The sequence below is a fragment of the Neopsephotus bourkii genome, unplaced genomic scaffold (assembly GCF_033783945.1).
Source record: "Neopsephotus bourkii isolate Nb327-2 ecotype Australia unplaced genomic scaffold, CSIRO-AGI_Nbou_v1 NB_1792, whole genome shotgun sequence".
Lineage (NCBI taxonomy): Eukaryota > Metazoa > Chordata > Aves > Psittaciformes > Psittacidae > Neopsephotus > Neopsephotus bourkii.
In genome coordinates this window covers 11104607-11342276 of record NW_026902266.1, presented here as the reverse complement: position 1 = coordinate 11342276, position 237670 = coordinate 11104607, and the positions used below count along the sequence as shown (strand labels likewise).

At 42.2% G+C, this 237670-nt stretch overlaps 6 protein-coding genes, 2 long non-coding RNA genes and 2 other non-coding genes across 11 annotated transcripts; 8 read left to right on the top strand and 2 right to left on the bottom strand.

The window, feature by feature from the left end:
• Positions 1-2006: 2006 nt before the first annotated feature.
• Positions 2007-2937, bottom strand: LOC133226528 (uncharacterized). Its single transcript, XR_009729535.1, has 2 exons — positions 2790-2937; positions 2007-2314 (listed from the first exon to the last, which is right to left on the bottom strand). It is a non-coding gene; the product is annotated as an uncharacterized LOC133226528 (long non-coding RNA).
• A 5964-nt stretch (positions 2938-8901) lies between these two features.
• Positions 8902-233332, top strand: RPL27A (ribosomal protein L27a). The gene is made up of 5 exons (XM_061380182.1): positions 8902-8910; positions 230388-230450; positions 231005-231080; positions 231865-232039; positions 233153-233332. The coding sequence occupies exons 1-5, from the start codon at positions 8907-8909 to the stop codon at positions 233279-233281; spliced, it is 447 nt and encodes a 148-aa protein (XP_061236166.1). The 5' UTR covers positions 8902-8906; the 3' UTR covers positions 233282-233332.
• On the top strand, positions 13756-25928 carry TMEM9B (TMEM9 domain family member B). Its single transcript, XM_061342528.1, has 5 exons — positions 13756-13945; positions 15735-15826; positions 19324-19432; positions 20455-20589; positions 24776-25928. The coding sequence occupies exons 1-5, from the start codon at positions 13817-13819 to the stop codon at positions 24929-24931; spliced, it is 621 nt and encodes a 206-aa protein (XP_061198512.1). The 5' UTR covers positions 13756-13816; the 3' UTR covers positions 24932-25928.
• ASCL3 (achaete-scute family bHLH transcription factor 3) lies at positions 29286-31437 on the top strand. The gene has a single exon (XM_061342529.1). The coding sequence runs from the start codon at positions 29794-29796 to the stop codon at positions 30310-30312; it is 519 nt and encodes a 172-aa protein (XP_061198513.1). The 5' UTR covers positions 29286-29793; the 3' UTR covers positions 30313-31437.
• Positions 31934-41060, top strand: CUNH11orf16 (chromosome unknown C11orf16 homolog). Its single transcript, XM_061380154.1, is given in 8 exon segments — positions 31934-32120; positions 33366-33570; positions 34363-34522; positions 35631-35859; positions 36626-37230; positions 37232-37288; positions 38287-38469; positions 40092-41060. Coding segments are annotated over 7 exon segments (1668 nt in total). The 5' UTR covers positions 31934-32120; positions 33366-33403; the 3' UTR covers positions 40359-41060.
• On the bottom strand, positions 41357-46228 carry AKIP1 (A-kinase interacting protein 1). The gene is made up of 4 exons (XM_061380155.1): positions 45805-46228; positions 43081-43194; positions 42712-42762; positions 41357-41805 (listed from the first exon to the last, which is right to left on the bottom strand). The coding sequence occupies exons 1-4, from the start codon at positions 45829-45831 to the stop codon at positions 41662-41664; spliced, it is 336 nt and encodes a 111-aa protein (XP_061236139.1). The 5' UTR covers positions 45832-46228; the 3' UTR covers positions 41357-41661.
• Positions 51123-92445, top strand: LOC133226554 (uncharacterized). Its single transcript, XR_009729549.1, has 3 exons — positions 51123-51247; positions 51334-52088; positions 92366-92445. It is a non-coding gene; the product is annotated as an uncharacterized LOC133226554 (long non-coding RNA).
• Positions 92886-228197, top strand: DENND2B (DENN domain containing 2B). Of its 2 annotated transcripts, XM_061342426.1 has the most exons (20): positions 92886-93130; positions 126801-126905; positions 154281-155498; positions 159413-159549; positions 172901-173049; positions 175762-175977; positions 179470-179566; positions 180495-180539; positions 182860-183044; positions 183721-183830; positions 186311-186380; positions 195768-195845; positions 199698-199838; positions 202654-202802; positions 222239-222416; positions 223493-223534; positions 224542-224653; positions 225633-225872; positions 226826-226912; positions 227298-228197. In XM_061342426.1, exons 2-20 carry the CDS (start codon positions 126826-126828, stop codon positions 227330-227332), a joined length of 3369 nt encoding a protein of 1122 aa, XP_061198410.1. In that variant the 5' UTR covers positions 92886-93130; positions 126801-126825; the 3' UTR covers positions 227333-228197. The 2 variants fall into 2 exon arrangements, with proteins under 2 accessions (XP_061198410.1, XP_061198412.1); XM_061342428.1 differs by lacking the exons at positions 92886-93130; positions 126801-126905 and adding an exon at positions 140438-140544.
• On the top strand, positions 231407-231538 carry LOC133206504 (small nucleolar RNA SNORA3/SNORA45 family). Its single transcript, XR_009723796.1, has one exon. It is a non-coding gene; the product is annotated as a small nucleolar RNA SNORA3/SNORA45 family (small nucleolar RNA).
• Positions 232370-232501, top strand: LOC133206505 (small nucleolar RNA SNORA3/SNORA45 family). The gene has a single exon (XR_009723797.1). It is a non-coding gene; the product is annotated as a small nucleolar RNA SNORA3/SNORA45 family (small nucleolar RNA).
• Positions 233333-237670: the final 4338 nt, after the last annotated feature.

Genomic DNA, 237670 nt, shown 5'->3' with positions numbered 1-237670 from the left:
GAAGCTGAGTTTGTTCCTACTGTATTTGGCTAGCAACCTGAGGCAGTGCCAGCCAGCGTATGAGAATACAAAGGCTGTAAATTTTATGAAGGCAGGAAAAGAAAGTGGTCAGAGCAAAAAGCAGGTAAGGGATTTGTGCAGTATTTATGTGACCACAAAACAGAGGAACAGGAGCCTAAGGCTTCAGTCTTCCCCAAAGCTCTAAACATGAATTTAGGGGCTGTCTGTCTCTGCCCAGATGTGCCTTAGACTGCGTTAGCAGTAGGTGATCTCACTCTTACCAACGACAAATTACCTTCTTCTTTTTTAATCAAAGGCCACAGCAAAAACCGTTGATGGCGCAGCAATACCTGAAGCCCGCTGAAAGTGGCTTTCCTCAGCACTTGGCTGCCTTACTCCGAGCACAGAAAGAAACCAGACTCCACCAATAATGTGGAGAAACAATGAGGATAAATGTACAGGCAAAAATAATTTCTTGTGCTTCCCAGAACTGCTGCGGGTTTCTAGGCTTACTCAGGCTATTCCTGGTGCAAGAGAGCAGAGTCCTAGCACATGCAGATGAAAAATCAATGGGCAAAAATTCATCCCTTCTGTGTACAGCAGGTCTAGCTCTGGTGCTGGTGGCCTGTGAGCAAGATGCTCTCTAAGACAGGACAGCTGCTCTAACAGACAGGCACTCCCTCAGCCCAGAGGGATTATAGACCATGGGAAGTAACATCAGATCTCTGCATCAACACAAGCACTTCCATGCCCGCAGAGGTAAGTGGTAAAGTGGCTGAGTGTTGTAGACCAGCTCAGCAAGCCCTGGGTGCTTGCTCCTGCTTATCTCCAGCACAGGCATGTACTTAGGCGCCTTTGGCAACCTATTGCTGACATGGGTTTGCAGGGAGCCCAGGCATGTCCCCTCAGCCAAGAGACCTGCTGCCTCTTGGCAGGTGGCTGCGGGCAGAGGAGAGGGCAATGTCTGAAACAATCTGGGATGTGAAGGACTCGGGAGATAAAAAGACAGCTGTAAGAGCATGTTATCAGAAGCCCCTAGGGTAGCGGAGGGTTTTGTTGAATGATTTATGCCCTAGCTGGTGAATGCTGTCATGCAGCAAACAAACATTTTGCAGGTGAGGACAAGTGCAACACCCTACCCCAAACAGCCTAAAAGAGAGCAAGCCAGCTGCTCCTTGGCCAAAGGGCTCTCCAGCACTACAGCTTTGTTAATGTAGTCACCAAAGCGCAGTGGGACAGCACACTTTAGCCCTCTGTTAATGTCTTCGTTTTGGTCATGCCTAAAACGGAGTTGAAGCACACAAAGAGGAAGGCATTAACAGGAGCCTTATCTGGTCCATCACAGTGCTTCGAAATATGGTGGAACTTGCAGGGCATTGTTGCTTGGACTCCTGCAATTAAGATGGCCCCTGTGATTAAGACATTAGTGCTTTCTGAAAACTTCAGAGACCTGGACAGCTGGTGGAGGGTGGCTGTCAGGCTCCCAGTTCATGCCTATATTTGACAGTGGGCAGGCAGTAGCAGAGGAGGAGCACCCTGGGGCTGTGGAGTGGGCCTCCTCCCCCTAACCCCAACACCTTCCTCTCCACATCAGTTCAAGTGCTCTGGAACCAACTGTCCAGTTTCACTCTTTCTGGGCTGGCCATTCTGCAGCAGGACTTGCTGCTGATCCAAGTGGGAAGTCAGAGGATGCTGCCAGAATTAGCCCTACAGCAACATTATTCACATGCATTTTGTTTCCTGCTGAGATCCACCAGCATTTTTTCTTTGCCTCTGCCAGTAGAGCAGCTGATTAGATGAGACCCGCTGGGGTGTCTCTCCACAGATATCTGCAGGGTAATCTGTTATCTAATAGTTCTCCAGGGAGGTCCTTTTTATGGGCTTTTCTATTGCTGTTTTGCTGATGATAATGTGATGCTCAACATGTTGTGAAAACAAGCCTGATTTGTATGTCTCAGAAGCAAATAACTAGATGACTTATTTCCAGATAAACATGTTTTAGGGCTGTACATTGCTTGGTTTATTTTATGGGGCAAACATCAGTTGTGGCCTGTATTGCTTTATCATCTGTCCACTTAATAGATGGAGGTGAGGCACTGGTTTTCCATCAGTTTAAAGTCTGATCCTTTTCATAAGCTGAGTTTTCTTTTTTCCCCTTTTCATGGGCTTTCCGCTGCTGGGGCTAGCTCAGCCATGTGCTAGTCTCCTCCTCCTCCTCCTCCTCTTCTCTTAACAATCACATTGCTGATGAAAGGCTACAGACTCTGGAGATTACACTGTAGGTATCAGTGACATTTCACTAGTGATGGCATTGCTGAAAGGAGAATTGATTTAATGATTTTGTTACTAGGTTGGTCCTGCCATGACTTCCCCAGGATGAGACTTCGTCACTATCAAAGTGGGTGTGAAGACAGTCAACCTAAAAATACCAGGAGTTTGGGAATAACAGGAAGCCACAGCAGTGAGAACTAGTTGAAGGGATGCTGCAGGGACTTTCTCTCTTCCTTCTTCTGAATGAGGCAGGATGGATGCCTGGGGCTAGTGGCTGCCCCCACTGTGAGAAATGGTTGGACTCTCCAGAAAAGCATCTTGGCTCTCACAAGGGGAAGATATGCAGACCTATGTGCTCACTGAACGTAAAACTTTCCAGTATCCTAAAAGATAGGAAGCTCAGCCCTGTGTGTCTCACCCCTGCTGTCCACATGTCTTCCCTGGGCAGTGGCAGGGTCAGAACTGACTTACTGCTCACCCCCTTTCACATATCCTTCTCAAGAACCAGGAAGAAACACTTCCTCCCTGCAATGGACATGCAGACACTGTGACTGCAGTTGAGGAAACAACTACCACTTCGAGGTGCCTTCAGGTTCACTGCCTGTGGGGTTGGCACAGTCTTTACCAGCCCTGTGCTCCACAGCATGGTTTCTGCAGTGCTGTACTGTTTGTACCTGGGTTGGCTGTGCTGGCCTGTGCTGGGGTGAAGCAAGCTGCAGCTTGCAGCATCCTCATGCTCTTGCTGGGCAGCAGCCTCATGGTGACATTGTGACATTCTTCCTTCCAAGGGATGAAGCATTAAGAAGGGGCTGACAGGAAGACTGAGATGAGAAACATGGACCCAGCCAGCTAAAAACTCTCTCTGCTGTTAGGAAATGGTAGGCAGGGCTAGTACCAATGTCACCTACAACCCCATTGTGCTAGTCACTGTGTTTTTCCAGCTGTTGCCAGCTGGGGATCATCTCAGTGGCACTGCTGGCAGAGACAGTATTGAAAAATACTGCATAAGGGAAAGAGCAATATTGAGACCTACCTTCTCAATGAGAAAACCAATATATTTTAAACTGTTGCTATAAACCCCAGTCCTCTGTTCCGCCACAAACAGATCAGACGGAGCATGGCAAAGGATCAGGCACTTGACAGCTGCAAAACACACCGAGTCATGGAGAACAAAGACAAACAGGCTTCATATGGGAAAGTGTGCAACATCAGACAGCACTGGCTATTAATTCGAAAAGAAAAATTTAATTGGGGGTTAATCATTGGACTTCTCTGGATCACAAATCCAAAAAAACATTTCAAAATCCCTGGTCAGAAAACAAAGCTTGGATTTATCCAGAAAACAAAGCACCCTGGATTTACCCAGGCCAGCAGAGATCAGGATAGACAAAAAATGATCAGGATTTTGCCACTAGCCTTTTTGGGTGCTGGCAGAGATATCTGCTGACAACCCTTAATTGGGCAAAATATGACTTGGACCTGGTGTAACAGAGAAGCTGGGTCTCAGTAGTGGAGGTGTCTGAGAACCAGTAAAGTAGGTCTGCTGAGAGTGGTGCTGTGGAAGGGCTGTTTGGCCTTCTTGCTCAGCAAGTTTAGAAAGGAGATCTGTGGGTTTTAAGCTGCTTCTACTCACAGAGAACTCCTCTACTGAAAGTATCATGACGCTTCTTGATTTAGGCTTTAATGACATTTTTCCGATAGACTTTTTAGGCTAACAGAATGGGCTCTTCTTCCTCCAGAAGGAGATGACAGTGTATTTTTAAAAACAAATTATGTACGAGGGCTAATTAACTTGGCATTTACAGCTTAGCATTCTCCTAGATACATTTACTCCAACTGAGACCACATTTTGTTGCAGGGAAGCTTCTGCCTAGCATCTCTTTCCTCCTGCTGCTTCATATGCTGTGATATTAAGGTCATGAGATATCTTCCAATATCCATTTCAGTGCCTTCCAATTAGGTAATGAATAAAGCAAAGATCCCAGGTATGGTTTAGCTGTGAGGGCTGAGGCGTCTCTCAGTGGGGCTCCTTATAGTCCTGGTCAATGCTTTAACAGCTAGGAAGAGCCTCTTGGGACAGGGTCCTAGAGCAGCTTGCTACAGAGCAACGATTTAACCGGTGGAGATGCTGTTGTTGCTTCTCACTGTAGAGAGAAACTCTGAGAAGGTCATACTAATGAGGGGAAGGAGACCATTTCGGTGAGGATTTTATCTCTTCCTCTGACAATAAGGCCTTGTCAAATAATTTGCTCTCTGAGCATGCTGTGGTTATGGTTAGCAGGCTGGGGGTCAGACAGCCCAGATACATGGGCAGAACAGGGCAGGTGAAAAAACTCACGTCCTTGCTGCTGCAGGTTCTCCAGGCCCCTGCTGTGGTGTGCAGGACATGGCCAACAGCAACCTACCCCACCACAGGCACTCCAATATCCTGTTTGCTTGTGCTATGCATGTGCTTCATGGCTATGTGGCAGAACAAGGCAGTGCTTGCTCTATGCAGTAGGGAGGCACAGCTGAAGAAAGAAAGCTTAAGCTTGTTTCAACAAGGTGTGGTGACTTTATATTAAAATTATTTGGATGTCATTTAACTCTCAACAAAGTCCTCCCTCTGCTGCCAGGATCATTTTCTGCCCCAGCGAGCATCACCTGTCCTCAAGAGAGCATCCAACAGTAGAATCCAACTGGGAATTTGCTCATTATCTAAGTAATTATCATAAAGAAGGGGAAATGGGTTCACCTGTACCTATCCAGAGAGCAATCGGACACAGTGGCAGCCAGCAGAGAAAGCACCAACATAATGAATCACTGTAGTCTGCATGAAGGGGTAGTTAATAGGGTGCTCTCATTCCAAAATCGTATCAGATGGCAATGAGTTCACATCAGTTGCTCTCCCCACACTTCGCCTCTCTGCTGTCCCAAATTGAGTTAAGGTAATCCAGATGCACTTCTTACTGCTTTAGGAGAAAAATACGGCAAGATCAGTTATTCACTTTCCTCACTATTCCCACAATACCAAGCTATAAACATAAGTGGTGGTGATGGGCAAATAAACAAACCCCAAACAAAACATTCAGTTGTTGTGAAACCCAGAAGCATTCATCAGGGCTCCAGTGTATTAAAGATGATACAGAATGGACTCAGCATCCAGCTTTTGAAGCTGAGTTAAAATTAAGGTAATGTGGCTAGTGAGGAAGACAGGCAGGATGGAAAAAGGAATGACATGCGATTAGTAGAAATAACTGTGTGCTAAAATAATCCATGAGAGACTAGTGTTAATAACCAATGCTTCCCACAGCTCTCCTGCGTCAAATATGCTGCCTACCTAAAAGCCCATCACAGCTGCATTTAGGTGGGTGCAGAAGAAGCCTCCCAGGGAATATTTCTCAGAGTGGGCTGTCTCTAGGTAAGTCCTACTCTACAGCAAGAAAAGCAAGGCTATGTATTTTGTAGAATCACCTGCATGTATTTACTGACCTCCCCAGTGATCATGGCTTGGCACCACCAAACTGCAGGCTGGCTCAAACAGCTTTCAAGAACAGCCACCCCCACTCTGTTTGAAAATGGCTCCAAATTTTGATCCCTTTCTTGATGCAGCAAAGCTCCTTTCTGCCCCTGAGCTGAGAGAAGCAGGTGCTCTTGTCAGGCAGAATATCTCTGCCTGAGATACTCTGCAACAGGCAGAATAACCAGCGGCACATCTCAGAAGCACATGATGTACTAGGTTCTCTGGAGACTGTTAATAATGTTTGATTAATTTTTATTATCAGTGTAAGCAATCTTTGGGCTTTCTGCATCTGCCTTATTTAGAGTTGTCATTTCTTTCTTCGTTAAATAGCAGCTTCTACAGACAGTGATCTAATTGTTCCTCAGGACCAGCTTGAAGCTATCCAAGTTAAGGATGGTCATTGTATGATTTGCAGTACACGTGATTTGGTCTTTAAGGTGCAGATCAAATAAAATGGAAGAGCAGATTAGCCAGTAATTGAATGAAGTTGAAGGCAATGTGCAGGCTGATGCTGGGGTCACAGAAATGCTTGGGCTGGACAAAGTTGAATAATGGATCAAATCAAAATATGCATGATGCAGTCACCAAGAGGCAGGACAAACAGCTTTTCAGCAGATAGCCTGACCTCATAACACACAAACTGCTTTGTCTGTCAGAGCAACGAGCTTTTGCAGTGGATTTTATACTGAGTCCTTACAGTGCTATAAAACTCAGGACACAATACTCCGTTGCTGCTGGTGGGGCATGTGCCTGGGATGGGTTATGGGCTGTCACTTATGGACTGCCAGCATCCTTGCATGTGGTGCAGGAAGCACCTTATGCTGACCCCTGTGACAGTGAACCTGGCTCCTGACTCAGGACCATGCAAGCCTTCTGAGTAGCACACAGAGGTATGAGGTGAGGGATGCTCAGAGGACTGCTGCTGGAGGAAGGGAGCACAGAGTCTGGCTCACTGTTGCAGCTGTGATGCCCTCTCATGGGCACTTGCAGGTCCAGAACATCAGAGGTGGTAAGGCAGCCATTGTTCACACCTCAGTATGGCCACGACTGTGCCAGGACAGAGCACTTGCCAGCCCCCCGTAGTGTTCAGTGCCAGAAAGGGGGTAACTCTGTCAGAATCCAGCTGCAAGTTCCTCCCAGTTGGGCAGGCTTGGAGAAGCCCCTCTGTGGGCTCTAGCCCTTTGGTGAGTCCCATTTATATCCCAGCACTTTCTTGGTTATATCGGGCCTAAGTTTGATTCCCTTCTATCCAGATGGCAACATGCACTTGTTGAGGCATGTACAGAGTAACTGGGAGTGGTAGAGCCAAAGCCCCAAACTGAGCTCTTGGTCTTCATATAAAAAGCAAAACAAACTTAGAATCTGTACTGGAAAAAATGTTTTAAAATACTTTTAACTTAAAAAGAAGAGAAAGACTCCCGTCCTCCAACTCACTATAGCACTGGTCTGGCAGGCAGGAAAACTAAGCTCACTTTCCACCACTGCCACCAAGCTTCAATGTCCTGAATTCATCTTTATGCTCCTCATTTCTTATCTATACAGCCAAAAGCATCAGCTCCAAAGACTTGTGCCTGGATAGCTGCTGGTTTGACTGATCTGTATTTGGCCCTTGTGAAGGCCTCTCTCTTGAGGGGCTCCCAGGAGGCATACAGCTTTTGGAGGATGGGCAGGATAAGGCTCACTCCCAACAAAAGCAGATCTTCCTCTCCACAATAATTAGTCTGAACAACTCCTTAACTTCTATTACATGAGATGAGGAGTTACTTGAAGTGCTGTTATATTTTAATTCATTTCAGCATACATGGAGAATCAGGCACATTGTACCCAGCACCAATGAAAACAAATATAGCCTCCAGAGCAAAACCAAAAGTCATTCCAAATCATATTACTGAGCAGCAGTGTGCAGTATCAAATGGGAGACAAAACTCTGCCATCTCCCCAGTGTTTGGGTGGTGGAGAGCTTACTACTCTCTGTTCTAACAATCCAAACATCACTATTTCAAATAGACATTTCTTTCCTTGCAAAACACTTCTTGTTAATTGAAGGAAGAAGCATTGTCTGGGGCTGAACTCTGCATCCTGGGTATGGCTGTCAGATGTGATGAGGCAGTCAGGGGGAAGCTTGCAGGGAGCTGCTTTGCAGGGTGTTGTCATGGGAACAGAGCAAGTAGGGCATCCTCCATGCTGCGTCTTCCACATAAACTCTGGCTACGTAGTTGCACAAAATCAATGCTTTTCTGCAGCATGAGGAGAGCCAGCTACTAGGTTGTCTCTATTAGAGGTTCAATCTGAATGAAACACAATGGCCAGAACCCCCCTATGCATGAATGTGGCGTCACTTCTGGTCTGAATGGAGCAAGACTTTACACCAGCTGAGTGTCTAGGCACAGATGTCAGAGTGAAAGGGCTGAGAAGAAAAATACCTGCTGGAACTACAGTTTCTTTTAAGAGCCCTCTGCAATAGGACCGTGTTAGAAAGCAGTTACTGAGGGCCTTGTTTACTTAGATTATTTCACTTGATTTTCACTGTCTGTGCACATTTTGACAGGCTATGAATTTGGCATCCATAATGATTCCACGGCAGAAGGCAAAGCGTAGAGCCCCATGTGTACATGCCCGTGGCGTACAAGCTGAGAATACAAAATATTGACATAATGTCAATATTTGTGGTCATCTGAAGTATCTGACTCCCTTTGCGCAATGCTGTCTTTGAATGCAACTTACCTCCTCTGTACAGGTCTATATGTGTGTAACTATTTGAATTTTCTTCTGTAAGAAAAACCTTGTGTGATACTATGGTTGCTAGAGATAAGCAATGGTTAAGAATGAGAATGAATAAGAGCATCAAAAACCCTGCTTGTGCACTTATAAGGAATTATGTATCTAAAACAAATAAAGCATATTGTTAATGTTACACCACAGGGACCAGTGACAGTATGATCAAATGCAGTAGGTAACCCAAGATCTGAGAAAGGCTGAAAATGCTAACTGAAAAAAGGTTAGAAGTGCAAAACTCAGTTCATTGCCTCCAAGCTTTCATTTTGTCTTGCCCAGGTCTGCTGACAAAGAGCTCTTAATTAAAGCAGGCATCTGCAATATAACTGCACTACTGTCAGTGACCCCGGCCAGCAAGATGCTGAGTCTATCTTCCTCATTTCCTATTGACACTGAAGTGTGAATGAGGGGCCCACATCCATCCAGGGCTCACTTGATGTGTACTTTGGAAAACAGGCCAAAATAGCAGGCAAGGGAAGAGAACAGAGCCAACACATGGAGGGGTTCCTAGTTTATTTGTTGAGGTTATTGATTAAAAACCCTCTGCTTAGCAACACGTTTGAGAAAAGTAATGATAAACTGTTACAAAAGGCCTGTAGCTGTATCATAATCATAGCCTTGCCTTGTCTTTCATGTATCTCTCACTGGCTATGGTGTTTCCATGCAAGTTGCAGCAAAGATTGGAATGAAATCTCTGGCACTGAGTAGAGTATGTTCCGGATTCATAGTGACTTTATGTTTAGTGCTAACCTCTTTGACTATAAAACAGGGAGCACAGATTTATTAGAGTAATCCCTGTGGATTACTCTGCATGGAGAAGAAACTGTGGTTCACTTTTGGGCATGGTTGCCTTCACGTAAATGGGCTTCTGGGAAAAGCTTTCCTCAGGAGAAGAAGAGTACAAGACAAAGCATGTGGAGCAGCACTGACCTTGTCTCTCCCATGGGCAAGGCATTCAGGGTGCCCAAGTTCATGCCAGGTCAGGCCTACCAAAGGCTCTTAATAAATTTTGGATTAAATAAACAAATGCTGAAGCCGTTCTTCACGCTGAAAGGAATGAAGTCTGAGTTGTGGACCTACAGATAGTGCTTAACCAGCTGAAGCCCCTTCTCATCTATAAGCTGCTGTTCCTTGTGACTGAAGTGTGTTTCCTTTGCTGAAGGAAGGGACATGCACCAGGAATTGCATTGATAAGAGCCTGACATATGTCACTACCTGACACCATATGCAGAACACAGCATACTCCCTATGTATGTGAAATGGGAGTGGAGTGAAATGCTCCACTATATGAGAGTACCAGCTGACCTTGCATTAGCAGAGAGGGACCTTGAACTCTTACAGCCTGCAGAAAAGAGTGGATTCACTGAGACAGAAAGATAAAATAAATGCTGTGCTCTTTCAGCACTTCCCTCCATTTGCTTCATATCATAAATATCAATACAGATATAGAAATACAGAGGTAAACAGTTTCTCTGGCTTGTCCTTTCCATATGCATACATTCCTGTTGTGAAAGGCTTTACATAACTTCTAACAGCAGATTACAAAATGATGCCTCGGTTATGGAAGGAAGCCACCAGCCATTACATTGCATTACGGTAATGTAATGGGTCTCTGAGATGAACTATATTTGGAAAGCTTGCTTTTATTGTAAACCTTGTACCCCATCCACCCCGCTGGCATCGATTTCTCTTTCTGTTGTCCAGAGACCATGAAGCCAGAATATAAGTTAGACCTGAACAGAGCCATCGGGTGTTTGGCCCAAAACATAAACCTATGAGGCAAAAGTGTGCTATTTATTTTAAGGGATGCAGTACCAGCAACAGAACATATTCAAACGGATGCTGACGACCGATCTGCTGAAAGGTGAATTTCTCATTAGCCTAGAGCAATCAACTTTGTAATTAATTGCTTCCCACACTTCTCTGCTAAGTAAAGACTGCTCTAATAACAAGTGCTGCCATCATTTAATTTTTTTAACTGAACATAGGGAATAGACAAAAGAAAATCTGTATTTACTTTGTTTTTCTTTCTGTGCAAATGTCACATTGCTTTCACGTTGGCAATGGCTGCAGAAATGCTGATTCAATCACTTATCTACATAATCCCTTCAGATTTTTCTTTTATACGATTGTTGATAATGAAAAGATTTTCTCGTCTGAGAAAAGGAAGGGAAGCAGGCAAGTTCTGTATGTGAATAGGCTGAACTGACATAAAAATACGGTAATTTGCATTAGCAAAAAATTATGGTAAATACCATCTACCCCACCTGCTCTAAGGAACATCCACCCCATGACAATGAATGCCTGTTCAGCTGCAGAGTGCAAACCTATATAGCAACCCTATACAAATTTTTTTACACAGCACAGTAGAGTCCAATGTTATTACCACTTAGTGCATAAAGTTACTTTACAGGGAAAAGGTTTTAAAATACCCTTATACACATGGGAATCAGTGCAGCACAGTAAGGACGAACAGAGATACAGCTTAGTGCATGGCTGGCTACAGAGACGATGCGACGTTGGGAAGGCTCCTGCAGCAGGAAAGGAAAAGCAGAAGCCTGCTTTGCACATACAGTGCCTCAAAATACAAAGCTCTTAATAAGCTATTTTCATCAGATGCCTGAACAGAGAAGATAAGCCCCTGAGGTGGCTCTACCCCACCACCACCTATGGATGATCTGCATGTGCTCTGTCTTTGTTGCAGCCTTGTCTTTTGCTCCCTGCTCCGGCTGTGCCCCAAAGACCCAGGGGGATTTGCTGCTCCCCATGGCTCGCCTCCTCTGTGGCCAGGGTGGGAGCAGGATTGTCGATTGTCCCTCCCCAGAGCCTCACAGGCAGGGCCTCTGACTGATCAAAGGCACTGCCAGCAGCTCTTCGGGGGGGGGGGGGTAGGTGAGCGGGCCTTGATGATGGAGACGTACATGATAGCAGCTACAAAACTGTAAAAAGCTGACTTTTTATGGTGCATGATAGCAAAGCACAGGGTTTAGCTTAGAGAGGCAGCACATAGCTGCAACTCAAAACAAATCTTGTCATTAAAGTGTAGCAGCTCAGCTCCACTAATTTGAAGACAGTTGATGCAGTAAGGACTGAGTTCACAGTGCAGGGAGCAGCTTGCACGCTACTAAAGCTCAGACTCCACAGATGAACCTCTAAGAGCTCTCTTGAAGATGAAACTAATCTTCAGCCTTTCTGGCAGATTAGCTAGCTGAAGAGCAGTTTTTCTCAGAGAAATCATTTAATCATCCTTTTTCGTAAAATCATCCTCTCTTCACATGTTTTAACGTCTGTTTTTTAAACTGTACTTTAACAGGAATGCTTCTGATACTGTTGTGCTGACAAATAAATTTAAAAAACCCTATACAACAAAAACCAAAACCCCAAAAGATAAAACTTTCCAGTATCTTTTGTTTTTAATAATTCATCCAGCAGTTTTGATTACTAAATCATTGCTTAGTGTTTCCTACAGGAAGAATGGACTCATCTTTGAGAAAGAGTAATCTTTGCCTCTAGCTTGCAGCACCAAGAGCTTGTGGCTCACAGGCTTGCTTTTCTTTTTTTGGTGTCCTTGGATTTGAGGAAGCTCCAAGACTGGCCTTTAAGGTCCCAAAGGCCATTCCAACCATCTAAAAAATGTGCAGTTATTACCTGTGTAGTAGAGCTCTTTGAGAGTGTTAGTCTATCAGACTAATAGAAACCCTTTTCTACCATGAGCTCTTCCAAACGCAGCGGTGCTTCTGAAACTGCACATTGTTTACTTCAGCTCAAAACTCCATCTGTGTTCTTCTAAGGATTCAGCATGTTTTTCAAACCAGCAGTCACCTCACCCATTGCAGACTATGAGTGTGGGTGGTGAGGGAGACACAGAGCCACCTTCACGCTTCAGAACACTTCCACTGCAGATACAGTCATTAAACAGACAAGTTTGGCTAAGGCTGAAACCTGATGTATGCTCATTATACTCTGCTGGCAATTTTCCCTGAATTTTAAATAAAGGTGTTTTGTGTTTCCATAGTAACTCAGACTCCTTTACTGAGACGCTTGATGCGGTGTTAGTATTACACAACTATTAAAGTATAATAGCACAATTGAAAAGTACACTATAGCTAAAGGATTAATTTTGTTCCTGTGAAATTACAGACACTAACTGGTGGCTGGGGAAGCAGAGAAGGTACAGAGCAGCTTTTGTTGTTATGTTGCAGTTTAGGGCAGAAAATTGATATAAGGAAGACACAACATATAAAAGAGAGGAGAGGGAATAAATGATCTGAGTCCTGCAGCCTGAAGTTCCTCTATGAAGTGTGTCAGAGAAGCTGAAATAAGCCTGAGTGGTTTCCCTGGTTGGGCTCAAGCACCTGCTTGACCGTGGCTGCTGTGCCAGGGTCATAGTGGATCCAGCCCCAGCGCCAACAGGTGGATTTGGGGTTCACAGAATGGTTTGAGCTGGAAAGGACCTCAAAGCTCATCTAGTTCTGACCCCCAGACACGGACACCTTCCTCTAGACCAGGTTGCTCCAAGCCTGGCCCTGAACACTGCCAGGGATGGGGCAGCCACAGCTTCCCTGGGCACCCTGTGCCAGGGTCTCAGCAACCTCACAGGGAAGAACTTCTTTCTAAGAACAGGACAGAACTTCCTCGGGTTCCTTCCCGAGCCTAGAAGGTTTGTAAACTGCTCGATCTGCAGGTCTCAAGGGACTACAGCTGGAAAGGCTGCTCCCCATCATCGCTGGCTGCCCTCTGACAGAAGGTGAATACCGCTCTTGGGTGGCAACAATTAACAGCCACACTACAAATAGGGAACATTGGTGGATTTTAGTGATGTCTTCTCAAACAGCTGTCTAGAACATGTATTAAGATTTATAGAAATTGCTCTTGCATGTTCAGTTATGGAAAAACTGGATCATCTCAACATGAACGTTTCATTTAGAGTGCTAATTATTGCCACTTTCCAATTTTAACCCATTTCAATGCTTTCTTCTGAAAACCCACCCCACAGAGAGTGAGGAAGCACTGTGTAAAAGGCTCCTCCGCTTACTCTCGCAAGCAACCCGTTGTGCTACTTGGAGGGGATCACCGGCTGAGGCCCGCGGGGCTCAGCAGCGAGTGCGGTGGGGAGACGCCCTTCACGGTCCTGCCCGTAGGCCGAGCGGAACCCGGGCTCTCACCCCGGAACCATCCTGCGGCGCCACCGTTCCCGGGGGGCCGGCAGCGCGGACGGACGCCGCCTCACGTGAGGCCGGCGGAAGGCGGAAGTGATGGCGGCGGGCGATGTGGGGCTGGCGGCGCGGCAGCGATAAGTGGTCGGGGATCGACATGGCGGCCTGCGGCAGGGCCTGGGCTGGCCTCTGCTGGCTGCTGGCGCTGGCTGCGCTGGCGGGGCTGGGCGCCGAGGCAAAGGTGAGCGGCGCGGGAGGGAACGGGTCACAGTGATATTCCCCGCCCTCTCTTCCCGGTACCGGGGCCTTCCCTTTTCCGCCCCGCCGGTCTCGGTGTCGCCCGGTCGTTCCGTCCCTGCCGCTGTCGCTTCGGCCTGCTTTAGGTGGAGGGTGGGCCTGGTGGTTTTGGCCGGGCAGCTGCCCGCTGGGAGCTCGGCGCTTTCCGTGGGGCAGGCGGAGGAGCGGGACCGGGATGCCCTGTGTCACCCTTGTCTGCAACAGCCGTGTAAGTCTGTAGCAATTTATGTAGTTTTGACGTGGTCCCCGGAGCAGCCGTCACCAAAACTACAACCGACGGGCGCGTATTCACTGGAAGGGCCTCGCTGGAGGTGAAGCTGCAGCATTTGTGGCTGTCCGGGCTGTGGTTGGGGTCAGCCCCATGTCTTGCCTCTTCAGCGCGGAGCTCCGCGGTCTGAGCGAGCTCTTCTCGCCGGGCCTGCGGCAGCTCTGTCGGCTCCTGCTGCTTTGCCCGGGTTGAGTGCCCCCAGACACTCTGCTGTTGGTCCTTCTGTGTTAATATTCGGGCTGTAATCTTAGTGACTCAGTGACTGACTGAAAACTTCGTGTCTCCTAAAAGTACAAGTCTTTCCTGTGTCAAAGTACCTGCATGTCTGAACTTTCTCCTGTTTAATGATAATCAGCTCTTGGGGTTTTCTGTGGAGAGACCAGAAGTGATTTGATATATAGTGCAGTCAAGATTTTCCAACTGACCTGTGCCCACTTAGTGTCACACTGACTTGATTGTTCAGTGTGGAGAAAGATTTTCCAACTGACCGATACTTCTTGAGTTGTTATTTTGTAAGGCTGTAAGAAAGTAGCTGGTATTTTAGATAAGCCACGTTTATCCTCTGTCATTTACTCAAATATGTTACTCTGAGTTGGTATGTACTTGAGGATGCTTTCATTCATAGCCTGTTGCTGGACACCTGTGTCCTTTCCATAGGGTTTTCTGTTCCTGTGAAATTTGGGGGAGAAAATAATTCTTTTAGTGTACTACACAAAGTGATCTTTTCCTGAAGTTCAGTTTTCCCAGTACTAATCTAAATATTAATTTTGGATGCTACTTCTTTCTCACTCTTCATAACAGTTAATTCTCCTCACTTCTTTCTGCAGTGCCTATTGCTTCTGCAGGTGTTAATTTGTTTCTCTAAAACTTATACAAGTTTCTGTAATCTTGCACACTTACTACACCCTTATTTGGAATTCCAGTTTTGTACTTGCTTTCTCTACCTCACAATATCCTGCTGCTGTTTGAGACAAGGACTGTAGGTTGTTCTAGTCCCTCTAGTAGTTTTTCTTACAGGGTTATATCTCTTGTGGCCAGGTAGGACAGAGTTATCTGCAGAGGTTTCTTTGCCAGCCTCCATTTGGGGTTAATATTCTTTCATTAATTTTAAGCTCGTCACTGTGTCTGTTATACAGCTGTCTCATAAGTTGAATAGTTAAGTATATCAACATCAGTTGCTTCTGAATGTTGTTTTTCTTAAAGGGTTAGCTTAAACTCCAGGGTTTGTTTTTGTGAAGAATGCATTTGCTATCTAAAACAATAGTGTTACTTGACAAGTTGCTTTCCATGCTTAGTAATTTTAAAGGGTTGTTCTTAAACTTGAAGGGGATCCTGGGTAAGGCTATTCAAAAATACTTGCAAGTAGGTTGTGTTAAATATTTCAGGTATTATGTAAGGAGTGCTTTCTATATCCTTTTACAGTTACTGATGATAATTTGTTCTAAGCATGTTGTTTACTCTGCAGAATTCTGAGGATGTCCGATGTAAATGCATCTGCCCACCCTACAAAGACCATTCGGGCCATATTTACAACAAAAATGTTTCACAGAAAGACTGGTGAGTGTGTGTGGCATAAAAAACTATAATGGATCTTATTGGTAAAAGACTGGTACCATAGTGATTATATGTGAGTCTCCTATAGTAGTACCAAGAGAAATGATATCTCTTTCATAACTTACTGGAACTTTTAAGTACTGGAAGAGCCCAGGCTTGAAGTCCGGAGTTTTAGCCCTGTCTTCTGTTTTTGTTTGCTTGCTTCCATGTTTAGTTATTTATTTAGACTTGAAATTAGAAAAAGGGAAGTGGGTGCTGTAATTTGAATTCGGCGATTTGAAATGACACAAGGGCAAGGGAGCATGGCCATGGAACTAGTGCTCGAGAGTACTGTCTCCTCTTTCTCCACTCTTGAAATGCATACTAGAATTTAGAGACTTGTTTCTGAAGGTTTCTGTTCCTTGGAGTTGCAGTCACAGAGTGCAGTTATATGACATGGCCTGAGCCATCTACCAACACATGTTTTTTCAGAGAGAGGTCTTGCATCTCTGTGCCTCATCAGTGTACTGTATTATATTGTTTAGGCCAGCTATAGCATTTATTGGACTCCAAGCTGAGGACTGATATGCATGGCCAGGGATGAGGGGTTGGAGAAGAAAAGGTGATGATAGTGATTTGCTACATTGGGATAGCTCCCTTGTGTACTTTTACCTTGAGTGTCATTGTCTATGCAAATAATACAAATACAACATCATGTTGTAGACTTGCATTGATGTTGGAAGTGCCCAGATTCTTGGGTCAGCCTATAAAAACGTGACATACTTCTTCATATATTGACTCTTCTCCAGTTACATTCAGAATTCATAAAAGACTTTTCAGTCTGACAAGTAGCAGCAGATTGGCATCCTGATTATGAAAATTTCATGCCCCGGAGGAGGCCCACAAAAATAATTATAGGAATAACATTAGTAATACAGATATGTGTAGTGCTGTGCCTTGATTTATTAAATTAGTTACAGGAGAACTGTGAGAGGTAACACTGTAAATTTCAATCTAAACCAATAAACATAAAATGTACTGTCCAATCAAAATTACTGTTTTTGTTCCACATGATTAACTTAACTATATTACTTCTGCTGTGACAAATTAAGTTGCAGCAGTGAAGCATTCTGGGAGAATTCCAGCTACAGCAAACATTTCAGAGCATTAGTATCACTGGTTTTATTGTTCATTACCACTCTGCAAATGAAAATCGATTTTCATGTTTTTCTAGTGGGTAGTGGGTAGTATGTGCCTTACTAGCAGAAAAGACTCTGTTTTCCTTTAAATCAATATTGGTATGGGTTGAAGGAGAAATTATCTTTCAAGGCTTGACTAAAGTTATTGTGAGAGATCCTGATGGATATAGTATCTCAAAAATTGATTTTCCAATCTTACATCTTGTTTTGTTGAGATAATTTGTTACGTGGGGAACATTTTATGGCTTTGATCTTCTGTTTGACATGTCTTCTTGCTGCTTCTGAAAGGCTTGTTTGCTAGTTTATGTGTAATAAAATTGACAAATTTAGTGCTGTATTTTGGCTGCTGCAGCACTGCAAGTAACTTATTGAATAGAACTGGCTGATATGCACCATCCTTTAGGTATTTGATCAGTTATAGGCCAGTTACCTGTGAGATGAGCCAGATCAATGTTTAGTGTCTTTATGAATTATGTACAGTATAATGGCCACTTACTGCTGGCTTTTCCAGACATAAAATAAAAACTTAATTTTTAATGTTGAACCTATAATGTACATCAAGATGCTCTAGTTCTTCCACTTGGAGTGGTGAGTTCTTTGTCTTCAGATGACAAACAGTGCCTTATGCTAACATCAGTACGGGCTGGGGTGATTTGACACCAATAAAAGCTGTTCATCCTTCTGGAGTTTGCAACTATTTCAGGCAGTCCCTTCCTGATGGACAGTGTGCTAGCAATCACAGTGACGCATAAGCACCTAAAGGGTAAAGAACCCAGTTCAAAAGTGCTGGTGTTGTACTTTGAATATATTGCTGTATATAGAGGCCAGCTTCAGTAGTAGTCATGGATGTGCAGGAGGGAGGACACCCTGTCTACAAGCTGACTGAACTGGAAATCTGTCTGTGCAGAAGCTGCCCGTCTGAGTAGCCTAGCTTGCCTTGGAAGAGCTGCTTCCTTGGTGCTGTTACTGTGGGTGCAAGAGAGAAAGCGGTAATGTAGAGGCAGTTAAGTGGGAAAATCCATTAGAAAGGGGTCAGCTTTTTCTGTTTTCTGTTAAAATTGCCATAGAATTGCAGTCTGAAGAAACACATCATCAAAATTCTAAGGTTCTGATAAATCCTATGCTTCCTAGCATCTTGAAACACTAAACCAGAGGAAAAAAAAAAGCTGGTATTAATATTTGATCTACTTAAGTAACAGACTTACTGCTGTCCTTAAGCTACATACAAGCTTTTTACCATACCTGTGCAGCATATTGATGCAAGCTTTCCATCATACGAACAGAAACTGTATAGATTATAATTTGCATGTATTTTTGATTTTGAAGTTTGAATGGTGCACTCCTCCACAGAGAAGGTAACTTTACTTTCAAATAAATGGGGAAAACAAGCTTTCTACTCTACTCCAGAGACTGTGACTTTACACTTCACACTCAATAGTCCTAGTTATGAAGAAGAAATACAAAGAAAATAGAGATGAGTTGATGGCTGGCCATGTATTGTAATCTAGTCTGGAAGAGTGTTGAATCCTAAACTTCTGTTGTCATTTCAGGGATTTTGTTTCATTACCTGCTTCTGACTGTACTAATATTGAATTAACCAGGATAAAGGTGAAACGTGATTTTTTGTTCTCTCAGTGCTCTGCAGGAGCTCTGGGGTACAAGCTCTGAACAACCAACCCGAGTCAGCAAAAAGACCAAAATTACATAAGTTATTGGTGAGAGCAATTGTCTCATGGCAGCTGGACTTCAGTGCTATGATACTGAGTGCCCATATGGTTGTCAACCATGCGTTTTGGCACAGGACCGACTTACATTTATAATCTTTTAAGCCTCAATGTCTAACTTGTTATGGCAAGAAAAGAGAACTTCTGTTCATGAACACCAAAGAGAGGTTAATCTCTTTTTGTATACTGGAATGATAGAGTAAGGCTCTTTTGAGTATGATGAATAAAGAATTGTATAGTTGGAGTTTACTTTCTTCCATGATGACAGTGTCAAATGATGTATTCAGGCTGGGATTCAAATCGTTGGACTTCTTATGCTAACAGCTTTAAAGCTTTCACTGAAAAAGGAAAGCATTGTACTTAGAAAGGTCTTAAAACTTGTTTAGCAGATTGTCAATAGCTGAATTTTTTGTTTAAGTAGAATAATTGTGGAGTAGTGATTTATTTGTTTATTTTAAATCTTGAGTGCCTGTAATTTAGAACAGCTGATCTTAAGCAGAGGTGGCTTCTCTGCTCATTCAGCTGGGGTCTGCAGGCATAGTAGAACAGGTTAGCTAAAACCGGCTCAAAAGTGACCTGGCACTTTGTCTATCTTCAGTGACTGTCTTCATGTGGTTGAGCCTATGCCTGTCCCTGGACCTGATGTAGAAGCGTACTGTTTACGTTGTGAATGCAAATATGAAGAGAGAAGCTCTGTCACAATTAAGGTAAATGATGTAATTTTGTTGGCATGAGTTAAATACTTCAACCAATTAGTAAATATGTCTGTCTTTTAGATAAATACTCTTCTTAAAGGGAAAATGCTTCTGAAGTGCCCTAAGATGTAACTTTTTTTCATTATGGTTGCTCACAAATTATCTTGAGTAGTAACAACAGCATCAAGCTATGGCTGAAAGAGCGGGCATGAGATCCTTTATTGAAGATTCCCATTTTTGAGATTAGGTTTTATACCTTGCTGAAATTCAGAGTGTTCTAGGCCATATTTTTCAAGCTTTGGACTTCGTTTTCGTTACCATTTTTGGAAGGCCTCTCATTATTCAGCTGTCTCACTCGCTTACTATAAGTTTTCTGTGTACACTGGCAAACTAAAAAGAGCAAAATTGTTAGTGTTTGCCCTAACTGGTTTCTGTATTCTTGTATTTTATATATCTTATATATCTTATGCGTATTTTATATTCTTATATTATATAGCTAATATATATTTTTGTCCTGTTGGAGCCATTGAGCCCTAAGCTTGTGTGAATAGATTGTGCAGTCTATCTTTTCTTTTGTAACACAGGCTCCTATTTTTGGTCTTGTAGAAATTTGTTATTTCTTTTTCCCTTCCCATTTTTCTTAGTGACTGTTTGAATGCAGATTTGTGCTAGAGAATGGAGAACATGCAGGAACCCCCAAATTTGTCATCCCAGGTTAATGGCTAAACTGAACAGTTGTGTTGTTGAGGTGAGATTTACAATACCAGGTTGTTTTAAGAGGGGATGGCATAATATCATAAGATTTGTAGCAAGGCCTCACTAAGAGAAACTGTTTCAAGCCATAATTTGTCTGGCTCTTTTAATATCCGGTCATAGTTTGGTGTTTTTTTTCCATTCGTGGGTTTTAAGTCATCTGGTGACACTTCCAAAACCAACAGGCTCATCACAAGCTTGGCATGTACTTTTGGTCCTTGCTTCCTGCTGAGAGATTGTGAGGGCCGTGTCGCAATTCTGACTGTGCTTGCCTTGTGTAGGTTACAATCATCATATACCTGTCTATTTTGGGCCTACTTCTTCTGTACATGGTATACCTTACACTGGTGGAACCTATACTGAAAAGACGTCTATTTGGACATTCACAGCTCATACAAAGTGATGAAGATATTGGGGTGAGTTCACCAGAGTGCTTGTGTACTTAAGTTAACATAAAGATTGGGGTGGTTAGTTGTTAAATAAATACTTGGGATGAGCAGCTTTTTTTGTGCAAGCAGTGTAAATGGTTTTCCTGAAGGGAGAGGAACTGAAGGCTGTGTGATGACTTCTGTGAAGCCACTCTTTCAGTTTTCACTGGCCTAGAAAGTGGTAAGATTAGGACTCCATCAGTTATCCCAACTAGACAAAGATTATTTTCTCAGAGAAAAAGCAGAGTAGGAATGAAGGTAAGCTATGTAGGAAGTACAACTTCTTAAGTATTATTGATCCATGCAGTCATACTAGTGACTTTTATGCAGGTTGCTTATGGCTTAGATTTCTCTCTATAAAAGGAGGTAGAACGATTGCACCTGCTATTGATCCAGTTTGAATGTGTTCATGATGAAATTTAAGGAGAAATTATTATAATGAAGTAAAATAATGACAGATGCTGAAATAATGTCTTAATGTTACTGCTAGGAACCAGAATGCGACAGGATGTTCCAACAGATGTGAACAACCTTTCTGGGGCAGGAAAAGGGAAGCAGAACTTTAATGACTTAGCTTCCTGTCATTACTGGCCTTCCCAGTTTCCAACACAGTGTTTTTGACTTGTAATAAAAATGGAATAAAATTGTCTTCATTCGTTACAAGAAGGGGTAATGAGACCATATGAAACTGTGTTGGAAAGAGGGAAACACTTAAGTAACTGGTCAGTGTGGATAAGGAATACTGGTTGGTAGGAGTAGGTCATTTTGTATTGAAGTGGGACTTCGAATAGTGTTAAAAATATGAACTATGGCTTTGCGTCTAATGAATCTGTGTGTATCTGAACCTGATGAATCTGCATGCCTGGGAGAGTATTGCCATAAAATACCATTAGGAAGGTTTTCTACAATGGCATCTGAGTTGGTGATGAAGTGTCAGTGCTGGTGATGAAGCCTATAGGGATGCTGGGGAGGGACTCTTCATTAGGGGCCATAGTGATAGGACAAGGGGTAATGGATTAAAACTTAAACCGGGGAAGTTTAGACTGGATATAAGGAGGAAATTCTTTCCTGTTAGGGTGGTGAGGCACTGGAATAGGTTGTCCAGGGAGGTTGTGAATGATCCATCCCTGGCAGTGTTCAAGGCCAGGTTGGACGAGGCCTTGGGTGATACAGTTTAGTGCGAGGTGTCCCTGCCCCTGGCATTGGGGTTGGAACTTGATGATCTTAAGGTCCTTTCCAACCAATAACTATTCTATGATTCTGTGAACCATACAAACTGATAAAACAGTTCTGAAGTCTCAGCATCAGTGTACTTTCAGTATTGAGCCCTCAAGCATCACTGCTTTTACTGATAAAGTATCCTTTGGGTGTGGTGTAACCTTAGAAAGAATTTTTGAAACCAAAACCAGCATATGAAATGGGAAGATTGCTGTCTGCTGAACCAGCAATGAGCACTTTATTACTGTTGAAGTAAATGAGAGCTAGTCAGAAAGACTTAAAACTTTTATTAGTGTCTTACAATAAAATTGTTAATAATATTTTCATGGCTCCTTCAAATAACTAGGAAGTTAATAGGAGGAGAAAAATATGGTTATTCTTGGTGAAACAAAGTTATGATGGCAAGACTTAAAATCTTTTGAAATGTCTTGTAGTTTTCATTGCCTGTTTTGGTGGCTTCATAGATCTGAAGGTATCAAAACTGATAAATGCTATGGTAGGTTATGCTGTGTATCTGTAGTTTTTAATGTGAATTGAGCTCAGCTTCTCCAGGTTGTTTCTGGTTTTGGAGTGACAGCCGTCACTGCTAAGTAAACAGCATATTCTGAGTTAACATAAACTGAGTATATGCTAATAAAGCATATACTTTAGTTCTACTGTCTTTCATCAACAGTAGCCACATCAGCCATTTTGACTTACAAAGGCGTTCTGTTCTGTTGAGGGAGCATACTAAGTAATCAAAATCAAGCATAATAATAGCTTTTATCAGCTGTGTCTTCTTTATTTACCTTGATTTCATAACAGAAATGTGGGATTGTTAGCCAAGTTTGAGCTAACATTGTCTGAAGTTGAAGGTTCTTTAAACAGAGGTATACTATTGCTATTATGCCCCACTATTTCTGCACTTCCTTATGTATTATATTACATGGAGACACATTCCAGATGTCTTTGTATTGACATCTTAAGATTTCCCAGTCACTTCTAAGAGGATATAGGGGTTTTGGTTTTGTTGGTGTGTTGTTTTTGTTTTTTGGGTTTTTTTTAAAGGAGGGATTTGAATGACCCTTTTTCTGTCTGCATTCTTACAGCAGATTGAGCAGATTACTACTTGAATAACATGAATTTGTATGCTGTACCTTTTTTTTTATACCTTATTTATACCTTATTTTATACTTTATTTATTATATTAATACCTCCAAATCTGGGTTAGAATCTTCTGATAGTAGGTAGAAAAGTGAAATAAGTCCTGTGGCAGAACTCAGGTTAACTGCAGAATGAATTTACCTAAAAATTTGTATCTGTTTTAACCAATTTGTGTTTTACTGTAACTGTTATGTGACCCTTGTTACTGTGGCTAGTGGAGTCACTGTTGCTTTTATCTACAGTAGTGCTCAGAACAAAAGGTACTTCACAAGTCCTTGCTCTAGTTTATGTTGGTCCTTTCCTGTTTATTCTCCTTCTGTGACAGTGAATGTGAAATAATTTAAGGACCGTCGTGAATTATCCCCGTCTTTTCCTTCCCTCTTGCAAGTCCTTGGGGTACTGATCTTTAGCACACTTTCTATGCATCAATTTTGTTGCTGGATTTCAAGCCAGTATGTTTGCTCTTTTTCATTGCCCATTAATGGCAGTAGCAACCGATGAATGTAAGCTGCTTCCACAGACCTCTTTTCTCTTAAATTCTTTTTCCCCTTGTCTACATAGAAATTGACAGGACCCAGCCTTTTGAGCCGAGATTATTGTTTATCAGGGAAGCCAGCACCGTGTAGGTTGTCTTGTGCTTTCACTCCCATTATCTATTTTATGGCAGAAATGTGTTGCTATCATGATTTTGTTTCCCTGTGAATTAAATGATTTGCCATCTGTTACCTGCCTGTTCTAGGTATATCCAACTATGAGACTACAGCTCTGTGGTTCAGGGATTCTTTCTTGTTATCTGTGAGCATGTTTCTTAGCCCAGTGAGGTTCATGTGTGGCTTTGGGGCTTGTAGGCATCACTTCAATGGGTATCATTAATGATAATCTCTGTACTATTAAGAAATATCATTGAGGTACTCTACACAGTACAAATTTATTTACAAATAAAGTATCCATTGATGTAAATATATTCAAAAGTGTTCTGGGGAAAAAAGTGTATACATGCACAGAAGTCAGTTATTTAATATGGGACATAATTACGTTCTTTTTCATTATGCATTGTATATATGATACTTTCTGACATAGATTTAGCAATGTGAAATTTGTCCAAAACAGTTTGATAGCCAAATAAGCTCAGTTCTAACTCTTACTGTTTATAACCTGGTTATATTTACTACAAGAAAATAAAGCTTTGCAGGTTAGAAAACAGAGTAAATATTAAACAAACACTCAGTTATTGTTGAGCTCTGACACTTAAACAGCTGTATTGACACTGTGCTTTTAGACAGCTCAGTACAATAGGTTTAGTTTGGTAAACATCAGAGTGTGTTGGTTTTATATAGAAGCTGTGTATAAACATCTTGAACTGCCATCAGTAAATGGCCAAGAGCTGGCAGAGAACTGACTCTTAATTCAGCTTTCAAGTGGAGTGCATTCAGGACAAGAACAGGAGACTCCTCATTCCTGGGTGTGTTCTAGGCTTCTGTCTCACCAGCTGCTAATGGATGCAAGACTGTGGTTCTGATCTTGCAGCTCACTGTGGGGTCTGTGGGCAGCAGATGATTGTTTGACAGTACTATGAAGTTTGGTTTATTTGGGAAACCTGTGGAAGTTACTTTGGATGAGAAACTGCAGTATAGTTCTAACTATTCAAGAACTTGCTGGGTCATTATTACTGGCAGCTTGTTGAAACACCTTGTTTACTTAAAAAAACAAACCAAAACAACCCCCACCTCCTTTTGAATGTAACTACAAAGACGACTAATGTAATTGCTCAGTGGAATGGTTGAGATCTAAACTAATGATTTTTGCATTCCAGGATCACCAGCCTTTTGCAAATGCACACGATGTGCTGGCTCGTTCTCGAAGCCGCGCCAATGTGTTGAACAAAGTGGAGTATGCTCAGCAGCGTTGGAAGCTACAGGTCCAAGAGCAACGCAAATCCGTCTTTGACCGTCATGTTGTGCTGAGTTAATTGTGTCTCACTAAAATAACTCCAGGGAAGTAAAGTGAACTGATTGAAAGAGCTGACTCATGTCTTCCTGATCCTGCCAATTCAGAAGGGTTTTCTTGAATGGTTCATTATTGATTAAAAAAAAAGTATTTGAACTTTGAAGGAATGTACTGGAGTGGAAGCAATTTTAAAAGATTAACCAAAAGCTAAGATCTTTACATTTTAAATGGCTTTTACTAACAAAACTGAAAAGAAAATAAACCTTGAGATATCTTGGGTTGCCACTGTGGTATCTTATTTACAGTTGTGATTTATGGTGTTTTTAACTGTATATTTCTCTCTACTATTTATGTGGTTAAAAAGTACCTGGGAACACAGTCATTACTTGCAAATCACTAACCACTTTACGTAAAGACCTTTTGTAAATACACTTGGATTTTCTGCTGACTTATGCTAGGTACGGGAAATCTGAATCTTGCCGTGTAGAATCTTTTCATATCAGAGGATGAAATCCTAATTGGCTGTATTCATCATTTGGTTCCTTGCACTCGTACTTTCAAGATGCTTGTATGTCAAGTGATGTTTGCAGATTTAAGGTGAAAGTTAAAGGGACACTGAGTCTTCAAGCTGCATACTTAATGTACTGTGATGTAGATAAACTCAAATGCAGTGCATATAAAGACAGTGTTGGCATTTTGTTCTATTTTGCTTTAATAGCTTAATATATTGTATGTGTATATCTCTTTAAAAAAGAAAAAGATCTTTTCCTTTAGATGGGTAAAGTCTCAGGAGTTAGTATATGATGAAGTATTTATTATAAAAATCTTCCTGCATTTGTCTGGATTGATGATGTAAGGCACATACTTTCTCTAGCACCTGTCATCTTGGGAGTTAGGTGTATTTTTTGTATCTATGATTCTGTACTTACCTCTCAAGAGGTATACGGTTGCTAGATGACTTTCATATATCCCCTTTGGAATGTAACAATTAAAGATAAAACTGATTTTTGAAAACTGGATGTACACTATCTGTATGTCATCTTTTTTTCTCCCTCATTAACCTGCATGTAAAATCCATCTATAAAAGCACTTCTCTGAAAACGCATCAGAGTAGAAATACCACTTGGTCAGTGCTTAGGCAAAGGAAGGATGGGCTCACCAAATTGCTAATTGAAAAAGGTTTTTAATCCCTTACTCAAATTTAGCTCTACATATGGAGTTACTTTATTGTCTTGTGCATTTGTCAGCTCCGGTGCGGAAGGGAAAGAACTGTATGTTAGGTGCGGTTTTGGTTTGCTTAGTCCATAGCTTGTGGGACAGAATAGCATGGGAAGTGAACTGCACCAGCTATACCTGTACACATGGTCTCCCACATTTGGAGTGAAAACACAGTTTCCCCATGGTAACATTTGCATTGACTGAAGCTCCTTGCAGATACAGAGCTTTATTCTTTTGTCAGTCCTGTAGTCATCCAAAAACTGAGTTAATCGTGGGGATTAAATCCAAGCTTGGGTTCAACATCCCACACTGGTAAGTTAATAATCTATTCTGATGGTGATGTACCTAGGGTCCCCTAAAGAAAAATAATGTAACTTGTGTATTTAATACATGCCTCTAGCAGTTCTAGTAAATGTTCTACCTTGTGGCTGCCTTTCTGATGAGGTCTGAAGCTGGCATGGAAAGGAGAATGCAGAATGCGGCCTTGCTGTGGGCCCACACAAGGGCAGCTGAATCAGAATACTTTCTTTGATGGCTGACAGTCCCAAGAAGACAAGACTGGGTATATGTAGCTCTCTTGGTAGTAGATCAAGTGTTTAAGCTAAGCTGGTTTGGTTTGGTTTTTTGTGTGTGTGGTTTTAGTATGAGTGACAGAAGGGTCAAATAATGAAATAGTGTAAAGTGTCAGGTAATCCTGTAAAATGTGGGAGTTCTGAAGTGGGGTGTCCTACTTCCTTGCACCTGTACAGTTGGACAGCTCTATACTGGTACATGTTGCATCTATATACCTATGCCTGTCTTTGATTGTCCGGATAGATTGCTCCATAATGTTTAAGCAAAACTTCAAAACATTTGTTTTGGTGCTGATTTCTCACTGTTTTCAAATCTTGTCTTGAGAACCTCCATAAATTCTTTATTGGGGACTTTTTATATGGTGTTATACTTAACACTAATGGAATTTCCCAAAATTATAGGTATAATGAAGATTAAATTTGAAGCTATTAAGCTAACTAATATGTGTTCTCACTTCTAACCTGGAAGCAAACCCATTACAAGTTTCTTCTAAATCAATGCTGATTTTCTGTGTTTGAAACGAAGCTATGAAAATTAGTTTACTTATGCCTTGATGTAAATACTTAAATTCAAACCGACTGTTTATATTCAGACGTCAAAGTATGAAATGCTAATAAATTAAAGCACTGCTTTAGTTCACTGTAACAGAATACATACAGGAAGTAAACAAAGTACATTCCTGTAATCTGGTTGCGTTCAATACAGTTTTAGAATTTTTAGGCCTTGTTGCCAAGTTTTGTTGCCATCATAGCTGTGGTGTGGTTGGAAAAGCCAAACCAGAAATGAGCAGATCTAACTGTAAGCTACTTTGCATGTTGTCAATTGACTATAAATTGCAGCAGTTATTGACTCTAGCTACATAATCCAGGTAAGAGACTTGTGTATTGCTGTATCTAGCAACAGATCTTCATTGAATATCAATGTTTTTGTAAATCACTTCTACTAGCTATTCAGTAAGAGTGCTGCTTTAGTTTTTTAATGAATCATGTTCAGTGTGATCTCTTATTAAATAAGGTGTAAGAAAATGGGATATTAACTTCTCTTTTGAATGTTGTTCAGATATTTTCAGGTATTATTCATCAGTCTTAAAATAGCACGTCTTGTTTCCTTGGATTTTACTTTCATCTGAAGATTGGTGAGTCTCTAGTCTAGAAGGTAAATGATCCTAAGACTTCTTGCAGGTAATAAGGCAGCAAATAACTGTTTAATATTGTTACGCAGCAGAAGTGTCAGTACTAAACAACAAATACTGCAAGTATCTCTTTTTGAGATGTTGAGATTACCAAATGTTGGCTTTGGTTTCTTGTTCTATATGATATTTTGCTATAAAGTTGGGGGTTTTGTTGCTATGTAACAGGCCCTTTTCCTCAGACTGTTTTTGAGTTGTTAGGAGTAGAAAGTTTTTAGACAATAACCCGACCTGTATAATTAGAAAATGGAAAGATGACTGTCTAGTATTTTTATTTTATAATGAGTATATATTCACCTCTGATTTTCTGCATGTGTATTAATTTAAAATGTGTGCTTGTTTGTGCCTACCTACAGATGTACCTGTTTAAGATAAGGCATGTGACTTTGTCTTTTGCCTAATTGCATACTATAAATGAATTCTGAACTCATAGAATTTGTTGTGAGATCTATGTATATTAGAAAAAGAGGCAAAGCTGAATACAGAGGCATTTTGATAGAATGTGTTGTGAGGGTAGGTCCATACTGAGTAAAAATTCCCTTTGTTTTAGACATGGTTGGTATGAAGTCATTAGAAAATGTTAAAATATCCCCATATCCTGTGAAGGATTAAGGGAATCCCATTTATGTTGTGGATCTACAGTTGGAACATTTGAAGCTTTGCAAGGTTTTTGTGAGAATGGAGTGTAGCTTCTAGTAACCTAGTTAAATGTTCATGTGTGTTTCCATTTTAAGGGTGTAGCATAACCTAAGTGTTTTAGACAGCAATGTGTAGATGTGGAAATGGGTGGTAAGAGCATTTTTTGATAGATGCTATGTAGGCAAGTGTTGCTTGTAGTATGTGAGGATGGATCACAGAAATTCTTTAAAAGTCAGCTAGGTATTAAAAATGTATTTTTAGGTAGCTATCAAGTAGCAATCATTAGTTATGCTGATAGTTAGCTGTTGGAATAACGATATTGGGAAGGCACTATAATGTAGCTTCCTGTAAGACTGCAAGTTTATATTTCTGATAAATACATCAGGGTGATTTGAGTAGTTACACTTGCTGTAATGCTGCTCTAAAGAGAGGGTACATGGTTTTAGTAGGCTAGTCTGAGTTACAGGTTTCTAATGGTGCCTAAATGACTTTATAACTGGAAATATTAGGACATGCATTTTTTCTTTTAATAAATTATTTCATAATCCTTTATCAGTGGGATTGTATTTGGCATTTCCTATCTGTTTAATCTGCAGGTGAGCACAGAAGGAGCATAAGGACCTAAGGGGATGTTAGGTTTAGCAGAAATTCGTCTTCTAAACTTTTTGTAAGCTTCTTTGTGGAATGGATGTAATACCTGACAAACATAGAATTAAGACTGAGATCCATTCTCTGCACAGGTTTTCTATCTATAGAGAGAAAAAATAATTCTTTTTGAAGACTTTTTGGTATGGATAGGGAGTCTGTCACTGGAAATGTAATTTTCTTCAAGGAGAAGGGGCTTGAGAGAATGCCTCAGATATTGGCCTGCTTTGTTTATTGTCTGTAGAGATGAAAGTTTTGGTAGATTTTGAGACGCTAAACCCATGTGGAGTACATAGAAGTAGATTCTCTTTATTTCTGTAGCTGAAGTGGGAGTGTTTGCTGTTTCCTTTAGGAAGCGTTGGTGGCTTTTTCTTTAAATCTATTGTGAATTATTTTAATCAGTGATTAAAATAATTACTTGCATTTTCTTGTGTTTTTAAATGAGACATTGTCTGCTCTATGTAAGTCTTCCAATACCACTCTGAAGTGTCACAAATGCATTAAAAGTCTCTACTGGAAAATGCCAGTAATGCCAAATGTTGGTACGTCCAGGTGAGGTTTTCCCTACTGCTCGGTATGTGTTGTTTAAACTGTTATGTAATTATGCATTTCCAGGTTAAATGCAGAACCTGACGGATGGCAGAAGCTACTGTAACATCATGGACAAGCTGTCCATCTGTTCTGAGACTCAGCACGTACAGCTGGCTAGGTCTTTTTGTGCTGACCCAGTGCTCACATTTCACATGTGCCCAGAAACACCAAGCCAGGTCACTTGCTCTGAAGATTTGCCATTCCTTCCTTTCATGTCTGAGCATCTCATCATGGAGAATTTCTACAGTGAGCCCTATGCCTTTCCCTACCAAATGCCCCATTCCAATTACCGCAGAAGTGAGTACTCCTATGGGACAGCATTCATCAGAAAGAGGAATGAGAGGGAAAGGCAGAGGGTTAAATGTGTCAATGAAGGCTATGCTAAACTGAGGCATCACCTACCCAAGGAATACTTGGAGAAACGCCTCAGCAAAGTAGAGACACTCCGTGCTGCTATAAAATACATTAGCTATCTGCAGTCCGTTCTGTACAGTGATTCTGTGGTGGCAGAAAAAAGTGTCATGGAGCCAAGCACCTGTAGCAATTAACAAACAAAACCAGATTTCAAAGACTATCTGAACCATTCCAAACCAAGCAAAAGGTATCCTGTCTGGGAACCTACTGTATTATTAATGATGTGCATGTTCCTGGTGCATCTTAGAAGTAGATCATAGTGCGAGTCAGTATAGGCCTGCACAAAAGAATTTTACTTATGAAGAAAGTAACTACATTTAGATATGAAAAAGACAGCTGAAGAAGTCTGATGTGAATGGCCTAAGTTAGTTAATTTATGGAAATCACAAAGCATTTATAAAGTTGTCACCAAACCAAGCATGTAATAACCTGTACATGTGGAGTGACTGTGTGTGTCATCTCATCACAACCTGCACACTTGAAAATAAAATCTGTCTGCTGATGGGACTGAGATTCCTCTTGTTTTCTGTAATGTGACTGGTTTACTCTCACAGGTACTTTCTTAAAAACTTTTTGGCCTAATTGCCAGTGTTTCTCTTAAAAGGTCTTTTTAAAGCTTCCTAGGGATGTTGTTAGGTGCCAGCAGAAAGGATAACTTAGTTTAAAAGGGGGGAAATAAAGAGGGTAGCAGCTTTATGAAGCATGTTACTGAACATAGAGCATAATTAATGTCGTGCAAGTGTTGTTCTTATTAATGAATGCTTTAATTCCATTATGAACTGTTCTGTAGCCTTGTTTCTATTAAAAATTGGATATTTCTTCAGCTCTTAGTGCTGTTAAGGATTACTAGGACTACTCATACAATACACAGTATAAGGATAGTTGGCAAGGGAGAATTGCCTTGGGCACAGGGTGTGTGTGTGGGAATAATCCTGCAACAGAAAATTTTGTGGACTTTTACTGATAATGGTTGAGGTCTGGGGTGGTCTTCCCTGACCAGCCAGTCTGTTTCCCTGTACTACTGATGGTTTCAGCTAAATGGTATGGAATAGATTTGTGGGAAGAGAGTTTAGCTCTTAACTGGCAGAATGTTCTTAATATTTGCTGTATGTAAGGGTATTCTGCTATTGATCCTCTGCTGACAGCATGAGAGCAAGTCTGTGGCTGCAGCAGAATGTAGAGAAAATGGTTACAGGCTTCCTAAGTGCTGTATCCTTGTCCCTAATTGCAGTCACCCCCTCTGTTATCTTGTTTTTATAGCAAAATGAAATCAAGTATTTCTTCCCTCCCTTTCCCCCAAAAGAAAAAAACAACCCAAGAAAACCACCATACAAAAACTTAACATTTATTAAGGGAAAATGAAGATTAGGGATCACAGCAGACATTAACAGGCAGATTTCTGCATTGTATTCTGGTATGGTTTTGATATGCACTTTGTAGGAAGTATAGAATGCATTAATCCTTCCCCCTTATTGCAAAAAGGAAAAGTTTGTCAAGCAGTCTGACCTCGGTTTGTCTCAGCTTTAACCTTTCTGTCTGCATTTCAAACCAACTTAATAAGTCAAACCCATGGTGGTAGGCTGCTTTTTCCTAAATCTGAGCTATAGCTTCGTGTGGTGCTGTTATTTGCCCTGCAGTAGTTGGCAGAAAGCCTGGAGGACATTGCGCCCTATTATAATCCCTTCCCTGCCCCAGCGGTCTTTTGGTGCAATATCTAGATCAATGGGAAGTTGAAAATGGTGCAGACAACTGCAGTCGTGTTCCATCGGTTTGTAATGGGTAAGGTCAAGATCTTCGATCCCCGTAGTTACAACTGTGGCAACCTCCATAGCAACTAGGAAACACAGGCAGCAAACTGCTCCCTGCATACAACTGGCAAAAGGCAAGATTTTTGCACTGGGACTAAATCCAAATCAACCAGACTTAGTGTTATCAATAGCCGGTAAGTTTGAAACACCGCTGTGTTAAAGTACTTGTAATTATCCAGGGGAAAAAAAACCCTCATATGAAGTGTTGCAAAATAGCCTTTGTCAGTGGCCTATTTTATACAGAAATAGGGGACCTGCTCTCAGCAGTAACAGTCCTGAAGGTATTTAAAATGTGCTTTAGAATGGATACTTGCATTTCTTTGCACAGTATTACTGGTTCCATTTTGGTTTATAATGGGGGGAGTTTGTGTACTTGTGAAATGAGTGAATATATTGTGTTCTTTGCTGACTTAAAAATGCATTTTGTAGCAGTTAATCCACTCTTCTTGCTGGGTTGGGTGCACTAGTTTTATGAAATTGTGTGTATCTGGGAGTCCTCATACAAAGGACTCGCAGATCATCTCTTGTCTAAGAGGCAGAATAATATTTAAAGGTAATAGAGTGCTTAAACTGTATTTTGTAAAGTAAATTAGGCACTTAATGTTGTGTATTTTCCACACAAGTTTTACCCTAAGCCTGCAAAACACTTCTAAGGTATCTAAAAAAGAAAATATGGAAGCTTGTCTATCTCCTACATCTTGTCAGATTACCAGAGATACCATCACATCATCAGTCGTACCGTGACAGCCTCTGAATAGTTATCACTTGTCAAATCTGAGCATCCCATTCTTTCTCATGGCAGGCCATAATCCTACTGTTATAAAATGTGACAGGACTGCTGAAATACCAAAACATTTCCTGTTAATACATCACTATAAATAAAACAAATAACAGGCAACTGTAATCTAACATCATGTTCAAAACCTGTTGTGTTCACTCAGCTTGTCAGCTTCAGCTGTAGATTCTGCCTCAGCTTGTAAAATAGGGAAGGTTTGACTGGGACTGTGTAGAAGAAAGCTTTAAAGGAGAGTGTAGGTATAGGAGACCTGGATGTTAAAGACAGAAACAAAAGTAAGAGGGGGCTAAAGGCTATTGCTTTCCGGAGGGTTTCACAGCATTTTTAGTTTTCTTGGGTGTTTGTGTCCCTCTACCAGGTTAGGATTTGGGTGCTTGGAGATCCCTGAAGTCAGTAATATGAGTTCATCTGGCCAAATGCCAGTCTGGGTATTTTGAATTGCTTATTTTTATTTTAAAATAATTCATTACTAAAAGCTACTGGGCTCTTGAGGTACACCAGAAAGCATCTGCTTGTGTTTGTAAAATGACAGTGCAACCCTAACTATTCTATGATACTATGGTTGTCTCTTTATCACCAACAGGTCAGGACTGAGTCCTGCAGCCAGCTGCTTTTGCAAGAATGGCTGCTTTGGAAGCGTTCCTGCCTACAGGTCACAGGTATTGCAGTGCGATGCCAGTTCTGGACAGGTTCTCGTGCTCCAGAGTCATGCCTACTGTCAGCCCCTGCTGCAGGAGCTCTTCTGTAGTGCATCCGGCCTGGATCACCGATCCCTTCACTCCCCAGAGGTAAAATAAAGTTCTTGTTGGAATCTGTGGTTTGTCCTTTTTCATGATATCTAATAGTATAAAACAGGCTGGTGTGTCAGATGAATAAATTAGCAACTTGAATGTCACTTGAGCTTTCCCCTCCCCTGCACTGGCAGTGGTTTAGATGTTATTAACTGCAGTGATTTGCTGCCCTGGAGATTAGGAAAAGCAAAGCCTGAGAAAACCTCTTGTCAAAGAAACATTTCTTTAATATTATTTGGATAAATAGAATCATCTTGTATTAGCAGCCGTCTTTTGTGAAATGTTTCTAATGCTTTGTGACAGGGGATTAGTTTTCCTGTTCTGGACTTAAACCTGTCATCGACTAGAAGCTTCGTTGTTTACTTTTCTACTTTTCTGTTGTTCCCCAAATGCCCCAGTGTAAACCATCAGTTGCTGTGCTCTCGAGTGCATCTACTCTGTGCTCTGTGCTGGAGATGGCTCCTTTCTCCTAATCTTAGGGGTTGCATTGGCTGCCATGTAAAGAGCAAATTCGCTAGTGCAGGTAGTGCTGGCCCAGGATCCCAGCTTACTTCCTCTAAACCCCAAACCAAAGAAATCTGGGTGAAAACAAGCACTGATTGGTTTTTTTCCCAAGAGAAGGAATTGTCCCAGAACAAACAAGTTTTCTGTTTCTTCCCACATGCTTTGGCCTGTGGGAGTGCTACAGAAGGAGGTGGAGTGATACAGTTCTTAAATCTTACAAGATTTTCCTTTTTTCCCTAAAAAAAGCTGTTTTTCCCAGTGCTGACCCATTTTCTTTTCCTCAAGGTGCCAATGGATTACCCACTGCCCCCCTTCCCCTGACCCAGCATGGAAGAGGCTGAGTGCATCAGGGAGATCAGTGGGTTTAGACAGCAATGTCCCTGTGTTGGTAAGACGGGAACAAGATGGATTTTACTACCGTGGTACAGTAAAAGAGGAGGTAGAGGTGAGTGATGGTTGCTGTGTGGTAGTCGTGGGTATGTGTAATAGGGTATCCAGTCCAGCAGTCCTCACGTACCACTTGAGTTTTGTGTATTGGTATTGATTTCAGCTGGTGCGTGAATTAGGGAACAGGTCACCAGAACAGCTGATGCTCATGGTTGTGCTTATTCATAAAGCTTCCAATGTGCCTAATTCCCAAAAGTCTTCACCTCCTGCTGCCTGGCATGCTGGGTGAGGCTCTTGCATGCAGCATAGCCTCAGGCACCAATAAACTGATAGTGATCAGGACCTTGCTCTTCTCAGCCTCTTTTACTGAGACCATTTTTAGGAGTAAGCAGGTGTGTTTTGGGGATCCTTATCTTGCACAGAAGATGAGTGCCCCCTAAAATCCTAGCTCCTGGCAAGAGCAGTGGTGTGCACCTTGCAAGAGCAGGCCCCCTGCCAAGCTCAGTGTGAGGGCTGTTGTGAGCAGTGTACCACCCACTGTTGTGTGTAGACACATAACCATCAATAGCACAGGAAAAGCATTAGTGTTTTATGTACACAGTTGCAGCTTGAGTCGGCTACAGACCAATGGCTTGGTGTCTTTTCAGAAATGTTAGTGAAAGCTTTAATTCATTAGTTTGTTAGCACTTCAAACTTGAACCGAAAAAAGAGCCTATTCTTCCTCAGAACAGGGAAGTGCGTTGTTTCGTTGTTGATGGAAAGCCTCTTGACAGGCCTTAATTTAAAAGAAAATTAAAATTCCCAGCCACCCCCCAAGAAGCAGAGTTAGTGTTGTACGTAATGAGGAAAGGCGTGACTGAAGAGCAGGTATGAACGGCTTCACTGTCCCTTGTTACCTGGAGCAGACAGCATGGTTTGTGAAATCCAGTTGCACTCTACCTATAGCTTTTTCTCTTGGGGAAGAAAATACAGCCTGCTTTCTGGTGATCCTCACAGGGGTTTTCTGACTGTCTCAGTGCTGGACTAACCTCACACTATTTGGTTACTGTTTGGACTTGTTTTGACCTAGCCATGTAGCCACCAAATGTCCTCCTGGTGAAGGTTACATGACCTGACACATTATGGACTGCTCTTCAGAGAAGCTATTATTTTGTTCCTGGTAACAGAATGAAAGAGGCATGTTCCTGGTAGAGTTTGCCAAACCACTTGTGTCACATGGAAGGCATCCAGTGTGTGTACAAAAAACAGCAAAGGATGACATCCTAGAATACGTGAACAGGATGAAGCACTCCTTACTCCCTGGAGACAAAGTGCTGGCACCCTGGGAGCCAACTATGGCCAGGTATGGCCCTGGAACTGTCCTCACAGGCATTGAGACAAGGGACCCCTTGCAAGGTAAGAAAGGTGCTTCCCTTTTCTTCCTTGTCTTGCTCTGGAACATAAATGAGGCTGTCAGGATAAACTATTGTCACTGTGCTACTGCCAGAGACAAATCAGCGCACAGACTGCAGTCTAGTTTTACTTAGAGTTTGCAGGAGCTAATGGGACTTGCTGATGGATATCTGTGTAACCTCACCAGTCTGACCCTAAGGAAGTTGTGACCCATATGTGACCCATAAAAATGTCATCTTCATTGTGTGTGCTATTTCCTGTCTGCTTAGACAACTGTGTCTGCCATGCGGTCAGTGACCTTTCCTTGAAGGTTACAAGTGAGACAGCTCCCAGGAAACACCTATGTGCTTGAATGCTCACATTTGTACTGAATGGTACATCTGGGGTGATTTTATCACCCAAATGTAGGAGATTTTAACAGCTCATTGATTTTTCACATGTCTAGGAGTCAAGCTCCACTGACTTACCAAAATACTATTCTTGGAGCATTACTGCTAACTTTGGCAGTAACAACAAAAGTTACTCAGTCAACATTTTCTTGTTCATCTGATGGCAAATTGGAAGGAAAGATACTGCCAGGCTTGCTGTTGCAACCACCAGTGGCGCAGCTGCCTGCTACCATGACTTTATGGTGAAGTGTTACAGAGAGGTAGTTGATCCTACCGCTTGACAGGAGTAGAAAGTGCATAAAGCTGCAAAGCCTGATCTGTGTATGGGCAGTACCCAGGCAGGCTGCCCACTTATGACTGCTTATCTTTTCTCTCAACAGCCTCAGAAGATGAAGGAGTTATGGTCCACTTCTGGAATGACAAGAAAGTCAAGCTCCCGCCAGGTGTGGCTCTCTGGATCCCTCCTAGCCTGTGGGAAAGGATTGTGGAGATGATCCATATGCCCTTAACCAGCAGGGTGAAGCCCAGAGAAATTCCAGACACTAACTGTTGTATTTGTTCCTACAGTCCTAAAACAGTCCTGATTCCCATTTGTGCTGTACATAGCCCTGCCAACCAGTGCTTGCTCTGCTCACCCTGCTGGCCGAGTTTCCACTTCCACTGTGATTGTATAAGCTGTTTGTCAGCATATGTAAGCATCTGCTGCTGTCATCCCCATGTCAGTGCCTGGTGGCCTCTTCCATCCAGGCATCTGGTATTTCAAAGTGAAACGGAAGAGGTAGAGTCCAGCAGTCAGCCCCCTCCATGCCTTCTAGAACCAAAAAGCCCCAAATCAGAAGCAGCAGCAGCAGCTGTGGCACCATCTTCTGCCTCTTCTGATTCAGAGTGGGACCTGGAGCCATTCACCACTCAGAATACCGTGGTGGACAGTGCTGTTAACACAGGCTCCGGCTGTCTTGAGAAGCCCAGGCTAAAGGATTCTGCAAGACCCGAGTGGAAATACTGGAAAAGAAGCCACCACAAGTCCCATCCCAGTAACTCAGGTACTTTTTGACGCCCTCACAGGCAAGCAGCAGTCAGGAAAAAAACCCAAAATGTGTTCTGGTCTTCTGAGCAGTTACTTAGCCTTTAGCTTACTGGTATAAATGCTGTAAATTTAGCGGTCTCTAACACAATAATTCCCCCTCCTCAATATTTCTGTTGCCTCATCTTGCATGCCAGCTCTTCTTTTAGCATACAATTCAATGGAAAAGTGCTAGAACATGAATTTCAATTAGAAGCTGGCCTGGGTTCAGCAGTAGCAATCCCTTTTTCTCCTTCTTAGTAGCTGGTGCAGCACTGTGTTTTTTAATTTTCGGCCTGGGAACAGTGCTGATTACACCCATGGTTTTAGTTACTGCTCAGTAATGTTTACTCTGACCAAGGACTTTCTGAGCCTCATGCTCTGCCAGGGAGGAGGGGAAGCTGGGAGGAAGCAGATACAGGACACCTGACCCAAACTAGCCAAAGAGGTATTCCATGCCACAGCATGTCATGCCCAGGATGTAGAGCTAGGGGCTAGATGACTGCTGGGGTTGGGCTGGGTATTATCAGTCGGCGGGTGGTAAGGTGTTATATTCTCTTCACTTATTATTTCCTTTATCATTATTATTATTACTGGTGGTAGCAGCAGTGGTTTGTGTTATACCTTAGTTACTGGACTGTTCTTATCTCAGCCTGTGGGAGTTACATTCTTTCAGTTCTCCTTCCCATCCCTCGGGGAGCTGGGGGAAGAAAAGGTGGGGATTGAGAAAGCGACTGTGTGATTTATGGCTGAGCTTAAACCACGACAGAAGCATAGATATCCCTCTCTCAGTTTGTTCCCCATCATTTCCCTACGCTTTGTATGATCCTGACATCTTCATTACCCTTTGCTAGTCTATGCAGAATAACCTGAAATAATTCCGTTTAAGCTTAAAGTGCATTTCCCTCTCTTTTGAAATTAATGTTTCTCTATTTCAGTTCTGGTTTCATTCTCAGATACAATTTTATTCCTTCCCAGGACTTGTCAATTGCAGCAGTACATGTGCAGAGAGCAAGCTGGAACCCAAAGACATCTCTACTAGGGACACGTTCAGTGTTGCCTCTACTAATCATAGTGCAATGTTTGAAACCATCGAGCTGTCTCCCAGAAGTCACAATGAAAGAAATCTTAAGAGACCAAGACTTCAAGCTGTCAATGGGGGTAAGGTAATATGTATTAATACTGGATTTATGTACACACATGGTTTGCTTGAATGGAAGAAATATTCTTGTTAATGGTCTGAAAGTTGGTTTTTAACTGCTTAAGGCCATCTACCAGTTTTGTGATAAGCAGGACACTTCTCCACTAATAGAAACAAAAGGAAGGTCCCAAAACCCTAAGGAAGGGCTGAAGCCTACTTGGTAAAATGCAAAAGATTATGTTGGTATCTGTGTGAGCATTCAGTAATGCAAATTTCAATTCAGAAACCTGCCAAATGCCCATTGACATTATCCCAATGGAGTCCTGTGGAAGTAGGGGCCTACATGAGTGGCCTTGGGAATGGACAGATATGAGTGTCAGCAGCAATAAAACACAAGAAAAGATTCAATGTGGAAAGGTACCGGGCTCTGCCAGTTAGACTCTGCCAGTCACAATATCAATCTCTGAAAGATAAAACCAGTTTGTTGTTTTTTTTTTTAGTAAGCAGCCTTTATTGAATATCTTCTCTTACTGCCTCACAAGAAGCAAGCAGTTTAAACAGCAGATCCCTCCCATGAAGCTAGGGACTGCAGAGAAAGCAAACTATGTAACAGCCAGGAACAAAGACAACCACCAGGTCTTTAGGCCTGGTTGCTGTTGGCCATGGTCCCCTCCTGCTTTAGAAAATTGGGGAAAACCAACCCAAACCAGAATATGAATGCCAAAGAAAGCAAGCACAGAAAAGGGGAAGAAAAATGCTTGCAGGCAGAAGAAGACAAAAGAGAAGTGTAGGATGTACAGAAACACCTCTCTGCACAAGAGCAACAGGAGTACCATTAATAAATTATATATTAAAAAATTCAAATATTAGCTTCTCTGTAGCTTCATGCTTGCTACTGTGAGCTTACTGCAGAACAAAACATGCTAAACTTGCATGATTTTCTTTAGATTAATGTGTTAATGATGTGTGAGCAGAGAATGTACTGGAATATATCTTGTATGTATTAATTTTAAGCAGTTGCCTATGGACTTATTAACTGTATGGTTCTACTTTACTATTTCAATGATCATAGTTCCACACCTTTGCAATTGATTTCCTAACAATTTTTAGGCCAGTATTGAGCTCCAGTGCATGAAAGTGACATGCTTTGCCTCTTGGTAAAACTGAAAGAAACTGGAGTGGTTTTATTCTAGCCACAGGTAGGCGTCATGAATCACAGTAGTGGGCTCAATGTGGCAATACAGAGTATGACACACTTTTATTCCTGTAAAATAGCCCTTGGTGTTTTTAAACCCAGAAGACACATTGCTACTCTTTGAGACAGCTGAAGCAGTTTTAACGTATAATACAGACTGTATCAGAAGTAGCTCACAGAAAGAAGTGAAGCTAGACAGCAGGCTTCCCAGAGATGTTCTCTGTGGGGTTACTGTCCTCCTGCTCTAGTCACCAGAAGTCCTCCTAACTTCTAAAGGAGCAGTTTTTGATCAAAGCCTAGCACCTTCTGAAAATCCTTTGGTCTCTTCTGCGTTTCAGCAGTAGTCTGTACTAGCACAGAAATGACAGCATTATTAAAGCTGCATGAGGCAGAGGTACCTGTCTTACAGCAGCAGTTACAAAGACACTGATGCTTTTTCTTTTTTAGACTAGACTTCCAAGGAATTTGTATTCTGTCTTCCAGGAAGAAGGTTTTGAGGCATCAGAAAAACAAAGATGTAAAACAGCAAGGAAGAAAATAGAATTGGATGATAAACATAAAGCAACTTACATACAAGATGACAAACTTGACAATACAGACCATGTCAGAAGAGAACAGACAGAAAAATCAGTAAAGAGCTCACTTGCAACAGAACAGAGAGACACGATCAGCCAGAATTCAATGAAAGTACAACTGATGAAGCTCAGAAGTTGAAATTTCAGGTAAACTGCTTATACTATATCAGTGTAGCATTTATTAACCAAATCAAGTTCTGATTTGGGTACTGTGTCTGTAGACTATGAATAACTGTAAAATCTTAATATCTGAGAAAGTCTGTATCTACACACACTGTATGTGTGTAATACTGTAATTTCAGCATCCTCATTCTTTACTCCAAGGTACTGAATGAAATTCCTAATTATTTGGACTTGACTTTACAATTCTGGAGAGATCAGGTAAAGCAGTGTGAGCACTGAGACCCAGAACAGATGCACAGCAAGGGTCTAATAAACCTCCGATTTGTCTACAGTTCTCTGGAGTCAGCCAGAGGAATTCAGCATAGCGATTTCTTCTTGTAGAAAGCCAGAAGAAATGAAGAAACAATACAAGCTGACAGCTGAAAATATTTTTTTCAATATTAAAGCACAAAAGAAAGTAGCCAGAGGGTAAAGGACCTGCAACTGTAGATACAAACAACAAAATGCTTAGAGATCTAGCATTCAAGTCGGTGAATTTTATATTCCCATGAAAATTAATTGAAATCTGAATACCATTATCTACAAAAAGATTACAGATATATATATAGATTGTGTCACTAATTCTGATTGTGAAATCTGATCCTTCAGAAGAGTTAAGCATCCAGGGAATCTTGTTAGTATGAGACTCCTCATGTTCAAAGTGTATGAACTTGGCCATAAGCTGCAGCATGCAGTGGCTCAGCATTACCTATACTGCACACCTGATGCATACTCAAGCACCTTTCTGAGTTGGGGGGGTCCTAGATAGTGAATCTCATTTGCATTCTATTTCTTTATCAGAATAATAAAGTTACAGATAGGAGAGATGCATTGTGAGCCAGCTGCTCTAAAATCAGCACCAGCCCAAAGAAGCTGATGCACATCCATGTTCATACCACATGGATTACCCTTTCTGTGGTCAGAAATATGACAGACATTCTGCCTGAGGGTAATATTAAAGAAGCTGTCACCATAAAGACTAAATAATGTATTTTATTCCACTGATTGTATCTTTAATTGTTTAAAACATAAGAACCTAGAATGACAAGTCACATAATTAGATTTAAGGCACACAATGTACAAATATCTATAAAATCAGTGTACAAAGTGGGCTGCATATGATTGCATTAAGTAGAAAACAAATACATGGGTCATAAAAATGGAGTCGCAAAGACAAGGATACTATTAAAGTGCTAACAAGAAAAATATATTCATAGTTCATTACATGCATTAAAACAGCCTCATATTTTATTCCTGAGATTGCCAAGAAACAACAAATGTCATAGAACAAAAGTTAAATCGATACTTTGCCCTGCATGGACATCTACCATGTGGGTTTGTTGCACCATGTCTTCTGAGGTTGCTGTGACAGAATAGAAGCCAGGAGAAACTTCAATGTAGATGTCTTCAGAACCTTGTCTGGCCTTTGGAGACAGGGAGGAAATAAGTTTCATTACTGTTTAGTCATCTAAGATTTCTTACAAAAATACACATTTTTATTTTGGGTAAAAAAAAATTACATTTCAGCTGCTATGTAAATATACTAAGATTTTTCAGAATATACAGGCAGCATGGACAGAACTGTAAATTTTTTTTGTCAATACAGAAATTGACAAGTACTGTGCTCAAAGTATTTCATCTAATGTTTCAGTCAGTAGAAATAAGCAACTTGTTGTAATCTCTGCCCGCAAAACTGACAGTTGCCAACCTAAATGGTTTTGTACATAAACCTGGAACATAATCCCTACATGGGTGCTCCCACTAATGTGTACAGTGGTACGGACTCCATGTTTCTCATCTTTTGTGGCTTACAAGTTCCTGAAATTGATTTGGTGGGGTGTTAGGCTTTGAAAAATAAAGTTTTCCTCTCCTTGAGGAACAGGAGTCTTCAGAAGGACTGTACGAGGGCCAGCCATAACCAGCTAAGCAATCACTGTGTGCCCTGCTGTGTGCCTTTCCTCAGCACGGGGAATGTGTCAGGAGCACAAATGAAGTGAGACTGGAGAACTGCTGGGTTATTTCTGCTGATGCAATTCACAACAGCCTAAAGATTAATCATGGTGTTTGATGTTCTGTACCAGTCCAAGGTGTAAAGTAAGAGTCTTAACTGGTTACATGCCAGAATGCCACAAGCTGGTTTATAATTAACTGTGAGAGTCTCTGTATGCCCATTTTACTGCCCATCTATAGGATTGTGAGTCCACCACTGGTTAATATTCTGTGCCATCGCAAAGTTCCCTCACCTGATCACAAATTTTAACCAGCTTGATGCAAACTAATAAAAAAAGGGCTATAGCTCAATTGAAAAACAAAGTATTGTATGAACTTACACATTGCTGGCAAGTTTGAGCTTGACTGGGTGGTACAGAGGCTTCAGCCCTCTGCAAAGAAAAAGGTACTGTTTTCTAATGATAAAACATAAAAGGTAAATTCAACCCCTGAGAGAGGGGATGCTTCATGTCTGTGAAATTTTCCTCTCCACAAAAGGACTGATAGGACAGTGACTGATGCCACCAAAGGTTATTCTGCCTCCCCCCCTCCCCCACCAGAAGTTTCAGATCAGTCCAAGGTTTCATATGCCCCTAATGTCAAAGCACATACAGTAGTGTAAACAAATGTCAAATGTATTAGATGGACAACAATTGTCCCATGGCAAGGGAAGGAATAACCTTTAATCAAAACCCAAAACACCTACTTACCTTTTCTTCAGAGGACTCCAGCTCTCTTTTCCCTGCTTGCCTGGCATGGTATCTACAGATGTGTTTGATTTCATGCTTTTTGCATGTACAGGTTGCCATAGAGCTATAATACTCCTGGACAACAACAGAAACAGAAAGTAAGTAGATAAGCATCAAAGCCATGCTCACAACTACTGCAGATTTACAAATGAAAATGGAACTGCACAGCTACTGACTTTCTGTATTAATTGGATGGTTTGTCCTTGTGTGAGGATGAAAATAATGCCTGGATGTCTGCAGGACATCTGCCTTCTGGTACAAAACTGTCAGCTCTGATTCTGAATGCCTGTCTCCCAACACAACATATGGGGACTATCTGAAACCTCAGAACTGAATAAAATATAAATATCAGAAGGAATGTTCAAAAACATCTGCCTGATCAGGCTCTTCAAGAAAAATTCTGGTGGAAGAAGGTACAGTTTATGGGTCTTATGTATATGAAAGCTAGGTGCCTTGCTTGGGTGCTTAGTCACTGAAGACTGGTTCTGCAGGGCACATGCAGGAGCAGTACTCTAGAAGAAAAGCAAGTTGATACTGAAACAATGCATTGGTAAAAAAGCTAAAGTATCTTCAAGGCATACCATACCAGTAGCATAGTGGTTTTGTGAGCTGTATTTAAGTCCACAGCAGCCCTTTTCTGGCTCCACAGTAAAGGTACGTGAATCTTACCCAATGCAAATTAAATCATAGAATTGTAGAATAGTTAGGGTTGGAAAGGACCTTAAGATCATCAAGTTCAACCCTCCTGCCATGGGCAGGGACACCTCACACTAAACCATGTCACCCAAGGCTCTGTCCAGCCTGGCCTTGAACACCGCCAGGGATGGAGCATTCACAACCTCACCTGGGCAACCCATTCCAGTGCATCACTGGAATGAGGCACAGGAAAGTGAGCACAAAGTAAGCACTAAGTACAGCTCTGCTGCCATCTGTTGTCACCAGAAATCTCCTCACAGGGATACTGTTTTGATCACAGGGACCAGAAAGTTCCAAAATATCTATTTTATTTCACTTATATTTTCATTGTCTCTGTCAATACTAAATTTAACAAAAATAAGGCAAATAGCAATTGTTATTTCCAAATCCACTCCTTGATGTTATGCATACATCAACAGATGGGGTTGCTTGTATTGCTATTGTATTGTTGTATTGTTACTGTGGAGCTGTGTCCCAAAACATACCAATACTCTGACCTATTGCATAATCCTTCACAGAGCATTTCTATATCACAGAAAGTGAGCTGGATTCTTTTACATGATGTCACAGGCAAAGAAATGAATTCAAACTTTTGGTAAGAAGCGTGGGTAAACTTTGGTCCCTTAGTAACTTAAGCAACTCATCTTAAATCACAAATTTAATAGTTTGCATGTAAGTGCTTAAATGGTTATATTCAGCTGTGGATTTTTATTTGCACTTTGTAAACTTTACTCATGAACTTGTGGATCTGAGAATTCCCTTCTCCTCCCCCCTTTATAGCTTTTCTTTAGAGAAGATGGCTGAAGCAATATTGTCTTGGCTGATGCATAGATACAAGTCATCCACTGCTTGTTCAGCTCTCATACTTCTAAAAGGGCATCGGATAAGTCTCTATACACTTATATTTTTGTTTCATTTTGTGTGAAACTATTCTCCCCAACTATTTTAGGATTAACTGGTTACTGTGTATGTAGCGCTTCAAAATTATAAAGGAGTTGCTTAAGAGCTAATCGTCTCTGTGTTTAATTTAATTGAAGGCTTAGTCTCTGTTATTAACTCTGCAGACAATGAGATCTCTGCTGCATTATGATAACGGATCCCGAAGGGCATAGACAATGATGATAGAGTCTTCAGAGGCTTTAATGCAGTAGCTGGGCTGCATTCACAACAATGAGCTGGCAGAGACAGGCTCCCAATCCGTCTGCCCAGAAGAGTTATGACATCTGGCAGGCAGAACCAACATGAAAGCAGTGGAGCTGTGCATCTGCATGCTATACCTCTCTTGTTGCTACTGTGGTAAGTTTCTACTTACTACAAAGATACAGCACTGCTCAGAATGGAGCCTGTGCTCATTATCCAATAGCAACATCCCAGCCTGAGTTTGCTTAAACAACAAAGTTAAGTTTAGAGCAAATGTGTGACATGAAGCAATGTCTTTGCTCAGGATTCAAACTCTCGCTTACTTCTGCCACCCAGAATGCACTGACTCTATTAGCCAGCATGAATGGTTTGCACTGGTGTGATGAAAGGGTTACCCTGTTGTTATGCCACTCCACAGCACAGGTGCAGAGGTCCCTGGCAGCACTGGAAACAATCTTGTACACTGTGACACTGCCCTGCAATGGCTGACACAATGTAACCTGTGATGTCTCTTTAACCATATTGCCTTGCCACCAGGAAGTAGAGAAACCCTCTGCTACAACCGACCAGCATACTGGTACTATGGAAAATGGCAACGGTGGTGTTTTATTAACTAAGGTGGTACCAGTCAGTCAGGATAGCCCTGCTGAAACCTACCATGTCACCTACCCCATGATGGCAAATGCCCCACATTTCATCATTGTCACAGGCTCACTGGCTCAGCTCTGCCACGCAGTGAGCAAAACTGAAATCTGATTTTTGCAGTTTTAGCAGGAGTAATACAAACAGGCCTCTGCCTGGCACAGCATAAGCATTCCCCTTTGCATGGGTCTCGGGGTAAAACCTCACCTCACATTCCTTTGAGGCTTGATTCATCAAGTTCACGATTGAAGCGAAAGCTGCACTGAGACGTTCTGAATCTTCTTCCTGCAATTAAAGTAATCTTTAGTAACTCATAACATGATGTTCATTGCTTAGTGGTAGAAAGTGTCAGGTGTCCAGGAGGTTCCTCAACTGTGTGGAAGACAACTTCCTCCTGCAAGTAATAATGGAGCCAACAAGGAGAGGTGCTGTGCTTGACCTCGTGCTCACCAACAGGGAAGGGCTGGTTGGAAATGTGACACTCCAGGGCAGCCTTGGTTGCAGTGATCATGAGATGGTTGAGTTCGAGATCCTCGGGACAGTGAGAAGAGCATGCAGCAAGCTCACTGCCCTGTGCTTCAAGAGAGCAGACTTTGGCCTCTTCGGGAGCCTGCTTAGTAAGGTTCCATGGGATATAGCCCTAGAGGGCAGGGGGGCACAAGACTGTTGGTTGATATTCAAGGATTGCCTGCTACAATCTCAGGAGCGTTGCATCCCAACTAGAAGGAAGTGCAGCAGGAGAGCCAGGAGACCTCCTTGGATGGATAAGGAGCTGCTGAGGAAAATTCAAATGAAAAAAGAGGCTTATAAAAGATGGAAGCAAGGATAGGCAGCCTGGGAAGAATACAGGGATGTTGTCTGGTAAACTAGCGACCAGGTTAGGAAAGCTAAGGCCCAGTTAGAATCAAACTTGGCTACGGATGTGAAAGATAACAGGAAGGGATTCTGTAGGTACATAGCGAATAGAAGACAGACTAGGGACAGCATGGGCCCTCTCTGGAAACTATCAGGGAACTGGCTACACAGGATTTGGAGAAGGCTGAGGTTCAAAATTCTTTGCCTCAGTCTTCACTGGCAAATGCTCTGATCCCATCACCCAAGTCTTGGAAGGCAGATGCAGAGACTGTGAGAATGAAGACCGTGGGCCCACTGTAGGAGAGGATCTGGTTCCAGACCATCTTAAGAACCTGAACATGCACAAGTCCATGGGACCTGATGAAATCCATCTGCGGGTCCTGAAGGAGCTGGCAAATGAAGTTGCTAAGCCACTGTCCATCATATTTGAAAGATCATGGCAGTCAGGTGAAGTTCCCAATGACTGGAAAAAGGGAAATATAACCCCCATTTTCAAGAAGGGGAAAATGGATGACCCAGGGAATTACAGACCAGTCAGTCTCACCTCTGTGCCTGGCAAAATCTTGGAGCAGATTCTCCTGGAAGGCATGCTAAGGCACATGAAAAACAACAAGGTGCTTGGTGACAGCCAGCATGGCTTCACTAAGGGGAAATCCTGCCTGACCAATTTGGTGGCCTTCTATGATGGGGCTACAGAACTGATGGACAGGGGTAGAGCAGTTGATGTCATCTACCTGGACTTGTGCAAAGCGTTCAACACTGTCCCACACGACATTCTTGTCTCTAAATTGGAGAGACATCAATTTGATAGGTGGACCACTTGGTGGATAAAGAACTGGCTGGATGGCGGCACACAAAGAGTTGTGGTCAATGGCTCAATGTCCAGCTGGAGACCAGTAACGAGTGGTGTCCCTCAGGGATCGGTGTTGGGACCGGTCTTGTTCAACATCTTTGTCGCTGACATGGACAGTGGGATTGAGTGCGCCCTCAGCAAGTTTGCCGATGACACCAAGCTGTGTGGTTCGGTTGATACGCTGGAGGGAAGGAATGCCATCCAGAGGGACCTTGACACGCTTGTGAGGTGGGCTGATGCCAACCTCATGAAGTTTAACCATGCCAAGTGCAAGGTCCTACACCTGGGTCGGAGCAATCCCAGGCACAGCTACAGGCTGGGCAGAGAAGAGATTCAGAGCAGCCCTGCGGAGAAGGACTTGGGGGTGTTGGTCGATGAGAAAATGAACATGAGCCGGCTTCAGTGTGCGCTTGCAGCCCAGAAAGCCAACCGTATCCTGGGCTGCATCAAAAGGAGCGTGACCAGCAGGTCGAAGGAGGTGATCCTGCCCCTTTACTCTGCTCTCATGAGACCTCACCTGGAGTATTGTGTGCAGTTCTGGTGTCCTCAACATAAAAAGGACATGGATCTGTTGGAACAAGTCCAGAGGAGGGCCACGAGGATGATCAGGGGACTGGAGCACCTCCCATATGAAGATGGGCTGAGAAAGTTGGGGCTGTTCAGCCTGGAGAAGAGAAGGCTGCGTGGAGACCTCATAGCAGCCTTCCAGTATCCGAAGGGGGCCTATAGGGATGCTGGGGAGGGACTCTTCATTAGGGACTGTAGTGATAGGACAAGGGGTAATGGGTTAAAACTTAAACAGGGGAAGTTTAGATTGGATATAAGGAGGAAATTCTTTACTGTAAGGGTGGTGAGGAATGGGTTGCCCAGGGAGGTTGTGAATGCTCCATCCCCTGGCAGTGTTCAAGGCCAGGTTGGACAGAGCCTTGGGTGACATGGTTTAGTGTGAGGTGTCTCTGCCCATGGCAGGGGGGTTAGAACTAGATGACCTTAAGGTCCTTTCCAACCCTAACTATTCTATGATTCTATGACTAAACAGCAAAACGCTCCCTAGTCCTGGAGGCTGCCTGGGGGGCGAAAGAGCCCTGTGTGGCCACCGCTGTGGTGCTTGGCTTTACCGCAGGGTGCACCAGGCAGCGCCGAGTCACAAGAGGTGACCGGATGGAGGAGTGTCCCGCAAAGCGCGGTGAGTGCCCGCTGGCTCTGACTGAACAAAGCGCAGGGGTGTGTAACCCAGCATGAAGCCGTTCTACGGATTTCCGAACGCCTCCAGCTCGTTAAAGCACACGGGTGGCCCACTCCGACGCACACCTATATATATGTGTATATACATATATATATGTACACATATGCACCATCCTGCCACCACCTCAGGCCGCAGCTGCTCTGCGTTTCTTGTTTGTGTTGCTGCATTTCTGCCGCCACGGCCGCTCCCGCCCCCCCCCCCCCCCCCCCCCGCAGCACTGACCGGGACCGAGGCCGAGGCCGAGGCCGGGCGCGGCTCCCGTCCCGCCGCCCGTCGCCGCCGCCGCGCCCGCTCCAGCACGTCCCGCGCCAGCCCCGCCGTCCGCCCCGCGCGCTCCCCCTCCATCCCGCCGCCGTGCGCACGCCGTCACAACGCGCACGCGCCACCTGTCTGTCCTGTCCCGCCCACTCTCCTCAAGCTGCCGCTAGGGGGCGCCACAGCCCCTCCGGTGCCCCACCGGTAGCGCAGGGGCTGGGGGGTCTCTCACAGCGTCCCCTTAACGACGCCTTGCCTGGGGCGGGCCCGCGCGCTGCCCTGAGGCAAAGCGGCTCCCCCGGGCGGGCTTCCCGTGACCTTCCTTCCTTCAGCGGCGCTGCTGTGATGGCGCCGGGCCCATGAGGTGCCGTTCCGCCGCTGTTCCTGCCCGGCTGCTACGGGAAGAGCGGAGAGAAGCTGAAGGGTGCCGAGCCGTGGCTGAGCTGGCGGCTGCTGGTGTGGCCGGGAAGCTTCACCCCGTGATCTCTGTAGTAGACAGCGGTACACCCTGGGTTTTATCATTTTACCTTAAACTTCTGAGGTAAAACCTACAGCATGCAGGGATGGCTGGCTGAGTGAAACAGATAGAGTGTCTGCAAGCTATGGCTGCCTCTGCTCTCCGAAAGAAAGCCATTTCCCTTAGCTGGTAACCAGCGCAATGTGCTTTGCCCTGCTGCAGGCCAGGTTTGCCACACAAGCCTGTGTGCTCCCTCGAAGCTGCCTCTGTCTCAGCGCGGCAGCACGTGTGTGTGAGGTCAGCCCAACAGTCACCACTCGGAGCCACCAAACAGGCTCCGAAACCAACAGTGGCTGTGTGTAAATTGGTGCTGCTCTGTTGCTCATCTCGCTGATGATAAGAAGGCAAAATAAGCACAGAAACTCTCTTTACATGCAGTATAGCCAAGGTTAACAAGTAGGCCCTGATTCTTTAAATCTTTCATTGTTGGTGGGGCTTTGCCTGATGTAATGTGTTTGCAAATAAGAAAAATACTCCTCTCATAGTTTACGTTTTGTTATCATCTTCCAGTTGCTTAGCCAGAGCAGTAGCCAGCTCCTGTAATAAACAAGCCCTTCTTAGGCTGCTTGTTCATGAAAACACATTGAAGGCCCTAATTCAGTGTTCAAAGACAGCTTAGCTTTATATTCTCTTGTACTCTGAGGAATATGTAGGCAGTTGCGGCGGTGCCTGAGGTCTGGGGGCCTGAATGCAACATAAATGGGAGAAAAAAAAAATTGATAAAAGCAACGTTAACTTGTTAGCATGTTTGAAATGTTGTTTGATGTGCTGGAGGAGCAGCCAAAATAGACTACTTCCAGCTTAATTGGGAATGGAGCATCTTTCCTTGAACGTCTTTCCTCATTATCATTGCTTTCCTGGAAAGGCAGATGGTTTGCTGTCTTCCTGCACTTATGAAATGTACTCGGGAAGGCCCTCCTATGTTGTTTTCCTAAGGGGAAAGAAAGTTGTATTCATTTTATATTCCTTCCTGGTACTTTCAGCAGTAGCTTGTTGTTCAGGAGGTAAATCATTCCTCGTGTGTTGTAATGTAAACTCCCACCATTTTTTGATGTTCAGTGACACAGTTCTCTGTTTGCAGCTGAGTAAATACATCTGTCCCAAGAAGGCTGACAGCTGAAATAGTTTTTGCTTTGAAACATGCGTTCACATCAGAATCCAGACGAGAGTTACCCTTGTTTCCTGTGTGTTCAGTCTTTTGATTTCTTTGATGAGATTTCCTTGTCATGTGGGACGATGGATCAGAGTATCTCAAGACAATATCTTTTATTTTGTTGATGAGGTGGCAAAAGCGAAGAACAGTTTTTGCTGAGTACTTGGCTCTGGGTTCGGAGAAGTATCCTTCTGTAGGGAAGCTCATACGCATTTGCTTAATGCTGAGCACCATTCAGTTTCCATTTCAGTCAGTGGGAAGAAAGTTAGCATGTGTGTAATGTTCCAGAAATGTTAATGTTAAAATTTGGATTTCCAGTTGCAGAATGCCTGTGTCACTCATCTATTTATGTTTCTTCTGTTCCTACTACCATTTGATTACTCCATGGTGAAGTGACTTGTCTGATAAATGCTTACGTAATACTTCAAGACGTAGGTGCAGGGTTTGTATTTTGAAGTACTGATGTTCTGCTAACATCTGGTACCCTGCCTTCTCTGTGTGGTTTTGATATCAGGCATCTTGTGTTATTTTATCACCCATTAGGCTGGCAGAAGCACGGGGACAGGCGGGCTGGGGCCTGTGTGAGGTAGGCAGGCAGGCAGGCAGGCAGGTAGGCAGGTAGGTAGGTAGGTAGGTGAGTGGGTGCACTTATCGCCTGTGCCACGCAGAGACCTCCTCCCCGCTCTGGTACGGGCGCTGCGCCGCGCGGACCTCAGACTGCGCTCCCTGGGCGGCAGCGCCCTGCAGAGCCGCTGTCGGGAGCTAGTCCTGGTAAGGAAGGGATTTGAACAAGGCACTAGGAATGGAGACCAGAGACTATCCGCTGCTTCCCTCTCCCCACACCTCTTTCTCCACAGGTATTGCTCCTGTTTCCCGCGTCCCGCAGCCCCGGGGGCTCGCCTATCCCCGGCGCCCTGATTGAAACCATCTGCTCTGCGCTCGGGCGCAGGAAGCGCGCCGCTCGCTCTCCTCCTTCCTTCCTTTCTTTCTTCTTCCCCTGCAAGCGGCTCCGCGCGGAAAGCAACCCAGCACTCGTCGGTTTTAAATAAAAAGTACGCTCCTCTGGAGCAGAGGGAGGAGGAAGATTGTCAGACGGGGGGCTCAGTTCTCCCCTCCTCTGCCCATCGTATCTCCCCGCAGACTGGCCGGTCCTGCCCGGCATCGGCTGGCTGATCCCCTTCATCCCGCCTGGCCAGGACCCGGGTTTGGGGCCGGAGGCAGGCGGCGCCCACCCTTCTGCGGTGCTGGAGCCGAGCACTGCCGAGGGGAGCGGTGGCTTTGCTGCTCGGGTCTGCCCGGCAGCGGCGGGGCTGCAGCCCTGATCTGGCGGCGCTGCGGGAGCAGGTTTCTTTGTTGGCTGCCGGGTGACTGGTTCCCATTAATCTCCCGCACTGGCCGTGGCCGTCTCCACTTCCTGCCTTTGCATACTTCTCTCTCCCTCGATCTCAGTCCCTTCCCTCCCCTTTCCCTCCCCCATTTCTTTCTTTCCCTCTTCCCAGCTTCTCCAAAAAAGCTACAACCACCCGGGCTGCGGGACGGGGGCTTCAGCCAGCCGGCGGAAGGGAGCGCATCCCTGCGCGCCTCGGTAAGGGCCGGGGAGCCGAGCTGCCAGGTCGGTGGTCGCCTCTGGGGAACTGGGCAGGGGAGCGGGGCTAGGGGGAGAAACGATTGATCGTGCTCCGGCTCGCCTTCCCTGCGACCCGAGAGCAGCCCGCCTCCCGGGAGCGGAGCGGGGCGGGCCGGGGATGAGCGGCGGCCGGCGGCGGGGAGTCCCAGGAGCGCGGAGCCCCCACGGCAATGGAGCCACCGGCAACAGGACAGGACCCGTGATCCTTTCGGGCGTCTCTGTCCTGCTCTGCTCTGCCGCGGGGGAGCGCAGAAGGCGTGGGGTCCTTGCACATGGGCCAAGCGGGTAGTCTGTGCTCCTGCGGTGGTGCTACCCGTGCCACCGCCGAGCCCAGTGGGGATTCTTTTCTCGCGTGTGGGGCGAGGGCAGGGGCATCCCGGAGGATCGGAGGCCAGGAGACCACCTCGGCGGGATCGGGTTGACTATACCCGGGCTGGGCAGCCAGCCGGCCGAGTGCGGGGCTCTGATCTGGAGAGGGACGCGGAGCTGTAGCACTGCTTTTCCCCACCAGTGTCCACTCGCATCGTCTGTCCAATAGGCTGTAATGTTCGCATGCGTGTTGAAAAGAGTAGAGGAGCCACCTGGACTCCGCCGGAAGCCTTTAGGATCCCAAGACAGATTTAGCTGAAGAGCTAAGGGAGCTGCTTCAGCAGTTCACTTGGTGGGAAAATCAGATGTACTGCTCTTGGCTTGGTACCAAGCATTTGCTTTACTAAAGAGCAGCAGGTCACCACAATCAAAGAGTACCGGCTACATATGAGAGAACCTTCCTATATTTACTTCAGTTTTATCACTCAAATGTACTTTGAATTTCAGTAGCAAAGGTAACTTAAGCTGGATGCGTAGTATTATTGCATGGAGTATATCAATAGTAGTGTTTTCTACACCGTTGTTTTACTGTAGCACTGACTTTGGGGAATAGGTTTTCTTTCAGTTTTATTCTGACTGAGTAGTCAGTCTTTTAACTTCAGCCAGATACTGAATAATCCCGTAAAAACTACCTACAGTGACCCAAACCTGTGGAAGATAAAGGATGAAACTGTTAGTTACAGATTTCTGATGATGCAGAGTAGGATGAATTGTAATGAGGTTGATTTGTCTTTAAGACTTAATAATGTTTGTTTATACATGATGAAGATAGTTAATAGAGCAGAATTGGGAGTATCTTGCTTTTAATGTGAGGTTTGAGAAAATCACATATGTTTTGGGAACATCAGAATTTAACTTTCATTTTGATGATTGTGTTATGCAGGTGATGGTGGAAATCTATTACCAGGTTGATGGGCAAGAGTAAGATACATGGCTTTGACCATTCTTTCCCTCTTGCTTTAAGATTAATTATTTAAAGAAAAACTGCAACACATTTAAGCAATTATTTATTATTACTTTATCAAGTTAGCTAAGAATATTGTCAAACACCATTAAAGCAAGCTACAGCCTATACACTGTTAAGACTGACTACACTGACGGGGAACTGCCATCTTGCTTCTGGGATGGAACAAGTTTTCTTTTAGAGTATGGGGGAGTGAGGAACAGGGCTCCTTGGGAAGGGGTGATGGGGTGGGTGGTACTGGGCCTCACTGAGGCATGGAAATTGTCCTGCTCCTTAAAGTATATATGGTCTCTCTTGTGCAGAAACGAGAGAGTCCTGCCTGGCCTGGCTTTCTTCTGCTTCCTTCAGGGTGCCAAACTCCCCCAGCCAGCTTGCACACTGGAGTTGCCCTTCCTGGCACTGGGAAGGAGAGGTGTCTTCTGTCCTTTCCTACCCCTTCAGTGTGTTTGTGCTGTGGCTGCCAGGATTTGCTCATAGGAGTTCAGGACCAAACATTGCCACTTCCCTTCAAGCAAGTGACTTTTAACATATACTGTAGCTCTCGAAGGAGCTTATGACTCCTTGTTATTGGTGACCCTGTAAACCATTGTGTAATCTGTTGACTGTAATGTACCATGCCAATTTATTCTTGGTTGGGAAGTCTTGCCAAGGACTTGATGGAATAGCATGATTTTATCCACTTTATTGTTTTCATTGTGTTTCATAAACATCTAAGACCCTCTGGGAAGAATCACTGGGGCGGCTGGGCCTCATTTTTTTAATTGCTGGTTAAGTAAATGTTGCCAGTTTAAAAAACATGTAGTGGTATGCAGGATCTCAGAATGCCTGGAACTGCTAAGCACTCATGTTTAGGAAGCAGGACTATTTTTGGTGCAGGGGCATTTAAAGAAATGATACTAGCTCCTTGTGAAGAGGTCACTGTGAAGCGCGCTGAAGAGCCTGCTTTTAACTGGAGAGCAAAACTAAGTTTCCCACAGCTGAGTAAAGCTAAAGAATGAGATTTGTACTTTTCCCATTTAACTGAAGAGGGAGAGGCTGGACTTTTTGTTAGTTTACAGTAGTGGGAGTGAGGAGGCCCAAATTCTTATGATATAAAAAAAATCAAAATCCTTGACTTGGCAAGATGCTGGTCTTCCTGATTGCCTCCAATGAGTGTCTGCAATGGACACACAGGACTGAAAGGCATTTAACACTTTCTGAGAAGGGCTGGGAAGAATGGCTGGGAACTGGCTGCTGAGAATGCAGTGTATCCCCTGGGATTTGTGGTTGTTGAAGGTCAAAACTCTCTTGGATGGATCTCTGGCTGCCATCCTTATCTATAACTAAAAAAAACAGTGGTAAAACTAAAAAAAACCCACAAAAAAAACTAAAAAAAAAAAAAAAACCCAACAAAAAACCAGAGAAAGAGCTCAAGGTGATCTGGGATCCTAAATGAATTCTGAATATAGGACTGAGGTTGCTAAATAAATTACCATAGGTTCAGAGAAGACTCTCCTCAAATCATCTCCCCAGGAAAAGAGAAGTACTCACTTTTGCTGGCTTAAGAGAATGTGGTTTAGATCAAAGTTACCACTGTGTACTTGATCCTTTGTATCATCTATGGGGTCTTGAGTAATCTAGATGTGGTTAATGTAGCTCACTCTCCTGCAGGGCAGAAGACCAACATCTGGACTGATCAGACTTTCAAAATGTACCAAATGATAGCTGAGTCAAGTTTTGGTCCAGACTTCACTGATGTCTTGTTTAAAATAAGTTCAGTTTAGATTACAATTTTTTTCCCTCCCAATGCTGAGTGCCATGTGTGTTAGTTTTGTCTCTGTGCTGTAAAGTGTGTGCAACTGTTGCTTTTCAGATTTTTCAGTCTGCAGTTGGGATTTAGTTGGCAGCACAGATGGAGGCAAGTTTGGGGAATTGAATCCAAATATTTACATTCTCAATTTGGCCTATTCATTTTGCTTGTAAACACTCATAGTCATATTGAACTTTGGTGAGGTTATAAGTGGTGTTGCCAAGCCTTGGAGAGTCAAACCACACAAGACCTGAAATTCCCTCTTTTGTGAAAAATTTTGGATATGTTTTTCAGGTGTACGTACACCACCTGAGCGTTAGTACTTGTCACACTTACCCCTAATCCGACTGCAAAATTTTTTCCTACATCTTCCTTCTGTTTCATGTAGAAATGCCTTATGCTAGTGAGATGTGTCAAGTTAAATGTCATGGAAGATGTACTGCCCACCTAGGAGCTGCCACACAGATTCTGGAAATCCTGGTCTCCTGTGCTGCTCCAGAGTTCTGCTCTGGTAGAGGGGGCAAGGGTGAAGATCCTTCTCCCTCTATAGCTACTGTTTCCTGGTCCTTGCTGTTTGGGTGTGCAGAAATAAAGTGAGGACTGATTTGAACAATGGGAATGCTGGCTCATGGAGTTTCACATTTAAGTCCTCTTTCATTCATGTAGGCTTTGAACAACTGTTAAAACTTTTCATTCACCAGGGTCTGAGCCTGAAAGATTTATTCTGCGTTAACAACTGAACTGTCTGAAGTCCACCTTACTACAAACTGTAGGAATTGGGATCAGCTAGCACATTAACACTTCATAGCCAAACCACTCTCTCGTTTGGGTATGCCTTTCTGTTTGGGTCTGTTGCTGTTAACTACAGTGGGAAATTAGATATGATAATTGTGTACGTGCAGAGAGCTGGATGTTATAGATAGAGGTGATAGAATTGCAATGACTCACAGTAGGAGTACCTACTTATCCGCTGAGATCTGTAACTTCATATTCTTAACCAACCTACTTTGGAAGGAGACTGCATTACCTTAATCCACAGTGAACATGTGTAGAGTAATCTAACTTGTTCTTTATCTGGAGCGTATACCCAGGTAGTTAGAAATATTAAGATAAATGCATGCTATAATTCATACAGCTAGTGATTTTGATATGTTCTGCTGTAAGCTTCTGACCTTGGAGATGTATTTATTAGGCCAAGAAACACAGGACAAGAGTAGGTGTTCATTTTTAATGCCACCTTTCACCACTCTTTGAAGAGATGTTTCTTTGAGCTGTGTCTGTATGCTGAAAACCTGTCAGCTGCTTCAGTGCAGCTGATTTCAGTGAATCTGTGTAAATGAAGGCCTTAAGGACACAGTAAAAGCACAGGGAGTTTCTGTAGGAAATAGATGAATGTGCTCACGCACACAGGAATGGAATGTTATTTCAGTTTAAGTATATCTCCCTCCTAATTTCTCTTTAAAATGAAGATGTAAATATGCTTGATGTATGAACATTTAGTCTTAGCACTGGTGCCAACACCGGAAACCAGGTCTTTGAGTTGAAACATTTAACTTTATTCCGTAACTCTCAATTTAGTAGAAACAGTCCTTGTGTGAAGTTTTAATACTATTATTCATTTCATCATTTTAATGGGGTCATCACACTGAATTGCTGGCTTGCATTTTTTTCCTTAAGAAAAAGATTAGTTTTCTTCATGGGGCATCCAGTCACAATCACAGGGCACATGCTGACTAGCTAGGGTTGTGCAAAGTGCCCTGCTCTGCCTGCTATTCCAAGTATTAGGGCAGAGAACAAAGTACTTTGTGAGAGCTGCCCTGGAAGACCTCGCAACCCTTCTTCAGTGAGGAGCAGATGTTCTAGGCATGGAATCTGTTCACTGTTCTGAGAAACCCTTCAAGTCAGGAGGAGATGGGTCTGTCTCTTGACATTATTGCTTTCAACATTGTTACTTCTTTGAGGGAGTGCATAGTTTTTGCAGGACAGGGTGGAATTAAAGAGGGGCTCTAACGATTTTGATCCTTTGTCCTGGTGGAAACTTATCACTCAAGGTCACTGGAGAGGGCCTGAAGTCATGTTTCTTTCTGCATGGGCACAATGTGCATATTGACCGGCTTTGTGTGAAAGTGCTTCTCATTTGTGCTACAGGATTGTAACGATTGGCATTTCCAGTTTGCCTCATCTCTTAATGCTGCCTCTAGGCTCACAATATCCTGCAAACTGGTGTTGTTCAAATGAGCTTTATTAACAGGGAATATTGTTTTGAAGATAGGGCAGATCAGCAAAGTTTACCCAATCTCCTGTGTAATGGCAGACTTTGATTATTTCCACTCTTAAGTTGCAAATTGGGCAGCACTTCCATACCATAGTTTGTTTTTTACTGCCTGCTATATCCCTGCTATATTGTGAACTTTAGTTTTTGGTCAGAACATCCCCTCTGACACTCAAACTGTGTAAGAAATGGTTGACTTGAGAGTTGAGATCAGAGTAGGAAAGGACAGAAAAGGATCAGACAGAAGGGGCCTAAAATCATCTGCACCACCCTATAGGCCTTTTGCAAATACTATTTAATCTCCAAAATTGTTAAACCAGCATTCAGTACAATTCATACACCTGAAAGTTTGTATGCATAATTCACTGTTGGTGTTTTATGGATGTTTCCATCACCATATCTCCTGTGGAAATTAGTAGATACCCTCAACTATGTAGTTATACAATGCAGAGAAAACCAAGGACAAGTACTAGGAGCTCATGCTCTCTTCTTGGCACCTGTCTGAAAAGCCTGTGTGACGCTCATGGGTACTCTTGAGCTTTAATGGCATAACCTTGATTGTCGGGTTTTGGTATTAACACAGTATCTTCTAGGCCTCCCTCCTTGCTTTCACAGCTGTTGTGCTTCAGCTTTGCTCTCCCCAGTGCCAGGGACTGGTGCTGAGGGGTTTCCTGCTGATTGGCTCAGTGCTTTATTATCCTACCCACCAACACCTTGAGCAGGACCCTCTGAGGCATTTATTACTGTAGTTGTAGACCAGGCAGCAGAGGAACTGGTCTTTCTCTCCAGAGACATCCTCAGGCTTGGGGAGCAAAAGGGGATATTATTGGGTGGCAGAGCTACCTTTTCATCTAGTGCCAAAGTGAGCTGTGGATAATCTTACTAGCCTACCCTGATTTCCTCTGGCTACATAACTTGGACAACACAGGTAACTCCCTAGAAAAAATACATTCAAGAGAGGCAAGGGCCCCCGCACTCTTGCTGTTTTACATGCAAGAAAATCTTCAGCTAAACCCCTGTGCTTTGGGGAAATTTCTCTGTTAGCTCCAAGGAAAACATTTGTTGTTCTTGTTTCTTTGGCTTTTCTTAGTGTGCTTCTTCTTTTGGCCCTTGAAACTCCCTTCCTAAGCACTCCAAACCCAGCAGCTGGGCTTGAATGAACTGTGTGTCACGCCCTCAATTGTGCTGCTGCTGTGTCCAGGCTCTGTATGGATGTAAGACCTAGGTTTTAGGTACCACTTTAATTGTGGCTTGAGATTTATCAGGCCCTAGAAAGGGAATAAATGGTGACAGAGAGATTCTTCATCTGCCTGCAAGCATCCAGGCTTGCTGTCTGTCATAGACAGTCCCTAACAGTAGCTATTTGAGTAGCAAGAAGTTAGCTGATGATGTGTTCCTTTACTTGGACATGTTTTCTGATGATCAGGTTTGCATTTAGTGGAAGACCAAGAAAGATGTCAGTTTCTGCTTCGCATTGTGAAACCAGCATCACATTAAGTTTGATTGAAATTCAGCTTTAATTCTCGCTTTGTTTACCATTCAGTTATCTCCCTGCAAGACAGTTATCTCTGAGTTGGAGAAACAGAAGAGTTGATGAATGTGCAGCTAAGATGATGTTGCCCAAATGAAACAGTTAGAGAGCCATCAAGTTTTTAGCGGCACATACTTGCTCCTGATTGAGGACAACATTGGAGGGTAAAAAGTTATGAGAAAAATACACTGTTGGTTTACATCCACCTCCACGAGATTGTGCTGGGGGGACACTCCAGCATATAAGGCTGAAGGGAGACGATGATCTTATTTTTTCAGTGGATGGTTGTATATTGTGTTATTTATAGCAACTGAAAAGGTTAAGACCTAGCATAAAATTGCAGCCTGTAAGAAAGATAAGAGAATTTGCTTTCTGCTCTTCTTGGTGAAACCAGCTTCTCTTTTGAAGATTAATGGTTCAATCCATTACCGTTATTTTTAGTGGGAAGCATAATTTTGCACAGAAAGTATGAGATGAACCTTACTGGAATATTTTGCATACTAGTGTTGACCCAGAAATACTTTGGATCAGCTGATGTGATAGAGGAAAAAATCTGGCCTATTCTTAAATTTGGAGACAGAGTTTTTTGCCCTGTAGAAGTGTATCTGAGTTACTGGGCAGCAGGTATGCTGGGGAAGCAGAATAATTCCATGCAGTGGTGTATTCATGTGAGATATTCAAATACGTAATGAATTTTGAGGGACATGTATATTCACAAGGTAATGGATGAAACAGCAGGAATCCAGCCCTGGATAACTTAGTGCTTTGTCTTGGACCAGAACATCCTTTTCCTTTTCCCATATGCTTTGCAGTAGAACAGGTTGGCAACCACCTCTACTTGTCCAGCCCAGACAAACATGTAATCAGAAGGCTAGCTGGGGTGGAGACCACACAGAGCAGTGTGATTTGGACCAGGTGGATTATCCCAGCATATAGGCACTCAGCTCTTCCTCTCCTTGCACTTTATTTCTGGTTGTGACTTTTCAAATTGTTTCTGAATCCATCCCCTTCCTAGTTAGGCAAAGAGTAAAAGGCATTTACGTGTCAGCTGTTTTGAAAAGAAAGGTTTTTTTTTGTGGAGGCTTAGAATGACCCCAAATGTTGGACAGTCAGTGAGAGAATTTTTGATCCAAGACATACTGACATAAATGAGATATGTGTGTGTGTGTGTGTGTATGTATATATATATCTTCTTCCTTCTCTTCCCCCCCCCCCCATACACAACAGGGGTACTTACCTCCACATAACTTCTAAAATCTGGATGCAGGAATCCAAAACCTTGGGCTAACAGAGATAAATAATTTTAATCTCTAGGCTTTATCATGTGGGTTTTAAATATCTGAATGATGAGGACTTCTGAATCAAATTAGGATTAGTGGTTTCTGGAGTAGAGCAAATTACAATAAAAACCGAAGCTGAATTCAGACAATGGCAGAAAGATGATGCTATATTGCGGCTGTGTAGCATCTTTTATTTGTAAACCTGAAAGTACTTAACAAAATGTGTAACTTTGGTAGGGAAGGGAAGTTCAATACAGATGAGAAGGTTCAGGAAGGTAATCTTGGAAACAGATAAAACCTTTTCTATCCATTTTCACCTAAAGGCTTAGGAAAATCAGAAATATATTGTGAGGCAAAATATTTTCTTTCATCTCAAACTGTAAATAAACACCCAGAGCAGTTTTTCTGAGTCGACAATACTGCTGCTGCCTTCAGTGCTTCAAAAGGCCTTTTTACTTTTCTTTTCTTTTTTTTTTTTTTTTCCAAATAGAAGGTGATTTCAGATGTGCTTACTTGATTTCCAAATTTGTATGATTAGGTGGTGAGATTAGCAGGATAGTTTAGGCTTTTAATGCTATGATTCTTAACTACTTAGTCTCAAGTTATTTATTAATGGACTAATGTATATATAGAGATATAGATATGATGTTAGTCTATTTTTTTATTATTGAGAATCACGAGTTCTTCTGTATCTAGTATGTTTGATTTTTGAGACTTAGCCGTAACCCTTATTTCTGGTTACTAGATGACAGTTATTTTGTATCTACTGTTTCAGCCCCTTTCACCATGCCGAGAGGCAAAGGTACAATCTCCAACATCAATGCATAGCCCAGCTTTACATCTTATGTGGAATATATTTATCCTAACTATTCAAAAGGTAGTAATTTATCCACATCATTTCACAAATACTTCAAGCAGCGTTTTCTGTGTGCTGATTAAATTAGTTGTAAAACACTTTATTGATGAAAACAGAGGTTAGCTTTGATACACAAATTAGCACAGCAGATGTTTCAGGATAACTGAAACTTCATTTTTACCAGGGAACAGAGGACACAAAGACCTTTAGTGCCTTCACGGTTTTCTATCTTTATTTATGGGTTCTCAGCTCTCTACAAGGCCTTAAGCAGGCTAGCTTCAAATAGAAGAAAAATGCTCTGGCTTTTTTGTACAACCATGCTGAGATCTTCTAAGTCACTTATGAGAGTTTGATGCTAATTTTCCATTAAAGTCAGTTTGAACCACATACAAAAATTCTCAATGTGGTTTTGGCCTAATTGTTTAACAATAAGGCATCCACATGTTCTTTTTAGAGGGAACTCAGAATCTTCACATTAGGAATGTGATGGAGTATTGCAAACAAAAGTCAGCAACTTATTGTTTCAGCGTTTTCCTTGTATTAAAGATACTCACAGATGTCTTTATATATGTCTACTGAAACAGAAAAGTACCTCTTTCTTAAAATAATGTTACCCCAAAATATCTGCTTTACTTTTGTTCTCAGACGCGGAAGAAAACAGCTTTGATCTGTAACATTAGTGTTTTTGTAATCTTATCCCTTCAATTTTCTCCACTCTGGGAATAAGCACCCATAGAGTTCATCTTTCTTCAAAAGAGAATAATTCATTTTTTCAGAAGCAACTATCATTAAGGACAATGTCTACAGAAAGATGTAAACCCAGGTAAAGAGTTACTAGCTTGCAAATCTCTTCTCCTGTTTCCTGCTTTGTTGTTCACTTGCTCAGAGGTCTTCTAAGTCATTCCATAACCTGCAACCTTAGTTTCTCTGTGCGTCTGTAAAGGGATAACTGATGTCTCCTGAGATCTGCACATTAAACAAGCAAAATTTACTAGATATTTATATTGAGGTATTTGTTATGACATGTACCTTTGCAGTTTGTTGCATTTCTTTCCTTAGCAGGAAAAGGTGTGATGGGCTGAAATTGTACTCTGAAGGATAATGGCAGTTTTACTGTAAAGTTGCAATGAGCAGAAGATTGAGCCTGAAAAGTGCATGTGACTTGGGGAGATCTGAACTTAGGAAGGCAGTTCCCTGTGTTTGTTCTGCACTGACACCTCTAGCCAAGCAAAGAAAAGGTGTTGACATTGGAAAGAGCTCAGTTATGTTCCTTTGCCAAATATGAGGTGAAGCCCTGAAGGGAAGGAATAGCAATGATGTGTGACCCAGCAAAGAGTATTCAATAATACTCCCTCAAAGTAGCTGGACCCTCTAAGGCATCTGAAAATCCATCAACTGCCAGCTGGGCACTTATGTTAGAGGCTTGAAGCGATAGGTTTTATAGATCTGTTAAAGCAGACCTGTGCAAGGGCGCTGTTATGTTAATTTTTGTGATGCAGCAGGAGTTCTGGCTCCTTTTTCTCCTCATATTTCCCAGTGTCCAGTAATTGTAGCACCTATCAGGTTACATTTTCATTAAAAAAAAAATGAAACAAATATGGTTAGATTTAAACATTCTACATAAATACCTTATTTTACTGCTTTATTAAATGTGTAGCAAATCTGTTTGGCAGCCACCTAATAGGAAAGGGTGTATAGCTCTCTTGCACATTTACTGGGCTCTAAAGTTTTCAGGTTAAATTGGGTTTTATCTTTCACTTTCACTGAAAAAAACCTTTCAAATAACCCTATTTTTTGGATTGTGTAGGAACTCTGTTAGCCTTTTATGTGTGCTGCCTGTTTAAATTGCTAGAGCAACTTGAGTCCCATGAAGCAAACCTTGCTGCAGCTTTTCAAAAATACATTTTTCTACAGCATAAATGGATTGCACTTCTTTTTTAATTTTAGTTTTATTTTTTATGTTATGTGAATAAAGTACAGAAATGGGAGAATAAGCAGGTAACAGGAGCCTTATTCACATCCTCACCGTCAACTTTACATCCTTTACAACTCAACATCCTTATTTACATCAACTGTGCTTTGGTTTCTACAGTGACTTTACTCATGTTTGGTACCATAGCTGTAAGGGCATTTTTAATCCTGTCCCCTCTGTTGTGGAGGGGATGCAGGCTGGCTAAGTGAACTGCTCTCTTTTCTTCCCTCTGTAATATTTTTCTTTTCCTCCTGTTTCCTCCCTCAGTAATGTTTCTGGTCCTTTTCTACATTCATGTAGACATTTCCGCAATGCTTAGATCAGGAGCTGAGTTGGCTGATCTTGCATGACAGCACTTTGTTCTATTTACCAAAAGTTTCTTTCAGTGTCATACTAGATCTGTTGCTACTCTGGAAATTCTCTCCTGTCCTTGTAAACTGGTGGTGGGAAGTGGTTTAAACAAGAGATGAGGCTGAGTGGCAGTTTCTGACTCAGATGGGTGAACAAGGAACACTAAAGGGACAGAAAATGGTTTCGACTTGTGTATGGAGAGACTGAATGGAGGTGATTTTAGCATACTCCCCACTTGTTTTCCACAAAACTGTTCTCTGGCCTGAGGGAATTGCTCCTGCAGTCTCCTTGGTTTAGGCAGTTTGTGACCTGCCCCCTGGCCCCACAGCTGCTCCGTCCTCAAGCAGTTTGGGCATGTCTTTACACTGGGCCAAATGCCAATTGCATATTTTGGACTGAAACCCCATCTGGATATTTTTTTTTGTTTTGTTTTGTTTTGCTTTTTTTTTAATCAGAAAAAAATACCCTGAAAATGTGTCTTTTATATTTTGTAAAGGATGTTGTTCAAAATAGGGGAAATAGGTGTTTAAACCTTGAACTGTGTAATACTCGAGTTATCTCAGCAAAATGCAAATACATTAAAGTGCATGCGAACAGCATGATACTGTGTCTCTTAGAAGAGGATAGTGAAGTAGTGGAAGAAACCTCCCAACAAGGTGAAATGGAAGTTAGATCTTCCCAATGGTTTTGTTTCCCATTTAGAAACCTGATCCATTGATTGTTTTCTGCACTGTGCTTAGTAGCAACAGCAAGTGAGTTGAAAAGCAGGGACAAACATATGTTTTTCCATGACTGATACTTAATAAGATCAGGGAATCCTTCTCTAAGACTGAGTGACCCCCAGTTGTTGTCCACCTGGGAGCACAGTTGTGACAACACCAGCACCTTCACTATATTGGTTCTCTTCTCCATTTGTCTATAAAGTAGCTCCTGGGGGATTGCTGCACTGTGAGGAGCATGTTCCTGGTTGGAATTTGCAATGACCACCTACAGTGCTCTTTCTTACTCTAAGGCTGAACCTAAGTCTTTTCTGCAATGATGTTTGAAAGAGAAGTAGTCTGCATCCCAGTTCTGTTCTTCTCAGAGTATATTTCTTGCCCCACTTAATGTAAAACGGTGGAAAAACTCCCAGTGTAAGAGTGTTACCTTTGCTTAAAGAAGAAATGTAAATTTTTCAGCAGGGTTGGAAGCATTGTGGAATCTGAGTTTGAATTAAGACTAGTGGGTTTGGCAAAGCCCAATGCATGTGATACAGAACTGGTTGTTGCAAGGTCCTCCTAAGGCTTTCTGACTGAACAGCTTCTCATGAGCTAAACTGTACTGGGAGAGGTTCACTATGTGGGCAGGAGGTCTCTCAAGAGCATGTTTGGTTCTGTGATTCAGTGTGCGAGAGCTGTCCCCTGAACAGAGAACATATGTATCAGTGGTCCAGAGAGGAGTTGAGGGCACAGTCCTGTTGGAGACCGTGGTTTTCAAATGGGATATGGGTCAGGTGCTGGGCTTAATGGCTTAACACTTGCGCCTGTCTGCCTGAGGAGTTAGTACATATCTTAGATTTAAGCAATTGTCCTAGGCTCTCTAAGCTCACAAGAATGTAATAATGATTGTGCTGCAACATCAAAGTATCATCTAAAGATAACATGAGATCAGCCCACCAACACTATTAAACAGTCATAAACAGTACAGATTAAGTTAACCAGTAAATCAAATAAGGACAAAACTTCACATCTGCACTTACCAGCCCCTACAGAGACTTGTTACTGTTGACTCCTCCTTAGAAGACTACCAAGTTTAGAAACATGTGACATTTCTGACCAATTTGGCACCAAGCAAAAGGTGCTGTTTAAATTCTGGTTTGGTTAACTGCACTTTTGCCCCCACAAACTTCCCCTCTATGTCCAAATGGATACAATAGTATTTTTTCCTTTGCGCCCACTCTCATTTTGTGGGTTTGTACTGTTAAATGAGTACTATGCTTCACCCTAGAGACAGATGTATTTCAGCAGTGGATGAAGAAATTTATGTGAATGCCCACTTTTCACTATTTTTCAAAGGTGTTGAAAGATTATTAATTATTAAATGCTTTGAAATTCTTCCTTGAGGAAAGTCATATGACTTGGAGCAGTGTTTGAGTCAAAAAAGAAATTTGCCGATGACACCAAGCTGTGTGGTTCGGTTGATACGCTGGAGGGAAGGAATGCCATCCAGAGGGACCTTGACACGCTTGTGAGGTGGGCTGATGCCAACCTCATGAAGTTTAACCATGCCAAGTGCAAGGTCCTACACCTGGGTCGGAGCAATGCCAGGCACAGCTACAGGCTGGGCGGAGAAGAGATTCAGAGCAGCCCTGAGGGGAAGGACTTGGGGTGCTGGTCGATGAGAAAATTAACATGAGCCGGCTTCAGTGTGCGCTTGCAGCCCAGAAAGCCAACCGTATCCTGGGCTGCATCAAAAGGAGTGTGACCAGCAGGTCGAAGGAGGTGATCCTGCCCCTTTACTCTGCTCTCGTGAGACCTCACCTGGAGTATTGTGTGCAGTTCTGGTGTCCTCAACATAAAAAGGACATGGATCTGTTGGAACAAGTCCAGAGGAGGGCCAGGAGGATGATCAGGGAACTGGAGCACCTCCTGTATGAAGACAGGCTGAGAAAGTTGTGGCTGTTCAGCCTGGAGAAGAGAAGGCCACGTGGAGACCTCATAGCAGCCTTCTAGTATCTGAAGGGGGCCTATAGGGATGCTGGGGAGGGACTCTTCATTAGGGACTGTAGTGACAGGACAAGGGGTAACGGGTTAAAACTTAAACAGGGGAAGTTTAGACTGGATATAAGGAGGAAATACTTTCCTGTTAGGGTGGTGAGGCACTGGAATGTGTTGCCCAGGGAAGCTGTGAATGCTCCATCCCTGGCAGTGTTCAAGGCCAGGTTGGATGAAGCCTTGGGTGAGATGGTTTAGTGTGAGGTGTCCCTGCCCATGGCATGGGGGTTGAAACTTGATGATCTTAAGGTCCTTTCCAACCCTAACTATTCTATGATTCTAAGTTTCTTATGTGTATTTCGAAGTCTTCAGGTCATATTTGTGGAAGTGATGATATCTACCTCCAGTACAGTGCTTTTCATTGTAGTTTTCCAAAGTGCTTTGCAGAGTTAATCAGAGCTATTACTAGGGCTAATTGACAGGTTTTAATTAAATGAAGCACAATTAAAATATGTTATTTTGATGGTTTTAAACACTTTGTGGAATTAAGTTGCTGTCAGGAGAGCTTCCTAAGGAGCCAGAGTGGGCTCAAAGCCTAACTGAAGCAGAAACAAACCCAGCAACTGCTTTTTATTGGAGAAAGATGTATCGGCACAACTGGCTTCTTGTGCAACACAAGGTTTCTTAGTTTTGTTCAAATATCAGATAAAATCACACTATGAAACTGTGAATATTGTGATGTCCTTGAATGACCTTAACCAGTGTTTCCATTTTGTAGATTAAGAAATCAAAGCAGATGGAAATAAAATTACTTGCGTGCCTGCGATTGCCTAATATGCCAAAAGTGGAGCTGGGGTTTTGGGCTCTCCAGCTACAGGGCTACCTCTGTGATGCTTCACCATAATTTATCAAGGTACTTGCTTTACCACTTTTGCATAAGCAATATTATTTTCTTCCAGAAATGAAATTTATGGTTCCAAGCAAATCGAAGTATGCAGCTAAGTAATAACAGTGAAATTCTCCTGTTTGAAGAGAAGGGAAGACACATCTATCTTTTGTTTTAAATGCTTCCACTGTAAACAAGAATGAAACATTAATTGTTTCATTGTTGATTTATTGCAACAGTTCCGACTTTCTCAAATTATAATAGAAGTTTGGGAGCAGAGGTGAAACTGGAATTAATTTCCTCAGATTATAAAAAATTGAATGGATTCCTGCTATTTCTTGTATCTCTAGCAATCTACCTGGTATGACACTACAGAACAGATGACAGGAAAATACTGGGATATACCTGTGGCAGGATGGATTTCATATTGAAGTTTTTGAAAGTAACTGATCCAGCCAAGTAATGCTGTGCTGCTGCAGTCTATTTTTAGGTAATTCTAATCGGCTATGCTTATTCTGCATCACTTTGCTGTTTATGAAAGGAAAACAAGGTACTGCCATCAAGTCAGAAAAGGCTTTCCTTTAACAAACTGCAGAGATTGGATGCCCCATTTATTGTCTTGACATTTTGTTTTATTGTTCCAGTTTGCAGAGTGGTCTCTGGAGGTTTATAAAGTATGCATGAATAAGAGAGAGAAATGCACTCCTAGTTTCTCTTGGGAACGCTGGGGATTTTAGCTTGGAGACAAGCCTAGCTGTCTGCCTAAACCCATCTGTCTCATTTCTGTTGGCATTGGCAGGAATCTGGGTAACACAGCACCCTCCTACCTGCTACTTTTCCTTGCGTTCAGTGTCTATACCTACTTTCATGCCATGCTGTTTGCTAACAAATCTGTGATGGTCTTGGATGTCTTTTCCATTGGTTGACTTTTATTACCTTTATTCTCATTCCAGTGTTGTCTACAAGCACTAGTTAGTGATTGAAGCCAGATTTCTTGGTCTTTCTACTTGTATAAACTGTGTGTGTAAGCAGTTACAGAGGTCCCTTTTTGGTTGGAAAAAGACAGATACAAAAGTGGACAGGAGGAGGAGAAATACCTGTTAACCTTCATTCATTTATTGCTAGTATACTAAAAAATGATCAAATATGTCACCCTCTAAAAATTCTCAGGCTGTGGAGTGACTGGGCTGTAAGCAAGTTTACACAGCATTGGTCTTGAAAAATTATGCATGGGAATCTTCATCACGTATGGAAGAGAAGTTATGTTTATATCCCAGAATATAAATGAGATGCTAACTTGTATAGCTTTGTAATGGAATGTCTCTCTTTCCTTCATAGTTTTACATAGTTCAGTGCTTCCCCCTCTTTATGTCCTCATGCCTGAAGAATGCAGACGAATAGCTGAAAAAGGTTTGTCTTTAGTGCTGTTAGGTCATTAAGGTTCTTGGCCAAAAAATATCCCTGACTTTCCTGGTCAGAGGAAACTGCATCAGTGGCGATAGTTTTAAAGAGATTATAGCTAGTGTGTCTCAGCTATTGTGTATGAGGCCTAAGGGTACCTAAAGAGATAGAGCAAAACCTGCTGGAACTCTTGTTCTCATCCTTAAGCATGTATCTAGTGAAAATCTTTATGTTTCATTTCATGCAAGGATAATGCTCAAAGAAGATATAGAGAGGCATTCTTCCTGTGTCTGTGTTGTGAGCTTCAGGACACTTCCCATCAAAATCCTGAGGATGCAAGGTCTGTTGGCTTCTCCAGCTGAAGGAATTCAGCTCCTTCAAGGAGCTGGGCATCAGTTAAGAAAGTGTGTGATTGACACCAAACTGATTGTACCTTGAGCATTTTTCCTTCAATTTTCAGGGCAAACTACTTCCAATAAATCCATGCATGTGGACATGGAGCACTTTCATTTTTCTAGCAGGGAGCAATTAGCACAGCTTTCTGCTACACAGCTGAAGCTGCCAGCAGATTTCCTCTGAACTGGAGCTGCCCTGCAGCCTTGCAGCAAAAATGAACCTTGGACAGGTGTCGTCTAAGACTGTTTATGACAGACACTGGATATGTTGTCAGGCTGGCATCAGGGGAGCACCCAAAAAGCTAATAGTTTATCAAGCAGGAGCATCAAGAGCCAAATCAGAGGATCTTGAGTTCCAGCCAGCAAACTGGAATTCTGCAGGAAGCAATAGAAAAACTTTGTAGATATTCTGTACTCTGCCTGCATTGCAGCAGACTGTTTCTAGATTTGTGAATATAATCAAATACCCTAAATAGAATCACAGATTTGCTTAGGTTGAAAAAAAACATTGAGTCCAACTGTAAACTTAACACTGCCAAGTCCACCACTAAATCATGTCCCTAAGTGTCACATCTTCATGAAGTCTTTTAGATACCTCCAGGGATGGTGACTCAACTACTTCCGTGGGCAGCCTGTTTCAGTGCTTGACAGCCCTTTCAGTGAAGACATTTTTCCTAATATCTAATTTAAACCTCCCCTGGCACAACTTGAGACCATTGCCTCTACTTCTATCTCTTATTACTTGGAAGGAGAGACTGACCCACCTCACTCCATCCCCCTTTCAGGTAGGTGTAAGAAGTGATAACATCTCCCCTCAGCCCCCTTTTCTCCAGGCAATAACCCCAGTTCCCTCAGCCATTCCTCTGCATAAGTTGTTCACAAAGAGGCTGATAAGAGAACAGTGGTGGCATATGCCATGTCTCTCAGTCCTCCTGGTAGTGGGTGCTTCTGATCCTTCACAATTCTCACTGATCTTTTGGTATTGTCTCTATTTATAGCTCAATGGTGTCTGTGCCCAAGTCATGTTTTAGCCTTTGGGACTCAAAGCTTCTACTGGATATGATGGCAAGAGGTCTCTGGGGGAACACCTTCTGGATTCTTAAAAATTCTGTTTCTCTTCTTGTTTGTGGCACTCCCCTTTGTACGCAGACCTCTTCCACATCACTCAATTTGGAACACCTCCGCTAGTTTTTCTTATATTATTTATACTGTTGGTTGGATTTATTTGCTAAAAAAAAGATGTATCAAGAAAGTACTTGAATCTTACTGTTTCATTAGAAAAGCTCACAGTAAAGCACTTGATCCTGTTTCTGTATGGAAGGTGGAATAGATGGACTGTGGATAAACTGAGCCTTCAGTAGAAACCAGTCTGACACTAGAACTCCTTTTCCACTGTCCTTCTGAGGGACCTGTGAAGAGTAATTGAAGCACATGTAACTTAAATCTAAACCAATGTACAGTCACATTTGTTACTTGGGAGTATAGGTCTTCACCCTTTCTGATTAAAAACCCAAATATGGGGAGTTGACAAACTTCCTCGGTTTCAGATAAAGTTTACTTTCTTGCAGTTATTGTTGGTGTTGCTTGTCCTAATCTTTCCTATGTTGTGAACCTTGTGGGAAGGTTTGCTTGTGTGATAGGGCTGGGCTAAAGTTTACCACAGCCAAAACCTAATGATTTAAACTTCTGGATTCAGTTCCAAATAGCCTATGTTCCCATAAAGCTTGTGTTCATTGCTGAGAAATTTTAATGTATTTTCTTTATTATGTTAAAGACCTGTTATGTCATCACTGTTATGTACAAGTATCTGCAGAATTGAATGTTGAGAAAACTGGGTTTGGTTCTTTGAGCAAGTGTGTAGTGTTGAAGCAGAGCAATGCCGACAGATGTTGGACCCCTAAAGGTTTCCTCATGGAGAGAACATATGGGATCTGTCTTCTTCCTCCAGGTTTCCCTCCTGGAAACTTGGACTACCTGTAGGACTCCCAGGGCAAACACACCATTCCACTTGTGCACTTTATTAATATCTCTCATATTGTCTTCACAGAGAACATGAGTGTGTCTTTTGTAGATGTGTGGACCAAAAGACCACCAAAGGTTCAAGATACCAGTGCTGGTGAGCAAAGTCCCCCTTGTCTTCTGCGGAGAAAAACACCCCAGCCACACACAATCTCTCCTCTTTTCCCAAATGACCCCCAAACAACCCCCCAAAACAGCACATGTAGGCAGTGACACTGCAGGAGCTTTTGAATTGCCACTTACAGAGACAATTTATATTTTCTGGGGGGAAAAAAGGAAAATAATAATAATAATAATATAATCTATCTTTTCTTGTGTACACTTCAGCAAGAAAATATTAATTGTCCAGATTTACAAAGGAACCGTGAAACTCCCTGTTGTCTTACGAAACCTTTGTGTGTAATGACATATAATACCTGAACACAGTGTTTGAACTTAAGTTTGCTGAAATAAGGGACTGTCATTCTAATGGTCTAAGCAAGTAGACTTTGGGTAAAGCTCTTGGGAAACAGCAGTGTTGCCTGAAACTTGTAGTATAGTTTGTTTTCTTTAAACGAACAAAGCTTTCTCCATGGCTTTTCCTTTAGAAAAGCAGTGTTTGCTATGTAGGGTGTGAAGCACTGCAGATGGACTGGTTCATGGATCTTTAAAGGTATTGCCTCTCTACTTGACTAAGAAAGTAAAACTTTGCTGCTAGCTAGGTGATGGCTGGGATTACCACAGGCATAACATATTTAATGAGATAAATGAGCGATATTCTAGTTAAAAGGTAGGGTTTGGATTCTGTGAGTGCACACTATTGCCAGGCACAGGTAAAGTAGTGAGGTCAGCATTTGTGTACTTTGCTACGAGGCATGGGCTTCACTGGCTTTGGGGGGTGTCCCTGTCTGAATGGGAAAAGAGGAAGGAAGATTCACTATGGGATAACTTTTTTTTTCCCCTCTCCTTGAAATACAGCCTAAATCAAATGCCATGTATTTCTTATTACGATTTCTAAATTAAACTCCAGCTGGACTTCAAAATACAAATTTTGTTTTGAAATGAAATCTCAATATACTTCATTTAAAAAAAAGAATCAGAAAAAAACCCATGTCCTTAATTATTTACAGGCAAAATGTTTCAGCATAGATTTTGTACAACCAAATTTGACTTTTTTGATGAACAAAGTATTAAAGCAATTCACCTTGCTGGAATATTCTTGTCCATTATAACAGTCATGGAAACATTCAGACCATTTAGTCCCAATCTCCTCCAGATCCTGGTGGCATAGTGATTTTTAAGGCAATATCTGCTTCCTGAAAGTTAAAACAAACCAACAATGTGGGTAGGCTATTTGGAAAGTAGAGGGCTGTATGTAAAATGGCACCTCTCCCAAAACAGAATTATCTTTATCCAGAAATATCTATAGCCAGTATCTTGGATTTTTGATGGTGTATAGTACAGGAAGCCACTGTGAAGGCTCCTATGCAGCTTATACTATTTTGAAAAAACAGATTTGAAACTCGTGTAATATCTCTGCTGACCATATGCCCTATTTTTTTCCTTGTATTAGTTTGACACATCACTGTGTCACTGCAGGACCTGCAGTAACTTCTGAAATTTCATTCAGTGCACCTGATTATTGGTGCCTTTCTTTAGTGAAAATCAACTCTCTGGATTTCTCCACCTTTACCTGTGATCAGGAAAGAAAGAAAAATACATTTGCTCTGTGGAAATTATTGTGTGTAAAGAAAGACATGTGAATCTCCAAAATAAAAAATAAGACGGCTCCAAAACCAGAATCTGTTTTTTTTTGTCAGTGCTTCCAGCCTGTGCTCCCAACAGGGCAGAGTTAGTGAGGCCAGAGTGCTCATTAGCATTGCTATGTATCCTGAGGGAAGCTCTCTGTTGTAGCTGTAGTTGACTTGTGGGGTTGTAGAGAAGCTCCCTGACACTGCATCTAGTGAAAATGACAGAACCTTTTGGTAAGTTGTTTACTCATGAATAGCAAACTGATTTTAAGTGTTTGTTTTTACTCTTAGATTAGTTAGGAAAATCTGCATAGCTGACAACCTTGCTAAGTGTGAGTAGTTGAATTTACCCATCAGCCCTTTCTGTGGACAGGAAATTGTACATTTCAGTGATGCAGTATTTCTGTTTGAAGGAAAGATACCTTTTGTGTTCACTCCACCTGACTGTGAAAGCAGGGATGTTTTGAACTCTGCCTGAACCAGATCAGTATCTTACCCTGGAATTAATCACAAGGAAAACCAGTGACCCTGTTCCCCAAAGCTGCTCTGATACCAGCATAGCTTCTGCTTCTTAAGCTCCTCCATGGGTCAAAAGCAAGGTGCTAAGTGCCTCTGGAAAAGATGTTCTGATGCTTCTCATTCCTCCAAAATTCACCTTTAATGCCAGCTCTCCCTGGCTATCCTGTGATGCTTGTCCTAATCCTGCTTCAAGGTCCATCAAGCCATGGAGGATGACCAGCAAAGGAGGATGCAGCATGGTGTGCTTGATACTGTCAGGAAGCAGAGAGCAAGGGCTGTCCCATGAGTAAGGATGAGCCAGGAGCTAAGGGTGACCACAGCATAGGTGGGACAGTGTTCTCACTGACCATGGTTCAGTCCCACAGCACCTGAGTGGCACCAGGTTGGTGGCAGTGACAGGTTTTGCTGGCAGCCCAGTGATCACAAGGCAGATGAGAGGGGAAGAGCGAGGACCAAGTTCAACCCAGCAGTAAGTTTTTCCCAGCAAGGACAGGGCTAGTGGTGGGCAAACCTGCAGCATGGTGGCACCTGAGCTTAAACTGGGCTTCTGGTCCTTTGGACAGTGGCTGTATGGGTGCAGGTCCCAGGTCAGGCTGGTCATGGCCTTTAAGGGCTGTTGGTGCATTCAGCGCCTGGACAGATGCTCTGATGTGTGCCAGACACTCATGTGCCGATGGCACATCTTTTACTGTGCAAGAAGTTCTTCTGGGCTCTGTAAGACAGCTTGGTGAAGGAAGTGCTACTGAGTGTGTGTAAGGAACAGCACGGCTTCCTTTCAGGAAGCCAAATTGCAAGCTATGAGTGTACAGCAAGCCAAAGCAAAGCAGAGTGCAACATTTCACTCCCCGAGGGACAGGCAAAGAAATCAGTTGAGTTGTGATAGGTGGAAGCTGCTGTCTCCTGCCTATTTGTGTCCTCTGTGGTCCCAGGGTAAAGCTTTCTGTAGTTGGGGTGGGTGATCCACTCCCTTCCTCCTCACACTATTACCCATAACTGCCAGTGGTCTCCACTGTCTCCCCACACTTGAGTGGGAAAAGATATGCTGAGTTAGCAGAAGCCTTTCTTGTAAAGGGGGCAGGGAAGAGCATGTGCGTCTTCACCCAGGCAGCTGTTCCAACTAGTCCTTATAGTAATAATTCACATGTGCCTAAGGCTGAACTGTAAAATCCTCTGCTGACATATAGCTGCCTGCTGAGCAATGGGGACCCTCGTCTTTGGAGATTCTTACTAGTGCAGGATAGGCACATTCTGCCCTGCAGCATCTTTCATTTAAAGCTTTCCAGGTATTGCTGCTGTCTGGCAAGGTAGAAGAAAACTTTCCATCAAGGCAATGGAAAGTCCTGCACTGTCCTGTCATGGGTGGGAGTATTCCCAAAAGGTCCACAAGACTGTCCTTGGGTAGTGGCACTGGTGAACATTATTTGTTGATCCAAATCCAACAGTGAAAAGCGCAGTATTACATTTGCATTTTCATGGCATCCTGCTGTCTTGTCCTTTGTGTGCTAATTACATTTATGCATGCCAAGGAAAGGGGCATTGCTGTGTTCATGAAGAGCCTGAGTGAACATAAGCTTTGAAATAAGGGATAAAAAGTGTTTTCCCTGAATTATTTCATTGGGACCAGTTGTCATTCTGCATACACACTAAAGGAACATAAAAATGAATCTGGTTTAGTACATATGTTTTTTTTTTTTTAATATTAAATAGAGCTGCTGAAAAGCCAATGTGCAGAATCCATGTGGATGAGAAAGCTGGGGATGGAGAAGTGTAATCTACTGACCCAAGCATCACTGCTTATGTGGCCTTTCTAATGTCTGATACCAGCTCCAACACTGATTTCATTGGCATGTGGTAAATTCCCAGGAACTGGGACTTTCAAGCAACATGAGCTCAGAAAATAAAGTCTCTCCTCCAGTTTTCTCTCACTGGATGTTGGATATGCAGTGCTAATGAGCTGTACTGGCAGTCAGGGCTCAGGGTGTGGTGAAATCAGGTTCCTGCTGCCAGGATGTTACCTGCCTGCCCTGCAGCAGTGCAGTGGTGCCTCAGGCGTCAACAGCCCTAGCAAGTTTCTCTTGGGCAATCAGAGCCAATGCAATGCCTTTCTATTGGGAGATGAACGTTTCCCTTTTAAATGATGCAGTGGGAACTGTTTTGAGCCTGTGGATCTGCTTGTTGGAAAGCTGTTCCAGTACTTTGCTAGTCCACTGGCTAGCAGCATTTTTCTAACTTCCAGCCTAGGATTATTTGTGGCCAGTTTCTATCTAGTTTGTCCTTGAGTCAATGAGAAGAAAATGAATGTAGAGGGCAGAGAATGAGGTCTGCCTCAAGATCTTATTGGAAAATCTGTCTGAGCCGGTCACTCTCCTTGTCATTCAGCAGTAGCGCAGAGATTCTGCATTTACCTGAACATATGCAGTGCAGTTCTGATATCCTCTAAAATGAAGGAAGGTAGGTCTGGTCCCAGGCTTGGAAAAGCCATGGGAAGGCCCATGTTGCCTTCAGTGTTCTTGAGAATTAAGCCTTACAAGGTTTACATAGAGTTGGTGCCAGATGTATCTCCCACCCACAGCTCAGGCACTGAACATGTGTGCTCAAGGCTATGGAGAGTTCAAAGGGAGCTATGTATCCACAGAGAAATATTCATAGGTTCATCTGTGCCTCGGTAGTATACTTCCAGGCAGCTAGCATCTGTAGTGTGGGTCCTCTCCAGAGAAGGGAACATCAGATGCATCCTGGTTCCCCAGGATTATGAGTTGTACACACATGTTCCCTGGGGACTGTGATAAAGTTCTGCATGCAGGGTTCCTGTGTGCTTATTTTGTAGCAGTCCTGATCAGGTTGTTTAGGTCAGGAGCACACAGCAGCTTTCTTGCTTGCAGTTTGATCTGAAAGGTCTTTGGTAGCATGTGTTTTTGCAGTGAACATAGGTATTTTGGGGGAGTAAAGATGAAGTATGGGCAGCACATAATGATTCATATAGAAACTAACTGCAAGAATAGCTATGGAGAGGGTTACAACTAGAGCTAGTGAATGGGAAGATGATATACTCGAACACCATGACCTGTTGAGAAAAGCCTGATGTGCAGATGAACATGAAGATATTTGCTCCAAGAAGATACCAGAAAGTTTTTATGGTGTGAAACCTTGTGCTTTAGGTCTAAATTTGGGCCAGGGTGTGTTGGTCTGGCTTTTCAGTATTCAAATTTCAGTGTGGTTGAGCTCTTTTCACTCTTCTTCATCTTTATGTATCCTGCCATGTTGTGGTCCACCTGCTACTTTGTTTTGCTGGTGAGTGAAACCAGTTCTTGTTTGCTCTGTATACAGTTACAGTGGCTAAAGGCATTTAAAGTGAGAGCTAGGAGTGCTTTGTCATAGTACTCTTACACAGAGTGATTATGTGAGAGAAGGTGGTGATAAATGCAAAAGGAAAAATATTGCTCTTTCTTACTTGTCAACTATCAATTTTAATTTTTTTATTTTTTTTTTAAATGTTGGTTTGGGTTTTTTCATCCTCCTTTTAAGGCCCACTGGAGCTCAGTGATTATTAGAAATGTTGACCCTCTCTGGCTTTTATAGCTACATGGGAAAGCTTGGAAGCGTGAGTCCCAGAGGTTTATATTCTGTAAAGCTAATAGAAGGAGTTCAACCTTTATTTATACCTAACATTTAGTGATTTGTTTAGATCATCTCACAGAGTCTCAAGGTCTTGTCTCAAGGCATTGAAGTCCTTACACCCAGTAGTATGAATTTCTTTCTGTTCTCATTGTCCACTTGCTGGTGTGGTGCTGGAGGGGAGAGCAGGAGATGAGTCTGTGACTCAGCCTCCTCCCCAGTGAGCAGATGGGCACTACAGGAGAAAAACGAGTCTACCTGGAGTGGCAAGCAATTGTGTTTGCTGAATGGAAAGGAATGGATGCCTTGTCTTCGGGTGGGGTTGAAGTGTTATCTTTTATTATCCTTAACACAGATGAGTATCTACAAGGGATAATCAAACCCACACCTTTGCATAACTGTTATTACTTACAGCACAGTTACTTTCCTAGTGATGTCACTGGAAATATATTTAATACTGCTAGCACCTTTTAGCATGGCCAAAGATCTCACCAGAAGAGAACCTAGTAGTCCAGGATTCCAGCTCTGTGTAATAAACAAGTATTTTAGTAGATCCCTGAGAATGGAAGCTGGGGGCCTTGGCATGACAAGCAAACCCATCTAAAATGGATTTTATTTTTATAACAGGCAAAAATTGTCCAAGCAGGAGGACTGCACATTCTGTGTGCCGTTTGTCTCAAAAATACCCTCTCTAAAAAGAGAGATGGGGGGGGGGAAGGATTAACATTTCAGTTAGCAGACAAACTGCTTTTATCTTCCATGTGAAATGAGGTCCTGACTCATAAGCTGGAGACTTTTTCCTGCATCAAGATAATACAGCTTTATGAGCATCCTTTCCACCTTGCTCCTTTTCCAGTAATAACTGCACTGTTTGCTACCTGGGCACTCTCCTCCTTTCAACACCTGCTTTTCAAAGCAGAGTTTTTCAGGAAATCAGATGTGATTGTGCATTGAGTCTCTTTTCCTGCCAGCCACCCAGATGAGGCTTGTCTAATTTGCTTCCAAAGTTTTTCATTGGGAACAAAGTTTTTTGAGGTTTAATTTTCAGATTCTTGAAGGTTTGATTGGTCCTTGGCACCTTTCAATGCCTGCCCAGTTTTATTTGGTAGAATGCAAACAGATTGAAACCATAAAAATTCACCCAACCTGTTGCCAACCCACCCTGTCCTAGGAAACACTTCCAAAATGTGAAGCTTCATAGAAACTTGCCTGTTGATTCAGATGGTATGGCATGCAGGGAGAAGGTGTTTGCATCAGTAATAACCAATTGAGTGGTGTGTCACTAGTCGCTCTGCTGTGTGCTTTCTGGAGAGCCTGTTACTTGATGGTGTTGTTATAACTTTAAAACCCAGCAGATTACCAGGGTGCTGTTTGTGTTTAAATGGCTAAATGCTCTGGGTCAGCTTTGGAGCCAGCAGCTGGTATGGTGTTTGCATTTGTGTGGGCACATTAATGGCAGGAATGATCTTTTGCCTTCAACCGTCTGTGGATAGATTTATAGGTGCAAACAGGTACTTGGGCATCTGAAAACTTGGCTAATTGTAGGCATGACCCGTGACTTCAAAACAAGATGCTACCCACTTCATGAAGCTACCTCTATTTGGTAGGTGTAGTAACCTTGCATTACTTTAATGTGACAAGGTCAACCTTGTATTGCCTAATATGTGTTTGTTTTAAAACACTTTTACAGGGCATTAGCTGTTTTATCAATGGTCTCAGTCTTCAGGTAGTAGTCACAGCTTTATGGACAGCAGAATAGCATTAGTTATCTACAAACAGTAATGATCGGGTTTATTAATAACTACATCTTTATGACAACCCATGAATTAGGCAAAACAAGTGCTATAACCCTGCACTGAGGCATGGAGATTTTGATGTAATTTTGGGTAGGTTGGTGAAACCATGTTAAAATTGAAACTCGGGGTCTGGAAGGTGTTACTCCACCTTCAGGGAACAGGCTGCACCTCCACTGCTACAGTAGACCTTTGTGGGCTGGGTGAGCCTGCCGATGGCAGTACCTGGCTCCTGGCTCCGTGCTTCCCTTCAGGAGACCTTTCCTTTTAGCTAAGGATTGCAGCATCTTTTTCTTCTGACATCTGGCACTTGATGATTTTGAGGAAAAGCGGCAGCAGATCAGGAGAGTTAAAATAGGCTGTAACATTGTCAGGAATCAGAATGGCTTTTCTCTCTTTTTTTTTTGTCTTCACAGAATGACAGGGAAGAGTCATTCTTTGTATGTCAATGTTCATCCTTTGACCTAAACTTAAACCATGAGTTCAGGGAACAGCTATTTATAGAATTGGTTAGGTCTGTAATTCTCTGTGTGAATAACAGGATGGTCTGAAAGAGAAAACAAAGATTCTTACTTCTCAGCAAAGATGCTGAATAAAGACTATCAAATTATCTTGGGTTTTCTTGTTGTTACTCATACTTATTTTTTTTCTTTTTTTCTTGTGGAGCAGAATTGATGGGGTTTCAGAAATACTTTCAGCCAGCGTAAACCATTTCCTATCAAGGCTGGCAGATGTTCCTTTGGTGTTTGCAGATGAGGGGCACAGCAGCTGTCTTTAAGAAGCAATCACTTGTGAAGAACAGATGAGTCTGAGGTTCTGGTTAAGGCAGAGTGCACTCCATAAATTACTGCATTTTTATATATCCAGAATACTTTTGTAGTCTGTCATTGGAGCAACCATTGAGTGGGATTCTGCATCCCACACTTGAAAATGGTCCCAGTTCAGCCAAATACTTGAGCATGTGCTCGAAAGCTAAGCACTGACTTCAGCAGCTTGTTTAAGGGCTGACTTGGGTTCTGTGCTGGCCTGGAAGGCTGCTGTAGTTCTCACAGCTGTTCTCATATGGTGTTTCCTTTGGTGAGAGTGGGCAGCAATGTCTGTGTGCTCCCTGTGCCATACAGTGATCACTTCTCCTCCCTATCAGTGCTAAACTCTCACACGTATGTGGCTGGATCAATGGGGAGGGGTGGGTGGATGACAGACGTCTACTGATGTGATGGGGTTTATCTGGAATGAGTCAGCCCAGATTCATCTTTTCTCCAAGTTCACTGATTGTGAGTTCCAGTATTGCTGTGTGCACGGCACAGGAGGCAAAGTCGACACAAAACAAGCAAGTTATGTTAACTAGCATAGCTGCCTCCAGTTACAGAAGTAGAGCCAAATCAAAAGATAATGAAGATGATTATTCAGGATTGAGAATAACAGTCTTGATTTCCCATGCCACCATCTGAAACTTCCAACATGTGACTAGTCAAAAGGTTGTTACGCAGTCTGCTGCAGGGGTGACATGTCTTTGTCAAACCGTTTCTCACCCTGAATGGGCTGAGGTGTGGTATTACTGTGCTGAGTGTGATATTGCCATAATTATACCCCCTATGTTGTTTTACAGTGTTTTTTAAGAGGAATAACACAAAATCAATGACCAACTGACATCCCAGAAAATTAGTTACTGTGAAGGGTGGGAAGCTGGTGATGGTTGGGGTCTGTGCAGCTGCAGGGTAGGAGACAGACTCTAACCTATCAAGCATAGCTATGGTAACTCACTCAGATTGCTGGGAGATCAGGTTCATTGTGTTTGTTCCTTCTGTATTGATTCAGCATGCTAAAACCAAGGCGATTCAATGCACAGATAATAAACAGGAAGAAAAATCTGAAGGCTGACATTTTGTCATTTTTGGCAAAAATAAATGTACACTCTTAACAAGTTCACAGAGCTGTATAGCCCTGCCTTTGTGTTTTGGGAGTGCACATAATTTACTGCAGAAATCAGTTTGGCAAGTGTAGCTGTGCAGATTCAGTAGGATCTACCATTATCTTGTCATGTTTTGTAGCAAATTGACTTTTACAAGGCAGCAATTCAAAAACATGAAAGAGAAATGTGCTACGCAATCCATCCCTTCTTGTCCCCTCCCATCCATTGTGCGCTGGTAAATCTGCCACAGCTGCACCCACAGGCATGCTGGTGCTCAGCTCCCTCTCTTACATGCTTTGGGCACCCTCTGTGTGTGAGCTGGTGTGGGTCTTGGTTCTGTTATTGCGCTCTCAAATGCCCAAGCTGCTGGCTTTTCAGCTGAGTATGGCAGTTCAGACATGGCTCTCTCTCATGTTTCACTTCACAGGCTTAAAAGGATTTCACTGATACAACAAGAGTAGCAAATGCACTGTTAGCAGAATGTTGCAAATCTTGCTGCTTTTTCAGCTCTGCTTGCCCATAGCCTGCAGTCTCGGACATAGAAAAATGGCCAGAAAGCAGTTAGGTTTCTGGGCTTGCCCTGACTAGCATTGCCTTTCACTGCCTCTGAAGGCCGATTATGGAGCTAGATGCTTTGCTGCTCTGACCAAGAAGGGCATTTCCTGTGTTTTTAATGTATGTCTCTGTTCCAATGTCAGCACTGAAGTAGTCAGGCGTACAGTATTCCTGCATTCTCAGATGTCAGGCAAATATGCCTGGGTCTTTGTTTATTTTTAAGGATTTAATTCAAAATGTATAAAACTTTCGTACCTTCTGGGAGTTCAGGACATTCAGCCTGTATATGCCTCAGCAAATGGCTTCTTATTTAATAACACCTTTGGACATTGCCACTGGGAGATGACTATCTCTGAGAGCTGAGCTGTGGATGTGCCCAAGGCTGAAAACAAAACAAAAAAGTAAGACTGAGGGGAGGGGAGATGGGAGAAGCAACGTTCTTTGTTTGTGCAGGTTTTTTTTCAGTGGGTAATGTGTGCAAAGGGTAGGGATGGAGATGCTCTAAGGAGTATTTTGAGATAACAAAATATCTTGCTTAGCTCAATGGGGTGGATTGAAATGACAGGCCTAAACATCCTTCTCTCTCCCTCTTTTGTGAACTAATCAGAGCTGAAGCAGCAGTCTTCATTTTCTGAGCAGGGCCATATACACCTCCTTTTCCTCTTCCCTTGGATTTTGAGATGAAACTGCAGTGCTACCTCCAGCTCCTGAGCTTAGCAACTTATGTGTTGAAAGAAGTTAATTGGCCAGTACTACTGCCCGCTCCTCACAGTTTGACAGGTCCTCTCACACCAGCATGTGCCTGTGTGTCACCACACTGCACGAACCTGCCCCACAAGCCCTGTCTTAAGCTACAGCAGTCATTTTCTTGAAGACATAACTATTTCCTCAACAGAACTTTCTTCTGTAGAAAGCACAGTTTCTTTTCTTTCCTGTGCAGAAACTATTTGTCACTTGAAAGACCAATCTGGTCTTGAAGATTAGCCAGGCAGACCAGAGATGCCAGTAAGGGACACCCATCCTGGTGCAGCAGGTTTCAGATCTCCCTGCAGCCCATTGTCCCTTGTGTAGATTTTACTTCCTGTCACAAGTAATGTCTTAAAACCTTTTAAATGTCTCACCCGATAGAAAAACTCTACTCTGGTTAGTATTAATGGTTAAGGGGTCTTTCTAGGAAATGTAAAATCCAGTGAAACACATACAGTTTCTTTGGTTTAACAGGAACAGATGATTTAATAAGCAGCTATAAATCTCTCGGTAATGTACAGACACAGTCAAACAGCACACTTCTGCCAGATTTTTCACTGACTAGACTTACAGCCTGTGAGTCATAGTGGTCTGCTCCACTGTCCATCTCACATGCCTGTTGTTGTTTTGCCTTTTAGAGATGCACTGCGTTGCTTATGGGGGTTTTTATCACCTTCCCCTGTTAATGGGCTTGCTCTTTCATCCAGGAGACAGTGTTCAAGCAGGTGACCCTCATTCTCTCCATGTGTGCATGACAGCTCATGAAATTTCTTTTGCATTCCATAGCCCAGCTTGTGATTTTAAAATTGTATAGTGAAAATGTCTCTGAGGGTTATATTAATACAGCCTTCTAAATGGGCTTAGTAGTGGGAATGTGGTTAAATTAAAAGAGGCATAGTTAGCCTCTTTCTTAATGCAGTAATGCTTTACTTCCAGCAGTCTGTGGCCAACTCATGAAGTTTAATAAGTTTATTCTAATAGTATTTCTAATAGATTCAGTTATTATCAGCTCTTCAGAAAGACAGAAGGCAGAAAGCTGCTTCAATTACCTGTGACTCATGCTGTATTGCAGGGGAGGGTTGTATTTCCTAAAGTATGGAAGTGCCATTCCAAATGGATGTAAAATGTAACAGAAAGCATGTTTTACAAATGCTTTCTATTGTGCTGGTCTGTTGGCTTTCCCTAAGTGTCTTAGATGTCCAGGAACTAGGGTTGCAAACTCCTGTTTTATTTTACAGTTGGTTCACAAGCCGTGTGAATTACACTTGGGAGCTACTCCAGAGGAGGTGAGGTATTAGAATTGCTAAAATTTGCCCCAGGTCACACCCTGGTAAACCAGAGATGAAACTACTGATAAACCACAACATTCTGTATGGGATTTTTAACCATGGTGGAGGTTCTTGCAAGACAGGTGCAGTGCAGCTTATTTTGAACACTGCTGGATGAAGAGGATTTTAAAAATGCCCCAACATAGTTTTTTGTTTTATTATTATTATTATTTTTAATCTTGCAGTGCAAATATCTAATATTTTAGAACGTGACGAGATAAAAAATCTGTCTAAGAAAAATTGTCCAAAGTTCTGACTTCATCGTACGCAGGCAGGAAAAATCAGCCTCTAAATATTTCACTGGCACAGGGTTGCATTTGCACTTGTGCTCTGGGACTGTGTAAATTGCGAGGAAAGGTTTTTACTTTGGTGGTAGGAATGATGAAGCAACCCTGTTCATGTTTGGCCTTTTTTAGGCTGGAGCGAGTACCAAAAATGCATAAATGTGAAGCAGGTTAAGAAACTGGAAACAGCATTGGAGGTTGATCAATATACAAAATTGTATAACATGATCAAAGATACACATTGCTTGATGTTTATGGTGAGACTGCAGCTTACTGCATCGTTCCAATTCTGTTTGCTTCTGATTTTCAAGTTCTTCAGAAAGCCAAACAGGTATTGCGTTACTAGGCTAAGAAAGCTATCCATGGTCATAGAACTGAGTGGTATCAAAATCAAGAGCAACATTTGATTCTTTTGACTCCTTTTTAGGTCCCTCCACACTGCGCAGGAAGCAGAGTAGAGGGTTTCAACCCTATGCATATGCAGAAAAAAAAGCTCTTTCAGCTTTTTCTGGCAAACTGAGAGTGTTGCTTTATGCGTTCAGTAAGTACAGAGCTCTCATGTTTACTGATGGGACTTTCACACGTCAGGAAATCAGAAAACTGGAGCCATAATCAGCATGTCTGTTCTTGAATGGGGAATTTTCCCCAAAGCAAGGTGTGATGCATGCTTCTAATGATTTGAATCTTATGGTTCAGACTTTCCACGATCTGCTTCCAGCACTGTAGGCACTAACTTGTGTTTGCAGTGAACATACACACCCCCAATTGCAAGGGTAACAGCCATAAAGTACATATTTAAATCCCAGCCCCAACCCTGGCAGTGTTCAAGACCACGTTGGATGGGCCTTTGAGCAACCTGCTCTAGTGGAAGGTGTCCCTGCCCATGGAAGGGGGGTTGGAACCAGATGATCTTTAAGGTCCCTTCCAACTCAAACCATTCCATGATTCTGTGATAAATTGTGAATGGCCAGTGCCTGTAGAAGTGTGGTCCCACTGTGGTGTTTAGACAGAGAGTTTAGTGCAGCATTAAGTGCTCATGTTGTTGCAGGCCAGGTTAGGGGTTAGCTAGAAATCAAGACTTTTAGCAGAGCTTTAGCTAGCACTCCTTCACTGGCTGCAAGGTCTTTTGCAGACTTTGTGGTGTGTGGTCTTTGCACACTAAATGGCTAACACTTGGCCTGTGTTGTGGGATTTCACCATTTTCATGGAATGAACAGCAAGCAGCAGCAGTTCCAGGGTGTGAGTTGTCCATCCCCTTAAAGCAATGTACATGGCAATGGGGAATGTCATGTGACTACATGGACCTTATCCAGTGTTTTAAAGGAAAAATATCTGTAACAGTGTCCTGGCCTATATAAGTTGTATAGTTTTCCCAGACTTGGAAGAAAACCACTGGTACTTTCCCAAGTTCCGCCCTTTTCAGTTTGATGTAAAAAAGTTGTTGATTCTTGCTTTTCTTTTGTCTCTAAGATGGGAAACACTTTAATTAAAATAAATTATACTTTTTCATGGCAAGAGGCAAAATCTTATCTCTGAGACAGCCCTTTTGATGAGAGTAAAGCAGACTGTACTTTTTTTTATTTTCTTTTTTAAAAAAAAAAAAAATTTTCCTTTTTTTTCTTTTTTTTTTTTCTTAAATAATAGCCTCTACTTGTAATGGTGAAGAGGAGACAGGTAAGTGTGTGATTCCCCAGCAGCCTAAAAGAGGGTGTTGGAAGAGTCCTTCCTTGAAAGTGGGGGCTGTTTTCAGAGGCTTCCTCCAGCTTTGCACAGAAGAGTGCACAGAACTGAAGGAGGAGGAATGACCTTGCTTTTAAGGCATTCATCTGGAGCTCCAGCACTGGGAACTGAATTCCCAGCACTGGGACTGGCTTCCTCTGTGGTCTGCAGCATGTTGCTCAGGGGATGTCTGTGCCTCACAATGGAGCTCTGCACAGAGAGCCCTGGAGCTGACTCCGGGAGGTCTGCACAGCCCTGCAGTGGAGTGGGGCATGTGGGGAGGCATGACAACCTTCCCCCAGAAATACAGCTGCACTAGTTGAAGCACTGCTTGAACAGTGGTTGCTGCTGGAGCCATGCTGCTTCCTATGGTTCTGCAGTTATCGTGGGTGCGGCTCATTTGGGCATCTCTGTACCACGCTCCATTGCTAAACCCAGGAAGCATCGAGGTACTGAGAAACTAACACAGAGCTCACAAAATGGTTTTGGACTGTCTGCATGGTCTGGTTTTGGATTTCTTTTGTTTTGCACAAGCTCATCCTACTCACTCTGCTGTCACTAACTTTCATTTCCTCCATGGCATTGGTAATTAGCTAGAAGGAAAGCTTCATTTCAGCTGTTTCCCGTGTCCCTTGGAGTTCGGCTGACCCCAGCCACCTTCCAGGTCCTAACTGTGATCTCAGGGGAGGCAGCAGAGCCTGGTGCTGCAAACCCAGTTTATCACACTGTTTCTGAGGATCACTGTGCAGCCTCATGCCCATGGCCACTTAACTGCTTTTTCCAAGCAGCCACACAGGAATGGCATTTACTCAGCTTTGCAGAGCACACTGAGGGCTATGAATGAAAGTTTGGAAAGAGCTGTGCATATTTAAAGCAATATTTTGTTTATCTGTTCAATCCAAAATAGAGAAGAAAATAGCTTTATTGTCTGCTGCTTGGAAAATCTGCCTGCTGTGATAGTTATGACAACATGAAAGACAAACTTGTTATATGCATAAGAAAACACATGCTGTTGCTGGCTTTGATTTTGATGGGGTGTAGGTGATGGGAGTAGTCCTGGGCTAGTGCTTGCAATACCCTTCCTCCCCAGAGATGCTAAGCAGGGCTTACAGCAATCCCCCAGCATGTTAGCAGCAGTTCGTGGGGTCTCCAGGCCAACTCAGAGGTTCAAGTCATGACTAAAATAAAGAGAGCCAACTGCAGAAGTTAACACACAGATAAGTCACTGCTTTTTGTCCAAAGGAACATCAGGCTGACACTTTCTTCTTAGTCTCTTGGCTAGTAGTCCTTGGAAGATAAGATGTATCCTGTCAGAGGGGGGTAGCATAAACTTCCTGTAAACTTTCATAGCTGAAGACCAAAAGGAATCACAAAACATGTTGTCATTATTTATTTCTTTATTTAGAAGTTCAGAGAGTGCTCAGTGCTGTTGGTTGTGATTTTGCTCATATAAACAAGGTGATAATATACTGGATGTTCAGCCTTAGGCCCTCTTCTTTTCCATTTTGAGTTTAAGTGAAGAGCTATTTTGCAGTGGGGTAAAAACAACCCCCATGTTCTGCTTCAGAAACCAGCACTGCATTATTGAATATACCTGTCCTTGTGTCTGCTGCTTTGCTAAGAGATCCTCCTACCTTTATTAGCTCTGGAGAGCCAGTGTAACAATAGAGATAGTTTCTGACAGCAGCAACATCTTTGTCCCATGACCTGAAAGCAAGTACAGGAAGGGTTACCTTGCCAGCAATTTGAAAACTGCCTCTTCAGGTGGGGATTTGCTTAAAAGATCTGTATTCCCGTTGTTCATGTGCTCTGAGAAGGATTCTGCCCCTCTGTCCCTATTGTCAAAGCTTTGCAGCTGTTGGTCAGATTCACACAAGGTTTAGTCCTTCCAGAGCTATTCTTGTGAGTCCTGCTTGCATTGCAATTCCAGGTGTGAGGGGATCTGTTTTTTAAGTTGCCTTCTAGTCCCATGTGTAGCATCTTGTGTCGCAGGATGTGTACTCCGAATGAGGGCAACAGAAACTTGTTCTTTGGCTTTTACTTAAAAGAAACAGTAGTGAACTAAGATTGAGGTATCTCACATTTACATAAAGTCAATTCCTGTGGAATTCCTGTGGAATTTCAAGCAACTCACTGACTTCTCTCCTGATATGGCTAGTTCCCAGAGGAAGTCTGCTTGTCTCATTTGCCCCATTTCTTGGGACATAAATCCACACTTGATAGGTACACATGTAGTAAAAAAAAAAGGGTATAGGAAGAGACTAAAACCTATAAAGGGCAAAACTTTCTTGTTTTGTCCAGGCAGGACAAATAGTTCCCCCCTTGGGGCTTCTCCCCTCCACCAGTTTTGGTCCTACAGCTTCCTGTCTTTCCTATTCAGGCATGCCTGGGATACAGCACAGCCATGCACAGGAAGGGTGTTGACTGGAGCACAGATGGGATGCAGACAGGGCTGGCTCTGGAGGGTTAAGAATCAGAAGGACTAATTTACATGAGGTTCCCACCTTTTGGTTACCCCTTTGGCTTGGCTTGTGCCTTGGACTGGTGCCATCTGACACAGTTTGCAGCTCTGGGATGTTGAGGGCTGGCTGAATTGGCTGCCTGGGCCCAGAGCCAGTTTGTATGGCTGGTTTGGCTTTGCACCATTTTCCTAGCAGGGTGAGCTGTAATATGTGTCTCCTGTCATGAATCAGACCATAGGTATGGATAATTCTCAAACCAGACATTTACATGTGTTAATTCCACACCGTGCTGGTTTGAAGTTGTTTTATTAAGGAATTATTCATCTTATTGCTCAGCAGATTTTCAGCCTCATTTGTAGGTTTAGCATGGGGACCGTGTCCCGGTTGTATCACCAAACAATCTCTTAAAGATTTAATTGCCAAATAAAAACTCTTTCTATCTCTCTCTTCTGAAACATACAACGTTACTAAAGCACCACTTTGGTAAAATACTGTAGCATGTTTGGCATATTTTTAAGTTCTTTTGAAGTCAATGTTTAAGTGCTGTGCTGAATCAGGGCCTAAACCAATAATAGCCACAAATTTAAGCCACTTTATTTCTGACTGAGTGTTTGCACAGGAGTTGAATGTGTGTCAGTTTCTTGTCAAGACCCCCCAGGTACAGATATACTCTTAGTTTCATTGACTCACTTAGCAACTTTCGCAAATTGCTGTCTTGCACCCAGTTGAGACGTCAGGGTCAGACCCAAGTATGGCAGGCTTTCATTTGCAGAATGAGATCAAACTGAAATAGGATATTGGGCCATAAAGGGATTGGCAGCAACACAAAGAGTACACAGCTATGGTTAGTCATTTCCTATATACATAGAGTGTGTGTGTGTGTGTGTATATATATATATATATATATATACACACTTTTTTTTTTCCCTGGTTAGTAAAATCAATGCAGTGCTTCAAACATGATCCTTACTGGGCTATTAAACAGGTCATGGAAATTTTTAATTCTCCTGCTAGAAGAGAGAGTTGTGGAAATACTGTGAGTAATGGATCTGATGCTGAAATGGGGGAAGAAAACAAGTTCATAGGTGACTGATCTCTTAGACCTACACCTGGGCAGTCTCACTGCAACTTGGGGGGCTCATATATAGGGTCAACTCCTTTGCTGTGGTTTTCAGGGCTGTGATATACTCTAGTACTAATTACTATGTCCTAGTAAGTACAGTCCTAGTAAAACATGGTGCAAAATTGAAGTTAATGTGCCACTGAAGTTGGTGGAAGTTTTATTCCCTTCAGTAGAATAATGCTTTTGGGACTTGAGGTGTTCTCTTGTGCCACTTGATTTATTGCTGCGCTCTTACATGGTGTGTAGGAGTGTTAACAATAAAGGCCAGTGCTGTGCACTGTTAATTCAAAGAACTCAGTAGTCTTCATGGGGCTGCTTCAAAGAGTATGGTGCTGCTGTCCTGGACGTCGTCGTCTTGTCCCACCCACAGAATGCACATATGTATGGAGTGATGGGCCTCCAAATCAAATGCAAAGAGCACAGGTTTTGTAGTGCAGGCATGTTTTGTATTACGAGCTGGTTGGAGCCTTTTCCCTTATTTCCATACCTCTGCAAGTCACGGACTGGTGACAAGGAAGTGCTGCTGCATAGCTCTGCCTCTCCCAGTGAGATCTGTAGGAACTACAGGCACTTGCTCTGCCATAGTATTGGTTTAAAAACATACTGGGACAGAGTACTCAACCTTTACTTTTTGCTGTTCAGTCTTGAATTATCTAAGTTCAGACAGGTATCTGTTGAGGTCACTGGAAAGATGGTCAGTAACTGTGGTGTAGAGATGACACAAGAGGAAGAGAAATAAGGTGGTTATCTATGAGAAAGGTGTGAAGCCCTTCTGAAGGGCAGAAAGTTATTTGAGGAGGGGAAAAATAATTTTCATAGAATCATGGTTTGGGATGGAAAGGACCTTTAATGATCATCTATTTCTGATCCTCCTGCCATGAGCAGGGACATCTTCCAGTAGAGCAGGTTGCTCAAAGCCCCATCCAACCTGGCCTTAAACACTGCCAGAGATGGGGCAGCCACAACTTTTCTGGGCAACCTGTGCCAGTGCCTCACCACCCTCACAGGGAAGAATTTTATAAGAGTATTTGTGTGTGGAACTTGATTTTATCTTAAAAAAAATGCAAAGGAAAATGTTACTGAAGTTGGTGCAGTGGTTAATCTCTGTTTACACCTATCAGAGATTTCTGCTTTTGTTGTGAGTAATTTAGTGTGTACTTCATGTCTGGTTTTGTCTTTTTAAATCCCAAAGTTGATGTTGTGTTCTCACCTACTGAAAGTGATAAAATTTCACGAGCCAGCTAGGAGCAAATCTGATTTTTTGTTTCCTCTCCTGTTGCTGATGATGGCTGCTTGATTTGGAAAGCATCCAGTGAAGAATCTCAGAGCAAGCAGCTTGTGTTGAGAGTGGCTCGTATTTCACTTTACAGTCTCAAGGGCAGACGCCAGGTGTGCCTGAGTGAGGACTCTCACTGCACCCTCACCCTTTGCAGTGCATGCCTGCTCCTGCATGTGTCACACGGCTTCTGCATCCTGCACTTGTGACTGCAGAGCATAGGAAGGAGTGTGTTCAACCAGTCAGAAATGAGAAGTGTATTGGAAATAGGAAACTAAACATCAGCCATGTGTGAGTAATGGATTGTCTGTAACCTGGAGGGCATGAGGATATGTATTCCAATGTTTTTTGATGGTAGTAAGGCCATGACACTGTAATTAACATAATACCAGCTGCTCATCATGTCCTCTCTTTATGATTCCAAACTCTGTCCTGATCCTAAGTTTTGTTCTGAGGTGTTGATGTGCTTATGGAAAAGCCCAGTGAGAAAAAAGTGGGAATGGTTCTTGTTTCACTGGGTCAGTCTGAGTAGCGTGTTTCACCTTTGGCAAGGAATGCATTAGGAGTGTATTCATGAGACTTAGAATAGAAATGTGCTTGTCTGGGGTCTTCTGTGATAGTAAGCTGCTCAGGACTAAAGCTTGGACCATAGCTTTACTACTGTGCTTTGTACCTACATATTTGTGCATGTGTAATATATTTTAATGACTTCATTTGTTTTGTTTGGAACTTTAAACTGTAACTGAGTATATATGTAATGAAATGAGTATTTTCTGTTGTTTATAAATGCTAGCTTGCATGCTCCCCTGAGATCCTTGCCATATATGCGGATGTGGTCACCTAATGAAGTGCTACAGAGCTTTGTGATAAACTGGAGTGAGATGTGATGCAGACATTTAGTACATGCTACCAGTAATGGGGTATATGGAAAATCTGAGGCTGATCAGGTATTTCACCTGTCTGTTGATCAATTCCTAGGTTGGGTTTTTTTATTACTTCCATTATCTTTGAGCACTCCGTTTGAGGTGATATAGCATAAAACATTCCTCTCTTGGGAGGAGTTCCCCATCTCCCTTTTCCTCAGTACACTGCTGAAACTGTGCTCACTTGTAGCATGTGATGCATTTAACTAAGTCGTACACCATAGGAAACTTTTCAAGACAAAAACCATAAATATATATATTTGGCTTCTTTGGTTCTGCTGGATTTCACTGGTGCATTCTTAAGGGAACTTGGCATGAACTTGCAAGCTTAGCATGTGCTGCTTTCATGTCTAGAAAAACTTTCATGTGATGGCATTTCAGCATCTTCTGGATTCTTGGCAGCTGGAGTAGCTGTCTTTTTAGATTCATCTACCTGTGAATAGTCTGCATGCACTTTTTGGTAGCTGTAAAGCACGCCTCATGTATATGTAGAGTTTTCAGTCAGTAATATGCTCCAGTGTAGTTTATACCTTATAATAGCTATATGGAGACAGAGATGTTCCTGTAAGACATCTCTGCCATCTCACTGTCTAGTTTCTATTTTTTTAATCTCACTTTTTCTATCACGTTACAATCACAACCAGAAGAGTGATATGTTGGAGCTCTTTTGTATTTCCTCATGTATAAACCTAGCTGTGTTGATTATGTAATGTACATACACCTTTTCCTGTGTTCAGCTCCTTAAATAACCTATAAAGGGCTGCATATGCTAATTTTATGTTAGGTTTTTAATGCAGGGGTGAAATATCATAGCAGCGTAATGAAGCGGTTGATAGAGGAAAAAGAGTTATTTCATACTTGATATGGCATAGTCAGCTTTGCAATTTTATGCCCACTAGAGGGACTGCTCCTTACACTACTCCTTGCCGAAACCAGAGTCATGCCGTCCCTTTAGTATCTTTTATGAAGTTTTAAAACTTTGAATGACTGACTCTGGTTAAATCCTCTAAGGTGTAAGTCTCCCAGCTGTTTCTTAGAGTGTAAAATCTTTGGGCACAGTGCTGTCCTTCTGAGTCCAGATGCTTTTTACTGAATTTCCTTTCTAGATGTTCTTTCTTTTTTTGAAAGTATTTTCTGTTCTCTGGATTTATCAGTCCAGGCTTCCCTATGTGATGTTGCTGGGGATTAATTTAGATTTTTTTGTCAGGGAAAAAATGTTGTCTGTCCTTATTTATGTTTGGAGTAAGTTTTGTTTTGCAACCATGGTGCAAGTGAATATGGTAAATTAATCAGTTCTTGTATTCACAGATGTCATTGAAATGGGTTTCCCCTTTAACTAGGAGATAGTAGGTTTTGGGTTAGAGGCACATAAACGCATAGTCAGTATGAGAAAACTTCCAAATGTATCCATGTTTTCTTGTTAAATCGGGGGGTGATGGCGGTTGTGTCTGTTTGAGTTATGTGTTCCTGACCTGTGCATTTTTCTTCTTAATTACAGAAACATGAAAGAGTACAGGAAGTCCTGCATGACCACAATGAATACCTGTGCTAATTAAGTCACTGGCTGGTACTGGGAGAGCAGCGAGGTAAGCAGTCAGGCCGTGCCAGCAGCATTTCTTGTAATCTGCATGGCTGTATTTCAACAAAGCCTTAGTACTTTCGGGTATCAATTTCACAACAAGTCGGGTGAAGACAAATAGCCCGCAGGTTTGAATGCAATAGATTTGCTTTTAGTTCAAAGCTTGGGCGAGTGAAAGTCCCTGTTGTCCTTCGGGGGGGGGGGGGGGGGGGGAAAGTACAAGTTCTGTGTTGGTTTTCTTTTTTAAAAAAGGGAGTATCTCTAATTTCAACAGTCGATTCCTGAGCAAAGCTCAGCTTCCTGGGCTGACTCTGGGGAGGGCTTGGGGGAGGGGAGGAATGCTTCACAAACTTAGCTGATGAAAAGGCATGCTGTTTTGTGGATGCCTCCCAGAATTGTTTAAATCTGTGTGTGTATGCGCGCGCGCGTATGAAAAGAGAGAGGGAGAGAGAGCGAGAGAGAGAGATCGATCTCCATGACAACTGGCCTGGCCAGTCTGTGTTCCCTGCAATCATATTAGTTGGAGTCAATGCTGTGAAAGGTCATATGAAGGAGCTGTGGGAAGCACAGCAGGTATTAGACGTTAAACGACTGGTTTTCTGATTGCCTCACATAGTAAGGCAGTTTTGTCTGGGAAGTACAAATCTGAGAATGGAGTGGAAGGGGAAATGCTCCAAATTTCAGGTAACAAAAATTGCCTTTTAATGTTGTTTCCTTCCATTTTAAAGTTTATTGTTTTTTTTTTCTCTTCTTCTTTCCGTGGTGTTTACTCCCAGCCGAGTGCCTGAGCGAGCTGAGCTTGGATTCCCTAGCTCTTGGGAATGATGTCATGCGGCAACAGTTGGATTCTATTAACTAGGGAAAGAGGAAACATCCTGCATTTTTGAAGGAAAAAAAAAACCAAAACCACCCTTGGCTCATTGTTGAATCTTGTGCAAAGCCTGCAAGAAATGTTACTTGGTTTTGTTGGTTTTGGTATACTTAAAGTTTCTAACATTAATTCCCATAAAATGACATTTAGGAATTAGCACCAAACTTTAAAAGCACTGCAACAATTGCTCCTATCTAGAAGAAAATAATTATGGAAGTTTTGCGGAGTTCAGAAGACTCTTCTTTCTTCTTGGTTATTCCAATGTGCATCTTTAACAAGGAAATTAACTGCACAATAATTAAGTGGAGGATTTGGAACCTCCATGCACTTAGGGATCCTTTAGCAATTGTTTCGAGAATGTGCTGCTAGAGTTTCTTCTGGGTTGGGCTCTGTCTCAAACAGCTGCTTATGAATAGATGATGCTGGCAGCATTGTTCTTAATAAGGTTTTCAGTCCTGGACTGTGTTTTTCGTAGCTTTAAGCCAGCCTTTTTGGGAGAGGGAATGGGAAGAAAGCAGAAAAGTAGTAATTTCAGCAGTTTGGAATGGTCTTTTCCCCCCTCCCTCTTTCCTCAGAGACGTTTGCTAACTGCTGTATTCAATGCTCACCATTAGGATAGCATGCATAGTATTATAAGCTGAAAAATTACAAGGTATTAATGTACAACTGCTATGTCATAATGAAAAGATGTAGAAAATACATACAATCCTGCCTCCTTGAACAACACAAAAATCCACTGTACCCATAACCATGATGAAAAGATTAGTTACCCCCTATGCTGTTTAAACTCCTCTCTAGCAGATGCTCATTTCTGCTTTTAGGCTGCTTTGTTCACTTCTGTGTGTTTCAGACATGATCCAAAGCTTGCTGGAGTCCATGGGAGTTCTCCCATCAACTTCAAAGTGCTTCAGATCAGCCTCTGCCTGGGAACTTCTGTTTCAGTCTGTTGACTGCAGGACCAGGCCACAGGCTCTCCGCTTTCTTTCTTGAACTTTCCAAACAGAAGGTCTTTTGTGTTCCTCCAAACAATGCCAGGCGCTGCTGACTGGCTTCAGCGTGGCTGCTGACACATGCTGGGGATAGTGGTGATGCTTATTTTTGCTTTCTCCTAAAATCATCCTAGAAGGGGGAGAGAGTGCAGCGAATGGAAGTCAGATCCTTCTGTTCCACCTCCATTCCTCGCAAATGGCCGTTGTTTATGAGTGTGTGTCTGTGTGTGCAAATTGTTCCTTGATTAAAGGGCAGTATTGGCTGCGCCTCAGGGAGGAGTTCCAGGAAGAGTCCGGGCGGAAAACACTGTTATCGCTGTGATCTGCCAGTAGAGCACTCATGAGGGAGAAGCAGGCTGTCCTGGAGCAGGCAGTCTTTGTACAACACGCGTACAGAACTGACAGCTGTCATCTGAGAACTGAGGGCTGGTCAGCACAGTCTAACTTTGTGTCCCCCTCTTGCCTACAGGATTTGACCAACTTGATTCTATGAATAAGATGCTGTTCTTCACTATCAATTAGTTAAGTGATAGGGAAAATAATATTTAATCCATTTAACAGTTTGGAGCAGTTTAATAAGAGATCCTTGTGCCATTTTTTACTAGAAATGAAAATCTGTGAAGCTGGCATTTTAATTCAAACTATCCCCCTCTGTAAGGAGGAACACTGTGATGATTACCCAAGTTTAAGGCTCATTTGTGGGAACATGTTATTTGTCCTTGAAATTTCTGAGACAAAGATAATGATTTTCAAAATCAGAACTTTTTAGTGCTTGCATTTTACAGATGGTCAGCTTGAGAAGCCTGAGAAGCCTCTGCAAGGTGTTGCAAATTGGGCATCCCAATGGCAACAGTTGCCTTTAGCCATTTATCTGTTGAGAGTTGCGATGCAGTGGGAAGCTTTGGTGACTTGTGTCTCATTGTTCCTGGCTGAGTGGTGTTTTCTTTAATGGTCTGCGTTGCAGTATTTACCCACTACTTTGAAAAGTGCTACAAGGCATCATTTGCATAGTTCTTTAGTATAATTTCCATATGTCCTGGCATTATGAATTAATGAATTTGGAATTAATTTCAAATGAAGGTTTCACATGTTATATACTATGTATGCCTCACCATTAGGAAATAAATAGATAAAAGCAATAAATCATAATATATTTATAACTGCATTCATAACAAGATATCTTATAGCTGACTTACAATGGTTGGGCATAAACTTAAGCAGCAGTACACAGGCATTGGCACATTGTTTCTTAATCCATTAAGGGAGTAAGCAATTCCAGAAAGCTGCTGCTAAACCTGGTAATGCATGTGGAGCTCTCTCAGCAGTGCGTGCAGTTGTAGCGGCTCTGTGCTCCACACAGCTCCTGTGGACAGGTCTTACACTCAGCGTTTTCAGCCTGCTGTAGCTGTCACTTTATAAGTGCATTCATTTCTGTATCTCACAGAGTTGCTTTATGTTGTTGTCCTGACATAAATCTCCTTGTTGGTCCCCTGCATATTTCTGCCAGCAGCTGTATGCCTGCATTGTGTCTGGGGATAGTCAGTGGCTCTGAGTTTTTTAAAGAGATTAATGTGTTTTTTTGATAGGATTAGTTTGGCCTTGTCTCATTGTACTTAGAATGAAAGTGAAAAGGCATGGTAGGAATCCCCTTTTGTTCTCTCTCCTTGGCTTGAAGTTCTTTATTGTGAGTGTGGTGAGCCACTGGCACAGGTTGCTGAAAAAAATTGTGGCTGCTCCATCCCTGTCAGTGTTCAAAGACAGGTTGAATGGAGCCTTGGGTGACATGGTTTAGTGTGAGGTGTCCCTGCCCATGGCAGGGGGGGTCGGAACTAGATGATCTCAAGGTCCTTTCCAACCCCAACTATTCTATGATTCTATGACTCTATCTAATGAGTAATTTTTGTATTCTGAGTTACAGTGTTTTAACTGCTTGTTCTATCTTGCATAAGATCGTATTTTGTGTAACTGCTTGTACTCTCTCTATCCATATGTTGACAGTGTATGTTTCCCTGTTGCCTGTTGTAGTGAGTTCCAGGTCAATTGCTTTGTTGACATGTTTGTCTTTATTACTTGGAAATACACTGCTTTGTTTGCAAGTGAGCTGGGGCTACCTACAAGCTTAGGACTGACTACATCAGAATTCAACACTTATTTCTGCTCTTATTCCCTTCTTTCAATAACTCCAGTCTCTTCAGTTCTTCTCAGGGAAAGTCTGAGAGAGACTGGAAAAACACTGTAGTTGGTTGGCTCTGTTTCTGCTGTTTTCTTTGAAGCTTGGGTTTTCTTCAGGACACTTGGTATTACAGCTGTGGACTCATGTACCATTAAATTCTTGCACGTGAGATCAGTATTCTCCATTTGTAATCTGATGCTCACCATAGATGGAATTCACTGACTGAAAACAAAAGTATTGCATATTTAGAAGAGGTGTTCACGAGGATGCTCAAATATTTCCTTGTTTTCTGGAAGCTGATTTCAATTCCAACTGTATGAACAATTAGTTGTCATAGTTGTTTCCTCTAGTGTTGTTTTCTGGTCATGGTGACTCTGACTTTTCAAAGTGTAAAATGTGACATGCAAAAAATTTGTTCTCAGAAGCTCACACTGAATATTTGCAGCTACCTTTAATTACAGCAAGACCCTTGAAACGATTGCACTGTCATTCTGGTCTGCAGTGCAGGCTATCATTGGTGCTAATCAGTGATCTGTGCTCTGCCATTGCATCTTTGACCCAGTTACTTTGCTGGACTTAACACAGTTGCTTGTGTGACACAAAACAGACTCTTGGCACAGCCCTGATCACAGAGCAGGGAGAGATCTGGCAACTTTCACACAAATCCATTATAATTAAGGCTTCCGGTCTGGGATTTAAACTTCTTCTTTTTCTTAAAAGCCTGAGAGGCTTTTAAGAGTACTTTTCAGGCTGGAAATGAATGTATTGCTGGTAAAGGCAAAGTCCCCTGATGGTACTAGCTGTAGACAGGCCTGGAAGAGGCAGGTGCAGCTCTTATTCCTTCACTGGGCTTTGTAAAGATGCTTCCACCCTGAGCACTTTATGAACAGGGCCTCCATGTTGTTCCACAGTTTCACATGACAACAAGAGTCCCCTAAGCAGTTAGAGGAGTGTTCCATAGTTGGCTTTCCTCCAGTGCCATCTCTTAGTCTTAGTTCAAGCCTCATGTAACCTTAATCCTTTCTGCCCACTTGGAGCCAAACTGCTGTAATGTAAGGGGCTATTCAAAAAAGTACCATTTCCCCCTCCTGCAAGAGGCCATGCTCCCTCCTTGGAACTTTTTCCCCATCCTGTTGAAGCTTGACGACAAGAAGATAAATCTTAGGCTAAAACTTCTGTCAATGGCAAGAGAACAATTTGGCATCCGTTGCACAGCTGGCATCCAAAGGATATAAGCCATCAAAATATCTGTGCTCCTGGTCCAGCTGAGCTTGTTGGTTTATGACCAGAACACTCCTCCCCCTTTAAAGCATGCTTGAAAGTTAAAAGGCATCATTACGCATTTATCACATTATGGACATGCTGAGGACAGTTGGACAATTTTGGCAGTACAATATCTGCACCCTGCAATGCTATTTCATGCCTTCTTCGTAGAGAGCAAAAAGCAATTTGAGAGCTGCAGCAGTATGGAAATATTTGCAGCTGCACAATTTGCATTCCCATGTTTCAGTCTCTCACAGGCACATGCAGACCTTCTATTACTAGTTTTAAAAGGAGAATAGCTGGCAGCTGATTAATTTGAACAGCGTATTCCAGAGAACTGTTTTATGACTGAGTTGTCAAGGGGGGCAAGCCAAGAAAGTACTGACTGAATTTACAAAGAAAAGTCTCTGATATAGAGTACAATCCTGTTTATCCAAAAGATTTGTATGGGACAAACCCATCTTCATAGCACTCTGCTGTCAACATGTTCAAACCCGTGTTGGGGAGGTGAGGAGCTGAGAAGCTCAGCCTGTGGCAATTCCTTGGAGAGCTTTCGGGAGTTTCCTAGCACGTTGCAGGGCAGGGGACATATTGCAACTCAGTCTTCAGAAACCCACCTGAAAAATAATTTCAAGTGATTCATTCTGGTGTGTATTTTGGAGAAGAGTCAAGTTGGTTTCAGAGGGAAGCTGATGTTCTGGATTAGAGCTGCTCCACTGTGCATCAGACTGGGTTTCATCGAATCACAGAACAGTTAGGGTTGGAAAGGACCTTAGGTCATCTAGTTCCAACCCCCCTGCCATGGGCAAGGACACCTCGCACTAACCCATGCCACCCAGGGCTCTGTCCAACCTGGCCTTGAACACTGCCAGGGATGGAGCATTCACAACTTCCCTGGGTGACCCATTCCAGTGCCTCACAATCCTTACAGTAAAGAACTTCCTCCTTATATCCAATCTGAACTTCCCCTGTTTAAGTTTTAACTCATTACCCCTTGTTCTATCACTACAGTCCACTACAATTTCACCATTGTACTGACCCTGCTACATTTGTGCTTGATGCACCACATTGACTTTTGGGAATGTATGAATACCTAAGGGAAAACATTGGTTTTTCAATGCTCTTTTTGTTAGCAGCAGCACATGACAGTAGGTTGCAAGTGGAGCAGTATCACCTTGGGACATGCTGTCTGGCCACCCCTTTTGTTTGCTGTGGAAAACACTGCCCCTGTGTGCCACTGGTAAGCATGACCCTGCTCCCAGCCTGGGCAGCTGAAGCACAGCTCTCTTTCCCTGATCTGAGGCTTTAGTGGAGACAGAGAGCCGGTCCTGTCCCTGGAGCTGTATAAGATAATCCATTTAGGTCTTCTGTCTCCTCTGCTTTGACACTGTAAAAATGCCACCTGCTTTCATAGCACTGTTGCCTCTGCTCCTGCTTGGGATGCTCTGGGTGGCAGGGGTCACAAAAGCAAAGAGAGAGCAAAGAGGGGGGCACAAGGCAAAAAAGCTAAACTCCCCCCTAGTCATTGAGGGAGACTGTTTTTCAGCTCAGAGAGCTTGTGTCCTCAAGGGTGATCAGCTGTCAGGAATGCTCCTTGAGCCAAGCTGGAGCTGCTGTTAAGGCAGGCAGAAGGTGGTTCTAAACTTCATGCAGAGCTGAGGTGCTCACAGACCCTGCCTGTCTCCACATGCTGCATTCATCATCCTCTGTAACTATGAGAGTGAGGAGTGAGAATTTTTTCTAGTTGAGCCCAGGTTCCTGTTTCAACAGAAGTCTTCCCATAAATGAGATATTTTTTTTTTTTGTGTAAAGACTGAGTGAAAGCAGAAGTTGAATCTTAATGCACTTAGAAAGCTCACTTCATGTCTATGGGTTTGGAGCTCTTTGTGTGTGATAAGAAGGCTGCTATACAAGCTGGCTGTACAGGGGACCCTATCAGAGACTTATAATATATTCTGTGTCAGACTCAGTGGATAGCATAATATACTGTCAAATCTGGCATTTGTATTAAGATTCTCTTTCCTCTCCTATGGAGACATTATGCAGTTTTCTGCTGAGACACATCAAGAGCTGAGACCCCTGCTGCATTCTATTTACTATTGGCTGACATGCATGGACAGTAGAAAACAAATGTAAACATGACTTGGTGCTGTGTATTACAATAGCACAGAATGTTTCCTGGGGATTTATGACCATCTGGAAGAAGAGGGTGTCCAAGAGGCAGCCTGAGATCATCAGCTGCAGCACCTTGCTGGCAGATCCCAGCGCAGTTCCTGTGCCTGTAGCACTGATGGCTTTGATAATATGGGTGTATCTACCTGTTCTAAAAGTATAGCCAGATCCTCAGGGAGAAGAAGATGAAGCCAGTGGAGTGATGCTAAGAGTTCCCATGATTTTTCTAGAAAATCTATGCAGTTCATGTTCTAGGTGGGACAGACTGAGAGCAGAGTGGTCATTTATGTGGATATTTCAGGTATTATTCAATGGCTGCTCTGATCCTCAGCCTGTTGTCCTGCAATCCTGAACAAATGGCCATATTCCTCTTTCCCCACTTCAATAAAATTTCCATTTGCAAAACTAGACTGCATTAAGCTCTCTCATGCATAAGTCTCTTGCTGAGTTGTATCAGGTGTGTAATGTGATTTTGACATTATACATAATGAGGTGTATGGACTTGCCTCCAGTAGCAATGTAAATGGACTTACTATCTCCTGAGGTCTGGCATCACATGTTCCCTTGGGGACACAGTGACAGGACAGACTCCAGAAGTGAACTGCCAGTGGTTCTGAGAAGGATGAGTTCCTTCTGCCTGTATTGGTGTCAAATGATATGCTGGCTTATGGAAGTGTTACAGTGCTTACTATTAAAAATGGATTTGTCACGAGAAAAGGAGAAACCTGCTGCTTGCAGAGAGGGAACAGTTGGCTACTTATGTGCCTATGCAGAAAAGGGGGATCCTAGGAATAGGGTGGAGAAAGAACATAGAAAAGTGCAGCTGAGTGTCTGTGAAAAAGGAAAGAAAACCTAATCAAAAAAGTGATTGTTCTTCTGGCTGAGTGGTTTACTTCCTGCAAGGTGGGCAGAAGAGGAGAAAAGTCAGAACTCAGACTTCTGGCTCAGCATAACACTTATTTCAACATCTGCTTATAGTCTGACTTTAAAGGCAGAACAACCAACCCATTACAATATTTTTTCAGTAACATGGACCCATGATGCTCCCCCGCAAAACCCTGTCCACAACACTAGTGGCGACGGAGTGATCTGAGGGTCTGCTAGACTTTTCCGCTGCTGCCCACTACTGAACAGGAGCAGCAAATCTGTTGGCTTGAACAGGTTACCCTTGTGACAGTGGCTTATTAATGGTTGTCACATCAGTTATGTTTCCATGGCAGCCTCAGGGCTGACAAATGTGACAAAGCTGTGTTTTATTAGCAAATCCCTCAGCAAATCCCCTGCTGGCCCTAGTCAGGAAAGCACACAGATAAGAACAGAAAATTATTCTTCCAGCTCTGTTACTGACTGATTCTGTTCTTTGTATGTGAACCAGCCAGCTAGAACTGGTTGTGTTCCTTTGTAATTTGCAGTACCTCCTGTATGGGGCTGAGGCAGTGATAAATTAATACCTTTTTCCATTTGTTATGAAGTTCTAGTTACTGTTGCAGTGGCCAAGGAAATTCTAAAGGTCAGACTTTGGGTTAAAGGGAACGGAGCAGAAGCACCAGTGTTTTGACTGTTACAGGATGGGCTTGGGCCATCTTGAATAAAATGTTTTTTTTTGCAGAAGGGTTATGGATATTCAGATAAGTATTTGGCAGGGGCTGAACTTGTGGGGTTAAGCAGTCACCCTTGTTCTATTGCAGTTAATAAAATAAACCCAAACCCACAAAACACACACACACACACACCCCTCCCAAACAAAAAAAACCAACCCACCAACAAACAAACTCCAAAACAACCAAAAAGGAAAAGCAGGAGCATTTAATTTATAGTCAACTAATGTCTCCCTTTGCTTCATCTTCTAGCATTCAATAAGTAACTTCAATCTGCAACTGTTTGTTACGTGCAGGTTATCTATAATATGTTGCATGTCAAATCATGTTTGTATGTGAAATTAGGAAAAAGGATAAAATTATAGACATGCAAATAGCTCCTTCTGTCAGGAATGTATCAATCTTGAAATCTAGCAGGGTCTTTAATACATTTGCCCCTCTTATGCAGGGGACATAAGAGAAATGCTAGTTGAATAAATTAGATAATATGACATGAATGAGAGAATGAGGCGGGCTCCTGAGCTTTGTGAAGTATAACATGATTGGCCTTTCCTAGATAGAATCAGATCTGCTTGCAGGCATTCAGTCCGTCTCTGCAGGGAACTGCAGACAGGACGCAGCTTTGCTCATACCGGCAGGTACTGGAGTTGGGTTTTTTTACTGAAGGGACAGACCCCAGGGCTCTGTATCAGAAGGTCATGAGGCTGAATCCTGGTGCTACACACCACTCCTGTGCAGTTCAGCTAACTGCTCTGTGTGTGAACATACAACACGTGTATGAATTGCTGCTCTCCTCAGCTATCTGTATTAGCTGATTCAAAGTAGTAAAACTCACCAGGAGCATTTTATCTCCAAACCAGGTAGAAACATTTGTTTAGGGGATTCTAACTTTGCCCAAAAGAGGTTTCCAGGAGAGTAAAGGTGTTGGTTCATCTATATCCTGACACTGACCATCTCATTGGACTGAAGTAAGCCTGTGCACAGGCAGTACTGGGTAACTCCCTGTAATTCCCAGTAATTTCCAGTATTTTGTCCCAGATAGGAAATGGTGATGCTTCAGCTGCTTACTAGTGCACTGTTGTTTATGGTGTAGCAGTGGTGTCATTCCAAACTCAAAGGTAATGACTTTGACTGAAACAAGCATAGGTGAATATATTTATTTTAAACCAGTGAGTAATAAATGTAAGTATAATTTATGTGGTTACTGCCATAAATCAAGTCAATGCTTTTTTTAAGCATTGTTGGAAATTCTAGACAAAACTGCCAAATAAAACATGTGAATCCCATTTTATAGCTTGTGTCTGCTAGGTGCAGAAGGGGAAACTGAAGAAAAAGAAATCAGGATATACCTCATAAAGACATTTTTTTGGGGGGCAAATGTCTACTGTCCTGATTTCCATGGGAGCCATGGCAGAGAGAGGCAACAGATTATCCTTATGGCTGATCAAACATAGCCAGTAAGATAATAAAAGACAAGGAATGGAAATGTGCTTGTTCTCCGAGTGCTGTGTACCTCAGCTTCACCGGGCATTTTGTGAAGAAATACCTTTTGGGTTACATTTTTAAGCAAAAACACTTCTCTATTTTGAGAAAGAGGGGGAAAAAGACTTATTAAGAAAAGGAAGGAGATGCCTAATGAATTTAAGGGATTAAGGGGGTGCTTAAGCATTTCTCTGCAAGATTCTGCTATGTCTATGGCATTGAAAGTAGAAACAGCATCATTTGAGGACAGTCAATCAAAATGATTTCAAAACAGGTTTTGTACTGGGTGAACTCTGTGGGCAGCCTGACTGACACTAGGCTTCCACGACTTCAGTCAGACATCGGAGGGGAGCCAGTCACCAGAGCAAAGACAGACCCAGCCATGGCAAGTCTTGAAGGGGAACCTCTGTGAGCTGAAGGGCAGCTGCTGGCAGTGGCATGCAGCATTACCAATCGTGTTGTATATTCTTTACAAAACTACAGCAAAAGGAAGCGTTAGTTGGGTCATGAAGTTTACTGTAGGTAAAGTTTTCTTCCTCTTCCAGTAACAGTCTCAACAAGTTACCTCTTCCATTGAACCTTTCTGAGATGCAGTGGTGGTGTGAGAAACTGTGGAAACATCATAGCAAACTCAGGTTGCCACAATGTTTGCAGAGAAACTACTCAAGATTGCCAAATTGTTTTTTTGTTTGTGTAGTATTAAGTATGCTAAATCCTAATCTGTGGCTAAGTTTCTGAGGCAGGGGGTGTAATAATATCTGAGTTAGTAAAAATCAGGCTTGATAAGCATCACTATTGAATTGGATAGAATACTGCTTTTTTCTAGCTGTAGCTATTCAAAAGATATGTTTAGATTTTGAAGAACCATCAATTCTCCTTTGGGTTAAAAGGAACGAAGAAGGAACCAGTGCATATCCATTTGCTCATTTCTCCCAGTCCTATCAGAAATCTGTGGCTAAAGATGCAGTACTTGGAAAATCTGTCTATCCTGTATCTCAATGGGAAGTTTGCATTTCTGTTGTGTTTCTGGAGCCAGCACATTCCTGAAGGCAGTGCAGGCAGGGAAGTGGAAAACCAGCTTCTTAGAACTGTGAAAAAGGGCTTCATCTCTTAGTTATCTGCATTCTAGTTTGGAATTTTTATTGGGCCTTTAAAATCTGCCCCCTGAAAAATGAGCTTGAAGCCCAGGCAGTATTACCATATAAGTGACTGAGTCATATGCCTTGGGAATTGAGGGATCACTGTCACCTGGATAGTTAGGAATTGTAAATTGATATTATACTATTCACTATTGAATTATTTTGGGAGTAATCATACAGGGAGAAAACAGACAACATTATCATGAGAGAGGTTTTCTTTGCACTGATGTAGTAGCAGCCAAAGCAAATATGGTGGGACTCACAAGAAGTAAGATGGAGAATTCATGTTCTCGATGCTGTAATGCTACGCCTCTTAGTCCCTATAGTAATATATTCTATAGTAGCCAGAGAATAGCCTAAATGTGATGACACGATTTGGAGTCAAAACCATTCTTTAAATTCACAAGTGCCCTGTGTGTCAGGATCAGTTTTCTGATGTATTTGAGCACTTGATCGCACAAGAGAATTTTAAAGTTGTAAGAAGCAGTTTGAAATTCCGTTGAAATAAGAATGAATTTATTTGTTTGTTGATGTATGTTGCATTTCCACTAAATAGATACCTGGAAATCTCCTCAACTGTGCTTTTGGGGATGGGGAACAATGTTCTCAAAAGCCCTGAGCTCCTGCTGATTTCCAGAAATGTTGACATCTTCAGTGTCCTGAAAGCAGAACTCAAATCCTGTAAGCACCTTTGCAAGGCGTTTCTGTGTGCATACTCCGTGTTCCCCTGTGAGCTAAAATACTGTATCTTCAAATGCTTTCTAAAGTAATCTGTCACATGGAATTTAATACACTTTTTTGGATAGAAAAGTTTATTTTCAGGTATGTAACTATGTAGCCATTTCTGTACAGTGAGAAATGTAAACAGTTTGCATTTTAAATGGAAAGAGAAATTGAAACCAAGTTGTCCTTCTGAGCTGTGCAGAAGCTGGCTCAGTGAAGGCAAAATGGATCCATGTGGAGCTGTGGGGTTTTGAGCAGCATTCCTTCAGTTGTGAAACTGAAGAGCAGTAAGAACAATAAGGGGTGGAGGAAAAAAAACAACAAAAGGAAGGTGAAGAGAGTAAAAGGGTAAGGGGGGAGCATCTGCACCGTACAAAACTGGGGGGATGTTCAGTAGAATGGCAGTTGAGAGAGATTTTATCTTTCCCCATCATCAAAACCTTCCAATTAACACACTTTTTGAAGCAGTTTGTGTTTTACAGTTCAGTTTTAAGTCTCCCCTACATAAACATAGCTGAGTGGATCATATATTTGCAGTTTCGTATCTGAGGCTATATTAACAATCCTAGATACTCAGATAAATGTGACACATATCTCTGTGAGGGACCTAACTTGCCCCTAGATTAGGGGCAATAGATAAGTGCTGTTGTACAGACAACAGAATGATCTGTGATGTACGTAAAGCAGCAGATCAGGTCTCAGAAAACTGTGTCTATGAGTAGGTGACTATACAGATTTTTCTTCTTCCTTTATCCCTACATAAAAAAGGATATATCCTAAGGGTCTATGAGGGACATTGTATTCAGTTCTCAACCTGGGAGCTGTTCATGGGTGAGAAAGAAATTGCCTGCACTTCCAGTTGTGGGAAAGACATGAGGACAAATGTCCTGGAGGATAAGTGGTGTGTAAGGCTGTGAAGAAATAAGGAAAAGCTTTAGAAATAATTGAATAATTAGATCTCATTTAAGCTATGATTCATAGAACTTGGTCTTGGCTGTCTTTGGACAGAAATTTTGGAAGAAGTAGTAGCCAAGAGGTGAATGAAAATGCACCACAGTTCTTTTGGCATATTGCCTTCCAAAATAGATGGTGAAACTTCTCCTGATGGAGCTATAGCTGCCCCGCTAAAAAGCATTTCTTACCTTGGTCACAAAGCCACTCAGCTGAGTTTTAAGAAGGTATTATACAGCAACTTTAGTCAAAGCAGAGTTCATTTTAAAATGTCATCCACCTTGTAAAACAATTTCCCAGTGACAGTCAGAGAGATGGAAGACTTGAAGGGATCTAGACTGATCCACTCACTGTACATGTTATTAGGTGACGAAGTATATAAAACGTAAGAATGCCATGCAAATGAGACAGAGTGGTGGTTATACACTGGGCAAAATGTGTGTTGCTTTACACTGGGCAAAATGTGTGTTAGCTTATCAGAAGGAAAGCTTTTTACTGGCATGTGAAAGTTTGGCCAATTAATAAATTTTACTGTAGAGCGATTCTGTACATGATGGCTGGTATAATTTCAGTTGACTTCATTTAAGGGCTTACGTTAACTTTGGTTTCTACTAACTGTGAAAGCTGATTTGTGGTGACAGAGTCTTGGGTGACATGGTCTAGTGAGAGGTGTCTCTGCCCATGACAGGGGGTTGGAAATAGATGATCTCATGGTCTTTTCCAAGCTAAATCATTCTATGATTAGAAATTTCTAATGCAATAGCTTTCTGATTAAAATGAATATTTAGAAATCTGTTAAATCACAGATTGAATTGCTGCATTTCATCCTTGGGCTGAAGCACCATGTTACCAATTTTAAAGGGTTTGTGCCTTTTATTTTATTTTCTTCCTTTCCCCCTCCCAGAGATGAAAATTACACTAGCTCAGGAGATGGTTGGGGTTTTGGTTTAGTTATTTAAATTGCTTTTGGTTTCTGGTATCCTGGTAGATGCTTCTCTCACCTTGCTGTATGCAGATATCTATTGATGGAAACTTTGTCAGCTCTGTTGCAATTTCTTGTGTGGTGTTTTTACAGAGAACTATTTTAAGACAATGTGGAAAACTGGAGATAAATGTTGCAAAATCAGTGAGCCTATAGATTGAAATTGGTCATACTGACTAGCGCTGTTGGATCCCAATTTCACTTCAATTTGAACGTCAGAGGGTAGTGACTCCCTAAAAAGCCTTGGGAAGCACTCTGAGACAGCTCTGAAAATTTAACTGGTGTAAATATTCCTATACCTTTGTGGCCCGTCTTACCTGCAGAATATACAGTGAATGGGAAGCACTGGTTATTTATTTTGGGGTTTGAAGTTGTCAAGGGAGCATTACCATGATGTTACACAGGAGTAATAGAATTAGCCTGCTGTATAGACAGTCTAGTTAGAGGTGGGGCTGAAGTAACTACATTTGAGATCACACTTGCGCTGTTACTAAAGAAAGGACCTTTCTGATGCCTTTCCAGTTCAAACAGTTGAAGCTCTGTGTATGCAGCAGGTTTCCTTTTCTTTGAGTCACGTGGTACATAACTGGACTTGCTTCTTTTTGTCTCTGGGCAGTTTGAATCTGCTGCATTTTGTCTGTATGGGATAATCCTTTCTGAGAAGTCTTCTAATCTCCATTGGACTTGACAGGGACATGGTTTTGAAACTGAAAATTGCAGCACTATAATTAATTGTGGCTCTCTGGTTGAACATGAGGATAAAATTCTTTCCAGACTCTGTTCAAATGGAACAGTTTATGAATGGAAGCACAGCCCCTGGATTGTATTTCAGTGTTAGTCTCTTGTCTTGGAATTGTGCTATTTGCAATATAGACAAGGATATGTATTTTATAAGCTTTCATTCTTCCACTGTTCAGATTGTTCAAATATAAAACCTCTTGTGCTGGAGATGGCTGTGGAGTATATGCTGTAAGAAAAAACATATTTTTTAAAAGAAACAGGTTAGTAACTGTTGTCTGCAGTTTGCATGTTAAAAGTAGCTTTATACTTGGCTGAAGGAGAACTGTCCAATGCTCAGAGGTATCATAACTGTGTTTCTGCTTTACCTCAAATTTTCATTTATTCATGTAATTATCCAGAGGTGATGACAATAATATATTTATCAAAGAAACAAACAAATTAAAAGATGCTTAGGACGCATGTATTAGGAAATTAGGAGCCTTGGTCTGAAGTTTGTAACCTTTCTAGCCCCTGCTGCAGAGAAACAGCAGCTGAGACATAGATGCTTAAAGATGAAGGAGCCAAAACCTCCTGTCAGGTAACACACTGTAATTTCACCCACTGCTTAAAACCCATTTAGTTTTAGACCTCTTAGATGGATTATGTTATCATGTTGGCAGAAGTAAAAATGAGATGTAAAAAGAAAAGCTAAGACAAAAAACTGAGGTGTGATTTTTACATCTAATAACCAAAAACTTAATTTTTTAAAAATTATTTATTTATTGTGTCTCTGTGATATCTAAAGATGCTGACCTCCTGTAACTTTGGCTGATAAAATGTAAATTCTTTTTAAAGGATATATTTATGCCTCTCTACATTCTTGCTGGTTTTGCTAGGTCATAGATTTAAAGCATAGAATTGTCAGCTTTTTTCTTTGAGCTAATGAAAGTTGTTTTCTAAGTAACGGTGTCTGGAGCTTGGCTTAAAAGCTGAGACATGGCAAGATTTTTAAAGCCAGCTGAGTTGCACTAGAAAGAAGCAGAAAGTTGAGGGCAATACAAGCAGCTCATTTTGACCAGGTTGCTGACAGTGTCCTTGCACATATTGGGCAAGGAAAGGTAAATGACCGCTTGTCTACTGGACTCTGTTGAAGTGTGCTGGTCCACCTCTGCAGAGAATTGCCTGTCCCCCTGTTGTTGCCCATACCAGCCAAAGTCAAGGAGTGAATTGTTTCATGCTGTCTCACCAATGGAATTCAATCTACCTATACTGAAATCAGCTGAGTTAGTCTGCATTTAGTCTAGGCATCTGGAAACAGAATTTTTCTCTTTGATTTTCAGTTAATACTACAATTATGAGCACAGATTCTGATAATGTTGATAAAGATTCTTCAGAAAATATTGATTGATTGTGGTTTGTGCATCATCTTTGCAGCAAAATAGGAGAAAGATAATGCTAATAATATAGGATCCACATGTTTATTGATGTCTAGGAATTTCTTCAGCACTTAACTAACAAGAGAGTGTTGGTTTTGCTTTGACTTTACTAATTAACCAGGAGATGAAGGAGCTTTGGCCAAATAGAATTCTCAAGCAATATTTTGAAAGATCAGTTACTCTTATTTTTAAAATAAATGGGAATAATAAAAAATGGTGGTGTAACAAGTTTTCTTATTTTAAAGAGCAAATTGTGAATAGAGTTACACAGGAGTAATAGAATTAGCCTGCTGTATAGACAGTCTGGTTAGAGGTGGAGCTGAAGTAAGTACATTTGAGATCACACTTGCACTATTAATAAAGAAAGGACCTTTCTGGTGCCTTTCCAGTTCAAACTGGATTCCATTTGTTCAAATTCAACATTTCTTTTCCCCTCCTCAGTTCCAGGGGTGGTGTTTTTTTTTAGCTTGTAGCTCAAAAATAAATAGCTTTTGGTACTATTTAAAGTAAGCCTTAGGAATAAGAGTCAGACTAAAACAGTGGCCCTTGGCCTGAAGTCCAGATGCTGGAACTTCCTCTAAAAGTAGTAGGAACTGTTTATCATTCAGGCAAAACTCACTCAGGAATAAAAGTACTTCAGGATTCAATGTGCTGGCGGAAAGACTACATTTTGTGAGAACATTACTGTCAAATAGGTTTTGAATCGGTGCAACTTTCCTACTTACAAACTACTGTTGTTGACAGAAAAAAGAGAAGTCCTGCTTCTAATTTTGGGTTTGCTGAGCAAGCAGTCTAAACCGCTTGATTTTTGAGTGAGCTGATTTCACTGAGCTTTTGGGCTGACACCTTTATCAGTAGGGACAATCCTGTAAACTAAAAATCAAGCAGTTCCCAACTCTTTGAGCATTGTGTTTTTCTATAATCCTGGTCATATCTTTTCCTCATTTCCATGTCTCTGTAGCTGTTAGTTCTGAAATATGAATCTGTAATCTTAAACTCAATAACTGATTACAGAGGCAAGGTGCCTTCTGTACAGCCCAGTTATAGACAAGAGTATTTCTAATTTAGTCCTTGTTTCTCCTTGGATGGTTGAGTTTCAAGGTGACTGGACAAGTCAGGCAGCAGTAATAACAGAACAACCAGGCTTTGCAGTACATAGTGCTAGATAAAATAGCAATCAAAATTCGATAAACTTCTTGGGTTTATGTGAAACAAACAAAGCTCTTGACTAAATCAGATCTAGGTGAACACTTTTGGTTTACTCTTGACCTTACCACTGAATTTTTCAGACAGATTATGGTGTTAAATCTTCTGTATGATCCAGTGACATTAGAGGAATCTTGTTGTCTAACAGCACAATCAATAATAAGGCTTGGCTGGAGCAGGGAAGTATTGCAAGAAAAGATTTAGCTGAAAATAGCTTTTATTTCTTCCAGAAGAAATATGAAAATTTTTACTGAAACAGATGTGCCTCTCCTTAGCAAGGGTGAAGTACCTTACTGACAGTGTTTTGAAAGATTCCTGTAATACACTTAAAGAGATTACTAATGTGTTTCCTTGGATGGAATCTTGGCTGTGTTTTCTGTTTATTTTCATTGGGCATTCACTTGTGAGGTTCCTCTGAAAAAATGCTCTGTTGAGAAGGTTCTGTATTGAATGACACATACGTGAGGTCTCTCTGTTTCTTGTAAGAAGCGTGTTTCCTTCTTGATACCTGAAAGCCTCATTCTGTGAAGCAGAAGTGAAAAATATCTTTGGAGAAACATGAAGTTCAGCAGGTGCTCTCTTGAAGAGGCCTATGCACTGTAGCCTAGGCTGACTGCCTTCTGCATTGAATGAATTGCCTACTGAAAGCAGATAACATCCAGTTTATATCAGCTCTGTTGAGGGGGATTCACCTTTTTATAAAAAAACCTAAATAATTCACATGGTTGCGTGCTATTGACTTTCAATGATACTTCAGCTGCTCAGTACACAAACCATTGCTGGGCATGAGAATGAGACTACTGTTAAGTTTTCTGAGAATTGTATGAACATAGTTTTTGGTAGTTGCCCGGAGCAGTGCTGTCCAGTAGAAGTCAGCAGGAGAAGAGCAGGTGCTATGCACCAAATCAAATGAGCAGGGAGGAGATAAAAACAGGAGGAGCAAGACACTGGAAGAAGTAGAAGCCTGGCTCTACTTCACCTGTAGGCAGATACATGCCTGTATGTGTTCCCTTGATGACCAGCTGCTGTACTTACCACTGGCTTGATCAGCCCATCTTGTAGTTCACGCAGAGAAGGTCCATTTCATACTCTGTAAAACCACCTTTGAATAGTCCCATATGGAGACTGTATTGGTTTTGTCAGCAAGTCAAAGACTTCCAAGTAGTGTGTGTTTCCCTTCAGGGATCATTTGTTTCCTTTTGGGGAGCATCTCTATGTTGGCACAAGTATGTTGTACTCTCACACAGCACTGAAAAAAAGGTGCTCATTCAGGACTGGTATAGAACTGCTAAGTACATAAAATGCAAAAGAAACTACTCAAAATTGTATGTAGGGAAAGGATGGACTGGTTAATCTCACTAAATCAGAAAATGCTGGATAGATCTTTGTGCATTATATCTTCTTTAGTTGTAGATTTAAGTGTTGGACTGTCATGTAAGAGTGTAGCCATAGTTAACTTCTGAAAGAAGTCTGTCAACAGTCTGTTCAGTTTCAGCTATGTTATTCATAAGTTTCATTCCCCCCTCCAGCTGTTTCCACAAATTGGAAGACTTTATTTCAGTTTATAAATGCTATTTCCCCATTGTTCATGCCCAAAGCTATTTTCCATGCCCCAGAATCCCAAACCTACAAAAGAAGCCATGTGGAGTTAATCCTTTGAGGAGGAAGTCCAAAACAGCACAATGTTGGACTTGCCATCTGCAAAGCTTCAACAGCTGGTATTTCTCTGTTGTGTATCTGTGGCTGGGTGGGGGTATTGGGCACAGAGCTGAGTATGAATGAGGTGTGGTTGCATTACCAAAGGGTTCACATTTGTTGTATTGTGGCTTCAGTTTTCTCTTTAAAACTGGAAGGGCCCAAACTTGCTTCTATGAGAACTGAATGGGGCAGTTGCTTGATGTTTTGGAGCTACAGCTATAGTTTGAGGTGTATTGGTCACTCAGACGAATTCCAGCTGTATTGGCTTTTTAATAGGAAGACTGGTCAAATGGTTAAGAAAATGCTGATGTCTGGAACAGCAGAGATAATAACTTGAAGCTGTGCCATAAAGTTAAACTACATTTTGAAATAAAGCCCTTAAACTTCAAACCCTCTTCATGCATGTATTTTCTTTAGAGCCCCACATGGAGTATTGCTGCTGTGAAGATTCAGCTAAAGTGAATGGCATATTTGTCATACCCTTTTACTTCCTAGGTTCGGAAAAAGGATTCTTAGCATGTCTCTTGTATCTCAAACATAGGGTAAAGAAAACCTGTTGTATTTGGATGTCCCACTGTGCATTCTTCCTTCAGGTTAAACAGGAAAAGATTTGTCTGGTGAAAATGAGGTTCAGATTATCACAGATATTAGTGCAGATCAGAAAAGCAATGCAGTTATTCCATCAGGAAACTGCAGGAATTGGTGCTCTGTAGGAACCTGTCAACCCTGGTGCATTTATAATGCCTACAGATTTCAAGGCTAATTATCAGCTAAAATACCTTAGCCCAAAATCATCAGATGAGTAGATAGTCACAAAAGTTATGTGAAATGTATTCATAATTTCATAAATCATCACCTTTTGGAGTCACAAAAGACATTTATTTTGCTCTAGTGGGATGAAATCTGCTGTTACTTAGCTTTTGACTGTTGTGCACTGTGCACAGGTACAATTCTACCTGCCTCTAATACAAATCACTGTCCCAGCATTATAAAAGGATTCACAAGTATTTACCTACCTTTTGGAGGACTGGGACTGAGATTTGAATGAACTGTGGCCAACTTTATGGTATCAACTGGAAACTGTGTGGAACTTGGTAATGTCGACTTTATGCCAGTCAAAGCTGATTAATTTCTGCCTTGAATGCTTAGTTTTGTTCATTAATCAAACCCAGGAAAAAATATATTCACGTGAAGCTGAGGAGTTTTTGCGTAACAGATTTTATAAGCCTCAAAGGCTGTATTTGTCTTATGATGGTGGAATTTTTAGTAAGAAAGCGTTATTTATACTCTGTGTGTATACTTTATTCTAGCTAATTTACTTACAAATAGGCAAGTTCTGTTTGTGAAATTAATGAACAAATTGTGTGTGCAGCATTGTGCATATATGTGCATAACTGTATCTATGTGTCTGTAATACTTTGTTTATGTGTAAATGCACATTTTCAATTCTCTGCTTCCTGGTATTGGAAAGATCAGTGTCCATACAACTGAAGTGAAGGAGGAACAGTGAAGGAATAGGGGATGAGAGAGAAGTCTGGGATACAGTTTAATTTCTGATGCCATCCTGTACAAACTCTAGCAAAGGAGTGTCTGAAACTAGAATTTAGCTGAGAACGGCATAAGCATAAACTCTAGGAAAGCATAGTAGAATTCAGGTTTGCCCTGCCACTGGGTGAATTATATGTTTTGATTGATTGTAACAAACTCTGTAGTGACTTTTGTTTTTTTTGCTGATGAGTTGTTTTGGGAATAGGTGGGTGTAATTCTGAAGGTCAGGTTGATGCAGAGTTACTTTAGCAATCACACTTGAAAAGAGACAATAAAAATCGTCCTGTACAGGGAGCAGAACCACATTTGACCTCAGCTTAAATCCATAGGACAGAATAAAAGGAAGATGAGTGCCAGCTTCAGTGCCAGGGTGTGCAGTGCTACCACATGAAAGTTTGCTCAAATATGGTCTCCCATGAGGTGGGGAATTTTAAGTCAAAACTTTGCTTTGGGGTTGAGAAAGCTCATGTGTTCAGTTAATAGATTTTACACCCTGGCCATGCCTTGAAGAAGTTATTTCCATATAGGTGCTATACCAAATTTACCCTGCTGTGTGTGGAATGTTCTCTGCTTGGCAAGAGGCCAAAACATTCCCTGCATGGGAGAAGGGGATGAAATTGTATCTGATCAGAGTGTTAATCTATGTCACTCAGGCTTTTCCTGTGGCCATTTCCGTATTGCAATGGCAATGATGGATATACTTTTCCAATGAGATCATTGCAAATCAAATTGCTATTAAATTATATTTTACTCACAGTTTTGAATTGAGTTAAAGTAGAAACACAAGTGCTAAAACTTTGGGTAGAAATGCTGGTGCTGGAGTGACACTCCAGATGCTGTCTGGATAAAATTAATCATTTCAAGCAAATATTTCAAGTCCATGTTACATGTTTTAATACTGTTAAACATGACTGATAGCACATTATGTCACTGTAGCCAATTGGAAAGCAAGAAAGAGGACCTTACTCCTGAATGCACTGGCTACTTGTTCTTCCTGGACATATCCAGCTGAATGGAAGGATGTGGAATCACCATTTCTTCTTGACATGATTTTGAAGCTGCATATCTCATGCCCTTTCTGGCATGGCACCAGTTAAGACTTGTAATGGGAGCAGAGGAGTGGGATTTGGGAAGTCCGAATCACCCATGCAAGATGCAGTGTGGGAGCAGTCTGCATGAGGCCATGTGGTGGGGTCTCAGCTGCAGGGCTCACAGGTGGCACTGCTTGTCTGACTGCTCCTGGGGGACTTGGTCCTCTCCAGGGAAAGAGTGAAGCAGTTAATGCTGTAATGTTGCTCTGCATCGGGTTTACTCCTGCACTGCGAACTGTAAAGAAAGATTGTTCCCTCAGCAGAACTCAGCAGTACAGTGGGTCTATTCAAGCCTGCATCTGGGAAGATAGTTAGTACCTTCATTTATGAAATTCCTGTCATAGAAGTGAAAGTTCTTAGGAACAGCAGCTGGTCTCTTGAGAGGTCTCTAACATGTCATGTACCCAGCAGTACGTAAATCATTCTCATGAAAGGAAAGAGGAGAAGGTCTTTCAAATCATCACATACCATCTCACAACCTGGAAAGGCTTAAAAGAGATTTGATATCATTCAAAGTTTATTTGTGAGTTTGTTTTTGTTTTATCTAAAACCCCCTTTCTCCTTCTGCCACTCAAAATGCAGCATGCACAAGAGCAGAGCTAGCATGTCTGCAACTGCTGCCCTGCTTCCTTGCACTGCTGGGAAAGGCTGTTGCTTCAGGAAGCTTCAACAGAAACCCCTCTGTTGGCTGGAGCTGCAGTCCATAGTGGTTGGGTAGCTGCAATCAACCCGGGTGAGTGGGTGGGTGAGTGTTCTGCTGCCTCCAATGTTAAAACAGGTTTAAATGTTTCCAGTTGTTTTGCTGTCTAGTGGTTGGAGGCCTGATGAAAGGAGATTTATAACACTTAAACTTGTGGTAGCTTGTCGAAACGTTCCTTTCATGCAGATGATAAAGGTCAGTGCTGTGGGAGCTGAAGTCTTTCCTTGAGAAAAGCACAGCCCCTTCTGACGGCTGTGTACACCTGTGGCTGAGTGGTAGCTGGGAAGATGCTCTCTGCAAATTCATAAACCAGCATGTAGTAGTAGGGGAAGAAAGCCATGGAAATACACCGCAGTTATAAAGCCAGTGGATAAAACTGAGGACCTTGGTACCACTTCCTTTGCAATAGGTTCATTTTGTCATCATTTTAGCTTATAAAAATATACCTTCTAAGAAGAAACATCTCCTTCTCAGCAGGATCATATTGGTGTGCTCTACATTTGTGAAAGGCAGCTCCTGAAATTCCTTATGTTTCTTCTAATGGCTTTTCAGTGTTGATTCACACTTTCCTCTTTTGTTTTAGTGTGGAAGAGTGAAATTCCAGCAAGGCTGACTTAGTGAAAACTGAATTAGTGTTGATGGCTGGAGAGAAATGTAACTTGATCTTCTGTCTCCAGTGCTTGAATCAGGAACTGAGATAATTGTTCTAAGACCCTGTTTGAGTTGCCAGAAAATGGAGCGGTGCTTCTGCCAGATGGTCACTGCAGAAGTGCCAGACATTCCTCCCCTCTTTGAGCTTGTGAGGGTGTGCATTTGAGAAGGAAAATACACACAGGCAGCAGGGTTTTCTTTTGGAGATGCTGGCTGAGTGTGCAGTGCCATGCCGTGCTGTAGGGATATTAGTGTTTGATGGCTGGCAATGGCTATATGCACAGGGGTTTGAGTACAGGAATGTTTTCCCTGATCTTCCCTGTTGAGCGGTGGCATTAGTCACTCTGTCACAGGGCTTGACATAGAATGAGGTAAAGCCACCAGAAATGGATTTGAAGGGCACATCACACAGCAAGAGAAACCAGCTGAGTCCCTGAAGAAGTCATGGCTCACTGGAAGAGATGATGATGTCTGCCAGGTACTAAGCCCAGCTGCACTTGTTAATGATTCATGCTTTTAATTGAAACCATTGTGCACTACTATAGCCCTGCCTCGTGGGAGCCACTGGTGCAATAAATCTTGATTTTTCCATATTAGAAAACTGTGTTCTTTGGGGATTTAAAAAAGTCTTGGGCTTTTTTGCCCCTACTTTTCTGTTGCTATAGCTACTATAATTTTTGTTAACAAAGCAATAAGTAGTTTGCTGTGCTTAGTTTATGTTATTGTGATTCTGGTATAGCTGCCAATATTCTCTCCATCCTCTCTCCTCTCTTCCCTCCCCCCTCCCAAGCCAGTTCTCTAAAGAAACTGCAGGAGTCTGGGAACTGCTATACCCCTGCAGTCACTACAGGGCTGTACGTACATGGGGGAATGAGCATCTACTCATGGATTAGGGACTCAAGAACTTCAGCTGGGATTTGAGTTTCGGTTTGTGTATTGAATGAGTGGCTACCCAGAGTCTGGACAATTCCCACTCTTGTGGAGTCACACCTGCTTTGCAAGGCAGCAGGAGTTTTTGTCTCTTTCAGTGAAGTCTCATGTCAGGTTACTGCAGTATCACAGATCCACTGAAGTATCTTTGGGAAGATTCAAGTCTGATTCCATGAGGGAAATTTTAGCCATGGAATGAGCATGAGGAAAGGTGGGTTACTTTCTCTGGGGGACACCAAGTGCAGTCCCAATATGGAGCTGAGGAAGGGGAATGTACCTTTTACCCCTCCTGCTGTTTCTTAATGCCTTTTTTCCCTTCTAAGTGTCTCTTAACTTCCTTGTTTCCCCATCTGTGTCTTTCTGACACAGTATGTTACCTGTTCTTTATCTCATCTTTGTTCTACCAGTGTTCAACTTTTCTGATTCTTGTCTGGTCCTCACCCCTCCTCCCTGTTTCTTCTTCAGTGGGCTTCCTTTATTTCAGCGGCACAGCTAGGAGAAAGGTTGAGGTGCACTTATTTTGCTGGCACCATGCTTCTCTCCCATCTCCTGTCTATTCAGCCATCTGAGGTGAGAGATGGAGTTAGGCAGGCAGGCAGGGACCGCACCCTCTCAGTCAGGCTGCTCATACCTCGATGTGGTTTATCATCCTGGGAGCACAGGGGCTTGGGTTTATTTGTTTTGGCTTAGAATGTGTAGAGTTTGAAGGAGAGGGAGGCAGTAGCAAAGGGGTTCATAAACATGAAGGGAATCAGAATACCGCTGTGCTCATTGCCCTGAGAGATGCTGGTTTACAGGTAGGCAGCCATGGCAGACACGAGCGGGTGGTTTTGGTGACCAGAAAAGCTGGTGAGGTATGGTTTGTCTCTCTTAGTGTTGTATTTACCTTTGGTGATAGCAGTATGTCTGGGCTCCATCATGTTTCTGGAGAACTTGAACACTGTGTGTGAGCTAAGTCATAAAGTTACTCGTGGTTCATTGGTAGAGCAGTGATATTTGGAGAGATCAAACCACAGATTTCTGGAGAAGGAAAAACAGGAGCAGCTCTGGGAAAATGGTCCACTCAGGTGTCAGAATGTGGGTGATGGGGTGCTCTCTCTGGCACTGAATTTGAGGATCTCAACTTTGAGCAGTTTTCCTAGGACTACAAAAGAAATCCATGCCAGAGCTCAAACACAGCTCAGAGCTCCTGCATCCTGCAGGCACTGCTTTAACTACAAGAGCATAATTTCTAAATGTAAACAGATAGCTCTCCTGAACAGTTCTTGCATAAATCCCCAACACAAACAACGGACTTGCTTGCCATCCCATTTGTTGCTGCTAATGCCTGTGTCCAGGGTCACATTGGGATGTACTTTGGATACAGGACCATTAAGATCATCTTGGTGCCTTTCTAAAGATTCCGTGGGTAACTGCCAAGACTAAAAGAGACAGACCCAAGGTTGTTCTCATCTCTTTGTACAAGCCAAGACAGTTTTGTCTTTTCTGCTTACATCCATGAGGTCTCCAGCCAGCTCCTTATCCTCCCAGGATGCTTTTATATCATCATACAGAGACAGTCCATGCAAATTAATAGTTTCTTCACTGGGAGTGTTAGCATCGCAGCTTAGGTGCCACGGACAGGACCTGCTTCTTGGAGATACTGACTCACAACAGTAACACAATTACTAGGCCAAAGTGATCTAAACAGAATGAGATTCATAGTAACAACGCATAGCAGTTGACCTTATTGAAGCACTGATATTGAAGATCTCCCAATGCTGCTTGAAATTTAAAGCAACATTCTGTGACAATGTGGGCTTGCCTTCTGCTTACACCAATTAATTTAGTTTTCTTTTACTGCATGGAATTAGAGAGAAGTGGAAGGACTTTGCACAAGACAGTGTAAATGTTGCCATTAGTTACTTCTGCTCAAGACCTCTGATTTTCAGTCCTCCTGATACTCATGAAGCATCTCTTCCACATCTTTCTCCAGAAAAATGTCTCCTTAGCCATCCTGGCCTTTGGTTGGTGCCTTTCCTCCTCTCTGTTCCCAGGAAGGGCTCTGCAGAAGGAGTCTGAGGCAAACATGCTAAAAGAAATCTCATTGCCTTCTGAAAATAGAGGAAAATAGTGCCACCAGCTGCAGTGGCCCACCTGGCCATTTAAACACTTTGATTTCCATGCTTTTAGCAGTGGTACTGTTCCCCACATTGTCACAAATAGCTGCAAAATGGAAGGCTATTTCAAGGGTTTTCAAGCTTTGTGAGTGTCAGCTTCCCCTTGCATCTCAGGGTATGGGAGAAGCTAGAGGGTCTGTTTGCACAGGCTGTGGGAAGCTGTATTATTAATTTATAACTTGCTGCCTGCTCTGAGATAATTCACTGGTTACATTCTCACTCCTAAGCATGACCTTATGTAAGGTAATTTGGAAAGTGTATTGCCCACCCCAAACATGTACTAAGAACATCTGCATGGAGAGTTAATGTGGAGTATTAAATGTGCTGTAAATTATCCTCTTTGCACAAGCAATCTCTGACTTGTTCCCGCTCTTGTTTATAGAGTATGAATTGAGAAATGAAAATTTATGTAATCTGTCTACACTGGATAGTTAATTCATGTTTAAAGTACGAAATAACAGAGATCTTATTAAGCCTCCGTATGGCTGAATGTGCTTCAGATATTCCTGGATAGCACAGCTTACTTCTAGAAAAGATGACACAGAATTAGTCAGGAAATAGCTCAACTAGCATAACTTAAGCCATTTACCCAGTGACTCATAAGAAATGTATGGCAAAATGAAGATTGAATCCTTCTCTCTCAAGTCTTTATACAGCTGCATCAAGATTCCCCTTCCTCCCATCATGTATTATTGAAATCTTATATGAGGCACATAACGGCCATTAATTCTGCAGTTTGTGCTGTAGTGGTGCTCTGAGTGGGAGGAAGGAAGGGAGGTGTGCTAACAACACTGTGGACAGCAGATTGCTCTGTATCCTAGCTCTGACCCGTGTTTTGCCTCACATGATGCTCTAATGGATCAAAACCTCCCGTAGCTGCAAATTCAGGATGCTTCTCAGCTGATGGCAGACATTGTCAGTCAGCCTTGGGGTGAGGAAGGTTCAGTCGTTGATGTCAGCTCAACGGCGAATTTCCTTTTAAGACTCACTAAGACTTTCAGCTTGGTTTGTTCACTTTGTGTCTCCCCTGAAGCCTGTGCTCCCAGGCAGTCCTTCCTAAGCAATGAACCGTGCTTTGAATTTTACTGTGATGTCTATAGAGACTGGTGACACCCTGCAGGAAATACTGAAGGACAGTCTATTTTCTCATTTCTGATGTTCTTTGTGATGCAAAAAAATATTAATGAAAAAGAACTGTTCTTTAAAGCTAATCTACATTCATTCCTTAGCAAAATAATAATCTGGGGTTTGTGTAACAGGAAACAATTCATTACTATGCTAATGATGTTGCCATTACAGGACTATGAGGAATAAGCAACAGGAGCAGGTGAGCTCCTGAGACTTGAATAGGTGTTTTCATGCAAATATCCTGAGGATGAAGGGAAAGGACAAAGGAAGAATGATACCTAGGAACTATGTATGTTATACACAAATCATAAATAGGCTGTTTTCATAGTGATGTCCGGTCATTATGGAAGTGTTTGTGTTGCAAATGCCAAAATTTCAAAGATGTGATGGCTCTAGCAACACTGAAAGTAATAGAAGAGCTTAGAGCTAAATTCTTACATTTGGACACAAGTTTTGGACTGCAGTGTGTTTCAAGTGAGGTCTGTTCTCTCCAGTTTCAATTCAAGGGAAAAAAACAGCTTGAGGGAACTTTAATGAAGTAATAAGGTAAAGAAGGGTGATGGAGACAGCGGAGGAAGGCACAAAATAGGCAAGTGCACAAGTATAAGAAGGGAAAGGATTTTAGGTGGTAGAAAAATAAGGAAGGAGGGTGAGTAGAGAACTGTCCTCTCTAGGCTCCCCTGCCTGGTTCTGCAGCCACCCAGATCTGGCAGCCTACACTGACGAGAGGCAACACCTTTCCCCTCCAATAAGTGCTGCAACATCACTTTCCTAATTGTATCCATTTGAGTTCAGTGGGGACTTCACTGCTGAAAGGGTGGGTTGGCATTGTAAGGCTCCAATGACAACCCAGTCCACCACCACTGATGGTTATACTAGGAAGTTTGTGCTGGAAGTAAACCTGTCATCATTGGCTTGATTGGAACCAGGCTGTCTCTGGATTATAGGGAGGAAAAGTCTGGGTGAGATTGTAGAGTTAATACCAGGTAAAATCTGTGCCTTTTGCAGTGTCATAAAGACAAAAAGTTTGGCAACCTTTGTTTGTCTCTGTTATCCACAAACATTGTCACTTGTTCTCAACCAGGGACTTTGATATATGTAGTGAATAGCTTGGTATTGTTTTCTCACTTAGAGTTTATGGTAGAGTGTAACATGGCCCAGGCACATACGTGTTGCTGATAGCACAAGGTCTGTTTCTTCAGTCTGTAGAATTGAAGGCAGTTAATTTATGTGTTTTGCAAGGAACCTGTTTGATGTGATCATAGTTAGCTGTGTGCTGTAACAATTAAACTTGGGGTGAGATAGTTGGATTAATACTTCCTGAGTATCTTCATACCAAGTCCTTGCTCAGCACGTCATTTAGCTTTTTATGTTAGCTTGTATGGTATTGCATGGCTAAACTTGCAGTGGCCCAGCTTAGAGAACAGATTTACCTTTATCATTAAAGGTAACTTATTACCTTTAATGATAGTGATTATTATCATTAATAAATGATAATAAATCTCATTTATTACTACATGATAAAAGCATGTAGTTCTCATAAAAATGTTCTTTGGAGTCTCTACAGAAGCCCTCTCAATGCAGAAATCTTTAAAGAATTTACTGGACTTTCCAGTACATCAGAACTGATATTGTTCTAGGAGGACTCAATCATCTGTTTTACTGGAAGGGAAAAAGCAAATTGCCACAAAGCTAAGATGTGACTCTTAAAAAATTTTTTAGCTGTACAACACCTCCTGAAGTGTGGGCAAGCTTTCCTTATAGCACTTAGAGAAGCATGTTAATGTTTTCAGGTTCTCAAGGCCTAGAGACATTCTGCTGAAGCTGCCAATAAAAGAAAAATAAGTAGACAAAATGGGTTATTATTAATGTATTTCTAAGAGTTTGTCTTTATTACAAGGTTCTCTTAAAAGCACAAGTTTGTCTTAACAGTCTGTACTTCTTCCCTGTAATGCCTTCCTGTTATGTATCAAAGTCTCTACCCTGTGGGGCAGACCAAAGCAGTAATATTTCCCCCTATTTTCAGATCCCATATCAGTGGAGTTTCAAGAGGAAAATAATTTGCCTTAAAAGGCTTTGGAACATATGCAGAGCTCAAGAATTCAAATTATACCTTACAAATGATATTGATGGCAGTACAGATTGATTCAGTCTAAGACAGTTAAGTATAGGTTAATCTTTGCAACATGTGAGACAGCAAGGACTTCAAACACACTGAACTGTCACTGACAAACTAAAATAACAGCAGAAGTCCAGAGTAGAGAAATCTTACAAACTCACTTGACTTCTGTGCTGGACATTGACATTTTCTATGTAGAATTTGCAGTCAAGTTAGTAATTATGCCAGGGGAGGGCTTGGGATCTTACACTCAAAGTCACCCTTCTAAAGCCATTAGAAACCCTGCATTTATCCTCTTTGCCACTTTCCTAGCTTCATCTGGGCAGTGCTGCAACCTGGGTCCCAGTGAATGCCTGGCTAAGAGGACTCAAGCCACATACATGTTGTCTTCTGCTTGTATGAGTTCAGTAAGCAGCAGAATCTGGATTCTTCTTCACTAAGCTTCCAGATAAACAGTGTTCCTGAAATGTGCTCCTGATGTTCAGAAAACTGGCTTTGAAGCATTGCAACACACTCTAAGGACTTTTTATTGGAACTGGATATTTAATGGAAAAATATGCTTAAGAAATGAGTGCAGAAAATGGAGTGAAATGAATCTGTTTTAAGACTAAGAAGGAAAAAGGACCATATGGATAGGAAGAAGTATTGATCACAGTATTAAAAACAACAACAAAAAAGTGCCATCAAACAAAAACGCATGCACATCCGTTGAACTGAAGAAATCTCAATTGAAAGGGCCTATTCTGCTCCCATTATATTAACAGAATGAAAGATGTTCTCATTTCAACTGTGAAAATGTTTTCTCTAAAACGTCTAAGACGCTTATAACATGATGTTGAACTAAGACACTTATAACACATCTGAGCCTAGACATGAATAACTAAGCCCCATGCTATTCACCTTCCACAGAAGAGAGGAAGGGGTTCTTGCAACAGTGCAACCTTGCAACAGTGGATACCTTGTGTGTAAGAAATAAGGTTTTCTTGGTAGTACAAATAAAGCTCTGCTGATTACCAAGACCTTTCAGGTGCTTTATCCAAGCCTAGCTCTAGCCTGAACCACTTGTGAATGGGAGTGAGCTGAGGATCAACTTGCACTGCAATAGTGTAATGTAATGGGAGTGGGTGCTTCTCAAGCACTGGAGTGCTTTAGGAAATTAAGAATCATTTTGAAATGTAGTAGGGAGCAGCATGTTATTTACAACTCCCTTGCTAACACCTGTTAATGGAATTAAAAGTTCAAAGGTGTCATAAAGTCATAAAGTTAACTAGGAAAAAGTGGGATTGTTGTCAGTGCCCCTTCTGTGCACCAAAAAGCTCCAGGCCACACTTTCACTTTGGGGGTGCAAGAAAACCTTTGGGGGAGGGAAGAGGGAGACAGTCTGTAAGGAATATTCTGTCACTGAGGTTCCTGAAATGATAAAAATCTGCTAAGAAACACCTGCAGTGCAGCAGGCATTTTCAGTTGGGATGATGAACCTTGCCTGGTACCAGCAGTAGATCCCATGTTGCCACCACGTCATTTTTTGTGTGTCCGTTGTTTTTATTCTGATCCTGACAAATGGTTTGTGGATGTTTTAGGCAAAATGGGTGTAATAATGGAGAACATCCAGATCCTACCATCTATGTTAATTGGAGAGTTGTCCTAGTGAAATTAGTGAGACCACACCTGGAGTAAAGCACAAATTATGGCTCAATAAGGGTTTCAGAGTAATTCTTCACCTTTCTATATGAAACCAAATTCTGCATTTTGAGGCAAAGTGTAGTCAGATGGTTAATCAGGCAACATGGAATCTGCGTGACATGACTGTCTTTGGATTTGTTTTTAACAGGATGTCACAGTACTTGAGAGACTTTGGTTTTCACTGCTTTGTGAAGAATTATTTGCAAACACTGTGATAGAGAATGCTCTCACACAAACCCAAGGGATGTGATTGTTACTATACAATATAATAAACTTACATGGCTGTCAAACTCATTTTGAAGGCTCTTGCTACCTGACCATAAAATTCAGTTGTGTGTTTTTTCGCTGTTTCTCTTTTATTTTGGGAGCTGGGATATGGTTTGGGATATGGTTTTGGGATTTTTTTTGTTTTGTTTTGTTTTTGTTTTTTTCTTTTTGTCTGAAGCCTTTGTTTCCAGGCACTGGACTGACTGTTTTTCTGCTATGTGAAAGTTATTTGGATTTTCTCTCCATGTGCTGAGATGTTACTGGCACCACCTACAGCAAAATATTCTTGCAAAAGAAGCATTAAAGACATATTGCATAGAAAAGTCAGTTGACATCACCACATGTACCGGAGTCTCAAAACCACGTCAGTAAATTTGATATATCTTGTGAAATTGTCTTTTAAAGCTCAGTTCATCTTTTGCTGAAAGCAAAGCAGTTTGGCCTATTTGACATTTAAGGTAGCTTTGAAATGTGAGGTTTAAATAATCACTTTTTAAAACATTGACCACAATAATTTTTATCAAGCTTTAATGTACTTTTTTTTTTTTTTTTTTTTTTCATTGGATTTTGGGTATGGGAAAAGTGGACTCTTGGAAAACCACATCCCAAAAGCATACGTTTTTGTTTGCCTGGATTTTTAATGTGCCAGGTCAGTATCCCATCTTTTCGAGGCTCCCTTCAGCTTATTCTGATCTTGAACAGAAAAAGCAAATCTTGGAAAATGATCCTGAACTGTGCTAACAGTTGTTATTCACCTTATGCCACATTTATATCTCTTATTTTTCTCACCTAATTGCTAATAAGTGATTTAGACAGATTTAACACAGTAAAGGGATTGAATTGGTGCGTGGAAAACATTAAAAAGCTGCTGGCTTTCTGTGGAATGTGCAGTCCTAGAAAGCTTGGCCAGCATCAGCAGGTTTCCCTTCTCATCCTGAGCAAGCCCTTTTCCAGTCAGAACAGGCAGTTCTTTAAGAGCCCTGTTATGTTTGTTATGTTGATACTGTAACACCGACAGTAACAACGAGACACTGGAGGAGTCTGGGGAGCTTCAGCGTAGAAACAATGTTACCAGCTGGGAAAAATATCTCCGTTTAAACTGGGAAAATCGTGGGGTGGAAGACAATCCCAGGACCTGGAGTCTGTGGTGGGCATGGTTGACTCTGCTTCTGGAGCTGCAATCTGGAAGAAGTTTGCTGACCTTATTTGTGGCAGAGCTGTTTGGAATAAAGTGGTTTAGAGAATGTCCTGTTTCCCGCGATGGGTCTACTAGTACAAGGATTTTGTGTGTTGTCACTACCCAGCTTGCTTTTCAGCGTCACATTACAGTTGGCTTCTCAAGCAGTCTGGACTTAGTGTGGGTTTGAGTAAACAAGAAGTTTCGTAATACTCCTTGTTTTTGCATTAGCCGTGCCATTAATGGTCATAAAAATTGGTAGTTCTGGTCAGATCCTGGAGGCCAGTGCTGCAAACCATGGTAGATATTTTAGCTTATAAACGAAGGAGAGTCTCAGAAGCCACCCAGAGCGTATGCCAGCAGAGCCACACAATCCTTGAAAATAACTCCTGCAGCAGCAGGTGGAATAAGTCCTGTTCCATTTCTTCCCCAAGGGACTCTGCTGACGTTTTAGAGATCCTATCATGACATGAAAACACCTTTTTCCCTCATATTGCAAAATGTTTCTCAAACAATCTCAATGACAGAGGAAATTGCCACTAAGAGCTGTGTTCTACACCACAAAAAATGGGATATAGTCAACAGAGGGGCATGTTGTTAGAGGATCTCTGGGATTATGTCCTGGCCTATATCCGTATTGTCATATTCTCCCTTCAGTCACAGCACACCATTCCTATTATGATAATGGGATGAGGGCAAAATAAATCATTATACCTGCCTGTTCCTTTGTCATTTATGGAGCAATGTCACAGAAGTAAGGCTCATCTTTTGGTCACTCAACTGGGTATATGGGGTTTTTACAATGACTGAAATTAAATACACAGCTTTTGGGTTGTTGCCAAATTTCTAGGAAATAAGTAAGAATTAGTAATGATTCATTATAGTACACAAGGTCTTAAAAATATCCTAAGACAGTTTTACATAAAGAATCTTGGGGCCAATAGAGAAAACCATGTGTAGGTATTTTCATACCACAAGGAGACTTGAAAATTATATTCAACATATTCTGTATTGAATATATTTCTCTATTAGAAAATATTTCCATAATACAACTGCATTTTAAATTTTGAGAAATTGTCTTCATTCCTTGGAATAGCTTTTGTAGCCAAAATGCCAGTCATAGCTGTGGTATTTGCAAGGATCACACAGTGCAGTTTCTGGGCTCTCCACGTGTACTGATGGATGAAAGAACCATGCCAAACCTCTGATATTTTGTGAACTCTGTATCAAGGTTCCTTAGTCAGACCTGTCAGAACCTGAACCATACACCGAATTCCCGTATCTCCCTTTACAGCAGGAGACCATAATAAACTTGTCTGTGAATGTGAAAGGGCAGCAGTAGAGAGGCTGGGTTTAGTTTTTCAGGATCATAACGAGACTGATTGCATAGGATGAAAAGCAGCCTGGAGTTCTGCCTTTGCACAGCACAGTACTTCTAACAGTCTTGAAGGTTAATTGATTGAAAAATTCATTGGTTTTTGGTTTTTTTTCATCACAGATATCCACATTTCTAGAAAGCAGAAATGACCATGACTGCCAACAAGAACGTCAATGTCAACAGCAGGGCTGGAGGGAGTAAAGTGCCTCAGGACGCTCTGGATAGGTAAGTGGTGAATTGCAGGGTTTGTAGTTTCTGTGAAAGGCTTGTCTGTTTGGAACAAAATCTCTGTTCAAAGGAAAATGACCTCTGTTCTGCCAAAGAGAGTGCTTTGCTGGGCTGAGAGAAGTATTTTGTAGGGATTGGAGGAACCAAAGTGTGAGTAAAGGTCTGCTTCTGGCATGTTTCTGTCAAGCTATTGCTGTTTGTTGGCTGGTTATGATGAAAATGATTGCAAAGAAGGAACTCTGTGGAAGGCACTGTGTAGGCCTGAGGAGGTTTGGGCTGAATTTCTTGGCCATATGACTGTGTGTGAGCTTTTCTCTGTTGCCAGTCCACGGTTTGTATTTTGTTTTGGTTTCTGCCATGTTTTCTCTTCTGTTTCTGTCTTGACAGACAGTGGGCAGACAGTCTCCTGTTGCAGGCCAGGGAGTGAGCATGAAAGGACTGAATGTAAAATACAGGGCTCATCTCTGTTGCTTTGTTTACGTGTCCTCCTTTCTGTAGCATCAAAGTAATTTATGAAGTAGATTGACTTTACCACCAACAGCTGGGGAAAATCTGAGCCAAGGCCACCTTAAGCTCCCAAGCCTGACAATTCTGAGGGAATCAGTCTGCTTAGATTGTGCTTCCAAATTTGTGCATGCTTACTTGTGGCTAAGAAACACTATCCTAAGAAAGTTCCAGTCCATCAGAAGGCTGTGATGCAGCTGCACACAGTGGTTCAGATGCTTGTAAATATCAGATACCTTGCACTCATGAATTAGTACAGTGTAATGACAAGATGAGTAGAGTCAGTTACTGATCCCTTATCTTTCAGTTTATACTGATCACAGGCAGTGTTCTGAAAACAAGACGTTTTCTTTGGGGAACTCTGCTTTGGAAACTGCTTTGATAAGCTAGTAAAGAACTCACCTGCAGCCAACAAGTTCTCATATCCAGATCAGCAGGAGTCTTGTTCTCAGCCACGGCCTTTACAAAGTAATGCTGACAGATTCAACCTGTGGTCTTCACACAGGACAAGCCCACCAGCTGCTCTCATTTTGGGGCTGACAGTTGCAAATCCCTCACTTAGATCTAAAGGCAGGTTCAGTATGCTTTGATTGGGAAAGCTTAGACTACCATCAGACTACAGAACCTTTATGGATTAATCATTTGAACACAAGAGCAAAACACTAGGCTTTGGATGTCATCTTAGTGAGGTGAGTAGAAAGCCACCTAAACTGTGCAGGCTCTTTCTTCAAATGCATGAAGTATGGACGAGGCCTTGGGTGACATGGTTTAGTGTGAGGTGTCCCTGCCCATGGCAGGGGGCTTGGAACTAGATGACCTTAAGGTCCTTCCCAGCCCTAACTATTCTATGATTCTATGTCTGTTGACATATCTCTGTCCTTACTGTAGCATTTTGTCCAGCTCTCCAGGGGATTCATGCATGCCTATTTTGTCCTGCTCTGTTTTGAGGGGCTATTCTACACTACCTTACACAATAACATGTCACTGTCTCAATTTTTCTTGTGTTTTGGCTCAAAGCAAAGACAACCCTATTAAAAACAGAATAGATGAGAACTGTGCAAATTACTTGCCCTGTCCTTATAGAGTCTCTGTTCTGCACTAATATCTTTATGTTAGTTAATGGACATAGAAATAAAGAAGACGCCCTTTGCCTTACAAAGTTCAACATGTAACTCTGTAAGGCATTCAGTAGGTTGCAGTGAAATGGGTCTGTGCCAAGAAATGAATGTTAAAAGGAAAAAGTAGGGGAGGTCCTATTTATCTGTAGGACATTTTGGAATGTCCTACATATAGGTTATATGTAGGTTATACCAATGTCAATGAAATACTACTATCACTTTGGGCAGGCTGCATCTGTTCTTGCCATCACTAACTGAGGGTACTGTACAGGCTGTACCAGGGTTACTAGCTGACAGCAGCACAGTGTGTGCATAAGAGTGTTATATGTTGAGAATGTTACTGTTTCAAATACTTTAGTAAAGACTGTGATTCAAATGAGTGGATCATGGAATTACTGTTTGATTTTATCCACTTGAAAATAAGATAGCAGAGGCAAGAAGTCCCTGTATTGGCAGCTGCCAGGTATAGAACAGCTGGTGTAGATTCAGAGAAATTCAGAAACTGAGAAGATCTGGCTTTAATCCTAACAGGGAATTGTAGGTCAACTTGAACGCGATGTTGAATATTAGCTTGGTTTGAGATACCTGCCATTGTATTCTGAACTTTTCCAAATGCCAACAATGGAAAAGGGAAAATAGCTATCAAATTCTGAGATTTTCAGGATGGAAGCAATAGGAAAGATTCTTCCTCCCTTCCTCCCTCCCTCCCTCCCTCCCTCTCTCCCTCTCTCACCTCTTTCTTCTTCCCCCCCCCTTCTGTTTTTATTTAGAGAGAAAACTCTTTTTAATGACACAATTCTGTTTTGCATTTAAATGCTGTGAGCTTGTTCTTGATTTTGGTTGTGTTTCCATATTTCATGCACATATGGCTGCATCTGTATTACCTTCTACTTCTGAAAACTTATCTCTTACTTCCAGCTCTCTGCTACACGTTCCCACTTATGTACATGTATTATTGAATCCTAGGCAATATTCCTGAATGGGATAAAATGCCCTCATGCTGATTACCAAGGGACAGGTTGCCCTCCAAGGTAGTGATTAAGAATTAATAATCAAGAGCCAGAACCCTGACCTTAATCCTGTCTCTCCTAGTGGTGTCCTTTGCAGCACTGTCACACCCTTCCTATGTCTAAACCTGTCATTAGTTCAATTTGCCTTTCTTCCTTCTGGTGCTGTTCTTCTTTTTAAATGGTGCAGTTGACTAAAGACACAGATGACCAGCATCTGTTCTAGTTCTTTTATTAGGCATGTTATGCTGTGCTAAAGCTCAGCAGAAATGGACTCGATATCCTCGTATGTTTCTCAGTTTACAAGTTTGCGTGCTTGCCATCTCATAGTACAAAACAGTAAAAAATATAAAATGAAAGGGGAGTGAGGGTGGCTAGAGGAATTTCTACAGAGTGATGCATATGTAGACATTAAAACCAGATCCCTAATGATATCTGGTGTTCATTTATCATCCTTCAACCAGTGCAGGCAGATGGGTGGTGGGAACTTGGGTCTAGACTTAAGCAAACTTTGGACCTAGTCTTTGGGTTTAAAATCTTTTCCATTCTGAATAGCTTCGAAAGTACTGTGGGATAGTTATTGGATAACAATGGTCAAATAAACTTTCCTTATCATCACCATCTGTTTTGATTAGAATTTGTCAGGAAAAGATTTTGTAAGTACAAGTATGGACCTGAAGCTACAAAAAATCTTTGAGTTGCACTTGCATGACAAATGAGGAGATGAATAGGTTGTCATGCACCAGTTCTCCATCCATTATTTTGCCTTATGTCATCTTCTTCACCTGTCTTTGTGAAACCCTGTAAGAGGATGTTATTTGAGTCAACCATGAGGATTCTTCATTTTAGTCAGACTGTAAATCAGCAAAGCAAGTGCTGGCATAATAAAAGTTTAAGGCTTTCAGGATTTATTGCCAGCATATTCAAAGATTCACTGAAACTGAGCAGTCATTGTCTCCACTTAGTATGGGATTTGACTGGAGATTTGGAAATCTGCAAATGTGATTTCTTATATATAATTTGTAGGAGTAGAGTAAGTGCTGATACTGGCAAAACACCAGTGTATTAGTCTCCTGGTGGCTAGGACAGCTTTAGGACAGCTAGGACAGCTTTAGGACAGCTAGGACTGTTATTTTTGGTGGGGTTTATTGTTGCAAGAGTGTTCAGTTGGACTTGATCTTGAAGGTCATTTCCAACTTAAATGCTTCTACGATTCTAAGACACAAGGTGTGTTTCAGTGATAGAGTGTCACCATCTGGTTCAACCTTTTGTGGTTCCTTATGGGTCAGAAGCAAGGGTCAGTAAAGTCTATCAAAGTCTTTCAAATTCCTTTGGCTGTTAATTAGACCCTCCTAGATCACGGATTTAAATTTATAATCATAAATACCTTCAGTGAAAAGGAGGTGCCTACAAGTAAACATCTATAAAACTGCATCAAGATAATTGCAGTACCTAAGATTTGTTTGGTCCTTACCAGAGTGGGGATCTATTGATATGAGGCACCACAGCCTTTTTTCCACCAGAGTTGTGCTAATGGCAGTTTAGGAAATGAGGCAGAGACGGAGAGCAGAGTGAGGAAGGATAACTGTGAGTCTCAACTGAGAAACTGGTCTTGAGATTCACAGGCTTCTGCTATAAGGACAGGAAGGGAAAACGTTTGTAACTGAAGCAAATGAGGAGATTTAAATAAACATCCATCCACACCGATGCATTCTTTCTGAAGTTACCTGAAGTTCATTCACCACTCGTTACAAATGGAGATTTTTGTGTGTCAAGCTAAACTTGACTGTGAGACAAACTTGACTGTGCTCTGAATAGGAAAATTGTAGAAAAATGATGAAGGTGGTAGAAGGTACAAAATGTTTTCATTACAAGACAAGAATAGAGTGACTGTGAATCTTCCTCCTGAAAATGAAAGAATTAAAGGGAAAGAAGGGGTAATAGAAGTCTCTGAAATGATATATGGAATGTAGTCAGTAAATAGGGGGAAAAAAATCTCTATTTAAGAACCTATATGAATCAAATGAAACTGCAAGATGAGAGGCTGAAAATAATTTGAGAAGAAGGTATTCCTCTGCAGCATGTTTTTAACTGTGGAACTTACTATGCAGGATGTTGTAATCAGACAAATTCATGGAAGAAAAATATACCAAAGGCCTTTAGCCACTGAAATAAAACCTGTGAGTCAACAGACTGTTAAACAGTTAAGTAGCACTGTATGCTCATCTTGTTCTTATGCTCTTATCTAGGCACATGCTAACTGTCATGGTCAGTGACAGAGCTTGGAGTAGGCATGCTTTTTGGCCCAAGCCAGTGGGGTTGTCTGGAACAAGAGTCAATTATAGGAAGCAAATATTAGAGTGTTTGCACAAGGATTGTTACACTTACAAAATAAGACTTTCTGCCTTTCAGTGAGCTTCAAGGACACAACTTTAATCCTAACTTGTGAGTCACTGAGGTGAGCGCCAAGGATCATGAAGTTAGGAAAGCACCTTATGTGTAGCTAAAAGGACTTCTAAGCAATTCTGACAGGAGGCAGCTCTGTGAAATCTTATTAACTGTTCAACAGGAGACAAAGGAGCTCATAGCATGCTCACGGCTAGTGTGTGACCTTTTAGCATCAAATGACTAGTTTGTTTGGTTGCACCATACTTAAGAGGATCAGTGTAGTTGTGAGGAAACCTTAAGGCAACAGAAGTCAAATAATAGGCATAGCAGCATTTGTAGCCATCTCTCCTCAGAATGTGGCTTGCTTTCCTTTGGCAAATGATTCAGTATTTATCTGGAGTCTGTGTTTTATGCTGAAACTTCATTTGAATTAATGAGTTAATTTAGAAAGTATTTGTCTTAATGTTGTGTTTGTTCCAGTGCAAAGATAAAAGTAGAAATGGCACTACCAGCTCTGACTTAAAGGGCACCTCAACACTATACTGTATTAAAACAGGCCTACAGCTATGTCTACGAGGCCATGCTCTTCTTGTAGTCTGTTTAGTCGATCAAAGAAAAGGAGAAAAAAAATTACTAACAAAATAATTATATATTAATGCATTGTTGTATCTTAAAATTACAATTTAGTTAGAGATGCTAGATGCAACAAGCACAAGTCCAGAGCTGAAAAGTGTTTAGAGTGACTGTGGCTACATAACTTCTGTAAATCATTCCTGATGTCTTTACCTCTTACTAATACGCCATCTCTGAACTTGGGATTTCAAGTAATTTTATACACTTGGCTTGAGCCTTATCACCTGCTGCAGTATACGACTTGAGTATGGGAAGTGTTTGTTTTTAGAGGAGCTCATTGATCTAGTTTTTGTCTGAGGGTATTGCAAGAGGGTATTGTATGTTTGTTTTTAGATAAACCCATTGATCTATAGTTATTGTCTAAGGTTATTTTTGTCTGAGGGTAAGTAATTTCAGAATTTGGAGATGCAGTCTTCTTTCAGTGTATTTGTAAGTGATAGAATTGCCCTTTACCGCTACTATTTTCTGTGGTGCAGGCTGTGCATGCCATACGAGTCTCACCTTGTCAGCTGGATGTAGAACTGTGTTCCTGCCAGGCAGTGTTGCCCTGCTGGAATGAGAACCAAAACAAATATTGTAAGATATGCTTTTACTGCAAGATAGGATTTTTAAAAAATTATCGGATTAAAAATAGTTAAAAACATGAGCAGTAATCTTTGCTGTAAATACAGAATATATCCCTGTGAGCAGAATTATTTAGACAGTGATTTGATGTACTTTCTTGGTTAATAATTTTTGGATAAATTTCTGTTAAACTGGGAAAAAAATTACACACATCAGTATCTATTTTTGTAAACATCGACAAAATGAAGAAGATATTTTGATGAATTAAGCAATATGTGCACTTACCAAGAAACATCATTTACAAGAATAGTATCATTACACTTACTCTCAATTTCTTGAGAAGCAAGTAAAGGTGATTGTCCTCTGACTTCTTATGGAACAGAACAAAGTCTATCCCATGCAAAGCACATTTAAAATGATTGCATTGAAGTTTCACAAATGAACTCTTAGGAGTGAGCTTTTGAAAGCTCATTTGTAAGCACATTTGTAAACTGTTTACATGAACAAAATTCAAGTTTGCTCTAGTGTTTTTCTAGTATATATGGAGGGACTGGTAAGAACAAACACCTTTTTAGTTTAAAGTCTCTGGGCTTGATTTGGGAAGCTAGCTGAAGCAGAAACCAGTCCTGCTTCCAGTTCTGCAAAAGGACTGTATATCCGAGGAGAACTAGTCTCAGAGGCTATGCATCTGAGGAAAACTACATCACTGGAATCCTATGAGCTTGGGTGTGGATTGAACTTTTTGATGTGGGATGTTGTCTTTATAAGGAATCTGCGCAGGAAAGGTGTTGTCCTCACTGAGGTGGAGAATCATGATTTAATGACACAATCAGCTGAGGGTGCTGATATCAGTGGGTTGTATAGCAAGGCATCAGCAATCTGTGTTAGCAAAATGTTACACCTGAAAATTCCTGTGAGCCCAAACTTGCAAGTTGTTAATTTCCTCGTCTAACAATATAATAAATCAGATATACTCTTGCTTGATCAAAACTGAAATCTGATCACTGAGTTGCGTCTTTGTCCTTGCTTGGGAAGCACTGAGTTGGTACCCACAAACATCTTAATATAGGCTTTGGTTTTTATCTTCCAACAGCATGTGAGGCCATTCTTGCTGCCACCAACAATTTGTCAGCCCCATTAGTTTAACATGCACTGAGATATGTTTGCACTGGCTTTGTGGCTCAGACCTTCTCCAGAGTTTAAGTTAATGGGGCAAAATTTTAATTGGCAGGATTTGGCTTACCTCCAGTGAAGGCAATGGAGATGCACCACATAAACCAAATGACTATCTGGGCTAATATAACTAGAAGTACCTAAGGAGTGTTTTAGCTGGATTGCTTATAATTCTTTAAATATCAAATAAAATAATGACTTGTATTTCCTAACCAAGGGACCCACTGGGGCAATGTTGTGTCCAGCTTTATTATGAGTCTGGGATTATTTGCTGTTGTTATTCATAGGTAAAATCACTGTTGGAAATACAGAGAGAAGGCTCCTCAGGCTGATGCATTCCCTTGCAGTTAGCTAAACCAGGGGCCAGATCTGGACTTGCTTCCACAGGGCCTCAGCTTCTCTGTAGCCATCATTAAAGGAAGATTTCATGTCTGTGTTTTGGCCTTAAAATACTGAAAGATACAGTCACTTCCAAAACCAGTCCTAGTCTGCACTGGGGGAAGTGTCTTCAGAGAGGTAGTGCTTTTTCTCTCATTTAAAGGGATCAGCTCATGGATACAACTGTAGTGTTTTTGCTTGCTCTTACCTGATAGGTAATCATACTATTTTAACTTATTTTGTATCACTTCAATCATTCTGCTATTGTAACTCCCCACCCCTAACAAAAGAAAAAACCCAAACCAAAGCAGTGTCTTTCAGCGCTGTTACGCTGTAGACACTGTTCAAATTTACTGTCAAGACATTCATCCAGATGTGGTCCACTCTGCCTGCACTGGCAAATGAATTCTCTCGCGACTACTGCAAAAGAGCTGTGTTCATGTGCTGCTGAATGCTTCGAGAGGCAGATAAGGCAGAAGAGCTCCCTTGCTATTGCCATGTCAGAGTGTGGTGGGGAAGAGAACTCTGCACCCACCATGACTCTACTGTGAGAAAAATGTTAACAGTAAGATAGACAAAAAGTAGCTTTTTGTATTTACTTATTTCATATTAATATAAAGCCTGTGATATTTATTACATGTCTTGAGTTTTCGGAATGGAGAACATCATGAAGAAAGCAATCATTTGGAATCAAAGGATGCATTTTCAGCTCCCTATGTTGCTCTAAAACTATGAGGTTTTGGTCTAATTTGAAAATCTAAAGCAATTTCCCCACTAATTATTATGTGTTGTCATTGTCTCGGCACAATTAAGATAAAGTATTCGTCTCTTATGTTTTCTTTGCTAAGTATGTGGACAGTGCTGCTGCAGGTGACTGATAGAAAATCTGCTTTCCCTTTTGCAGATGGCTGCATTCCAGTTACAGGCAAAAACTGTTCTCTGCATGGGCTCTACAGTTAGTAGCATGGTTTAAAGGAATCTCCATAAAACGTTAGCTATAGATAGCTGGAATGGCTATACTATTCTTCACACTTTGATAAAATGTTCTGTGTGGATATGTTCCCAGAAGGTTTAGTGGGGTGTTTGGATGCCAATTCAATTTGTGCTATAATAATATGCCATGGGGAAAAGTGCTGGTGTGTTTGCTGCTGAAATGCTTACCAAAACACCATCAACAGCAGTATGTCTCACTGGAAACCTTTCTCTGGAGGACACACAGAGATGTAGATTCAGAAAACAGTGACAGAAAAGGTGGTGAGTCTGGAAGTGCTTAATGGTGTTGCACAACTTCAGGGAGATCTGTGCATAGTTTGGTAAGTTAGCAGTTGCTGTTTCATGCTATTTGGGTGTACAAGTTCTTGTTTTCAAGGGACTGTGGTAGGGCACGGAAGCTTGGAAAGGAGAGTGAGCAATGTATACCTAAACCAGAGAGCCAAGTCTTAACTTTGTACATCTTGAAATAATATCTACATTTTAAAATGAAAGTTTCTTTTGCTCCATGAGTTGTGGTGTAGCCTGGGCTAAAACAGTTCCTAGTTTTCTCAGTCAGCGCAGACCCTGGGGACTTTGTAGAGCACCAAGAGGCCAGTGGTATGAGTTCAGCTCATACATTCTTGACATGTCCCTGCTTCTGCCTGTGCCAGGCAGCACAGGAGATGTGGCCCTGACCACTCACCTCTGCTGAGCTGCAGGATTGCTCCTGGCAGCTGCGCATGGCCTAAGGCAAAGAGACAGTCTGCACTGAACTGCTGAGATGTGTTCTCCTACTGGAAGTATTTGCCTACTGCTCAGAAATAGTAGTGAGAAACTTTTAATCTCCTTATGGATTTGTGAAACAAAGCCTGTAAGAAATGGTCGTTACTTTAAAAAAGAATAAGGTTTTAATATTTTGACAGCAAGCTTGAAAATAGGAAGAATCATGTTCAATAAAATTCTGCTGAAAGGAAGCAATATGCAAAGTTACGGGAGCCATAATGAGACACTGTTTTTTTGTTGTTGTTTTTAAAACCATTGAGGTTTAGAAAACAATACAAATAAACTTCAGCCAAACTGTGGAAAAGGAATAACTGATGTGTAATCTATTAGCAATTATTGCACTTCTTTAAAAGCAGACACATCTTGACCTGTGCAGCTGACCAGTTTTCAGCTGGTCAGCTCGCAGCAGCGCAAAGATACATTTGGTTCAGAAAGGGATAGCAGCCATTATGTACCCTGTGAGGCTGGAGGTGTGTTTGGGCCACAGAGCTCCAGCAGCTCAAATCTGAACTGGGCCGTGGGAGGTGGGAGTGAGGTACTGTCATAAGGAAGATAATGTAAGCAGTGGGAACAAGTCAAAAAGCACTGACTTAAATGACCCTGAAATGGTCAAAGATTGAATACAGGCTTTGTATTCATTGACATCATTGCTGTCTTTTATCTGGGCAAGTGGCATTGGTGGAGTGCTGATTTTCAATGAGTCTGAATGTTCTCTTGCCTTGCCCTGCTCATCAGTGACCTTGGGGCAGTGAATCAGAAAACAGGCTGAAATCTCCTGAGATCTCTTTAACAGGGTTGCAGAAATATTCTTATAAGCACAGTGGTCTAGACATAGAAAAGAAGAATGGTTTGTAAAACAAGGTAACAGCTTCTAATTAGATCAAGAGATAGAACTGAAGAAATGGACTTTTGGGTACATCCTTTGGGCTTCCTCAAATGGTGGGGAGGAGCAGAAAATTTTGCTGTTCCATTTCTATTGTTGGCTAATTTGTTTGTCTGTTTTTTAACAGATGTCTGTTCAGGAAGAAACATTACTACTTAATTTTTATGCACTTGTTAGTCAAGCAAATAACTTTCTTAGATGGAAACTGTGTTAATAAATCCCTTCCATTTGCAGATTTTTTTAAGAAAAAACACCCCAACCAAACCAATAACCTTTTCATTGCATTTTGCTTCATGCAGTTTCAGATCAAGTTTGCTCTATTGGTATTTGGAGGTTTGAGGAATGTACCCTGACAAATTACTTCCCATAGTAATTTAATTTACATAGCACTTTGAATGCTCTATGATTTTGTATGCAGCAAATAATACGTCATCATTAAAATTACATTTTTATTGAGGATTTTATTTGCCAAAATCATTGGTAACTAACTAGAAAGTGAGAAGTAGGAAGTCTGTCAAAAAGCAGTGTTGCAGTTGACAGGTTAGTCTAAAAGTGGCATTTTTAATGCAACTGCATTCTGTTCTAGTACAAAGACTATTTAGACTAGCACCACAATCTTCAATTGTTTAATCCCTATATTTACAGTAGTGTAAACAATAGTTCTAAGACCTCAACAAAACTATTACAGATTTTTGCACAAATTTATTACAACAGTATTGTTTTGGAAATGTTTCTGATGTCTTTCTAGTGTTTTTACTGCACCAAAATGGGGTGAATATAAGCAATTAAAACACAAGAGTCCCCATGAATGCAGTATCAGAAAATTGGAGAAGGATTCATGTGAAATTGCTTATTGGGTGTTGATATGAAGTGAGACAGAAGTCCACAGGGGATATAGCATAGTGGTTGTGCAAAACAGTTTTAAGTCATATGCCAATGTTTCAATTTTTCTAGAGGAAGTGATTCTTAGAATGAAAATCTGGGCCAGGAAGATGCTGGCAATCTCACTGAAAATACCAACAAAGATACAAGTTGTGAGCTTTACTAATGATGTTTTATGTTCTGTGAGTATCTGTCTGTTAGGAGGTGGTGTGAGACCCTCATCTCTTTACACTTTAGCTGTTGAAAAGCCATTGGTGTGGGAGAACAATTTCTGTTCTGTGTTCTAATCAGTCTGGATTTGAATGAGTGATTTAGCAATGAAAGAGTCTGTGTTCTCTTACCAGTTTTCTGTACTGTTTAGTTATCCTAAAAAGATATTTTCCACTTGAGTGGAAGAGAAAATTGAAAGGACGCATAGCAGAATTTGTAAAGTGTAAGACTGTCGTGGGTTAAAGTTTTCTTCCTCCCCCACAGCTCCCAGAGGGATGGGGAGGAGAACTGAAAGAATGTAACTTCCACAGGTTGAGATAGGAACAGTCCAGTAACTAAGGTATAACACAAACCACTGCTGCTACCACCAATAATAACAATGATAAGGGAAATAACAAGGGAAGAGAATACAACTGCTCACCACCTGCCGACTGATACCCAGCCTGACCAAGCAGTGATTCAGCCCTTCCGGGTAACTGCCCCCAGTTTATATATTGGGCATGATGGGCTGTGGTATGGAATACCCCTTTGGTCAGTTTGGGTCAGGTGCCCTGTCTCTGCTTCCTCCTGGCTTCCCCTCCCTGGCAGAGCATGAGACTCAGAAAGTCCTTGGTCAGAGTAAACATTACTGAACAGCAACTAAAAACATCGGTGTTATCAGTGCTGTTCCCAGGCTGAAAGTCAAAAAACACAGCACTGCACCAGCTACTAAGAAGGAGAAAAATGACTGCTACTGCTGGACCCAGGACAAAGATCGAAAGCAAGATCTAACCATAATGAAATATAAGTGAAAGAATTATCCTGCTTTTCTTTCCTGGTTGGAAGAAAACTATTTTGTCTAGAAAGCCAAATAAGAAGTACCATTGTCGTAGCATCCTCACAGTCTTTTCACAGGCTTTATCCTCCAAATAGCATAACTATTCACCAGGTAATATTGTGTAGAGAAACTGGGAATTAGTTAGGTGCTTGATTCAGTCTCCATACTGAACATCAAGCTTGTATTTGCACTTGAGGAACATTGAATATTAACAGCAAATGACCTTTAAAAGCAAATGAAACTGTAAGCATTTTCTTGCAAGCGGGTAAATAGGAGCTAATGGAAATACACAGTTGTCATCCATATTATTAAATTATATACATGCGAAAATGCCCATAGTGCCTAGGAGGCTTTGAGTAAGAGATGTGTTGGTGAGAGCCCTCTGTAGGAGAGCAAAAGGTCTTGATTACTCCAGTGTCCTTGTCAGCACAGAGCCAAGGACTTGCAAGGAAAGTGTGCCTGTAGGCCTTAGCTACTTGTGCATAGGATTTTCAGATCATCCATCTTTATCTTTTGCATTAGATGTGGCCTTTTCAGAGTGCCTTGTTTTCTGTGCAGTGGATATTTATCCAGGGAAGCAGCTGAGCCCATAAGGGGACTTATCAATACAAACAATTGAACAAATGCCCAGTAATCAGACTGTTCTCACATGAAACCTCTACCCTCTTGATTTGGTGCCGATTTGGAAAACCTCTTTCTGTCAACAGAGGCAAACAGGGGAGATGGCAGATAGCCTATGTCCATTTGAAACTGTTGGCAGGGATCTGAAAGCATTTTAATGTGGATTTTTAACCTTTCCCTTTCCTGTCAAACAGTAATGTCACCCATGTGGGCTTCCAGATATGTGTTGAGTCTGGTGGGCTTGTTCACTGTGTCTGTGTGAGTGTGTGGTTAAGTAGTTGATTTAGCTTCTATGATTTCTTTACCAACAGGCAGTTGGACTGCCCTGGTTTAGAGGTTCAGGAATGAATTGTAAACTGCTGCTCCCTGTGACTTTAAAATAAAAACCCAAATGAAACAAAAGTTTTTCTAAGCCGTGGGTAACCAGGAGGAAACTTCTGGCTTGCCAGATTTTTCATGCACCTGTGAAAGTGAGAAAGCAGAGAAGGGCTTTGCTAGTTAAACATTAATACCAGTTTCCTCCCTTTAAGCATACAAAGGGACAGAGGTTTGACATACGCACTCGGTCTGTGTGTCATTTACTGCCTAACAAGTGAAGCAGGCAGTATTCAGGAAGCACAGTGGCTACAGCAGTGCACGAGAGACTGAGAGCTGAGTTCCTCCTTCTCCGTTCTGCATCTTTCCAGGAGGGAAGAGCTTCTGAGTAAGTCTGGGACTGGTAGGCTGAAGTGAATGTAATGATGAGTGAGTAGTTGTGTGCTTGTCAAAGGCATGAGAGGAGGAAACCAAAAAAATGCAGAAGTGAAGAGCATGAAGTGCCACAGCACTGAGCTCTAATATCCTTTCCCAAAGCCAGTTCTGCAATAGATAGGCTTTCTACTCACAGGCAGGAACTCACCACCAGCCTACAGCTTACTAAACACAGCAATAGAAGTAGCTTTAGTTGCCAAAGTTTGCAGCTCTGCTACAGGACAAGGGACTTTGTGGGACTAAAACTAATTTTTACAGCCCCTCTTTTCCCTTCCTCCTGTTACCTGTTTTGCTCTCAGATGGAACCTAATTTCTCTGCACGGCTAAATACATGTTTCTGATCTAGGCTGATGAGATTCCATTTTTTCCTCTTTAAACCTTAGAGGTGATTTTTAAGTTATACTGCAGTATCCATACCTGTGCATTTTGCCACTGCTTTCTTCCCCCCCCCGATATACCCCCTGCATGACAGTGTGCTTTTCTTTTTTCCTGGTATAGTTGAGTTGCCTACTTTGGACAAGTTAAATTAGGTTTTATTATATAGAAAGTGTCAGTCCATTAGAGAGAGGCTGTACTTATTTATGCCTGGGCTGAATATGACTTACAATGATGGTGCTTTTCTAAATGCTGGATAACTGCTGTGATGGAAACTCAGTGTTAAACACAGTGCTGCCAGCATAACTTCAGTGTGTTCTGTTGGTTTTTATGGCTGGTTTCAGTTGTTTGTTTGTATTATGTTTTCTAAGAAACTTAATTTCTGGGGTATAAGACAGCTTGAGGTTTGTTTTTCCATCAGATAAATAACAGAAGTCTTAAGGGTTTGTGCTTTTCAAGAAAAAAACAAATCAGTGTTGCCAGACTCTGTGAGGCTCTGAGGGATGTAACTTAGGGCCAGAATCTGGACTTCTGTTGCTTCAAATGTTCGTTTGCTTAGAGACCATGAGCTACAGCAAGGAGTTTGTTGTTAGGTTTTGTAGTCTTCAGAGAGCAAATATTTTCACAGCTGATGAGCTTATAACATGAAAAGTAAAAATGTATTGGCCAGCTTCTTATAAAACCTAATAGGCCAACAGAAGAGTGTAAAATTAAATCCATGGGTTTATGAGAAGCCAAGGTCTTGTGAGAATGAAATATTTATGAAGGATATATAAATACCCCCAGATATTATCCCAGCTCCAAAAATGAGATCCCACAGCTTTTGTAGGTGTGGTGGTGAAATGTGGTCTGGGAGGCTCATTTCAGCTGGGTGAGTAATGTACACGTTTATGTTACCCTTGATCGTGGTGAGCAAAGTGATGGGGAGTGTCTTTCCCTGACCCAGCTCTGCTCCTGTTGACAGTTACAGTCAGTAAAAAGAGAAGCCAATGTCTAGATCTTTTGGAAAGTTTCCTTTGCACCATGTTTTTGAGTATTGGTGTGTGTGGTGCTCGAGCACTGGCCTGCCGCTCTTTTGGTTATAGTCAGTGAAGCAGACTCAGGGATTTGGTCAAGTTAAATCTGGCCTTGTCTGGACTCTAGGGTAAATAACTGTGATAGCAGCAATCATTGCAAGTCACAGCTTGGTGTTTTTTAAGTTTCTTTTCTTTTCCTTTTTTACTTTGTCAGTTTATGTATGTCTGGGAACAGATTGGGGAATAAATAGATCAAAGATTTTTTCAAAGCTGTGTTCAACTAAAAAACCCCAAACAACTCTCAGCTGACAAAGGCTTTCATATGGCACTCAGCTGTGGGTATGCCCAACACATTTCCTCATTTTCCTGGCTTGTTTAGCTAAACAAAGTAGCATGAAGCATACAGTAACCAGTCAGAGTAACCTAATTTAATTTTCAGTGTTATTAGGCCGAATCTTCGCTTTTTGTAAATGTGCATTTGTGCCAGGCCAATGCCTTAGATCTTCCTATAACAACAGTTTTGCATCAGTTTGCATCTTCAGCAACTTCTCTTCGGTAACTCTTGATTCATGCTGACATAAGCCAGAAGAAAATCAAATCCTAATTCATAAATATTTAAAGAAAGGGAATGAAAAAAGGCCAACAGTAAAACTGAAAGAAAAATCCCTCTTAAACTCAAGTAAAGTATTCAGTTTCTTCTTAATCTGTAGAAACATATCATATTAGGTTTACATGGCAAGGTTTTGGTAGTGGGGGGCCATGGGGGTGGCTTCTGTGAGAAGCCATTAAAAGCTTCCCCTGTGTCTGATCAAGTTAATACCAGCCAGCTCCAAGATGGACCCACTGCAGGCCAAGGCTGACCCCATCAGCAACAGTGGTAGCACCTCTGGGATAATGTAGTTCAGAAGGGGGAAAGGCGGCTGCACAGGAGCGATTGCAGCTGGAGAGAGGAGTGAGAATGTGTGAGAGCAGCAGCCCTGCAGACACCAAGGTCAGTGCAGAAGGAGGAGAGAAGGTGCTCCAGGTGCTGGAGCAGATAATCTCCTGCAGCCCATGGTGCAGCCCATGGTGAGGCAGACTGTGCCCTGCAGCACATGGAAGCCCATGATGGAGCAGATGCCCATGTGCAGCACATGGAGGTCCAAGATGGAGCAGATATGCATCTGCAGCACATGGAGGTCCATGGTGGAGCAGATATCCATCTGCAGCCCAAGGAGGACCCTATGCCAGAGGGTCCAAAAGAAGCTGTGATCCTGTGGGAAGCCCGGGGGCTGGAGCAGGCTCTTGGCAGGCCCTTTGGAGAGAGGAGCCCAGACTGGAGCAGGTTTGCTGTCAGGACTTGTGACCCCATGGGAGAGCCACGCTGGAGCAGTCTGTTCCTGAAGGACTGCACACCATGGCAGGGACCCATGCTGGAGCAGTTCATGAGGAACTGTAGGCCATGGGAAGGGCTCACATTGGAGAAGTTCAAAGAGAACTGTCTCCTGTGGGAGGGATACTATGCTGGAGCAGTGGAAGAGTGAGGAGGAAGGAGCAGCAGAGATATTACCTAAATCCCCATTCACTCCCCTCTGTGCTGCTTGATGGGATGAGGTAGAGAAAATCAGGAGTAAAGTCCAGGAAGAAGGGAGGGATTGAGGAAAGGTGTTTCTAAGATTTTATTTTCTAAGGTTTTATTTCTCATTATCCTACTCTGATTTTATTGGTAATAAATGAAGTTAATTTTTTTCCCCAAGTGAAGTCTGTTTTGTGTGTGATAATTGGCGAGTGTTCTCTCCCTGTTTTTATCTCAACCCAGAGCCTTTCATTGTATTTCCTTCAGGGGGAGTGGTAGGGTGGCTTTGGTGGGCATGCGGCATATAGGCAGAGTCAACCCACCCCATCTATGCACACTGTAATGTGTACCAAGGGTCATGTCTGTCGTCATAATGGAATTTATTTTGCATTCCATAAGGTCAGAGCCACTAAAGAAAATTATGATGATAAGAGAGGCCAGGGTTGTAAACCTTCAGATCTTTCCTCCTTCAGAGTCAGGATGCAGCCTCCAAAGATGAGACATATTCTACGCAAAATTAACGTGTGTAGGAGAGACTCTTAATGTGTATTTCATGTTATTTTACCCATAGTTATTCTCCTCTGATCCTCTCACTGTAACATCTGTAAAACATGGAGTATTTCTGTGAACATCAGGCTGTGCATCTGCGGTTTCTTGTGTAGGTTTGGATGGGTTATATATGGTTACATGAGGGATGTCAGCCCACAACTTACAGGTCGGTATAAGTCATGGCAGGCAGTGGCACCTTCTGAAATGCTGTTTATACCCTCAACCTGTCCCGATATCAAAGCTGTCCTGCAAATCTGTACTACCTGTTTCTTCTGAACATACAAAGTATTATGTATAGTTTGAGCATGCATTTCCAACATTTGAGAAATCATCAAATGTCCATGTGTTTCCTTCCTTCTCCCTTGCTTCAGCGCCTCCATGAGTCATATTTCACTTATTGACTGGTGCTGAAAAAACATTTTCCTTGCAGTGGTTGCATGAAAGTCCTGTGTTGTGAGAGACAGCAGTAGAGCTCCCCCCTACAAAGTCTGTTACAAATCTTGAACTTGTTACTTCCCCCAAAAGGTGTAACTTGTTAGGAAAATTGTGTTGCCTGTCTTCAAAGGTTGCCATGAGGGTCAGCACAGGGGTGAGAGACAACTGTCAGGATGCAATCATGTAACGAGGTGACTGGGAAGGTGATAACCTTTATTATGTCTGACAAATAGTCCAAGTTTTAGGCACAGAGATCTTTGGAGATCTAGACAGGTGGAAATTCACTCTTCTAAGGGACAAAGGAGAGAGGGTAAAGCTTCTAAAATGAAGCTAATAACGTAGAACACACATTAATCTTATCACATGGGTAACACAGTAACAAACAAGCTGTACATACAGAAACATGTACAAAAAGTGCCCTTCAGAGGACAAACAAGCTTTCTCAGTGTCATGTAACCTGGGGTGTGCTGACTGTAAGCCATTGGTTCAGCTTTGTACTTACAGAGGAGTCTGAAGAAAGCTTAACAAAGCTGCTGCAGTTGTCTTCAGAAAAGGATGGCACTGAGCTACTGGTCAGAGGTGAGACCTTCCCCCATCCCCATACCCCGAGCACTCTTTAGACAAAGTCCACAATCAGAATTACTCCTTCTTTTGCTCTGCCTCAGTACCTATTACTTGTGAGCTTCCTTCACAATACATGAGCTTCAAGTGCATGGCAGCCGAACAGGGATGGGTCAGATAGGCTGGCTCCATTCAGACAGGGCTTTTCCAAACTGGAATTCTAGATTTGGAGCTTGCCAAACCTAGAATGGTCTCGGATGAGTCAAAAACTAAGTATCACAATTTATAATAAATGATTTTTAACTCTTTGTGTGTAGGTAAATGTAGCACCTTGCAAAGCTCTGGCAGAATTAGTTCCACAGAGTTTATTGCTTTGAGATTCCAGGGCAGGTAAACAAGCATGTTGAAAAATTCCCTGTGCTTTGAAAAAACAAAGCTGAGAGCTTCCATGTGTCCTGGGATTTTGAAGTTAGCATGTTTACACATGCTGCTAAAGAACAAGTTTCAAGGGCTGGCAGTTCTTATACAGACAATTAAGAGCTTATGTATTCTGTCTGATTAAGAAAATGCTATCTTTTGTTGGGCTGCCACTCTCTCTACAAGAAAACTCTCTAGATCTTAAGAAAGCAGGTGAGACTGAAACATGCTATACCATTTCCAGAACGTAATAAAAATAAGTGACAGTGGAAATATAACAGTGGAAATATCTATTGCATAAATTATTATTCAGAACATGTTTTGGGAAAACAGTTACTGCAAGGGAGTCTTCCATTTTTCAACTTTGAATCATATTATTTTTGGAGGAGAAAATGAGAGATGATCCTGTGAAACCAGTGCCTGTACTACAGTGGAAAAGAGCGAATGGCACTCTCTGATATTTCAGGTCTTGTTTCTGATATTTTTATCATGGGCAGCCAACTTCCGATCATTGTGATGGAAGGTACAGCGGAGGCTAATTGATCTGTGCTTTAGGTAGTCATTTCTATCTGAAGAAAAGGGGTGAAAAAGCTTAAACATGGCATTGTTTAAAAACCATCCCGCACTTGCCTAGTAACAGAGCATAAGGCTGCCATAAATCTAGGGCAGCAGGGAATCTAGCCTTCTCAGTCTAGATAATCTCACAATTTCCTGTTGTCTTCTTCACCCTTAGAAATTTCTTGGCAAAAGCATGTACCTAGTGCACACTGATTGTTCACATTTTATTTTACAGTTATTCGTCATTGTCAGGTTTTCCTGCTGTCTTTGCTTTACAGATCCAGTCTAATTCAAGTATTTAGGATCTGACTCATCAGCTTTGATTTATTTGCCCTTTTTTTTATACAGTTGTAGAGCATAGTTGCCACTTCAAGTAATTTACTTTGGCAGAATGACTCCTGAGTCTCACTGGTGTAAATCAGAAGTTTGCTTCTGAGCCATAAAGACACAGTTCATCTGCAGTCAGCTGTGTTTCTATGTGCTTTTCTCCATGAACTGACTGCAGAGACCCAGAGCTCTGGCAGGGTTTTATATGCAGGAATTCACCACAGCACTCTGAATGCATCCCACAGTTGCTGTCATTAACTGGCTCTGTTGCTTAACTGAGATGGGAGCACAGAAACTAGAGCTTTTAAAAACAACACACAGAGATTGATCTTTGCTTTGTTTCACTGTCCTAGTGGCCTATCATTTTGTAACTAGTTCTGATATCATCTATATTTTTATTTAAATAGAAAGTATTAAAATTCCTTGTGGAGAAAAAATAATCAGAAGTATAAACAGAAAAATAATTGGTGATTCTATTTCTGTTCTATCTTTAAATATTTTGTGATATTCATCCACCTTGATTTTATTGCCTCATTCTCGCTAAATTCTGGGGCTTTTCCATCACTAGCACATGTGCATGAGCCTATTTCGAACAGTCTTATAATGCAAATTCACTTTTCAGTTTAGAAAGTATTTTCCATCCTGCTTTTGTCACAATTCCAAAGTCAACAATAAAGGGAGGTGGTTATCTGGAATACAGATTATAGGGTATTTTGAGCCATATTCCTGGTGAGAGCCCAAAAATCATGAAGGGTCTGGCGGAAGAGTGTTTGTTCTGTTGCACTGACGTCACTTTCTTTTCCGAGCAAGAGGCAAGATACAACAGGTTGTATTGCTTGATTCATTACCAGGTTTAATCAGCTCAAAAACCACCTTACTACTGTGCGTCCTTGAGTGTGAAAGGTTCACCTCCTTTACTCACTGTAAGCTCTTATTTAGTTTTAAGGTAATTAAATATCATCTGTAGTTATTTACTGTGTAATGTAGAAAATGACAATACTGTATGCTATGTCAGAGTGCAGAATATATTGTAATAGAAAGGTTTACTGTCAAATAAAATGGGAGTTAAATTCAGTAGTGCAGGAGGTTCCTTTCACCTGGTCTTGAAGTTCCCATAACTCCTAGTTGCAAGAAGTGACAATAAAGATTTTAAAGTCCTTTTCTACACCTGGTTCAATTAGTCTTCTTTGATGTTGTGTACAAGGCAGCTGTGTCCAAGCCTAGATGCTCCTTTATATTTGTAAAGAAAATGTCAAATTCAAAGTATCATCGGTATATGGGATCCTTTTGGGCCATTTCAGTTAAGCAACAGAGCCATTTCAGGCCACGTATTTCGGCAATAGTCTGATCATGTTTGACCTTCTTGCTAACCACAGTTAGACCAGTGTGACTACCTGCATTTGTTCCCTAAGCTTTCTTTGCTTTACACTAATGCTTTCCAGAGTGCTTTGCAGCTATCACTGCTACTGCCTTTCATTCCCCACTGGTGAGGACGTAGCTAGGGGTAAGGAAAAGGAAATCTGCATCACAAACAAATGATGCTGAATCATTGCATCTCTGTCCATGGTTTATTTCATAACTCACCTCAAAATGCAGCCAAACCACTAACTGGTAGGGTTTGATTGCTAAAAGTGGACTTCTCATAGCTTTTTGTAGTAAAATGTAGAGGAAATTATTCCTAGCTCTTGTATAGAGAGAGGCAGATTTAATTTTTTCAGGAGTGCCCCGCAACATTGCTTTGATCAAAGTCATTAAGGGTTTTTTGTCCTTCTTCAAATTACTCTGCTTTTCTGCACCTAAAGGGCATAACTGGAAGATTGCAGTAGTGTGTTTGGGTTTTGTTTGTGCACAAGTATTGATTTGTACCAGGAGCTTTCACAAGTGGGTGTCTGACAGAGACAATAGAGTGTTTTCCTGTGCCCTTAAGGTGGTGTGAAGCTGTACTAGTTATCAGGAGATGTCAGTACTGAACCTTTTAAAAAGTGCTTGTTTTGTGCAAGTCATGGAGATGATGACACAGAAGCACTGGTTCTAATTGGAGCTCTGCATGTTTTCTCTACTATGTTAAATCAAGGGCAATTTCAATGGAAATTAATACCATAGCACGCCATCACAACTGTTCTCAGTAATAAGAGCATGGTACAGTTGGTTCCAGCTGACAGGTGAGCAGGGTGTGCTTCCCTCTCACTTTGCTTTGCCTTGGGAAGGATAGATTTCAGTATTTGCACTCATGGTGGCTAGCACAAAGTAGGAGCTGCTCCTTACTCACAGGACCTTTCTGCACTGCTGAAACACTGAATTACACTCTGACTGTACAAGGCTCTGCTTTCAGGTGAGCATCGTCTTGCTTCTCAGTTCAAAAATTTGCATCCTCATTTTTGCTTCTACATCCTGAATCATGATAGAAGTCAGGTCTGAACCCGTAATGCAATCCATTTTTATTCTGAATATAAAAATGCAAGTACAGCTTTTTAATGTGGTGAGAAATCTCCCAGTTGCATGGGAGAAAGTACCCTTTTGAAAGTAGAAGAGTCTAATAAGTTATATCTTGTTCTCTGAGTTTCTTATTTCATTTGCCTTTCAGTGATTTGGAGGCTTTATACTTCTTGAAGATGTGAACATAGATAAACTCATCTGGGCACACAATAAAATCCCTGGGATTTAGGTGGTTTTCAACATTCAGTTATAATTTCAGTTTCTCACCTTGAAGTCTGAACACATTCATTATGTTTCCCTAGTAGCCATAAGGACTGATAAGATGCCAGAAAGGTGTGGGCTTTTTTCTGATGGAGTGTTAGCTATGGATATCTGAACTAGTGCTTCAAAATTATCACCTTTGTGCAGTCTTTTGCTTGAGATGGGATTTTTATTTGAAGAAATGAAGATCATCATTAATAAAATATTAATTTGTAATGTTGTATGAAATAATTTGAAAATTGGCAGCTGAGCATTTCCTAGCATTCTCTCTTACAAATTTCTGGAGAATTTGAAGTTAGATCCTCAGTTACCTGAAATCAAGGCAGGTTTAGTGTTCATATTAAAAATGAGTTTTGCTGCTCTTGCAAGGAGAAATTTCTGTTGCTTTTCTTTCAGATTTCCTTAAATATTGGCTAGAGCAACAAGAAGTCTCTAGTCTTTTGTGGCAGGCCAAATCTTCTCAAAACACAAAATAATGCGCTTATGGTCTCAGCTGATTCTGATGTTGTTATCATTACTCTGAAACAGGCCAGTTGTCCTGATGAAATAGTCAAATGCCCTGAGAAAAAACTGGAATAAGCAGAAAACCAACATAAAATACTAAGAAAACAGTGTTTTCCTAGCAAAAACCCTGAGGAATACAAACAGTGCTGTGACTTTGCATGAGCTCACCAAACAAACATCAGTGTTACTGTGAAATGACAGGATCTCATCAGCAGGAGCCTGGAAAGACCCAGTAGCTTTTTGTCAACAGGTTTCCTGCTCTTTTTTCGGTAAATGGGCTCCTGAGCTGGAGCATGTTGAAATGGGAAATTCCCTGGATTACAGAGACAGAAGCTGTTTTATTATTCTGTAAGTGTTGGTTTAAGCAGGGCAGATGGGATTTGCAAAACTCAGAAAATTGCTGAGCAGCTTCTGCCAGCTTGTCTTTGGTCAGCACTGACTGATCTGTAGAGTCACTCCTGGTGCTTCAGAAGAGCTGAAGCAGTGCTGTGGAGTCTGCTGTTTAGCTCAGAGGTCAGAGCAGGGCACCGAGGGTTAGGACTCCTGTAACTTTATCCAGGTGAGCCACTTTAATTACCCTCCATTCACCTTTAATCCCTGGTCTGAAATGCAGTTTAATATCGTTATTAGTATTTATAAAGCATGTGTGGATCATGGGTGCAAATTCCTCTATATGTGCACATTTTTATCATCCACTATACTCTGATTTCCATAAGATGTGTAAAGGCATCTCTTTGGCCACTATTTTTGCTGCCTCCTGTCATTGAAAGCTGTTTCATGGAGTTGTGTGTGCTGTCTGCACTCGTTTTCCCTCCTTTCTGGAGCTGATATCTGGCAACAGAAGCAGGTAGGAGCTGTGCTTCTGCCCAACTGGATCAAAAGGCCAGGCTCACTGCCTTCGCTATTAATTTTGTATTGCCCACTTCCAGAGTGGTCTCCAGGAATTAAATTCTCCCTCCCTTACACACAGCCAAGTGTTGGCACCCACATTTTATAGGTCAGAGGTTGCTGTGTTGTCCAAAATCAGAGCCTTTCCAGCTTTTGGGACAGATACAGGGTGAGGGCTTGGGCATTTACGGCACCTAGGACCAACCTTTGCTCATCCCCACAGAGTCTCAGTACAAGGCAGCCTTGCTAGAGCCCCCACAGAAGAAATTCTTCTTTTTTTTCTTTTTTTTTTTTTTTTTTCATTTTTGCTTTGTGATGAGTAGGGTACAATTATCTCAGCAGGAGATTCTGTTCTCGGGGCAGGTGAGATCCAGCTTCACTGTTATCCACAGGTGTTCATAGGAACTGGTGAAAGGAGATGCCTATTGACACTAGCCTTTAGCAGAGAAAACAGTATGAATCCATACATTGGTCCATGGAATTAATATCTTTATTTGAATATTTATATTTGAATGAGAGTGGGCTGGAGAATTATAGTTTTTATAAATTAGTTTTCCATGTTTGGGTGAGAAAAAGAGAAAGTAAAGAGATTGAATCGGAATTTAAAGATCAAGTGTATCTAGATTTCAAAATCCTACAGAGCATGACTGAAGTTATCAGTTTTCTCCTACTTTGGGTAATTTTGCTGGTTTCTCAGGGAACAAGTCACATCAGCAAAGCTAATCATGGTTTGGAGGGCTGGAGGCCACCTCTTGGATTATCTCTGCTCTGTAATTCCTACCAGGAAGGTAGTTTCAGGGTCTGTGACATATTTTGAAGACATTCAGGGCTGCTTGGTGGTTTGCTCTGAGATGGCAACTCGCTGCTGACTTGGCAGGGGTTTGAGTACCTAAGGCTGTATATTGAAAGAATACCCTTTATAGATAGGGAATCAGAGCTACTTATTCCAATGTGTTTTGTGAAATGCTGATATTCTCCTAAAAATGTTGTTGCCCAGAAAGAAGGTGTCATTCGAGTGAATTTAAGAAACCCAAACATGATTCCATAATCTTTATTTATGCTGTTTATGCATAATATTTTGAAAGTGTATGTAATGATCTGCTTTGTAAGGTGCTGCATGTATCTCTGTGTATATAGAAAACCTCAATAAAAACATTTAAAACATTTGGGTTTACAGTCTGCATGGAAGATTGCAAGTTATTTAATTATTTGTCTCTGTCCAGTAATACTAGTTTTAAAGTCTGTGGAACTATTGTGCCTTTGAGAGAATATTCTTCAATGGAAGCAGGTTTTTCAGGAAAGGACCATTTTATTATCCACTGATCAGCTTTTGGACTTCTGTTTTAATTCTGTTACTTTCCACCATCCTTTAGAGAATGCACATCTGAAACCATACAGCCAAGGCTTTATTTCTCTTTCATCTTCAACTAGTCCTATAGCTTCTATTTGCATCACTTCAATTTACAGTATGAAGTGATATAAACCACCTTTTCTTAGCTGTGGTATCGCAGGTGCTTAACAGCATACACCTCCAGAGGGCCTGTTGCTCTGAAGCCTCAACCTTGCACGGTGGGAGTGAGTGGGAGTTCTGTGACTGAATTTGGGGGTTCAGGATCAAGCCTTAACTGCTGTAACTTTACTGGTGACCTGGCATTCAAAAGGATGGCTCATATCTCTAAGTAGAAACATTTTGCAACTTCTGCAGGTTATGCAAATCCAGCTTCTCCTCCTCTCCTGATGAGTCAACAAACCTTTTCCTGGCAGTCAAACAACTCAAAAGATGTTTCTTACAGTGTAAGAAGATAAAGCTCTATGCCTACTGTATTTTCTACATAGTGAGTCAAAGGCAGAGAGAGGATGGTCAGCACATCCTTAACCTCTGCTTTCCCATGACTGACTTTACCACAATCATTCTGTACTTTATTCTTTCAGTTGTTAGTACAGATTAAGTGTTAAGAATAATGTGCAGTTTTGATGCTGTGGTATTAAACTGAAGAGATTGATATGAGACAGAAATAATGAAGAATCAGGGCCCCTCCTCAAGTCTGAGGAGGCTGGTTTAAGTTGCACCTTCAGGCACTATGAAAGCGTGTAGGCCAAGGTAGTTCAAGGTAATTCATTATAAACTCTATGCTGCAACAACCAGCCAAAACTGCTCATTATCTGTCACCTGCTTTTGATCTTCTGAGATATCTTTAAGACACTTGTCTGAAGCTGTATAGAAAGAAGGAAATTTAACTTCAAGGCTTGTCTATCAGAGGACTCTGAAAAAGAGATCCCTTTTGTAATAATTTGATCATTGTCCTTTTCTGACCAGAACTTTGCTCTTTTGTGATACTTCCAACTTTTGCTTGCAAATTATCCACTGTAAGAAACCAGGATTAAATTGGATAATTGGGTTTGGGTATGCATTTAAAGAAGAAGAAAATACCTCCTGTGTCAACATAATTTTTTCAGAAATAGCCCCAGTGCTCAAGATTTTTTGATTAATTCACAGAACTTGGCACCTCTGCCTGTAGGTATTGGCTGGCTGCTGGGGAGAAAGCCATGCAACAGCAGGAATTTTCTGAAGCTTTTCTCCCTTTGCTGCAGTGGAGACATTTGCTCTGTGATTTCTTTTGGTCAAATAGCTATTTCGTTTGGATTTTTTGTGTACAGGACAGTTTATAAAGAAACCAACTTGTCCACAATCTTCAGCGAACAGAAACTTAGCTGCATACACAAGGCATTACTTTGGGTCTTTTCTCTTCTTTCTATACTCTTTGGAACAGAAAGTTTGCTAGGGCAAAGCGTTAAAGGAGTCATGTTTATTTTTGCTATGATTTGTATGTGTGTATAGTGGCAGTGCAGTAAACCCCCTTTTTGACACAGTTTTGGCTCATTTTTCTTATTGTTGGCTCACTGGTGATAAGCCAGCTGATTAATGTGTGTTTAATTTCCTTTGTCTTTTTGTTCTTAAAAGTTTTTGCAACAATGTATAAAACCACAGTAACAATAGCCGATTTTCCAAATCATGGCAAAAATTTGTTCTAAGCTTTTTTTCAAAGATAACACCAAGACCTTTCTATATAGCTTATATTCTTCAACACATACTGTGGGCAGAGTAATACATTTATTCAGTCTGTAATATTCTTTCAATAAGAAAATATTTCTGTTTTATAAGGAGAATTTTAATCTGTTGGCCACAACATCAACCCAAAGATGAAATGGGTCTTCCTTTTGCTGTTTTATTTAGTTTACTGTATACATCATGGATTTGAAATGCTCTGGCTAAAATACTGCAATGGCTACCCATGGTGGTACTTTGCTTCAGATTTCTGTATCAAAAACTGACATCTTCCTAAATGGGTTTGCTCACTGCAAGCAGTGAGTAAAGTGTGGTCCTTGTTGGTCAGCCTTCCCCATTTCTGTTGTAGTGGGAATCTTCTCCTTAAGAGTTCCCTTTTTCTACAGAGGGACTTCTGTTCTGCTGGAGGTGGTATATGCATTCGAGGCAATAGTTCCTTATGAGAATCTCAGCTGCCTTTAGACTCGGGAAGCTTGGAAAAGCTGGGGGTCGAACAGAGGTGAGAACACTGGCTTTGGATGTGCTGAATGCCCTGCTCATCAGCTCATCACTCACATCAGTTAATTGCTGCCACCCCCCTGCCCCTGACTCTAGCTGAATGATATTTGGTGTCTTAAGCGATACTTTGGGTTAGATTTGCAACATGCAGACACCCTCTGCTTTACCTGCAGGTGGAAGAAATTTGGCAAATAATTCTGGTTTCCCCAAGGACTTGATTTTGTATTTCTTTCTGCTTCTAGGTGTCACTCTGTTTCTCCACCACCTCTTTTGTCCCCGCGAAAAAGCCCAGCCTACCCCCTCAGCGACAGTGAGGACTCTTGCCGCTCTACGCGACCCACCAAGGTCTCCAACTCCAGACTGCGCCTCAAGGACTGGAGCAGCCGTACATCTGCACTGCGAAGCACCTCCACAAGTGCATCGGACACCGACTCCCCGAGCCACCCTCTTAAAGCCATCAGTGTGGGTGCTTTGGATAAAAGGTTGTCTGTGTTCAAGGCTGAGGACCAAAAGGAGAGTCCAAAGGAGGCTCAAGATGGGGAAGCAATAGGGAGCCATTCACTCACCCGGAGCACCCTGTCCTTGGGCACTGCCACCAACCTGAGGAACCTCTCCCTCAGCCGGGCAAGCGTACGCTCCCAGGCGCTGGACATCAGGCAGAAGATCACAGAATGGGAGTGCCGCCGGGAGCTGTCCCCCAGGATGAGTGCATGTGTGGACAAGAGGGATGCTGGGGAGAGGTCGGGCAGTGACAGCTGCCCCAGCGTGCTGACCTCTCCCTGCAGTGAGAAGACGTTCGACTTCAAAGGGCTCAGAAGAATGAGCCGAACATTTTCCGAGTGTTCTTACCCAGAAACAGAGGAGGAGGAACTGCTGGACAGAGATTCCTGTCATCGGTTTGAAAAGAGATCAGGCAGGGGCGAGACTCCTGCTGCTGCTTTCCTCAAGGGCCATGCGAGGAAAGAGTCCTCTGCTGTGCTCAACAGAATACAGAAGATTGAACAGGCGCTGAAGGAGCAGCCCGGCAGAGGCCTCCCCCAGTTACCAAGTAGCTGTTACAGTGTTGATAAAGGGAGGAAAAAATCCGTGACTCTGAGTACTGTGGAGGGACTGAGCGAAGCCACAAGTGATAGCAAAGGAGGGAGTGTTATTTTGGGGAGTGAACCAGAGACACCTACTGAGATTGAGAAAAGCAGTAAGATAAAACAGGGGATTACTGCAAACTCATCTGGCCCTAAACTGCTCCTCGAAAGCCCAGCTAACAGCGCAGTGAATCCTGTCCCCAAGCCCAAACGCACCTTTGAATATGAAGCAGACAAAACCCATAAAAGTAAACCAAGCAATGGCCTACCTCCATCTCCTACACCTGCTGCTCCTCCTCCCCTCCCATCCACCCCGGCACCCCCTGTGACCAGAAGGCAGAAGAAAGAGTCACGCTTTCACAGAAAATCCCAGAATAGGTAAAATTCAACGAAATGTGCTGAATTGTCAAATAAATAAATGTGCTGTGTTTTTTTTGTTACAGTATCTTACATTCTCCTTTAATGCAGTGTTTTGGGGAAATGCTAGGAGTTGTGTGCAAGACAATTATTCTTTCTGCCAGACTGCACTGATGGGATGCACTGGTACAATACCTTTGCATGGCCACAGTTCTGGAGTACTCCAACTTTCATTCCTCAATCCCTGAAAAAGGCACTAGGATATTTGTGCTAAAGTTTATCTAGTTCATCTTGGCACAAATGCTTTTACTTGTGGTTTTTAATGGAGCATAATTCCACCATCTTTGTGTAGTGGGACTATAGCTGGTCTGTTGTAGTCCTGTGTTCCAGCTCACTGCAAAACATACCTTCAGAGGGTTTGTGTTTCCAAAGCTTGTTACTACAGCAGTTGCATCAGTTTTATGCACTGTTGGTGATTTTAATTAATTCAGTGCTTAGAAATGTTGCCCTAAGCTACTATCAATAGCTGTAGAGGATTAATGCTGAGAAAACCATGTTTTAGTGTAGAAAGGGCTTTTTGTCTTCCCTGAGTTAATGATGAGCAGAGGACATGGCTACATTTCCCTGGAGTCTGGGAGCTTGGCTTCTTTTAATTAGATGATTTCTCTTGAGTTTTGGAAATATAAAGCTCATTCTGCTCACCACTTAGAAAATTGCAGGCTTCTTTGTTGGCATTTTTAACAAGTTCACCTATCTGTGCATGTGTATGAGATACACAGACTCTTGGTATTTAGTGATGAGCTTTGCAAGTGACTGTTAAACAGCATCTCAGGCCCACATTATCAGTTCAGCACCTTGGTGCTTGATGTTGGCTCAATCAGTTGAAAGCTTGTGTCAGCACAACCTGACCTGAAGTAAGCTGAGTCCAAAACTGGGGAAGAGAAGCCTTTAGAGTCTGCTCTGCTTTTAGGAGATACCTGCTTCTGAAATGGATCAGACAGCTCTGCTGATGTGTGTTGTTTCTCTGGGAAAGGGAGGGAGTGTGGAAAGCCAGGCTGTGATTAGCAGTGCTTATCTTTTGAGTTCTGGCAACAATCTCAGTTAGAGGAAGTAAATCTAGTTTTTAACAAGAATTTTTATACAAACCTGACCTAATTTTGCTCAGAACAGCATTTCCAATGCATTGAAGATGGTGGGTTTTAAATGTTCTGATATAAATGATAACCTTTATTAGAAAATTAAGGTGAACAAGTAAAACGGTCTGTATACTGGGTGGCAGACTAGAATGAATAACAGGAGATAGTTCTTGCAGAGAATCACCTGTGGCGAAGTGATCCCAGTCAGTCTCTGAGTACACGCTCACACTGAGTTTGAGACCACACAAGTCATCTCAGAACCACAGTATTTTGTTACAATGAGTTTGTGACCTGAAGTTTTGCATCTTCTTTCAAGAACAGGCACAATTTATGCTTGCCCCTGCTGCTCTGCAGGTTCAGTCTCCTGTCATAGCAGAGTTAGTAGCACTGTTCAGCAAAGGAGCCTTTCTTCTGGGTGGGCTAGTAAGTACAAACCTGAGAGAAAAGTAATATTTATCAATTTAAGCTGTGATTAGTGGAGGGTAAATTGAAGGATTTGCAGTGTTATCATATGTACCTGATGATTCTTGCGAATCAGTTTGACATTGTAGAGGGTAGGTTTCTGTTTGTTTGTAACAGCTTTGCCCTACTGTAGTTTAGTGATTTCTCTGGACTTACCTTTGATTAATGTTGATCTAAATAAGCTTAAATCGGTCTCCCAAAATCACTGGTTTGCTGGCTGACTTCAAGGCTGGGTGGAAATCCTTTATAAAATATTACCTTTGTTGTGTTCCCTACTGTCCTTTCTTTCATAACAGTAAGCAGAATTCCATCATTTACAATGAGCATGAGACCATACAACTTATCTGAGAATGACAATATTTAGTATTAGTTATTGAAATCTCAGTCTCTAAACTATTCTCTTTTTGAGAACAGATGTTATCTTTTTTTTTTTTTTTTTGAGAACTGTTCTCTGTTAGAAACATTATGTCTACAGCCTGTAGCTGTGTTTTTCACTTGAAAAAACGTGGTTTGCACTCACTAAAATGTCATGAGAATCAACTGTGGATATTTATTCTTCTAACATTTTGGTTGAAAACACTGGTTTTTGTTTTGTTGGCTAATTCAACAATATAGTAAAATGGAGGAAGTCTCTCGTATTTCCTGCTAGCATAGAACCAGTCTGTATTCAGGGGACCTGGTGCCCACAGTAGCTTCTACACCTCAGATTGATGTGAGCTGGACATTCCCTAGCAGTTGGAGATCCTGTGATGCAGACAGAATGCAGGACAGGAGTGTCATGGGATAGGCTGGGGTCACATGAGCCACAGCTGAATGCTGGTCCACAAAGCTATCCCCGTGTTCCTATCCAGTGTCACTACATCACAGCATTGCCTTGAAATCTGTAAGAGTTAGGTATTTAACTACTTTGGAAGGTCTCATTTCATATACAGGTATGTATTCAGTGCCTGGGCATCCTTTATAACTGTGAGTAGGTCTGGAGGAGCGGATGTCTGGATCTGAAATGCATGGTTTGTTTCTGCCATGGTCCTGATGTGCATAACATGGACCTGGATATTCTTAAATTAGGGAAAGTAGAGAGAAAGGGCTCCTAAGCCTGCCCCAGACCCATAAATCTGCTCCAGCTGACAAATAGGAAATGCTCTTGTCAGATGCAGTGTCTGAATAATAGTCACTGTATTGCCTACAGGGATACTCTTGAACCAATTCACAGGCTGAAGTTGGTCTCATGAGACTCTGTCACTACCATGTGGATGTTCTGTCAACATATGTTTCACTGTAGCTGGGGAAAAGAGGAAAGGGGGTTTTACTGCAGGATGGTTTGCTGTTAATCTAGTTTGAGTATCAATGAGTAAAGTATGAGCATCAGCACAGCCTCTGCAAGCCTTACAGCACCCTGGGGTTTATACCCTGACCTAAGCCCATTTTTCCTACATTTTTCAGCATTAAGTCAATAAAATGAATGCTAGCCCCTGTATAGCTGGCATGCAAACCCTGCAACTCCCAGCTTTAAGTGTAGACTTTGCCTCAGATCAAGTAAGTTAGAGAACATGGAGGGCTTGGCCTTCTCCTCTGCTAGAACTGCTCAGCAGCACTGGGGCAGGTGTGGATGAGAGGTGTTGAATTCCCCCTCCTTCATGTACCCAGGTAGGAGACTAGTTGTTTGGGTTCATCTGACCCAGCTGCCCTTCACCTTCCTGACAGAAAGCCCAAGCTTTCAGGCCCCCAGCCATCAAGCCTGCGTTGCTTGTCCATCACAGAGAGACTTAATTTCCTCTATCCTTTGTCATTTGCTGCCAGAGCTTGACACAGGCTGTGCAAGGAAATGGGTGACTTTCACATGGGTCTGCCTTTGGCATTTGCAGACTGACCTTTATGTGGGAGCATCTCTGAAGGTTCAAGATGTGAGTGTTTTCAGACTAAGGGCTACATCTCCCAGAGCAACCGATGGAGGAATGTTTTCCAGAAAAACTTCTTCCTTGAGGAGAGAGGGCCACGGGTTTCTGGGGGCCCTGGCAAGAGCAAGGCAATTTCTAATCTGTGCTGCTAGCTTATTCTGTAGCCTTTGAGAAATATAGCGTATTTTCTCGGTATTTTCTCCTTGTCCACACAGTGGGGATAACTACTTCCAAGCTCATGAACGTGTCACATATTACTGCGCTAAAAACTGCTGTGAGTGCTGGACTTGAGGTCCTCTAAAAATTAGTCCTTAGAGCATCATGTGTGATTGGTTTTTGTTGGTCATTTTACAAATATTTCTTAGCAAGCAGATGCTCAGCTGCATGTTTGAGTCATTTTGCATTCTAGTTACTAATTACTTACTGTTTTAAACTTCAGGAAATCCTTTGAGTTTGAGGATGCATCGAGCCTGCAATCCCTGTACCCTCCCTCCCCAACTGAAAATGGGACTGAGAGCCAGCATAAATTTGGATCCAAGAGCACTTTAGAAGAAAATGCCTATGAAGACATTGTAGGTAAGAACCTGCTGCAGAACATGGGCTCACACCAGGAAGCTGATCTGTTGTGGGCATTGAACATATGCTTTGTGCAGGAACATTCAGTGTGGCCAGTAAAGAGGGATTAAATGGAGAGTAAATGGGTTTGATGCATCAGTGCAAACATAACCCTCAGTCGGCTAACAGGAGGTCTTAATGCCTTCAGACTTCATTGGATGGTATTGGAAAAAGACTGTTTAGTCAGCTTTTTGTCATGCTTTTCAAGAAACAAATAATTCTTTTTTATCAAGGTTTTGGCTTGAAGCCTTGAGTGGTGTAAAAATGTAAAGAACTGAACTTTAGATGGTGTTTGCAGAACTATCCAATAGCAAGATTAACCTCATAGGCCTTGCGAGCAAGCCTGAGCTTTTCAGGGCTCCTATACAGGCTGCCTCAAAGCAGTTGTTTGTAGCACAGTTCTAGGTCTTCCTTAAGTCCCAGTTGCTAGTTAAAGAAAAATTAATTTCCTTTAGCTGTACAACCATCAGGAATGTGCAACAAAAAGACTGTTTTGATTAAGCTTCACAAGAAAAACATGTTCCTTTTGGTCTTAGAAGGAAATGTATGGCCTATGCATACATTCTTTTAGCATCAAAAAAGTTGTTATAATTACTGAACATTGGGCAGCCCTTCAAAGCACAGATTTTCCACACAAGTGATGACTATCTGCATTGTTTTTAACTCTTTCAGTGTTGTATTATTACAACAGATACAAAGGGTACTTCATTTTACTTTAGACAATGAATCTTTATCTACTGAAAACTGGAAAGCTACCAAGATAGTCAGGGGCCCTAGAGCACTTGTTCTTTGAAGAGACACTGGCAAGCTGGGCTTGTTTAGTCTTGTAAGAAGGACCAGAGGTGACCTAATACTGCATACAAATGTTTGAAGGGCAAAAAGATGATAGAACAAAACTCTTGTTGGCCCTATCAGACACAGCAAGAGATAGTGGCCACAAATTGCAGCCTGGAGCTCTTTGTCCTTACACACAACTTCTGCCTTTAGCTTGTCAGCTTCAGTGAAAACAGGAATTTACTCTTCCCATTTTCATCTGTACCCTCCCTTTCAGAATACACAAAAATGCTGCTGTTCAGTATCTGTTAATAAAAAATTAGAGCTTTTTTGGACACTAAAAATTCTTCTTCTGTCCTTGCAATTCATACTCGAAAAAGTATAGTGCATTAATTACAGCGCTCATCTTTGCTCAGGACATGTCAGTGTGCTGCCAGATGCTGGATGGTAATGCTTCTTTTCCTTGCTTTGGTTTGTTAAATGTCAAAATAAAATGTGCAGGATTGGTAAGAAGCTTTCTTCAAATGATAATAAAACTTGCTTTCAGTAAAACAAAATCATAACGGGCTTTTCCAACTCATGGGAACTGTAAATCAGCTCCCTGCAGATTGTAATTTGGGCATTTTGACAGGGCAGTGGGAAGAGAATGCAAAATTTCAGATCTGTGGACAAACAGAGAACTTCATTGTTTTGTACTGCTTTTTAACAAACTCCAAAGCACTTCATTCAGTACAGGCAGTGCAGGGGGAATACCAAATCAGTATAATTCTTATAAACTGTCAAGCGTGATTAAGGTCAAGCCAAACTAGTTTGATCTCCAGCTTTAAAGAAACTATCATAGTTTTGTATATCACATCTGCATAATTTATACCAGTAGTGCTAGACCCCAGCCTCTAAGTAGCTCTTTCGTGCTCATGCAAACCAGGTGTCCATAAGAGTGAGTTTATTTTATAGATTTCCATCTGCTTCAAAGCTGTAAAGGACTCCGTCATTGTTGCTTTTGGTTTTCTTTGCAACCAGTTGCTCTAGAGGTGGTGGTATCTATACCTGGTTGAAACTCCAGCCTCCCTAAAAGCCTGTAGGTAGTTAAAATATTGTCACTGTAGTAATAAACTTGATTATCATTCTTCCCCCACCTTTCCCTGTAGAATTAAAACTTTTAATACAAGTAAGTGCTAAAACACAAGGGGAAAAAAGGCTGCAAATCATGAGCAATGCTTTAAGCACTGTACTGTGAGACAGAATCATAAAAAATATTCTGGTTGGAAGGGACTCTGGAGTCATCTGGTCCAACCTCTGCTCAGAGCAAGGCTAATTGCAAAGTTAGATCAGGGCTACATCTGGCTGAGTTTTCAAAACACCTTAGGAGGATGGTTCCGTTGTCTCTCTGTGCAGCCTGCTCTACTGCTTAACCTCCACTGTGAAGAATTTTTTCATTCTATCCGTTCTGAATTCTCCTTGTTGCTGTTTGTGACCCAGCTCTTTCATCCTCTAAGAAACACCTGGCTCTGCCTTTTCAATAGCACCTTCTAGCTAGTGGAAGACAGCAGCTGGGTTTCCCCTCAGACTTTTCTAGGCTAAGCAGTTCTAGTTCCCTCAGCATTTTCTTGTTTATGTTGTATGCTCTGGCCCTCAGCCATCTTGGCAGCCTTGCTCTAGACTACCTCCAGTCTGTTGATGTCTCTCTGGTACTTTAAATACTCCTTGAAAGGGCCAAATAGAGGGGAATTACCACTTCTTGTGACTTGCTGGCCACACTCTTGCTAACGTAGGCCAAGGTCTGGTTTGCCTTCCTTGCCACAGGGTTATTCTGATCCACGGATGGGACAGTATTTGTCTTTCCTAATCTCCCTGAATTTCCTATCAAGCTTTTCCTTCAGTTTGCTGAGGTCTCTGGGACAGAATCTCAGTACTCTTGCCTGTTACTGCATCTCCCAGCCTAGTACCCCTCAGCAGGACATCTCTCCCTCATTGGAAAGCAGAGGAGAGCTGTGGCTAAGTTTTCAGTTATCTATCACAGGGTATCCTCTAAAAAGCATATTTAATGTTAGATATCTATTAGATACCATGTGCTATTCAGGTACCAATACTGTTCAGAATAGTGCAAGTATCAAAATACAGCTTCTAAGCATGAGTGCTAGGACTAGAGTCATCAGATTTGTTGGTTGCTACATAATCTCCTTATGTGGTGCATATGCACACTAAACCTTTGCCCTTATACTGTTTCCTTCTTGAATAACAAGGAGAGTGATGAACTGTTATGAGTATTTGATGTTATTTTGAGGGCTGACTTTAAATTAAAAAAGAATAATTAAGGTACATTAAATCAGAAGGTGATTATGACATCATGAACCAGACACTTTGTTTAATTTTGTGCACTTTAATAGATGAAATATCTGCATGTTAAGTTCAAGACAGGTATTATATTGGACCATAATGATCCATTCTGCATTAATCAGGAAGCAGTTGTATAAAGGGGTGCACTTTCCTAATATTAATCAGAGCTGTATTCCATGTGCAAAGAGCCATGTGGATTTCATTCATCTTCTGTACTAGCACTTCCAGGAATGTGGCAGTCATAGTAAACTTAACGTTATTTTGCTTCTTGTGGTTTTGAGTGAGTCTTTAATCAGACCAAAATTGATGTGGCTTTATGAATCCAGTTGGGGGAACCACGCTTGGCTTTGTGTGAATTCAACAAACTATCATAGTATTAAAAGATGTCTGAGATGGTTGCTTCTGCTATTTTTGTGGACAACAGTATTTCCCGTCATATGCACCATACAGTTTCAGTTTTCCAATCGGTTTCCCTCAATGCAGTTGAGATATCTGAATATTGTTATTTAAGATCTGGTGTCTCTGAGGCATTTTTCACCTGTTATCTAGAAGAAAGCACTTATTATCACCAAAAAAAAAAGTTGAATGAGTAAGTGAAGGCAAGGTTAAGGCCAGAATATGAAGTTTAACTTGAGAAAATCTAGTGAAGACATGTAAATTATAGTTAGTGTTTGTAAGAGAAATTGCACTCACAATTCAGAATTGAAATGTAGTGGAAGAAACCTTTGACAAGACAAGCTTCCTTATTCTCTTTGTAACTATTCATCACATACCCCAGGCTTATGAGTATCAGGTTATTTGTCTTCTAACGGCTAGTCTCTTACAATAGTAAAAGTACGGTCTCTGTAAGAATGGGTGTATTTCAGCCACATATATTACCACAGAGAGGTCTTGCCGCAGTGAGTTTCCTGTTCTGACTGGCTCACGTGCAAGATTGGTGCTGCTCACTAAACTGCAATGGTCCAGAGCACTCTTAGAACTCTGTTAACTAACATGAAAGACAACACTCATGAATTAACCTCTTTTAGAGTCCCCAGCTGCGATTAGGCTGTACTTTTCTTTAGGACAAGTCTGGCTTCACTTTGTGGCTGGAGCTCTTTTGAGTACTTACTGTGTTGGGTTGCAGTGGACAAACCTATCTTCTTTCTGGCTTGGTCACATGCATTGGTGTGTGCCCAGCAGTCTGCGGTGATGTTAGCCCTTCCTCTGCATTGGTTGGCAGGCTTCCTGGTAGGCATTTCCCCAGTGCAGAGATCTGCTGGAATTGTTCCAGGGCTGAAATAGGTCTTTAGTTCATTTCTCTTCATGGAATTCCTGTGAGGAGAACATAAGTGCCTGCCCTGGGGAAGTTCTGGTGTTTCACTGGCAGTAGTGTCCCTAGGAACACAAGGTCTTGGGATGCCAGCACATGCCAATTACATATAGCCAGGCCTGTTTTATCTATGCCAGAAGTTAGGTGACATGCCAAAGGCATGATAGGTATCAGTACCAAAACTTGTTAGAGCTGCTTGGTGGCAGGTCCCAGTGATGTGCATATTACTAGGCCATGTGCCTCTCCATTAACCTTGCAGTTGATATAATCAGCAGTATGGACCTCCATTGTTCATTAAACACAGGTATTTTTTCAATTAACACTATAGGGTATATTGTGGAAAATGGAGTTCATCAAATTCCTGCTGACTGAGGACATGCTTTTCTCAAGGAGACTCCAGCAGCCAGAATGTGAATCTGGGCAAATGGATTATCTGTAAAAGAGGGATAGACAACCTGGGCAAGAGAAGGATAGTCAAAACTGCATGTCAGGCAACTGGCACAAATTCCTGTGAAGAAAACCTTTCCTCCAGGCAGTGCCACAGTTATGCAAAGTTAAAAGTTGAAATGTTTGAATTTTAAAGCTGGGAGTCAACAGTTGAGTCCTGGTTCTAAAAGACCACAGATCTTTGGATCTTTGGTTTTTGATATTAGAAAACAGTTTACAGTATTACAAAACAGTTGAAGGAGAAGCAGCTGCTGACAGCTACTGTTTCTGTTTGGACAACTGTAGCTGAAGAAGTCTAGAAAGTAAAGAAATGCCCCAGAAACATTGCTGTGGGATCTCTAAAACCAGGATGAAATGAATTTCTGAACGGGGTCTTGATGGTGGGCCCTGTTGGGACTGTCCTGCAGTCTGTGATCCCAGGGGCAGCTGGCCCTCCTGGGGAGGGTTTCTTATGCATCCTTCTGCTCTCTGGACCTGTTCAGTGTCACATTTAGGAGATTTTTGATCCCTTTCTATAGCTGGATACTTCTCTTGACAAATATTTTTTTGCACTGTAAAAGGTTTTAGAATGATGATAGGGACACAATAATGCACTTCTGGAAGAGTATATAATGGAATCTTGTTACAGTTGACGCCCAAGGTGACTGGAAAGTGAAACAGTGTAGTGATGCACAGTCATGTAGCTGTTTCCCCCTGTCAGTTTGAATATCTCACTTCAGTTTGGGGAGAACCAGCTTCTTGTTTACTTCTGCATGATAACAGGACAATTCTTGGTTTGCAGAGGGGGACTTTTTCACAAGTCAGAGTTGGGTGAAAAATAATCCCAACTGTCCTTGAAATTAGTGAGGGCGAGGGTGGCTGTACTTGGGTAAGTACAGTCTCTTCCAGGGAGATGAGAACAGATGGCTCTAGGTCTCTGATCTATTTCTCAGTGTATCAGAACTCGTAAGAGAGGAGATGGAGCAATATGTCTCAAATCAGTATCAAGTGTTAAGACAGCCTCACCCAGGCGGGTTCTGGAGCAGTTAAAATAGGCAGGTATCTACAAGCAAGATCCCAAGCATGGAGGGAATGTTGGTGGTTTAACCTTCTCTGTGGAGTCCAGAACAGCATGTCACTTCTTTATCACTCCTGGTTAGGCACTTCGTCTCTAAATGTCTCTAAACTGACTAGTTGTTTTAACTTCTGATGTAAATTGGAGCATGTCATGTAACAAATGGGATGATTTAGCTGCTTTACTGAATCCCCCACTGTGTGTGACAAGAGCTGCAGAAATGATGACTGAGGTCCAGCTGGAAGATGTTCCAGCTTGACATTGCTTTCAACTTAGAACATTTGCAAAGTTCTCCCAGTAAATGTGGAAAAAGGTTAGAAAGACAGAGATCAGATCTTTCCAGTAAAATCCCATCATCATGTGCTATTTTATTGCCTGTCATGCTTTCATATTGAATTATTGCCTCTCACGTTATCATCTCACATCAAAAGGGTTGTACAAATCTGGAGGCAACTGGGGTTGCTGGGCTGCTGTGAGGCTGAAGCAAACTCGGAGAGATTACACCTCTGCCTAGTGCTGTGCTAGTTGCTTCTCTGAAAACACTTCGGGTTTTTGGCCAGACCCTTACCAGGATGTCTTTGTTAGTCAAAGATGGAGCTAGGATTGATACAAAATGATGGTGCAGGCATTGATGTGATGAGAGAAACATATGCTCCTGTCTTCTTCCACACCACCAGTCTGCCTCTCACAGTCTAAAAAGCATGTGAATTTTTGAAAAGTGTAATAGTGGCAAATTTAATAATAGATGCTGTAAGATAATGGCAGCCAGAGCACATTAAATCAAACACTATCCATATAAGCCTGTCAGAGAAAGGCCAAATACTCTAGCTGTCTTATCCTACTGATGATCAGCCTGCTGCTTTGTTACTACATCGGGATACATGGATTTCAGTTATTTTTAATAATCATCTCATGCTTTATTTAGATCTCCATTTCTGTCTGTGGAGTCTGTCTCAGTGCTGTACCATCCACTACAGCTTTCTTTTTTTTTAAACAGTCTCTTGTCAGCTTTATTGTCTGGTTTCCTAGTCAGTGCTGCAGGTTAGTAAAGCAGTGAGTAAAATGACCCTGAGGCTGCACTGCCAAATTCTACTTTAAATGCAGAGACTGTGTTGAAGTCAGCAGGGTTAGACCACTGTGAAGTGCAAGCAATTTAGGCATGCTGATGCTGTACTGTTGCTCATCAGATGTTTTCATGCACTTGATTTTGGACTGTTAATTGTATGATTTCTGGGGTGAAATTTCTTACTGATTTATCAGCAATGCTAATTCTTCTCCATCTAATGCTTCATTATGATTACATATCAGTTCTTACAGTCCCTGAAGAGATAGCAGGGAGCTGAGGGTATCTCCAGTGTTTCTTATGCTTATTGCAAGGCAAGGAGGAAATTCTTTCCTGTTAGGGTGGTGAGGCACTGGAATAGGTTGTCCAGGGAGGTTGTGAATGCTTCATCCCTAGCAGTGTTCAAGGCCAGGCTGGACCAGGAATTGGGTAATATGGTTTAGAGCGAGGTGTCCCTGCCCATGGCAGGGGGGTTGGAACTTCATGATCTTAAGGTCCTTTCCAACCCTAACTATTCTATGATTCTGAAGAAAAACTGGAAAAGTTCAGAAAATACAGGCTATTGCCTACAAGCTCCATGGACCGATGCTCCAAAGGCTGACCACATTTTAGACTTGTTGCTCTGTGTGTTGCAGATGCTCTATGACTTTTCTGAGAACACACTACTGAGCTGGAACACTGGGTGGTAGGATCGTAAGCAAGTAATGGTCTTAACTTAGTACTCTTCAGCAATAGCTTTTTAAAGCACCTATAACGTATCTCAGCTGTAATTTGATATTGAAATGGTTCCTCTTTCTACAGATTCCTGGGGTAAATCCCTCAGCTGAGATGCATAGTTGCAGATTCTCCGATGTTGAAAGAGCTCATCTACATACTGAAGATCTAAGCTCACATACTTTATGAGAGTGTGGAGATTTTGTGGGTTTCACCCATTTGATCCGAACACGCTCGTAAACATCCCCGTGGCTGAGTTTTCCTCCAGCATTGGCGGTGTGAATCTGCACTTGCACAATTTTATGAATAAAATAACTGAGTAACTCCTATGTATTGCAGTGAATGCACCTGGATTCTCACCATTGAGCAGTTTGCTGCACTTCAGTGCCCAGAGATGCTGGGGAGCTCTAAGCCTGCACAACACATGAATGCCTTGCTGTTCCCTCATTCAGTGCTTGCACTCTCGGGTTCGTTCCCTCATTCAGTGCTTGCACTCTGAGGTTCATTCCCATTGCTTCCTCTTCAATGTCAGCAAAGCAGCATTCCCCAAACACCCTTCTCTGATTGCTTCTTCCTTGCTCTGCAGGTGCTTGTGTGCACAAATATGTGTGAGCTGGGTGAACTGGGGTGTATGTACAACTGAACACAGGTCACGGACAGAAGGTGAAAAGGGTAGCTCAGGTGTTATTAGAGGGATTACATGTGGAAAGGAGTTGATGTGCCTTTTTTCTGTCATTACGAGAACATTGCAAAAGGTTGGAGGGAGGGTAGGAGCTACAAGCATCAGAAGTTCTTACAGACTGCTCACTTGGGTGTTTCTACTTGGCTGCTGTTCAGTCCTATTTCTGCCTATCTGGGCCTCTTTTCATGGCCATTTTTCACCACTATTTCCAGCTCCTTGCCTCTGGAGGTTTGTGCTTCTTTTTGCCGAATCTGTCCTTGGGTGGCAGCTGAAGTTTTCATCTCCCAGTTCAGTATAATTCAGAATACATCAACTGCCTTATATTTTGTGCACATGCTCTAGTATGCAGGAAATACATGTTTGTGAGGTGTTAACTTCAGCCATACAGCTCAGAGGCCTGGGCTTTCTAGGTAGTGAGTATGTAAGACTATAGGCTCTTAGCTTAAACACAGTATTGCCCTCTGGACACCGTGTCTCCTCTGTGAGCACTGGCTCCTAATTTAGGCACCCAAGTTGAAAAACCCTTTCCTTTACTGTATGCCTGCTGTTTGATTCTTCTTGTTTCGTGGCGGTGCAAGATGCAGCAGTTATAATCAGCACTTCATTCCTCTGATCATTATTCCTCCCATCTGGATGGAAATGATGTGCTTCCCTGCTTTCTGCCATTTATAGAGAAGTGTCTGCCTGTGCTTTTTTTTCCCTGAGCCTTACTTTTCGCTCCTTTCTCAGCATAAGACAGGCTTGCTGAATCTGCCTCTGCTTCCCATTTGCCACGTGTGAGATGCTGAGCAGAGGAACATTGTGTGCTGCCTCAGGACTCGGTGGGGCTGACCTGCAGAGCATCACAGAGCGAGGAATTGCAACAGCTGGATGAAACTCATTGATGCTTAAGCTCAGGGCGCTGCATTCCTCAGGACTTTTCTGAAGATCACTGGTTATTTTATTTATTTATTTATTTTCCCATGTGGATCCATCATTAAATTGCCTGTGAGATCTTCTGAAGATAAATGTCGTGTAGATAAACGTCCTGCTTACTCAGCAGTTTGGTATGTAGAATGCAAGAGAATGGGAAGCTTGGAAAAAAAATGCTTATGAAGGGAACTGATCCGGAAGCAGGGATAGTGATTAGAGACAGTGTTTGCCAAAGACGTGCTATTTCATGTGACCATATGCATTCTGGGGGCCTGATTCAGCTTACTTTGAAGTCAGTGATAGTATTATGTTGTCTTGTGTGGCAGTTGGATGAGCCTTATTAAGACAAGCCTGGCCTCTATACAGTGTAATATTTCTCCTTTTGGCTTCCAATAGAGGTATCTGTATGGAAGGAACAAGGATACTTCCTTTCTCTTTCATTGTAAATGTGTTTTCTTTCTGCAGCAAATCCAAATGAATGCAAAAGCACTGCAGCTTGCAGTTTGTGAGCATTCCTTGCTTGGATCTTGAGACTTAGAGAAGGGATGGTGTTGAGGAGAAAGGCAAGAGATAAAAGCTGCAAAGCTCTGAGCCATCCCATCTGTATGGAAACTTCCTCCATTTTTGTGCTGCAGCAGCAGAGCAGTAGCAGCTCGTCACTGCAGCTCTTTCCCAGAGCCTCTCTCCAGTGTGGGACTCACACCTGCTGGTGGCCCCCAGTTCCCAGGCCTTTCTCCCATGGAAGAAAGCCATTGTACAATCAGATGGGGTTAAAAGCTGCTCTAAGGCAGTTCAGGGTACCTCCACATCTTTCTAGCTTACCAGACATCAGGGGCTTCTTGGCACTTGCACAGAAACCACTCTGAGCTGCCTAATGCTTGCTTTGCATAGCTGGTCTTTTCTGTCTCATCTACCAAGGAGAATATGTATACTAAATATGGTGGCTGTCTCAGATACGAAAATTGTTGAAGACCTAGACAGAGGAATAATCTCTTCTAGTTCACTGCCTGAGCCAAATACTTGGTTCAAACGCCAAATCAGCAAAACCAGGTTGCTCTGGATTGATCAGACTATTACATTATCAGAGATCTGGTGTGGAAGGAGGTTATTTTTAAGGAAAAAAAACACCCCACCAACATATTTGGTCTGAAGGCACCATTTCAAAATAAAAACAACCCAAAACCAAATAACCCTCCAAACCCCACCCTGAAATAATTTGATTTTTAAGCAAATGAGAAAAGAAAAGAAGAGAAGAGAAGAGAAGAGAAGAGAAGAGAAGAGAAGAGAAGAAAAGAGAAGAAAAGAGAAGAAAAGAGAAGAAAAGAGAAGAAAAGAGAAGAAAAGAGAAGAAAAGAGAAGAAAAGAAAAGAAAAGAAAAGAAAAGAAAAGAAAAGAAAAGAAAAGAAAAGAAAAGAAAAGAAAAGAAAAGAAAAGAAAAGAAAAGAAAAAAAAAAAGCTAGTGTTCTTGAACAGTAAACCAGTCATCTGAAGAAGCTCTTGCAGCTCTAGGGAAAGGGTTAAAATCCCCTATGATGTCTCCACTGACCTCCACATTACACTGAAGAGGAAACTGGCCCAAGCTTTCTTTTGGTAAAGAATCTGAGTCAGAAAAGCTGCCTCTGTTCACAGTTCATTGCTCCTCCCTCTTATCCAAGACTTCTCTGGGCCTGTTTCTATGCTTAATATTAACATTAAGTAATCAACATTAGCAATGTTGAATTAAATTCTGTTCAAGCAATTTTGTTCTACATTGTGACTTGGAAAGAGAATCACCCCAAAACTTTGAAACCTTTTACATTTAAAAGTTTCTTTTTCAGTGGATGGGCTGTTTCTTCTCAGGAGTTTGGACGTTCTGCAGACTAATGTAATAACATATGTTTTCACAAGGAAGCATATATTTGAGCACTGTCTCATGTAGCTGGGTACTTTGAAATCTGTTAAGCCATTCTAAAATGCTTGCTTGACCCATAGTTGACTAGGGCTTAAAGAAATTTTATTGTGCTAGTACAGCCCAATTAGTTGCAAGTAAGCATTTTGCAAAGCTGACTGTTTACTATTGTTGTTATTGTCATATCTAGAGCTCTAGAATTACAAGTAACACAATTAGTGTGCAGTACCTATTTATTTTTCTTCCTACAGAAGGAATCACTTTACATTTGTAGCCTTAATTTTTTTAGGAATATTTGTTGCTTAAGATCTACCCTGTTTGTTGCACATCAAAAGGTCTGTCTTGAAAGCACCCTGAATGTATTCTTCCTATGTGGCATGTGGACTGACTATGATGATAGAGTAGCCTCTAGAATCAGATTCCCTCTGGATGAAATAATAAGCTGTGATTGCCAATTCAAACATTCTTCAAGAGCAGCAACAGCTATTCAGGCTTCTAATTAAAACAAAGCTGAAACATTCATTGTTGTGCATATATATGACTAGAAATCTTAATATGATGTACTACCAAAGAGAAACTCTATTTTTAGTTATTAATATGTGAACTTGCTAAGCAAAACCTCCTATGGCTACAACTGATGAATCAAGCAGCCTCATGTTTCCAGGCTTAACAATACAGTACAAAGCACAAACTGCTTTTGTTTTCTTTTGTACACAAGGAAATGTAGTTTTCTGTCCAGAACAAAAGAAAACCTGTAGTGAAGTGAACTAGGTATTGCCTAATTCATTTGCTCTCATAGAAAACACCTTTGCCTCAACTGTCATCTCTGTAAAAGAGGTATTTTCCCTAACAGTGTGAATAATGATCTATGCTATAGCTTTCTGTCCTCAGTTCTTAACTGACCAAGTATGTAGTAAAATCTGAATTTCTTATATTTAATAGCTTTTATTGCAATATATTCTGTACTAAATGCATGAGTCTTAGAGTCATCTTTAGATATAAAACCAAAATCAAATTGGTTCAAAAGCTTTGAACTTCCTGCATGTTTAAAGTTTCTGCAAATTCAAGTTTTATATTTGACTAGATCACTTTTGGGGCAATGATTTTCTGTGTAAGATGGTTGGAAAACTGGAAGGACCCTGTGTTCAAATGACCTGAAGTTCTAAACCAGTTGCTGCTTATGAACTGGCTGAAGAAATAGATACAAATTGTTTATTTCACTGATGGCACTTATTCATCTTCATGCTCTTTGGTTCAGTTAAAGGTTTAGAGAGGTCAGGAGTTTCAAGAAGATGGTGACTTATTCCACTAGTTCTTATGCTGCTGAAGTGTATTGGATCACATTTAAATCTGGACAATAAATTTTGGTCCTGTTTTTCAGATGTTATAAATTCGAATTTTGCAGTCTGCTTGTTGATGTATTTTTCATTTATGTCATATTTAGTGATAAACTGTTCAAGCCTCTCTATATTACTGGCAGGATGAGTTTCCTTCTGGGAGATATTCATTTAATATAAACTGAAATGAAGAGCTGCTTAATTAGAAGGCATGATCTGTTTTAAAGGACACTTTGAGGATGCAGTATGGTTGGGCAGAAATCTTTCCTCATCTTTTACATTTCCAGTCTTCTCTCTTGGCACTGCTGAGCTGAAGTGTTTGTTCTTTCTCTGCCTTCTCTCAGGGGAAGAGAAGGATGAAGGTAGCATCAAATAAAAGCTGTCTTATTGTGTGTAAGGGTGGTATGTTGAGAACAGTTATTTATTGGTATTCATTTCTCCCTGTGAGTGGCTGCTATAGATTTATAAAATCTACTGATAGACTTTAAAGTAGTTATGTGCCTTAACTTTTATATATCAATAAATTTTCCACAGCTGCAGATGCTCAGAAGCACATCTTGTGAAATCTTTGCATCTTATTTAAAAAAAAAAAAAACAGTAAAAAAACCCAAAGAAACTTGTCGACCTCATAGCCAAGTTCTCCTCCAAATACTTCCAGCTGCAGCTAGAGGGATGAGTCATGCTGAAAGCTGAGGAGCTTTTCTGAAAGCCTTTCACTTGGTTCACATGATTTTTTTTAACTCTACATTCCTGTCTGTTTTTCTTTTCTTAAAAAAAACCCAAAACGTGCAGGCGAGTCACCCAAGGAAAACCCATACGAAGATGTGGAGCTGAAAGGCCGTCACGCGGGCCGAAAACCTCATCAGCTCTCCGAGAATTCCCTAGATTCTTTGCACAGGATGTGGACGCCGCAGGACAGGAAATACACATCACCTCCCCAGGTAACGCTGGTCTTTCTGGGCTTGAAGCTTGTTTGAAACTTTAGTGAGAAAATCAATCATGGCATAAGAGGAAGAGCAGTTGTATTGAATGAGAAAGGGTATCTGGAAAAGGAGTACAATCAAATGCATAAATTGTTGCTGGGAATGCTCTTGGCAGCTGTGGCTCAGCTTCTCAGCACTGTGCTGCTGAAGCTGATGGCTCTTTGTGCTGGGCTACAGCCTGATGAGTTTCAGCAGAATCCTTCCACGGGTTGGTTGTGAGCTGAATCTGGCCCTAAGTTACCTGTATGGCTGCATCAGTTTGTGAATTGCCTCTGCACTTGCTGCTGGGCTTTTAGTTATAAAAAGCTGCTTGGCTTTAGGAAGGGAAAAGTCAGCTGCTTTATCTTGCCCATGTATTGCTGTGTGTGGCCTATTGTGACTCTGCTTATGTGAAGTGCATAGCGTGGCATGTTTTATTGTAAAATGGTGAAGGCCAAGTATGCCCCCCCCCCCCCCCCAGTAAATGAATAATAAAATAATCAGAAAAACCTGAGTGTCTGCATTTAACAAGGCAGTATAAGTTGTGTTTACAGCATAAAGTAAAAGACCAGGAACTCTGCAGGCTTTCCATTTTGTGGTGGATTTTCCAAAGCAGTCTGTTTTTTGTGAAAGCTGTGCAATGCCAGGTTGCTTTGTTGTTTATGGGATCATTGTGTTCATAAGGAAAAATATCAATTTCATCACATACTTAAGTTTGAGGTTCAAAACACCTTTTAAGAGAACTTTGTTTTGCACTGAATCAATAGAAACTTCGCATTTGAGCAAAATGGTCACAGTACCTTACAGTTTTGTCTTGTAAAGAGACCTAGAACAAAACTGATTATATTTTCTTTCACTTCTTTTGTGTGCATGTGTGCATCACAGTCCAAGAGACAAAAGAAATCTCAACAGGGTTCTTAGTATGCACCTAGCACGTTGTTTATGAAACAGGAGTTGTTTGAGCAAAGCTGCTGAAAAGGGGACAATTGAAAAGTAGTAATTTGGCAGACTAAGGAGAAACAGAAACTGCAGCCATGAAGATAACTCGTAGTAAGAAGCATTCTATGCATAACAATTATTTTCAGCAGGAATTCAACGAGAATTGTGTAGCATGTAGAGGATCCATCAGGGTTTACAATTAGGGTAGGAACCCTATAGGTCTATAGTAAGATAGCGTTCCCTGGTTTTTGTTTTACACATTGTGACTGAAGAATACACAGATTAAAATGAATTCTGTAAAGTTGCTCAGTAAATAAGCCCTCTCTGGTATCTTTGCAACAGGGCTATCTTTATTCTGGTATCTTCTTTTTGAAATGCTGCCAGGAGTTTCCTGCCAGGAGTCTGTCCTGCCATAGTTGTGCTGTCACTGTGCTGATATTTAAAGCCAAGAGATACTAAGAGCAGGTCAGCTATGGGCCTGGGTAATTCTCCAATGACCAGAAATAGAAAAGTCTCAATTTCCTGAAGAATGGAGGCTTTGGCAACGATTTATCACCCAGTTTTCCATCATAGCAACATAACTGGATTAGCAATCTTACTTTTCAGTCATGGATGATGATAAACAAGATGGAAGAGATCAGAAGGTCAGCAGTGTTTCACCAATCATCTCCAAAAAGAATTCCTTTCATTAAAGTACAGGCTGCTGCAGTTTTTCCTGGCATGCTAACCTGTGTTAAGCAGAGGCCTCTGAAACACTGGCTTGTGGTCATTTTGAATCCCACTATGTCTTCTTCTCTCCCATTCATCAGATTTTGAAGTCATCAGATATAAAAATAATGTTTTATTGATGACATATGTGTGACGCAAGCTCTACACCTACAGAAACACCTGTGCTTAATCCCAGATAGTATAGTGCTGTAACAGTTAAGCTCTCCACGTAAAACTAATGGGTCATTTCTTACTGCAGGTTTTTAGCTTATAATACTGCTAATAGAATATTAGTAAATGCCAGTTGACAGCTGTTTAATACACTGGTACTTTTTTCCTAGACATGTTGGTTAAGCTTCTTACAGTGTCTGTTCTCAGGAGAAGAAGGCAGTGACCTGGCCTTACCAGCCAGCTGATTAACCTTCCTAAGAGCTGGGCAGAGCTGCTCAAATGGCTGCTCCAAAAGAAGCCCAGTTTTTAAAAGATAGCTGTTATTTGGTGCTTAATCCTGTCAGTGAGATTTTTCCATTTCCACCTGCAATAAGTTTTGTATTTTAAATGGAATTCTTTGGAAATGGAGGACTGGGTAACCATACCTCTGTACATTGGCAGATCTTAAAATTACTTAACATCATAGGTATAGAATAAGCTTGATTTTCTATCTTTTCTCTAAGATAAAATAGCAGCTTCTATGTAGTTGCTCTTGATTTTCATTACTGCAAGTGAAAGAGATGGATCAGGTCAGTGTTCTGATGTCAGCCAAGCTTTTAAATTAGGTTTGAATGCTCATAAAGTTGATGTGATGTGGGAACATGGAAATGCACCAAAGCCAACAGTACTATTATTTTCTTTGAAATTTGAAGTGTTAGGTATTGACCCCTGCCCCTTCATTTTGACCTTAAAACCTCACTTCGCACATGACCCACAGAGGAGTGTCTCACCTGGCATGATGTCCTTGTGTAGTCGCCACAACTCACAAAGACCTGCTTCTGCACTAAGTGTTGCTGAGGAGGGGAAGAGCTCAACCTGTTCTTGTTCCTGTAGCTACCTTCGAAGCCCAGCAGCCAGTCTCTGCGCATCAGCAACTGGTCAGAAAGGAAGAGCCACCGCTTGCCACGGCTGCCCAAGCGGCACAGTCACGATGACATGCTGCTGCTGGCTCAGCTTGGCATTCCCTCCTCCCCTTCCAGCATCAACGAAGATAGCCTGAGTACCACAAGTGAGCTGCTGTCTACACGGCGGGCCAGGAGGATCCCAAAGGTACTGGCAGGGTGATCAGGGTTACCCTGAGGATAAGTCACCTGTCTGCAGAAGCTTGTACTATCCAGCCTTTAGCAATCACTGAAAGTTTTTTTTGTATCCTAAGGGAAAATTGAGATCAGAACAGAAACAGTCACTCTCAGGACTCAGGACATACTCCTTTTTCACATGTAGTCATACTGTGAAAATCCCTTCTCTAGAAGTGGGTAACTGCCCTGATCCCAAAGTAGCAAACATCTCATTGCCATCCTTGTGCAGAGTTGATTTTAAGCCAATTCTGTTTTCCAGACTTTAAGTTCTGTGGACAAGAGCATTGCTGCGTACCTAACTCCATGATTTTGAATGGGTGATGGCCAAGCAATTATTATTTATAACATGCAGAGGCATCTGAAGTTATTTTTTTACCCCCATCATTTCTTCAGTGGTCTCAGGAACCAACTACTGGCCTAAGATGTTTTCCTTCATTTACTCACAAGCCACCCTTTCCCAATAGCCCTGTTGTCTTGATAGATTTGAAGCAAAAATTAATTTTCCATTTTTCAAGGAGTTTTCCAATTCAAAATGGGATGTGAAAAAATCCCAAGCCACCAGACAACAGCAAAAGAAACCAACAAACCTCTTCTGGTACAATAGCAACAGAGAGAACTGCCAATATATTTATTTTTGGCTTGTGAGTAAAGTTAAATTTTATCGTATATTCAGCTCTTTCCTGTTCTTATTAAAGAGCATATTTAAAGTACATGACCATGAGTACTGTGAGTAGAGGGAGATTTTTATGCTCTTGTCTGAAATTATGCTCTTGTCTGAAATTCTGCCTAAGGAGCAAATTAATCCTACTTCCTTAGTATTTACTGTATTTTTACTTTCTTGGAATATACTACTGCAGAATAAGCATACATCTGTGAAGGATTCTACATAATAACATGCAGAGTACCTTGGTTTTGAGTAGAGCTTGGACAGTTTTGATGTTAGTTCTGTAGCCAATCTTTATTTCTTTATTTATTTAAATTTAACTGACATTCTCCTTATATGAGATTATGCTTTCTGCATGCGGATGTTAATAGTTCTATCATAAATCTCATAATTAATTATCATTAATTATCTCATAATTAATTGTTATAATTATCATAATTGTCATAAATAATAATCTCTGGGTTTGACCACTGTACCTCCTAGAATCACACATTACTGGAGGATAGCTTTTTCTTTCTCAATTAAGCAACTATAACGTATACTTATTAGAGAGAAAAGCTTGAACCTGGGAAACTCCTGTTCTGTACCACACCAGTGATGCTTTCTGAAGCAATATCCAAATGCTTTAAACATCTGGGCTTTCTGTATTTTACCTTCGTTGAAGTAGCTCCTGCAGACAATCCCAGCAAGGTCCCTCACTTCTGGTTCCCGATGCCTTGTTTAGTGCTTATGTGCAGCAGTTTCTGGGCCGGGGCATGTGCTGGAGCTGGGCAAGGTATCATTCTGCTGGCTCTGCCATGATGCTGTACAGGTTCCCAGTGGGCCAGGCACATGGCTGCAAGCAGAGAAGTTCCACCTGAGCCTTGCTGCTAGGATGCACATGGCTCAGTCAGCATGTAGAAGTAAATTACTTAATCCTACTTCAAGCAGAAGAACCAGAAAGGACTTCAACACTTCACACTGCTTGTTCTGGGCCCTCTTCCTCTGTTGGAGGGGTTGAATGAGTTTTAGTTCCAATCTCTGCTCTGTTACCGACTTTCTAATGTGTCCTCAGCAAATCAGGTTTCACTGAGTTGATTTCTCTCCGCAAGCTGAGGTAAAACAGGTTTTGTAAAATACATTACAGTTCTATGAGTAAAGCTGCTATGCAATGAAATATACTATTTATGACTCATAAAATATTAAGATTAATTGCTACATATTTATGACTCTCCGGAAGTTATAATACTCTGTTTAATTACAAAATCTTAGTAATCCTAACCTCTTGCTGAAGGCACTAAACAGAAGTTATCTCATTAATATTTTTCATCATCTTAGATTTTTTTTTTTGATAGACAGTCATTATCTGCAATAGCCCTCCTGAAGGAAGTTATAAAGATGATTACCTGGAGTTAAAATTCTGGCTAGTGCTGATAGAAGCCAGCTAAAAGTGGCACTAGCAGCTAACTTTAAGATATTTTCATGATTAAGGATAAGGTTGGAGATGATAGATAAAGCACCTCTGATGTAAGGCAAGTACAGCACGAGTTGGAAAGGGGAGAGAGGGTAAGTCCATAAATCCCAGATCATCACCTGATATTACATAGACTCAAAGATGCTCGTTCACTCTGTGCCTGAAAAGGCTTTAAAAAGTTACAGCTTTCTCCTTCTGTGCTCATTTGGATACCCTAAAATCTCAGTTCAGAGAGGTGTTAACACACGTTACTCTTACACATTCAAAATGAAATATGACCTTAATGTTCATAAGAGTTTGGTAAAGTTGGATATGACTAATGGATCACTGTTACTTGGACAATGGAAGTGAAGACAGAAACAGTGGCATAGAGAAAGAGGTGGTAGAGGATGACAGCTGCTTTTGAGTCCCCAGACTCATTGTGCTTTTATTAAAGATGTCAACAAGGTTTTCAAAAACGGGATTTATGTTTCTGAGTTACTTAATAATTTTTAACATATAGACATAGGTAAAGCCATAGCTTCAAAATAAGTGATTCAAACAAATGGGATTCAAAATGAGGGAGATAAATGCATTTTGAACTGGCAGTGTGTGCTTGCAGCCCAGAAAGCCAGCCGTATCCTGGGCTGCATCAAAAGCAGCGTGACCAGCAGGTCGAAGGAGGTGATCCTGCCCCTCTACTCTGCTCTCGAGAGACCTCACCTGGAGTATTGTGTGCAGTTCTGGTGTCCTCAACATAAAAAGGACATGGAACTGTTGGAACAAGTCCAGAGGAGGGCCACAAGGATGATCAGGGGACTGGAGCACCTCCCGTATGAAAACAGGATGAGAAAGTTGGGGCTGTTCAGCCTGGAGAAGAGAAGGCTGCATGGAGACCTCATAGCAGCCTTCCAGTATCTGAAGGGGGGCTATAGGGATACTGGGGATGAACTCTTCATTAGGGACTGTAGTGATAGGACAAGGGGTAACAGGCTCAAACTTTAGCAGGGGAAGTTTAGATTGGATATAAGGAAGAAGTTCTTTCCTGTTAGGTTGGTGAGGCACTGGAATGGGTTGCCCATGGAGGCTGTGAATGCTCCATCCCTGGCGGTGTTCAAGGCCAGGTTGGACAGAGCCTTGAGTGTCATGATTTAGTGTGAGGTGTCCCTGCCCATGGCAGGGGGATTGGAACTAGATGATCTTAAGGTCCTTTCCAACCCTAACTATTCTACGATTCTATGATTTTGAAATAGTAAAGGCTTTGGGGGTTCAGCTGCCCTGTCATTTATGGTCAAATCCTTTGTTTGGATAGATAAAAGTTTCCTTAAAAGTGTTTGGTCTTACTGATTCCTCATCTTATTTTGCAGCTTGTCCAAAGGATCAATTCCATCTACAGTGCAAAAAGAGGGAAAAAACGACTGAAAAAACTTTCTATGTCCAATATTGAGACAGCGTCCCTGCGAGGTATGACACAAGCATTGTGGTTCAGTGAATCTACTTGAATGTTACAGGATTAACTGATTCCCTTCTTTCATCCACACCTACCCTGGGATCTACTTCATTTAGAGCTTTCCTCTGCAAACAGAGATAACTTTCAGTCTGCAGGAGGAGAAAATGGAGACGAGCTAAAAATAAGTGAGATCCTGTTAATCCCATAATCAGCTAGAATAGTCAACTGCTTCTTTAGTTCATGTTTTGAGTAATTTGCATCTGTAAGTTTTGTCCAAAATTCACAGTTTTGACCTTGTAATTCATTCATGCTTTTTCCTGTCATGTGAAAGTAACTCACACTGTGCTTCAGACTGCTTTCGCAAAAGCAGGAGCCAAAAAGAAATTCAGGCCATGTTTGTACTAGGAGCACAACAGAGCTTCAGTGGGAGTTCACCCCAGAAATGCATCTTGTTATAAGGATACTTTTGCATGTTATTCTTGCGCAGTTTGGTGAATTCTGGTGATTGAAAATGTTACCCAGCAGACAAAGCTCATAGGGCTTGCTTAGATTTCTGAAACACTGAATAGCTTTTACTCAAAATAATTAAAGTCTGAAAAAGAAGTGGAAGGGTTAGAATCCATTTTCCAAATAGCACATCGATCTTTGTGGCTTAGCATAGATGTGGGTTCGGTGGAACCAGTTGCTGTAAAGGAGAATGAATTTAGCATTTTCATTAAAATAAAGCTCTTATTCTCAAGCAAAATTGAAACTTAATCTGAGGAAAACACAGTCTAAGAAGCCATTAAAACTGTTTTATTTCAAGTTATTTAAACTAAGGAGAGAGCATGTGTGGATCACAAGGCTCAGTGAGAGATACGATTCTTCCCAGTTTCACCACAGTCAACTAAGTTTATGTTTGCTTTGGTTTTGTATTAACTGATCCCTCTATCTCCTCTGCAGATGAGAACAGTGAGAGTGAGAGTGACTCAGATGACAGGTTTAAAGGTAAGCGATCAGCCTTCAATAACTTCTAATCAGCCACTGTCACACACCTTAGCAATGTATCTTCTCCTGCTACTGCATGTTGTTCCTTTCCATGATGCTCTGTATTTTCCTTCCTGAACTATGCTAACTCCATTGCTGAAGAGCTCACAAAGTTTCCAGCACAGGAGCATGAATGTGGAAAGCAAGGACAAAATGAGCTGTGAGGATCTAAGAAGGATTTGGCAACTGTGTCATATAATGAAGAACAGGACCTTTGATAGTTTTGCTTTGTCAGCCACTCCACAGATGCTGATGTTTTCCAGACTGACTACTGGGTGCAAACTTAGAGGGATGAGATTGGATAAATATGATCTCTTCTTACTCATACAGTACTTTAAGTGGTTACTGCTAGCTGCTGTTGGAGGTCAAATTCTGGGTCTGATCCAACTTAATGGTTCTTATAGTCTTTTATAGGTCTGCAGTCTTGAAATTGTAGAAATTCTTTTATCAGTGCACAGCACCTGCACAAACTCTGCTTGAGCCAGGCCACTAAATTAGTCGCTCATTTTCAAAAGTCTTGATACACAGGGAGAACTATAAAAAAGTTGAAGGCAACAACAACAGATTTTATTACTAGAACCCCATTATGTTGTTTGTAAATGAGGAGGAAAACCCAACAGGGCAGAGCTGTGGTTATAAGATAAGGGTAACCATTTGTGTCTATCTACTGCAGATGTCACCTGCTTACTGTTCATGCAGGAAAACTTGCTGGAAAAAAATTGTCTTAGGGAAAAAGATTTGTTTCAGATTGTTGGTGGCAAGACCACCCAAAACCAGCTGTATACAGTGTTATAGTGTCACGTGTGGGAAAAGACTCAGTGCTTTCTTGTAGACAGGGGCCTGCCCAAAAGCACTTTCAGTTCTGTTTCTCTTCTTGTCAGAAAACATAGGGGCTCCTTTCACCCATAGCCCATGAAAGAAGATAAGACAGGGCCTGGTCTCGCTGTTGTTACTGAGGGAATATTCTGATTTCACTGGAAACCTGGAAGCTTTTACCCTGACTGTTGTGGAATGGAGGATCTTCATTCTGATGACTGCCTAACCAACTGCTCCTGTGTGACCTTATTTTGCATTGATACTTTCAGAGCATCCTCAGTCAAAGATCCAGTTGTCACCTGTAGCAAGACAAGATTCATTGAGTCCCCAGGTGTTGGGGTGGGGTGAGCTCTTCATTTCATTTTGTGCAAATACGAAGCAGTGGCCAGCAGTGTGTGGCTATGTCAGGACAGGACAAGACAGGTTATTTCTTGGGATTTAGCTTCCCTAGCTGAGCGGTCACATTGAGACCCAAGTGCTTTATCAAAATGATTTTTATGTTTGATGTTGTTGAACGAATTGATGACAGCTGGTCATCAAGGGGTTTCCCTTTCTTTCTCTCATTAATTACTGCTGTGATCAAGTGCTTGTGCCATCTTATTTCCCTGCCAAAAGGGACAGCCTGCCTTTTGCAAACTGGGCACTGTCAGTGAATATAGCCTTAAGGGATTGACCTGTGCTGCTGATGATTCATTTGCCATTGCATTGAGATGCTGGTGTGAAGAGGTGGGAAAGAACACGCAGGAAGCAGGTTTTACTTAGCTGTTTTCACTTGCTGGTCTACCAGAACTGGTAATGTTACTGACTAGTCTGCCATAGGTGTCTAGTGACAAGTCACTGGATCAAGACATATCTTTGATTCAGGACTGGATGTAACCATGAATCTAAGACTGCCCCTCAGTTGAACTGGAACAAGCAAAGAAATCCCATAGGAGGCAATTTACACTTTTTCCCTTCCCTGGAGATTATTCCATGGCTTGTACAGACTAAGACTGTGCTGTAGAAAGGGAGAAAATACTTCTTTCTGATTCTTAGATGTGCTAAGAAGGGACAGGTCAGAGAACTGTGTTTCCCCAATGTAAACCAGGTCTAAGTCAGGCCTGAGATATGTCACCCTGGAGACCCTAGGTCATTTGCACAACCCACATAAGGGCTCACAATCTAGTTTTATTTGAAAGGAAAAAGCAGACCTTTGGCAGGATAACAGTTATGAACTGCAAATTATTTCAGTGACGTAGTGTAGCATCACTTCAGTACTTGGAGAGAGTTCTGATTTATAGATGCAGTTAGTGAGCGAGACTACAGTATGAAGGTTTGCTTTTGAAAGGAGAACATGCTTGGAATAATACACTGGCAAATTGAAAGTCTTTTGTGAATGCCTGTGGCTTATACATACACATTACAGTCCCAGGTAATGATCTGTCTTCTTTTCTCTTTTGTTTTTTTTTTTTTCCCCCAATGCTAGCTCATACCCAGCGTCTAGTACACATCCAGTCAATGCTGAAGAGGGCTCCAAGTTATCGAACCCTGGAACTGGAGCTGATTGAGTGGCAGGAACGGGAGCTATTTGAGTATTTTGTGGTAGTGTCACTGAAAAAGAAGCCCACTAAAAACACTTACCTTCCAGAAGTGACTTACCAGTTTCCCAAGGTAAAAGAAAAACTCTTATGTACAGTTCAGTCTAAGATCAATAAGGTGAATAAGTGGGAAATTTAATATAAAACTATTTTTAGAAGGAGTTAATCATCTTTCGTAATTATTCCAAAGTGACCTGGTACAAAGTGAAGGGTATAGAGAAGATGACTGAAAGCTTTCCCTGTTTAGAAATTTAGCTTTTCTAGTGCTGGAGAGTTTGGCCTGACAGTAGGTGCTTTAAAAACCCATTTAAATTCAGTTTCTAAATATTCAACTTTCAACTCATTTTGGCTGTATTAGGTTTTGTTCCAAAATCACTGAAGTCAATGGAAAGACTTTTGCTGAGCATTTCTCTCATGCTCTTCCAGCAGCAAGGAATTTGAATTAGGACTGTGTTTTAAGTGGCCGTTGTGCAACAGGGGAGTTAAGGCAATTAAAAAAACAAAACAAAACAAACACAAAAACAATCAAACAAATAAAAACCACACCAAAAACAACCCAGCAGTAATTACCTATATTGTACTAGCATCTACAAGCCTGTCCTGGGGTCATGCCTCACTCTGCCATGCACAAATAAGAACTAGCTGATGGGCCCTTGCTCTTCAGAGCTCATTAATAGCCTTACTCCTGAGAAGTGCTGTGAAGCTGGCACTAACAGTAACTGACTGAACCTCAATTTCCCCCCCTGCAGCTTGAAAGACCAACCAAGCAGATGCGTGAAGCGGAGGAGCGCCTCAAGGCTATCCCTCAGTTCTGCTTTCCTGATGCCAAGGACTGGCTCCCTGTCTCTGAATACAACAGGTAAACCCTCTGGTGCTCCTCTGCTGCAGTGCTGATGGAGTGCATCTGGAGCAGGCACAGACTCGCTGATGCCCAATTAAGGAAGCAGTAGTTTGAGTCCTGGACACTGCAGCCTCAAGCAGCTGTAGTTAATCTTTTTTAAGTTCTGTATTAGTTTTCTTACTTTTCTCCCCACCTCACAGGTCTGTGTGGCTGAGGGGAGGAGATCTGAAGGTTTCTCTCAGTGCTAAACCCAAAAGCATAAATGGAAGTATTTAAAATAGAATACTTAAAATACTTAAAATAGAGAAGAGATTCAGAGCAGCCCTGCGGAGAAGGACTTGGGGGTGCTGGTCGATGAGAAAATGAACTTGAGCCAGCTTCAGTTTGTGCTCGCAGCCCAGAAAGCCAACTGTATCCTGGGCTGTATAAATAGGAGCATGACCAGCAGGTCGAAGGAGGTGATCCTGCCCCTTTGCTCTCATGAGAGCTCACTTGGAGTATTGTGTGCAGTTCTGGTGTCCTCAACATAAAAAGGACATGGAACTGTTGGAACAAGTCCAGAGGAGGGTTACAAGAATGATCAGGGGACTGGAGCACCTCCCATATGAAGATAGGCTGAGAAAGTTATAGCTATTCAGCCTGGAGAAGAGAAGGCTGCATGGAGACCTCATAGCAGCCTTCCAGTATCTGAAGGGGGCCTATAGGGATGCTGGGGAGGGACTCTTCATTAGGGACTGTAGTGATAGGACAAGGGGTAATGGGTTAAAACTTAAACAGGGGAAGTTTAGATTGGATATAAGGAGGAAATTCTTTCCTGTTAAGGTGGTGAGGTGCTGGAATAGGTTGCCCAAGGAGGTTGTGAATGCTCCATCCCTGGCGGTGTTCAAGACCAGGTTCGACGAGGTCTTGTGTGATATGGTTTAGAGCGAGGTGTCCCTGCCCTTGGCAGGGTTGTTGGAACTAGATGATCTTAAGGTCCTTTCCAACCCTAACTATTCTATGATTCTATGAAAATACACCACCTGTTCTACCTGGCCTTGAGCAGTGCCAGGGATAGGGCATCTACTGCCTCTCTGGGCAACCTGTGCTAATGTTTCACCACACTCATTGTAAAAAATTTCTTCCTAATATCTAGCCTGAATCTATTCTCTTCCAGTTTAAAACCATTACCCCCTGTCCTGTTGCTACAGGCCCTACTAAAAAAGTTTGTTTCCATCTTTCTTAGAAGCCCCTCTAAGTATTGAAAGGCCACATAAGGTCTTCCCAGAGCCTTCTCTTCTCCAAGTTGAACAGCCACAGCTCTGTTACACGGCCCTCATAGGAGAGGCGCTTCATCTCTCTGCTCATTATTTTGGCCCTCCTCTGGTCCCTCTCCAACAGGACCATGTCTTTCCTGTGCTGAGGACACCAGAGCTGAACACAGCACTCCAGGTGGAGTCTCCTTGCCCTAGAATATGATATGGCTTTTTAGGATGCATGGTCTGAGACAGGTAAATGAAGTAAGACCTATTCAGAGTGTGTCTAGAGGGACTTTCAACTATGACAAGGAACTGGCTTTCACCTGCAGGAATTACTGCAGCCAAGAATATGTATGGAACTTTAAATTGGCTTATGTACGGCACATGCAACATTACCAGGTTCTGTTCTGTGTTGCTTGGCTGTATTATTCAGTACGTGGAAGCACCTGAATAGTGAGTTATTGAAAACAATGAAGGAGAAGCTGACAACTGTTTGACAACACTGGTATGAGAAGCACACAGCCCCGCCTACACAGCATTTCATCTTTTCTGCTGCTGCTCCCTTTCACGAGCCCATGTTTGTGAAGCAAGATATTCCTCCCATATATAGCTGTAACTATATAAACCCTGGCATTCCAGAACAAAGAAAAAGTGGTTTATGTAATGTCTTTTAATACTTGAAAAGCAGTCAGGAATGTTTATCAGTCTGGGTGCAAATTCACAGACCCATCCCTTTACCTGTGTAATTATAGCCTCAAGCTCTGTTTTACTTCTCTGTCACAAACGTTACTTATCCTAGGCAGGGTTACAAAATGAGCTGGATATTGGAAATCTGTGTTGTTTCCGGGTTAGAAATTTTCTCTAATCTTGGAGAATCTAAGGTTCTCCCTTTAAGAACAAAGCACAGTCCAAAGACAGAATCTGCTAAAAGTTAAGGGAGATACAGCATTTGAATAGTGCCCTCCAAATCTGCTTCTTGCACTCCTTTTGCAGTAAAAGAGGCTGCCATGTCACTGAAATCCAGCCCCCATCTCTTCTTACAAGAAGGCAGCTAGGTTGTCCCCAGCTATGCACATATTTTTGCCCTACAGCTGATTGAATTTGTCCACAGAGTATTTCCAGATGGTGAGCAGAGGCAGGGAAGACCCTCCAGTGGGTAGGACCTCTCACTGGATACAGCAGTATCCCTTTCTAGATGATTTGTCTCATAGCTGTGCTGTAGTTCTGATATTAAGACCTGGGCAATTTATTTTCTTCTAGTGAGACCTTCTCTTTCATGCTGACTGGGGAAGATGGGAGCCGGCGGTTTGGTTATTGCAGGAGGCTGTTGGTAAGTACATCAGCTCTATCTCAAAGCACAGAATTCTGTTAAACAGTATTTCAAAACTGTAGTCTGAACTGTGAGGGTGTCTCTCATGGTTTTAAAAGAAAATGGAGTTACTCACTCTGAAATTTGGAAGCTCCAGTAAATAGTTTGTAATGGCTGTCTCAATCAAAAGCATCCCATCTTGTAGAAAATTCATAAGAACGTGAAAATTTCCTGTGTGAGCATTTACTTTTAAAATTCTTTATATTACGTGTTTTCAAGCAGAATTAGAAATACTACAGCACTGCAAACAAAGGCAAATGTGGTATTCTAAACATTTGTGAATAGTGTTTATCTCCTGGACAGCTGCTTACATCTCCAAAGTACTCTGCCAGCACTGCCTAATCAGTCTGCAGCAGGTCCATGAGGTAAGTAAATAAGCCACCCTGCCAGGTTAGAGGACAGCAGTGATTGAGAACATGCCACCATAACTATTTGCTCAGGACCATGCAGTAAGCTGGTGCCAGTGCTGGGAAGTCTAGGTCCTCAGGCTCCTTTTCAGCTCTCATGACCAGGCATAGTTAAGGACAAGACTTAGAATATCAAACAGTTCTATCTCATCACCTGGAAAATCACTGGTCACCTGGTAAACTGAGAGCATGGCAGTGTGTGTGTGTTGTGTGTTAAGGGAAGGACTGCACAAAGGCCACAAAGTGTATTAAGGCAGGTGAAGCACAGTGCAAACAGGGATTATGAGCCTGTGCTCATCACCTCTCAGATAGGTTTGGAGCTGGTTGTGAGTGACTAGGTGGAGAGCCACGGCTCCTGTGCTGTTCACATGACAGTTGTCTGCACCTGGCTGGAGTGCTTATACAGGTATGGGATTCTGCAGGAGCCTTCTGCATGCTCTCTGCAAAATAAATGCCTGCAGCAGCATTGCAGATTGTAAATAATACCCCCTGTCTAAGAGAAAGTGACACTGGCACTTTCCCCTTCCTTCCCTTTCTGACATGATTTCCCATCTCCTTAAGCAGGCACACCTGCCTTCAGTAGCTTTCAGTGGCTTTCAATAGACAAAGTAACTTTCTGTCATTAGAACAGCACCCTCCATCCTGTGTGCTGCCTGTACGTGACCCTGCTCTTTGTCTATGATAAAGCTCCTTGTCGTGCAGACAGCAGATGCTCTATCTGGGAGGTTTGCTGTGTGTGGTTCCTCTATTTGTAAAAAGCTTCTTTTAAACTAACATAACAGAAAACTTGTTTATCAGTTCTGTGGGCGGTATTTGCCACAGGTAGCATCACAGAGACTCACTCTGTATAACACAGTGTGTAAGTGTAGGCCACAATGTGGTTTATAGATGAAAACAAAATGTCAGTGCAGGCTTGTGTTGCAGTAAATCTGGGGTTGGTCAGGGGGTGATTCAGAGATAAGCAAGAGGAGCACCTAGAAGGTGTCCTTGCTGGTGTAAACAAGCGTAACAAGATGTAGGGCAGCAGTACAATTCAATTACTTTTTAATGTGAGATCATTTAAAAGGGTAATAAGGTATATTTGGAAAAAAATAACAAAACCTCAGAAAATGTTGGCTAGAATTAAATTATGGAATGCTTTCACCACCAGGTAAAGGTGGTTTAAGACTTCTATATTTCTGGGAACATTGGCAAGTTTAGAATCATGCACAGAGCTTACATTTGTGCAATGCGAAACAGTTGATCCTGGACCAGTCTGAGACTGAAATAATCAGCAACAATGAAAAAGACTTATGCACAGGAATGTTGAATTAGCTTGTCAGTGAAGGACTGCCATAGGCTTCTTTTAAACTCACTTAAGGTTCAGTGAAATCCACCCTTCATTAAAGGCAACATAAAAATAGAACACTGAGTTTCAGCTGGTGCAGAAGTTTCATTAGCATAGTAGGAAATACTGGGAACAGAATTAAATCAATACTACACACTTTTATATAAATGGTGTTTTGTTTTTGGAGATTGGAGATTGTTTTTGGCTATGGTAAAACTCAGTCAACCAGATAGCAAAAAATCATTTAAAAATGGGAAAAATAAGACCTTTTAAGTCTAGCTAATGATTATAAATCCAGTTATAAAGCTGATCTGCTGCTGTCCCTGGAGATCACTTAAATCAGGATGTTTCATCTGGTATCAAAACCTGACATGCAGAAGCTGACACGTCTCATCTCACTGGTACAACCTACCCCCCCAGGGAGTGGAGGGATACTCCTGTACTTTACCAGTTTGTCCCTCTCTGGAGCCTTCTGAGAGCCAAACTTGTACAGTCTGGGGCTTAGAAAGACAGAAGATTTTGGAAGCTGCAGAGGAGCATCTCAATATTTCTTTATCTGGGGAAACAGCAAAAGTAGCAGAGATCTACTTTTGTAGATCTTCCTGTCACATCCATGCTTTTTTATTTTGTATATGCAGATACGAATTCATACAGCAATGAGGAGCAGGTAAATTCTGCAGGCACTTTTGCATGCCAGAGGCTTGGGCTCTAAAACACGTTTTTGTATTTGGGTGTTCAGTTTCCTGAGCAGTTTTTGAGAGATTCAGCCAGGGTGTCTCTGATGTCCAGGAGCACATGGCATCTCCTCTGGTTAGTGCCACTCCTGACCTACAAGTTCTGTCAAATCCAATCTGAACAACCTTAATTTGGGAACTACATGCAGTTTTTGGCAAACATTAGAGAAAGGTGGGGCCACAGTGTATAATATAGAGCCATAAGGAAACCCTAAAATCATTACAAACTGCTCTGCTTCAAGGCAAGCCAACTGCTGTAAGGCTAATTCCTCAGAAAATATTCCCCAGCTGTCCTGGCGAGCAGTGCTCTTGTAATACCCAGCTGGAGGTGTCACACCTTCCAGAGCACTTGGCAGCCCTCAGCTCCATGGCTGGATGGGCCAACCAGCCTGATCCTGGGGGGATGGATACCTGTGTCTTTGTGGAGGCTGGTGCTCCGAGTCCATTGTTTATGAAACAATTATTTTTTGTCAGCCTTGCTCTCCTTTGGCATGTTGTGACATGAACAAACTGCTCTACTTTCTCTTTCCTGCCTTCAGATTTCATGTTCTTTCAGACCCCCTTTTTGGAGTGTGTATGCTAAAACCCTGAAAAGCTACCTCAAGGGATACAGTGACAATTATGTTCTGTTTGTACTGCAAATCCTGTGGAGTATTCCCTTTATATGTATTCATATTGTTTTGTTTCATTTTGGAATGGGATTAGAATGGAATGTAACCTATTGTACCACAGCAAACAGTCTGCACTTCCATAGATAGCAAGTTTCCAGTTACATCTTGATACCTCCAAGGCAATCCTGTAACAGCTTTCCTAGTGACTTGATGTGAGAAGTATGCATCTTCATACAAAAGGAAATGGGCCTATATACAGCAGAGATATTAACTCTCACCACTAAGACATTTTGCTGCAAATAAGACTTTTTTTTTTTAATAACTCAGATTAATTTAACTTTGTTTTCCATGCCAATTAACCCATCAACTTGCTAGGCTCTTTTCTGGAGCAGTTCTTGGGCTGGGGCTCTGCAATATGCACATAGCAGCAGCAAAGATAATTTCAGCAGTTCCTGCCAAGGGCCTAGCCTCACCTCACCAGTCAAAGCCCTCTCCAGTGGACATTACAGCATCCCCAGTGCTATGGGGCAGCAACCTGGACAGGGGCAGAAGGGAAAGCAAGAGCACAGGAACAGCAGCAGCACACAGTAGGGAACAAAAAGGGGTGAAGCTGACTGTTCCTTGTAAAATACAGATTTTTAATTCGGCTTAGTGTATAATTTCATTTTACTAATTGCCTTCATTTAATACATTAAAAATTGCCTTCTAAAGGGTGTGACTGAAGTCTTCGCTCTTTATCTGTGAAACCCCACAGGCTTGTGAGAGTAAGAGCACAGTGGATACATAAGGATCACAGTGGTGAAAGCAGGGACTTTCTCAGTGGGTTTCTGCTGACAGAGCCTCGGCTGCAAGACCCACCAGGATTAGGAAATCTGCAAAACTTTCCTTACTGGGAGACCATGAATGGTCTCTGCAGCCCAGAAAAAGGGTGTAGACAGCCAGAGAGACACTAGGCCTGTATCCTTTAGGAGATGCTTGAATCCAGTGCAGCTGCTCAGCAGCCTGGGCTGTCAGTGACCTTATGGCAGGGATCCACAGGTGTGCCAGTCCCTGTCCCCACGGAGTCATACCATGCAAGCTGCTCTTTATGGGATCTTCATGAGCATCTAGGGTTTTACTGCTATGGGAGTTGCTGCAGATGCTGAGGGGTGCCAGTTACAGCTAATTGGGCAATAATGGAGTATAAGATACTGCATCCTCAAAACAATGCCCTGCAGTTCATTGCTGCAGCTGGTTAATGGTAACAGTAGGATACACACATAGAAATCATGTAAGGGAGATACCTGAGAAGACCCAGTTCTCAGAGCAGAAAGCCTGACAATGCCAGGATTTCTTGGCTGGTAACTCTGTACTTGCATAAATAAGACTAAAACTCTCAGGGTCTGTTTCACCCTGTCATGTCTCTCTTCCTCTTCACATAAAAAATGCTCCTCCACCATTTTTCTAGGCTAAGACGAGTCAGCCCCAGGAGTCAGTGGAGGAGCAGGTGCCTGAACATGAAGTGTGTACGTTAAAATGAAAACCAGTTGTTAGGTGGGACAAGTTCATCCTGCATTTGCTGGGGCAGAAGAGAATTCGTTACACTGTTAAAGCAACTTTTGTGAGATGAAGACTAATGTGTATGGAACTGAAAAAATCTCATTGGAAAACTTTTTCTTCCCCTTGCTTCCCTCCCTCCATCCTGCTTCCCCCAAGCACCTTTGACAGTCCTGCGCACATTGGGTGCTCTGGCATTGCTAGTGGTTCACATATAACAAGATGACTTTAAGACAAGATTTTGGATTTAAAACACCCCCAGTTTTCTCATGGTTTGAATTTAGATTTGCCCTAACAAGGAATCAAGAATTGACACAGAAGCTGGCTTGTGACTAGCATTCATTTTAGGCTCCTAACATTTGAACTGTTCCGATTCCTGACAGCATTAAGGAACATCTCTGTTCTGGGTATGTTGGCTTGCTGGTGAGGCTAGAGCTTGTGTGGCTATGAGGATGTGACTAGTTAGGCTTAAGAGAGTTTAAAGGAGCGATGATCTGACCTGAAAAAATACCCTGCAAACCTATTTCTCAGCCTCTGCTGAGGTCTGTCACTGTTTAAATTAAGCCAGTAACAAAACAGCAGACTTCCCAAGAAGGGGCCTTGATGGGTTTTCAGTATGTCTATATATCTTTCTGAAACTGCCAAGCCTTATCTAGTATATGCAGAAAAATGCTCATGGGAGGCATCTCCTCTGTCTTTTGATATCATCCATTGAAGCTATGCACCCTGTCAGCTTGTGTGTAACTAATATGACTGAGCAAGAGAAATGTGCTGGGAGGTTATTCAGGAATACCGTGTTTTCCTGTTTAAGCTTTGGATTGAATGTACATATTTCATTGCTCCAAAATCAAAATGGCCCTAGAGCCAGGTAGGATAAGAACAGTGTCCTTTTCACTCCCATGCAGAAGAGAACGACCATCACAAAATGGGTGTGTGAAAATGGCTTTTGCATTGTCATTTAGAGTTAAATATTTTAATGTGCTGTCTCTGTTACATGATCGTTGCTCTTTTCAGGGCTAACTGCAATTGAAGCATCTACAGTTCTGGTTGCAAAGGGAGCCCCAGATTTTAGAGGCTTACGCAGAGCTAATGTGTTCAAAGGCCAATTCCCTTAGGAAACTCAGCTACTGTTGTGCATTTTTGATGGCCCTTTTCCACCTGGCCTTGGGAAAGCCCTTACTGCTCTATCTGGTTTTCCTAATATTGCTCTTGGAAGAATTATTTAGAAGATCTCAGGTGAGATGTCCTGTCCCATTTTGGGCAGGAAGGGGCACAGCTTTTCTGGAGTCTTCATGTTGAAGCTGGTCTGTTTCTTGCTGTACTCCTGTTTCTCTGAGGTGGCAGGTGGGACTATGGAACATGTTCCTCTTTCTTGCTGTTTGGTAGGTCTGGTTTTGCTGCCTTTTCTCTCCACACAGTGTATCCTCAGGTAGGTGGAAGAAGCTAGTAGGAGAAATCCAGGAAGAAAAATATTGTGTTTGGTCCCCACTGCTTTGCTTCCTCTTGCTGTCAAAATGCTGGGGATAGCATTCTCCAGCTATTTCTGGACCTGTGAATCCAGGAACTTCCCCAGTACCCCACAGCCTCCCGAGCATCTTAAACACTCATACCCCTGTGTTGTGTGTCTGAATGGCTGGTGAGTACGGGCACCGCAGGGACAGCCCGCCTTGCTTTAAAAGCTGATGTGTGGGTATCTCAGAGACTCTCAGTGCCATGCCGGATTAGGAGATCTCTGAAGGCTCCCCTAGATTTCAAGCAAATGGGCAGGGAGGTGTGATTTGGAAGAGAAAAATGGTAGGCTTATTTTTTTGAGCAAACGCCTTTTGTTTCTCCTGCCAAAGCAGGTTTTGGAGTGGGCTTTAGTCAGTGAACTTCAGATTACACTCACTGTAAAAAAGACTGTCCTTAGCCACTGGCAGACCAGCCCTGATGCAGATCTTGTCTCCTCCATCTTGTAGCCAGGTTCTTGTCATCTCATGTTCATCCTCTTGAGAAACTGTCTTGTTATCAACAAAACTCATTAACATTTTCATTCCTGATACTGGACTAAGGCTGAAAATATCCTCGTCTCCATAAAAACAAACTCAAAACAAAACAAAACATCATCCCCTCCATCCCTCTTCCAGAAGGAATGCAGTGCAACAGGGCAGAGTCACTCAGATGCCTCTCATCTAGCCTACTTTACCACGCAGCTCCCTGAATTGGACCTATTCATCCTGTGGAAGAGTGAGCTCTGGAGGACATGACTTTGTAGCTACCTTGTAGAGCACAGCCTGCAACTAGGAAGCACTCTCTTCTGGGAAAAGAGGAGGTTAAACCAGTACTGTTGGCCAGACCCTGTGCCTAAGTCTCCCCAAGTGAAGACAGATGAGTCCAGGCAGAGAACTGAGAAGAGTCATCTCCCATATGATGTTTTACTAGGAAAGAAGCAAACTAAAGCACAATAAGCAGGTGTTTTGGATCCATCTTTGAGGTGTAAACTAATGGCTGAGAGGGGAAGTTATGTGAAGAGTTGCCAGTGTTAGAAATTTGAGAAGTCTTGCCCCTCAGAGTGGCTCTGCCTGAGGCTTTTGCTTTCTGCCTCTTTGATTTGTGTGCATCTGGGAGGCTGTGCTGCTTGCAGGAAAAGGTCCCTGAAATAACAGGAAAGGATGTCCTATACCAATAGTGTGAGGAGGGAAGAATCCCAGCTCTCAGAGACATGAGCCTTTAAAATGTTTGGGAGCAATGGTATTTCATAAAGGCGAATCTTTGAGTAAGAGCTAAGCAGTTCTTGTTTCTGGTCTTATAGATGACCCAGGAATGTGATGTTTTTACTGGCACTCAGTGAGACAGCTTTTGGTTGGGAGCTATCCAAGGCTCCTGGCATGGTTTCGGCATTCCTGCAGATTTGACACAATGATTTTAACCAAAATCCCACATGCTTGATATAATCACTCAGTGCCTTTAGAAAGGGTTTTATACCTAATATGGACAAAAAAGGGCTCTGCTTTCTCAGAGATGTGACGTGTAGCGAGCAGGTTTGGATCCAGAAATAGACTCATCTGTATTCACTTAGCTTTAGTATTTTTTGTGGTCTTTATTGTAACAGGCAGACACCTGCTGACTGCCCAAGTCTAGATTGCAATATTCACATTTAAAAACCACAGCTACCCCTCAGTTTCTCTAGGTTTGACATCTGTGTGGCATGTAAATGTCAAACACACCACGGGGAAGTTAATCACTGTATGAGCCGAGTCTAATGATGAGACAAAGACAAAAATATACTGGCTGTCTGTGTGGATACAGAGGAGATGATCAACCACTTTGGCTAAATGTACAAGTGGGCACAAGTTGATGGAAACAGTGACTGAGCTCCTTTATCAGTCATTATTAATGCAGAGGATTCTGTCACTGCTGTATACCAGTAATGTACAGCTGCACAAAGAGGTTGTGATGCCAAGTGATTCTTTCAGAGACGCATTTCACTCCATGCTGCACAAGCATCTCTGGCTTCAGGAGATTCAAGGAAGTTGTCAGCCATGCCTGTTGTCTCATACCCCACTTTCAGCTTTTTGCTGCTGGCATACTGGGGTTTGCTAGTGTACCTGCAGCAGTTCTGTGCTGATGGACATAGCTCCTGGCTATGTCCCACAACTGGGACTTGCCTGTATTGTGTCTTGGGACTACCTGTGACTACATCTGAAGTCAACAAGCTGCCAGCCCCTAGGAAGTGTGTGCCTGCTGATCTTGTGCAATTAGTTGCAACTACACAAAACAGGAATGCTGCATTGCAGCTTATTAAAAATAGAGTGGGACTCTGCTATGCATGGATGTCACTGCCGCCTGTGCATGCTGTACAGACGCAGGACACAGGCAGACCAGCTCTCTGCTCTGAGGAGCTTGTCAGTGAGGATGGTTTTACTCAAGTGCTCAGCATTGACCTAATTCTACTTTTTTTCCAGTAAACAAGCTGAATCCAGCCAGTGGCTGTACCCTTCCTCCATAGACAGTGCCAATGGGCCTTTATTGTCTAGGTATAGGCAGGGTTGCGGAGTCCAGTATGCTGAGGGAATACACATCAGTCATGTCTATTTAAACTGCGTGCTCCCCTAGGAAATAGCTTCAATAGCATGGTTATAGAGGATGGTTTTTACAGGGGTTGTGTTTGTTTTGTTTGGGTTTTGGGGGGGGGGGGGGCTGTTGACAAGGGATGCATATCATTGATTCATACTTGCTACTATTCAAGAGTTTGATGTTTATCATGCATTAACCTGAGGAAGTTAATGATTTAGCTCATATGGCTTGCCTTTTTTTTAGGTCTATGTGGTTGCTTTCTGTAAGTTGAGCTCTCTCTGAACATCGTGGAGTGAGTTGGGAGCTAAAGCCGTCATAACTAGTATTGTAGTTCTCATCTTCCAGCACATGGCCCCAGGGTGGCCCCACTCCTCATGCTGCTGCAGCAGCAGAGGATGATGATAGCACAGGCACAGTTAAATGTGCTTTTATGGCTGCAAACTGGAGAAGTATTGGAATGCATCTCCAATGCGCTGTGATTTCCAAAGCGGATAAGCACTATTTACGCTTTTTAGTTTCCTGTCTTATGGAAGAAACACAATGCTTTTCTAAGAGTAGCTATTTTGATGGAGAAATGGACAGTGAAAGATGCCAGCTGTATCATCAGAGAGAGAAGTGTATTTCTTTATGACTCCAAACTAATATCTAATTCCAGTCTCCTTTTTTACTGTTATCAGCCAAGTGGGAAAGGCCCCCGCCTACCTGAAGTTTACTGTGTCATAAGCCGGCTGGGCTGCTTTGACTTATTTTCCAAGGTAAGGAGATTTTTAATTTGATTGTTTACTGAGACACATCCGCAGCAATGAACCAGACGAGAAGAATTTCTTCCTCTGATGGGAGATAACTCTATTTTACAGTTGCTGTTTTGGATGTTCCATCCCTATTATTGGGTTCATCAAAGAATGTCTTATTCCTTCTGTGACTGAGGCAGAACTTGATTCAGAAAACATCTGGGTGTCTGTATGATCTGGCTGACTGAAGGTTTTTCCATTGTTTTCTAAAGCCTTTCTGTGCTGAGTTGTAATTCTTGGCATCCACAGCTTGAATGATGGGCCAGTACCACTTTTACTCCAATACCCTGTGGAATGATGAAGTTAAGCAAAAAGATGATTTGATAAGTGAATTCTATATGCTTAACTCTGTTGACATGATTTTTCATCCTAGGAGGCTAGGAAAGCATGGATAATCCTTTAATTGTCCTCCACATTAATGAATCCAAAGCTGCATTGTATGCCAATAGTGTTTAACCTAAATAATACACTTCTTGACACAAGAATTTTGAGACAGTAAGCAGGACATTGCAGCTACATGGGGGATTGAATAGCCACAGAAACAGTTAACTGCCATTCAGCTCCAGAGTCACAAGGATTCTTCTTTTGTAAGGCAAGAATTTATTAAAATTAACTATTAAAAACATTTTTGATTGATTACCATTTGAAATATCTCTCTGGCTGCCAGAACCTCCTAGTCCTCTGAGAGTATGTCGTGTAAAACTCAGTGGGTATCTCAGAGTATCATACACGATTTGCTGGTCATCTGTGGAAAACTATATGTGTAAAATCAAATGGCTGCCTTCCCCTTTCCCAATTTCGACAGTGTTCATAGAGATGTCATTTTAACTCACCAGAGATTTTCACTTCAGATATGGGAAATCTCACAGAACTTACGTAGATTTTTTGTTGTGTTCATTTGTATAGGAATAAAGCTGAAAGGAACATGTAAATCATTGAAGTTAACAAAATCATAGTCTATTATTCATATGAAGTAATAATCATACAGAATGTTATCTTCAAAGCAGGTTTCAAGCTTTTCTAGATAAAACTTTGTTTAACACAAATCTTGTGTGAAGAAAAACAATGGCTTGCAATAGTTGCAATAGTAGCAATTCTGCTTCTGACGTCTTTCATAAAGCTCTGAAATCAAGGGTTCATAACAGTGTCTCTTGGGCAAAATATGTATCCAAACACAGATATCTGTGAAATGGAATGCATTGTTCTGGGAGGATAACACAGCTCACCAAACCTGTGGTATGGAGACATGTCCTGAGGCTCTTAGTTTGCTTTTATGCTTTTATCTAATTTTGATAGTGTACTAATTTTCAAAAGAAAACTTGGGAGAGGGGAAAAAATGGAAAAAAACCAAACTGTCCTCCTTACAACCAAGTATCACTGCAGCTGAGGCATGAAGGCAGACAAGGAAAGTCACTGCACCAAAACTGCAAATCATCTGCTTTCCCAGTTCATTCTATCTTGAAAAAAGTGTCTTCTTTTTGCTTTTCATAACCAAAGTGAACCTAAGTTTGGCAGGTGAGTGTGATTTCACTGGCTTCAGCATGGGGCTATTCCCACGCATTGTGTTAAGCAGGTCCTGGTCACACAGCCCTCAAATTCTTGCTCAGTGCAGGAAGGAAGGCTCCCACTTGGTTTCTTATCAAATGGGGCTGTAACAAACCTGCACTCTTTTTCAGTTCGTTGGCTCATGGGCCACAAAAGGACCCCATCTGCACTGGAGTCTGTGGTACTGTTGTCTCCTGCCTGATGGTACTGACACCAGGGTGGGAGAAGGGTGTTCGGCAGCATGCAGAGCTGACTCCAGCCCTGGGCTGGATTTAGCAACGCTCTTTAGCACACACCCCAAGCACTGCATTTGGAAACGGGTTGGAAGGATGAAACAGTTGTTAAATGGAAGAGGCAGAGTTTGAGCCTTAGCATCCTTGTTGGTTTTGGAGATTGATGTGGTCTGGATGGTGACAGAAGTTCTTGAAAACTGAGACAGTCTCTTCTTCCAGCCTAGTAAGAGGAACCTGGGCTGTCCTAGTAGATAAATCCTGTGAAAGAGAGGAAAACAATCATCATGGTGCACTGTGTCAAATTAGTCAAAACAAGAAACAATTGTCTTTACAAAAAAATGCATGTGATGAAAGGCAACGAGATATTAAACCTTGGAAATTATCAGAAAAGCAAAAGGAGTCCTCTGTTTTAAAACCATTAGTGTCATGTTTCTGACAGCCTGCATTTTCATCTTCCTCAAAGCCTCTTATGGTCACTGTTATTACACCTACTGCTAAGACAGGCTTGAGAACCACAGATATCTTTACTTCCAGCCAGTTCATTTGGTCATGGTTTCAACAGATGTTTTTGATTATCTCCTGAGATCTCTGTTCAACTTTTTATATGGTTTAAATACTCCTTTTTATTTGTGTTGTGAAGGTTGTTGGGACAGGGATATGACACACACAGGGTCCCCAACTCCAGCAACATGAAACATCAAATAGTGACTGGAGAAAAGGAGATTATGTGTTAGGCATATTATAACTGCATTCTGGCAGTGTGTAGGGGCACCAAGGGCCTTGGTTCATTACTACTTCTTGTTTGGGCAGCTGGTTTGGTTTTGGTGAGGATAGTCATTGAGCTGCAAATTACATCAAGAGTGAAACTGATATCTTCATTTATGGCTATCTGCCACTTCCATGGACTGGAATGCAAGTTATGTATACAGGGTCAGCTTTGCTTTAGTTAGGTCTTTACTGTGTTGCAAGGAGGAAAGGGAAGCTATGCACCAGTGAATGCCTCTGTTCGCATTTGGTGTCACTAGCTACCGTTGTAGGTCACCAGCTTGTGCTTAAGTATCTTTTAATGTTCTGTTTCAGTGAAAAGCATTTCCAAGAGAAACAACGGAAAATACCTCAGACCCACTAATTCTTGTATGGCCTTTTGCTCTTGAGTGGTGGTTAAAAGATCACCATTTCAGGTCAAAACACTAACTGCTTTGAAGCTTGTTTTCTCCTTTAGTTTTATCATCTATATGGTCTGTCTAATGTGGGAAAACTTAGCTGTGATCTAATTTATGTTGGCCCATGTGACCAGAGAGAAGAAAATAATAGTCCTCTCTATCTGTAAGAAGTTCCATCTGCTTATTTAAAAACTACATTGCCTGCTCTACATCATGTCAACCAGTAAAATGACCTTAACGTAGGCACTCAGCGTAAACAGCTGGGCATGCTACATGATGCTGCTTGTGGCTGGCTCCAGCTCAGCACAGACTGAGACATAACTGCTGCTGACACGGCCAGGATTCTTCCAGAAGCTCTTTCCTGGTGCACTTCTGCTGGAATAATAGTGTGGCAGGATTGCTTTTCTTTCTGGTCTGTCCTTTTTCTACCCTTGGTTAAAATAGAAGAGGTGCCTAAGACAGAATAAAATGTATCTCCTTAATAGAAATTCCAAGATATACCACTGAGACATGATGCTGACCTGTCCTGTGATCATGCGATTTTTCTTGACCTTTTTCTCCTGTTGTTCAGGCAAAATCCCAACAATATAGACCCCTTTTGCCATGCTGAGTCTTCTTTCTCCTTTCCAGATTTGTTATTCCTTCCTTGTCTCTGTGTTAACTGCATTCACAAACAGGATTCTTTTTGTAACTAGAAAACCATTTTTATAGTCCAATCAAACCCCATGGCTTTAATGGTAGTGAAAAAATGCATGGCAGAGGAGAATTAGATCTGCCATGTGTTCAAGCACATGTGGGTCAAAAGATGCTTCAGAAGTGTATGTGGTGCTGACTTATTCTGTCTCTTTCTCTCTTATGTCCTACTAATGGATCAGATCCTGGATGAAGTTGAAAGGAGAAGGGGAATATCTGCTGCCCTGGTTTATCCATTTATGAGGAGTCTGATGGAATCTCCTTTTCCTGCACCTGGAAAGACAATCAAAGTCAAAACCTTTCTGCCTGGAGCTGGAAATGAGGTAAAAACTGACTGTATATATCAAACAGCAAAATCAAAACAGGAGGAGATATACAGATGCTGCAAGGCATGTGAGGTGGCACAACCTCCAAATGAGCAGTTCAGGAGCCGCACTACCATTGCATTTGTTAGTAAGTTGTGTTTAAGAAGAAACCACAACACAAATGTCTTAGTATGCCTGACCTGGTGTGAGTAACAAACTACAGTGTTGCTGGGCTTTATCACAGTGATAAAGTCTTTTCCCATGCTGCCTGTACTTGAACAGTCCAGCAGCTGGTTGTTATTGCAAACCTCATTATTGCTAGTCCTGGCCTTAGTAGGAGGAGTGACCAGCAGTGTTTAAATGACTCTTTTTGGCAGTAAATATCCTTTAAGTGGCCCTCAAAGTAGTTTGTATTTAGAAAAGCATATCATATAAAAGTTTTTGTGTGTGTACGCGCACATATAATAGATTTAATTTCCTTCTGTTACTGACTCAGGTAGCTAGAAGCCTAGTATTATACAACATACGCCTTACTGGAAAGTTTCAATGTTGATGCCTTGCTTAAAAAGGGTTTTTGTAACTTGAGGCTTCCTAGCTGTTTGCATGTCAAATTCTGCTCTCTGCATGTCCTTATATAAGTATGTAATAGCTCCACTCACATGGGCAAGCATATAGAGGAAATTAATTACTGCAGATAGAAACAGAATTTGGCCCAGTTAGTGCAAGCAGGAAAAATTCCCCTCTAGGCTTATTTTACACTCCTGAGGGTTAGTTTTACAGCACTATTACTGTTTTAACACTGAATCGTATTTTCTCCAATTGTAATGCCACTGACTTCCCTGGAGTGGGCTTCTTGTATAAGTGACTTGCAAGGCATGTTTAAGTCGCAAGCGTTTTCTTCTGGAGAAGCAAAGGAAAATTGAAAGGCTGATTGGCATAACAGTGATAAGATCTGATAATGCTGTCTGTATGTGAATATATCTGGGAACCATAGCTCTGCAGCTTCTCTGTCTTCTGCTCAAGCTTCTGAACTCTCCCAGAGAAAAACAGTGAGATAATTCCAAACAAACAAACAACTCTTTTCTGGCTGAGCTTTGCTCTCTGTTATGCTAGTACAAACTTGTTATTTAAATGGAATGCACTGGCTTAATTAGGAACAGAATCTTGTCCTTCCATTGTGGCTCCTCTGACCTAAACAAAGACGATGATTAATTGCGAAGTAGACAGTATATTTCTTTGTGATGAGCAGACTGAAGCAGAAAGCTTTACCAGGCAACAGAAAACATCCATGGCATTTGTAAAAGCTGCCGTAACTTGCATTGCATCTTACCCCGCAGCGAGATTTTAGCGCTGGAATTTTTGCAGTAAAACCAGCTCCTCGTGATTTGGCAGATAAATGTGATTCAAGCTTGCAATCCACATGCTAAGCAATGGAAGTGGGCATCTTTACTGAATATGAGAAATAGGTAGGCAGGCAGCATTCCTTGAGAAGGTAATCATCGAACACCATCACTCTGTTGTTTGATTCTTACTGCTGTTTGGGACAACAGCTGAGTAATGGGTGTCTAATATTCTGGCACCATAATATTCCTGTATTTCAAGATTAGAAAAGTCAAATATGAACAAAAATACTATTCTAACAGTGACTTTCTTTTTACAGTCCTTTGTTACTGATAGCAAAAAATAGTGCAACTATACTGGTATGAATTGGTTTCGTTTCCAGTATGCTGTGGTCTTGATCACATCTTTAAAACAGTGTGTTTGCAAGGAATTTTGTAAGAATTACTTTGGTTTAAACTCAATACGGTATGCTCATGGAATGTGGTGTCATGTGCCTGAAAACTTAAAAGGAGTCGAAAGCATTAAAGTGACCGTGCTTTTGGGACATATGGACAGAAGGAGATGTATATATGTTCCTGTTAATATGTCTTCAGAGGTTTCAACACAGCTTCAAGTTGGCCAACTTTTACCTTTTCCCTTCTGTTTCCTCAGATTCCTCAAGTAGTTCATCATTTGCTGTCTTGCACTTCATATTTTTCTCCCTCTGTTACTCTCTTCTTCATGGTTTTTTTTCCTTCTTCTTTTTTCTCTCCTCCGCCTTCAAGTTCCACATCTGAGCATGTCAGTTGCAGAGTAAAAGGAAGATATAATAAACGAATCAAGCAAAAGGCATTTGAGAAAAGGAAGGAGAGGGCCTGAGGTCATGGCTGAAGTATGAAAATTAGACTTTAAAGGGATGTCACAAGTCACCATCTAGGCCTTGTCCTGACTCCCCAGTTAAGTATATGTATGTACATATCTTTATGACAAAAAAAAAACCACTTTTAACCATTACATAGTGAATTATGCATCATAGAAGAGTGTAAATGAAGTAATTTGGTTTAAATTTTACCTGGTCTTTAAATTCAGTCCCTGGATGTAAATTCGAATTGCTAGGTAAGTTTATAACCAAATCTACCTTGTCTTTATGGCAGTTTTGACCATGTAAGCTTCCAGTTCCAGTGTTCTCAGTTTGTTATTTGCTTCATACTGTTGACTCACCCAAGCTTTACATTTCTGACAGGGGGCTTTCCTCAGAAATGGCAGTAGTTTTAATGTGCTCAACTGTATTCTGGGAAGAAGACTGACTTCACTGTGAATTGTGTAATACGCCATTTCTCTGGAGAGCTGTGCCTTCAGCCGCAGTTTGCGAAAGAGGATGGGGGTTGTTCTCTACGTCTCCCCAACAGAAAAGCACGAAGCAGTGCTGGAGGGCCCGGGCTGGGGTGCTGAGTGCCCTGGTGCTGTCAGCTCTGGCCAGTGATGCTGACTGATGTTTGTTGGATGTGTTCAGGTCATTGAGCTGCGGCGGCCCATGGACTCGCGCCTGGAGCACGTGGACTTCGAATGCCTTTTCAAGTGCCTCAGCGTTCGTCAGATCATCAGGATCTTTGCTTCTCTCCTGTTGGAGCGGCGTGTCATTTTTGTAGCAGATAAGCTCAGGTAAGTGGCAAAGGCACCTGAACCACACATTCAGGACAGTACTGTCGCTGGATTCAAAAAGCTTTATGCGATATCCAGATGGTTGTCCGATGTGAGGATCCTCTCACTAGAGGATTTAAATGATTTTTACGTCAGTGGATGTTATTTGCATCAGGTGGGGCATATATTCACTAGCAGTCACCAGCTACAAGCCACTTGTTCTGTCTTACTTTCCCATCCATAAAATGGCAATAACAATACTCAGCTTCTTCATATCAGCAAAGGTTTGCACAGCGTTTTGAGGCAATATAGTCCTAGCAATATTCTGTTTCAGGTTTTGGAACAGAGTACTTATAAACAGAAGCAGAGATTGTCACTGAGGTGATTCATCTTGTGGCCATGCAGTGCAGCCAGGCAGGGAACTGGGGTGCTGAAAGTTCACCTGGTTTGCTAAACGCAGTACAGTTTATAATGGGGATAGGCTGCAAATCCTGCACTACCAAACCTACCCAGCGGGAGTGTTAATAATACTATTATGGTCCATCCCAACTAGTTTGGATGTTTTTCCTCATGTTCAAATGACCTGAAAACACTTGCTTTCTGGAGCTCCATCTTGGTCAACTTGCTACACCCTTTCAGTGTACCACTTACTTCCCTGCCCTTTGATTGCAATCTCCCCTCCCTGGGTCCCCTGAGACATGAACTCACCTCAAGGTGTAGTACAAGTGACAGGTCACAAATCCACATGGCCTTTACCAAGGAAATGGAAGTTCTGTGTAGGCTGCACTCCTGCTCTGCAGCAAAGGTTCATCCCTGGTTTAGATGCTTGCATAATACATATAGAAAGTGTGGACGCTGTAAAGAAGATGTTATTTGTTGTGGCATGATACATAATAAAAGAGGGCAAATAAAAATAAAAACCCTAATTTATTAGACTCAGGAACACCAAGCATCTTTTAAAAAGACACAAAAGACTGTGTGGGTGGTTAAAAACTCATATGGATCTACCCAAACAAACTCTGCTAAACACTTTATCAGCCCTGAATGACCGCCAGAAATAATAGCTGCGCTTCATGACCGCCAGTGTATATAATAGCAAAAATACTTTGCATAGTAAAAGCTTTACAACCTTTAGGGGAAAACGTCTTAAAGCTGCAGACCTTTCTCAGGTTATAAAGTTACTTCCTTAACAGTCTTTTTTGTTGTCTAGAACAACAGGAACATTTTATTTCATCTCTTCCCTTGTCAGTAACTTGTAGTTTGAATGACCATTTGGGATGACTTAATTTCACATAAACTCCTGGTGAGAACTGTGTAGCTGGTCCAGGGTTTCTGCAATACTTTACTGGATATGTGAGTCACACTATGAGTATTGGGGCAGGTGGCTTTTGAAAACTGTTGGCATGTTCTTCTGACTCTTTTTCTATCGCATGCTTCATTGCATCGTTCTGTCTGTTTCTATTTTACTGTTCATTTAGCAGAATTAGTGGCACCCACAAGTCTGACTGTAACTCAGAATGACACAGGTCTGCGTTCTTTCAAATGGCACAGTGATTTGAGTGGAAAATCACAAAAATGGTACATAGAAAAAATGAGGACTGTGTTGTGCTGTGCTGTGGCCAACTGTTGCTGTGTTTTGGAGTTCCTTGTTACTCTTCTGTGATGATGTCCTGGTTTGGCAAAATACCCCGAGCCCAGATCTGTGGACTGCGGGCACAGTACTGTGGGGATGGCTTGCTGCAGGAGACATCCTCAGCTGAGGGCTGGGACAGAATGCAGCCATTCCCAGAGGGTTTCTCTGGGATAGCTGGCCCAACAGATGTCATGTAGCACTTCCAGGCACTGTTCAGAGAAAAGAAGCAACACTTAAACCTACTGTGACAGGCTTAAGGCAGCCTGGCTTGGAAAATAGTCATGTTGCTGATGCTGAGGGCTCATGGTAACTCAGGACTTGATCAGGCAACCAGGGTTTTGTACACACTGCAAGCCTGACTGTAAGCTAACAGCTCAGGCTTGCCCATGCAAGCCTTATAGCTACATGCCTCAGAGCAATGATAACAAAGTCCTGCTTACAAGCAAAGCACTGCTGCTCTCCCTTTTGGCACACAAATAGGGAACCAGGACCAACAGGAACTAGAAATGCTAAAGATCCCTTTTTGTAAACACATAGCTGAACATTACTCTCTCTTGCAAAGCCTCTTCTTCAGTGAACTGTTGTTTCTATTGTGAGGACGAGGCATCAAGTTAGGGACCATTATAAAATATTTTGAGAAAGGAGAGGATTCAGACAGATCAAAGAAGCTTATGAGGTTTTGTGGTTGCTCCTGTAAGAAGGGACACGACCTTTCTCATAAAAAGGTTTACATTCATATACTTTATTATACCCACATGTACTCTTTATTATGTACATATAGTTTATTTAGTTTAAAAAGAGTATGACAAAAACTGCTGTGGTAGATAAGGCCCTGGATTAAGCCTTGTGAACCCTGAGCTGTCCTTCTGAACCTCTCTGACCTGCTGTGTGACTCATGCTGGAAACGTAGCACCTCTTTCTTATCTTCCGTCTGGTCTGTGTTGGATCTTAAATGCTCCAGAACAGAGAGCACTTCTTGCCCTGTGTGTGTGCACACAGCTCTACTTGATACAGCGCATCCCTTCTCAGCATGGGGATCTTGGAGGTACTATAAAATACAAACTAATAACGAGTCCTTTGACAAAGGCCTGCAGAAAGTGACAGTGGATTTAAATTCAATACCTAACTCAGGTTTTCATGGTTTAAATGGGGATGAAGATTATAATGAAACACTCTGGCTTTGAGCTAATAACTGTCTGTCTTGGAACCTTTGCCTTGTCTGACGTGAATTTTGTTTATGGGCATCATGGCTGAAACTGAAGGAGTTTACCAGTAATGTGGAAAAAAAAAAAAAAAAAGGTAGTGAAATATCTTATAGGTCCAGTCTGTGGGCCCAAAGAATGAAAGCAGGAAATTAAAAAGATTTTACAAGGGTTTGATTTCTGCATGTACCCAAAAAATAGCTTAGAAATAAATGACGTTGAGGTTTAGGCTTCAAACATTGAGATGCAGTGGGGTTTTGTGGCTGCCTGTTTAACAGGTCTCCAAGCAGTAAATGATTTCACACATCATACAGGTTTGGGAAAGTCATGCCTAGTGAAGTGAGACTCATTCAATAAACTGTTACTTACAGTTCTTATAGTGCCCAGAATGTGAAAATTTATACTCCTTGATCTTTGTGCAGAAGAAAAAGAAAGTGATCACAGAAAGAAATGAGCAAACAATAGTAAAGTTTTGAACGACAGGACGGTGAGGTTGCCTTGGTTGGGTTTGTGCAGTTGGGTTTGGGTTTTTTTCCCAATATGTTGCTTCTTTTTTTATTTTTTTCTGCTTGAGATCGGGGGAATAAATCCCTGCAGCTATTTGCTCACCTTTAAAAATGAATTTGAATCTGCCAGTGACCTTTTAGTATTTTGCTTTCCATGAATGGTCAAGAAGAAAACAGTGAAATAAAAATAACAGAGAAGCTTGGAATAACTCAGAGAAAGGTAACTTAAAGCTCCAATTCCTTAAACATCTGCTGAAAGCACAGCTGAGTTGGCATGTCCCCTCCCAGTTCCAATCCCCGTCCCAGCTGGGACCCCTGTTTGTGTTCCCACCATTCTGCCTGTTCACCCCAGCTCTGAAACGACCCCATGACTGCCAGCTGCAAAGGGAGAGCTGGTGTAGTGCAGTCCTCAGGGGTTTGAAAAGCTGGCAGTAGATGCAAATTCAGTGGGTTCTGGGGCTCAGGGAACATTGGTGTTGCTGCAGGCACAGAGGTAGCAACAGAAAGTAAATAGAAAGCAAACACTGGAAGAAAAATATTTCTTTGCTTGTTTTAGTTTTATGCTGGAGACAGGCTTGCTGGGGAGGTGATACATCCACGTATGTGAGAATAGCCTTTTTGCCTTTTCCCCTGTTTGGAGAGGGGGAAGGAAGACCTTGGGCATGTCAATGACCCTTTGTTATAACCCCATTTTTTATAATTAAAAAACACTTTTGTTTTAACCTACTATATAGTGAAGGACTCTGAGCATAATTTGCTTACATTTCACATATAGGTCCAGTCCATCACCATCCAGGGTCAGTGGGAATGTTTGAATGAGGCTCATCTTTTGCTGTGGATATAAATCCTAGAATATTCCTTTCAGCAGCCTTTGTGAAGCTTTAGCAGCTGTGAAAAGCTTCTTTGGAGTCCTTGTCTTTGTAAAAGACAAAATAACTTTTATTTGTTCTGACTTTTGGTTTTATATGAGATGTTTCAGCTACTTCTCAGTGAAGCAGGAGCATGGGCTTCAAGGGAAAAAAATCTCTGTTGATAGCAATGGGTTTTATGCTCCTAAACCATACAGGTGAACTTGGAAACATAGCCCAAGGTGAAGGTGTGCCAGGCATTTCTCCAAGTGGCAGTGCCAGCTCAGGAAGTGCTCCCTCCTGTTCCCCTTGTTTGTTCCTGCCCTGTGCCATGCTTTCCCTCACCCAGGAGTCTATGCCAGCCCAGCTGTAGTAGGAATTCTGTAGTTTCTCCAAACCAGATGTGCCCCTTGGCCAGGTCACACCAGGAGCTCCTGTGCTGGGAGAGGGTCAGAGCAGGGGGCTGGGGTTTGAGCAGGAGCATTGGGATGGGCACCCTTCACAGTGGTGTTGCCACTGACAAATGTTTATCGTGCACCATCCTTAGCTGTGAGCTAGATGGGTTTACCATATCTTACAAGATATTGTAAGTTTGTGAATAAACCCAACACACTTTTTACCTGTGTGCAAGGGAGATCTGAGGGAATGAAGCTGAGGCGATGCTGTATGAGAGTGAACTTCAGTGCAGCTACAGCTCCTGCACTTCAGTGTCTTCATCCCTTAGGGATGGCCACATATGACTTTGTCTTCCCACAGAGAGTTTTTTCCCCTGCATGTTTCTCTGCCCCTCCATCAGCATACATCCCCTGGCCCAACATGGACCAACAGACTGTCGCCTGGTGTGCTGCAGACCCCCAAAACCCTCCTCTGCAGTGCTTGCCCCAGGATGTCAAAAGAGGTGCTGTTGCAAGCAGAAAAGCAGAAGCTAGGCACCTGTGAGGTGGGAAGACTTTATCCTGTTGAGGACAAAAACCTCCCTGCCCCTCCCCAAAGTATTCTGGACTGCCAGGAGGAGTATGTCTTCTAGCATGACTGTAGAACATCCATCCAGGCAGATCCCAGACCTGACCAAAGGTTACGGGCTCCAGACAGAAACACTGACTAATACAGGACAGAAGTATAAATATGTAAATATTGGGGGAAGTCATCCCACAGGCATGTGGGATGCAAACTTTGTGGAGCAAAAAGAAAGCAGAGTGTACTTACATTCCAGGGCAAAGGCTTTCAGAACAAACAATGGCATTTCCCTAATCTCACGGACAGAGACAGTTTAGGACTGTCTGTGTTAGCTGGGATGTTCAGGGAGCACTGACGTTTGTCCTCATACTTGAATCTGTTGCTTTGGAAGTTGTGAGGCCATGTTAGAAAGCAGCAAAGGTAGTTAGCAGTTGAGAGGCAGCCTGATTCCTGTCTCTCAGTGCCTACCTAGGAAAGCAGTATTAGGCATCTTTTAATCTAGCAGACAAAATCTTGCAGCTCAAGTTAAAATATAGAAATTTAAATAGGAAATAAATGGCAATCTTAGTACTAAGAGTAATTCATCAGTCCTGTAGCAAGGCCGAGTGGAAAAGTGAGAGCAGCTAAACTTTCGGGCAGGTTACTAAAGTGAAATCTCATTCCCTATTTCCTTTCTGTTTATTTTTTATTAATGAAAGTAGGATATAACTCTTCCAAAACTAATCATGGCAATGATAGGCCTGACCAGTCTCACTTGCAGCCTGGGAATGCTGCTTTCCAGTAGCCTGCCATAGCGTAACCCTTGTAAAATCTGCCAGGTTTAAAAAGTAAAAATGTGTGGGAAAAGAGAAAGCGTGCTCAGTAAACGGACTGTGAGCTTTGGGCAATGGTAAACATCTCCTTTCCTTCCCACCAAAAAAAAGTGAGAGAAATTTGACAACAAACACATGGCAGAAACCAGCTTCTCAGGGAGAGTTTACTGCTGCCAGTCTCTAACTGGTCTGTACGCTCTAAGCGCTGTCTATGGAAGACACAACTATGTCTTCTCTTGGTCACATCAGATACAGCCCTATATTGTGCTAGAAATCCAGTTCTTTATCTCAGGGAAAACTTTAGTTATCAGGTGTGCATTGAAGAAGATGTTTAGAGATGCAAGCTACTGTACCTGTAGAATGTGTAATAGCTCCCAGATCTGATGTCTAAACCCAGAAGTATGGATGAATGACACCTCTTCTGGTAACTTCTTTTATCCAAAGATCTTGAAGAGCTTTCTTAATTCTGTCAGGATTATTGAGCTTGTCTGGTCTGCCATGCTGAACATAAGCTAGAGAACTTCTTCCACTGGTTTCTCCGCTGGAGAGAATGAGCTCTCATATAAGTATCCAATATCTAATCATGGCTAGTAGACAAAATTTATTCTAAATAAATCAAATCCATCCATTTCTATGTAAGTAACCTGAGAGTTTCTATTCCCTCCAGAGAGCCAGAGCAGCCCCCACTGAGTAGTGATTTAGAACCCACAGACCATCCCTGCTTTACCTAAGGGACAATTCCTTGCAGCTCCCTTCATCTTTTACATAAAAAGCATCCTCTAAAGTCTGTCTGTCTGTCTATTGCCTTCCCTGAAATTGCTTTTCTTTCAGGAGACTTTGTTTTTTCTCAGTCTGCTTTCATTATGAAACATCATCAGGTAGAAACACTTCTACTTAAAAAACCTTTAACACTGTAACACGTGTGGTTATCTGACCTCATGTAACTGCAATTTCTTGCTATTCTGCTTCTTTCTATCCTACCAAACACAGCTAGTAATCTTCTTTCTGTAGGATGTTTGTATGCAATCTGGTCCTGCAAGATGCTTTGTCTTGCAGTCTAAATGCTAGAATTGGAAGTGCTCCATCTGATGTGGAGTTGGTGGTTTAAGGAAACTAGCAGAACTGTCTTTCAAGATGTTTCTCAGAGAAATTTTGCACTTTAGTCCCCCTTCTCAAGAGATGCTTAGGTTTTGTACCACCTGGATTACATTTCTCTGGCATTCAGATGATGTGATGACTGATGCTGGCAGAGGAGCTGTACACAGACAGTAGGAAAATGTGTGTCAGGCAGAAGAGACAGCCTGAGAAACAAAATTAACCATCTAAGTCTCTGGTTTGTTTAAGGTTACACAGTCCCAGAGAAAAGCAAGCTAATAGTAACATTTCTAATATGCAGTGAACTTCAATATCATTTTCAATATGCCATATCCCAAGAAGGGTAGAGCTTGTATGATTTTCCTTTTCCTCCTTTCCTCCTGCCCTCCTTTCCAGTGGTATTTACTCATGTCTCTTCAGGCTTTGGCTAATGCTCTACAGTGGGAAAAATAATACTTTTTCCACTTCTGATTTGTGCAGCAAAATTTTCTCTCCCTTCCACTTCCCCATGAAAGGGAATGTGATAAGAAGATGACCATGATGTTTGGCAGTTTTCTTCTGGAGTGCTTATTGGCACAGTAAAGATACAGCAGTATGTTGCAACATTTTCCGAACTTAGCCCCTAGTTCCCAGTGGAGGAATTTAGACAGATTCATTCTTTTTAGCTTTTGAATGAGAAGGCCTGGGGGGTTGGGATTGTTCTCTTTTCTTACTACCTAGAAAAATTCTTCCTCCTATTTTACAGCTGTCACGTTGTTAATAGTGCAAAGATTGCCTGTGAACATTAACAAGGACTGTTAGAAGCAAAGGTCCCAGTGTGGAAAGAACAAGTAGTTAACACTCCTCCAGAGAACCTGGGCCAGAACCAGGTGTAATGGATTTATGCTAAGAAGCTGTCCTGCAGGAAGGGACTGGATTACTCTGTGGGCACAAAGACTAATAACTTTCCACTTTGAAATGTTGGGGATTTTTCTTGTAACCACCTGACACAGTTTGGGCAGGTGGATGATGTGTTAAAGCAATGACTTTTTGCCAAAAAACCCTTTTGCTTGAGCTTTATGAAAAGTATGATTGAATGCTGGTTGCTTGAAAAGCCAAATTCTCATTCTCAAGGGCACTTTGCATGTCTCTTTCTCCAGGGGCTTTCATGTGCCTCTTATGCACGAGTATTAAAGCAGCAAAATATAACGTCTTTGTTGAAACCACATTTCCCTTTAATCAGCTTTTCTCTGCTTACTTTGAAATTAAGTACTTCAAAGCTATTCTCTGAAAGAGAGATCTCCTGACAATGCATTTGCTTGTCTGCAGCCCTTAGCTCCATGCAATAAAATCTTGATCTGTTCCATGAGCCAGGGTTGTGCTTCACAGGTTATGTGTGGGACCTCAGACTGTCTGTCCCTACAGTGTTCCAGGAAGGTGGGAGTTGGATTCTGAAAATGCAGCTCTTAATGAAATAATTTACTAATTTCTGACAAGTTATGATAACTTTTAGAAATTTTGCTTGTCTGTCTTCCCATATTTCAATGAAAAACAAAAAGAAAGCCTCCTGTATAGTCAAAATGAACCTGCACTTACTACTTGTTTGGTAATATCCCCATATGCGTTATGTAAATATAGAACATTGAAAATCTGAATTACTTTGGCTGTCTCTATTTTAAATCCAGCAACTTTAAAATAAAGATCTCTGAGAGCACATCATGTTTCACCCCATCTCTGGGATAATGGGAGATAACATCCCAGCATGATAGCTGCAGGTGCTGGCTGTTCAAATGTCACCTCTGGTTGCACAAGGGCATTATAATGTACCTGTTAATTCCTTAAGCCATTGACTGCAAATTGTAGTTGTGTGCAGATTGCCGCAACAGCCATCCTGCATATCAACATGGGCTGCCTGGAGCATCCTGGTATAATTTTGGTCTCTTTGTTGTCATCTTGGAAAATACTAAAATGTAAGCTCTTTGTTCTTAGCACATGTCTTAGCACAGTGCCCAGTGTATCAATATATGACCCGACATTCTGTGACGTTCTCTGTTCTGGTGTGATGGGACATTTACAGTTACAGAAAAGCTTTTCTGTCCTCATGCCTCTGAGCAACCTTTCATGAGGGAGCAATGAAAGGAGAGGCAAACATCATGATAGACCCTCACCCCTTGTGCTTCACATTTCCTGGTGTACTTGTAATGCACTATGGGGATATGTTCAGGTAATTACAGTGAGGCTGCTGATGCAATTGTACTGGTAAGAAGATAGCACAAGATAGGACAAGATCTTGCAAGCTTAAGCTAAAGGGGACGTGGTCAGAAAAGGGTTTATGGATGAAGATGTTTCCCACTCATTTTTCAATGAAATATGATAGAGAGAGACCAAAAAAGGGATACAGACAATGACACAAACCATTGGGCACGTCTGCTCCATGAACTGTACTCATTGGCATGGCAGTGTGAAAACCCATGGCTCCATGAATTAAAGTCAGAGAAAACAATTCCAGAAACTAGGTTGTAACCACTGTGTTTTTCATTAAAAACCTTCTACCTGGAGTTATCAGTAGCATGGAGGGTTTGGTGCCTGGGCTTTTTGTAATTCACCTTCAGTAGTCTGGGTAGAGCTGGACACACTGGACTGTGTCCCAAAATTAACTGCATCACTGGTGCCCCACTGAACTGCTTGTGGCACTGCTTGTGCCAGACAGGGGAGTCCATATTGTGATTCCTTTATAAGAATGTTATAAGCTTGGCTTTTCTCAGACTGTACTGTAGACAGCATCATATATAAAACTTAAAAGCGTAACTCATTTCTTACAAAACAAGGTTTAGGTTTGGCTTGTCAGGAGGGAAAAAACCCACCATTTGAAGGGTGTGAGGGTTAAGTAGCTACACTCTTCAAGTTGTAGGCATAGTTAAAAAAAAATCACAAAGGACGGCAACTGATAATGGGTTTGATGTGATGCAGAAAATATGCATGTCCTCCTCAGCCTGTGCCCCCGTCTCCCTGCCAGTGTTATCACTGAGACCTGTTTGAGACCTCCATGAGATATCACAAAGATCACTTGCAGCAAATGTGTCATCATTTGAAATAGGGGAGCCACTGTGGCCTGATTCTGCCTTTAACCCTTGGCAGGAGAACAGGTGGGTTCTCACTTCTGCATCAGACTGCTACTTACCACACTGGGCAACTTCAGTTGGGGAGGCGAGGAAACAGTGGCTGGACCCTGGAAGCTGATAGTCTAAGTGCAATAGTAGAGCTCCTGGTTTGCTAAATCAGTCAATCAGTCACCCTGGGAAATGTTCACCTCTGGAATAATATTTCTCCTTTGTCAAGCTCCTGTGCAGAGTGATGAATTTTCACCTGCTTCTAGACTGAGTCATTAGCTCGCTGCTAAGACTAGGTAATACATGTTATAGGCCACAACAGCCAGGGAATACCTTTAATTTGTGCTTTAGAGAGCTCTTTATCCAGTCACAGAGATTGAGTGTAGCAGCATTTGTTGTAATGTATGAAATAATTAAGTTATGAATTGTTCAGAACTGGCTGCTGCATTTGAGTTGGCCTGGATGGACTTGGCTCACCATGATCCTCACCGGAATTGTACATTTTCCCTCCATCATGACCACATTTACACTAGAGAATTTTCAGTTTTATTTAGACACTAGAGGCAGAGCTTCCTATTGACAGGTTTCCCCTGACATCAAGAGAAAAAGTGACCTAAAATATGTACATTAGAGATCTGTTCATATTTCCCAAAAAGCAGGATGTCAGGTGTTGATCTCAGATACAGTATTACCTGCATACTTCTGGCCAACTCCTAAAGGCCTCTTGTCATGACTCTTAATTTACCTCTTACTTAAGTGTTTGATTTAAAAACCAGATGACAATACAAATTATTACTCTGCTCTGGCTTTTACAGCCCAAGCTCACTCCATTTTCCGTGTAATATGCACCCACTACTTTGATTTTAAACATCCAGACAAAGGTCAGATTTACTAACAGGGAATTCAGAAGCCCCTTTCAAGTCATGTATGCAACCACTCCATCTTCAACTTCCTGCAGCTACTCAGGTCAGGAGAGGAGAGGTGCCTTGGCAGCACCAGGGGACAGGAGTCCTCCTCCATGTGCAACCCTACACAGATGTTGGATTGACCACAGGAGACTCTTGAGCCAGGAGGCTGAAATATATTTTTTAATTAAAATTTAAATTACATATTAAAAGTTAATTAATATATTAATGATGCATTAAATTTAAATTGAAATTATTTAATAGCTTCAAAAGCTACAGTCTCTAATTCCAAACCACCTTATAAACGCTAGAAGGAGCCTCTGTAGTTTGCTTTACCCCTGAAGGGCTTCTAGAATGGTGAAAAAGTATTCAGATTTCAGAAGCTGAAACATGCCTTGCTGGAGAGAGGGGCTGACTTTCCAGACATCCCAACAGCACTCTTCCCCAGCAGTCAGGGTACTCAGGCTCAAAAGGGGATATCATGTCTTGTGTTGTACTTGTGGGCTGATCTGATTAAAGTAGAAGTGGAAAAAGAAAAGGTCTCTGAGGCTTCATTTCAGCAAAGTATTTCACCACAGTGAAAGCAAATTAAGGCTGAAACTTATGCTAAAATACTTCGTTGAATCAAAGCCTAACCCAGTAGTTTGCCTGTCCCCTCATGCTTTGTTTTAATTGGTGAAGCCAGGCATGAACGGACTATAATTCCTGCTGAATTCTGACTATAATTCCTGAAATAATTTTTCTATCAGTGGATTAGAATTAATTGGGCCAAGCAGCAATAAGCTGTGCATGATTCTGGTGTTGGTTTTGATATATAAATATAACCATTGTGGAGGAAACTTGTCTTTTCAGTTTGAAAATTATTCCTGATAGAAGCTGTGCTTTTGTTTCTCCCTGCTTGTCAGTGGGTTTACATACTTGGGTAAGGAGGAAGCAGTGCAGAAGTGGCTGAAGAGTAGTAGCACTGATTATATTTGATTTGCATCTGTACTATGAGTGGGCTTTGAGTCTCTGTCACATACCTTCAGCTATGCCAGTGTCCAACCTTCCCTCCTGCAGCTGCAGCCATTCTCAGTGTCTCTGGCATCAGAAGAGGATGGGTAATTGGCATGAGATAGCCTCACAGGCTTTCCACCTATCCATGGCAACAGAGAAGAACAAGTTTCTCAAGTTAATAATTTGGCTGCATGTGTGTGACAGAATTTTACCCATATTCATATTAAATTGTTTTCCCCAATGCTTGTGTCATTCAGCCCAGCCAGTCACTGTCCAGTCCATTAGTTTAGCATCCCAGCCTGTTTGTCTTCAGTTCATGTTTCATTTTCACCTGCTCACCACGTTCATTTTGTCTTCCTGCCCTCCCGGTTCTGCCTCACAGGTCTTGCTTTTACCCTTTTGCATTTAACTCAGCTTCCTCATTTTCCTTCCTTTGTTTCCTTCTCTTTCCTTCCCTAGGTTCCCTGCAGGATGAAGAAGATCTTCCTCTCCCACATGAGCCTCCCTTTTCTCTGTGCAGCCAGGGCTACAGTAGAAAGGGAGGTGCTGCTTAAGTGTGAACAATTTCATTTGAAGAAATTATCAGCTCAATAAGTCTCTTTCTAGTGAGCACAAAAAATTACTATTTTACGATGGTTTTTAACATCACCAAATCAGTGTGAGCTTAGACATCACTGGTAGAAGTCCTTGGCACACAGGGCACTCCCCCCTACCAGCATTCAAGTCCTTGCCAAGAAAACATGCCACCCTTTCACAAAGAAGGGCAATAAAGATGTTCTATTTAGCAAACTCACGTACTTTTTTATCTGGTTTTGGAGGCAAACTGCTCTGATGCCAAACCAGGGGGGCCTGGATCAGCTGACCTCCTGAGGTTTCTTCCCACCTGAATTACTTTATCATTCTATATCATTTTGCCTGAAGCTGGAAAAGAAAAGAGTTAGCACACCAGCTTAAAAACCTCAGTGAAAACAAGTGAAATTCTGATCATGTGAAACCAGTGCCTTACAAACGCAAGCAATCCTACAAATAGGCAGGTCTCCCAGACCCATCAGTAATGGCAGGCCTCACACATGAGCTCACAGAGGTATCCTTTAATCCGTAATCAGCAGCGATGTTACCCGTGACAGCTTCGCTTCTCAAAAATTCTCCATTTCAGCTTCGCTTCAGTATTAGTTTACAAGCACAAAGGTATTTATTGATTCATGTTGCTCCTGGTGAGAAGGTTATCCCAGGTGCTCCCTGCAGTTGTCTTCTGCTATGGCCCCCTCCCCAGCCCTCTCTGCATATGATGCTGTGTCTCTGAATGTGCCTGTTGTTCCTGAGCGCTTGTACATTCCCAAACCTGGCTCAGTCAGATGGCTCCATTGCCATGTCCTTTTCCTCTAGCAACAATGACTCACATGATTTTATATCAAAATGCTCATGGGGTAGCCTACAAGCCATGTAATGTCTTTGGTTTGAGTCAAAAGAGAGGAACTGAAGATTTTTTTTCCCTTTTAAACATCCTAGTGTGATAACAGAGAAACCACCGGCAATGATTTTGCACAGAAAGAAATGCAGTCATGTCTGACACGCTTATCTTGGCTAGAAAACTGGAGATGTCCTGCACCATTGTATCAAAGACTTTCTTGAATTCTCATTTTATTCCTGCCTGCCCTACTTGGTGAGTGGCTGGAGGTATCCGGGTTAATGACACAAGTGTCCTCATAGCACAGCAGCCCCAGGAGTGAAGCACAAGCCATTGATCTAGGGGGCCCTCAGGGCACGCAGCCTCAGAAGAACACTTGAGGGTCAAGAGGGGTGCTGGAGCTGAGCACTCCCACTGTGGGGCAGCGATGGTAATAGCTCTCTGTTGTCAGTTCTTATGACAAGGGCTTGCTTGAAAAGCTGACCTGCAGGAATGCTGCAGATTATTAGAGTGAGTCTGGAGTATGGAGATTATCACTTAGGACACTGTTTTCATTTGTATTTTGTCCCTGATGTTATTATTTAAGTCTTACCCACTTGAATAACAGTGCTGCTACTATTTGTTCTTATGCATCCAGAGAAACCTTTGTTTTTCCCCAGCACTTAGGTAAGTAATGTATCTGGCACAGCACATTTCTCACAATGCTGCGTGCACTCCATCTTCCACCCAAAATGTAGCCATCTGCTACCAGCTTTACTTCCATTTTTTCTCTACTTGATGCTTTTCAAGCTTTCTGCTTTGTCCTTCACCTCTGCAGTCTGTGTGTGTTGGAGGGAAAACGGGCAGAACCCATGGTCCTGTAGCCTTTTCCCAGAGGTTTTAGAGTCCTCTGCAAACCTCCCAGACCATTCTGTCTTTCAGAGTTGTCACAGACTTTTATCTCTGTCTGTCAGAGGTAGAATTAATCCAGGATCTGGGAAGGCAGTGAAGGGTATAGGAGAGAAGTGTCTGGTTTTGCTACACATTTCAGCAATAGCACAACAGTAGGAGTTATCACAAGAGCACACCAGTGGCCTGTGACAAGGCACATGGGTGTGTAATACCCACCTGAGTCGAGGTATTGCACCTGGGAAGGATTGAGCCTCCAGATTCTAACCTCAAGTGACAGGAAGCTCTCCTGAGCAGAGGAGAGGGCGTGGGTCAGGGATGTAACTCGGTCATGGAGCAGTTGTGGGCTGGAGCATGTATGCGTTAACACAGTGGCTAAGAGTTCAGCAAATGGGGACAGAGTAACATAATTAAATCAGCAGGGAGAAATGAGAAACATGAAAAGGTTGTGGAAAAGTAAACACGGGCAGTGGAAACACTTCATTGTGAATCTACATTTTTGGCTGCGTTTCTCCATTTGAGGAAGTAGAGGGACCAGATTCTGACAACTGGTCTCAGTCCTGTGCATGGTCCAGAATACTGGCATAGCACAGAGCTGGCACTGGCCCTGGGGGGATGGAGCTGCTGTGTGGCTTGGCCCTACACCTAAGGGGTGGTCCTCCCTCTCTCCAGGCTGAGTTAAGCGTGTCTGTCCCTTAGGAGAGGATGATATTCTTACCTCTTCTAAGGAGAGGGATGTTCTCAGCTTCCCCTCCCACAACGAAAATTTAAAATGACTGTGAAGGTGCATGAGAGTAACAAGATAGGACCAGGGAGCCCTGACAACAAGTGACTGTCTATGCTAGAGGCTTATTCCTGCATTTAGGAGATGTTAAGTGTGTGATGCTCCCCTGTGTGTCTGTGAGAAACTGTAGGTGGTAGAGGGGGAAAGTGAGAAGGAACATAACTTTTGGCTATTGTTATAGGGAAAAGAGAGTTATCAAGTCGTATCTGTGGAATGTTTCCAATGTAGTAGTATGAATAGCTGGATATGATTAACATTTCATGAGAGCTGGTGACTTCCAGTATGCAACAAGCTATGGTCCTCTGACAACACACACATCCAGGGCTAGCATCTGCATCAGCAGTGCTCCCCCTAGCCAGGGCAGTGTCCGTCCACTGTTCAACAGAGAAGAACGTGTGTTTCTCAGAGCATGGTAATTGTGCTGTGATTAGATATTAAAATAGCCTGGACTTGGGGTTATTTGTTGGTTGACTGACCCATAAATTGATAGCAGGCATCTCCCTATCTAAAAGACAGTCAATGTTATTCTTAAATCATTAACATGCTTTTGCTCTGGGCCTAAGCAGCCTCCACAATTCAGCTGAGTCACGGTGATGTCTGAAATTCCTGTGCCTCGGCTCTCACTGTGAGCCTTGCATCTCCGCAACCAAGTACACAACAAGGAAAGGTTTCTGTGTGCTGTCATGAGAAAATGATTTGGGAAACAAAATAGCCCAGAGGAAGATAAAGCAACTTTGAGTGGGAAAGAAGCATTGTCATCTTTCGTCTGTAACATGATACAGGATTCCTTCTTCAAGAGAAATTTGTGATTAAGAATGTCTCAATAAGACTGTATAATCTCATATAAATTCTTTCATGAGGAAAAGATCAAGCACTGAAGATTTTTTAAATTTAGTGAAAAAAAGGCACAGGAATAACCAAAACCTGGGCAAATTCCAAATATTTTTTAACAAGATGATACCCATGCAAAAAAAAAAAAAAAGTGGAAGGAGGGGCGGAGGATTGCCTGTGTTTTGAAATGGATTGCTACTGTGTGTTTTCCTACAAATTGTGCACTAATTTTGCTATATTGGAGTGCAAATTATTGGGATGAGTACAGGCTTAATGGGATGAGTTGAGTGGCATGGGCTATGTCATAGGGCTAGATAATAGCCTTACATATCTGCACGTCCCTTACCCCACAAGATGTGCAAGCACACTTTTTCACAGTCAATTACTGTTAGTAGTCTTACTCCATGTGTACAGTTACACGTGTGTGCAGGCCAGCCTGTCGTTGACAGAGCAGGGGGATGTGCTGGGTTTAAGCAGAAGGCTGATTCTTCCCTTCAGCAGCTCTGCAGACACACAGGCCAGCACAGTAGTCTACATTTCTGGAGTACTCCAGCCTTGGGATCACAGCATGTCTCCTACTTGTGCATGACTGCGACAGCGCTTCCCCTCTGAAGGATATGGTGGTTTATGCTGCTCATTAGTGTTGACTCATGCAATGGTTTGGTTTCTTGTGCCCATGTATAAACTTACCTGCATATGGGTAATATAAGAAGCGTTTTCCAGTAGAACAACAGCTAGAGTATTAAGGGGTGTTCCTGTGAAGCTGCACAGACCAAATGAAAAAGCCCACTCTCAAAACCAGCCCCATGGATCATCAAAACTGCCTTTAAAGTATTAAAACTATTTTGAAAATCTAATTTCTTTGACTATCCTGTTGCTTTACTTGGCGTGCTCCACGCACCTTAAAGAATACAAACCATCTGACTTTGTTCTCATAAACAAGAACAGTGGGACAATGTGTGGGTTGCATGTCTTGAAAGGAAAAACTACAGCGGACTTGGTTTCCCAGGGTAGGGCTTCCTCTTTCAATTTGCCAAACACGCTTCTCTTTTAGAAGGATCTGAACCATATTTTAGGGATTTAAACTGTGGATTCCCTTACATCCATCATCCCTAGATTTTACCTTATGAATGCAAAAACCTTACACTGAAGTCAAAGATATGTGTTCTTTCTAATTACACAGTCATAGAATTATGGAATGGTTTGGGTTGGAAGGGATCTTAAAGATCATCCACTTCCAAACCCCCTGCCACAGGCAGAGACACCTTCCACTAGACCAGGTTGCCCAAAGCCCCATCCTACCTGGCCTTGAACACTGCCATGGTCCATTTATTTTTTCTTTTTTAGTTATGCGTGTAACAAAATGAGTGTTTCCAGCTACAGAAGAAACACCGCCACTTTGTACGAGCAGGAGTTTGGTAACTGTGTGTGGTACTCCCGCCGCTCTCTGCTCAAGCAGCATCCAGGAGGGAGGGCAGCCGGCAACCTGGGGACGGAAAGCTCGGAGCGAGTATTTCATGGGGGTCAGTGTGAGACATCTCACAGGGAAAGTCTTTCTGAGGCAGAGGTTTGAAAAACTGTGTGTAGAGCCTCAAAATGCAGAGGTCACGATGCTGACAAAGGTGATGGTGTGACCTGGGGGATGCTGCAGGACAACCCCCATGGCCACTTGCTGTTTTCAGCTGCTGTTTTGCCCCTGCCAGCTCCCAGGAAAGCTCTGTGAGAGAAACCAGTGTTCTGGATGAGAGCCTGAAGCATCCCCTAGCGTGGGAATAGCATTCACGAGAGGATGCAGGGGCTGATTTACGTCACAGCACTGCGTATAAAACAACAAGTTATAAAAGGGCATTCTATAGAAAGGAAAAAAATGCTAACTGAATATCAGAAGAAAGTTTGTGTTCCTGCTTTTAGCTTAACGTGGCTCCTTTTTTAGTTGCCTAGCGGACTGAATTTGTAGTAGCTGAAAATGCCACAGAGTCATTACAGTGAGCTTGAGAAAGTGCTGGGAGCAGCACAGCATTTCTGAAACACACCACTCTGTTTGCTATGGTAAACACTTGAGATCAAAACATGAGGCGATGGCAGCACTGTTGCCTGCTATGAAAAAAAAGAAAAGATAAGAGATATGCATCATTTTACAAGAAACCTGTGTCGGGTGACATATGTTATAAAAACCTGCTGTGATTGACAGATATTAAAGGAAAAGTCAAGTAAAACCAGCCCAACAGATTATTTGCAGCAAAAGACTAGCATTTGCTCTTCCCCAGCCTTTTCTTTCTTTATCGTCTAATTCTCACTTTTCCCATTCAGCAAACTTCAAAGGTTAATCACTGACTGGAGCAAACATGAAACCTTTCTCTTGCCCTCGGAACATTCAGCTACAAGCGCTCCTGAGGGTTATTCCGGTGGAGGTCTGACGCCACCTAAAGTCTCCAACAAGTTTTGCAGTAGAAGAAATCAGCATTTCTCCCCAGCCTTCTCGTGCAGTAACAGCTCTGAAGTTATCAGTTATTTATAGTTCTTAGGGTGGCTACCCTAAGCACAGCAGAAGTCTGCACTCTGAGAAAATTAGCTCAGTCATGCTAGGCTGGGTAAATATCCAAATTTCTGTCATCCTCAGCTGCAAGAAGCAGATGTTGGAACTCAGTCCAAAATCAAAGCTCTGAAATGGAGAGCCTGTCTTATTCCCCTGATACTAAAAACTAGCTTGGTAATGGTGTTCCCTTATTTTTACCATTTGGAAAACATGTGACTGTAGAAGGGAATCAGATTCACTAGATGAAGAACAATGCATGCAAGATATTTTCCACAAATGGTAGCAAGTCTTAATGTTTAGAGATATCAATGAGTATTTTACAGTATTGAGCAGGGTTAATACCTTTATCACTAGAACTGGTCAGTAAGCCAAGTAAGATGTATTATAATAAAAATATGCAGTTGTCACAAAAATATACCAACTTTGAAAAATGTGTTGCTTTTGCTACACTTCTTTTGCACAGGTATTGATTGTTGGGGGGGTGAGGTACATCTGATTTAGTAGAAGGTTCTCTTAATATTGTATTTCCAAATGTATTCTATTTTTAATTTCCATTTTCCCTTGTTTGTGCATTAGTGCTCGACATAAGAACTTCAGAATCATGCATTTTTATTACTGGCATGGTCATAACAGCCATGCACAGAAGTTGCTTTTGGATTTTAAGCATCATTCAAGACTGCTGTTGAGTGCTTTTGGGAACATTAAGCCTTGTCTTCTAGATCAAAGTGTCTCCTGACTGCTATAATGAAACAAACTGAGTCTAGTTTTTTACTTTTAGTTTCAAATCCCCTAGAGTGAGCACAGGAGGAACTATGATGCTGTGCAGTACAGAAGTGGTAGGGTCCAGAAGGGGACCTGGGCCATGAGAAGTGATAGAAGGGCAGGCACTTGCCTTCTAACATGCCGTTTCCCAGCAGGTGGTAGCTGTTCTAGACATCTGCTAACCTGGTTGTTCCTGCCTTTCCAGCACCCTCTCGAGCTGCTCGCATGCCGTGGTGGCCCTGCTGTACCCTTTCTCCTGGCAGCACACCTTCATTCCTGTCCTGCCCTCATCCATGATTGACATCGTGTGCTGCCCTACCCCCTTCCTGGTGGGTCTGCTCTCCAGCTCTCTGCCCAAACTGAAGGAGCTGCCTGTAGAGGAGGTAGGAGCTGGCACCAGAATTGTGTTCCTGAAGTAAAGCTGTCCCACCCTGGAGAGGGCCTGCCATTCACACACAAACTCTCACATGTTTCATTTTTAATCTGTTTCTTTTCTGCTTAATTCTTATGGGCAACTGTGTCTTGGTAAAACCGCAGGGTTAGCTTTAGTCTTCTCTTTACTCTGCCCCTCTTCACATGCAGAAGATGTGCACCCTGATAGAGGGAAGTGAATGTTAACCTGGTTAGCAAGTAAGTACAGTATAAATATGCTGATTTGTTCTGGTTTTGTTGTATCTGGAACAAGAGGAGGAAGATGTGAAGTGCCACCTGCTATGACACCTATTAATGCTAACAGAACTTGAGCATGAAGCCATAGCCAGCACAGAAAATCAAACCTTTAAGGCTTTTTTTTTTTTTTTTTTGTTAATACTGTATTGGAAATCAAACGAGAGTTCCAGTTCATCAGCTCTTCCAGTAAAACACCACAAAAACACTCAAGGTCCCACTCTTCTCTCTTACTCCGATTAGTTTCTGTCATTTTTTTAATGAAATTTTCTTTTCTTGTGCTTGCTTTCAAGGTTCTCTGTGCCTCTGGCCCATGTAAATATCTTCTCTGTTTTCCTCCCACTTTCCCAACATTGCTCTCCCACATCATCCCAGCTCCATCTCTCAGCTTTGCTGCTTCATGATCATTAATATTTCACACTCTTGCTTTTCAGAAGCCCTGCTGCCTCAAGTGACATGGTTTTCTTTAAACCTCTCTAAAACACTCTTCACCTGCACATTAAAAGTGATTAGCAGAAACTTGCTTAGGTTTAAAGAAAACTGCACCACCCTTTTAGATCTTTATATATTAACCTGGTATGAGATATTTTGCATCTGACTGTGTTAAATTAGACTTTAAGCTCTAAAGAAAAAATTCATCTTCTTGTTTTATAAAGCACAAAACCTGTTGTTTCACAGTTGGAATTTTGATTCATGTTGAGGCTTGGGACTGTTCAGATGATCTTTCTCTATTAAAAGGGAATGTTTTCTGTCTCTTCAGATATGTTTCACTACAGTGTTTTCTTTTCCGTAGGCTTTGATGGTTAACCTGGGATCTGATCGATTCATCAGACAGGTAAAGTACAGATCAAAATGTTGCCATGCAGACTAGAATCCTGTTTACTCCTGTAATATGACTAGGTTTCTTTGATTAGAGATATTTGGCTGGAATTGTGCAGTGGGAAAGAGATTAGAGGAAAAAGAAAAAGGTGCTCTTTTTCTGTTTCACCTGCAAATAAGTACTTCTCAGGTATGGAAAAGGGATTGAGGCTATGACTGTCAGAAGAAATCAAGAACTGTATTCACATTGCAAAGAAAACATCCAAAGGTTATAATTTCATGTTAGCAAGAAAACTTACACTGTTGGAGGTGAAAAGGAAAAAAATTGCAAAGAAAAGTTCCTCAGTGAGAAAAGGTAAAGATTAATGTGGTAGGAAAAGCAGGAGCCTTGTAAGCAGGGAGATGAAGGATCTCTTGATAGCACCATCTCTTGATAGCAATGGGGTGCTAAATAGTTTCAGAAATAACTATATGCAGGTTAGATAAGTAAACTTTCTTGTATGAGTCCCTGGATGTATGGCTGGTGAACAGTGGTTGCAGAGCTAAGATTCTTGTGTCTGCTCACTTTTGCTGAACAAGCATTAAAAAAGATAAAGAGAGCAACAGGGGGAAACTCAGAAAACAAGGTATACTAGAATATAAGTAAAAACAACTGTCAAGAACCAAAGAAGCTGCCTAAACCCAACTAGAGCAGCTGTGTGTACACATACCTAGATATTGACTATGTGTATTTAGTTAAAAACACTGATTTGGACTCTGTCATGTAAAGAGCTGGTTCCAAGTTTCTATATGTTTGTCTTGCTCTTTGGATTATTGTTCCTGGCTTTAATCTCAGTAAGAGTGACAAGAAATCTCGTTTAGAAGTATATGATGGTTGCACAAAGATTTTCATTATTTTGTTTATGTACCATGACAGTAGCAGATACAAAACACTCTTCTTCTGAATTTTAAACCTTGCAAAAGTATTTGCTGTAGTTGCTGCACAGATAATGTGATCTAAAGATTACTTTTTTCCTCTGTCAGATGGATGATGAAGACACGCTATTACCTAGAAAACTGCAAGCTGCTCTGGAGCAGGCTCTAGAGAGAAAGAATGAACTGATAAATCAGGATTCAGACAGTGATTCAGATGATGGTAAGTTCATTTGTAAAAAGGGATTTGTATAGACAAGCATGTAGATAGTATTGAGACGACCTACCCACGAGAAAGACGAGGCTTTAGTACTCGGATACCTTTTGCAACATCAAAGATGGTCTCTGAACACACAGGGAATGAGACTGATAGCATCAACCCACAGTAATACAGTCAGCTACCTATTTTAATTTCTTTGTAAATGACATACCTCTAAACCTTGACTCAAATAGAGCTTTGCAGTTCACTTGGCCCTAATTCAGTCCAGATAACTGTACATGCCTGGGGTGTGTCTGAGTTTGGAGTTGCTCTTGGCGCTTGGTATTTTCAGGGGAGAGAAGCAGGTACCTCCAGAACACAGTTTCAGTGCAAGAGGGGCTGAGTTGCCTCTGAAGGTTCATATTTCTCTCCAGCAATTATAAAAACCACCCTGGGTGAATTTAAATGCCTGTGGTTAAAAGGTATGAAACAGGCCCCTGTGCAGGTTTTGAAATTTATTTCTACTCATCTGTGTTACACATGTAAAACTCCTTTAACATCTCAGAAATGATGAAAACTCAAATTCTACAACATTACCCTTTTTGATCAGTTCTTGGTAAAGGCTTATTATCCCCAGAGCAAACATTTTAATTCTGAGTCATTCAGAAGCTTCTCAAGAAAACGTACTCAAGCGTTAAAATACAAGGTGTAATTTTGATGAAACACTCACAAAATTTTTAATTTTCTGGGCTGTTTCCTCAGGATTTGTAGTTCTCATTGACTCTTGGTTATGAAACATGGGTTATGTAGACTGCATTCCTGATTATAAAGCTGTTACCCTGTCTGGTGTACATCCAGGTCTGCAAGAAGCCGGTACAGCACCTCCCAGTTACTAGCACGACGACAGTAAACCACTTGACAATACCTGGCCCTGCATGGGTGACAATGCTGACAGCTCTGGTAGCAGCTGATTTTGGTGTCTTACTGCCGCCTTATTTTGCAGAATGTAACACCCTGAATGGATTAGTGTCAGAGGTTTTTATCCGGTTCTTTGTGGAGACAGTTGGCCATTATTCCCTGTTCCTAACCCAGAATGAAAAAGGAGAGCGTGCCTTCCAAAGGGAGGCTTTCCGTAAATCTGTGGCCTCCAAGAGTATCCGCCGCTTCTTGGAAGTTTTCATGGAATCCCAAATGTTTGCTGGCTTCATCCAGGACAGAGAGCTGAGAAAATGCAGGGCAAAAGGTAAGGGTGGTTGCCTTTCCTGCAGCATCGGTTACTTGTGTTGTGCGCAGGTGCTGTGATTGGCATCCCTCTCTGCTGCCAGGGCTGAGCAAATTCTTGGGAGCTGACAAATCTGAAACACACAGTTTGATTCTTGTGGCTTAGATTGTAGCTATGGTGGGGGTAATATAAAGGCTTTAACCAATAGAATAGTCACATCCGAATGCCCTAAATCACTGACGTGAGACTGGGAGTCACCTAGCGAAGGGCACAGTCCCGGAGGCCCCTTGCCAGTGCCCGCGGGGGAAGGCGTGAAAGCTTCCCCTAAAGCCCCGCTCACTCGATGCTCAACCGAAGGCAGGGGCTGGAGCCACCTCCCGCACGCAGCGTTCCCCCATCCGTGCCCGGGACTCTGCAGCGCCGCCTGCCGGAACAGCGCGGGCACTGCCGGGAATCCAGCCCGCGCCCGGATCGCAATCCCGCTCGCGCCGGTACCTAGAGGCGCCGCCGGGCGGTAACGGGGCTTGCAGCCAGGGTCGCGTTTGGCGAGGGCAGGGAGCAGGAGGCGCAGCCCGGGGCGGTCGGGCCTTGCTGCGGCGGCGGGCCCGTCTCCTAGGCTGTCACTGCTGAGCGGAGCCGCACTCTTGGCGGTGATCCCGCTCGGCGGCCTGGAGCCGGCATGGCCCGGAGCGGTGGCGCGCCGGATCTAAGGGCGGGGGGAGAGGGCGGCCGGCCCGGGCGGGAGCCGCCTTCACCCAGTGGCTTGAATCTGTTCAACTCCACGTAACGTCTGGGGCTCGCGATAGTCGTGATGCCACGCGATACCGGATCGTCAGTGACGGGCGGTAACGGGTTGCGGTGTTGCGGAGGTGAAGGACTCTGTAAATAAGAAGCTGGAGGTGCGCAAGGGGCTGGGGTAAGCGGGTCCAGTCAGGCGCAGCTCACTTCAGCTTCGTTTTCTCCCTCCTCCACAGGCCTCTTCGAGCAGAGAGTAGAACAGTACTTGGAAGAGCTTCCAGACACGGAACAAAGCGGAGTAAACAAGTTTCTACGAGGCCTTGGTGAGGAAAAGCTTTAGAAGTATTTCTGAAATAGATTTTCATGTCTGTTTTTTTTTTTTTTTTTAATTAAATAAGGCCTTACCTGAGGTGATAGGAAACATGAAAACAGCAAAAGCATACTTAAAGCTGACAAAACCAGATTTAACTGTGATCCTTGTTAACACTTTTGTTTTCACTTGGGGGTAGTGAAACCAAACCATGACCAAAGAGGTGGAGAAAAGGCACTTGACCACTCAGGTTCTGTTAGCTGCCTGTCCCTGCTGGCGTTCAGTAGGAGAGTTACTCTACAGCAATTCCATGACAAATTTAGGCTCATTTGCTAAGTAAGTTTTGATTGCCCTCGGCTTCTCAGTATGTGTGGAGACTGATGATGTGCTTTCTTTAGGAAACAAAATGAAGTTCCTTCACAAGAAGAACTAACTGCTTTCTGCTGAAATGCCAATCCAAAGACTGTATTTATGGCACTGCGTGAGGCACCTGCAACGTTGCAGAGCTTGGTGCAGGAGGAGAGCAGGGTGAGATGACTGCAGCCTTATGTGACGACCGATGCTGTTAGTGTGCCCGATGATGGCTCCTATATCTATTTGGGTAGAATTTGTACATAATGTGCTGTAAGCTTTTGTAACTGATTTTGTAATGAGCAAGGAAGACTGTGGTAAATATTTGTATATTCCTGAGAATAACAGGTGCTTTTTGTTTCTTTAGTATGAACTGAGTTACGCTTGGTGCAAAAAATGAATAGCTGATTATGTGCAGCTGACTGTCTCAGCAGAACCACTGATTTCAAGGGATGTTTGTGAGAGCTACACTGATGCCTGAATACTGCGAGGTGAATGAACTCGGGTACGTGGGAGAGGCTGTACGCACAGTGGCTGCTTTCATGTGGCAGAGTTGTCTGTTTGGGTGTCCCCATCCCCCCTTTTTTTTCATTTTAATTAATTTTAAAAGAAAAATAACAGTAACTTGATAATAAGGTACTTGGTTCACAATACAAAACTTTCACTTGGTTTGAACTCTGGTCAGTAAACTATTTGTAATCCATTCTGCACTAAGACTGCTAAACCTGAGGAGATCTCAGCTCTTTGACATGCAAGCTGCGACGAGTAGGTACAGTATGGCCTTTCCTAATGTATGTATGTATGGTTTCTAATAAACTCTGTAAATATACCTGTTTGTTTATATTCATTGCAAACCTCTGCAGTTCTGATGTTGAGTAGGTTACAAAACCAGTAACTTCCCTGTGATTTTTAATGAATTTGTAATTAAAATATGAAATGGTTATGAACCTGTCTTGTAGTAGGTTTGCTGTTTCATGACGTGTAGTTTGATTTTTCTTCGATGTTTTTCGTTGGGCTGAGACAAGGCATTATACATCCCTGTTCTGGTAACTGTACCCCTAACAGAAGCATCTCTTAAAACTTGTTTTTTATTTGAATGGTTTAGCAGCAAGTTATTTTTGTCACTGTATCACATATACTGTTCCTCAACTGTGGTATTTTCAGGTTGGTCTTGTTCTACCTTGGTTAGGTGATCAAAGTAGAATATGAGCAGCTGGATGCAGACAGGCTTTCCCTTAATTTCCGGTGAGCTGATCACCAACATTTCACAGGAGCCTGCTTTTCCTTTGCACTTACTGTAGCCTGCTCAGGTGGTGGTTCTGTTTTAGCAGCCTGATGGGAATTCTAAGCTTGCCATGGCCACCTTCACAGCCGTGAATGCTGAGTACCACGTTCATCTTTGATCTGGTCAAACAACTCCTGTGGAGATTGTGCAATGTTTCCCTTAGTCTGAAGAAAATATAAAATACTTGAATATATTTGCAAGTCAAACAGCTAATGAAAACTAGCTAGGGATCCCTTTTAAAACCTCAAGCACAACATTTCTTCATTTGCAGTGCGGCTTCTTTAATACACTGGCTTTGAGGCTTGCGCAGCTCCTAACCTGACAGTGGTTCTGGTTTGCTATCAGCCTCATAGAACAAAATTGAGGGATTGTTCACTAAAAAGGTGAAGTCGTTTCCTTTTTCTCTTCCTTCCCTCACATTTGTGTATGTACAAAAGCTTCCGAAGTGTCTGTGAAGAGCCTGTAAAATATCACTGCTTTTGATTCAATGGAAATGTAATCAATGTTAATTTCTATTCCTTTCACTGTAAGATACGTTGTATAGATGTAGTTCCTCAGAGTGGAAGGAATAACTTCACTTGTATGGGTGGATTCTGGCCATTTTACAAACAACATCTGCTAGTAAATACATGGGGAAATACATATTCTTCTGAAGAAAGTTATGGGTAAAGGATCATCTTTGGCTGAAGAAGCGCAGCAGTGAAGAGCTCCCACAAAGGCAAGGAAAAGCCACAGAATGCTGATGTACAAGAACATAAACCAGGCCTACTGTGTTTGAAAGGGTTAGATGAACCAAAACCATGAAGGGTGTTACTTTGCCTTCTGAAAGTTGTGAAAACCAGTGGTGTTCCCCAGGATGGATCATTAGTAGCACACCACTGAACTGAGCAGGAAATCGTGACGAAGAACAGATCCAACGCCCTTTAAATAGGTTAAATCTCACAGTATAAAATACGTAAAAAACAAGCTTTAGAATTAATGATGCTTCCCAAGAATTGTCACTCTAGTGTGGCAGGTAGTTAAATACATAGTTGTGTTTTTTTTTTTCCCCTCATTGTTACGGATGTTTAATAAAGTTACCAAGCTTGCAAGTGTTCCCAAACTCTGCTTAAGACCCTACTTTCGCTACAGACCAGAGAGGACAGAGAGCACACGCTGTGGCTTAACACCAAGCGGTACCTGGCGCTGCCTGCCCCGCTACCTTTGGCCACTCGCAGGGCCGCTCTTCAGAGCTGCGCCCGTTCCGTGGGCAGAGCGGCGGCAGCCCCGGGGGACCAGCGAACTCTGCCGCCACGGGGCACTGCGGAGGACCGCGCTTCTAGGCTGCTCCAGCTTCTGAGATCGCCCACAGGCCCAAGCCCAGGCAGAGCCCCCGACGCCGCAGCCACGGCTCTCGCGACTCTTTGTCCCCACCCCAAGCGCCTCAGCGGAACCTCGCGAGAGCTCAGTTCCACTTCCGCTCTTGCGGCGCTTTTCCCAGTTCTCGCGAGCACCGCCCTCTTTCTCTTCTCTCTCGCACGCCGGGAAGATGGTGGGTGCTGCCGGGGAAGGGCTGGGCCTGACCGCGCTGGTGTCTCCGGGGCCGTCGCCTCTCGCTCGTGCGGCTGGACGTGGTTAGGGAGCAGTGGGGGTGGAGGAAAACGCTTTTCAGAGCCCGCGGCCTGCTCACGGTGTGGCGGGGGAGAGTGGGGTGATGAGGCCGCGTGGGCCTTCCCGCGGCGGGTCTGGGCCGCCATGGCGCGTGGCTGCAGAGGGGCAGCGGCCTCGGAGCAGCGCTGTCCCCGAGGGCGGGCGGATGGTGGTGCTACCTCTTGATGCTTTGCTCACAGCTGTTCTCCCGTTTTCCCGCAGCCTTCCAGGCTAAGGAAGACCCGGAAGCTGAGGGGACATGTTAGTCATGGCCACGGCCGCGTTGGTGAGTGAAGGGGCTGCTGCCGGTGCATCCCCGGCGCTGAGGGGATGCTGCTGTGTTTTGGGGGCCGTGCACGCTGCGGGTACTGGTGAGCAGCACCGGTGGGTGCAGTATATGTGGGTGGTGCTCTCACCGTGGGGCAGATGCCACCCTGATGGGCTGAGCAGAAATCACGCACGTTCTTTTAGGCTTCACTGGATTTATAACTTAATTTCAGTAGTGCTCAAGTGGTAGGCGCTGGCTCTGCGACATTGGAAGCATATGGGGCAGGGCTGTGTACCTTCTAAGACTATTTCTGCTGTTTCTTGTCACCCCACTTGTGCTAGCACTGGTGGTGTCTTGTACTCCTGTAAGCTAACCAGAGGAATGCTGTGGATGTTTTTTTTTTTTTTTTTCCTTCTGTAGTGTTACCTTTTAGTTTGCTTATCTTCCTAAATTGAAATTAATTCAGAAGAGGGAATAGAATAATTAGCTTGCATTGAAATGAAAAACATGCTTTAAGTTCAGGTTTTATATGTAATATTCTTAGTTTAACAAACTCAAATTTTTCTTCTTAGGCAAACATAGGAAACATCCTGGAGGACGTGGTAATGCTGGGGGTATGCACCACCACAGGATTAACTTTGACAAATAGTAAGCTTGGCATTTTAAATAATACAGTAGTAAAATGTATGTTCCTTAAGTGTAAACTAACTTTTTAATGTGAATAAATTATCAGCAGTGTGTTTTTAGCTGTAACATGAAATGTGGGATTACAGTTACAGTCAACCCCTGTCCCCATTTACCCTCCTATCAAAGTCTTTTTCACTTAAACCAAGCTTTAGGGGTTCAACCAGACCTGCCTGTTACAGTGTGTATAACAATGCACACATAAAATGTGTAAATTCAAAATGTTGTGTTAAACCCAAACTGCATCCTATTTAGCTGTGTGCCGTAAAGGTAGGGGGTGTTGTCTTGTCGCCGAGACTAGAGTCACATCTGGACACTGCCTGTTGTCCTGGTGTGCTAGAGTACTCGGATAGTAACCACTAATCTATATTCACTGGCTGTTTCTGTTCTTGACTCAGTCAGTCACCAGGTTAGTGACAGGGGTGCTGAAACCCCTCAGGCAGAGCTGCCCTCCCTGGGCAATCTCCAGCTGCCCGGGAGATACAGGACTGGACCAGACTCATCAGTGAGGGGGATTGAGTTGTGAGTTCAAGGGAACAGACATTTCTAGAGAGGATACTTTTTCCCTGGTTTCAGTACTAATGATTATTACACTTAAATACTGCATGTTACTAATACAAATAGAAGTATAATGTGACATGTTAATTACTTTGATAAGTAAGACTCTTGCTTCAGTGTTAGTTTGTAGTGCTACCTGTTCAGGAGGAATTAGAAACGTGATCTATTGAGCACTCTGTTTCTTTCACAGTCACCCTGGTTACTTTGGAAAAGTAGGCATGAGGCACTATCACTTGAAGAGAAACCAAAAGTTCTGTCCTACTGTCAATTTGGATAAACTATGGACGCTGGTCAGTGAACAGACAAGGCTCAATTATGCCAAAAATGAGGCTGGACTGGCCCCAGTCATTGATGTTGTGCGCTCAGTAAGTTTCTGCTCATATCCATACCTGCAATTCCTGGTCAGTATGTGTGTATCCAAATAGGAGAGTGTTGAACTGCAAATAAATTACTGTGCTTGAATATTTGTGATCTTCTCCGGACGGTTATATTGGCATATAAGAAGTCCAGCACAGGTACTTAATGCTGTTACGTTTTTTTTACTGTAAGAACTTTTTCTCATAGTTGGGTGTGACTGTGGACAGGGACTGCCCTTTTTTGGAAGGTGGTGAAAAGTTACTTGTTAAAATGTTACTGAAAGCATGCATAAAAACATTTCAGAGCTACGCTCATCTGTGTGAAGTCACTTCTCTAATATCGAGACTAGAGTCACATCTGAACATATTTGATTGTCTTGGTGTGCTATAGCTCTCGGACATGAATGTCTGATCTCTATTCACTGGCTGTGATGTGTTGTGTCTCAGCCAGCCACCGAATCAGCAACATAAACTAGGCTGCCAAGTGGGTGTTTTCTGCATCCCAAATTAAGAGACTTGAACAATTATACCACTTCTAGCAAGCGATGACTTCAAGGGCTGTAGTATAAGTGAGCCTTGTACCACAGCTGTCCTTTTAGTGTAATGGACAGGAATAAAATGAGAGGATTACAGTGGTAGAGGACAGCTGTTGCTGTGAAAACATGCAAAAGCTTCAGCTGTGCATTTAAGATGTGCAGAAGAGTCCTCCGCTCTTTATGCGGTACCAGGATGTCTTACAGGTAAAGATCACCAACTGGAAGTCATTGGGTAGTGGATAGTCTTGGAAGTGCAGCCAACTGCTCTCTCCTTTGGAAAAGCAGTGAAAAGTTGGTGATTTCTAAATGTTTTTGTGTAATGTGGAGTATGGGGAATTAAAATTCAGCTTCTAAGTTACAAGCAAGGTTCAGTTCAGTTTCCACTATTTCTCTGAACAAGTGCAACTCCACTAAGTCATGCAGGGTATTTTTCTTTCATTCATACAATTTTTATATGAGACAGACAATGAATGAGCTCATGTTGGTCATGGTTTTGGTTTTAACTAGTACATTCTAAAAGATAGGTCTGAATGTGGGAGCCTGCAATCTGATTACAAGTGTTTAATGGGGTTTTTAATCTTTCTAGGGCTACTACAAAGTCCTGGGCAAAGGGAAGCTGCCCAAGCAGCCTGTGATTGTAAAAGCAAAGTTCTTCAGTAGAAGAGCAGAGGAGAAGATCAAAGAAGTTGGTGGTGCCTGTGTGCTTGTTGCATAAAAGCCTTTGTTTTATTCAAATTTTTTGAATAAAGACAATGTGTAAAATGCACTGATGTACTCAAGTTTCTGATTTTTTTTTTTCCTGAATTGTCGTGTCACTGTTCACATCTAAGTCTTGTCTGCTTATTTATGGGAGTTTTGATTAGTGGTTTGACTACTTCTCGCTGTCTTTTGGGATTGCTTTGCTACAGTGTCCAGCATTTGGTAGGAATACCTTACTGTTTTGTCCTTAGAGACTAGCAAAATAGATAGGTTCTTCCTGTATTCAGTCAGCTCTTCCAGTTGGTGAGCCTCTTTACAGTTGTCTCTGAACTTGTCATGAAAGTTCATGAGTTTGAAATGTCATGTTCCTATTGATGGGCATTTTTGTACACTGAAATGACATCCAGATGAAATATGTGGGGATACTGACATGGTCTTTGGGAATGTAATGGCAAGAGTGCAGAGGAAGAAATGCAACGGAAAAGTACAAAGTAGGTAGTAGTGAACCAAAAATTGGTGTGTGAAAGGCTTAAGTTGCTATCGATAAGCTTTGTGATACATAGGCTGCTTTTTGGGCTAGTGAAACAATCCTAGTCCCATTTCCACTGAGGTAGGGTAGGGCAGGAAGGGGAAATCCCTGGGAGCAGTGTGGGAAGAGTTGAAATAGGTTGAAGAAACAATTGAAGGTTTTTTTACTGTGTTATTGCCAGGTTTATGTCATGAGACACACTTGAAGCAGGTTTCTGCAGGTACCAGCTCTGCCTGGTACATCGACTTTCAACAGAGTGATCAATGTTGTTTGTTGTCTTTTTTTATTAGTGTTATGCATAGAAGTATTTTGGGTTTGGTTCAACAATGTGGTTAACTTTCATTTTGCCTTTTCATGGTGGTGTTAATGAAATGTCTTTCTAAATTACAACTTGTATTTGTCACCCCAGTGCTTCAGCTGCTGCTAAATGGATGATGGCTGTCTTGCTTCTGGTTTTAGTCAACATACAAAATGCAGACTATTTTAATCCATGTGTTCTTTAGAAACTACTGGCAGTTGTTGAGTACCAGCTGAGGTATTTGCACCCTGTGCTCATCAAAACATGAGGCTTGTAGTCACTCATGGTGTAAGTTGCCTCTTGGTTGGTAGATTGCAGAAGTGTTACACTGTTAGCTAGACCACAGCTTGTGAACATGTCGGATTTCTTTGAGATTAGGCTGACTCTTCCATGATAGGGAGGAATTGGTGAAATTGGGCTTGCACGTACGAATTCTGAATGTCACTAATTCATAGCAATTGTAGCAGGAGGGTGGTGTCCATGTGGTCATTGAGGCACACTAGCTGGATAGATTGCTTTAGGCTAAAAGCTTTTAAAGCTTCTTGTCAGTGTTTCTGGCCTGACAGATGGCAATTCCAAGCTGGTGTGCTTTTAAGGATTCATAACAGCAGTAATGTACTGGAACTGTTGCTTAATGACTAAAATAATACAGTTAAGTGTTCATTAACTTGCAGTCAATACACTCCTCAAGTAGGGCATGCAGCTGTAGTTACCATGTGTGGGACAGAAACAGTGCCAGCTAGCTTCAGCCTTCCTTACAGCTAATAGAAAGCAACAGCACAGCTCCAGAACTGCACTACATGAATTTCTGATGTATTTGTCTTAAAAAGACTACATGATGTATTGCTTGTTTAGTTATAACATCACTATAGTAATTCAGTTGCAAATGCAAGGCTTGACCCTGCAAGTCAAAGCCAGAATCTTTAGCGCTAAAGATGAAGCGATTACTTAAAGCTAGTGAGCTAGCTGTTGCTTTAAGCGCCAGACCAAAAAACATATAGACACCTTTTTATTTATTTATTTATTATGCTGACTTCTATAAGTCTTGAATTGTTGCTGATGGTTGCAAGTTGCCCCTCTAGTATGTGTGATTTGATCCTAGTTAATGAAGTAACAGTGTTGGGCACTAGTAAAATTTAAAGGGCTTTTACAGTAAAGCTGACATGCATTACTTTGAGAAAGCAGTTCATCTTAGCCAGTGGTACTGCCAGTTGTGAAGAACTGTAAAGAAGAACTGTCCAGTCTGTAAAATACTGAGGTAAGAGTATGTGAACTTTCTCTCATTGGCTGCTGGGACCACTGTTTCCCAGTGTGTGCCATTTATCTACTGCCAAAGCTAAACTGTTTTTATCCTCCCAGGTAAATTGCATGATACTGCGAAATAAGGAGTACAGTTACTCCCTGATGTCAATAACCCAACGCTGACCAAGTCATAGACAGTGAAAGACTCTTTTTATGCTGAAGTACTTTGTGCCCACGTGGCAGCAGACAAGTGACACAGACACCACTGTCAGTTCTTTAGTATTTAATGTCTTAAGTATTTCTTCCATATTTTGTAGTCTTGAGTACAAAAAGTAGTGTGAGAAGTGTGCAGGTGCCACTGGCTACGGTTTGCTTTGCCGAAGGCCAGCTTGGATATTGTGTGAGTTTTGGGATTTTAGCATAGCAGAGCCTCGTTTATAATATAGCCACACTGAGGCAGGGCCAGGGCGCAGAAATAACCGTCCGAAGGCATAAATCGAACGTTGGGTTAGGGGTGGAGATTTTAAGTTATGTTTCATGCCGCCATTTCCCCAGCTGACTCCTGGCGGCAGTGCTGCGGCCGCTCCCGCACTCAATCCAGCGACCGGCCCCGCTGTGGCTCCCCGCAGGCAGGCCGGGGCGGCGCCGGGCAGGTGCGGGAGGTGCTGGTTGCGGCCGCCCTGCAGAGCGCTCGGGGAAGCGGTGCTGGCTCCGCAGCCCCGCGCCATGGCAACGGCGTCCCGCGCTTCGAGGAGGCTGCTTCCGCTGGCGTAGCTCGCCGGTGGGGCCTGCAGCAGTCACTCATGGCCGGGAGAGTGCGCCGGCCGCTGGGCGAGCGGGGGCGCCCGCTGCCGAGGCGAGGCCTGCTGTAGCCGCTGCTCTCGCGGCCCCTCAGAGCCCGGGCCGCCCCGGGCAGCGCGCGTCTGACCGAGAGCCGGCCGGCTCTGCTGCCCGTCCCGCCGGCTCTTGGGGTTGAATACTGCCGGGGAGCGCCGCCGGCGTGTGAGAGGGCTGAGTGATAACCGAGCTGCATGTACCCGCTGAACGAGGCTCCTGCGGGGGCTCGTAGGTTGCTGGGGATGGTTGTCCACCATGTCCGAATAAATGACTGTTCTATATAAAAAAAACAAACAACAAAACAACAAACACACCAGAAAACCGAGATAAGTGAAGACCAACTAATCTCTTAAATGTAAAATCTCTTCCTTTTTATGTCCTTCCCACCCCCCCCTTTTTTTTCTAACATTCTGTGGTAGATGAGGATATTTTTTCTCAACGTTTTCCTAATTCTTGGCTGCTAATGAAGCAGTTACAGAAAAAAATGGTAAAGTTCATGTTACAACATTTTCAAATGCTGTAACGAGCCTTGTGTAGCAACATCCACATTTAATGGCGGAAGATTTAAAAACAATCTGATTAAGCCTGAGGAAAAGAAACAGGGAATTGAGAGACAATTTCAATTGAAAGGCAACAGCGGGAATTGAAAGAGGGAACTGCATAGAGCGTTTATCCCTAAAATACAAAATTATGAAGTCGTGAGAGAAGTATCATTGCAAACTTCTCCTGTATGAAAAAACCTGAGCAGCCTGATCTAGTGGAAGGTGTCCCTGCCTGTGGCACAGGGTTGGAACTAGATGAGCTTTAAGGTCTCTTCCAACCCAAACCATTCTGTGTTTCTATGGAATGTATTGACACTTTACTGGAATTCCCAGTCCTGTAATCCTGGATGCTTCCCTTTCACTGGTGTCAGGGTGGCTGTTGCCTTTCTGCTGCCTCTGCAGCTCTCCCGGTCTTCATCTGCTTCTATCCTGCCTCATTACCCTCACCACACTTGTCCAAAATGCAATTAGGTGTTTTTATGTAATCACTGCTGTTGCACTGGGTGTTTCCCATCAGTGTAGCCAAGTCACTGGTAATGTAGCTGCCTGACTGCTGATTGTATACCTGTCTCTGTGGGGAAATCCAAACACTTTTTATCCCCTTCATCCTTCCTCTTCCTACCAAAAACCTTGAATGTAGTTTCACATGTTATGCAAAAAGCCTACATTAAAATGTACAGCAATCTGCTTCTGCTCATTCAGTCACAGGTTTGGCCTATATGGTGATAAAGCATTTCCCAGTATCAGGCTTTGTTTGTGCTGATTCTCTGTGCGCGGGTGCTTTGGTCCTGGGCTGTGGTTTCTCTGTGTAAACAGTGTGGCTATCGAAGACCTCAACTTCCTACTGCAGAAATTACATGTTTTTGTAGGTGCTGGTTTGTCTTCTTAGCAACAGGAGTTGCAAGAAACAATAGGGATGGAGCCAGCTGAGAAGCTGGGCTGCTCAAGTAATGTTTG

What these genes read in the sequence shown, in the direction of transcription:
- RPL27A (XM_061380182.1), top strand. An exon ending in TCATGGCCACGGCCGCGTTG is followed by an intron (nt 230,451 to 231,004) that starts GTGAGTGAAGGG and finishes TTTTCTTCTTAG; the next exon opens with GCAAACATAGGAAACATCCT. An exon ending in TCATTGATGTTGTGCGCTCA is followed by an intron (nt 232,040 to 233,152) that starts GTAAGTTTCTGC and finishes TAATCTTTCTAG; the next exon opens with GGCTACTACAAAGTCCTGGG.
- DENND2B (XM_061342426.1), top strand. Translation starts at nt 126,826, where the DNA reads ATGACCATGACTGCCAACAAGAACGTCAATGTCAACAGCAGGGCTGGA. An exon ending in AATACACATCACCTCCCCAG is followed by an intron (nt 173,050 to 175,761) that starts GTAACGCTGGTC and finishes TTGTTCCTGTAG; the next exon opens with CTACCTTCGAAGCCCAGCAG. An exon ending in GAGAAAATGCAGGGCAAAAG is followed by an intron (nt 225,873 to 226,825) that starts GTAAGGGTGGTT and finishes CCTCCTCCACAG; the next exon opens with GCCTCTTCGAGCAGAGAGTA.
- ASCL3 (XM_061342529.1), top strand. Translation starts at nt 29,794, where the DNA reads ATGCAGAACCTGACGGATGGCAGAAGCTACTGTAACATCATGGACAAG.
- TMEM9B (XM_061342528.1), top strand. Translation starts at nt 13,817, where the DNA reads ATGTGGGGCTGGCGGCGCGGCAGCGATAAGTGGTCGGGGATCGACATG. An exon ending in GGCTGGGCGCCGAGGCAAAG is followed by an intron (nt 13,946 to 15,734) that starts GTGAGCGGCGCG and finishes TTTACTCTGCAG; the next exon opens with AATTCTGAGGATGTCCGATG. An exon ending in AAAGTGATGAAGATATTGGG is followed by an intron (nt 20,590 to 24,775) that starts GTGAGTTCACCA and finishes TTTGCATTCCAG; the next exon opens with GATCACCAGCCTTTTGCAAA.
- AKIP1 (XM_061380155.1), bottom strand. Translation starts at nt 45,831, where the DNA reads ATGAATCAAGCCTCAAAGGAATGTGAG. An exon ending in AAGCCTCAAAGGAATGTGAG is followed by an intron (nt 43,195 to 45,804) that starts GTGAGGTTTTAC and finishes GTTGTTGTCCAG; the next exon opens with GAGTATTATAGCTCTATGGC. An exon ending in TGGAGTCCTCTGAAGAAAAG is followed by an intron (nt 42,763 to 43,080) that starts GTAAGTAGGTGT and finishes TTTTCTTTGCAG; the next exon opens with AGGGCTGAAGCCTCTGTACC.